The 288,358-nt window shown below is 49.8% G+C and overlaps 1 protein-coding gene across 1 annotated transcript; it reads left to right on the top strand.

The window, feature by feature from the left end:
• Positions 1-100,647: 100,647 nt before the first annotated feature.
• On the top strand, positions 100,648-238,964 carry LOC140411467 (adhesion G-protein coupled receptor F2-like; the record flags this gene model as incomplete). The annotated part of the gene is made up of 11 exons (XM_072500564.1): positions 100,648-100,758; positions 107,635-107,701; positions 113,418-113,564; positions 138,659-138,958; positions 148,682-148,788; positions 151,741-151,799; positions 159,845-159,960; positions 184,690-184,862; positions 200,543-200,710; positions 227,698-229,083; positions 238,911-238,964. Coding segments are annotated over exons 1-11 (2,685 nt in total), but the record flags the coding sequence as incomplete, so codon positions are not given.
• Positions 238,965-288,358: the final 49,394 nt, after the last annotated feature.

The raw sequence follows: 288,358 nt of genomic DNA on the forward strand, positions 1-288,358 counted from the left end.
ACCCCCAACCTCCACCCCAGCACGGACCCCCCCCCAACCTCCACCCCAGCACGGACCCCCCCCCAACCTCCACCCCGGCACGGACCCCCTCCCCAACCCCCAACCTCCACCCCAGCACGGACCCCCCCCAACCTCCACCCCGGCACGGACCCCCTCCCCAACACCCACCCCAGCACGGACCCCCCCCCCAACCTCCACCCCGGCACGGACCCCCTCCCCAACCCCCAACCTCCACCCCAGCACGGACCCCCCCCCCAACCTCCACCCCGGCACGGACCCCCTCCCCAACCTCCACCCCGGCACGGACCCCCTCCCCAACCTCCACCCCGGCACGGACCCCCTCCCCAACCCCCAACCTCCACCCCAGCACGGACCCCCCCCCAACCTCCACCCCGGCACGGACCCCCTCCACAACCCCCAACCTCCACCCCGGCACGGACCCCCTCCCGGCACTCCCCCGGAGCCCAGCCTACTCTAACCACCACCCCCCCCCCCCCCCCCCCCCCCCCCCGCCGCACACACACACAAGCCGAGACACACCTCTCCTCAGGCAATCAGTCTGCGGCCACGCCATTTCCTGCCCAGAGCCAACCCCCCAGGCCGTCACTCACCTCCTCGCTGGTCGGCGTGAGCCTGGAGCACCGGGTCACGCCGATGAAAAGGAGGTTTGATTCACGTCGACGTGAACGGTCATCACGTCGACGGGACTTCGGCCCATCCGGAAGGGAGAATATCGGCAGGCCGAAAATCGGCTGCCTTGCGCAGACCCGTGACATTCTCCGCGGCAGCGGCGCCATTAACGCCCCACCGACTTTTCTCCCTTCGGAGACTTCGGCGGGGGCGGGATTCACGGCGGCCAATGGCCATTCTCCGACCCGGCGGGGGGTCGGAGAATGACGCCCCAGTTCTTTATGGTATCTGACTGTGAGCCATCTAGTGTTGAAATGACTATACTACATTTACATACATTGATCATGTATATTGATATCTAAATGCCACTACAATATCGTCCTGCCTACGAAGAAGTACTCTGGAAAAGATATATGAAGGGCATCAATGGATAGAGACGTGTCAAAGACGGCCAGGCAGTCAGTATATTGGCCAGGCATCAATCGAGATGTTGACAACTATGTGGAAGAATGTGTGGTGTCTGTCAAACAGATCAACCATTCCAGTGTAAAGAATCCTTTGTAGCAAGTGAGATCGTCACAAACCCATGGTCAAAGGTTGAGATGGATCTGTTCTATTTCAGAGGAAATTATTATTTAATAATCATTGATTACTATTCCAATTATCCTGAAGTCAGAACATTGTCAGATTCGACTGCTCACTCAGTAATAAGAGCGACAAAGGATGTGTTTGCTCGGCATGGAATTCCATTAAAAGTCGTGACGGATAATGGACCCTGTTTCAGTAATTGGTAATGGTTGACATTTGCAGAAGGATACAACTTCCAACACGTCACCGCTAGTCCATTATATCCCCAATCCAATGGGAAAGCAGAGAAAGGAGTCAGAATAGTAAAACACTGTTCAAAAATGCATTTGATGAAAAAAAGGATTTTTTTGCTGGCGCTGTTGAGCTACAGTGCTACTCCTTTATCATCAGGATTGTCGCCTGCCCAGATGCTCATGGGAAGGAAGATTCGAACAACATTGCCTGCCATAAAAATTCCAAACATGGATGAGCAGTTAATACATGAAAAAAATAAAGCAACAGCAATGCAAACAAAAAGCATACAAGGCAAGCAAAACAATTACTGCCACTGAAAGAAAGAGATGCCATCAGGATACGAAATCCAAATGGTGATTGGTCAGACATTGCTTAGGGTGTTCAATGAGATTGCACCACGATTGTATGTGGTACAAACTGTGGCTGGACTGATGTTTCATAGAGATCGACGAGCATTATTAAAAGTGAAGAATTCACTGCAGTTTCCAGAGCCAACAATAGCAAACCCAGACACCATGGGCTGGATTCTCCCAAAACGGGGCTCAGTGTTGATGCCGTCGTGAAGATCGTGGATGTTTCACGACGCATCATCGGGCCCACAGGTTGAGCCATTCAGCGGCCCATAAAGGGCTAGCATGGGCAGGTCATGCAACGCGTGACGGATCGGCCACTGATTCGCCGGTTCTGTCACTGGCGCGACGCCGCGGCTCCACTTAAAAATCCACCCCCGCACACACGTCACAGGCAGGTCTGCAGCGCCGCAATTTAGGAACGGGGAGCTAGAGAGCCTCCTGGACGCCATGGAGAAGAGGAGGCTGGTGTTATACCCCCGGACAGGCCGCAGGACAGCAGGCACCATTGTCTGCCGTGCATGGGCGGAGGTGGTCGACGCCATCAGCACCGTTGGAACGGTGGCCCAGAGAGCAGAGCAGTGCTGAAAGAAGCTGCACGACCTCCTCAGGGCAGCCAGGGTGAATAGAACATAAGAACTAGGAGCAGGAGTAGGCCATCTGGCCCCTCGAGCCTGCTCCACCATTCAATGAGATCATGGCTGATCTTTTGTGGACTCAGCTCCACTTTCTGGCCCGAACACCATAACCCTTAATCCCTTTATTTTCAAAAAACTATCTATCTTTCTCTTAAAAACATTTAATGAAGGAGCCTCTACTGCTTCACTGGGCAAGGAATTCCATAGATTCCTTGCCCGGTCTGTCTAGCACTGTGCCCCTGGCACCAACACGCCTAACCCCCACACACATGTGACCCCCCCCACCCCACCCAGGGGAATGGTCCCACCCCCCACCCTGACCCATATGGCTGCAACCACCCATGCCAGCCGCAATGGCCGGATGCCCTGTGCACCAGTGTCATCAGAGACCCAACCCCTGGGCTGCAAGTGTCGGACCGTCTAACAGTGTTGCAGTTCATGTCCCACCCCCCCTCCCCCCCCCTCCCCCCCGCCCCCCCACCTCCACCACCCCCCAAGAGAGCTCTGCTCATAACCGGCGGCAGCGGGAGAAAACCAGAGGGGGACCGGAAGACCAGCATTCCCTCACCATGCCCGAGCAGAGGGCACTCAACATCGTCAGCGGGTCGGAGGAGAGGGTGATCACCGATGCGGAGGTCGGAGGCGTGCCACCAAGTGAGACCCCCTACCTGGTACGACACGTCACGGCACATGTGTACCCACCCCTCACCCCATCACCCCTCATCCCACACACCAACAGCCCTCGCCCCTCCTCCCCTCATCCCACACACCAACAGCCCTCGCCCCTCCTCCCCTCATCCCACACACCAACAGCCCTTGCCCCTCATCCCACACACCAACAGCCCTTGCCCCCTCCACCCCTCACCCCACACACCAACAGCCGTCGCCCCTCCTCCCCTCATCCCACACACCAACAGCCCTTGCCCCTCCTCCCCTCATCCCACACACCAACCGCCCTTGCCCCCTCCACCCCTCACCCCACACACCAACAGCCCTCGCCCCTCCTCCCCTCATCCCACACACCAACAGCCCTTGCCCCTCCTCCCCCACCTCACACACCAACAGCCCTCGCCCCTCCTCCCCTCACCTCACACACCAACAGCCCTTGCCCCTCCTCCCCTCATCCCACACACCAACAGCCCTCGCCCCTCCTCCCCTCATCCCACACACCAACAGCCCTTGCCCCTCCTCCCCTCACCTCACACACCAACAGCCCTCGCCCCTCCTCCCCTCATCCCACACACCAACAGCCCTCGCCCCTCCTCCCCTCACCTCACACACCAACAGCCCTCGCCCCTCCTCCCCTCACCTCACACACCAATAGCCCTCGCCCCTCCTCCCCTCATCCCACACACCAACATCCCTTGCCCCTCCTCCCCTCATCTCACACACCAACAGCCCTCGCCCCTCCTCCCCTCACCTCACACACCAACAGGATGACCCAAGACACCACGATCCAGGAGACAGACACACAGGGGACTGACACACGGGGGACTACGACCCAGGGGACCAGCACACAGGGGGCCGACACATAGGAAACCAACACACGGGGGACAGACACACAGCACACCACGACCCAGGAGACCCCGGACTTCGGGACCGATGAGGACATAGACTTTCCGGCACAGCTATCTCCAGCACCATCCACCATCTCAGAGACTATAACCTCGGTTGGACAACTTAGTGAGGAGGATTCTGGGACACTCAGTAAGCACCACACAGCCATACCGGTACAGCAGATGGAGGTAGGAGTAGCCGAGGGGCCGGATGGCCGGAGGGCAGGCTGGCCCCAGGAACTAGCTGCGCCCAGACAGGTCCTGGGCTCCAGGAACATCCAGTCATGCCCATAGGTGCAGGCAGAGACCCAGGGACTAGAGGAGGAGATGACGGCCGGCTTCCAACACCTGCAGATGCAGGTGGAGGAATCCAACCTCCTGCAGGAGCAGGGAGTGGTTCCGGTCATGCTTGCCACCCTGGCTGAAACTGCATGGGTGGCATCCACGGTGGAGGCAATGGGGGCGACGGTGTCGGACGTGGATCAGGTTTTGCAAGGCCTGGGGCATTCTGTGCAGCTGGGGGCCATGGCTCTGAAAGGGCTGTCCACTCACAGGCAGCCATGTGCCAGAGCCAGTTGTAGATTGCAGTGGCGCTCATCAGTGTGGCCCAATCCCAGAAGGCTATGGCTGAGAGCATCGGTGACATTACCCAGGTGCTGGCCGGTATCGCACAGTCCCAGAGGGAGGTGGCGCAGTCCGAGAGACAGGTGGCGCAGTCCCAGTCAGGGTGGCCCACTCCCTGTGCTCCATGGCCGCAATCATACATACCCTGGGCAATACCAGAGCGAGCATCCAGGACTGGCAGTTTCAGGTGTCGGGGGGGCCTCGGGTTTTGGATCTGCTCACCCCCCCGTCCTATGGAGAAGCCCGGGGGAAATTGGGCACCCCGAGGAAGGAGGAGGTACTGGGGCCCATGCCGATGACTCCTGCAGGGTAGGTCCCAGAAAACCGCAGCATGTCGGACTCCACCCCCTCCACCCCCATCCCTGTTGCAGATGGTGGGCAGCGGGCAGAACAGGGCGGTACCACGCCACCTGGGACGAGGAGCAGCCGGCCCCAGCCAGGCCTGGCTGCCCCAGAAGACGAGCGCTAAAGGGGATCGTAGTCGCAGGGCAGGGGTCACGGTAGTCCACCTCCACTCCTGCTGGACCTTCTGGCGAATCATGTAGGCTCAGTGTTAGGGCCAGTAAGGCCAGAAAACTAGATACCAGCTAAGTTGACATGGGTGCATGGCACAGTTTAGTTATAGGGGCTAGGGCACAGACTGTGTATACCTCTTCACATTAAACACATAGTCTCACCGTTGAACCCATCATCTGTGCTCAGTGTGATGGGTGCTGCAGGTATATTTAATGGAGGGTGTTGTGCATGTGGGTGGTTCGGTGATGTGGGAGGTGAGGGTGGTCGGTGGTGTGGGAGGGGAGGGTGGTCGGTGGTGTGGGAGGTGAGGGTGCCTGGTGGTGATGTGGTGTGGTATTGTCGTGTCTGTGCCCCTGCCGAGCAATACCCCCAGTTTGTGAAACGTGTGTCCACTAATGCGTCCCATGCTCGCTGGCCCTGCCGATGGTGTAGTGTGGCCTCCCGTGCATGGTCGGTCCCCATGTCCTTCCCATTGTCCCCCTCCCCCTTGTGGTATTATAGGTATTACGGTACCTGAGAGGCTGAAGTATCAATGGTAAAACCTATATGCTTGCCATTGGCTAGAGTGTATAATAGCTTCGCTCTGATAGGCGGGGTATAAGAACCCGTTGTGGTGGTATGTATTAGGGGTAGTACGGTACCTGTGATGCCGAGAGGCTATTGGTAGACAGACACTGGGTCCTGATTGGATCTGCCGCCTGCTGGCTCCACCCAGTAAGGCGGAGTATAAGAACCTGGGTACTCCCATCAGCTGCATCCTGTAACTGAGCTGCTGGGGAACAAGTCTTGCTTAATAAAGCCTTCGATTGACTTCATCACTTCTCGACTCGTGAGTAATAGATTGTGCCACACCCGTGCCGCCCCAGCAACCCTCATTCTGTACCTGAGCGGCTGGGGGAAACATCTAGCTTATTAAAGCCTTCTGTTGTACTACAACCTCGTTTTAGTGGTCAATGATCGTGCATCAATTTAATAAGCTAGATTTTAAGAAGAAAGGATGGAGCTTCGAATCAAGCTGGAGTGTCTGCAACTTACGCGGCGAACTCAGCGGCGATCTTTAAGCACTGGCTGGCGTGTTTTAAAGGGTACCACGAGATGGCAGAAAACGCACCCACAGGAGAGCAGAAACTGCACGTCCTGCACTCAAGGGTGAGCCCAGAGATCTACACCCTCATCGAGGAAGCGGAAGATTTATATGCAGCAATCGAGCTGCTAAAAGGACATTATATTCGCCCGGTAAACCAGGTCTATGCCCAGCACCGGCTTGCAACAAGACGGCAAACCCGTGGGGAATCGTTGGAGGAATTCTACCACGCGCTCCTGGTGCTGGGCAGAAACTGCGGCTGGTATGCTTTCATCTCGAACTCTTAGACCGGGACGCTTTCGCGGCAGGTATGCTTTCATCTCAAATCCGTCAGCGGCTGTTAGAGAAAGACACCCTGTATCTTAGGGAGGCATGGGCCCTTGCAGGCACCCTGGACGTGGCCTCCAGGAACGCTCGCGCCTATGTTCCCGACCGCGCGGCAGCCCCCTGGGCAGCGTGGAACCCCGCAGAGGCCGACCCAGAGACTTCCCCCATTCCCCCGCAGGCCTGCCAACCCCGTGGGGCCCCGCTGCTAATTTAGCGGGCAGGCCAAGCACCCCCACCAGTGCTGCCCGGCCCGCGCATTCACCTGCAGGGGATGCGGCAAAAGGGCCATTTTGTGGGGGTATGTCAGGCCCGAGCGGTGGCCTCTGTCTCCAGCGGCGACTCCGGACCACCACCACAAACTTCTCCATGGGCCTGTGTGGCCAGTGGTCGCTGCCACCCCCATATCCCAGGGCCACGTGCGGACCCCGGGCGCCTCCATCTTGTTCCACGGACGCCACGCTTGAGGGATGGGCGCCGCCATTTTGTGCACCCCCGGCCATGTGCGACCCATGGGAGACGCCACCTTGGATGGGCCCCCAGGACCCCAGCTCGGCCGACCACACACTGCCTGAACAGAATTCTCAACTACTGTGATTGGCCTCGGTGACTCTGGATCAATCTCGACCTCGAACACTCTCAACCGCTACGGCGACCGTTTTCATCAACGGGCACGAGACGTCCTGCTTAATTGACTCTGGGAGCACGGAGAGCTTCATACACCCCGACACGGTAAGGCGCTGTTCCCTCCTCATCCACCCTGTTAATCAAAAAATCTCACTGGCCTCCGGTTCCCACTACGTGGAGATAAAGGGGTTTTGTTTAGCAAACCTCACAGTCCAGGGAATGGAGTTCAAAAATTTCCATCTCTACGTCCTTCCCCACCTCTGCGCGGCTACACTCCTGGGTTTAGACTTCCAGTGTAACCTTCAAAGTCTGACCTTCCAATTCGGCGGCCCTATACCCCCCCTTACTGTCTGCAGCCTCGCGAACCTTCAGGTCGACCCGCCTTCCCTGTTTGCAAACCTCACCCCGGATTTCAAACCAGTCGCCACCAGGAGCAGACGCTACAGTGCCCAGGACCGGATCTTTATTAGATTAGAGGTCCAAAGGCTACTGAGGGAAGGGGTCATTGAAGCCAGTAACAGCCCCTGGAGAGCTCAGGTAGTGGTGGTAAAGACCGGGGAGAAGCATAAGATGGTCATCGACTACAGTCAGACCATCAACAGGTTTATGCAGCTGGACGCGTACCCCCTCCCCCGCATATCTGATCTGGTAAACCTGGATCGCACATTATAAGGTCTTCTCCACGGTGGATCTCAAGTCCGCCTACCACCAGCTCCCCATCCGCACTAGTGACTGCAAATACACTGCCTTCGAGGCAGACGGGCGACTCTATCACTTCTTACGGGTTCCCTTTGGTGTCACTAACGGGGTCTCGGTCTCCCAACGCGAGATGGACCGAATGGTTGACCGGTACGGCTTACGGGCAACATTCCCGTATCTCGATAATGTCAACACCTGCGGCCACGACCAGCAGAACCAGGACACCAACCTCAGAAAATTCCTCCAGACCGCAAAGATCCTTAACCTAATGTACAATAAGGATAAATGCATTTGTAGCACCGACCGTCTAGCCATTCTCGGGTACGTAGTGCGAAATGGAGTTATAGGCCCCAACCCTGAACGCATGCGCCCCCTTATGGAGTTCCCCCTCCTTCACTGCTCTAAGGCCCTGAAGCACTGCCGAGGGTTTTTTAGCTACTACGCCCAGTGGGTCCCCAACTACGCAGACCAGGCCCGTCCCCTGATCCAAACCACAGTTTTTCCCCTGTCGATAGAGGCCCGCCAGGCCTTCAGCCGCATCAAAGCAGACATTGCAAAAGCCACGATGCACGCCATCAATGAGTCCCTCCCCTTCCAGGTCGAGAGCGACGCGTCTGACGTAGCTCTGGCGGCAACCCTCAGCTAAGCGGGCAGACCCGTAGCCTTCTTCTCCCATACTGAATCAAATCAGTAAGGCAACTCCTTTTAAATTTCAGGAGTTTAAATTAACTTAAATTAAGCTAGAATTGTGCAATGTAGGTTAACAAGGGCTGCCCCACCCACTTACATAACTGGTTGGCAGTTAAGTGTCAGTCACTTAAATCTACCTTGATCTAAAAGCAGGTGGGGGAGGGGAGTCAATTCAGGACAGTTTAAAAAGAGCAACTTGTAAACTCACTCCCAGTGAGTTCTCCCAGTGAGCCAGAGAAGACACAGTCAGAGTGAGGCACAGCTAAGAGTGAGTTTGGGAATTTGAATCTAGGTGGGAATTCAAAGCTTGGGGAGGGGGGAGGAGGTGCTTTTTATCCCTGGTAAGTGACTGGTAAGTAGTGTTTCTCTTTTTCTGTTTCTTTTCATTGGTATATTTATTTATTTAGTTCTTAGTTGTTTATTTATTTATTTAGTTTTTGGAAATTGTAATTGTTGAAGTTAACCGAAGGTTTAAAGAACTGGCAGGAGATCTCAGACCCGTGTCATGCTCCTCGTGTGCGATGTGGGAGCTCAGGGACACGTCCACTGTCCGTGGCTCCTTCACGTGCAAGAAGTGTGTCCAGTTGCAGCTCCTGTTAGACCGCTTAATGGCTCTGGAGCTGCGGATGGACTCACTTTGGAGCATCCGTGATGCTGAGGACGACGTGGATAGCACGTTTAGCGAGTTGGTCACACCGCAGGTGAAAGGTACTGAGGGAGATAGAAAATGGGTGACCAAAAGACAGAGCAAGAGTAGGAAGGCAGTGCAGGTGTCCTCTGCGGTCATCTCCCTGCAAAACAGATATACCGCTTTGGATACTGTTGAGGGAGATGGCTCACCAGGGGAAGGCAGCAGCAGCCAGGTTCATGGCACCATGGCTGGCTCTGCTGCGCAGCTGGGCAGGAAGAAGAATGGCAGGGCTATAGTGATAGGGGACTCAATTGTAAGGGGAATAGACAGGCGGTTCTGCGGACGCAATCGAGACTCCAGGATGGTATGTTGCCTCCCTGGTGCAAGGGTCAAGGATGTCTCGGAGCGGCTGCAGGACATTCTGGGGGGGGGGGGAGGGGGAGGGTGAACAGCCAGCTGTCGTAGTGCACATAGGCACCAACGATATAGGTAAAAAAACGGGGCGAGGTCCTACAAGCTGAATTTAGGAAGCTAGGAGTTAAACTAAAAAGTAGGACCTCAAAGGTAGTAATCTCAGGATTGCTACCAGTGCCACGAGCTAGTCAGCGTAGGACTGTCAGGATAGATCGGATGAATGCGTGGCTCGAGAGATTGTGCAAGAGGGAGGGATTCATTTCCTGGGACATTGGAACCGGTTCTGGGGGAGGTGGGACCAGTACAAACCGGACGGTCTGCACCTGGGCAGGACTGGAACCGATGTCCTAGGGGGCATGTTTGCTAGAGCTGTTGGGGAGAGTTTAAACTAATGTGGCAGGGGGATGGGAACCGATGCAGGAAGTTGGAAGGTAGTAAAACAGGGACAGAAATAAAAGGCAGTAAGGGGGAAAGTGGAAGGCAGAGAAGCCACAGTCAAAAATCAAAAAGGGCGACAGTACAAGGTACAGTGACAGAGGGGAGCTCAGTGAATAGAACCAGGACTACTAAAAGAAATAAAACGGGAAGTGAAAACATTAATGGTAAGCGACGCGGCAGGTTGTTCCACGAAGATATGGGTTCAACGACAAGGAAAATTAGGAGAAAGGTTAAGAGGAAATATAACTTAGGAGAGGTTACTGATCGAGGTGTTAAGATTCAGAATAGAGGTAAAAAAGCCAACATAAGTGTACTTTACCTGAATGCTCGTAGTATTCGCAATAAGGTAAATGAGTCGATGGCGCAAATCATCGTGAATGACTATGATTTAGTGGCCATTACTGAAACATGGTTCAAGGATGGTCACGACTGGGAGTTAAATATCCGAGGGTATCAAACTTTTCGGAAGGACAGAGTGGATGGTAAGGGAGGTGGTGTAGCTCTGTTATTTAAGGATGACATCCGGGCAACAGTAAGGGATGACATCGGTGCTATGGAGGATAAGGTTGAATCCATTTGGGTGGAAATCAGGAATAGTAAGGCAAAAAAGTCACTGATAGGAGTAATCTATAGGCCACCAACTAGTAACATTATGGTGGGGCAGGCAATAAACAAAGAAATAACTGATGCATGTAGAAATGGTACAGCAGTTATCATGGGGGATTTTAATCTACATGTCGATTGGTTTAACCAGGTCGGTCAAGGCAGCCTTGAGGAGGGGTTTATAGAATGTATCCGCGATAGTTTCCTGGAACAGTATGTAATGGAACCTACGAGGGAACAAGCGGTCCTAGATCTGGTCCTGTGTAATGAGACAGGATTGATTCAGGATCTCATAGTTAGGGATCCTCTCGGAAGGAGCGATCACAATATGGTGGAATTTAAAATACAGATGGAGGGTGAGAAGGTAAAATCAAGCACTACTGTTTGTGCTTAAACAAAGGAGATTACAATGGGATGAGAGAAGAACTAGCTAAGGTAGACTGGGAGCAAAGACTTTATAGTGAAACAGTTGAGGAACAGTGAAGAACCTTCCAAGTGATTTTTCACAGTGCTCAGCAAAGGTTTATACCAACAAAAAGGAAGGACGATAAAAAGAGGGAAAATCGACCGTGGATATCTAAGGAAATAAGGGAGAGTATCAAATTGAAGGAAAAAACATACAAAGTAGCAAAGATCAGTGGGAGACTAGAGGACTGGGAAATCTTTAGGGGGGCAACAGAAAGCTACTAAAAAAGCTATAAAGAAGAGTAAGATAGATTATGAGAGTAAACTTGCTCAGAATATAAAAAAAGATAGTAAAAGTTTCTACAAATACATAAAACAAAAAAGAGTGGCTAAGGTAAATATTGGTCCTTTAGAGGATGAGAAGGGAGATTTAATAATGGGAGATGAGGAAATGGCTGAGGAACTGAACAGGTTTTTTGGGTCGGTCTTCACAGTGGAAGACACAAATAACATGCCAGTGACTGATGGAAATGAGGCTATGACAGGTGAGGACCTTGAGAGGATTGTTATCACCAAGGAGGTAGTGATGGGCAAGCTAATGGGGCTAAAGGTAGACAAGTCTCCTGGACCTGATGGAATGCATCCCAGAGTGCTAAAAGAGATGGCTAAGGAAATTGCAAATGCACTAGTGATAATTTACCAAAATTCACTAAACTCTGGGGTGGTCCCGGTGGATTGGAAATTAGCAAACGTGACACCACTGTTTAAAAAAGGAGGTAGGCAGAAAGCGGGTAATTATAGGCCAGTGAGCTTAACTTCGGTAGTAGGGAAGATGCTGGAATCTATCATCAAGGAAGAAATAGCGAGGCATCTGGATGGAAATTGTCCCATTGGGCAGACGCAGCATGGGTTCATAAAGGGCACGTCGTGCCTAACTAATTTAGTGGAATTTTTTGAGGACTTTAACAGTGCGGTAGATAATGGGGAGCCAATGGATGTGGTATATCTGGATTTCCAGAAAGCCTTTGACAAGGTGCCACACAAAAGGTTGCTGCATAAAATAAAGATGCATGGCATTAAGGGGAAAGTAGTAGCATGGATAGAGGATTGGTTAATTAATAGAAATCAAAGAGTGGGGATTAATGGGTGTTTCTCTGGTTGGCAATCAGTAGCTAGTGGCGTCCCTCAGGGATCAGTGTTGGGCCCACAACTGTTCACAATTTACATAGATGATTTGGAGTTGGGGACCAAGGGCAATGTGTCCAAGTTTGCAGACGACACTAAGATAAGTGGTAAAGCAAAAAGTGCAGAGGATACTGGAAGTCTGCAGAGGGATTTGGATAAGCTAAGTGAATGGGTTAGGGTCTGGCAGATGGAATACAATGTTGACAAATGTGAGGTTATCCATTTTGGTAGGAATAACAGCAAAAGGGATTATTATTTAAATGATAAAATATTAAAACATGCTGCTGTGCAGAGAGACCTGGGTGTGCTAGTGCATGAGTCGCAAAATGTTGGTTTACAGGTGCAACAGGTGATTAAGAAGGCAAATGGAATTTTGTCCTTCATTGCTAGAGGGATGGAGTTTAAGACTAGGGAGGTTCTGCTGCAATTGTATAAGGTGTTAGTGAGGCCACACCTGGAATATTGTGTTCAGTTTTGTCTCCTTACTTGAGAAAGGACGTACTGGCACTGGAGGGTGTGCAGAGGAGATTCACTGGGTTAATCCCAGAGCTGAAGGGGTTGGATTACGAGGAGAGGTTGAGTAGACTGGGGACTGTACTCGTTGGAATTTAGAAGGATGAGGGGGGATCTTATAGAAACATATAAGATTATGAAGGGAATAGATAGGATATATGCGGGCAGGTTGTTTCCTCTGGCGGTGTGAAAGCAGAACTAGGGGGCATAGCCTCAAAATAAGGGGAAGTAGATTTAGGACTGAGTTTAGGAGGAACTTCTTCACCCAAAGGTTGTGAATCTATGGAATTCCTTGCCCAGTGAAGCAGTAGAGGCTCCTTCATTAAATGTTTTTAAGATAAAGATAGATAGTTTTTGAAGAATAAAGGGATTAAGGGTTATGGTGTTCGGGCCGGAAAGTGAAGCTGAGTCCACAAAAGATCAGCCATGATCTCATTGAATGGTGAGCAGGCTCGAGGGGCCAGATGGCCTACTCTGCTCCTAGTTCTTATGTTCTTATGTACCCTCCATGCTTCCGAAATCCGCCACTCCTCAGTCGAAAAGGAGGCCCAGGCCAAAGTAGAAGCTGTGCGACATTGGAGGCATTATCTGGCCGACAGGAGATTTACTCTCCTCACTGACCAACGGTCGGTGGCTTTCATGTCCGATAATGCACAGTGGGGCAAGATAAAAAACGACAAGATCTTGAGGTGGAGGATCGAACTCTCCACCTACAACTATGAGATCTTGTATCGTCCCGGGAAGCTAAATGAGCCTCCTGACGCCCTGTCCCGTGGCACATGTGCCACCGCATGTGGACCGCCTCCGAGCCCTCCACGAGGACCTCTGCCACCCGGGGGTCACTCGCTTTTTCTATTTCGTCAAGACCTGCAACCTGCCCTACTCCATCGAGGGAGGTCAGGCCAGCCACCAGGACTGCCAAATCTGCGCGGAGTGCAAACCGCACTTCTACCGGCCAGAGAGAGCGCACCTGATAAAGGCTTCCCGCCCCTTTGAACGCCATCAGCATGGACTTCAAAGGCCCCCTCCCCTCCTCCGACCGCAACACGTACTTTCTGAACGTGATTGACGAGTACTCCCGGTTCCCATTCGCCATACCCTGCCCCGACATGACCGCCTCCACCGTCACCAAGGCCCTCCATAGCATCTTTGCACCGTTTGGGTTCCCCGCTTACATACACAGCGATAGGGGGCCCTACTTTATGAGCGATGAACTGCGTCAATTCCTGCTCAGCAGGGGCATCGCCTTGAACAGAACGACCAGTTACAACCGCTGGGGTAACGGACAGGTAGAGAGGGAGAACGGGATGGTCTGGAAGACCGTCCTACTGGCCCTACGGTCCAGGAACCTCCCAGTCTCCCGCTGACAAGACGTCGTCCCGGATGCCCTCCACTCCATCCAGTCACTACTTTGTACAACCACCAATCAGACACCTCACGAACGTCTGCTTGTCTTCCTCAGGAAGTCCTCCTCTGGGACCTCGCTCCCGACCTGGCTGGCAGCACCCGGACCCATCCTGCTCCGAAAACACGTGCGGGCGCACAAGTCGGACCCGTTGGTCGAGAGGGTCCATCTGCTCCATGCTAACCCCCAGTATGCCTACGTGGCGTACCCCGACGGCCGACAAGATACGGTCTCCCTACGGGGACCTTGCGCCCGCCGGAACTCCACGTACATTCCAGCCACCAGTCCCACCCTCCCCTCCACCGCAGCACCTTACAGGAGGATCGGTCCTTCCGCCAACCCCGTCTAGGCCTCCCCACCCACCGACGCCCCCCGCAGACGCTCCCTTCCCAGGTCAGCTGTTTTCCCCACCAGCGCCGTCTCGGGGTGAAGAAGCTGCCATGGTGATCGAAGCCACGCTTCCGGAGTCACAGATGCCCGAGCCTCCACCGGAGTCACCACCTGAGGCTCCGACGATCACAGAGGACGACCAGGGCCCCCGATCGACTGCTTGCTTCATTTTAACTGTAATCTGTAAATATAAAACACTGAATGTACATAGCTACCAGACTTGTAAATAGTTACTAAACACTGTACGGGGGTATTACGGTACCTCCATAACTAATTATACCATGTTGCTATGTTTTGTAGTTGCTGGCCACCACCCCAACCGGACTTTTTTTTAACAGGGGTGAATGTGGTATTATAGGTATTACGGTACCTGATAGGCTGAAATACCATTGGTAGAACCTATACGCTTGCCATTGGCTGGAGTGCATAATAGCTCCGCCCTGATAGGCGGGGATAAGAACCCGTGCCGTCCCAGCAGCCCTCATTCAGTACCTGAGCTGCTGGGGGAAACATCTAGCATATTAAAGCCTTCAATTGTACTACAACCTCGTTTTAGTGGTCATTGATCATGCATCACCCCTCAACTCCTCATCTGGAGAGGCCTGCCCTTGTTCCTCATCCTCCTCCAGCATATTGCCCCTCTGCTGGGCTATATTGTGGAGGAGGCAGCAGACCACAACGATGCGGCCAACCCTCCTTGATTCGTACTGGAGAGCCCCCCCAGTGGGGTCCAAGCACGTGAAGCACCTCTCCTCCACACCCCTGGTCGCACAACGGGCATTGTAGGGGTTGTCAGTGTCACTCTGTGGCCTCCATATAGGCATCATCAGCCACGATCACAACGGGTAACCAGCCCCGCAGCCAGGAGGGGTGTCCCTCGTACATGCCGGGGCTCACAGATTGGGCCAACACGAACAAGTCATGCACACTGCCCGGGTACCGGGTGCAGACGTGCAGGACCCTCATCTGGTGGTCACAGATCATCTGAACTTTCATGGAGTGGTACCCCTTCCTGTTCATGAACATCAGCCTGTTATCAGCAGGTGGTCGCAGGGCGACACGAACCCCATCGATTACCCCCTGGACCTGGCGCACCTTGGCGACGGCAGCGAAGCCCGCTGCCCGGGCATCCTGGTGGGCGTGGTCCACAGGGAACTGGATTTAGCAGTCCGCAAGGGCATACGGGGCGTCCGTCATGGCATGGCACCGATGCCTATGAGATGCCGGACAGGTCCCCACTCGCTGACTGGAACGGCCCTGTCGCATAGAAGTTCCTGGCGAACGTCACCTTGACGGCCGCCAGCTGGTGTCCTCCCCCACTCCCACGCGGTGCCAGGTATGTCATCATGTGGCAGATGTGTCCAAACAGTCTCCCGGCTCATCCGCAGTCTCCTGCATGCCCGGTTCAGGATTTCCTCAAAGGACCGACCCGCTTGCTCTCTTCTCCTGCCTTTTCTTGCAGTTTCTGGTTTTCCTAAATTCATCCAAAAGTGCCTATTTTACTGTTTTCTGGAGGAGTGCGACTGGTCAGCACACCCCTGTCACCAGAACTGGACCAGCCAAATGTGAAGATGAGCACCAATGTGCTTCGGGCAGAAGATGTAGAGAAGAACCTTAAGCATCAAACACACAGTCCAAGAATTGTTGTCATACAACCAGCAAAAACCAAGGTTTGAATCTGCAGTTTTCACCTGAAACACTCAGCAGAAAGTTGATACTGGAGCAGGAGAGCAGTGACCACCAATCCGTCAAAGCACACAGCTCGTCAAAACCACAAGAACGTCCTGTGTGCAATCAAAGGCAAACTTTAGTTTAAGCTGATAAATAAGGAAATGTTACTTTATTTTTATTCAACAAATTTTCGACATTTTCACAATACAAAAACAACTCTAAACAAACAACAAAAAAAAACTCCACTCCCCCTTCCTCAACAGTCAATGGTGACCAACTCCCTAAAGTGCATGATGAACAAACCCAAACAATTGTAGAACCCCTCCGTCACCCCCCTCAGATTAAACTTCACCTTTTCCAGGGTCAAAATCTCCAGCAGGTCCCCCGCCACGCCGAGGCACAGGGTGGAGAAGCTGACCTCCACCCCAGCGAAACCCGCCTTTGTACAATCTGCGAGGCAAACGCTAAGACATCTGTCCACACACCTGCTTGCAGTTCGGGCCAGTCCGACACCCCAAATATGGCTTCTCGGTGACCGGGCCCCACATCTACATGTAAGACCCCCCCAAAATTACACTGCACACTGTCCTCCAAAACCTTTCCACATTCTGGCAGGACCAAAACGTATGAACTTGGTTTGCAGAGCCCCTCCCACTTTGTTCACAGACATCATCCACCCCTCGACAGCCGGCTCATTCTTGATTTTGTGAGTGCGCCCTGTACACTACCTTCAGCTGTATCAGCCCACACCTCGCACATGAAGTCAAGGCATTCTCCATCCGCAGCACCTCACACCTCAGTTCCTTTTCCAGCGCCACCCCCAGGTCTTCCTCCCACTTTGCCTTAATCCCCTACATGGACACCCTATCCACCTCCAGGATCGTCCCATGGAATGCCGAGACGACCCCCCCCCTCCGTCCCCACCCCCACCCCAATGTCTCCCCCCACTGACAACACCGCCTTCAACAACGAGGCCAGCGCTATCGGAAAGGTCGGGAAAACCTTCCTCACAAAGTTCTGCACCTGCACATACTTGAACCCTTCCTCCTGCACCAACCCATACTTCTCTCCCAGCTCCTCTAAACTTCCCCCCTCGGAAAAAATCCTTCATTCCCTTAATCCCACTCTTGTCCATACACCGAAACCTCGCATTCAACCTCCCCAGCTGGAATCCGTGATTCCTCCTAATCGCCATCCTCTCTGACCTGGCCCTCAGCTTAAAGTGCTGTCCAAACTGCCCCCAAATCTTCAACGTGGCCACCATCACCCAGGACTCACCGAACACTTTTCAGGGGACATGGAGAGCGGCGCCGTTGCTAGTGCCCACAACCCTGACCCCCTCCACAAGAGCCCACCTCCATCTTTACCCACAGAGCCCCCTCCCCCTCCCTTCTCCAACACCACACCTTCTCTGCGTTTACCGCCCAATAATAATGCAGCAAGTTTGGGAAGCCAAGCAGGTCTCCCTTGCCATCCCCTCTTCAGCACCATCCTCATAATCAGCCCCCCACCCCCACCCCACCCCACCAAACGAATGTGGAAATCAGCCTGCCCACCCACCTGAAAAAATACTGGAAGACATTAGAACAAAAACAGGAATCGTGGCAAAACATTCATTTTAACATCCCACTTTTGACAGAGGGAGTTTGTCCCACCTCAGCAAATCAGCCTTCACCCTTCCCACCAAACTTCTGAGGTCATGCCCAGTCCCAGGACACCTGCTCCGGCAAATACCTTGCACAGGATTTTCCGTTTCTGAGACTAAGTGCTGACGCCAACGCAGAGTTTGTGAACTTTAAAGACAGCAAAACTGGCGTGGCAACTGTACCGATTCCATTGCTGTTATGTGACTACCACCGGCGCCATGTGGAACACAATCGATTCTAATGAGAAATGGTGCCGGACTCACCAGTTTCGCGGTTGACACTCAGGCGGCTGACAAGCTGCAGCCGCATATACACAATCCACTCAGCACACACACCATCCCAGCCCACAAGATGGCAGTAAGGAGAACTTGAGACCCTCTTGGAAGCCGTGGAGGAGAGAAGGATGACCCTGTACCCCAGTCCTGAAAGGAGGCTGCCAGCTGCCGCCGTTCATCGTGTCTGGGCACAGGTGGCAGAGGCGGTCAACGCTGTGAACAACATTGACGGGATTGGCCAGCAGTGCCGTAAAAACTGCACAACCTCCTCAGTGCGGCCAAGGTGAGTAAGTAGCACTGTGCCCCTGGCACAAACCCCCATGCCACATACACCTAACCCGACCCACCCCCCCCCCACCTGGAGGGCAGGCGAACACCCACCCTGCACCACATGACGGTACCCATACCAGCCACCATGGCTGGGTGCCCTGGCCACTGAGGCCACCAGCTAGCCATCCCTGGGCTGCATGCGTCGGACTGTCTAATGCTGTCGTATTCTGTTTGCCCCACCCACCTCCCCCTTCCCCTTCCAGGAAAAGGTTGCACACATCCGCCGGGAGTGGGAGAAGACAGGAGTGTGTCCGCCATGTAATGATACTGATGCACGATCACTGACCACTAAAGCGAGGTTGTAGTACAACTGAAGGCTTTAATAAGCTAGATGTTTCCCCCAGCAGCTCAGGTACAGAATGAAGGCTGCTGGGGCGGCACGGGCTCTTATACCCCGCCTAGCAGGGCGGAGCTACTATACAGCTTGACCAATAGGAAGCATACAATATCTACCAATGGTGTTCCAGCATTACCAGGTACCGTAATACCTCTACACAGACTACCACATTCACCCCCTGTTAAAAAAGAGTCCGGCGGGGGTGGTGGCCTGATACTACAACATGGTAACGTGGTAGAATTATTGTTATGGAGGTACCGTAATACCTCCATACAGCGTTTTGTAACTATTTACAATTCTATTAACTACAATTTATGATTCATAATTAGCTATACAGTTTAAAATGAAGCAATCAGTCGATCGGGTGCCCTGGTCGTCCTCTGTGATCGTCGAAGCTTCGGTGGTGACTCCGGTGGAGGCTCGGACGTCTGTGACTCCGGGAGCGTGGCCTCGATCTCTGTAGCAGCTTTGACACCCCTAGACGGCGCTGGTGGGGAAAACGGTTGACCTGTGAAAGGAGCGCCTGCGGGTTGCGTCGGTGGTGTGGGGGCCTAGACGGGGCCGGCGGGAGGACCGATCCTCCTGTAAGGTGCAATGGTGGAAGGGAGGGTGGGACTGGTGGCTGGGGTGTGCGTGGGGCTCCAGCGGGCGCCAGTTCTCGTAGGGAGACCGTAACTTGTCAGCCGTCGGGGTACGCCCGTAGGCGTACTGAGGGTTAGCGTGGAGAAGATGGACCGTCTCGACCAATGGGTCCGACTTGTGCGCCGCACGTGTTTTCGGAGCAGCATGGGACTGGGAGCTGCCAGCCAGGTCGGGAGCGAGGTCCCAAGGAGGATTCCTGGGAAAGGCAAGGAGACGTTCGTGAGGTGTCTGGTTGATTGTTGAACAAAGCAGTGACCGGATGGAGTGGAGGGCATCTGGGAGGACTTCCTGCCAGTGAGAGACTGGGAGGTTCCTGGACCGTAGGGCCAGTAGGACGGTCTTCCAGACCATTCCTTCTCCTTCTCTATCTGTCCGTTGCCCCGGGGGTTGTAACTGATCGTCCTGCTCGAGGCGATGCCCTTACTGAGCAGGAATTGACGCAGTTCGTCGCTCATAAAGGAGGACCCCCTATCACTATGTATGTAAGCGGGGAACCCGAACAGTGCAAAGGTGCTATGGAGGGCCCTTATGACAGTGGTTGCGGTCATGTCAGGGCAGGGGATGGCGAATGGGAACCGGGAGTACTCGTCAATCACGCTCAGGAGTACGTGTTGCGGTCGGTGGAGGGGAGGGGGCCTTTGAAGTCCATGCTGAGGCGTTCAAAGGGACGGGAAGCCTTTATCAGGTGTGCTTTCTCTGGCCGTAGAAGTGCGGTTTGCACTCCGCGCAGATTTGGCAGCCCTGGTGGCTGTCCTGACATCCTCGATGGAGTAGGGCAGGTTGCGGGTCTTGATGAAGTGGAAAAAGCAGGTGACCCCTGGGTGGCAGAGGTCCTCGTGGAGGGATCGGAGACGGTCCACTTGTGCGGTGGCACATGTGCCGCGGGATAGGGCATCAGGAGGCTTGTTTAGCTTCCCGGGACGATACAAGATCTCGTACTTGTAGGTGGAGAGTTCGATCCTCCACCGCAAGATCTTGTCGTTTTTTATCTTGCCCCGCTGTGCATTATCGAACATGAAAGCAAACCGACCGTTGGTCAGTGAGGAGAGTGAATCTCCTGCCGGCCAGGTAATGCCTCCAATGTCGCACAGCTTCTACTATGGCCTGGGCCTCCTTTTCGACTGAGGAGTGGCGGATTTCGGAAGCATGGAGGGTACGTGAGAAGAAGGCCACGTGTCTGCCCATTGGTTGAGGGTGGCCGCCAGAGCTACGTCAGACGCGTCGCTCTCGACCTGGAAGGGGAGGGTCTCGTCGATGGCGTGCATCGCAAACAGGGAAAGCGGATCGACCTTGACGGTCGCGAGGCCGCAGACAGTGAGGGGGGTATAGGGCCGCCAAATTTGAAAGTTAGACTTTGGAGATTACACTGGAAGTCTAAACCTAGGAGTGTGACCGCGCAGAGGTGGGGAAGGACGTAGAGCCGGTAATTTTTAAACTCCCTTCCCTGGACTGTGAGGTTTGCTACACAAAACCCCTTTATCTCTACTGAGTGGGAACCGGAGGCCAGGGAGATTTTCTGATTAACTGGGTGGACAAGGAGAGAACAGCGCCTTACCGTGTCCGGGTGTATGAAGCTCTCCGTGCTCCCAGAATCGATTAAGGAGGACGTCTCGTGCCCGTTGATTAGTACTGTCATTGTAGCAGTTGAGAGTGTTCGAGGCCGGGACTGATCCAGTGTCACCGAGGCTAATCTCAGCAGTTGAGTGTTCTCTTCGGGTGGTGTGTGGTCAGCCGAGCTGGGGTCCTGGGAGTCCATCCAAGATGGCGGCTCCCATTGGTCGCACATGGCTGGGGGTGCACAATATGGCGGTGCCCATCCATCGAATGTGGCATCCGCGGGACAAGATGGCGGCACCCAGGGGCTGCACGTGGCCCTGGACTAGGAAGATGGCGGCATCTGCTGGCTGCCCGGGGACCGTGGAGAGGTTTGTGGTGGTGGTCCGCATTCGCCGCCGGAGACCACGGCGACCGCACGGGCCTGGCATACCACCACGAAATGGCCCTTTTTACCGCATCCCTTGCAGGTGGATGCGCGGGCCGGGCAGCGCTGGCGGGGGTGCTTGGCCTGCCCGCAAAAGTAGCAGCGGGGCCCCCGGGGGTTGCCAGGCTGCCTTGCAGCACAAGCTTGTGGGGGGATGGGGGATGTCTCTGGGTCGGCTGATGAGGGGGTTCCACGTTGCCCAGGGGGCTGCCGCGCAGTCGGGAACGTAAGCGCGGGCCTTTCTGGAGGCCACGTCCAGGGAGCCAGCAAGTGCCCGTGCCACCTTGAGGCCTAGGGTGTCTTTTTCCAGCAATCACTGGCGGATCTGGGAGGACAGCATACCTGCCACGAAAGCGTCCCGGATCAAGAGTTCTGTGTGGTCGCTCGCCGAAACTTGCGGACAGCTGCAGTTTCTCCCCAACACCAGGTGCGCAGGGTAGAATTCTTCCAGGGATTTGTCACCTCATTGCTGGCAGATGTCGGGCATAGATCTGGTTTACTGGGCGGATATAATGTCCTTTTAGCAGCTCTATTGCCTCATCGAAGTCTTCCGCATCCTCGATGTGGGTGTACATTTCCGGGCTCACCATTGAGTGCAGGACTTGCATTTTCTGTTCTCCTGTGGGTGTGTTTTCGGCCGTTCCGAGATATCTTTTATACCGCGCCAGCCAGTGCTTGAAGATTGCCGCTGAGTTCGCCGCGTGGGGGCTGAGTTGCAGACACTCCGGCTTGATTCGGAGCTCCATCCTTTTAAATCTAGCTTATTAAATTGATGCACGATCAATGACCAATGGGGTGTATGAAGCTCTCCGTCCTCCCAGAGTCAATTAGGCAGGCCGTCTCATGGCCATTGATGAAAACGGTCGTCGTAGCGGTTGAGAGTGTTCGAGGTCGAGATTGATCCAGAGTCACCGAGGCCAATCGCAGTAGTTGAGAATTCTGTCCAGGCAGTGTGTGGAAGGCCGAGCTGGAGTCCTGGGCGCCCATCCAAGATGGCGTCTCCCATGGGTCGCACATGGCCGGGGGTGCACAAAATGGCGGCGCCCATCCCTCAAGCGTGGCGTCTGTGGAACAAGATGGCGGCGCCCGGGGTCCGCACGTGGCCCTGGAATATGGGGGTGGCAACGACCACTGGCCACACGGGCCCATGGAGAAGTTTGTGGTGGTGGTCCGGAGTCACCGCTCGGGCCTGACATACCCCCACAAAATGGCCCTTTTGCCGCATCCCCTGCAGGTGGATGCGCGGGCCGGGCAGCACTGGTGGGGGTGCTTGGCCTGCCCGCTCAATTAGCAGCGGGGCCCCTCGGGGTTGGCAGGCCTGCGGGGGAATGGGAGAAGTCTCTGTGTCGGCCTCTGCGGGGTTCCACGCTGCCCAGGGGGCTGCCGCACGGTCGGGAACGTAGGCGCGAGCGTTCCTGGAGGCCACGTCCAGGGTGCTTGCAAGAGCCCGTGCCTCCCTAAGATACAGGGTGTCTTTCTCTAACAGGCCAGCCAGTGCTTAAAGATCGCCGCTGAGTTCGCCGCGTAAGTTGCAGACACTCCAGCTTGATTCGAAGCTCCATCCTTTCTTCTTAAAATCTAGCTTATTAAATTGATGCACTATCATTGACCACTAAAACGAGGTTGTAGTACAACTGAAGGCTTTAATAAGCTAGATGCTTCCCCCAGCAGCTCAGGTACAGAATGAAGACTGCTGGGGCGGCACGGGCTCTTATACCCCACCTAGCAGGGCGGAGCTACCATCCAGCTTGACCAAGAGGAAGCATACAATATCTACCAATGGTGTTCCAGCATTACCAGGTACCTTAATACCTCTACATAGACTACCACAGATACGTAGACAGACATGGAACTGAAAGGTTAATGACAACACTTAGCTGTAACACTAGCACTAGAGGGCATTACAAGTTCCACTATATAACTGAGCTCCCAAAGGCTCTTGGTCTCTTTCCACGCAGGTGTGGTTAAACAGCAGTGGTGTAGCAGAGTCAGATCACAGCCTAGACACCATGTGTAGTTCAGATACAGTTTGTACAGTTGTTTCTCATTACTTTATTTCTAGAGTTAGTTCAGTAGAGTGTCAAACTCATTAATGAGTTTTATTGTTACTTAATAAATTCATTTAATTTACTTTGAATAGTCATTTGTTCTTCAAGATCATCTGCAAACATAGAACATAGAACATTACAGCGCAGTACAGGCCCTTCGGCCCTCGATGTTGCGCCGACCTGTGAACCCACTCTAAAGCTCATCTACACTATTCCCTTATCATCCATATGTCTATCCAATGACCATTTGAATGCCCTTAGTGTTGGCGAGTCCACTACTGTTGCAGGCAGGGCATTCCACGCCCTTACTACTCTCTGAGAAAAAAACCTACCTCTGACATCTGTCTTATATCTATCTCCCCTCATTTTAAAGCTATGTCCCCTCGTGTTAGACATCACCACCCGAGGAAAAAGGCTCTCACTGTCCACCCTATCCAATCCTCTGATCATCTTGTATGCCTCAATTAAGTCACCTCTTAACCTTCTCTCTAGCGAAAACAGCCTCAAGTCCCTCAGCCTTTCCTCATAAGATCTTCCCTCCATACCAGGCAACATTCTGGTAAATCTCCTCTGCACCCTTTCCAATGCTTCCACATCCTTCCTATAATGCGGCGACCAGAATTGCACGCAATACTCCAAATGCGGCCGCACCGGAGTTTTGTACAGCTGCAACATGACCTCATGGCTCCGAAACTCAATCACTCTACCAATAAAAGCTAACACACCGTACGCCTTCTTAAGAACCCTCTCAACCTGGGTGGCAACTTTCAGGGATCTATGTACATGGACACCGAGATCTCTCTGCTCATCCACACTGCCAAGAATCTTACCATTAGCCCAGTCTTCCTGTTATTCCTTCCAAAATGAATCACCTTACACCTTTCTGCATTAAACTCCATTTGCCACCTCTCAGCCCAGCGCTGCAGCTTATCTATGTCCCTCTGTAACTTGTAACATCTGTCCGCACAGTCCACAACTCCACCGACTTTAGTGTCATCTGCAAATTTACTCATCTTCTACGCCCTCCTCCAGGTCATTTATAAAATATATTTATTAAAGTTTTTTAACACAATTTTTCACCTTTACAAACAATAACCCCCCCCCCCCCATAACAAAATAGCAAGAAATCGCACAAAGCAAGATATATACATGGTAAAACGATATGTTACATAGCTTTGTACACTGGCTCTCTCCCTCAGTGCCAGTTTCCCCAATCCTTCATGTTATCTCTTGCTCATCCACCCTCCCAGGCAAGCCCCCATTGCCCCCCCCCCCACCTCACAGGAGGTCCCCCCCCACCCACCCCCACCCCCGTCCTGCCCCCCCCCCCCTCCCCCCCGCCTAGGTTGCTGCTGCTGCTGACCGACCTTCCTCTAACGCTAAGCGAGATAGTATAGGAACGGTTGCCACCGCCTGTAGAACCCCTGCGCAGACCCTCTCAAGGCAAACTTAATCCTCTCCAGCTTTATGAACCCAGCCATGTTGTTTATCCAGGCCTCCAGGCTGGGGGGATTCGCCTCCTTCCACATTAGCAAGATCCTTCGCCGGGCTACTAGGGACGCAAAGGCCAGAATGCTGGCCTCTTTCGCCTCCTGCACTCCCGGCTCGTCCACTACTCCACATTTTGCTAGCCCCCAGCTTGGCTTGACCCGGACTTTCACCACCTGAGATATTGCTCCCGCAACTCCCCTCCAGAACCCCTCCAGTGCCGGGCATGACCAAAACATATGGACATGGTTCGCCGGGCTCCCTGAGCACCTTCCGCATCTGTCCTCTACCCCAAAGAACCTACTCAACCTCGCCCCCTTCAAGTGCGCTCTGTGAACCACCTTAAATTGTATCATGCTGAACCTGGCACACGAGGAGGAGTTAACCCTACCCAGGGCATCAGCCCACAGACCTTCCTCAATCTCCTCCACCAGCTCCTCCTCCCATTTACTGCTCAGCTCCTTTACCAGCGCTTCCCCCTCTTCTTTCATCTCCTGGTATATTGCCGACACCTTGCCCTCCCCGACCCATACACCCGAGATCACCCTGTCTTGAATTTTTTGTGCCGGGAGCAATGGGAATTCCCTCACCTGTTGCCTCACAAATGCCCTTACCTACATATACCTAAAAGCATTTCCCGGGGGTACCTCAAACTTCTCCTCCAGTGCCCCTAGGCTCGCAAACGTCCCGTCAATGATCAGGTCCCCCATTCTTCTAATCCCCGCCCGATGCCAGCTCTGAAACCCCCCGTAAATCCTCCCCGGGACAAACCGGTGGTTACCCCTGATCGGGGACCACACCGAGGCTCCCACTGCACCCCTGTGCCGTCTCCACTGGCCCCAGATCCTTAGCGTTGCCGCCACCACCGAGCTCATGGTATACTTTGACGGCGAGAGCGGCAGCGGTGCCGTCACCAACGCCCCCAGGCTCGTTCCTTTACAGGACGCCATCTCCACCCTCTTCCATGCCGCCCCCTCTCCTTACATCACCCACTTGCGGATCATCGCCTCATTTGCTGCCCAGTAGTAGCTCCCTAGGTTTGGCAGCGCCAACCCTCCTCGGTCCCTACTGCGTTCCAGAAACCCTCTCCTTACCCTCGGGGTCCTATTCGCCCACACAAACCCCATAATACTCCTACCTACTCCCTTAAAAAAGGCCTTGGTGATCACGATGGGAAGGCACTGAAACACAAAAAGAAAGCTCGGAAGGACCACCATTTTGACCGACTGCACTCTACCCGCTAGCGAGAGCGATAACATGTCCCATCTTTTGAAGTCCTCCTCCATTTGCTCTACCAACCTCGTCAGATTCAGTTTATGTAGGGCCCCCCAACTCCTGGCTATCTGGACCCCCAGGTACCGAAAGCTCCCCTCCGCCCTCCTCAGCGGTAGATCCCCTATCCCTCTTTCTTGGTCCCCTGCCTGTACTACAAAAAGCTCACTCTTCCCTACATTGAGCTTATATCCTGAAAACTCCCCAAACTCCCTTAGAGTCTGCATGACCTCCATTGGATCCGCCACATACAGCATCAGGTCATCCGCATAAAGCGACACCCGATGCTCTTCTCCCCCTCGGACCACCCCCCTCCATTTCCTAGACTCCCTCAATGACATGGCCAAAGGTTCGATCGCCAATGCAAACAACAGGGGGGGACAGGGGGCACCCCTGCCTCGTCCCTCGGTACAGCCGAAAGTACTCCGACCTCCGCCGGTTCGTCACTACACTCGCCACCGGGGCTCTGTAAAGGAGCTTAACCCAATTGATAAACCTACCCCGAACCCAAACCTACGCAGCACCTCCCAGAGGTACTCCCACTCTACTCGGTCAAAGGCCTTCTCCGCGTCCATAGCTGCCACTATCTCCACCTCTCCCTCCTCCGATGGCATCATTATCACGTTTAAGAGCTGCTGCACATTGGTGTTTAATTGCCTGCCCTTTACAAATCCCGTCTGGTCCTCGTGGATCACCCCCGGGACACAGTCCTCGATCCTCGTAGCCAGCACTTTTGCCAGCAACTTGGCATCCACATTGGGGGGCGAGATCAGCCTGTACGATTCACATTGCAGTGGGTCCTTGTCCCGCTTTAGGATCAGATAAATCGTCGCCTCCGACATTGTCGGGGGCAGGGTCCCCTCCTCTCTTGCCTCATTAAAGGTCCTCACTAGTAGCAGGGCCAACAGGTCTACGTACTTCCTGTGGAACTCCACCGGGAACCCGTCCGGTCCCGGGGCCTTCCCTGCCTGCATGCTCCCCAAACCCTTGCTCAGCTCCTCCAACCCTTCCATCCTTGACTCCCCCTATTTCCCTCGCTGCCATCCTCTTACGGAGCTGGTGTGCCAGCATCCGACTAGCCTTTTCCCCATATTCGTAGGTCGCCCCCTGCGCCTTCCTCCACTGTGCCTCTGCCTTCCCTGTGGTCAACAGATCAAACTCCGTCTGGAGACGTTGTCTTTCCCCAAGAAATCTCTCCTCAGGGGCCTCTGCGTATCTCCTGTCCAATCTCAAAATCTCCCCCACTAACCTCTCCCTTTCCATGCCCTCTGTCTTCTCCCTATGAGCCCTGATGGAGATTAGCTCTCCCCTGATCACCGCCTTCAACGCCTCCCATACCACCCCCACCCACACCTCCCCATTGTCGTTGGCCTCCAAGTACGTTTTGATGCACCCCTCACCTTCCCACACACCACCTCATCTGCCAGCAGTCCCACATCCAGCCACCACAGCGGGCGTTGGTCCCTCTCCTCTCCCAGCTCCAGTTCCACCCAGTGCGGTGCGTGATCCGAAACGGCTATGTCCGAAAACTCCGTTCCCTCCACCCTCGGGATGAGTGCCCTGCCCAGAACAAATAAATCTATCCGGGAGTAGGCTTTGTGCACGTGGGAGAAAAAAGAAAATTCCCTGGCCTGCGGCCTAGCAAACCTCCATGGGTCCACTCCCCCCATCTGATCCATAAACCCCCTAAGCACCTTGGCCGCCGCCGGCCTCTTTCCAGTCCTTGATCTGGAGCGGTCCAGTGCTGGGTCCAACACCGTGTTGAAGTCTCCACCCATTATCAGGCCTCCTACCTCCAGGTCCGGAATGCGCCCCAACATGCGCTTCATGAATCCAGCATCGTCCCAGTTCGGGGCGTATACATTTACCAACACCACCCACGTCCCCTGCAACCTACCGCTCACCATCACATATCGCCCTCCGTTATCCACTACGATAGTCTTGGCCTCAAATGACACCCGCTTCCCCACCAATATTGCCACCCCTCTATTCTTCGCGTCCAGCCCCGAATGGAATACCTGTCCTACCCATCCGTTTCTTAACCTGACCTGGTCCGCCACCTTCAGGTGTGTCTCTTGGAGCATGACCACGTCCGCCTTCAGTCCTTTTAAGTGCGCGAACACTCGGGCCCTCTTCACCGGCCCGTTCAGGCCCCTCACGTTCCACATTATCAGCCGGATTGGAGGGGCTACTACCCCCCCCCCCCACCCCCCCGCCAACTAGCCATCTCCTTTTCTAGGCCAGTCACGTGTCCGCGCCACCCTCACCCTCCAGTCCCCCAGCCGGGGGACCCCCGCCCCGACCACCCCTTCTGTGTCCCATTCCCTTTCGGCCAGTGCAGCAGCAACCCTTTTCCCCCCACTTCCCCCCCCCTCCTAGACCCCTGTCTAGCTTTTTTGCTCCCCCCATATCACTCCCGTAAGTCAGCTGACACCTGCTGACCCCGGCTTCCCCCGCCGTCCCATTGACCTCCCCGTGTGGGAGTGTCCCAATCAGTATGCATTCCTCCATTCCCTTTCCCGCCTTTCTTCCCTAGCGCGGGAAAAACCCCACGCTTTCCAAAGCCTACCCCGCCCCCTCTGGCGCAGCTCCTGTCGTGGCCTTGTCTCTCTCCCCCAGCAAATGTAACATTTCCTGCGCGTGATTGACCCCCTATATTCAACAACCATCACACATCAAACATCCCCCCCACCCTCACTAACCCTCAGTTTGAGTCCAACTTTTCGGTTTGTATGATGGTCCACGCCTCTTCAGGCGTTTCAAAATAATAGTGTTGATCCTTGTGTGTGACCCACAGTCGCGCTGGCTGCAGCATTCCAAATCTCACTCCTTTCCGGTGCAACACTGCCTTGGCCCGGTTGAAACCCGCTCTCCTCTTTGCAACCTCCGTGCTCCAGTCCGGGTATATTCGGATCTCTGCAATGTCCCACTTGCTGCTTCGCTCCTTCTTGGCCTATTTCAGGACCCTCTCTCTGTCCGTGAACTGGTGAAATCTCACCACCATCGCCCTTGGCAGCTCATTTGCCTTGGGCCTCCTCGCCAGCACCCGGTGTGCCCCATCCAGCTCCAGTGGCCTCGAAGGGGCCTCCGCGCCCATCATCGCCCCGAGCACCGTGCTCGCATATGCCCCGGCATCGGCCCCCTCCACTCCTTCTGGGAGACCCAGGATCCGCAGGTTCTTTCTCCTCGACCTGTTCTCCAGGTCTTCGAGTCTTCCCGCCCACCTCTTGTGTAGCGCCTCGTGCTCCTCCACTCTCACCGCCAGGCCCAAGATCTCGTCCTCATTCTCACTGACTCTTTTCTGTACCTCCTGGATCTTTACCTCGTGGGCCTTCTGGGTCATCCCTAGTCCTTCAATTGCCGACAACATAGGCGCCAGCATCTCCTTTCACAGCTCCGCGAAGCAGCGCTTGATGAACTCCTGCAGCTCCGGCCCGCACTCCGCTTTGTCCCCGGCTGCCGCCATTTTGCTTTTCTTCCCTCGCTTCTCCCGCTGCTCCAATGCCACTTTTTTGGCCGTTTCACTTCTGGTCCGGTCCATAAAAGTTGAAGGGGGACCTCTCTCTTCCCTTCCCCATGGGTTGTCTTCAAAAAATTTCTATTGGGGCTCCTCTAAAGAGCCCGAAAGATCGTGATAGCAGGAGCTGCCGAATCGTGTGGCTTAGCTCTGCATAGCCGCAACTGGAGTCCAGGTCATTTATAAAAATGACAAACAGCAGTGGACCCAAAACAGATCCTTGTGGTACACCACTAGTAACTGGACTCCAGTCTGAACATTTCCCATCCACCAGCACCCTTTGTCTTCTTCCAGCTAGCCAATTTCTGATCCAAACTGTTAAATCACCCTGAATCCCATGCCTCCATATTTTCTGCAGTAGCCTACTGTGGGGAACCTTATCAAACACTTTACTGAAATCCATATACACCACATCAACTGCTTTACCCTCATCCACCTGTTTGGTCACCTTCTCAAAGAACTCAATAAGTTTTGTGAGGTGTGGTAGTATGTATTGGGGGTCATGTGGGACTGGAAACCCTAATGTCATTGGCTGACAGATCCCGGGTCCTGGTTGGCCGTTGACCTCATACTCCGCCCTGAAGGCGAAGTATAAGAAGCCGGTGCCTTCCCCCGCAGGCCAGTTTACTATCGGGCTGCTGGGGAACAGACACGCTTAATAAAGCCTCATCGACTTCACTCTATTTGTCTCACGGAGTCTTTGTGCGCCACATGAGGCACAACCCACCCTTCACAAAACCGTATTGACTATCTCTAATCAAATTATTCCTTTCCAGATGATTATACATCCTATCTCTTATAAACCTTTCCAAGATTTTGCCCACAACAGAAGTAAGGCTCACTGGTCTATAGTTACCAGGGTTGTCTCTACTCCCCTTCTTGAACAAGGGGACAACATTTGCTATCCTCCAGTCTTCTGGCACTATTCCTGTCGACAAAGATGACTTAAAGATCAAAGTCAAAGGCTCAGCAATCTCCTCCCTAGCTTCCCAGAGAATCCTAGGATAAATCCTATCCAGCCCAGGGGACTTATCTATTTTCATACTTTCCAGAATTGCGAACACCTCTTCCTTATAAACCTCAAGCCCTTCTAGTTTAGCAGCCTAAATCTCAGTAGCGACATATAACGACGGTCCACCCACATCAACGCCACCACCAAGAAAGCACAATAGCGCCTATACTTCCTCAGGAAACTAAGGAAACTTGGCATGTCCACATTAACCCTTACCAACTTTTACAGATGCACCAGAGAAAGCATCTATCAGGCTGCATCACAGCCTGGTATGGCAACTGCTCGGCCCTGGACCACAAGAAACTTCAGAGAGTCGTGAACACCGCCCAGTCCATCACACAAACCTGCCTCCCATCCATTGACTCCATCTGCACCTCCCACTGCCTGGAAAAAGCAGGCAGCATAATCAAAGACCCCTCCCACCCGGCTTACTCACTCTTCCAACTTCTTCCATCGGGCAGGAGATACAGAAGTCTGAGAACTGACTCAAAAACAGCTTCTTCCCCGCTGTTACCAGACTCCTAAATGACCCTCTTATGGACTGACCTCATTAACACTACAGCCCTATATGCTTCATCCAGTGCCAGTGCTTATGTATTTACATTGTATACCTTGCGTTGCCCTATTATGTATTTTCTTTTATTCCCTTTTCTTCCCATGTACTTAATGATCTCTTGAGCTGCTCGCAGAAAAATACATTTCACTGTACCTCGGTACACGTGACAATAAACAAATCCAATCTAATCCAATCCAAGTAATATAACATGCCGGACCTGCTGTTCCTTACTGTGGCTGAGCAGAGGGCCCTGGATGTGACCAGCAGCCAGGAGGAAAGTGAGGCCGCCGAGGTAGAGTTCGGCCGCAGGCAAGAAAGTGAGACCCCGCTTAGTCATGGTTTTCCATGTGTCAAACACCCTCAATCCCCAACCTCATTCCCACACCATCCTCACCCCCACCCTCATCCCCACACCAACGTCACCACCACAGCTCAGACACCAGTCCTCTGCTTGAGACTCTGCTTGAGCTCAAGTATGAGAATGACACAGATTTCCCATCACAGCTATCTCCAACCCCCTCCATGATCCCAGGAATTCTCACCTCGGTTGTGCACTTTAGTGATGAGGCTCCTGGGACACACTCTATTGCTCACCACACAGCTGCTCTGGTGCAATAGATGGAGATAGGAACACCCGAGCGAGTGGATGGCCAGAGGGTGGGCCGACACCAGGAACTAGCTGCTGTTGAGACAGGTCTCGAGCTTCTGGAACAGTCCCATCAATCGTGGAGATGCAGTCACAGAGTCAGGAGCTACACAAGAGGATGTTGTTAAGCATCCAGTGCCTGCAGGTGCAGTTGGAGGAGTCCAATCATGTGCAGAAGCAGGAGGTGGTGCCGACCATGTGTGCCACCCAGGCCAACATCGCAGGGGTTACGTCCGCGGTGGAGGCATCGGGGGCGATGGTTTCGGCTATGGATCAGCATATCCAAGGCCTGGGGCTTTCTGTGCAGGTGGTGGCTGAGGCCAAGGACCGGGTTGCCGCCTAACAGACAGCCATCTTCCAGAGCACCTGGAAATGGCATCAGCGCTCCTGTGCGTGGCCCAGTCACACCAGGTCTTGGCTGGGAACATCAGCAGCATTGTCCAGGCTCTGGCCAGTGCTGCGCAGCCACAGAGGGAGATGGCGCAGTCACCTGCTCATTTGACAAAAACCCAGAAGGTGGTGGCAAAGTCAATGAGTGATGTGGCGCAGTCCCGGGTGGAAGTGGTTCAATCAGCTGCACATTCACGAGTGGTACCCCTTTCAGTTGATGCAGAGCGGCCTGTTATCTGCAACCGCTCGTAAGTGAACATCCATTGGTTAATAATGCCTGGACCCGGGGAATGTCAGCAATGGCGGTGAACCCGACTGGTGGGCTCGGTCCACATTGAAGTTGATGTATTGAGCCACCTGGGTACATAGATCTCCGTGACAGCAAGGATGCACCTGTGCACCGGGGTGTGTGAGATCCTGGACAGGTCCCACTAGGAGCCTCGAAGGACCCCGTCGCGTAAAGGTTCAGGGCAACCATCACCTTGATGCCACCAGTAGCGGGTGTGTCCCCCATACCCCCAGGGTGCCAGGTATGCCACCATCTGGCTGATATAAGAACATAAGAGCTAGGAGCAGGAGTAGGCCATCTGACCCTTCGAGCCTGCTCCGTCATTCAATGAGATCATGGCTGTTCTTTTGTGGACTCAGCTCCACTTTCTCGGCTGAGCTCCATAACCCTTTATCCCTTTATTCTTCAAAAAATTATCTATCTTTATCTTGAACACATTTAATGAAGGAGCCTCAACTGCTTCACTGGACAGGGGATTCCATAGATTCACAACCCTTTGGGTGAAGAAGTTCCCCCTGAGCTCAGTCCTAAATCTACTTCCCCTTATTCGAGGCTATGCCCCCTAGCTCTGCTTTCACCCGCCAGTGGAAACAACCTCCTCGCATCTATCTTATCTATTCCTTCGTAATTTTCTATGTTTCTATGAGATCCCCCCGCATAGGGGCTGTTTAGCACAGGGCTAAATCGCTGGCTTTGAAAGCAGACCAAGGCAGGCCAGCAGCACGGTTCAATTCCTGTAACAGCCTCCCCGAACAGGCGCCGGAATGTGGCGACTAAGGGCTTTTCACAGTAACTTCATTTGAAGCCTACTTGTGACAAGCGATTTCATTTTTCATTTCATTTCATCCTTCTAAATTCCAACGAGTACAGTTCCAGTCTACTCAACCTCTCCTCGCAATCCAACCCCCTCAACTCTGGGATTAACCTAGTAAATCTCCTCTGCACACCCTCCAGCGCCAGTACGTCCTTTCTCAGGTAAACTGAACTCAATTTTGGCAAAGTTGGCGTCATGGTCCTGCTGATCGTGGCCGCAGATGGTGACATTGTCAAGGTATGGGAAAGTGGCCCGCAGCCCGTACCGGTCGACCAATCGGTCCATTTCCCGTTGGAAAACTGAGACCCCGTTGGTGACGCCAAAAGGTACCCTGAGAAAGTGGTAAAGGTGGCCATCTGCCTCGAAGGCAGTGTATGGGCGGTCTGCCTTATGGATAGGGAGCTGATGGTAGGCGGATTTAAGGTCCACAGTTGAGAAGACTCGGTTCTGTGCAATTTGATTGACCATATCAGATATGCATGGGAGGGAGTACGCGTCGAGCTGCGTGTACCTCTTGATAGTCTGACTGTAGTCCATTCTGTGTTTCTCCCCAGTTTTCACCACCACCACTTGGGCTCACCAGGGGCTGTTGCTCGCCTCGATTATGCCTTCCCGAAGCAGTCGCTGGACTTTGGACCTGATGAAGGTCCTGTCCTGGGCACTGTACCATCTGCTCCTGGTGGCGACGGGTTTGCAATCTGGGGTTAAGTTTGCAAATAGGGAAGGTGGGTCGACCTTCAGGGTCGCGAGGCCGTACACAGTAAGGAGTGGTAGGGGCCCGCCGAATTTCAATGATAGGCTCTGGAGGTTGCACTGGAAGTCCAGGCCGAGTAGTAAGGCAGCGCAGAGGTTGGGGAGGACGTAGAGGTGAAAGCTGGTAAACTCCACGCCCTGGACAGTGAGAGTGGCTATACAGTACCCCCGGATCACCACGGAGTGGGACCTGGAGGCCAGGGAGATTCTCTGATTGGCGAGGTGTATCGCGAGGGAGCAGAACCTTACCATATCGGGATGAATGAAGCTGTTCCCGGAGTCCAGCAGGCAGGAGATCTCGTGCCCATCGATTTTCACATTTGTAGAGGCGGTTGCTAGGTTGTGTGGGCGAGACTGGTCAGTCGTGACCGAGGCGAGACGCGGCTGATCGTCAATGGTGGCAGACGATGGGGTGCCCGGGGCATGGGTCCTGGTAAGATGGCGGCGCCCACGGGCTGCACGTGCCGTGGGGGAGACAAGATGGCGGCGCTTGATGTTCCTGGGGAGGACAAGATGGCGGTGTCCACGGGCCGCACGTGGTGGGGGTTGAACAAGATGGCGGCGCCCACGGGCTGCTTGTGGTCCAAGGAGGGGAAGATGGCAGCGCCCACTGGCCGTGCGTGGTCCGAGGAGGGGAAGATGGAGGCGCCCACTGGACGCACGGGGGCGAGGGGGGGGGGGGAGGGAAGGGGGGGGGTTTGGAACAATAACGGTGACTGAATGGGCCTGGCACACCGCCGCAAAGTGCCCCTCCTTGCCGCAGGCCTTGCAAAGGGCGCTCCGGGCCGGGCAGCGTTGTCGGGAGTGTTTTGGCTGCCCACAGAAGTAACATTTAGGGCCCCCGGGGTTGGTTGGCTGCCGCACGGCACAGACGTGGGGTTGGCTGAGTGGGGTCCTCGATGGGGCGGCCGTCTGCGGAGTCCACGATGCGTAAGAGGGGTGGGCCGCGCGGCCGGGTGTGTAGGCCTGGATGTTGCGCGAGGCGACCATCAGCGAGAGCGCAACCTTTTTGGTTGCCGCGAGGTCGAGTGTGGCCCCTTCTAAAAGACGTTGGCGGATGTAATCTGACCCTATTCCCGTAACAAAAGCGTTCCTCATAAGCAAGTTTGAATGTTCCGTGGCCATGACGACCTGACAGTCACAGTCCCTGACTAGGGGAATTAGGGCACACCAGAAGTCTTCTCCTGACTCACCAGGGAGTTGACTGCGCGTGGAGAGGATATGTCTGGCGTAAAGCGTGTTAGTCCACTGAGCGTAATTTTCTTTCAGTCGCGCCATGGCTTCGTCGTAGTTCGGCGCGTCCTGGATAAGCGGAAAGACGTTGAAGCTCAGCCGCGCGTAGAGGATCTGAATCTTCTGAGCTTCCAGAATTGGGTCTGGTGCAGAACTGATGTAAGCTTCGAAACAGGCTAGCCAATGTTCAAAGTCCTTTATGGCATTGCCTGATTACGAATCCAGCTGCAGGCGATCCGGCTTGATGCGGAGGTCCACCTTCTGAAAACTTTAGTGTAATAAATTGATGCACGATCAATTACACAAAGACGAGAGTTGAATGCAACTGAGGCTTTATTACACTAAGATGTGTGGCCTCCTACAGCAGCTGGTGAAATGGCTGCTGTATGGGGAGAACACATATTTATACTCCGCCTACTGGGCGGAGCCAGCAGGCAGGGAACAACCCCCGTACCTGCCGTACAGGGCCTTACCACAAATCACGTAATATATACATCAGTGGTGATTACCACAACGGTGGAAACCGGCGCGACGGCGCTCCAGCGATTCTCCAGTCTCCGGAGAATCGCTGTGATTCGCACGTGCACGGTCTACGGGTAGGGGGCCATTGACAGAGGCCTCCGGCGGTGATCCTCCGAGGCCAACTGGCCAAGTTCCCGACAGCGTGGTTCTAACCACATTTTGCCTACTGCTGACTCAGTCCACAGCCGCCCTGGTGGGATGCGGGGGGACCTTCACCAGGGGGGGTGGGGGCTACTCACAGACGGACAGGCAAGCGATCGGGCAGCACCGCTCCACGGGTGCGCATGATCTCGGGATGTGCCTACATCCCTGGTGACGCTCCGACGGCTGAGTCCGCCATGTCGCACGGGGTGGCCACCACAGGCCGCCGCCATGCACATGCGTGGACTCCTGACCAGAAATACAGGGTCCCGTATCCGCAGCTAGAGCTGCAAGGAGCACTCCGAGGCCCTGCTAGCCCCCTGCAAATTGGAGAAGCACTCAGGACGTTCTTTAGGAAAGTCCAGAGTGAAACACCTGTGTTTTGGCACTGGCGTGGGGACATAGCCCCATTATTGGAGAATCCCACCCCTGGTTATTCTGTCACCAAAGATTTTAACGGAATCAAAACTTTTCACTCTTGCAAACGTGACATACTTAATATGTTCAATTGCAAAAACATGCCAAGGAATAAAACAGAACATTGTCAAGAATTTGGCTTTGCGACTTGATTATAGTCATAGAACATAAAGGTCTAAGGCCGCATCTGGTTATTCAGTGTTTATACTTTTCGGTGCCTTCACACAGGTGGCCACAATCTACACTGTAGTCGTTGATTGTATTAAACATATACCACCCGAGACCCAGATGCAAATGGCTGGATGTTGCACGCCCTCCTCAGACATGTTTCCAGTGGCAGAAGGTGGGGGAGGGGTGGGGGCTGGTGTGAAAGGGTAACATAAAAGAGGACAATTTCAGTTCCAATAGATATGGTGTAAAAGGAAATGATACTGGAGGCCTCAGGGTTTCACCCATGAGTCAGTTAATGTCCTGAGTGGAATTTACACCTTCTCACCAGCCCGAATTAAATTGCCTGGGAAAGGTTACTGGGTGAAGATAAGATATGGTCGATCTACAACCAGTTTTAAACTCCAGTAAATCATTTAAATTAAAAAAGCAAAATAAACCTTTTAATTTTGTATGAGTGAGAACCAATTCTTGTGATTTTGGAACCATAGCCAATATATTCACCTGAGGTTCTCATTAAATCGTGACCAACCATTTGAAGCATTTATCTGTCGTAATATTTAATTGCCACATCTAAATAGGTCCTGGGATATTCTTGTGTGAAAGTTAGAAACCTTACCTCAGTATTACCTGGAACACAATGATGTGTAGTTGAGAAATGAACTGGAGTCAAAAAACAATTTAATTTATTCAGTTTTAGAAGTTTCAGAATATTGAATTGGAATCGAATCTTTTCAGTGACCTGCACACCGGCCAAAAGCTGAAGTCCATGTGAAAAGGTAGGAAAGAATTCCTGTTTCAAAAGAAAACTTAAATATTGCTGAAATATATTTTTAATTTAACAGTGTGATACGTGGACGATTTCCTCTGTGTGTGATGCTTAATGAGATCGTAGCATTGATGTCTATAAATAAGTTTACCACCAGTCTAGCTCAAGCTCCCTCCTTCAAAATATTCAGACTCTTTGTGTCAGGAAATAAAAGAGGATTTTGGAGGAAATATGGACTGGGTTCTCTGATTGCTGACGCTGAAATCACTTTCGGTGATTGGCCGGAGAATCCATTTTTACGCCAAAATCAGGGCGGGGTCGTTTTTAGGATGCTCAGCTCCCTCAAAAATGCCATAATCGCTGATTGCCACACGCAGTTAAGACGACCTCAGGACGTCACCTGAGGTGCTCCCCCAATACTCCACCCCCGTTGGGCTGACTTCCCGACGGCGTGGGGCATGTGTGCTCACAGTTTTCAGGGACCACACGTGATGGCTGCGGATTGTGTCCAGTCGGGGGGGGGGGGGGGGTGGGTGGAGGGAGCCGTTCCGCTGGCTGTGGTGGCTTCGGCTGGGGCTGGGGGGACTGCTGGGGGATGGTCTGGGGGTGGCGAGAGGGGTTACAGGGGGGCACTATCTGGCAGGGCGGATCTGAGCGCGGCCGGCGCCATGTTGTACAGCGCAACCGCTGCAGGTCGCCGCTGTGCGCATGCGCAGCCATGGACCCAGCAATTCTACATCCGTATCTGCGGGGGATTTATGTGGTGCGGCTGCTAGCCCGCCACCGGGCAGAGCATTAATGCAGGGGTGGCGCCGTCTTTTTGGTCGTAAGACTAGACACATGCTCCGGACATAGCCTCAAAATCGGAGAACCCAGCCCCATATCTTCTTTGAAGTTCTTAAACCATTATGATTTCAGTTCTGCTGTGATTTCCCGAATCAAGTAAGTCTTGGTGTGTATGAGTCTTTAAGCAGCAGCTTAACTTTGCACTAGTACTGACGGTGCTGACGCGAATCTTGAATTCTCAAAGACAAGGGGCGTCATTCTCCGACCCCCCGCCGGGTCGGAGAATGGCCGTTGGCCGCCGTGAATCCCGCCCCCGCCGAAGTCTCCGGTACCGGAGATTGGGCGGGGGTGAGAATCGAGCCGCGCCAGTTGGCGGGACCCCCGCTCAATTCTCCGGCCCAAATGGGCCGAAGGCCCGCCCAGAAATTGCCTGTCCCGCCGGCGTAAATCAAAGCTGGTATTTACCGGCGGGACAAGGCGGCGTGGGCGGGCTCCGGGGTCCTGGGGGGGGGGGGCGCGGGCGATCTGACCCCGGGGGGTACCCCCACGGTGGACTGGCCCGCGATCGGGGCCCACCGATCCGCGGGTGGGCCTGTGCCGTGGGGGCACTCTTTTCCTTCCGCCTTCGCCACGGTCTCCACCATGGCGGAGGCGGAAGAGACTCTCCCCAATGCGCATGCGCGGGAAACTGTCGGCGGCCGCTGACGCTCCGGTGCATGAGCCGCATTTCCGTGCCAGCTGGCGGGGCGGAAATCCCTCCGCCGCCGGCCTAGCCCCTCAATGTTGGGGCTCGGCCCCCAAAGATGCGGAGCATTCCGCACCTTTGGGCCGGCGCGATGCCCGTCTGATTGGCGCCGTTTTTGGCGCCAGTCGGCAGACATCGCGCCGTTGGGGGAGAATTTCGCCCAAAGTGTTGGGGTGTAACACTGTTTGGCGTGCAGCCTCAGCCTGATATTAAAACTGCTGTCGTAGTTTGTTAATCTATCGGGTTCTCTTCAAAATCTTATTATCAAGTCTCTTCAAGGCTACAAAGAAGTGGACGTTATCCCTTCCTCTGTGCCAATGTATCACTTTGGGCGAATGGAGTTTTTGCATCTGAAGAAACATAATTATTTGGTGTTCCACTCGAGGTGGCCATTATCGGAGGAATATCCCGAAGAAGCCGCCAGTATAACTCCAGACTTAGTAACTGCACTTTCCATTACACAGAGGAGCCCAGAGAGAGGTAGTTCTGGCCATTCTTGTGAAACACCTGGGGAGGTTTGTATTACATCAAAAGTTTTATATAACAGGGCGTTTTTGGTAGAAATTGTGTTTTAAAGAAAGGTTTACACTTTTAGGTTGAGATGTTGGAGGAAACATCAAAAGGTAGAATTCTTACATCAACCCACTAAATGCTGAACTTCACAGCAGGTCTGTAAGCAGCAAAGGAAGAGAAATAACTGAACGTTTTAGGTACAGGTCATAATCAATGTCATCACAAAGTTTGCTTGTTTAAAACGTTAACTGCCTTCAACTTTATGAATGTGTAGATGCCTGCTACATTTTTCCAACATTCACTTTTTTACTTTTTATTCTGAAAAAAAGGGATTATAAAGAACAAAGAACAATACAGCACATGAACAGGCCCTTCGGCCCTCCAAACCTGTATCGGTCATGATACTAACCTTGGCCAAAACCCTCAGTACTTCATAGTGCTGTATCCCTCTATGCCCATCCTATCTGTCGAGATACCTTTTAAATGCCACTACTGTATCGGCTTCCACAACCTCTCGTGGCACTTCGATCCAGGTACTCGCACACTCTGTGTAAAACACCTGCCTCGCCTACCTCCCCTATGCCCTACGGACCATAAACGTATGTCCCCTAGTGACTGATCCCACCACCCTGGGAAAGAGTGCCTGCCCATCCACTCTATTCATGGGCGTCATTCTCCGACCCCCCGCCGGGTCGGAGAATGGCTGTTGGCCGCCGTGAATCCCGCCTCCGCCCCCACCGAAGTCTCCGGTACCGGAGATTGGGCGGGGGCGGGAATTGGGCCGCGCCGGTTGGCGGGACCCCCCGTTCAATTCTCCGGCCCGGATGGGCCGAAGTCCCGCCCAGAAATTGCCTGTCCCGCCGGCGTAAATCAAAGCTGGTATTTACCGGCGGGACCAGACGGCGTGGGTGGGCTCCGGGGTCCTGGGGGGGGGGGGCGCGGGGCGATCTGACCCCGGGGTGCGCCCCCACGGTGGCCTGGCCCGCGATCGGGGCCCACCGATCCGCGGGCGGGCCTGTGCCGCGGGGGCACTCTTTCCCTTCCACCTCCGCCACGGCCTCCACCATGGCGGAGGCGGAAGAGACTCTCCCCACTGCGCATGCGCGGGAAACTTTCAGCAGCCGCTGACGCTCCCGCGCATGCGCCGGGAAACTGACAGCGGCCGCTGACGCTCCCGTGCATGCGCCGCATTTCCGCGCCATCTGGCGGGGCAACAAACGCCATTTCCGCCAGCTGGCGGGGCGGAAATCCCTCCGGCGTCAGCCTAGCCCCTCAATGTTGGGGCTAGTCCGCCAAAGATGCGGAGCATTCCGCACCTTTGGGCCGGCGCGATGCCCGTCTGATTGGCGCTGTTTCTGGCGCCAGTCGGCGGACATCGCGCCGTTGGGGGAGAATTTCGCCCCATGTCTCTCATAATCTTGTAGACTGCTATCAGGTCGCCCCTCAACCTCCGTTGTTCTATTGAAAACAGTGTGAGTCTATTCAGCCTCTCTGCAGAGCTAACACCCTCCAGACCAGGCAACATCGTGGTAAACCTCCTCTGCACCCTCCCCAAAGCCTCCACATCCTTCTGGTAGTGTGGCAATCAGAATTATGTGCAATATTTCACGTGCGGCCTTGCCAAGGTTCTATACAACTGGGGCATGACTTGCCAGTTTTTATACTCGATGCCCCATCCAGTAAAGTCAAGCATCCCATATGCTTTCTTGACTTCCTTGTCTACATTTTAAAGATCTGTGGACCTGTACATCCAAATCTCTCTGACTTTCTATATTCCTAAGAGTTTTGCCATTTACTGTATATTTCCCCTCTATGTTACACCTACCTAAATGCATTTGTCACACATTTCTCTGGATTAAATTCCATTTGTCATTTCTCTGCCAAAGTCTCCAACCTATCTATATCCTGCTGTATCCTCTGACAATCCTCAACACTGTCTGCCACTCCATCAACCTTGGTGTCGTCCGCGAACTTACTCATCAGACCAGCTACATTTTCCTCCAAATCATTTCTGTATCCTATAAATAACAGAGGCCCAAGCACAGATCCCTGTGGAAGACCATTAGTTACAACCTTCCATTCAGAAAAACATCCTCCACTGCTACCCTTTGTCTTCTGTGACCGAGCCAGTTCTGTATCCATCTTACCACCTCACCTCTGATCACGTGTGACTTCACGTTTTGTACCAGTCTGCCATGAGGCACCTTGTCAAAGGCTTTACTAAAGTCCATGTAAGCAACATCCTTCCCTCATCAATCATCTTTGTCACCTCCTCAAAAAACTCAATCAAATTAGTGAGGCACGACCTCCCCTTCACAAAGCCATGCTGTCTGTCGCTAATGAGTCCATTTGTTTCCAAATTGGTACAAATCCTGTCCCCGAGAATTCTCTGCAATAATTTACCTACTACTGACGTGAGGCTCACTCACCCCTGCTACCTTTCTTAAACAGCGGTACCACATTAGCTATTCTCCAGTCCTCTGAGATCTTACCTGTAGCCAATGAGGGTACAAAGATGTCAGTCAAGGCCCCAGCAATTTCCTCCCTTTCTTCCTTCAATATTCTGTAATAAATCCCATCAGGCCCAGGAGACTTATCTACCTTAATGTTTTTTTAAACACCAATACCTCCTCCTTTCTGACATCACACGACCCAGACTTTCCACACACCCTACCCAAGAATCATCTTCCACAAAGTCCTTTTCTTTGGTGAACACTGATGCAAATTACTCATTTAGTACCTCACCCATTTCCTCTTTCTCATCACATAGATTCCCCCACTGTCAAGCGATCCAATCCTTTCCTTGGCACCCTCTTGCTTTTTACATATGAATAAAAACCTTTGGGATTCATCTTAATCCTACTTGCTAAGGACATTTTATGACCCCTCCTGACCCTCCTAACTTTCCACTTAACTACCTTCCTACTTTCTTTATACTCCTCAAGGATTTTGACTGTCCCCCACACTTCTAGATCGTACAAATGCCTCCTTTTTCTTTTTAACAAGGTTCACAATATCCCTCATTATCCAAGGCTCCCTAAACTTCCCATACTTATCCTTCGTTCTCTCAGGAAAGTGACTTTCCTGAATTCTAATCAACTGTCGCTTGAAAGGCTCCCACATATCGGATGTTGATTTACCCTCCAACAGCCACACCCAATCCAAAGTCTTCAATTCCGGTCTAATTTGCCTTTCCACAGTTTAGCACCTTACCCCGAGGGTTACCCTCATCCCTATCCAAAAGTACACTAAAACTACGAAATTGTGGTCACTACTCCCAAAATGCTCCCCTACTGAAACCTCAACCACCTGTCTAGGCTCATTCCCCAATACCAGGTCCAATGCTGCCCCATCCCTACTTGGACTATCCACATATTGCATCACAAAGCCTTCTTGGTTACACCTTACAAACTCTGCCCCATCCAAGCCCCTAGCACTAAGTGAGTCCCATTCAATATAGGGGAAATTAAAATCCCCTACCACAGCAACTCTGTTACCATAAGACCATAAGACATAGGAGCAGAATTAGACCACTCGCCCCTTTGAGTCTGCTTCGCCATTCAATCATGGCTGATATTTTACTCATCTCCATTCTCCTTCTCCCCACAACCCCTTCTCATTCCTGCTTTTTCCCCACAACCCCTGATTCCCTTATTGATCAAAAACCTATCTATCTCTGTCTTAATGACACTCAGTGAATTGGCCTCCACAGCCTTCTGCGCAGAGTTCCACAGATTCACCACTCTCTGGCTGAAGAAATTCCTCCTCATATCTGTTTCAAAGGATCGTCCCTTTCAGCTGAGATTATGTCCTCTGCTTCTAGTTTTTCCTACAAGTGGAAACGTCTTCCTGATGTCCACTCTATCCAGACCTTGCAGTATCCTGTAAGTTACAATAACATCCCTCCTCATCCTTCTAAACTCCAACGAGTACAGATCCAGAGTTCTCAATTGTTACTCATACGACAAGCTCTTCATTCCAGGGATCATTCTTGTGAAACTTCTCTGGACCCTTTCCAAGGCCAGCACATCCTTCCTTAGATAAGGGGCCTCAAATTGCACACAATACTCCAAATGGGGCCTTATATAGCCTCAGAAGTACATCCCTGGTCTTGTATTCTAGCTCTCTCGACATGAATGCACCTATCCAAAATCTTTCGATCTGCTCTATCTCTCGCTGGGAGTTGGGGGGCCTGTAATAAACCCCCAAAATTGTGATTGCTCCCTTCCTGTTCTCTACCCAGATTGCTTCATTGTATGAGCCCTCTGAAGTGTCCTTCCACATTGCGGCTATAATATTCTCTTTAACCAGTAATGCGACTCCTCCAACCCTTTTACATCCCCCTCTATCTCTCCTGAAGCATCTCTATCCTCCAACTTTCAGCTGTCAATCCTGCCCTTCCTTTAACCATGTTGCTGTGATAGCCACAGCATCATAGTTCCAAGTATTAATCAGTGCTCTAAGTTAATCTGCCTTACCTGCTATACTTCTGGCGTTGAAACATATACACTTCAGACCACTGCGTTTGAGCAGACAGGGTGATGTTGTTGTTCTCTAATTTTTGTTCTCTATTTCCACTTCAGTTATTACACCTTCTAAGCTAATGCTCTGGTTCCCACATCCCTGCCATACGAGTTTAAATCCTTCCGAGTGACTCTAGCAAACCTCCCAGCCAGGATATTGGTGCCCTCCAGTTTAGATGCAACCCGTCCTTCTTTTACAGGTCCCACCTGCCCCCGAAGAGATCCCAATGGCCCAGAAATCTGAAATCCTCCCTCCTACACCACCGGTGTAGCCATGTATTTAGCCGCACTATCCTCCTATTTCTAGCCTCACTGACACATGGCACAGGATGTAATCCTGAGATTATGACCCAGGAGGTCCTGCTTTTTAGCTTACTGCCTAACTCACTGAACTCCTTCTGCAGGGCCTCTTCATTCCTCCTGCCTTTTTAAAAGAAGAACCTTTATATTGGCATTTTCGACATTGTGTACATTGACGTTTGTGTTTATTTATGGTACAGTGTAACGAAAAAAGACTGTGTTACTTTATTTACAGATTGTTGTCGTCTAGTTCGGCTTGACCCTCCCCCCCCCTAGCTCCCCTTTCCCTGACCCCTCCCCATCTCTCCCCGCCCGCCCCCCTTGCTATCCTCCCTGATCGATCGGAGTTGTGCTATTCCTGTTTTATTTTTGCCCTCCCGCCTGTCTCTTCTCCCTTCGTCTGCTTCAGCCGTGTTCTTTTGTGGATGGAGGGGGGGGGTTGCCCCACCACCCTTCCCCCCGTGTTGTTCCTCTTTGTCCGTCTTAGACTCCCTGCCTCCTTCCCCCCTTGCCCTCCCCACCCCCCCCCACCCCCCCCCCCCCCCCCCCCCCCCCCCCCGCCAACCAGAGTTGTGCGTCCCTGCCGTTCCTCCTTGTCTTTTGTTCTTTATCCTCTCTAATCCTTCCAGTTCTCCCTCTATTGGCTGTTGTCGGGCTCAAACAGGTTTTGGAACAGGCCGAAAAATCGCCCCCATGCAGTAAGGAAGCCTTCCTCTCACCCTCGGATGGCGTATTTGATCTTTTCCAGGTGGAGAAATTCCTAAAGGTCAGCGAGCCAGTCTGCAGCTGTGGGTGGTGCTGCTGATCGCCAGCCGAGCAGGATCCTCCAGCGTGCGTCTTGGGAAGCAGCAGCTACGGCTTTGGTCCACTTCCCCATGTGTAGCTCTGGCTGCTCTGATGCCCCGAAGATTGCCACATTTGGGCATGGCTTCACCCTCACCACCACAACCTTGGACATTGCCTCAGAGAAGGCTGTCCAGAACCCAGCAAGTTTGGGACAAGCCCAGAACATGTGGGTGTGATTGGCCGGACCCCTCTGGCACCGTTCACATTTGTTCTCCGCCTCCGGGAAGAACCTGCTCATTCGGGTTCTGGTCAGGTGTGCTCTGTGCACCACTTTGAATAGCTGGGCCTTGCACAAGAGGAGTTGGAGTTGGAGTTGGCCTTGCTCAGTGCTTCGCTCCAGAATCCCGACTCCACTTCTGTCCCCAGTCCGTCCTTCCATTTACATCTGGTCTCGGCCAGTGGTGTTTGGGCTCTGTCCAATAGCTGTTCGTATATTTTCCCACAGAGTCCCTCTTCCTTATTGTCTGCAGTCATCATGTCCTCTAATGGTGTGGTCTCCGGGGCCCAAGGATATCCTACTGTCTCTTTGCGGAGGAAGTATTTTGTTTGTAAGTGTCTCATTTCCTGTCCTGTCGACAATTCCCATTCCTCCGTCAGTTCGTTGAGCGTCACTGGTCTGTGCCCTATGTAGAAGTCCCTAACTGTCAGCGTTCCCCCGTCCTGTCTCCATTTTTTAAAACGTTGCATTTAGCATGGCTGGCTCGAATCTGTGGTTACTGCAGATGGGGGCCATGGGGGACACAGCCCAAAGTGTTGTCTTATTTGGCCCCAAATTTTCAGTGTGGTCGCTAACACTGGGCTCAGTGTGTATTTCGCCGAGGGGGATGGCAGTGCTGCCATGGCCAGGGATCGGAAAGTCGTTCCCTTGCAGGAGGACTCTTCCATCTGTACCCACTCCTAGTTGGGTTCTTGAACGCATCCCTCACTCCTTCCGCTGACCAGTGGTAATATTGGAGGTTTGGCAGTGCCAGGCCTCCTTTAATTTTCTGCCTTTGCAGTGTTGATTTGTGGATTCTTGGATTCTTGCCCCCCCCGCCCCCCAAACAAACACCATAATTAAGCTGTCTAAGTTCTGGAATAAGGCCTTGGGGATGAAGATCGGTGTGGACCTAAGCAGGAAGAGGAACTGCGGCAGGGAGAATGGGAGTGCGTCCCACCTCTGTAGGTCCATTTTGACTTCCTCCATCAGGCTGGTCAGGTTCCACTTGTGGATCTGTGTCCAGTCTCTGGCTATTTGGCTATTTGGATCCCCAGGTATCAGAATCTGTTTTGGGCTATTTTGGATGGGAGTCCCTCCATCTCTGTCCTTCCTCCATTTGGGTTCACTGGGAATGTCTCGCTTACGCCCAGGTTGCTTTTGTAACCTGAGAAGGTGCTGAACTCTCTTAGGATCATTATTACATTCATCAGCCGCTTGATGTTCGCAGTGAGTTGCCTACCCTTGACAAAGCCCTTTTGGTCTTCAGTGACCACCTCTGGTACAGAGTTCTCCAGCCTTTTAGTCAGGACCTTTGCGAGTATTTTTTGCACCCACATTCAGCAGTGAAATGGGTCTGTATGATCCAGATTCCATTGGGTCTTTGTTATTTTTGGGTATCAGTGAGATTGCGGCCTGCCCTAGTGTAGGTGGCAGAGTGCCCCTTGCCAGCGAGTCTGCGAACATGTCTCTTAGATGAGGGCCAGGGTTGGTGCAAATCTTTTATAGAAGTCCGCCGGGAACCCGCTTGGTCCTGATGCCTTCCCCTCCTGCATGGAGCTGATGCTCTCCATGATTCCTCCCAGATCTATTGGTGCTTCCAGCTCCCCCCGTCTGTCCTCCCCCACAACCGGTATTTCCAGTCTGTCGAGGAACTGTTTCATCCCCACAACCCTGTCGGGGGGTTCTGAAGTGTACAGCTCTTGGTAGAAGGTCTCAAATGCTTGATTGACCTCTTTTGGTTCCGCTACCAGTCTGCATCTGTTGGCCCTCACCTGCGCTATTTCCCTCGCGGCTGTCTGCTTTTTCAGCTGATGAGTCAGTAGGCAACCAGCCTGTTCTCCGTTTTCATAAAAGGACCCCGTGTTTGGCAGAGTTAGTACACTTCTTTCCTGGTGGATAGCAGGTTACAGTCCATTTGTAGCTTTTTCCTCTCTGCCAGCAGCTCTACGGTCAGGGCCTTTGAGTACTTTCTGTCTACCTCCAAGATGGAGTCAATCAGCTGTTGTCTTGCCTCCCTCTCTTCCCTATCGCTTTGTGCCTTTAGGCTGTAATTTCCCCTCTGATCACAGCCTTCAGTGCCCCCCGGAATGTGGAAGGTTAGACTTCCCCGTTCCGGTTGTTAGTAGGCGATGTAATCGCCTATGGTCTGCAATGTTTTCTGGCAGAAGGCCTTTTCGATCAGGAGGTCCTTGCCCAGCCTCCATGTGGGGCACTGGGCATGGCCCGTCTCCAACCTTACATCCACCTAGTGCAGAGCTTGGTCGGAGATGACTATCGTAGCGTAGTCCGCTCCTATATTTCCTGGAAGCACCAATTTCCCCACTGCAAAGAAGGCGATACGGGTGTATAGCTTGGTCGGAGATGACTATCGCGGAGTAGTCCGCTCCTATAATTCCTGGAAGCACAAATTTCCCCACTGCAAAGAAGTCGATACGTGTGTATATCTTCCGCATTTGGGAAAAAAACGATAATTCTTTTTCTCCCGGGTGGAGGAACCTCCATAGGTACACCGCTCCCATCTGCTCCATAAATGCTCCCAGTTCCTTAGCCATGTCTGTCTTTTTCCCCGTTCTGGGGCTCAATCGGTCAGTGAGCTACACCCCTAGCCCTTGTCCTGTAGCGTGAATGATACGTCTGTCCCACCCAGCCCTTCCTTACCAGTAGTCTGTCCTTCTCCCTCAGGTGTGTCTCCTGCAGGTAGATTATGTTGGCCTTCAGACTCTATGGGCGGGATTCTCCGACCTCCCGCCAGGTGGGAGAATCGCCGGGGGTCGGCGTGAATCCCGCCCCCGCCGTCCTCCCAATTCTCCCGCCCCCCCAAAAACCGGCCCGGCATGAGTCGCGTCGCCCGCCTCGGAGAATGGCGGGGTCCGGCGCGACTCAATGGGCGCCGGGGCCACACGAATTTTCCGGCCCGTGATGGCCTGCCTGTAGCCGGTCCCGCCGTTCCCTTACCAGCAGGACCTGGTGGCGCGGGCGGGCTCTGGGGTTCCTGGGGGTCGTGGGGGGGATCTGGCCCGGGAGGTGCCCCCACAGTGGCCTGGCCCGCGGTCAGGGCCCACCAATCCATGGACGGGCCTGTGCCGTGGAGGCACTCTATTCCTCCGCATCGGCCTCCAATGTCCTCCGCCATGGCTAATGCGGAGACGAACCCTCCCACGCATGCGCGGGGATGACGCCAACACGCGCTGGCGCCCCCGCACATGCGCCGACTCACGCCGGCCGGGGGAGGGCGTTCGACGCCAGTTGGCCTGGCACCAAGCCCCTATCCCGCCGGCCGGCAGGGCGACAACCACTCCGGGGCAGGCCCTAGCCTCTGAAGGTGCGGAGGATTCCGCACCTTTGGGGCGGCCCGACGCTGGAGTGGTTCACACCACTCCGTCCCGCCGGGACCCCCATCCCTGCCGGGTACGGGAAAATCCTGCCCTATATCTTTTCACTGGACCGTTAAGTCCCCTTACGTTCCAGGTGACTGTCCTGATGGGGGTTTTTTGTCCCCCTGTTCCTGTGGGATCACCCATACTTACCTGTTGGACACGCCCCTGCACTCTTTTGTCCAGGGAGCACCTTCCAAAGTGGCTGCTTGTGGTGCCATCGTAATTCCTCGGCCTGCTCCATGCCTGCTGAGGTCTGTACCTTTCTCACTGCCAAACCTTTCCTATCTTTCTGCCCCTTTTCTGTTCTGTGAGTCCCCCCTGTTCCCCCATCCTCCCCTTCCCCTCCCTGACCCCCCCTCCCTTTCTCCCCCCGCCCCCCATTTAGTCCTGACCACCTCCCCCCCCCCCCCCCCCCCCCTACCCCACCGGTCAGACGCTCCCTCTCCCCTGAGAGGTGGGCTGCTTGTCTTCCTGTGCTATCCCTCCCTGCTAATACAGTGGTTCCCCTCCCTAGGCTGGTCCCGCTCTGTCTCTGTTCTATCTGCCTGTCTCCGTTCCCTTCCTCGGTCCCTCACCTATTTCCCCATCCTCGCTTCCCTCTCTCTGTCTTTCTACTTTAGTCCGAAAACGAGGCAGCACAGTCCAGCGCAAACATGGAGTCCATACAACAGATCTTGGTCCCGTTTCACCCTCTGCTTTCCATCTTTTTCCCCTCTGCCCTCACCGTTGCCGTGTTTGTTCCTTCTCTTGTTCGTTCGCACAAACTCTTCTGCCTCCGCCGGGGTGCCAAAGTAATGTTTTTTCCCATTGTAAGTTGCCCAGATCTGGCCGGGACCAACATGCCGAACCTCATCCCACTCCTGGAGATCGTCGATTTTGCCTTATTAAATGGGACCCTTTTCTTTGCAAGGTCTGCCCCAATATCCTGATGAACCCTTATTCTGTGCCCTTCCCACGAGCACGACTTTGTCTCTTGGGTCCACCTATGGATCTTTTCTCGGTCCTGGTTCTGGTGCAGCTTCACGATGATCGCTCTCGGCTGCTCCCCAATCTTGGGTTTTGGTCGGTGCGACCTGTGTGTCCTGTCAAGTTCTGGGGAATTTGGGAAGCTGTCCCTCCCGACCACGTAGCCCGGCATTTGGGCATTGTAGTCTGTTGGCTCCCTTCCCTCCACCCACTCTGGCAGTCCCACAATACGGACGTTCTGTCGCCTGGACCTGTTGTCCTGGTCCTCTACCTCAGTTAATTTCAAACTTTTTTTGCCAGGAACCCATTTTTATCCACCGGCCAACCTTTGCAACCCACGCCGTCCGACCTTTGCGACCCACGCCAGCCGACCTTTGCGGCCTACGCCAGCTGACCTGCGCGACCCAGCATTTTCTCTTACCTTGTTTGCTGCAGACAAAAATGGAGGAAATGGTTTTGAGTCCCTTTGGCCCTCGTACACACTCCTCCAATGGAGCCTGTTGGATGAAGGTGAAGCCTTCCGGTGTCAGAAAGTATGGCGTCTCTATCTGTCCTAAGTTCTGCATTTTTCCCTGTAAAATTTTATCAAATAAAACCCCCCCGAACTTGTAAAAAAAAAATGAATAGAATAAATGAATAAAATAAAGTGAATAAATAAAATGAATGAACTCCCCCCCTGAACTTGTAAAAAAAAGCTGCGACCGTTTTTAAAAAAAAGCGACCGCACTGCGCATGCGTGCTCGATGATATGGCAAGCATGTGCAATGCGGCCGCATTTTTTTTACATGTTCGCGGCCATTTTGAAGGCCGCTTGCAGCCGCCGTTATTAAAAGCCAGCTGATGCGGCTGTTGCGCGCGGATTTGCGCGATCAGGAGCGCAGCGATGGACTGCTCCGCAACCCCCCCGACACCCGCCACCGACCCACCCGCAGGTCGCGCCCCCGAGTTTGACAATGCCTGCTCTACCTTTCGCCTCAGATTTCCTTAGGCCGCCACCAACCTCTTCACCACAATTTCCAGAGCCACAATCCTATCACTCTGGTCTGTTGCCGCCCTTTCTAGGTCCGGGAGGGTCTTTTCCTGGGCTTCCACCTTCTTTCCCAGACCGTCTATCATGCGCTGGAGAGCGGTCATCTCTTTCACTACCTCCTCCATCACCACCTGGTGTTCAATTTTGATTGCCTCCCTCATGGCAGTCAGTTCCTTTTTTAGGAATGCCTTCCATCCATCCCCCGGTGTGGTGGGGCGGGGAGGGGGGCATCACTGCCTGTACATGTTCCTCTGTTTGGGTCACCGGTCGCACCCCTCTTTTGGTTAGCTAGTGCCTTTGCCTCTCCTCGTGGGTCCACTGGTCCATCTGCTTGTTGCTCCTGCCCCTTTCCACTGCTTCTGCCTTCTCGCCGGCCCTTTGAGCCACTGTTTGCTGGCATCTTCTTTCTGCTTCTTCACTGCGAATGCCCTTTGGGTTTTTAGGAGTTTTGGGTGGCTTTGTGAGCCACGTATCCTGGAAAAATCTCTACTTTGGGTCCGATTGGGAGGAGAGCCACCTGATGTACATCACCGCCACCGGAAGTCTGCTTTTTCTGCCTATGTCGTGAGTACCTATGTGTACTATGACCTCTAGCTGTCACCCTCCCCCTTCAAGATGCCCTGTGTTCGTTCGGAGACATCCTTGACCCTTGCACCAGGGAGGCAATATACCATCCTGGAGTCTCTTTCATGTCCACGTATCAATCATAAAGTTGGTATAATTTATACCAGAAAATTGCTGGGATGGGCAGTTTACAAGGTTAGGCAATGATGTTCCAATAATGAATAAGTGTTGGGACGGTGTCAAGGATTTGATGGCAGGTGCATTGGTTGAAAGGTAAAACCAGTTACCAAGAAAAATCTGTTATTGCAGCACAACCAAGTTTAAATCTATTCTTCCTGTTTTTCATTCTTCCACATTCAATAAAACAGTTTGTGTCAAGAATATCATTCAGATAATAACTTAAGTTCACAAAACACTTTTAAATTATTTTTGATTTAATGTTCCTGGTAGCCATGGTTTTGGATTCCAGATAACATGCCAGGTATGGACTTCATACCTGTTTTCATAAATCCACATTCTGGTAAAAAGGTGATGTGCTACATGATCGTATGGAAAAAATGATAGTCTCACAGTCTCAAGTCCACTGTACACATTTTACAATATTCTTAAAACATGAACAAGCAAACACCAGACCCACACCCTATTATGTTCTTGTACAGAGACAATTACTGGGTCGGCAAATTAAAGAACATCTTGTTATAGACTAGTTAATTTTATTATGGTACAATAAACCATGTGTAGGAAACTAAGGCTATAAAACTGGAACTAATACAAACCTGACCGGCCCCAATGGCTTCTCCTCAAGACCCCCCCCCCTACAGTGTTGCGTGTAACTACTTGCTTGACACCTACTGGTCGAAGGTTCTATATATTTGCACATACACATGTTAATGCATGTCACTACACCCCTTTTCCTTGAGATTTCAAAGAAAACATATGTAGAATACATTATTTCAGTAAATTTTACATATGATATGCATAACAATATATTTTATATCATGTACAGTTATATTGTCCCTTCATAGATCCAACCGTTCCGGTTTCTTTCTGTTCCTCGTTGATCGTCTCAACTTTGGTAAATCTGGTGAATCTGTGTGATAATTCTGAACTTCTGTAGGTACACCTTCTATCATTGTGTTATTGTTCTGAACACCATTCTGTACATTGTCGTTTAACTCGTTCACTGTTTGTGTCAGTTTCAATGAATGTAAACTTTCATATACATCCTCGTCATGCTGTTCAGCAACAGGTTGTTTCACTTTTAGGAGTGCTTGTCTAGTCCGCCTTAAAACTTGCCCTTGCTCAGTTATCACAGTATAGGACCGTGGACCTGTTTTAGGCAATACCTTAGCACGTTTTGACCAGCCACCAGGATCCTCCACTCTCACAATGTCATTTGGTTTCAAAGGTTTCAGACTCCTGGTACACTTGTCATAATATTCCTTTTGTTTCTTCTTCTGAGATTCAATTTGATCTTTTCATTCAGCCTTTGTTTGGTATAGCATGGCAGAGTTGTTCATAGTTTCCGATTCATAAACCGCAACTTAATGGAGATGTTCGATAACTTAGCAGTGCTAAACATGAATCATTTTTACTGACCATAGCCTTCTTCAGTAACTGTTTGACTATCTGCATCCCCTTTTCTGCTTTGTTATTTGATTGTGGGTATAATGGACTTGACATTACATCATATTGCTGTGCAAATTCCTGCCATTCTTTACTGTTAAAGCATGGTCCATTATCACCCATTACTAACTCAGGTATTCCATGTACTGCAAACGTTACTTTGCAGATGAACTAGATAATTGTGTTAGCTCTTGATAATTTGAGTAATAATCTACACTACCAAATATTCTTTACCATCAAGGTAGAATAAGTCTACCCCAACCTTTTTCCAAGGAACTGACACAATTTCACCTATTTTCATCTTTGCTTGTCCATATTGATATTGTTGACAAGTGATGCACTTTCCCACCATGTTCTGTATGACATTGTTTATTCCTGGCCAATATACAGTATCTCGCTCTCTTCACTTGCATTTCTTGATTCCAAGGTGACCCTCACAAATCTTTTGTAGTCACTCCTTGCGCAGAGACTGCAGAAGTATGATTCTCTCTTGCCTCAGTAACAAACCATGTGCTGCACTTAGCTCTGATCCTATGTGATTATAGAACATAGAACATAGAACATTACAGCGCAGTACAGGCCCATCGGCCCTCAATGTTGCACCGACCTGTGAAACAACTCTAAAGCCCATCTACACTATTCCCTTATCGTCCATATATCTATCCAATGACCATTTGAATGCCCTTAGTGTTGGCGAGTCCACTACTGTTGCAGGCAGGGCATTCCATGCCCTTACTACTCTCTGAGTAAAGAACCTACCTCTGACATCTGTCTTATATCTATCTCCCCTCAATTTAAAGCTATGTCCCCTCATGCGAGACATCCATATGATTAAGGGGTTGGATAGGGTGGACAGTGAGAACCTTCTCCCGCGGATGGAAATGGCTGGCACGAGGGGACATAACTTTAAACTGAGGGGTAATAGATATAGGACAGAGGTCAGAGGTAGGTTCTTTACGCAAAGAGTAGTGAGGCCGTGGAATGCCCTACCTGCTACAGTAGTGAACTCGCCAACATTGAGGGCATTTAAAAGTTTATTGGATAAACATATGGATGATAATGGTATAGTGTAGGTTAGATGGCTTTTGTTTCGGTGCAACATTGTGGGCCGAAGGGCCTGTACTGCGCTGTATTGTTCTATGTTCTATGTTCTATGTTCTATCACCATCCGAGGAAAAAGGCTCTCACTGTCCACCCTATCCAATCCTCTGATCATCTTGTACGCCTTAATTAAGTCACCTCTTAACCTTCTTCTCTCTAACAAAAACAGCCTCAAGTCCCTCAGCCTTTCCTCATAAGACCTTCCCTCCATACCAGGCAAAATTCTGGTAAATCTCCTCTGCACCCTTTCCAATGCTTCCACATCCTTCCTATAATGCGGCGACCAGAATTGCACGCAATACTCCAAATGCGGCCGCACCAGAGTTTTGTACAGCTGCAACATGACGTCATGGCTCCGAAACTCAATCCCTCTACCAATAAAAGCTGACACACCGTACGCCTTCTTAACAACCCTCTCAACCTGAGTGGCAACTTTCAGGGATCTATGTACATGGACAACGAGATCTCTCTGCTCATCCATACTGCCAAGAATCTTACCATTAGCCCAGTACTCTGTTTTCCTGTTATTCCTTCCAAAATGAATCACCTCACACTTTTCTGCATTAAACTCCATTTGTCACCTCTCAGCCCAGCGCTGCAGCTTATCTATGTCCCTCTGTAACTTGTAACATGCTTCCGCACTGTCCACAACGCCACCGACTTTAGTGTCATTTGCAAATTTACTCACACATCCTTCTACGCCCTCCTCCAGGTCATTTATAAAAATGACAAACAGCAGCGGCCCCAAAACAGATCCTTGTGGCACACCACTAGTAACTGGACTCCAGTCTGAATACTTCCCATCAACCACCACCCTTTGTCTTCTTCCAGCTAACCAATTTCTGATCCAAACTGCTAAATCTCCCTGAATCCCATGCTTCCGTATTTTCTGCAGTAGCCTACCGTGGGGAACCTTATCAAACGCTTTACTGAAATCCATATATACCACATCAACTGCTTTACCCTCATCCACCTGTTTGGTCACCTTCTCAAAGAACTCAATAAGGTTTGTGAGGCAGGACCTACCGTTCACAAAACCGTGTTGACTATCTCTAATCAAATTATTCCTTTCCAGATGATTATACACCCTATCTCTTATAAACCTTTCCAAGATTTTGCCCACAACAGAAGTAAGGCTCACTGGTCTATAGTTACCGGGGTTGTATCTACTCCCCTTCTTGAACAAGGGGACAACATTTGCTATCCTCCTGTCTTCTGACACAATTCCTGTAGACAAAGATGACTTAAAGATCAAAGCCAAAGGCTCAGCAATCTCCTCCCTAGCTTCCCAGAGAATCCTTGGATAAATCCCATCCGGCCCACGGGACTTATCTATTTTCACACTTTCCAGAATTGTTAACACCTCCTCCTTATGAACCTCAAGCCCTTCTAGTCTAGTAGCCTGAATCTCAGTATTCTCCTCGACAACATTGTCTTTTTCCTGTGTGAATACTGAAGAAAAATATTCATTTAGCACCTCTCCTATCTCCTTGGACTCCAAGCACAACTCCCACTACTGTCCTTGACCGGGAATCGAACCTGGGACCCAGGAACTGTGAAGCAACTGTGCTAACCACTATGCAACATGCTGCCCTCAAATGGAAAAATGAAATGGAATGAAAACAAAAGGGAGTTGAGCTAATCATTTGAAGTTGTTGAATTCGATGTTGAGACCGGAAGGCTGTAGCGTGCCTAACCGGACGATGAGATGCTGTTCCTCCCTATGTGGACTGGAACGGGGACTGCAGAGAGGCTGAGCAAAATGACCACAGCACCGTGGTGCAGGGAGCCGTTCTAGTGGGGAGTGAGAAAAGAAATGTAGTCATAATTGGGGATAGTATACTTAGGGGCATTGAAACTGTTCTCTGTGACCAGGATCGAGAATCCCGAATGTTGTATTGCCTGCCTGGTTCTCGGGTTCGGATATCTCATCTGGGCTGCAGAGGAACTTGGAGTGGAAGGGTGAAGATCCAGTTGTCATGGTCCACATAGGTACCAATGTCATAGGGGAGGCAGTGGCGTAGTGGTATTGTCACTGGACTGGTAAGCCAGAGACCCAGAGTACTGCTCCAAGGTCCCAGGTTCAAATCCTGCCACTGCAGGTGGTAAAATTTCAATTCAATAAAACAAATCTGGAATTTAAACTCTGGTGATGACCATGAAACCATCATTGATTTTATGGGCAGCACGGTTCACATGCTTCACAGCTCCAGGGTCCCAGGTTCAATTCTGGCTTGGATCACTGTCTGTGTGGAGACTGCACATCCTCCCTGTGTGTGCATGGGTTTCCTCCGGGTGCTCCGGTTTCCTCCCACAGCCCAAAGATGTGCAGGTTAGGTGGATTGGCCATGATAAATTGCCCTTAGTGTCCAAAATTGCCCTTAGTGTTGGGTGGGGTTACTGGATTATGGGGATAGGATAGGGTGGAGGTGTTGATCTTGGGTAGGGTGCTCTTTCCAAGAGCCGGTGCAGACTCGATGGGCCGAATGGCCTCCTTCTGCACTGTAAATTCTATGAAAAAAACGGGCAGAGGTTCTGCGAAGGGAATTTGAATAGCTCGAAGCTAAATTTTAAAGCACAACCAAAAAGTTAATAATCTGGGATTGCTACCTGAGCCACGAGCTAATTGGCATAGGGTCAACACGATTAAAGAGGTCAATGTGTGGCTCAAAATGTGGTGGGGGAGAAATGGGTTTGAATTTGTGGGACATTGGCACCAGTACTGGGGAAGAGAGGAACTGTTCCGATGGGACGGTCACAGAGTCATAGAGATTTAGATGTTTACAGCATGGAAACAGGCCCTTTGGCCCAGCTTGTCCATGCCACCCTGTTTCTATCACTAAGCTCTTGCCACTTGCCTGCATTTGGCCCATATCCCTCTCGACCTACCCTGCACTGTAACTGTCTAACTGCTTTTTACAGGACATAATTGAATCTGCCTCTACCACTGCCTCTGGCAGCCTGTTCCAGATGCTCACCACCCTCTATGTGAAGACATTTCCCCTCTGGTCTCTTTTGTATCTCTCCCCTCTCACCTTAAACCTGAGCTCTCTAGTTCTAGACTCCTCAACCTTTGGTAGATGTCGACTATTTATCTTATCTATGCTCCTCATTATTTTATAGACCTCTATTAAATCATCCCTAAGCCTCCTACACTCCAGGGAAAAAAGTCCCAGCCTATCCAGCCTCTCCTTATAACTCAGACCATCAAGTCCTGGTAGCATCTTCATAAATCTCTTCTGCACTCTTTCTAGTTTAACAATATCCTTCCTACAATAGGGTGACCTGAACTGAACACAGTATTCCATATGTGGTCTTACCAATGTCTTGTACAACTTCAACAAGATTTTCATTCAATATTTTGACCAATAAATCCTAGCATGCTGAATGCCTTCTTCACCACCCTGTCCACCTGCGACTCCACCTTCAAGGAGCTACGAACCTGTACTCTCTTTGTTCTGTAACTCTCCCCAACCCCCTACCATTAACTGAGTAGGTCCTGCCCTGATTTGATCTACCAAAATGCATCACCTCACAAATTAAACTCCATCTGCTATTCATCGGCTCATTGGCCCAATTGGTCAAGTCCCTGTTGCAATCTTATATAACCTTCTTCACTATTCACTATGCCACCAATCTTGGTGTCTTCTGCAACATTACTAACCATGCCTCCTACATTCTCATCCAAATCATTTATGTGTATAACAATTAACAGTGGAACCAGCACCGATCCCTGAAGCACACCGCTGGTCACAGGCCTCCAGTTTGAAAAACAACCCTCCACAACCACCCTTTGGCTTCGGTTGCCAAGGCAATTTTGTATCAAATTTGCTACCTCACCCTGGAATCCATGAGATTTAACCTTTTGCAACAACCAACCATGCAGTACCTTGTCAAAGGCCTTGCTAAAGTCCACGCAGACAACATCGACTGCACTGCCCTCATCTACCTTCTTGGTTACCCCTTCAAAAAACTCAATCAAATTGGTGAGACATAACTTTCCCCTTACAAAGCCATGCTGACTTTTCCTAATTAGCCCTTGCCTGTCTAAATGCCTGTAAATCCTGTCCCTCAGAATACCTTCTAACAAGTTACCCACTACAGAAGTAAGGCTCACTGGTCTGTCATTCCCAGACGTATCCCTACAGCCCTACTTCAACAAGGGCACAACATTTGTTAACCTCCAATCTTCAGACACTTCTCCTGTGGCTGTGTATGATTCAAATATCTCAGCTAGTGGGCCGGCAATTTCTTCCCTAGCCTCCCACAACGTCCTGGGATACATTTCATCAGGTCCTGGGGATTTATATATTTTGATGCGCTTTAATACCTCCAGCACCTCCTTCACTGTAACATGTATACTCCTCAAGACATCACTATTTATTTCCCCAATTTCCCTAATATTCGTGCCTTTCTCAGCAGTAAATACAGATGCGAAATATTCATTTGGAACATTTCCCATACATAAGAACATAAGAACTAGGAGCAGGAGTAGGCCATCTGGCCCCTCGAGCCTGCTCCACCATTCAATGAGATCATGGCTGATCTTTTGTGGACTCAGCTCCACTTTCCGGCCCGAACACCATAACCCTTAATCCCTTTATTCTTCAAAAAACTATCTATCTTTATCTTAAAAACATTTAATGAAGGAGCCTCTACTGCTTCACTGGGCAAGGAATTCCATAGATTCACAACCCTTTGGGTGAAGAAGTTCCTCCTAAACTCAGTCCTAAATCTACTTCCCCTTATTTTGAGGCTATGCCCCCTAGTTCTGCTTTCACCCGCCAGAGGAAACAACCTGCCCGCATCTATCCTATCTATTCCCTTCATAATCTTATATGTTTCTATAAGATCCCCCCTCATCCTTCTAAATTCCAACGAGTACAGTCCCAGTCTACTCAACCTCTCTTCGTAATCCAACCCCTTCAGCTCTGGGATTAACCTAGTGAATCTCCTCTGCACACCCTCCAGTGCCAGTACGTCTTTTCTCAAGTAAGGAGACCAAAACTGAACACAATACTCCAGGTGTGGCCTCACTAACACCTTATACAATTGCAGCAGAACCTCCCTAGTCTTAAACTCCATCCCTTTAGCAATGAAGGACTAAATTCCATTTGCCTTCTTAATCACCTGTTGCACCTGAAAACCAACTTTTTGTGACTCATGCACTAGCACACCCAGGTCTCTCTGCACAGCAGCATGTTTTAATATTTTATCATTTAAATAATAATCCCTTTTGCTGTTATTCCTACCAAAATGGATAACCTCACATTTGTCAACATTGTATTCCATCTGCCAGATCCGAGCCCATTCACTTAGCCTATCCAAATCCCTCTGCAGACTTCCAGTATCCTCTGCACTTTTTGCTTTACTACTTATCTTAGTGTCGTCTGCAAACTTGGACACATTGCCCTTGGTCCCCAACTCCAAATCATCTATGTAAATTGTGAACAGTTGTGGGCCCAACACTGATCCCTGAGGGACACCACTAGCTACTGATTGCCAACCAGAGAAACACCCATTAATCCACACTCTTTGCTTTCTATTAATTAACCAATCCTCTATCCATGCTACTACTTCCCCCTTATTGCCATGCATCTTTATCTTATGCAACAACCTTTTGTGTGGCACCTTGTCAAAGGCTTTCTGGAAATCCAGATATACCACATCCATTGGCTCTCCGTTATCTACCGCACTGTTAATGCCCTCAAAAAATTCCACTAAGTCAGTTAGGCACGACCTGCCCTTTATGAACCCATGCTGCGTCTGTCCAATGGGACAATTTCCATCCAGATGCCTTGCTATTTCTTCCTTGATGATAGATTCCAGCATCTTCCCTACTACCGAAGTTAAGCTCACTGGCCTATAATTACCCGCTTTCTGCCTACCTCCTTTTTTAAACAGTGGTGTCACGTTTGCTAATTTCCAATCCGCCGGGACCACCCCAGAGTCTAGGAATTTTGGTAAATTATCACTAGTGCATTTGCAATTTCCTCAGCCATCTCTTTTAGCACTCTGGGATGCATTCCATCAGGTCCAGGAGACTTGTCTACCTTTAGCCCCATTAGCTTGCCCATCACTACCTCCTTGGTGATAACAATCCTCTCAAGGTCCTCACCTGTCATAGCCTCATTTCCATCAGTCACTGGCATGTTATTTGTGTCTTCCACTGTGAAGACCGACCCAAAAAACCTGTTCAGTTCCTCAGCCATTTCCTCATCTCCCATTACTAAATCTCCCTTCTCATCCTCTAAAGGACCAATATTTGCCTTAGCCACTCTTTTTTGTTTTATGTATTCGTAGAAACTTTTACTATCTGTTTTTATATTCTGAGCAAGTTTACTCTCATAATCTATCTTACTCTTCTTTATAGCTTTTTTAGTAGCTTTCTGTTGCCCCCTAAAGATTTCCCAGTCCTCTACTCTCCCACTGATCTTTGCTACTTTGTATTTTTTTTCCTTCAATTTGATACTCTCCCTCATTTCCTTAGATATCCACGGTCGATTTTCCCTCTTTTTACCGCCCTTACTTTTTGTTGGTATAAACCTTTGCTGAGCACTGTGAAAAATCACTTGGCAGGTTCTCCACTGTTCCTCAACTGTTTCACTATAAAGTCTTTGCTCCCAGTCTACCTTAGCTAGTTCTTCTCTCATCCCATTGTAATCTCCTTTGTTTAAGCACAAAACTCTAGTGCTTGATTTTACCTTCTCACCCTCCATCTGTATTTTAAATTCCACCATATTGTGATCGCTCCTTCCGAGAGGATCCCTAACTATGAGATCCTGAATCAATCCTGTCTCATTACACAGGACCAGATCTAGGACCGCTTGTTCCCTCGTAGGTCCCATTACATACTGTTCTAGGAAACTATCGCGGATACATTCTATAAACTCCTCCTCAAGGCTGCCTTGACCGACCTGGTTAAACCAATCAACATGTAGATTAAAATCCCCCATGATAACTGCTGTACCATTTCTACATGCATCAGTTATTTCTTTGTTTATTGCCTGCCCCACCATAATGTTACTATTTGGTGGCCTATAGATTACTCCTATCAGTGACTTTTTCGCCTTACTATTCCTGATTTCCACCCAAATGGATTCAACCTTATGCTCCATAGCACCGATGTGATCCCTTACTGTTGCCCGGATGTCATCCTTAAATATCAGAGCTACACCACCTCCCTTACCATCCACCCTGTCCTTCCGAAAGGTTTGATACCCTCGGATATTTAACTCCCAGTCGTGACCATCCTTTAACCATGTTTCAGTAATGGCCACGAAATCATAGTCATTCACGATGATTTGCGCCATCAACTCATTTACCTTATTGCGAATACTACGAGCATTCAGGTAAAGTACACTTATGTTGGCTTTTTTACCTCTGTTCTGAATCTTAACACCTCGATCAGTAACCTCTCCTAAGTTATATTTCCTCTTAACCTTTCTCCTAATTTTCCTTGTCGTCTAACCCATATGTTCCTGTAACAACCTGCCGCGTCGCTTACCATTAATGGTTTCACTTCCCGTTTTATTTCTTTTAGTATTCCTGGTCCTATTCACTGAGCTCCCCTCAGTCACTGTACCTTGTACTGCCGCCCTTTTTGATTTTTGACTATGGCTTCTCTGCCTTACACTTTCCCCCTTACTGCCTTTTATTTCTGTCCCTGTTTTACTACCTTCCAACTTCCTGCATCGGTTCCCACCCCCCTGCCACATTAGTTTAAACTCTCCCCAACAGCTCTAGGACATCGGTTCCAGTCCTGCTCAGGTGCAGACCGTCCGGTTTGTACTGGTCCCACCTCCCCCAGAACCGGTTCCAATGTCCCAGGAATTTGAATCCCTCCCTCGTGCACCATCTCTCGAGCCACGTATTCATCCTCTGTCCTGACATTCCTACTCTGACTAGCTCGTGGCACTGGTAGCAATCCTGAGATTACTACCTTTGAGGTCCTACTTTTTAGTTTAACTCCTAGCTCCCTAAATTCAGCTTGTAGGACCTCATCCCATTTTTTACCTATTTCGTTGGTGCCTATGTGCACCACGACAGCTAGCTGTTCACCCTCCCCCCCCCCCCCCCAGAATGTCCTGCAGCCGCTCCGAGACATCCTTGACCCTTGCACCAGGGAGGCAACATACCATCCTGGAGTCTCGATTGCGTCCGCAGAACCGCCTGTCTATTTCCCTTACAATTGAGTCCCCTATCACTATAGCCCTGCCATTCTTCTTCCTGCCCAGCTGCGCAGCAGAGCCAGCCACGGTGCCATGAACCTGGCTGCTGCTGCCTTCCCCTGGTGAGCCATCTCCCTCAACAGTATCCAAAGCGGTATATCTGTTTTGCAGGGAGATGACCGCAGAGGACACCTGCACTGCCTTCCTACTCTTGCTCTGTCTTTTGGTCACCCATTTACTATCTCCCTCAGTACCTTTCACCTGCGGTGTGACCAACTCGCTAAACGTGCTATCCACGACGTCCTCAGCATCGCGGACGCTCCAAAGTGAGTCCATCCGCAGCTCCAGAGCCGTCAAGCGGTCTAACAGGAGCTGCAACTGGACACACTTCTTGCACGTGAAGGAGCCAGAGACAGTGGACGTGTCCCTGAGCTCCCACATCGCACACGAGGAGCATGACACGGGCCTGAGATCTCCTGCCATGTCTTAAACCTTCGGTTAACTTCAACAATTTCAATTCCCCCCCCAAATTTAAATAAATAAATAAACAACGAAGAAAAAAATAAATAAATATACCAATGAAAAAAAACAGAAACACTACTTAGAACATAGAACATAGAACAATACAGCGCAGTACAGGCCCTTCGGCCCACGATGTTGCACCGAAACAAAAGCCATCTAACCTACACTATGCCATTATCATCCATATGTTTATCCAATAAACTTTTAAATGCCCTCAATGTTGGCGAGTTCACTACTGTAGCAGGTAGGGCATTCCACGGCCTCACTACTCTTTGCGTAAAGAACCTACCTCTGACCTCTGTCCTATATCTATTACCCCTCAGTTTAAAGTTATGTCCCCTCGTGCCAGCCATATCCATCCGCGGGAGAAGGCTCTCACTGTCCACCCTATCCAACCCCCTGATCATTTTGTATGCCTCTATTAAGTCTCCTCTTAACCTTCTTCTCTCCAACGAAAACAACCTCAAGTCCATCAGCCTTTCCTCATAAGATTTTCCCTCCATACCAGGCAACATCCTGATAAATCTCCTCTGCACCCGCTCCAAAGCCTCCACGTCCTTCCTATAATGCAGTGACCAGAACTGTACGCAATACTCCAAATGCGGCCGTACCAGAGTTCTGTACAGCTGCAACATGACCTCCCGACTCCGGAACTCAATCCCTCTACCAATAAAGGCCAACACTCCATAGGCCTTCTTCACAACCCTATCAACCTGGGTGGCAACTTTCAGGGATCTATGTACATGGACACCTAGATCCCTCTGCTCATCCACACTTTCAAGAACTTTACCATTAGCCAAATATTCCGCATTCCTGTTATTCCTTCCAAAGTGAATCACCTCACACTTCTCTACATTAAACTCCATTTGCCACCCCTCAGCCCAGCTCTGCAGCTTATCTATATCCCTCTGTAACCTGCTACATCCTTCCACACTATCGACAACACCACCGACTTTAGTATCGTCTGCAAATTTACTCACCCACCCTTCTGCGCCTTCCTCTAGGTCATTGATAAAAATGACAAACAGCAACGGCCCCAGAACAGATCCTTGTGGTACTCCACTTGTGACTGTACTCCATTCTGAACATTTCCCATCAACCACCACCCTCTGTCTTCTTTCAGCTAGCCAATTTCTGATCCACATCTCTAAATCACCTTCAATCCCCAGCCTCCGTATTTTTTGCAATAGCCTACCGTGGGGAACCTTATCAAACGCTTTGCTGAAATCCATATACACCACATCAACTGCTCTACCCTCGTCTACCTGTTCAGTCACCTTCTCAAAGAACTCAATAAGGTTTGTGAGGCATGACCTACCCTTCACAAAGCCATGCTGACTATCCCTGATCATATTATTCCTATCTAGATGATTATAAATCTTGTCTCTTATAATCCCCTCCAAGACTTTACCCACTACAGACGTGAGGCTCACCGGTCTATAGTTGCCGGGGTTGTCTCTGCTCCCCTTTTTGAACAAAGGGACCACATTTGCTGTCCTCCAGTCCTCTGGCACTATTCCTGTAGCCAATGATGACATAAAAATCAAAGCCAAAGGTCCAGCAATCTCTTCCCTGGCCTCCCAGAGAATCCTAGGATAAATCCCATCAGGTCCCGGGGACTTATCTATTTTCAGCCTGTCCAGAATTGCCAACACCTCTTCCCTACGTACCTCAATGCCATCTATTCTATTAGCCTGGGGTTCAGCATTCTCCTCCACAACATTATCTTTTTCCTGAGTGAATACTGACGAAAAATATTCATTTAGTATCTTGCCTATCTCTTCAGACTCCACACACAATTTCCCATCCCTGTCCTTGACTGGTCCTACTCTTTCCCTAGTCATTCGCTTATTCCTGACATACCTATAGAAAGCTTTTGGGTTTTCCTTGATCCTTCCTGCCAAATACTTCTCATGTCCCCTCCTTGCTCGTCTTAGCTCTCTCTTTAGATCCTTCCTCGCTACCTTGTAACTATCCATCGCCCCAACCGAAACTTCACACTTCATCTTCACATAGGCCTCCTTCTTCCTCTTAACAAGAGATTCCACTTCCTTGGTAAACCACGGTTCCCTCGCTCGACGCCTTCCTCCCTGTCTGACCGGTACATACTTATCAAGAACACGCAGTAGCTGATCCTTGAACAAGCCCCACTTATCCAGTGTGCCCAACACTTGCAGCCTACTTCTCCACCTTATCCCCCCCAAGTCACGTCTAATGGCATCATAATTGCCCTTCCCCCAGCTATAACTCTTGCCCTGCGGTGTATACTTATCCCTTTCCATCATTAACGTAAACGTCACCGAATTGTGGTCACTGTCCCCAAAGTGCTCTCCTACCTCCAAATCCAACACCTGGCCTGGTTCATTACCCAAAACCAAATCCAACGTGGCCTCGCCTCTTGTTGGCCTGTCAACATATTGTTTCAGGAAACCCTCCTGCACACACTGTACAAAAAACGACCCATCTATTGTACTCAAACTATATCTTTTCCAGTCAATATTTGGAAAGTTAAAGTCTCCCATAATAACTACCCTGTTACTTTCGCTCATATCCAGAATCATCTTCGCCATCCTTTCCTCTACATCCCTAGAACTATTAGGAGGCCTATAAAAAACTCCCAACAGGGTGACCTCTCCTTTCCTGTTTCTAACTTCAGCCCATACTACCTCGGAAGAAGAGTCCCCATCTAGCATCCTCTCCGCCACCGTAATACTGCTCTTGACTAGCAGCGCCACACCTCCCCCTCTTTTGCCTCCTTCTCGGAGCTTACTAAAACACCTAAACCCCGGAACCTGCAACATCCATTCCTGTCCCTGCTCTATCCATGTCTCCGAAATGGCCACAACATCGAAGTCCCAGGTACCAACCCATGCTGCCAGTTCCCCAACCTTGTTTCGTATACTCCTGGCATTGAAGTAGACACACTTCAAACCACCTACCTGAAAACTGGCCCCCTCCTGCGACGTCAAATCTGTGCTCCTGACCTCTATACTCTCATTCTCCCTTACCCTAAAACTACAATCCAGGTTCCCATGCCCCTGCTGCATTAGTTTAAACCCCCCCAAAGAGCACTAACAAATCTCCCCCCCAGGATATTTGTGCCCCTCAGGTTCAGATGTAGACCATCCTGTCTGTAGAGGTCCCACCTTCCCCAGAAAGAGCCCCAGTTATCCAGAAATCTGAAGCCCTCCCGCCTGCACCATCCCTGTAGCCACGTGTTTAAATGTTCTCTCTCCCTATTCCTCATCTCACTATCACGTGGCACGGGCAACAACCCAGAGATAACAACTCTGTTTGTTCTAGTTCTGAGCTTCCATCCTAGCTCCCTGAAAGCCTGCCTGACATCCTTGTCCCCTTTCCTACCTATGTCGTTAGTGCCAATGTGGACCACGACTTGGGGCTGCTCCCCCTCCCCCCTAAGGACCCGGAAAACACGATCCGAGACATCACGTACCCTTGCACCTGGGAGGCAACATACCAAACGTGAGTCTCTCACGCTCCCACAAAATCTCCTATCTGTGCCCCTGACTATAGAGTCCCCAATTACTAATGCTCTGCTCCTCTCCCCCCTTCCCTTCTGTGCAACAGGGACAGACTCCGTGCCAGAGGCCCGTACCCCATGGCTTACCCCTGGTAAGTCCCCCCCCCCCACAAGTATCCAAAGCGGTATACTTGTTTCTCAGGGGAACGACCGCAGGGGATCCCTGCACTGACTGCTTTTTCCCAGTCCCTCTTACAGTTACCCACCTATCTCCAATCTTTGGTGTAACTAATTCCCTGAAGCTGCTATCTATGACCCCTTCTGCCTCCCGAATGATCCGAAGTTCTTCCAACTCCAGCTCCAGTTCCCTAACTCGGTCTTGGAGGAGCTGGAGATGGCAGCACTTCCTGCAGGTAAAATCAGCAGGGACACTAACTGCATCCCTCACCTCAAACATCCTGCAGGAGGAACATTGCACTCCCTTCCCTGCCATTCCTCTTACTTTCTACCAAGATCTGGCTAACAACTAAATTAAATTTTTATAAAAAATAATAATAATATAATAAAATATGGTACTTACCTCAGACCAATGGGTTTTATTATTAGGTTAGAGGAGGAGGGCAGGTGGGAGACACTACACGTGTAGTGTCTCGGGTTTCCTCTCCACCAGAATTTATTGGTGAGGGTCTTCCCAGACGTCCGCGGCTCGACTTCCTGTTCCCGCCTAAAAAACTAATTTAAAAAAAAAAAGAAAAATTCTCAGCTCCTGCTGAAATTGACTAACCAGCCAGCTCCACTCCCGCCGAAATCGACTGGCCAGCCCCTGCAAAGACAAGTGCTTTTAAAGGTTGACTTACCTCCCAGCAGCCACTTCCGCAATGCTCCCGCTGAAACTGACTCACCAGCTGTTCTCACGCCGAAATCGACTGGCCTGCCCCTGCAAAGACAAGTGCTTTTAAAGGTTGACTTACCTCCCAGCAGCCACTTCCGCAATGCTCCCGCTGAAACTGACTCACCAGCTTATTCTCCCGCCGAAATCGACTGGCCTGCCCCTGCAAAGACAAGTGCTTTTAAAGGACAGACTTACCTCCCAGAAACCACTTCCGCAATGCTCCCGCTGAAACTGACTCACCAGATGTTTTCCCGCCGAAATCGACTGGCCTGCCCCTGCAAAGACAAGTGCTTTTCAAGGTTGACTTACCTCCCAGCAGACTTACCTCCCAGCAGCCACTTCCGCAATGCTCCCGCTGAAACTGACTCACCAGCTGTTCTCACGCCGAAATCGACTGGCCTGCCCCTGCAAAGACAAGTGCTTTTAAAGGTTGACTTACCTCCCAGCAGCCACTTCCGCAATGCTCCCGCTGAAACTGACTCACCAGCTGATTCTCCCGCCGAAATCGACTGGCCTGCCCCTGCAAAGACAAGTGCTTTTAAAGGACAGACTTACCTCCCAGCAACCACTTCCGCAATGCTCCCGCTGAAACTGACTCACCAGCTGTTCTCCCGCCGAAATCGACTGGCCTGCCCCTGCAAAGACAAGTGCTTTTAAAGATTGACTTACCTCCCAGCAGCCACTTCCGCAATGCTCCCGCTGAAACTGACTCACCAGCTGTTCTCACGCCGAAATCGACTGGCCTGCCCCTGCAAAGACAAGTGCTTTTAAAGGTTGACTTACTTCCCAGCAGCCACTTCCGCAATGCTCCCGCTGAAACTGACTCACCAGCTGATTCTCCCGCCGAAATCGACTGGCCTGCCCCTGCAAAGACAAGTGCTTTTAAAGGACAGACTTACCTCCCAGCAGCCACCTCCGCAATGCTCCCGCTGAAACTGACTCACCAGCTGTTCTCCCGACGAAATCGACTGGCCAGTCACAAAAAGCACTTCCACCCCACCCTGCTTTGAATTCCCACCTCGATTCAAATTCCCAAACTCACTCTTAGCTCTGTCTCACTCCTGGCTCTGTCTTCTCTCTGGCTCACTGGGAGAACTCCTTCTGGATCCGCACATAGATGACCTTCTTTATCCTTAAGGGGCCCTACCCTCTCCCTAGTTACTCTTTTGCCCTTTATGTATTTGTTAAAGCACTTTGGATTTTCCTTTGCCTTATCTTCCATGTCCTCTTTCTGCCTTCTTAATTTCTCTCTTAACTCTACTCCAAAAATCCCTATACTCTTCAAGGCATCCACTTGATCCTAGATGCCTATGCATGTCATTTGCCTCCTTCTTCCTTTTGACCAAGACCTCAATATCCCGGGTCATCCAGTGTTCCCTACTTCTACCAGCCTTACCTTTCACTCTAAGAGGAATGTGCTCACTCTGAACCCTATTAACACCCTTTTGAAAGACTCCCACTTACCAGCTGTCCCCTTTCCTGTAAACAGACTCCCCCAATCAACTTTTGAAAGTTCCCACTTAATGCCATTGAAATTGGCCTTGCCTCAATTTAGAATTTTAACTTTTGGGCCAGAACTATCATTCTCCATAGCTATCTTAAAACTAATGGAATTATGATTACTGGTCCCAAAGTGATCCCTCACTAACACTTCTGTCACCTGCCCTTTCTTATTCCCCATAAGTAGGGTGCTCTTTCCAAGGGCCGGTGCAGACTCGATGGGCCAAATGACCTCCTTCTGCACTGTAAATTCTATGATTATATAAGTTTTGGCCCCTCTCTAGTTGGGCCATCCACATATTGAATGAGGATGAAGGAGGAGGAAACACGCTAAGAGGAGGGCGTGGCATCCGTGGCTGATGAGGGAAGTCAAGGACGGCATAAAAGAAAAAGAAAAAGCATACATGCTGGTGAGGATTAGTGGGAAGCCAGAGAATTTCGCCCAGGTGCTCCGGTTTCCTCCCTCAGCCCAAAGATGTGCATGTTGGGTGGATTGGCCATGCTGAGTTGCCCTTGGTATCCAAAAAGTTTAGATGGGGTTACTGGGTCACGGGGATAGGGTGGAGATGTGGGCTTCAGTAGGGTGCTCTTTGCAAGGATCGCTGCAAATCCGATGGGCTGAATGGCCTCCTTCTGCACTGTAATTTCTATGATTCTATGAAGAGCTTGTCGTATGAAGAGCGGTTAGGGACTCTGCGTCTGTACTCGTTGGAGTTTAGAAGGATGAGGGGGGACCTCATTGAAATTTGCAGGATACTGAGAGGCCTAGAAAGTGTGGCTATGGAGAGGATGTTTCCAATATAACCCGTGGCCACAGACGCAGACTGAAAGGACGATCCTTTCAAACTGAGATGCGGAGGAATTCCTTCAGTCAGAGGGTGGTGAATCTGTGGGACTCATTGCCACAGAAGCTGTGGAAGCCAAGTCACTGAGTGTCTTTAAGACAGAGATTGATTGTTTCTTGATTAGTAGGGGGATGAGGGGTTATGGGGTGAAAGCAGGAGAATGGGATGAAAAACATATCAGCCATTGAATGGTTGAGCAGACTTGATGGGCCGAGTGGCCTAATTCTGCATTTATAGTATTATGGAAACAAGCTAGGGAGGAAGTCAATGGCTGGTTTAGCTCAGTCAGCTAGACAGCTGATTTATGATGCTGCATAAGGCCAGTAGTGTGGGTTCAATTCCTGTACCAGCTTACCTGCACAGGAATGTTGTGACTAGGGGCTTTTCACAGTAACTTCATACTTGTGACAATAAAAGGTTATTATTATTAAGTCAATAGCCTATTAATCCTTAAGTGAGCAAGCAAAACTGCCTGGGACCGACAGCACAGGGCAAGCACTCCCAGCAATGAAGAGAAGAACTTTGGCGTTTAAAGACAATCATCTCAGGCAGTGAAAAATGGTTAGTTTGTTCTAACTAGCCTGACCTGTACTGTTTTCAACCTCAATCTTAAAGACAGGCTAAGCAGTAACCTAAGTACATATTACGGCTCTAGAAATAATCTTTGCTGATGTGTGTCTGTGTGATTGGGGAGTGGGTGTTTGTTATTTTTGCATTTTGTTTGCTGTGTAAATAAACATTTATCCTTTCTTTAGACTTAAACTTCCCAGCAATCCTGTTTGTGTCTGTTGTTTAACATCACAGCACTCAAAAGGGTGAAGCATTTCTTTAAAAAGACATCATCTTGTGATCAGCCAAGAGGTGGGAAACAGGAAGGGGAGGGAGTTATTCCACTGTTCCTCTCCATTCATGGCACCTGGATAATTTAACTTCTAATCATTTGTTACATTGCAATCAGCGAATTTATCTAAAGTTTCAGCTTTGGATAACTTGCATGCTAAAAATGACATGAATATTATTATTTTTTCATTAATTGATTTTCTCCACAATTTTCTCCCTTACTGTTTTGAAGATACTGATTCATTCAACTAGCCAGGTAACTCCCAGTACTTTGTGAAATACCATTCTTCATATGTGAGTGTTGATAGGGTTGGGCAATGATTACAGGTTCTTGAAAAGTGCACAGCATTATAACCAAACCCAAACCTGTCCTTATCTAATGTGTATGTAAGTGCGCAGTATAACAATTGGAAGTTCAGGGTTATTGCCCCTGTTTTGTCCAGGAATGCCAATGCATTCCAACATATCTAAGTCCGACCAACATGGCTTTTGGGCTGGCATTGTACCCCATTAAATGGCACACGTTCTCACTGAGAACTTAAAGAATATATTCCTATGCATGATTTTTAAAATAATGTTTGTTAATGAGCTTTATAAGTTTAATTAGGCATATATGTGTTTTGGAGATAAAAATGAGGAAACCACAAAGGTTCCAAAATTCATCGGAATATTATTCTGTGTTTATAATTGGTTTGTAATTAGAGGGCAAGACGATTTTCAGGTGCGTATGAAGGGAAGGCGGAAGAGAAAGTGGGATATAACAGAGAAGGAAGGGAAGGTGGAACAGAAGAGAGGGACACGGAAGGTGGGTGGGACGTGCTGGTGGGAGGAGAACAAGTTGGGAGGTGGTAAGAGGAGAGGTAGAGTGGTGGATTGAGAGGACAAAACGACCACATTTCACTCAGCCATGGATCAGGGTGCGCTGGGTAAAAAGCGGGAGAGAGCAAAATCGAGATTCACGCTGGGCATGAATCATTTTGCGATTCACCGGTCCACTCCCAATTAGGAGCTCTGGATCTCGCCCAAAAATGGCAAAAATATCATTAGCCTAATTTGCATTCACTTCAATGCATTAATGAGATTGAAGTTGAATGAAGCAGCCTCCCAGGAACTACCCGACTCCCCAGTGAGGAACTCCTGTTTAAAAATGTGAAGCTGACACAATGGCTGCTGAGGCGAAGTGAGGAGGTGAGCAGCCATTTCCATTTTCCAGCATGCAGCTCAAAGACACTGGAGCTACTGCCCTAGTGCTTGCTGGGCGAGGAACCCCCTCAGGAGGCTTGTGCTCGGTTGGGGGCTGAAACGTTCCAGGTCGGCTATCATCCCAGGCCAGGGGGTAAGGAGATTTGCATCTGTGAGGCCTTCAAGTCATCTTTTTTAAAAATAAATTTAGTATCAAATTCATTTTGTCCAATTAAGGAGCAATTTAGCATGGCCAATCCATCTACCCTGCACATCTATTGGGTTGTGGGGGCGAAACCCAATCAAACACGGGGAGAATGTGCAAACTCCATATGGACAGTGACCCAGAGCTGGGATTGTACCTGGGACCTCGGCGCCGTGAGGCAACTGTGCTAACCACTTGCGCCATCGTGCTGCCCTAAGTCATCTTTAAATATTGTGGAGACCCATAACAGGGGAAACCATAGCTGCAGCCTGTTTGTCCTACTAAACATTTCCAGGACAGAGCGATGCTAAAGTTTCTCTCCTAAAGGTCCATTTCAACCACTTTGACTGTGACCAGCCACTATCTTCACAGCTGAAAGCTATTTCAAATGAGGGATTAGTCTTGTTAGCTTTGAGAGCACTTCACACTCCTCAACTCTCAAGTACCTCCCTGAAGCCACAGAGCTCACTACTGAGGATCTGCTCGTGGCCAAAGGGTAAATTCATGAATGAGCGGAGGGCAGCTGAGCACGGTCTTCCTAATGTTTCTGGCAGATATCTGGGGTCTAGGTGCTCCTGATCTGGCTGGGGGTGAGTGTGCAGAGCAGGGTTTGCTAGGAAAACTAGCTCGCTGGCTGGCACTCTGAGAGAAGGTGGGACAGTCTTGGTAATGGGTGGGGGAAGCTTGGGATATTTGAGGGTCCTGGGTTGGAAGTCTTAATGGATTGTCAGCCTCTCTCCTTCTCCAATCCCTTCCAGAATAAAGTATGTTTGCCGGTGTGGATCCCCCTGAGGCTGCCCTCGCTCTGCTTGTGGCAGCTGGGGTGGGCAGACGCCATAGAAGGTAGCAGCAACAAGGCAGGTTGGAGGCAGCCCCTCATGCGCATACCCTGAAGACCTGGCTGCCCATCAAGCTGAGGAGGGAGCCAGAACCAGACGCCAGTAATGGCCCAAGGTATACAGGCGTCGTTGGTCATTCCATGACCTGACTGACACCATATGCCGCAGAAGAATCCGTTTCAACAGAGAGACTGTGTGACACCTGTGCCACATCCGCGCATACATGGCACCCTGTGAAGGAGGAGGATACCCACTCCTGGTTGCCATGAAGGTCTCCACAGCCCTCAACGTCTATGCAACCGGGTCATTCCGGGGCTCAAGCGGGGACCTGTGCACCATATCCCAATCATCCACAGGTGTATCTGTGAAGTGATGGATTCTCTGCATACCTGGGCATAAGCCTATATCAATGTCGACTTGGACAAGACCCACCAAGATGCCAAGGCTGCAAAATTTGCCGCCATTGCTGGGATGGCCAGATCCCATGGGTGATCGATGGCATGTCACCCTGCAAGCACTGGGGCATCAGGGAGTTCCCTATATTAACAGGAAGGGGTTCCATTCCTTGAATGTGCAGATTGTGTACGACTACCACCTCAGAATCATGCACTGTGTGCCCACTACCCTGGGAGCGGCATGACGCTACATCCTGGGGCACTCAGGGATCCCTGGTGTGTTCAAAGACCACCTCAGGATGATTGGGTGGCTCATGGTAGACAAGAGATTCTACTGAGGACATAGCTGATAACACCTATCTGGGAGGCCTGAGATCAAAGCAGAGACCCGATATAGCAAGACCCAGGTTGCCACCCATGCTATCACTGAGCAGTGTGTCAGGCTGCTAAAAATGTGTTTCCGAGGTCTTGACCATTCTGGTGATGTCCTGCAGTGCACCCCCCAAAAGGATCTCCTGCATTGTTGTGATCTATGGTGCCCTCCCACAATCTGATACAGCAGCGGGCAATGTGTTGGAGGGGGAGAAGGAGGAGGGACATGCAGCTTCATCTGAGGAGGAGGGATAGGTGGATCCAGAAGGGCTGGAAATCGAGCCTGAGGAGGATCAGCGGATGGAGGACAGGCAGCAGCGAGGGTTCAACATGCGTGGAGGACCACGGAGGCTCTCACTGTCCCCAGATTCTCCCAGGGGACTGTGTCCGTCAGCTCAACCCGCACCCCCCTCCCATTTCCTTCACCCCTCAATCTCACGCCCCCTTCACTCCCTCAATCTCCTTCTGCCCCCACCCCAGCCAATTTAGACAATAAGACCATAAGACATAGGAGCAGAATTAGGCCACTTGGCCCATCTGCTCCGTCGTTCAATCATGGCTGATATTTTCTCATCCCCATTCTCCTGCCTTCTCCCCGAACCCCTGGTCCCCTTATTGATCAAGATTTCACTCCCCCTCCCCTCTCATCCCCCCTCCTTAACTTTTCCCCCTCCAACAACCACCCTGATCCCCCTTCAAGATTCTGTGTAACATCACTCTGGGTGATGGGACTGGCATGGCATTGTCAGTGGATCAATACATAAGGCAGGAGAGTGATGATTACTCGCTGTGAGGAAAGGTCCGGTGCTCCTCAGTTTCTGCTAAAGTCTGACTACTGTCATTGTGTTGACACCACGCTCACACCCATCCTCTGCACGGGGTCTGCATCGGAATCCTTTGATCTTGGTCCACTGTGCCCATGGGCCGGGGGTTGGGTGGAGCTGAGGGCAACAAGGGGTGGGGGTGCAGGCAGGCCCGCTGTCAAGGTTAGCACAACAGAGATGTGCTGCCGCTGCCACTTCCTCCCAGGCGGCACTGCTGACCCTGCTGCTGGTCCTCCGACCCTTTCAGGGGAAGAGGGTGCCCTGCCTCTCATCCAGAGCATCTACTACCTATCAGAAGTAGAAAGGGTTGAGAGCTTCAAGTTTTTAGGTGTCCAGATTACCAACAACCTGTCCTTGTCTCCCCCTGCCGACAATATAGTTAAGAAAGTCCACCAACGAATCTACTTTCTCTGAAGACTAAAGAAATTTGGGTGCATCACAGCTTGGTATGGTTCCTCTCTGCCCAAGACCGCAGGAAACTACAAAATGTTGTGAATTCAGCCCAGTCCATTATGCAAACCAGCCTCCCATCCATTGACTCTATCTGTAATTCCCGCTGCCTTGGAAAGGCAATCAGCATAATTAAGGACCCCAGGCACCCTGGACATATTGTCTTCCACCTTCTTCCATCAGGAAAAAGATACAAAAGTTTGAGGTCACATACTAAGCGACTCAGGAACACCTTCTTCCCTGCTGCCATCAGACTTTTGAATGGACCTACATCGTATTAAGTTGATCTTTTCTCTACATCCCAGATATGACTGGAACATTATATACTGTAGTCTCTCCTTCCTTCCCTATGTACGGTATGCGTTGTCTGTATAGCATGCAAGAAACAACACTTTTCACTGTATACTAATACATGTGACAATAATAAATCAAATCAAATCAAAATCCCCAAAGCGAGGAGCAGGTGTGCGCGCTGCCATGCTTGTGTGTTGACTGGGAATGAGTGGTGAGGGAGTGTTTAAAAGCAGCTCCCCCTTGTTAGCTGCGAGCAACTGAGGCATGTGTCAGGCGAATCAGATGGCAAGGGAGCCAGTAATGTCATGAATCCCTTGGGGCTTATTTTGAATGCCATTGAATATGGACCGCGAACTCGCCAACACAGCCGCCGCGAAAACTCTCCGCTAAACACACTCAAAACCAGACTTTAACTTTGACCCGCTGAATCGTGCCCATAATGATTGGTGTAGCAAAAGCAGAGAAATCCCTCGATCAATATTAGTCTTGATGGTGAGTGGGCTTTGCTCAGTAAACACTCCCTTTTCATTCAGGAGAACAAGAAAGAAGTTTGAGTGAAGGAGAGATGTTTAACTCAGTTGTGGTTGTATAATTCATCCACTAGACCTTCAACCACTTGAACTCCATGAGTTGCAGTGGGGCCTAGACCTATCAAAATGTTCCAAAATTTCAAAGATCACTTTTTAATCTCCTGTTAATTAGATCTTCTCTGGTGGAAATAATCCTGGTATCACACGTCTTTCCTCATAACTATTGTTTCACGAGTAAATCCACACTGTCCATTTTCTATAATTTTAATGCACTTTATATTGTGGGTGGCACATAACTTTGCACAGTACTCGAACTGTAACTTAAACATTCATATAGTCCCCTGAATTATGATGGGATGTGTGTCCTGGCCAGTCATATAACTAGGGCTGTAAGGAGGGTTTTAAACTAAATAGCACGGGTGAAAGATAAATTCGGAAGATGTGCTGAATTGAATGGAAAAAACAAAAACTTCGAAACTTGCTTCCCTGGATCATTGAATATATGTAAGACAGAAGTAGATAGGTCCTTGACTATCAAGGGGGCCATAGGTTATCAAGGATAAGTGGAATGTGAAGGTGATGCCACATTCAGTTCAGCCATGATCTTATAGATTGGGAGATCAGGCCTGAGGAGCTGAAGGGCCGAAGTCTGCTATTCGAGTAAAATGAGAGTGACCAAGTGTGGCATCGAGGAGCCGAGCAAAATTGGAGTCAAAGGACATCAGGGAGAAAACTCTCCATTGGCTGGACTCACAGTGGGCACAAAAGAAGATGGTTGTGGTTGTTGGTCCGTCCAGGACATCACTACAAGAGTTCCTCAGGATAGTGTCCTCGGCCAAACAATCTTCAGTTGGGGGGTGACACGGTGGTACCGTGGTTAGCACTGCTGCCTCACAGCACCAGGGACCTCAGGTGACTGCCTGTGAGGAGTTTGCACATTCTTCCTGTGTCTGTACAGGTTTCCTCCAGGCGCTCAGGTTTCCTCCCACAGTCCAAAGATGTGCAGGTTAGGTAGATTTGCTATGCTGAATTTCCCCACAGGTGGGGTAACTAGGATAGAGTGGGGGAGTGGGCTTAGGTAGGGTGCTCTTTCAGAGGGTCGGTGCGGATTCAATGGGCCAAATGGCCTCCTCCTGCACTGTAGGAATTCTAAGATGAAACCTGTCTGCACCTATTTGCTTTTAATTGACAGGTGATAGCCTCAATCAGAGTTGTCCAAACTTGAATAATTATTTCCAAGTGATAAAAATGTGCTGTATGTTTAAATGGGTTTTTATTTTATTCCATGTAGACTATAACATTTCAGAATTTACATCGTTTTACAAAGAACAGTAATGTGAATAGTTTCAGAATTATATTCACTGTTTCCGTCCAGTAATTCGTGGGGTGACAGCTTACCTGTAAAACCGGTTTGTACATGTCAGCTGATGCCCTGATGGTAACTGAACAACTGACAAAAACACATATGATCAAAACCTTTAACTTCTCTCACTGCTAATTGGAGAAGGCAATTTTGCTTTGACTCACTTACCACTAACCAGGAATGTGTACGAGAAAATTGCACTCCCAATCTATTATCTTCTGTCTCTCTTTTTATGAGTGGAAACTGACTGACACAATCCTTCAGCATGTGTCAGGAGTGATGAAGTGAAACAATGTGTTTTTGTAAGTTCTTTTTACAATAGTAACTTCAGTAAGAGGCCTACTGTTTTCCCACAATTGCTAAAAAATGTTTGTTGCAAACTATTTAATTTTGGATCAATTAAATCCCTTTGACCAAAATTTACAATACTACTGTTGTTACATCTCGCCTCTTACACGTTTCCCACACCTTACTTGTAAAATAAACATCTAAAACAATGGTTTTTTGTAGTATTAATCCTTATTGATATTTCTCAAGAGGGAAAGAGAAATGTGGATATTGGTATTTTGAGCTTTGTGAGTTTCTGGTACTGTTAGCTGAGCTGTCCTTAATTAACATTTTATAAATTGAGCATTAGTGTTTGATCATTAATGAGTGACCAATGTCTCGATTGTATTTTTGTGATTCCACAGGGGAGGCACGGTAGCACAGTGGTTAGCATTGCTGCCTCACAACTCCATGGTCCCAGGTTCAATTCCGGCCAAGGGTCACCGTCTGAGTGGAGTTTGCACTTCTCCCCATGTCTGCGTGGGTTTCCTCAGGATGCTTTGGTTTCCTCCCACAGTCCAAAGATGTGCAGACTAGGTGCATTGGCCATGCTAAATTTCCGCTTTGTGGCCAAAAGGTTAGTTTGCGTTACTGGGTTACGGGCATAGGGTGGAGACGTGGGCTTAAGTAGGGTGCTCGTTCCAGGGGCTGGCGCAGACTCAATGGGCTAAATGGCCTCCTACTGCACAGTAAATTCTCTAATTTGGAGAGGTTTGAGTTAATTAAGGATACCCACACTGATTTGTAATAGGCAGATCATACATGCGTAACTAATCAAATTGAGTATTTTGATGCAGTAACAGAGAAGGTTGATAAGAGAATGCGGTGGATCTATGGGGTGAATTTTGCATTATTTTTACAAAATGTCAATTTGGGTGAGAATACTGGTGAGAAGCCCGCCGGCAGCATCGGTAAGCTTTTGCGGGATATTTCTAGGCACTTTGGAAAAAAAAAACTTTGCGCCCAGTTTTCACGCAGCTGACTCCGATTCGCTCGCACTGGCATCAGTTGAGCACTTCAATCAAGGGGGCACGCCCCTTTAAAACGCCATCCCAGCATTTGTTGAAAGTCCACTCAAGAGGTTGGCTGCTAGGAAGGCTGTCCGAGATTTTCGTAAGGAGCACTCACCAGAATGTTGGATGGGGTGGAGGAGAGGTGGGACAACCCTCAAGTGGGCTGAAGACCCTACACAGCAAGGTTACCTACCCTGCACAGGAGGCAGTGGTAGTGCTGGTAAACGCCAGCTCCCTGCACAAGGGGATGGGCATCCACTGCAGGAAGTGGATAAATTACCTCCTCCATGCAGCTAGGGTTTGTCAACACCCATCCAGTCATACACCCTCACACTACTGGGAGCTCACTCACTGCCATCTCATGGGGTTTGACCAATCACCCTCCCACATGCTTCCTCATCTCCCCTGCAGCTCCTCACCTCAACATACCCCAGCTCTCTCTCACCGACCACACATGCCATGCATACTCTGGCAGACGCCCTGTTTACACTCTCCCATCTGATTCCTTGCACGACAAGTTGGCTCACAATAAAATGGAGAGAGCACAGATGGGTAGAGGCATGCCCAAACTGAAAAAGCTCCTGCATTTGAGGAGAGAGCCCTCCAACTCAACTTGAAACTAAAGCATTGTTAAACTAATTAAACCTAATTAATTACTTACTAATTCATAAGTAATAATAATCTTTATTATTGTTACAAGTAGCTTACATTAACATTACAATGAAATTACTGTGAAAATCGACACATTCCGGCGCACATTTGGGTACACTGAGGGAGAATTCAGAATGTCCAATTCACGTAACAGCACGTCTTTCAGGATTTGTGGGAGGAAACCAGAGCACCCGGAGGAAACCCACACAGACACAGGGAGAACATGCAGACTCCCCACAGACAGTGACCCAAGCGGGAATCGAACCCGGGACCCTGGTGCTGTGAAGCAACAGTGCTATCCATTTTGCTACCGTGCCGCCCAGTAGCGAACTAAAGACAAAATCGAATGAATTGATTATTTTAACTTTATTTAGCTTAATCTTTTGTAAAAAGGGAGTGAATAATGGCAGGAGAGCTTGCACCCATGGTATGCTCCTCCTGTGCTATGCGACAGATCATGGAAGCTCCAGTTGTCCCTGGTGGTCACGAGTGCAGGACATTTGTCCAACTGCAGTTACTGACTAAACACATTTCAGAGCCGGAACTGAGGGTGGATTCACTGTGGAGCATCCGCAATGCTGAGCCAGTCATGGTTAGCACATTCAGTGAGTGGTCACACCGCAGGTGAGGATTGAAGAGGTAGAGAGGACATGGGTGACCACCAGGAAGAGTAGAGGTAGGCAGGTAGTGCAGGAGTCCCCTATGGCCTTCCCCTTTCCAACAGATATAACATTTTGGATACTGTTGGGTGGGGAAATGTGTGGCAGCCAACCTAATAGCACCATGGGTGGATCGGCTGCACAAGAGGGGAGGGGGACGAATGGCAGGGCTAAAGTGGTAGGGGATTCAATTGTTAGGGGAACAGATAGGCGCTACTGTGGTCATCAACATGACACTAAGATGGTGTGTTGCCTCCCTGGTGTCAGGGTCCAGGATGTCACTGAACGGTTACAGGGCATCCTGAAGGGGGAGGATGAAAAGGCAGAAGTTGCGTTACATGTTGGTACCAATGACACAGGTAGAAAGAGGGATGCAGTCTTGCATCAGGAATTCAGGGAGCTAGGCTGTAGACTAAAAAGCAGGACCTCTCGGATTGTAATCTCTGGATTATTCCCAGCACCATGCGCTAGTGAGTATCGTGAGTAAAGAGAATAGCGTAGATGAATGTGTGGCTTAAAAGATGGTGCAGGAGGGAGGGTTTAAGATTCTTGGACCACTGGGACTGTTTCCGGGGAGGGTAGGACCTGTTCAAGTGGGACGGTTCGCATCTGAACCAGAACGGGACTAACATCCTTGCTCGTGGGTTTGTTAGTGCTGTTGGTGGCATAGTATTATTGTCGCTGGACTAGTAATCCAGAGACCCAGGATAATGATCGGGGACCCGGGTTCAAATCCAGCAAGGCAGGTGATGGAATTTAAACTCAATAAAATATCTGGAATTAAAAGTCCAATGATGACCATGAAACCATTATCAATTTTGTAAAAACCCATCTGGTTCACTAATGACTTTTAGGGAAGGAAATCTGCCATCCTTACCTGGTCTGTATGTGACTCCAGACCCACAGCAATGGGTTAAACCACTATGGAAACACAAAAAGGAATGAAACTGGATGGACCACCTGGCGTTGAACCAGGCACCAGAAACGACAACAGCAATCCCAGCCCCGTCAACCATGCAAAGTCCTCCTTACTAACATCTGGGGGCTTGTGCCAAAGCTGGGAGAGCTGTCTCACAGGCTAGTCAAGCAACAGCCTGACATAGTCATACTCACAGTCTCATACCCTACAGACAATGTCCCAGACAGCACTATCACCATGCCTGGGTATGTCCTTTCTCACCAGCTGCAGAGACCCAGCAGAGGTGGCTGCACTGTGGTATACAGTCAGAAGGGAGCTGCCCTGGGAGTCCTCAACATCGACTTTGGACCCCATGAAGTCTCATGGCTTCAGGTTAAACATGGGCAAGGAAATCTCCTGCTGATTACAACGTACTGGCCACCATCAGTTGATGAATCGGTACTACTTCATGTTGAACACCAGTTGCAGGACACACTGAGGGTGGTGTAATGAAATGCAGAAGCAATTCTGTATGTTAATATGCTGGACCTCCAACAAACAGGTGGCAGTAGAATTACACCATGTGACACTGCAACCTCGGGGAGCCTGAGTGAGGAGTCGTCGTGGACAGTCGTGTTTAGTATTAGCTCTCGTATTCTAGTTCTTAACAGTTTACAGTTCGTTATTAGTATTGATTTCTACCCATGAGTTTGTCATTTAATACATTTTAACTATCACGAACTAGATGTTCTTTGGTGCACTGACTCAATCATTGCAATGCACAAGAATGTAATAGGTGGCAAGGGCGCAGAATATACTCTGGTGGAGGCTTCAATATCCATCACCAAGAGTTACTCGGTAGTATCACCACAGACTGAGCTGGCTTGGTCCTAAAGGACATAGCTGCTAGACTGGGACAGTAGCAGGTGGTGAGGGAATCAAAAAGAGGGGAAAACATACTTGACCTCATCTTAACTAATTTTTCCCATTGTAAAAAGCAATGGATCCTCTGGACATAGCCCCAAAATTGGAGAATCCAGCCCCTCTACTTTAATACCCAGTATTAGAGGTAAAACAGATGAGTTAAGGGCGAGGGTTGACATTTGGAATTATGAGATAGTAGCCATCACAGAGGCATGGTTGAGGGAGGGGCAGGATTGGCAGCTTAACATCCAGGGATACAGCATCTTCAGGAGGGACAGGGGAGGGGACAAAAGAGGCATTGCAGTATTAGTTAAAGAGTAAATTACTGCAGTAAGGAGAGATGATATCTTGGGGGTGGCGAGAAATGAAGCTTTGTGCGTAGAGTTCAGGAAAAAAAAGAGACAGCCACATTGCTAGGTGTTTATTAAAGATCCCCAGATAGTCAGTGGGAAATTGAGGAGCAAATATGTGCAATTTGCAGCAGTGTGTAAAAATAATAATGGGTAATTATAGTGGGTGATTTCAACTTCCCAACATTAACTGGAACAATCATTGTGTTAAGGGCTTAAATGGAGCAGAGTTCAAAAAATGTTAAGAAGAGAACTTTTTAGCTCAACACATGGAAGGTCCAACCAGGGATGGTGCAGTGCTGGACCTAATTCTGGGGAATTAAACCGGTCAGGTGGTTGATGTGATGGTGGGGGAGCATTTTAGTGATAGCGACCACAACATGGTGCAATTTAAGTTTTTTATAGACAAATTGCTGAAAAAGGTCTTGGATTGGGTGAGAGCAGACTTTAGTAAAATAAGGCAGGATTTGGGCAAAGTAGATTGGAACAAGTTACTGGCGGGGTGATCTCCAAAAGAGCAGTCGTGGGTTTTCAAAGAGGAAATAGGGAGGGTACAAGCCCAACATGTTCCCTCTAAGGGAACAGGAAGGAGTAACAAGTCCAGAGAACCATGGATGACCAGAGATATTCAGGATACAATGAGAAGGAAGACAGAAGCTTTTAATAAGTTCAAGGGGAACAAATCAACAGAGGCATTAGTGGAGTGCAGAAAGTGCAAAATGGAGCTTAAGAAAGAAATTAGAAGAGCAAAGAGGTGATATGAGAAATCTCTAGCTGGTAAAAGTTGGGGAAATCCCTAGATATTCTATAAGTATATCAATGGGAAGAGGATAACTAGGGAAAAAGTAGGGCCCATTAGGGATGTTGTGTTTGGTCCTTTGTACAGGGACCAAGGGGGGAATCTGTGGGTGGAGCCAGAGGACATTGGTAGGGTGTTAAATGAATATTTTACATCTATCTTCACCCAAGAGAATGAAGAGGCAGTTATGGAACTCGAGGAGAGAGACTGTGAGGTTATCGAGCAAGTTGTCATAGGGAGGGACAAGGTATTGTCAAGTGGAGAAATCTCCAGTTCCGGACGGATTGTGTCCCAGGTTGCTGTGGGAGGCGAGATAGGAGATTGCAGGGGCCCTGATTCAAATTTTTTAATTCTTCAGGGCAGCACGGTAGCCTTGTGGATAGCACAATTGCTTCACAGCTCCAGGGTCCCAGGTTCAATTCCGGCTTGGGTCACTGTCTGTGCAGAGTCTGCACATCCTCCCCGTGTGTGCGTGGGTTTCCTCCGGGTGCTCCGGTTTCCTCCCACAGTCCAAAGATGTGCAGGTTAGGTGGATTGGCCATGATAAATTGCCCTTAGTGTCCAAAATTGCCCTTAGTGTTGGGTGGGGTTACTGAGTTATGGGGATAGGGTGGCGGTGTTGACCTTGGGTAGGGTGCTCTTTCCAAGAGCCGGTGCAGACTCGATGGGCCGAATGGCCTCCTTCTGCACTGTAAATTCTATGAAATTCTCTGGCAGCGAGAGAGATGCCAGAGGACTGGAGAACCGCGAATGTGGTCCCACTATTTAAGAAATGCTGTAGGGATAGCCAGGGAACTACAGGCCAGTGAGTCTCACGTCAGTGGTGGGGGAACTGATATAGCAAATTCTGAAGGAGAGAATCTATCTCCACGGAGAGACAAGGTTTGATCAGGAATTGTCAATGTGGCTTTGTCAGAGGGAGGTCATCCTAATAAATTTAATTGAATTTTTTGAGCATGTGACTAAGTGTGCAGATGAGGGTAGTGCAGTTGATATAGTTTACATGGATTTCAGGAAAGCATTTGACAAGGTCCCACATAGGAGACTTATAAATAAGGCAAATGCTCATGGGATACAGGGGAACTTGATCAGGTGGATTCAAAGCTGGCTGAGCTGTAGGAAACAGAGGGTGATGACACTCGGCTGCTTTAGTTGTGCTGTTCTTTGTGTTGCTTAATTCAGGATGGTTGACGTTGTATTCACAAAGACACAAAATAACTTGAACTTAAACAAAGCTATAAATTTATTAACGCTACTAACTTGGATTCGACACGTACTTCTCAATAATACACAGTTGATTGTTAACATATAAGGTACACTCCTCTACAACTAATCTTAATACTAGTATAAACTATGATCTGCTCTAACTCTCCCTAATAATACTTCTGACTGTCTCTAGGTAACTCCTGGATTACGCTCACCCACAAGGCCTTATATACTTGTATCTGTAGCTCCCTCTAGCGGCTACTCTAGACATTTCATTAAGCCTTGCAGTTCTTACAGTTATGATAAAGCCACATTAGTGACTGGAAGCGAGTGTCCAGTGGCGTACCACAGGTATCTGTGCTGGATCCCCTATGATTTGTCATTTATGTAAATGACTTGGATGACTATGTGGAAGGTAGGATCATTTAGTTTGCGAATGACTGAAAGATAGGCAGGGTGGTTAACAGTGAGGCTGAGAGTCTTGGTTACAAGAAGACCTAGACGGGGTGATCAAATGAGCAGAAAAGTGGCAGATGGAATTTAATCCTGAAAAGTGTGAGGTGTTACACTTTGGAAGGAGTAATTTGACAAGATATTCAATGAATGGCATCACACTGGGAAGTCCTGAGGAACAAACCGACCTTGGTGTGTTTGTAAATAGATGTCCGAAGGGCAGGTGAATAGGGTGGTGGAAAAGACGTATGGTACCTTTGTTAATCGAGACACAGATTACAAAAGTAGGAGTTGGATAAAACTTTGGTGAGGCCACAGCTGGAGTACTGTGTGCAGTTCTGGTCGCCACATTATAGTAAGGATGAAATTGCCCTGGAACGGGTGCAGAAGTGCTTCACCAGGATGTTGCCTAGGAAGGAACATTTAAGTTATGAAGAGAGGTTGGATAGACTTGGGTTATTTTCGCTGGAGCAGAGAAGACCGAGAGGTGACCTGATTGAAGTGTACAAGGTCATGAGGGCAGCACGGTAGCACAGTGGTTAGCACAGTTGCTTCACAGCTCCAGGGTCCCAGCTTCAATTCCCAGCTTGGTCACTGTCTGTGTGGAATCTGCACGTTCTCCCCGTGTCTGCGTGGGTTTCCTCCAGGTTCTCTGGTTTCCTCCCACAGTCCAAAGATGTGCAGGTTAGGTGGATTGGCCATGCTAAATTGCCCTTAGTGTCCAAAAAGGTTAGGTTCGGTTACTGGGTTATGGGGATAGGTTGGAAGTGTGCGCTTAAATGGGGTGCTCTTTCCAAGGGCCAGTGCAGACTCGATGAGCCGAATGGCCTCCTTCAGCACTGTAAATTCTATGATTCTATGAGGGACATGGACAGGGTGGATAGCGGGCAGCAGTTCCCCTCAGATGAAGGGTCAGTTACGAGGGGACACAAGTTCAAGTTGAGGGGCGGGAGGTTCCGGGGGGATCCGATGAAAACCTTTTTACCCAGAGTGTGGTGACGGTCTGGAATGCACTGCCTGGGAGGGTGGTAGAGGCGGGTTACTTCACATCCTTTAAAAAGTACCTGGATGATCACTTGGCACATCAGGGACTGGTTTAGCTCAGTGGGCTAAGCAGCTGGCTTGTATTGCAGAACAAGGCCAGAAGTGCGGATTCAATTCCCGTACAGGCCTCCCCGAACAGGCGCCAGAACGTGGCAACTAGGGGCTTTTCACAGTAACTTCATTGAAGTCTACTTGTGACAATAAGCGATTATTATTATTATTGTTATTATTAATCTTCGAGGCTATGGACCAAGTGCTGGCAAATGGGATTAGGATTGGCCGATCAGGTGCCTTTCATGCCGTGGTGCAGACTCGATGGTCCGAAGGGGCTTTTCTGCATTATATTTTTCTGTGATTCTGAGAACTTGCTGGGGAGGAAGAGGATGACTCCTGCACTGAGGACGAGATGGGTGCAAGAGAAAAAAGTGAGGACCCTCAGCACACTCATCCATCTGGCCAGCGTCACATGAGTTTTCTCTCTCCTATCCTTATGCCCCTGTTATGCACTGATGCCATCTACCCTTCCTTGCAGGAAAATCAGTGGTACAGCCCGATCCATCCACAATGTGACTTTGGAGAGCAGTTAGGAAAGCAGATCTGATCAATTCTCGGATGTTGCCATTGGAGAGGTATCACGCGCACCCACCACCAGTGTAGGGACACACAGCTTGGTGGGTATTAATAGTAGACAGGCTTCTGGGTCACTAACTAGTGAGCACCTCACTTCTGATGATCTGTTGCAGAGATCCAGTACTACAGGAGGCCAGGGTTTTGTTAACAGGCCTTCTTGGTATTTCTGGCTCTGCCTTTTCATCTCAAGCAGCTGAGGGATGAATATGTCCAGAGGCACAGCACCTGGTTGGGGCACAGCTGAGCCCTGCAATCCAGCAGATCTCCAACTGTGCAATTCTTGGTACCTTCCCAACTCTACCTGATGTGCATCAGCAGCAGTGTGGTGCTCACCAGATAGTGACCCAGAAGCCTGTCTGTGTGCGCCTCTTCACCAGTCGGTGGAGGGTGCGGGTGAGAGCCGTGATACATTTTCTGTGTCTCTGAACTGATGTGGAGGGTTGGCGCAGGATCCCTGCTGTGGATTAGCCAGGTTCCTCAGGTGATCCTGTAAGGGAAGGGAGAAGATATTAGTACATGCCTGGGTCAAAGGCTTGGGACACGAAGAGCTCACGTGAGTTTGGGCAGCTTTAGCTATCTGGGTTTCCTCCTACTCCATAAGTTCTTTATAGATTTCCAATACCTTCCCCTCCCCCACTCCTGTTCTCGAAACTACCGTGTCCTATATCCCCTGTGACGGTAGAAGCGGAAAGGTCGAAACCTGCTTCGCACAAAATCCCTCACCTGAAGATAACAAAACCCATTCCCTCCCGGAAATTCAAACTCCTCTTCCAGGTCCTCCAAACAGGGAAAGCTCCCATCAATAAACAAATCCCCCAGCCTCTCAATCCCTGCTCTCTGCCATCTCCGAAACCCCCATCCAGCCTTCCCGGCACAAACCGTTGATTCCCACAGATTGGAGCCAACACCGACGCTCCCTCCACTCCCATATGCTTCCGCCACGGCGCCCAAACTCTCAGGGCCGCCATCACCACCAGGCTTGTGGAGTACCGGGCCGGCGAGAACGCAGAGGTGCTGTTACCAATACCCCCAAACTTGTGCCCTTACATGAGGCTGCCTCTACGTGCTCCCACACCGACCCCTCCCCCACTACCCACTTCCTAATCATGGCACCACTTTCCTTACTCGCGGGGTTTTACCCGCCCCCCCCCCCACACAAACCCAGAGATCACCGCATTCACCCGCTTAAAAAAGGCCTTTGGTATAAAAATGGGGAGACACTGGAAAACAAACAAAAATCTCGGGAGAACCGTCAGTTTTACGGTCTGTACCCTCCCCGGCAGTGACAGCGGAGCATATCCCACCTCCGGAAGTCCCCCTTCATTTGCTCAACTAACCGGGCCAAATTTAATTTATGTAGCTGCTCCGATCCCCGTGCCACCTGGAGACCCAAGTAGCGAAAACTCCCTCTCACCACTTTAAACGGCAACTCCCCACCCTCCTCTCCTGTTCCCTCACCTAGATGACAAAATCCTCGCTCTTACCCATGTTCAATATATACCCCAAGAACTGGCCAAATTCACCTAATATCCGCATAATCTTTCCCATCCCCACTAACGGCTCAGAAATATACAGGAGTAGGTTAAGTGCATACAACGAGACCCTGTGTTCCACCACCCCCCTCTCACTGGGCTAGCCCCTTCCAGCCCTTTGATGCTCTCAGCACCATCGGCAATGGCTCTATAGCCAAGGCAAACAGCAGTGGTGAGAGGGGACGTCTCCCGGTGCAGTCTAAAGTTGACCAAACTCAGCAGTTTCATCCGCGCACTCACCACCGGTGCCTGGTACAACAATCGGACCCAGTCAACAAAGCCCTGCCCAAACCCAAACCGTTCCACTCCACCCGGTCGAAGGTCTTCTCCGCGTCCATAGCGACCACTACCTCCGCCTCCCTCCCCTCGGAGGATATCATGATTACATTCAAGAGCCTTCTAACATTGGCTGTTAACTGCCTGCCTTTGACAAACCTCGTCTGGTCTTCCCCTATCACCCCCGGAACACAGACCTCTATTCTCGAGGCCAACATTCAGTAGGGTGATTGGTCTGTATGACCCGCATTGCTCCGTGTCCTTTTCCCGCTTCAAGATCAATGAGATTCAAAGCCTGTGACATTGTCGGGGGAAGAACCCCCCACTCCCTTGCCTCATTAAATGCCCTCACCAGCAGCGGCCCAGCATCCCAGAAAATGTCTTGTAAAATTCCACTGGGTAGCCGTCCGGTCCCGGGGCCTTACCCAACTGCATGGCCTCCAATCCCTCTACTACTTCTACAATTCCGACTGGGGCTCCCAACCCCTCCACTAACTCTTCCTCCACCTTTGGAAACTCCAACCCCTCCAAAAACTGCCTCATCCCCTCCACCCCAGCTGGGGGCTCCGACTCATACAGCCGACGGTAAAACTCCTTGAACACCCTGTTCACCACCGCTGGGTCCAAAAACGTGTTCCCCCTTCTGTCCTTCACTCTTCCTATCTCCCTGGCCGCCTCCCTTTTCCTGACCTGGTGTCAGCATCTACTGGCCTTCTCACCATACTAATATATCACCACACTCTCGCTTTCCTCAACTGCCCCATCGTCTTCCCTGTAGATATCAGACCAAACTCCATCTGCAGCTTCTGCTGCTCCTTCAACAGCCCTGTCTCTGGGGTTTCAGAGTACCTTCTGCCCACCTGGAGTATCTCCCTAACCAACCTATCCATCTCTGCCCGCTCCACCTTCTCCCTATGAGCCCCTATCAAAATCAGCTCCCCCTTAACTACTACCTTCAGCGCCTCCCACACCGTTGCTGCCGGGACCTCCCATGTGTCATTTATCTCCAAATAATTCTGCAGGGCCTCCCTCACCCGCCTGCACATCTCCTCATCCGCTAATAGTCCTAAATACAATCTCCATTGCGGGCGCTGACCCCCCTCCTTGCTCACCCATAAATCTACCCAAAAGGGCCATTTTAACTTTGTTGAAACTCGCTCTTGTTTTGGTCTGTTCCGCACCCAAGTCCTGGTAAATGCGCAGCTCGTTATCTTGCCATTTGCAGCTCCTCCTCTGCCTGGCCTACCTCAAGATCTGTTCCTTGTCCAAAAACCGATGCATTCATACCACCATCGCCCTCGGCGGCTCATTCTTCAGCGGCTTCCTCATAAGCGCTCCGTGCAAGGAGTCTGCCTCCAAGGGCCGAGTAAACGCAACTTCCCCCAGCAGCTTCTCGAACGTACACGCCACATACACCCCTGCGTCCAATCTCTCGCTGCCCTCTGGGAGACCAACGATCTTCAGGTTCTGCCTGCGCGACCTGTTCTCCAGATCCTCCACCTTCTCTTGCAGCCTTTTCAGGTGGTCCTTCATCACGCTGCCATCACGGCTAGCTGGACATCATGCCCAGCAACCACCTTTTCCACCTTCTGGATCGCCTGGTCCTGGGCTTCCAATCTTTGCTCCACCCAGTTAACCCCCATCTTAATCGGGTCCAGGTACTCTTGTCTTTGCTTGGCAAAGCTCTCCAGGAGGAAGTCCACCAGCAGCTGACCACTGGGCCGGCAATCCCAGTCCCTGAGCCTCCGCCATAGTTTTCTGTGCTGCAGACTCCACTCCCGCCTTTGACCAACGATCTCTCCTTTTCAGACCACTTCTGGTCCATGGATCCATACACTGATGGGGAATCCTACTCCTCTACCTCACCAATCTCCTATCTTGCCGATCAACTCCCCCACAAGTCGGGGGAAAAGGTCTCAAAAGTCTACCACGTGCGGGAGCTACCAAATAAGCGACCATTCACTCCATGGCTGCCACCGGATGTCATCTGTGCGGTGTTGGCTTCAATGGCACTTATGGTTGGCAACACCTCCTGCTCCTGCAAGTGGTTCAACTCCTCCAACTGGGCCTGAAGGTACTGGATGCTCGTCGACAATCCCTCATGTAGTCCCTGGATCTGCGACTGCACAATCGATGGGACTGTCCGTTCCAGAAGCCCAAAACCCGTTTGGACGGCAGCTAATTCCTGCGGTCGGCCTGCACTCCGGTTGTCCGCACCATCGGGTGTTTCTACCTCCATCTGCTGTACCGGAGCAGCAGAGGGTGTCCCACTCTTCACTAAAGTGCTCAACCAAGTTGAGTATCTCAGAGATGGTGGAGGGAGTTGGAGACAACTGTGTCATAAAATCTGTATTATCCTCAGACTCGGGCTCCATGACATACTGCGTCTCGGGTAGAGGGCTGCCATCCGAGTTTTTCTTGTCGTCGGTGCTCGCCGCATGGTGGGGCTCCAGCTGTGGCACTGGCTGGGGGCGGGGGACACCAGGTGGACCGCCCCCTCTCCAGCAGGTCCTGCAAAACACAAGACAAGATGCATGATTAGACCGCAGTGGGTGGTGGGGGTGAGGGTAAGGGTGGGGGTGAGGATTGGTGAGGGTGGGGGTGTTATAGGGGTGAGGGTGGGGTGACGGTGTTGTGGGGATGAGGGTGGTGTGGGGGTGGTGTTGGTGGGTTGACACACATGTCATGACAATCGCAACTCAGCGGGGTCTCACTTCCCCGCCTGCAGCCGAACTCCATCCCGGTGTCCTCCCTTTCCTCTGGGCCGCCGACCATGTCCATGGACCTCTGGTCAGCCATGGTGAGGAGTCGCAGGTCCCACTCCAGATTTCTCCCTCTCCCGGTGGTTAAGGATGGCCTTCTCCTGGGCTGGGGTGTGGGGGGGTAGGAATAAACGGAAAAAGACAGTGCAATGCATGCAGCATAGGAGGTGGGTAGCTGATGGCCTCAGTGGCCAGAGCACCTGGCCATAGCGGTCAGAATGAGTACCGGCATGTGGTTCAGAGTGGGGTTCAGCCACCCTCCGGGTTTGGGTGGGGAATGGTCATCTGTGTGTGGGATATGGGTTAGTGCCAGGGGCACAGTGCTGCCTACTCATCCTGGCTGCCCTGAGGAGCTTGTGCACTTTTTCCAGCACTGCTGGCTCGTCCATGATGGTGGTGGCTGGCAGCCTCCTTCCTGGGCCGAGGTACAAGGTCATCCGCCTCATCTCCACCGTGTCCAGCATAAAAGTGCACTATGAGTGTTTTGTCAAAGTGAAGTGAATTGTCAAACCTCTTATTTTCACTGGTTGTACAAATCTGTTTAATGTGCAGAACATTTAGTCAACAATGGCCACAAGGAAGTGCTGTATATCAAGCTGTACATGTGACTTCACATGATGATCTATTTGTTTTTCTGAATAAAAAGAATGGTCAGCATTGTTAGAAACTGCAAAGGGTGGACTGAAAGTCTTAACCAATAGAAACAGCCACCCATGCCTGAAGCTCAATCCGAAGACAAGACGGAAAACCTTTAATCTCTCGTCATTATGTTATTCTTTGGAAAGGCATCTGTAGCCTGTTTCAGGTCTCTTGGATATCCAGCCTGTTTGTTTGTACTTTCTGCCTGCATGGTCACACCCAAATAGATATTTCTTCACAGCTGCTTAGATTTGTGGATCAGGAACTGCCTTATCCTGTATTACCCGCTGAAGTAAAGCTTTGGTGAACTGGATAATAATCTTCAAATAGCTCCCCAGGATTACACAAATGTTACGTTACAGAAGAAGGCCATTCGGCCTCTACAGTTGCTAATAGCTGTCAGACAGTACATTCCCGTGACACCATTTACATCTATTTATTTTAGATCTGGCACCACTGGGACAGCTTTGGGTGTAAATTTGCAATTGCCTTTCACTGTGTTAGTGTTGCCTTTCCATATGTTGGCCCATGAGAATCATTATAACCCACTCATGTCTCATTAGAAATGGTCCAACATGGTTGTTACGGACAGGAGGGAATTAATTTAAACAGCACCCACCAGTCTCTAAACAGAAAGGTGTTTTGATTTGTTTCCTTTTTATAGGCGATGGTACAGAATTTCTGGCAGGAGTAGTATAGATGGGGGTCAGATTTTTCATGTTGGCCAAGCTCCTTGTCTGTGAGGCTGCTACTTAGATGGCAAATAGCAGACTGAGGCTTTGCAGTTCAGCAAAGCAAGATTACTGATTCCACAAGCCAGAGACCCATGTCACATGACTCCCAGATCTCCACACTATCTTTGACAAAGGTTTTGTATGCTTGCCTGGTTTTCCAAGATTGTTAAATGTCTCAACCATTAAGAATTGAAAGGAAGGGATGGCACGGTGGTGCAATGGTTCGTACTGCTGCCTCATGGCACTGAGGACTGAGTCTTCTGTAGAAACATAGAAGGAGGCCACTCAGCCAATCCAGTCAGCACCGGCTCTTGGAAAGAGCACCCTGTGCCGCGACTGTTGCATCCTCGGAGCTCTCCTCCGAGGTGTTCTCCCCAGAGTCAGGGGAGAGGGCCACCAAGGGATTGCCGGCGCCATTGGCTACTGGACTTGTGGGAGTGGTCAGTGGGAGGGATGGGTTAGTCAGTAAGGCACTCACTACTCACGTTTGACAGGTCCTCCGGGTGGATCCCAGTATCTCCTCACCTCTGCGGCATCCGCCAGCCTCCGCGCAGGTGATGGCCCTGTCCTCGGCCACACTAGTCACCTTCAGGGCACGCTCCTCAAAGGAGGATTCTCAAATCCTGCACCCCACCGCCAATCTGGGCCGTCTACCGCCGATTAAGGGAGAGCTTTTCCTGAGGAGGCACAGAGAGGGCATCGTTAGCCACACAACAGTTGTGAGGGAGGGTGTGAAGGGAGAGTTGGGGTGGAGGGAGGGTTGAAGGGTGGGTTGAGGGAGAGCTGGTGGAAGGGTTGAAGGGAGGGTTAGGGGTCGCATGGGGTGATGCTCCCTTGGAGGTTGGGGGAGTGATACTTTGGTGTCGACTCACTCGTGCTGCCCAGAGGAGGTCATTGACTTTCTTCTGACACTGGACGCCTGGTTACATTGTCCGAGCTGGCTGCTGACGCCAGCTCATCCCAGGCAGCACTAGCTGCCTTGTGGCTCACCTTGCAGGACCCTCGAGGGAACAGGACATCCCTCCTTGGCTCCAACGCATTCAGGAGCCTCCCCAGATCAGCATTGACAAATCTTGGAGCCGGTTTCCTGGGCACCATTGTTGCGATCTTGCTGTAGTTGGCTGAGCAAGTGCAATTTAAATGCTGCCCAATGTTGTTAGCGGGCGGCTGGCGAGCGCGGTCCCGGTGAATCAGCTGGCAAGCCGGCATTTGGGGCGAGAAGCCTGTGAGGCCTCATTAAGTGGACCAATTAACGTTTTATAGTATTGCCGGCCTCACTGGGCCTAGCACCGGGAAACTCTCAACAATGCCCACTCGCTAGCGCACTTGGAAATTGTCCTGGAAGATTGTGCCCCATGTCTGCAAGGGTTGCATTGTCCATGAGTGGGGTGTGGGACCCTCAAGGTCACTTAGATAGTGGGGCACCCTTTCAAAATGGCTCCCCCATCTTTGAGGAGCCGGTCTCGTTGCCAGGTTCAGCTCCCCCCTGGCAAAAGAATTTCTGTGCTAGACTGGGGAGAAACTCCACAAGGCCCAAAGAAATGACTGAGTGTGGGTGAGCCCAGGTCTGGATCTCACCCAAAAAGCCGACGGGAAACCCCCTGCCAAACTCACCCAAAGTGACACAGTCAACTTTTGGGTGAATCGCGCCCTTAGAATCTTTTTATGAGGGGGAGTGTTGGATTGGGGGGGGGGGGAGGGGTGGGGGGGGGGGAGGGGTGGGGGGGGCAGGGGAAAGGGTGGGGGTGCAGTGGTGGGGTGGGACTAAACAAGTCAGTTTGACCGGCTCCTCCGAGATTGGGGCGCCATGTTGAAAGAGTGTCCCAATTTCAAAGTGAGGTTGGCGGTCCCTCACAACCCCCCACCCGCACAGACAACATGACCTCCCCGCAGACATGGGCAACAAACCAACCCTCGACTCCCGAGGGGAAACTTCCCCCATCGCTAAAAGTTAGCTGCCGGTGGGAAAAGTGAATCGCAACGACCTGAGAATTCCAGGTTTTGCATGTCATATTGAAACATTGGGGGAATTGCTGTGCATTTTAACATGAAATATAAAGATTTTCAAAGATGGTTTGGCTATCAGATCAATTTAATGTTATTGATATGAGTAAATTTGTGTTTTTAAATACCACTGTGTGTTTATTGCATAGAATGCAACAGTAAAAAGCTGTGCGCTTAAGTGGTTTGGCCATGCTAAATTATCCCTTGGTGTCCAAATGTTTGGTGGAGTGCTCTTTCAGAGGGCCAGTGCCAACCCAATGGGCTGAATGGTTTCCCTCTGCACTGTAGGAATTCTATGATTAGAATATTTTATTCCACTGGCCAGTTCTGAGGATAGGTATCTTTTTAATATTTTGGGGGATGTGAGTGTCATTAGCAAGGCTGGTATATATTGATTATTCTTAGTTGTCCTTGTGTTCTCTTTTCTTCCTCTGCAGTCTGCATAGTGACGATATTCCCACAAACTAGGGAGGAATAAATTTGACTTAGCAGTGATGAAGGAGCAATGTATATTCAAGTGTGATTTGGTGGTGATTGCATTTTGCTGCACCTACTGCCTCTAGTCCTTCTAAGTGGTGATGGTTGCAGGTATGGAAGGCATTGCGAAATAAGACCATAAGATCATAAGGCAGAAGACATCGGAACAGAATTAGGCCATACGGCCCATCGAGTCTGCTCTGCCACTCTTTGGTGAGTTCCTGCAGTTCATCCTGTACACACCGAAGTGAGAATACACTGATGATGGAAGGAGTGAATGATGGGATGCTGATCAAATCACTTACTTTGGCCTGGATGTTGCTGAGCACCTTGAGTGATGTTGCAGCTGCAACAATTTCGGCACATGAAGATTAGTCCTTCATATTGCTGAAACAAAGTAAATTTGTAAAGCCTCAGGCAAGATTCAAATACAAAGACATTTTAATGATTTTAGTACGGCAAAAACTAACTTCCTTTTGTTCTTTGTTGATTTTAAAATATAACCAATATTATCAGCGGTCAGCAAATGTCTGTGCTTCCCTTTAATGTGTAAATATACAGATGGTTTACTTGGGCAGAGACCGCAGTCTTTCAGTTCTTTCACCAGCAACAGGTCTCAACCTATCTATGATACAATAGGTGATTCAGAATACTTAGCTAAGGAAACTTGTCAAAGTCAAATGTTGTTCGGGATTTACCGACCACCCCGCCGTGTGTTCAGTGGCGGAGGTGACCCGCCAGCGGGATCTCCCGGTCCCACCTTTGACAACGGGATTTTTGTTGACTGCATCCCTCGTCACCGGGAAACCCGTGCGCCGTCATCGGACCAAAATATCCCACCGACCGATGCAGTCGGTAAATCCCGCCCGTTATGTTTCTAAATTTAAGAACCAGGGGTGTCATTCTCCGACCCCCCGCCGGGTCGGAGAATGACCGTTGGCCGCCGTGAATCCCGCCCCCACCGAAGTCTCCCGTACCGGAGATTGGGTGGGGGTGGGAATCGGGCCGCGTCGGTTGGCGGGCCCCTCCGCTCAATTCTCCGGCCCGGATGGGCCAAAGTCCCGCCCCGAAATTGCCTGTCCCGCCGGCGTAAATTAAAGTTGGTATTTACCGGCGGGACAAGGCGGCGTGGGCGGGCTCCGGGGTCCTGGGGGGGCGCGGGGCGATCTGACCCCGGGGGGTGCCCCCACGGTGGCCTGGCCCGCGATCGGGGCCCACCAATCCGCGGTCGGGCCTGTGCCGTGGGGGCACTCATTCCCTTCCGCCTCCGCCACGGTCTCCACCATGGCGGAGGTGGAAGTGACTCTCCCCACTGCGCATGCGTGGGAAACTGTCAGCGGCCGCTGACGCTCCCGCGCATGTGCCACCCCGAATGTCATTTCCGCGCCAGCTGGCGGGGCAACAAACGCCATTTCCACCATCTGGCGTGGCGGAAATCCCTCCGCCGTCGGCCTAGCCCCTCAATGTTGGGGCTCGGCCCCCAAAGATGCGGAGCATTCCGCACCTTTTGGGCGGCGCGATGCCCGTCTGATTGGCACCGTTTTGAGCGTTTTGGTGAGGGAGGTCAGAACCAGGAATCATAGTCAAAGCATACTGGGTAAACCATTGAGGACTAAGGTGAGGAGAAAGTTCTTCACCCAGAGAGAGATAATTCATTACTACAGAAAGCAGTTGAGACCGAAACATTGTGGGCTCGAACTATCGGCTGTGTTGCGCCCAAACAGTGGCATGACTGGTAGATGCCAGGAGATTCCCTCTTCTGGGATCCACCCGATTTGCCATGCCTCATAAGATTCAACGTGATCTCATGAAACGTCACGATCTGAATCCCGCCCATTGTGGGCAGGATCTATATCTGGCAAATCTGCTTATTAGAGCGAGACAGTTGATCTCACTCTAATATGCACTCGCCCGATCGGCCGAGCTCTGGGATCTAACCCCTTAGCTTTGGAGACTGCGGGCAAGTGCTGTTCAGTGCTGGTCCCCATCAACAGGTACCAGAGGGACTCCCAGGGGATTGGAGGCCCCCAGCTAGTTTCCCTCTGGGCACCCTGGCACTGCAGGTGCCACCTGGTCACTTTGGCACTGTCAGTCTGGCACCCTGCCAGTGCCACCTGAGTGTCAGCCTGGGATTACCAAGGTGCCAAGGTTGCATTGTCAGCTGGCAAGGACACTGCCAAGGTGGAGGGGGAGGTGGGTTTGGTGAGTTGGGTCTTGGGGGGGGGGGTTCGGTGTCCGGAAAAAATGGCATTATGGCATCCCGATCTCTTCCTGCACTGAGGAGTTCTGGCAAGTGGAGCTCTGCAGTGCAGGAAATGGGATTAAATGCGGAGGCCCCAAATTGTAACAGTGTCCCGCCAAATAGCATGGTGTTTCTCTGCGCTGCGAGCACTGGGAAACACCGGGCTAAACACGCTCGTCATGAGACTTGCAATTTGGCTCTGTACGTTTTCAAGGAGTTATATATAAGTGTTGGGGCTAAAGTGATCAAATGATAAGGGGGGAAAGCGGGAACATGTTACCGAGTTGGATGTTAACCCATGATCATAATGAATGGCGGAACAGGCTAAGGGTCGAATGGCCTCTTCCTGCTCCTATTTTATTTGTTTATATTTGGGTTTGGTTACACATTTGGAAATCATTCAATATTGTCTTGTTCAAATTTCTTTCCTGTTTTCATTTTGAATGGAATTTAATTTATTGATGAGCATTTCAGGGGTGCTGATATTATTAAACTACTTTGTGTTCATACGTAAATTACCCACTGACTGTACTTGTCTTGAAAATAATGCCAGGTTAATTGGAATGATAATAATGTGCATCCTGGAGTGGCACCATGGCACAGTGGTTAGCACTGCTGCCTCACAGCCCTGGGTCGCTGTCCATATGCAGTTTGCACATTCTCTCCGTGTCTGTGAGGGTCTCACCCCCACAATTCGAAGATGCGCAGGATAGGTGGATTGGCCACGCTAAGTTGCCCCTTAATTGGAAAAAAATGAATTATTTCTCTAAATTTATTTGAAAAAGTAATGTTCATCCTCATAACATATAACAATTGACTGATTTAAACTGTCATAATTGGCAGTTCTTTCTTTCATTGTGTCCATCTTAGTCTTTCACGTATCAAAATTTTCAAGCCACCCTTTCAGTGATGACAACTCACATAAGTATACAAATCAACAATTGTGCTATCTGAAATAAAACAGAAAGAGTTGGAAGTACTCACCTGGAGACATTTGTGGAGAGATAATCAGGGAGGTCCATGATCATTCCAAACTGGAACTTACAGATGTAACCATAAGACGCAGGAGCAGAATTAGGCCATTCAGCCCATCGAGTCTGCTCCACCATTCAATCATGGCTGATACGTTTTTCATCCCTGTTCTCCTGCCTTTTTTAGCTCCTGATCCCCTTATTAATCAAGAACCTATTTATCTCTGTCTTAAAGGCACTCAGTGACTTGGCCTCCACAGCCTTCTGCAGCAATGAGTTCCACAGAATCACCATGGCTGAAGAAATTCTTCCTCACCTCTGGATTAAAGGATTGTCCCTTCAGTTTGAGGTTATGACCTCGGGTTATGGTTTTTCCTACTCGTGGAAACATCGTCACAATGACCATTATATCTACCCTCTCAGAATTCTGTAATTTTCAAGAAGGTCCTCCCTAATCCTTCTAAACTCCAACGAGTACAGACCCAGAGTCCACGCCTCATATGACAAGCTCTTCATTCCACGGATCATTCTTGTGAACCTCCTCTGGGCCCTTTCCAAGGCCAGCACATCCTTCCTCAGATGAAGGGCCCAAAACTGCTCACAATACTCTAAAGGTGGTCTGACCAGAGACTTATACAGCCTCAGAAGTACATCCCTGCTCTTATATTGTAGCCCTATCGACATGAATGCTAAAATTGCATCTGCCTTCCTAACTAACCTTAAGATAATCTTAAACCATGATTACTAAGTCCCTTTGTGCTTCTGCTTTCCTAAGCCTTTTCCCATTTAGGAAATAGTCTATGCCTCCATTCTTCCTACCAAAGTGCATAGCCTCACTTTTCCACAATGTATTCCATCTGCCACTTCTTTGCCCACTCTCCTAGCCTATCCAAGTCCTTCTCCAGCACCTCATGCTTCATCAATACTACTTGTCCCTCTGCATATCTTTGTATCATCTGCAAACTTAGCAACAGTGCCTTCAGTTCCTTCCTCCAGATCATTAATGTATACAGTGAAAAGTTGTGGTCCCAGCACCGACCCCTGAGGTACAGCAATAGTCACTGGCTGCCATCCTGAAAAAGACCCCTTTATCCCCACTCTCTGCCTTCTACCAGTTAGCCAATCCTCTATCCATGCCAGGATCTTACCCTTAACACCATGGGCTCCGAACTTATTTAACAGTTATTTAACAGTAATATTTTCGCGAGGGGACTGGTTGGGGGGAGCAATGGAAAGCTGTGGGAGGGGGGATGCAACCTGACCTGCTGAGTGTTGCCAACATTTTCTGTTTTTATTTACTGCAAATTCTGCAGCCTTTCGCTTTTGTAGAAGTATACGGGCGTTGTAGGCAGCTGAGCTAAAGCAACAACATATTTGTGAGCTCTGTTCAGAGTATAGAGACTCACTAGATGGCAGTGTGGTGGCTTATTTCTTTCAAATGAGGCGACACTGGGGCAGTAAAGGATCTGCTCCCAGCATTGAGAAGCATGACAAGGATAAACCACCTTGTGCTGTTAAATTTTTGTTTTTAAAAATGCAGAAGGGGAGAGAAACTGAAAAGTTGGTGAAGGGTGAAATAAGATCATAAACTGAGCAAAGGAGTTGCCGAGCTGGGATAATCTAGGACAATGTTGAAATCTGGAGGGAGGAGAAATATTGGGGACAGAACTGTGAAATTCTTGAGACTGGCCCCATCATATCACTTCAGCATCCCATTGCCCCCATCATGATCACAAGTGAAACTCCTATTAAATGCACTTTCAATGTCGCAGGCGAAAAGTTGTGGTCCCAACACCAACCCCTGAGGCACACCATAGTAACCGGCTACCATCCTGAAGAAGGTCCCTTTATCCCCACTCTCTGCCTTCTATCGACAATGTCCCTCGTATCACAGACCCACTATTGAACAAATAAGATAGATCTCTTGAAAATTAGGGTGGATCTCTGGGCGCTCCCAGAGGATATAAGCTGGAGCTGGAGAATAAAGATGCATCTCCAGAATATTCTGAGGTTGGGAGATAGGACCCCTTCCTGGATGCCTCATCTAGAATGTACACCTGCAGAAGTGCTTCCAACCTCTGCTATGGCGTTGGAATCTAGGGCTGTGGACTTCCTCTATCCTGAACACCAAAGGCAGCTCCAGGCATTGTTCACATGAGTCCTGACATCTGTATGCCACATTGTTCCAAATGTGTTTCACACCGGTGTGTTTTCCCACTGGCATCATGGAGATTTTGGCGCATGACTGGGGTGTGTTGTGGTGATATGCGTACATGCATATCTGTATATAACTCTACAAATTTATAAAGCCATTTATCAATGTATGTAATCACAGGTATGACCTTCTGCCAGTGGTTGGCACCAGACATGTATCCTGTGACTGACGGAACTCGGCAGTTGGTGGGAGTATGGATAGCAGGGCAGTCGCACATAGAGTAGATCCCTAAGAACTTGAGTAACTTTGTTTGTGCATAGATCTGTTAGTTATCTTCCCACATGTTTAACAATAAATCATCATTCTGGTTGAACACATCTATGGTCTGTGTGTTTCTTTATCATTGGGGGAACCACGGAACAAACAGGTGTGGAAGGGATGGATTGCACCTTCATCAGCATCCCATTAATGGGATGTAAATTAGTTTCACACGGGTCTCCAGTGGACTTTTTGGACCGCCATGGCGGGCACCAGCGGAGGATCCGGCAGGAAATTTATGCCAGCGTGAAATCGACTTCCTGGCCTCCTAACATATTCTCCTCCACCATCAAACTTTGTCAGTGGAAGCTTGGGCGAAATCCACCCAGAATTAGTGTTTCAGTTCAATGAATCTTCTTCAGAACCGAATAATCTTTTCTGATGAGAATTCTTCGATCTGAAATGGTAACTCTCTCCACAGAGGCTGTCAGAGTTGCTAAGACTTTCCAACACTGAGTTGCTGAGACTTGATTTTGATTTGATTTGATTTGATTTATTGTCGCATGTACTGAAGTACAATGAAAAGTATTTTTCTACGGCCGAGGAATGTACGTACATAGTAGACACAAGAATAATCAACAGGGAACACTGACAAATGGTACATCGACAAACAGTGATTGGTTATAGTGCGGAACAAGGGGCCAAACAAAGCAAACAAAGCAACTACATGAACAAGAGCAGCAGAGGACATCGTGAATAGTGTTCTTACAGGGAAAAGATCAGTCCAAGGGGGAGTCGTTGAGTTCTGTTTGTATTTCAGGTTTGGTTTACTGCTGTTCTTTAATCACATATTATCTTTATTTTTCCCGTTTTATCAATACTTCTATGAATTTAGACATTTGTCATGATGGCTCGACATAAGATTATATTACACTGCCTGTTGCTGTTGCTGATCTCTCAATGTGCAGAAGTTGAAGTTGGTCGGCCACATACTTCAAATTCTCCTCTTCTGGTGAGTAACTACCTTCTATAAATTATGTGTAATGAAAGTAAAACAACTAAAATTCTAGATTTGCAACGTATTTTCTAACTCAGATCTGACAGGACAAAAACAATCAATAGAAATCATGTTACGTACTTCATAAAGGAAATATACCTTCAGTTATCTGATGATATTTGTCACTTTGCACAGGCAAATCTTAAAGTTAAAGAAGCAGCCATGTCAGTAGAGATTCCTTCATATGTACAATGGAGTGACAGATGTTGTCAATCATATTTCTCTAATCTCTTTATGGGGTTAGGAATCCACAGCCTTTCTGTCTCATTCCTACAGTAACTCCAGCGAGGATCACAATTCAGGTAAGGATCTGATTATAGGTCCTGGCATTACATAAGTGCCTCCTGGATGATCTAGTAATGATAATAATAATCTTTAATTTTACAAGTAGGCTTACATTAACACTGCAATGAAGTTACTGTGAAAAGCCCCGAGTCGCCACCTTCCGGCGCCTGTTCGGTTACACAGAGGGAGAATTCAGAATGTTCAATTCACCTAACAGAATATCTTTGTGGGACTTGTGGGAGGAAACCGGAGCACCTGGAGGAAACCCACGCAGACACAGGGAGAACGTGCAGACTCCACACAGATAGTGACCCAAGCCAGGAATTGAACCTAGGACCCTGGCGCTGTGAAAGAACCAGTGCTAACCACTGTACTACTGTGCTGCCCTCTAGGAGTGTGGCTCCACCTACCCCAATCAAGATTGTAGAGAGAAGGGGTGGGGGGGATGGGTTGTCAGGGCTTGGGGTGGTGACTCCCGAAGGCAGGAGTCCCTGCATGGCAGTTTTTCCCCCTATTTAATTAGAATTACTGTTAATAATAGAAGGTTACTTGTGTTTCAATTTTACAAGCCTGGTGACTGTAGTCAATTTAACTCAACCAAAGCCACGGGTATTAATATAAACTCTAACACCACGTGTGTTGAGACTCCGGGTCAAGTGGGACTGGATTTGACTGAGCACTGGCCTAGAGTGTCATAACAAATGGAATGTATTTTTGTTGGACATTTTGAACTGTTTTTAAAAAAATGTTTCCTATTGTTTATTTACCACCATATATTTTAGTCTACTTACCGAATCAATCTTAACTAACAACTCCTCCCTTAATATTCATTTAATGAACTTTGTTTAAGATTTAAATTCTACTTTGTGTTTGGAATGTAATTTACAAACAACTTGAAATGCAAACATATTATGATCATTATTTATACAGTCGATTTCGGCGTGAGAACAGCTGGTGAGTCAGTTTCAGCGGGAGCATTGCGGAAGTGGCTGCTGGGAGGTAAGTCTGTCCTTTAAAAGCACTTGTCTTTGCAGGGGCAGGCCAGTCGATTTCGGCGTGAGAACAGCTGGTGAGTCAGTTTCAGCGGGAGCATTGCGGAAGTGGTTGCTGGGAGGTAAGTCTGTCCTTTAAAAGCACTTGTCTTTGCAGGGGCAGGCCAGTCGATTTCGGCGGGAGTGGAGCTGGCTGGTTAGTCAATTTCAGCAGGAGCTGAGAATTTTTCTTTTTTTTTAAATTAGTTTTTTAGGCGGGAACAGGAAGTCGACCCGCGGACGTCTGGGAAGACCCTCACCAATAAATTCTGGTGGAGAGGAAACCCGAGACACTACACGTGTAGTGTCTCCCACCCGCCCTCCTCCTCTAACCTAATAATAAAACCCATTGGTCTGAGGTAAGTACCATATTTTATTATATTATTATTATTTTTTATAAAAATTTAATTTAGTTGTTAGCCAGATCTTGGTAGAAAGTTAGAGGAATGGCAGGGAAGGGAGTGCAATGTTCCTCCTGCAGGATGTTTGAGGTGAGGGATGCAGTTAGTGGCCCTGCTGATTTTACCTGCAGGAAGTGCTGCCATCTCCAGCTCCTCCAAGACCGAGTTAGGGAACTGGAGCTGGAGTTGGAAGAACTTCGGATCATTCGGGAGGCAGAAGGGGTCATAGATAGCAGCTTCAGGGAATTAGTTACACCAAAGATTGGAGATAGGTGGGTAACTGTAAGAGGGACTGGGAAAAAGCAGTCAGTGCAGGGATCCCCTGCGGTCGTTCCCCTGAGTAACAAGTATACCGCTTTGGATACTTGTTGGGGGGACGACTTACCAGGGGTAAGCCATGGGGTACGGGCCTCTGGCACGGAGTCTGTCCCTGTTGCTCAGAAGGGAAGGGGGGAGAGGAGCAGAGCATTAGTAATTGGGGACTCTATAGTCAGGGGCACAGATAGGAGATTTTGTGGGAGCGTGAGAGACTCACGTTTGGTATGTTGCCTCCCAGGTGCAAGTGTACGTGATGTCTCGGATCGTGTTTTCCGGGTCCTTAGGGGGGAGGGAGAGCAGCCCCAAGTCGTGGTCCACATTGGCACTAACGACATAGGTAGGGAAGGGGACAAGGATGTCAGGCAGGCTTTCAGGGAGCTAGGATGGAAGCTCAGAACTAGAACAAACAGAGTTGTTATCTCTGGGTTGTTGCCCGTGCCACGTGATAGTGAGATGAGGAATAGGGAGAGAGAGCATTTAAACACGTGGCTACAGGGATGGTGCAGGCGGGAGGGATTCAGATTTCTGGATAACTGGGGCTCTTTCTGGGGAAGGTGGGACCTCTACAGACAGGATGGTCTACATCTGAACCTGAGGGGCACAAATATCCTGGGGGGGGAGATTTGTTAGTGCTCTTTGGGGGGGTTTAAACTAATGCAGCAGGGGCATGGGAACCTGGATTGTAGTTTTAGGGTAAGGGAGAATGAGAGTATAGAGGTCAGGAGCACAGATTTGATGTCGCAGGAGGGGGCCAGTGTTCAGGTAGGTGGTTTGAAGTGTGTCTACTTCAATGCCAGGAGTATACGAAACAAGGTAGGGGAACTGGCAACATGGGTTGGTACCTGGGACTTCGATGTTGTGGCCATTTCGGAGACATGGATAGAGCAGGGACAGGAATGGATGTTGCAGGTTCCGGGGTTTAGGTGTTTTAGTAAGCTCCGAGAAGGAGGCAAAAGAGGGGGAGGTGTGGCGCTGCTAGTCAAGAGCAGTATTACGGTGGCGGAGAGGATGCTAGATGGGGACTCTTCTGAGGTAGTATGGGCTGAAGTTAGAAACAGGAAAGGAGAGATCACCCTGTTGGGAGTTTTTTATAGGTCTCCTCATAGTTCTAGGGATGTAGAGGAAAGGATGACGAAGATGATTCTGGATATGAGCGAAAGTAACAGGGTAGTTATTATGGGAGACTTTAACTTTCCAAATATTGACTGGAAAAGATATAGTTCGAGTACAATAGATGGGTCGTTTTTTGTACAGTGTGTGCAGGAGGGTTTCCTGAAACAATATGTTGACAGGCCAACAAGAGGCGAGGCCACGTTGGATTTGGTTTTGGGTAATGAACCAGGCCAGGTGTTGGATTTGGAGGTAGGAGAGCACTTTGGGGACAGTGACCACAATTCGGTGACATTTACGTTAATAATGGAAAGGGATAAGTATACACCGCAGGGCAAGAGTTATAGCTGGGGGAAGGGCAATTATGATGCCATTAGACGTGACTTGGGGGGGATAAGGTGGAGAAGTAGGCTGCAAGTGTTGGGCACACTGGATAAGTGGGGCTTGTTCAAGGATCAGCTACTGCGTGTTCTTGATAAGTATGTACCGGTCAGACAGGGAGGAAGGCGTCGAGCGAGGGAACCGTGGTTTACCAAGGAAGTGGAATCTCTTGTTAAGAGGAAGAAGGAGGCCTATGTGAAGATGAAGTGTGAAGTTTCGGTTGGGGCGATGGATAGTTACAAGGTAGCGAGGAAGGATCTAAAGAGAGAGCTAAGACGAGCAAGGAGGGGACATGAGAAGTATTTGGCAGGAAGGATCAAGGAAAACCCAAAAGCTTTCTATAGGTATGTCAGGCATAAGCGAATGACTAGGGAAAGAGTAGGACCAGTCAAGGACAGGGATGGGAAATTGTGTGTGGAGTCTGAAGAGATAGGCGAGATACTAAATGAATATTTTTCGTCAGTATTCACTCAGGAAAAAGATAATGTTGTGGAGGAGAATGCTGAGCCCCAGGCTAATAGAGTAGATGGCATTGAGGTACGTAGGGAAGAGGTGTTGGCAATTCTAAACAGGCTGAAAATAGATAAGTCCCCGGGACCTGATGGGATTTATCCTAGGATTCTCTGGGAGGCCAGGGAAGAGATTGCTGGACCTTTGGCTTTGATTTTTATGTCATCATTGGCTACAGGAATAGTGCCAGAGGACTGGAGGACAGCAAATGTGGTCCCTTTGTTCAAAAAGGGGAGCAGAGACAACCCCGGCAACTATAGACCGGTGAGCCTCACGTCTGTAGTGGGTAAAGTCTTGGAGGGGATTATAAGAGACAAGATTTATAATCATCTAGATAGGAATAATATGATCAGGGATAGTCAGCATGGCTTTGTGAAGGGTAGGTCATGCCTCACAAACCTTATTGAGTTCTTTGAGAAGGTGACTGAACAGGTAGACGAGGGTAGAGCAGTTGAAGTGGTGTATATGGATTTCAGCAAAGCGTTTGATAAGGTTCCCCATGGTAGGCTATTGCAAAAAATATGGAGGCTGGGGATTGAGGGTGATTTAGAGATGGGGATCAGAAATTGGCTAGCTGAAAGAAGACAGAGGGTGGTGGTTGATGGGAAATGTTCAGAATGGAGTACAGTTAGAAGTGGAGTACCACAAGGATCTGTTCTGGGGCCGTTGCTGTTTGTCATTTTTATCAATGACCTAGAGGAAGGCGTAGAAGGGTGGGTGAGTAAATTTGCAGACGATACTAAAGTCGGTGGTGTTGTTGATAGTGTGGAAGGATGTAGCAGGTTACAGAGGGATATAGATAAGCTGCAGAGCTGGGCTGAGAGGTGGCAAATGGAGTTTAATGTAGAGAAGTGTGAGGTGATTCACTTTGGAAGGAATAACAGGAATGCGGAATATTTGGCTAATGGTAAAGTTCTTGAAAGTGTGGATGAGCAGAGGGATCTAGGTGTCCATGTACATAGATCCCTGAAAGTTGCCACCCAGGTTGATAGGGTTGTGAAGAAGGCCTATGGAGTGTTGGCCTTTATTGGTAGAGGGATTGAGTTCCGGAGTCGGGAGGTCATGTTGCAGCTGTACAGAACTCTGGTACGGCCGCATTTGGAGTATTGCGTACAGTTCTGGTCACCGCATTATAGGAAGGACGTGGAGGCTTTGGAGCGGGTGCAGAGGAGATTTACCAGGATGTTGCCTGGTATGGAGGGAAAATCGTATGAGGAAAGGCTGATGGACTTGAGGTTGTTTTCGTTGGAGAGAAGAAGGTTAAGAGGAGACTTAATAGAGGCATACAAAATGATCAGGGGGTTGGATAGGGTGGACAGTGAGAGCCTTCTCCCGCGGATGGATATGGCTGGCACGAGGGGACATAACTTTAAACTGAGGGGTAATAGATATAGGACAGAGGTCAGAGGTAGGTTCTTTACGCAAAGAGTAGTGAGGCCGTGGAATGCCCTACCTGCTACAGTAGTGAACTCGCCAACATTGAGGGCATTTAAAAGTTTATTGGATAAACATATGGATGATAATGGCATAGTGTAGGTTAGATGGTTTTTGTTTCGGTGCAACATCGTGGGCCGAAGGGCCTGTACTGCGCTGTATTGTTCTATGTTCTATGTTCTATATTTCCCAAAGGTATCTTTCATGATGACATTACTAATTATACTAATTAACCCATCCTCATTGTACAAAACTGTATGAACAATAGCTTTTTCTCGAATGTTCTTGAAGAAAACTGTCATGAGAACATTCTACAAACTTTCCGACCATCCTTGCCAATTAAATTATCCCAGTCTATATAGACATTACAAATCCCCGCTACTATTACATCGCCTTTGTTGCAATGCATGCCAATTTTGAGGCCCTCACACTCCCATATCTTCCTCAGCAGCACCCAGCTCCCAGTGGATCTGCTGATCAACTAATGCTATGTATTTTCTCTTTCGGCCTCCCAGCTTGGGAATCCACTCACCATCTTCAATTGGATGGTTATTGCGGAGGCAGCCAATTGGCTCCCAGCTTCATGTAAAGTTGAACCTTCTCAATAAGCTTAGATTTGTTCCAGTGCCTGGAATTAGCCTATTTTGTTAGCAATTGACTGGATACAATAAAACAGAGCCACAGGCAGAGTAATTATCTTCAGATAGGTAATTATTGATGCATTCTACTGGTCACATTCTTTGATGAATTTGCAAGCAATCCAGTTTTTTTAATAAGCTTTTTGTGCCCAATTTTCATTAACTTAGATGCATTTCAATCCTTTCAGCCACCAGAAAGGACGTGGCATTATTTTCTAGTGGGTCTGTGAGAAGTAAATTTGGAGGCGGTGTGAAGATATTGTTGCACATCGAGTAACTATTGATACTTTTTAATATATCTTTGCCGATGATATGCTTGATATCACCAGAGTAAAGTTCTGCAAATATCCATTATCTTATCAAATGTTTATCTCAATGCAGATGGATGACATGATATTGGATGTGTAAAGGAAATACTGGAAAATTAGAAAAAGAACTGAGCATCATTGTTTTCACAAGAATGTTTAGCACCAGACAAGTGTAAAAATTGTTATTGCAGTATTTCACAGTGAAGTTAAAAAATATAATTTCTACTCAGTTTTTGATCATAGTTATTATTTATCAGACTAATTTTCTGAAATTGGATGTGTAAGCTAAACTGAGGCAACATTCTAACATAAACATCTTCACTGTTGCTTCCAAAGAATTGGTTAATGTTGTGAATTTGCAATATTTTTTACACTGAACTGCGCAATGTAATAATTTCAATGTATTATCATTTAGGCAGAAGAGACTTGCTTAACAGAAGACAGTAATATTCAAATCCATCTCAACAGACAGAAAAGAAATGGTAAGAGATTAGCACGTTATTATTTTCAGACTTCTGAAATGTTCCTTTAAATGAGGGGACGTTCAGAAATTATTTCCTAACTTAATCTCTACTGCCTAAGATTTGTTTAAAATTGTCAAATTGATTTTTGAAATAATATTATTATTCCAGTTTTATTAGTCGAGAAAATAGCAACAAGTGATTGGGGGTAACTAATTTCAATGCATTAGGAAGGAAACTATAGTCATCATTGTCAACCTTTCATTGAAATCCTTTAAACTCGATCAGTTGTTCACTACCTGTGTTTATTCATAAAGGTCAGGAACTCCACTCTGTCAGATTATCAACCAGGTGTAAATCATGAAAGTCACCTCATAGAGTCTTCCCAGCCCTGTATAAAATAGACCTTTGATTTATAAAATAGCACAGTGATATTTATTCTGAGGAAGTATGGCACCAGTAATAAATCATCTGTTGAACCTTAGACTGCTGCAGATTACTGGACCTTTGTATAAACCCAAGATTTCAGGAAACATGATACATGGAAAAAGAAAGGTCCCATGCTGTAGGAGAACTCTTATTCCCACTATTTTATCAGTTGAAGGAGATCTCACCCTGCCCCTCAACAATTTGAGATGGGGCCAATGATTAGACAAAGTCATAGGTGGAGGTTTTGCTGAACTGCACTGCTAGGAACAGGAGTAAGCCATTCAGCCCTTTGAGCCTGTCCCACCATTCAATGAGATCATGGCTGATCAGTGACCTAACTCCATATACCTGCCATTGGCCCATATCCCTTAGTATTTTTGCTTAACAAAAATCCATCTGTCTCATGTTTAACATTGACAACTGATCTAGCTTCAACTGTTGTTTGTGGGAGAGAGTTCCAAATCTCTACCACCCTTTGAGTGAAGAACGTCTTCCTAACATCTCTTCTGATCGATTTAGCACTAATTTTTAAACAACGCCCCTTAGTTTTAGAATCTCCAACCAGTGGAAATAGTTCATCTTTATCTACCCTGTCTTTCCCTGTTAATATCTTGAATTCTTCGATCAGATCCCACCTAGCCATCTAAATTCTCGCGAAAACATGTCTAATTTGTGTAATCTCATCTCGTAACTCAACCCCTGTAATCCAGGTATCATTTTTGTAAACCTACGTTGCACTCCCTCCAAGGCCAAAATATCTTTCCTAAGGTGTGATGCCCAGAACTGCTCACAGTACTCCAAATGGGGTCGAACCAGGGTTTTGTATAGCTGCAGCATAACCTCGGTGTCTTTATATTCCAATCCTCTTGATATAAAGGCCTTTCTATTAGCCTTTTTGATTATTTTCTGTGGAATTTCAGGTCTAGTGCTATAATTTTCATGTCATTGTACAATTGTTACGCCAGTAACATATTGAGTTCTACAAAGATGAGCATTAACTTTGTGGCTGTCTTTAATTTTGGACACTTCAAGACACAATACTAACATGATGTTGGGCGGGATTTTCCTCACAACCTGCAGAGTGTTTCACGGAAGCAGCCCGCCATTGACCGGCAGCGGGGTCTTCTGGACCACCGTTGTTAACGGGGCCTCTCGTTGAATGCACCCCTCGCTGCCGTGAAACTGGTGACATGGGTGTGCCTTCGGCGGGACTCGAGGATCCCACCAGTATGTGAGGATGGAAAGTTTTGGCCATAATTACTACTCAAGGCAGTATTTACAATGGCACAGGGAGACATCAGCAGCCAAGGCTACAGACGCAAAACTAATTTATCAGTTTATCTATTCATAGAAAAAGAAACGTTGAGTTATACCAAGGATCAGTACTGAGTTCCGAGGGCAGTGAATCGAAAGCTTGAAGAGATTTTTGACTTGTTTGAAATCCCTCAAAAGTTGAGAAGTAACTATAGACTTCTAGTTAACAGAAATTAGTTCAGTAAACTTTCAAACTATCTAGGATTCACTCAGTGAAAGTTCATACCCATTGGCCGAGAGCTGATGGAGAAATGGTAGCACAGTGGTTAGCACTGTTGCTTCACAGCTCCAGCGTCCCAGGTTCGATTCCCGGTTTGGGTCACTGTCTGTGCGGAGTCTGCACATTCTCTCCATGTCTGCGTGGGTTTCCTCTGGGTGCTCCGGTTTCCTCCTACAAGCCCCGAAAAACGTGCTTGTACCCGAACAGGCATAGGAATGTGGCAACTGGGGGATTTTCACAGTAACTTCATTGCAGTGTTAATGTAAGCCTAGTTAGAACATAGAACATTACAGCGCAGTACAGGCCCTTCGGCCCTCGATGTTGCACCGACCTGTAAAACCACTCTAAAGCCCATATACACTATTCCCTTATCGTCCATATGTCTATCCAATGACCATTTGAATGCCCTTAGTGTTGGCGAGTCCACTACTGTTGCAGGCAGTGCATTCCACGCCCTTACTACTCTCTGAGTAAAGAACCTACCTCTGACATCTGTCTTATATCTATCTCCCCTCAATTTAAAGCTATGTCCCCTCGTGCTAGACATCACCATCCGAGGAAAAAGGCTCTCACTGTCCACCCTATCCAATCCTCTGATCATCTTGTATGCCTCAATTAAGTCACCTCTTAACCTTCTTCTCTCTAATGAAAACAGCCTCAAGTCCATCAGCCTTTCCTCATAAGATCTTCCCTCCATACCAGGCAACATTCTGGTAAATCTCCTCTGCACCCTTTCCAATGCTTCCACCTCCTTCCTATAATGGGGCGAAAAATATTCATTTAGCACCTCTCCTATCTCCTCGGACTCCAAGCACAACTTCCCACTACTGTCCTTGACTGGCCCTACTCTTACCCTAGTCATTCTTTTATTCCTGACATATCTATAGAAAACTTTAGAGTTATCCTTGATCCTACCTGCCAAGACATCTCATGTCCCCTCCTGGCTCTTCTTTGCTCTCTCTTTAGGTCCTTCCTAGCTAACTTGTAACTCTTGAGCGCCCTAACTGAAACTTCATGTCTCATCTTTACATAAGCCTCCTTCTTCCTCTTGACAAGTGTGACAATACAGATTATTATTATGATAAATTAAAAGATTTTTGCATATTCTTGCTCTTCGTGGATGTCCTGCATGTTCTACCTGAGCAACAAAGATAATAATAATCACTTATTGTCACAAGTAGGCTTCAATGAAGTTACTGTGAAAAGCCCCTAGTCGCCACATTCCGGCGCCTGTTTGGGGAGGCCAGTATGAGAATTGAACCCGCGCTGCTGGCATTGTTCTACATTGCAAGCCAGCTATTTAGCCCAGTGTGCTAAACCAGCCCCTGGAAGTGGTCAATAATGTTTGCAGATGACATTAAATTATGTGGTGGGGTGATTATAATATGCCTGAGTATGTGTAGAACTGGAGAAAACCACAGCAAGACACAAATTTAAAGATTTGTTGATTGAAGACTCAATTTATGGACTGTCATTTTGAACAGGGAAGTGGATCAGAGTGAAGGTGTGAAGGTCCAGAGGTTCTGGACACCTGTTCTGTGATGACTAAGAATGAAATTGCACTGAGAGTTGCATTCATCGGTTGAAACAAGTGAGACTGCAGTTAATTATATTCTTGAGTTAAAGAAACTCTCTCATCACCTGTGAGTATGTGACAATCATGCAAGCTCAGAAATCACTTTTGTAGGAGGCCTGAAGAGCAATAAATGCAGCCCAATCTTTTGAGTAAAGGCAATAGGTTGACCTGGAAGAAGGTCAATGATGATGAAATGGCCATGGAACTGGTGGAAAATTTGTACAAATTGCTGGCAAGTTGTGCAACTCTGAAGAAAATGACACAGTTCTTGTTTCTATGAGTTGCTCTGAAGTGTTAGCTGGACTTCTCAGTCTCAATATGCAAAAATCTTTTAGGTTCTCCATCCGCTCTTGGCCAATGGGGTGGGAATTTTCACTGAGTGAATCCTAGATGGTTTGAAAGTTTACTGAACTAATTTCTGTTAACTCAGAAGTCTGAAAATGAAAAAATGAAAATTGCTTATTGTCACAAGTAGTCTTCAAATGAAGTTACTGTGAAAAGTCTGTAGGCACGGCTCAAATTTTGAAGGACTTCAAGCAAGTCAAAAATCTCTTCAAGCTTTCGATTCACTGCTATAGTTAAAGTTGACGTAATGATTTCCATGACTGGGAATCTGCCATAACCACCAGTAACAACAAGCAGTGTTCACCAGTAACAGCAGAGTGTACCGTTTACAAGATGCATAGCAGCAACTCACCAACGCTTCTTCAAAAAAACCTTCCAAACCCATCTTGATGGACAAGGGTAGCAGATGCATGGGAACACTACCAAGCCACGTTGACTTGTGCCTTCATTGTCACCGGATCAAAATCCTGGAACTGCCTTCCTGACAACACCACAGGGACTGCAGCAGTTCAAGAAGGAAACACACCAACCCCTTCTCATGAACATTTAGAGAAGGGAAACAAACCACCAACCTCTATGAAAGAAATAAACAAAGATGGGTGCTTCGCTAGAGTGAATTACTCCAGTTGCATCCAAATCCACTCCACGGGGTGGCACAGTGGCACAGTGGTTAGCACTGCTCCCTCACAACAGCAGGGGTCAGGTTCAATTCTGACCTTGGGTGACTGTGTGGAGTTTGCACATTCTCCCCGTGTCTGCATTTCCTTTGGGTGCTGTGTTGCTGTCCCGCAGTCCAAAGATATGCAACTTAGGTGCATTGGCCATGCTAAATTACCCCTTAGTGTCCAAAGGGTTAGGTGGGGTTATGGGGTTAGGGCGGGGAAGAGGGCCTGATTGGGGTGCTCTTTGGGAGGGTCAGTGCAGATGCGATGAGCCAAATGGCCTCCTTCTGCACTGTAGATAGTTTATGATAAAGACAGGTGTAGGTATGTTCACAGAAACCTTGGGTCATTTCCCTATATTTGACTCCCTAACTCTCCTCACATTTCATGAGGTGCATTGGGGCGGATTGAGGTAAAATCTCTCACCTGGTCTTCAATGTGAAACTCAGCAAATTCCTTTTCAAAGTCCATTTGCATCCTGCTGTAGAACTGCCACAGTGCACTTAGAATGTTTACTCCTGAAAGCATTTGAGGAGATTGATGAGGCAGGAACTTCTTTGTCTGTATCAATTGTTATTTATTATGTTATTATTGTGAAGATATTCCATTAATTAACAGGAAATGGAAGTAATATTCGTCAATCTCTCGTTGCCAGTATTTGTTCTGTCCCCTGTTTAACCTAAGCACCAGTTCAGGCTGTTTCCAATTTTCATGGATGTTACTGATTTCATTACCGCTAATGTTTGATTTTTGTTTACAATATATATATTTTTTAATTCATTCATGGGACGTGGGCATTGCAGGCTGTGCCAGCATTTATTGCATCCTTGAGGGGGCATTTACGAGTCACCCACATTGCTGTAGGTCTGGTGTCACATGTAGGCCAGACTGGGTAAGGATGGCAGATTTCCATCCTGAAAGGAAGTAAACCAGAAGGGCTTTTACGACAATCGACAATGGTTTCATGGTCATCATTAGTCTTTTAATTCCAGATATTTTATCAACTGCCATGGTGACATTTGAACCCGGGTCCCCAGATCATTATCCTGGGTCTCTTGATTACTAGTCCAGCGACAACACCACTATGTCACCGCCTCCCCTGTATATTAACCAGGTTGAACTGTTTGTTGTGAAATATCACAGTTAATTTACTTGGCATTGAACTAATTCTTTATTTATTTAATTTTTCAGTCAATCAACTACATGAATATGAGCTGGACATTGCACTAAACCTAACTGACAGTGCACTGAAATTATTTCTGGAACATTTATTCTATCCCATTCAAGTTTATTTTGAAGATGGCATAATTAATATTACAGACATCACCCTTACAACAGGTGAGTGTGGACCGAACATATCAAATACGTATCATTGCAGAGAAAGTACAATTCATACCATCTCAAATCTGGCATGTGACTAACTGTGAGTTGGCAAAAATTAACCAATACCTCTAATGTTGTTCTTTTTCATATGACCATTTGTTCTGAAATGTTGCTCAGAAGCTTATCTTAAGTATGGTTCGTAAATAATTACAGTCGAGAAGGAGGAACTTGGTGAATCCTCAACTGCGGATATCTGCTTTGATTGACTGATATAATAACTCATAAGGGAACTATTGTTAACAAAGGTGAATTTATTTACCGATTTTCAATTACAGGCTTAGCACAGCATCTTACTCCTAGTGCAGACTTCGCTGGGAGGAAAGTCTCACCAGGCCCTGAGTGGGGCCTGCTTTTATCCCATGTCTTAATGAGCCCCCAATGGTTGCACTCCACCCTCTACCTGGGGAGCTTGTATTCTACGAGGTCCCTGGGGAGGTCAATGGTTGTTTCCCTTGGTCCTCATGGGGGTTATAACAAAGTTTGATTAATAAAATCATCATCAAATGTGATGGTATGACTATTGTCATCAAACCTGCTGATAATGGTGGTGCTGTTTCTGTTTGGTGTACCAACCTCTACCTAACAGAGGTTGAAAGCCAACTCATCACTTGCTCCTAACTGTCCCTGAACTATAATCCCAAAGGAAATATCAAACTATTGTTTCCAGGGTTGTCACTGACCTCGTCTCACCTGAAGATCTTCTCTCCATCTATCCAACCTCATTGCGCCCTGATTCCAAACAGCCGACTTCAATAATAATAATAATCTTTATTATTGCCACAAGTAGGCTTACATTAACGCTGCAAGAAGTTACTGTGAAAAGCCCCTAGTCACCACAAACCGGCGCCTGTTCGGGTACACTGAGGGAGAATTCAGTCTGCCCAATTCACCTAATAGCACGTTTTTCGGGACTTGTGGGAGGAAACCAGAGCACCCGGAGGAAACCCACGCAGACACGGGGAGAACAGGCAGACTCTGCACAGACAGTTACACAAGCCGGGAATTGAACCTGGGATCCTGGCGCTGTGAAGCAACAGTGCTAACCACTGTGCTACCGTGCCGCTTCAACCTTGTTCTCAAAATCCATAGCCAGGTCAGTGCTGGTGAACTCATAATTTAGGCATATTTCTGTCCACTGAACTGATTTTGTTCCTATCTCAAATCTACTTTTTCTCCCTCTTCCTACCTATACTCTTTGCCGCAGACGGCTGTGGAGGCCAAATCACTGAGTGCCTTTAAGACAGAGATAGATAGGTTTTTGATCAATAAAGGGAACGCAGGAGAATGGGGATGAGAAAAATATCAGCCATGATTGAATGGCAGAGCGGACTCGATGGGCCGAGAGGCCTAATTCTGCTTCTCTGTCGCATGGTATTAGACCTAAACCTCTTCCAAGCTCGCAATCATTTCAACAAGTTCCATTTTCCAGGTCCTAACCATGAACGTCTATCTCTCTATACATCCATCCCCTACCAAGACAGTTTGAGAGCTCTCCATTTCTACCTTGAATGGAGGCTCATCCAGACCACATCTACTACCATCTTCCTCCACCTGGTTTAACTTGTTCTCACATTGAACAGCTTTTTCTGCTCCACTCACTTCCATGAAATGTTGCTGTTGTCTGTGCCTGCATGGTCCTAGCTATGCCTTTATTAGGATATGTGAACTGCTGCTTGTTACCATCATGCTCACTTCATCACCCTTTTTCCCCATACATTATTGGTTGTAATGCTGCCACTTCCTGCTCTTGCTCTGAACTGAGAAATATCATCAACTTTGCTTCCAATTTCAACCCTTTCTTTGCCTCTGCCCTTCCCTTCTATCATGGATTTCCCCAGTAACAGCAGTAACCAGAGATGGACTTACACTTTTGGGGGCCCCAGGTCATGCCCCACAGGTGACATGGGGCCCACCCTCAATGACGTTGAGCCCTCCCCCCCATAATATTGAACCGCGCCCCCAATGCCATCAAACGCTGTCCAATCAGAGAGAGAAATGAGTGATACCAAAAAAGGCATTAAATGCAATATTCAAAAAGAAGAAAGAAGATGTCAGTTTCTGCCCAACCCTCACTCTCGGCCCTGCCTGGCTGGCCTCTGTCTCTGGTCGAGTTCCCCACTCCTACTGACTGCTGCTGCCTGTCCTGGTGGGGGATGGATGTACAGAGAGACACAATGCTGGTGTTTGCCTGGTCTTATTTGCGCCTCCAGACTGCTCCTTTGCTCACATCTCGCTTGGGTGGCTGAGACATGACCCTCGACAGCCACATATACTCTGGTATTTATGCCTGACTGATGCTAGCTCTCTGGCCTGGTGTCGGCTCTCTCTGTCTCCCTTGCTGCCGGGTCTGGTTGCTGCCCAGCCCGACCCTCTCAATCTCAGCCCTGGTCGAGTCGCCCAGCTCCCACGGGCCGCTGCTCCCCGAGTCCCCTAGACATGATGTGGGCCACTGGCTATCTGGTCTGGTATTGACATTCTCTCTCTCCCTCACCGTCCAGTCCGGTTGCTGCCTATATCTCCCACTCTCAGCCCTGCTGCTTGGCTGACCTCTGGCTCTGTTCAAGTCACCCCAGTCCCACTGGCCACTGCTCCCTGATTCCCCTAGACATGACATGGATGTTTGCCTGGCCTCCCGGCCGCTGCTCTGCTTACTTCACAGATCCCGCTCGAGTGGCCGAGCCTCCACCCTCAAGAATCGATGGCAATGTGTGCTCCTGCCTGACATGCCTATTTGCTGTTTCTGGCTATCTGGATGGGCCTCTGCTCTCTCTCGATTTGACTGTTGGGTCCAGTTGCAGCCCAACCCAGCCCCTTCATTCTGACCTACGTCGTCCCTCCCGACCACTGCTCTGTTCTCCTCTTGGCTCTCGCTCGACTTCGAGCCTTGACCCTTGAGAAGCGTGTGTGCTCCTGACAAGCTGTCTGGCTACTGCTGGCCTGGTGGCCTCTGTTCTTCTTGTTGGTTGGTTGACCACCCAGCACCTCCTCCTCGCCTCGCTGAACACTTTGCAGGCTCACACCCCGATGTTAGGTCAGTGACATCACTCTTGCCTCAGGCCGTCAGCCACACCGAATACCAGAAACCTGGCTGTTACTTTGCACCTTTCCTCAATGAAAGTGAAACTTCACACCAATTCAGGAGATCCATACCTGAACTGCTCTAAAGGGGAGTCCACCAATCAGAGCCCAATGTTGTTCTGTATTGCCTGCTGAAAGGCTCAAGAAATTTGAATGAGCCTGTGAGCAAATTTAGAGATACCAAGGCTCAGGTTGGTCTTTCCAATGTGTTCCCACCATAGCGCTCACCTCTCCGTATGGGCCCCCCATTGGCTGGGGTCCCATGATGTGGCACTGTGTGTTTCATTGAAAGTCAGCTTCTGGCAGTAACACAAACTTAATAAGACATAATTGGATGCAATATTCCCAGCAACAGGTAGAAATCTTCCACGCAACTGCAATAACTAGCCTTCAAAAGACCAGATGAGATGTGTCTCTTCCTGTAACAAGATTAGTAGGCATTAGATAAAATCAGATGTGAATAGAATACGTTCACCAATACTTACAGCTATCCTGACTATACTTGCTCATACATCACTTCCAGTAGCCACTCTATCCCATTCTCCAAGTCTCTCTGCCTCTGTTGCATCTGTTTAGATGACGCAACCTTCCATAATAACACCTCCAATATGCCTTTCTTTTTTTCGCAACTGAGGATTCCACTACATTTTAGTTGATGGGGCCCTCAACTATTGCTTTGCTATTTCACGTACTTTTGCTCTCACATCTTCTCCTCCCTCCCAGAACTGCTTTATGATTCTCACCTTCCACCTCCCCAAACTAATTCTCTACCTTGCTCCCACGCTGACCTTCCTGTCCTTGGCCTGCTGCAATGTTCCAATGAAGCTCAGTGCATCTGCCATCCTTACCTACATGTGACTCCAGCCCCAGAGCAATGTGGTTGATGCTTAAATGCCCTCTCAAGGGCAATTAGGAATGGACAATAAATGCTGTCCACACCCACATTCTTTAAATTAATATAGAAAAAAAAACTTTTGAATGGATACTTTACAGCTTTCTGGGCTCAACGTTGAGCTCAACGATTTTAGATCACAACCATTTGTTTCTCTTATTTCCATTTCATTACCTTCAGACAGCACTTATTCATGATCCTGCCAGTCACAGCTTCTCCAGTCACATTTTGTTTCTTTATTTAACCATTACCACTCCCTTTGTACTTGCACTGTGGAATCCTTCATCCTTTAATCTCTCCTGCTCTCCATCCTATCACAAACTTTTTCCGACCCTTTCGCTCTTACTGAAATTCCGTTACAGGCGAGGGTAAGTGGGCAAAGCACCAGGTGCAGTCAAATTTCTAACTTTTATGAATAAGGGTCTCAGACCTGAAATGTTAACATTGTTTCTCCCTCTCTACGGATGCTGCCACAGCTCCTCAGTATTTCTAGTATGTTTTTATTTGTGATACTATTATAGGGCGGCACGGCGGCACAGTGGTTAGCACTGCTACCTCATGGCGCCAGGGACTCGAGTTTAATTCCGACCTTAGGTAACAGTGTGGAGTTTGTACGTTATCCTGTGTCTGCATGGGTTTCCTCCGGGTTCCCCGGTTTCCTCCCACAGTCCAAAGATTTGCGGATTAGATGGATTGGTCATGCTAAATTGCCTCTTAGTGCACAAAGTTGTGCAGGTTAGGTGTGGTTATGGGGATACAGAAGGAGAGTGAGCCTAGGTGAGGTGTTCTTTCAGAAGGTCTGTGCAGACTTTATAGGCTGAATGGCTTCCTTCTGCACTGTAGGGATTCTGCACTGTTGGACGTTTTGGGGAATATTTTCACCAAATGGTGAAGATCAGCCACCAATGTTGTCACTGTTATTATACAGGAAAAATAGCAGACAAATTTGTGCACAGCAATATCCCACAAACAGGACTGTGGTGAGACCAAATAAGCTGAGATGTTTTCCACCACAGTCCTGACTTGTGACTTTTAGATGATGACTTATTAGATTAGATGAGTTTAGAGGGAACATGAGGAAAAATCTCTTCATCCAGATGGCGGTGGGCATCTGGAATTTATTGCCTAAGTTGGTAGTTGAGGCTGAAATGCTCAACTCATTTAAACGTTATCTGGATCTGGATCCGAAGTGCTGTAACCTGCAAGGCTATGGACCAGGTGCTAGAAAAAGGGTTTAAAATGAGCGGCTAGTTTCTTTCTTCTCTTTTGTGGTCGGCGCAGACACAATGGGCTGAATGGCCTCTTTCTGCACCATAACCTTTCTTTGGTTCTATGATGGGCAGGCTTTGAGGGTCAGGAGGTGAATTACTTTCTATGAAATCCCTAGCCTCTACCCAGCTCTTGTAGCCACAGTTTTTTTATGGTTGGTTCAATTTCTGCTCACTGGTATCCACTGAAATGTTGATGAGGTCTTCAGCAACGATTATGGGCGCGATCTGACACAAATGTTAATAAGTGTGGTACTGAGGGGGAATTGCTGGGTGCTTCCCAATGGCCCACCAGGCAAGACCGCCACCAGTATCTAATGCCTATTATGGTCGGTGATGATGCCCCACGGGCTTCACGTCGGAAATGACTGTCTTGCCAACTGATTCACCTGGACCACGCCCAGCAGCTCCCTGCTAACGAGGGGAAGCAGCACTGAAACCGATCTCGCAGAGCAAATCCCAGACAGCACGTAGCCATGTCACTGAACAGACCAGCTCCTAGGTGTTTGACTGTTGCCTGCTGCCTCCGCGCTGTTGGTGCTTCCAATGTTCAGGCAAAATGCCCAGGCTTCACAGTCTGGTTGGAATGCCAGGCAGTAACAGTCGCCTGCGACTTGGCACGTCTACCCAAGGTATTCACTTGGGAGCTGTGACGTGCTCACATAACTAAAATTGCCAAATCCCTATTAGCCTTTAGCTGTGCGACCAGAGGCCGCCAAGGCCAGTGGGAGTTAAAATCCCTTGCCTGGTGGGCCATCAGGAAGCACCCAGCAATTCCCCCTCAGTCCAACACTTATAAACTTTTGTGTTAGATCGCGCCCATAATCGTTGCTGAAGACCTCATCAACATTTCATCCAGCCCAGTAGTGACCCCCTCCCCCCGCCGATGGTGGCCAACCCCCACCCGCTGACCAGACCCCCCTCCCCCTGGGGGATCCCTACCCATCCTGAGCAGCGGAGCAGTAACTCCGGTGCCCCCTGGGCTGATTGCCCAATTTCGAAGATGGATTCTCACCTCCTCCGATCCCCAGAGCAGAAATAAGAGAGCTGAATGGCACCAGCATGACTGCTCACTGGGGAGCTAGTTAGATCATGGGATGCCATTCGGTAGTAGGTCCTTCCCATTAATGGAATGAAGATTGGGCTTAATTGGTGATTATTAGTTTCTCTCCAAATTGTGGCAGGATCGGGATCTCAGCATCGGGAGCGTGCCTGCTAGATTGGTAACAAATGGAGGTTTACAACAAGCTTGGCCAAACATGAGGCTGTCAAGGTAATCCCTCTGGGGGTGCATAGGGTGATATAATTTGTAAGGTGGGATAATAATAATAATATTTCAATTCATTAAAATATATCAATATGAGGTGGGCAAAATCACGTGTCATCACCAGCGAAGGGCAGGGAAAATTGGGAAAGGCGATCTCTCTGGTGAGAAACACATTTCCTGATTCTTGCAAGATTGTGTGGGATTGTCCGCCCTTGCTGCTGATCCCATGGGGACCAAATACAGGTTCACGGTTCCACCCCACGACAAAATTTTTCCAAGTATGGCATCAAAGCCCTTGCAAAACTGGCGTCAATGCACTTTCAAGGACTGAGTATTGAGCTGGCTTTTATGTGGGGTTCCTCCCACTTAGTTACAGCTCAGCTGAACAAACAGCCTGCAGACACATCAACTCTGGTTAAGACGGCTTTATTTTTCCAAGCTTGATCCACATACGAGGGAGAGTGATTGTATAAATGCCAAAACCACTTTGCTTTACATTGGTGCAGACGCCCCAATTATACAATTTCCCAAAAATTAATAGCCCACCCCAGATGGACTTGATCCAGTCCTTGGAGCTATCAATTTTCGCGTGGAGAAGGTGGACTCTCTCGACCAACGGGTCTGATTTGTGCGCCCGCACATGTTTCCGGAGCAAGATGGGTCCTGGGGCCGCCAGCCAGGTCGGCAGCGACGTTCCGGAGGAGGACTTCCTGGGGAAGACAAGGAGGCGCTCATGAGGCGTTTGGTTAGTGGTGGTACACAGCAGCGACCGGATGGAGTGGAGAGCGTCCGGGAGGACCTCCTGCCACCGGGAAACTGGGAGATCCCTGGACTGGTAGGGCCAGTAGGACGGTCTTCCAGACCGTGCCGTTCTCCCTCTCTACTTGCCCGTTCCCCCGGGGGTTGTAGCTGGTCGTCCTGCTCGAGGCTATGCCCTTGCTGAGCAGGAACTGGCGTAGCTCGTCACTCATGAAGGAGGACCCCTGTCGCTATGGATATACGCGGGGAAACCGAACAGTGTGAATATGGTGCCAAGGGCTTTAATGACTGTGGCCGCTGTCATGTCAGGGCAGGGGATGGCGAAGGGGAAACGGGAGTACTCGTCCACCATGTTCAGGAAGTATGCGTTGCGGTCGGTGGAGGGGAGGGGCCCTTTGAAATCCAAACTGAGGCGTTCAAAGGGGCGGGAAGCCTTGATCAGGTGCGCTCTATCCGGCCTGAAAAAGTGCGGTTCCTGGTGACTGTACGGACCTCCTCCACAGAGTAGGGGAGGTTGCGGGACTTTACGGAATGGTAGAATCGAGTGACCCCCGGGTGGCAGAGGTCCTCGTGGAGGGCTTGGAGGCGGTCTATTTGTGTGTTGGCACATGTGCCGCGGGATAGGGCATCGGACGGCTCGTTCAGCTTTCCGGGACGATACAAGATCTCATAATTGTAGGTGGAGAGTTCGATCCTCCACCTTAAGATCTTGTCATTCTTAATTTTGCCCCGCTGTGCATTATCGAACATAAAGGCTACCGACCGTTGGTCGGTGAGGAGAGTGAATCTCCTGCCGGCCAGGTAATGCCTCCAATGTCGCACAGCTTCCACTATGGCTTGGGCTTCCTTTTCTACTGAGGAGTGGCGGATTTCTGAGGCGTAGAGGGTCCGGGAGAAAAAGGCCACGGGTCTGCCCGCTTAGTTAAGGGTGGCCGCCAGAGCTACATCGGATGCGTCGCTCTCGATCTGAAAGGGGAGGGACTCGTTGATGGCGCGCATCGTGGCCTTTGCGATATCCGCTTTGATGCAGCTGAAGGCTTGGCGAGCCTCTGTCGACAGGGGGAAGGTAGTGGACTGTATTAGCGGGCGGGCCTTGTCTGTGTGCTGGGGGACCCACTGGGCGTAATATGAAAAGAAGCCCAGGCAACGTTTCAGGGCTTTGGAGCAGTGGGGGAGGGGAAATTCCATAAGGGGGTGCATGCGTTCGGGGTCGGGGCCTATTACCCCATTGCGCACTACGTATCCCAGGATGGCCAAACGGTTTGTGCTAAAAACGCATTTTTCCTCGTTATATGTGAGGTTCAGGGCGTTAGCGGTCTGGAGGAACTTTTGGAGGTTGGCGTCGTGGTCCTGCTGATCGTGGCCGCAGGTGGTTACGTTGTCGAGATACGGGAACGTGGCCTGCAACCCGTGCTGGTCAACCATTCGGTCCATCTCCCGTTGGAAGACCGAGACCCCATTCGTGACTCCAAATGAGACCCTTAGGAAGTGGTATAGCCACCCGTCTGCCTCGAAGACGGTGTACTTGCGGTCACCTGGGCGGATGGGGAGCTGGTGGTAGGCGGACTGGAGGTCCACGGTGGAAAAGACCTTATACTGAGCAATACGATTGACCATGTCGGATATGCGGGGGAGAGGGTACGCATCTAGCTGCGTATACCTGTTGATGGTCTGACTATAGTCTACGACCATCCTTTGCTTCTCCCCGGTCTTTACGACTACCACCTGGGCTCTCCAGGGACTATTGCTGGCCTGGATTATGCCTTCCTTCAGCAACCGCTGAACTTCAGACCGAATAAATGTCCGGTCCTGGGCGCTGTACCATCTGCTCCTAGTGGCGACGGGTTTGCAATCCGGGGTGAGGTTTGCAAACAAGGACGGTGGTTCAACCTTGAGAGTTGCGAGGCCGCAGATAGTGAGTGGGGGTATTGGGCCGCCGAATTGGAATGTTAGGCTCTGAAGGTTACATTGGAAGTATAATCCCAGTAATGTGGGCGCGCAGAGTTGGGGTAGGACGTGTCATGATATTCAAACACACACATCATGATAGACAGGCCAACAGACCAATTAGCACACATAACACGACAGCCAATCACAGACAAGGACAGAGACAGTATAAGGCAAGAAACACGACACCTGGTGGTCAGTCCATCGGGAGACCAGGACAAGGGCAGGACCTGATTAACAACACACTCAGAGAGTCACCACGTGCGGAGTATCAAGACATATCTGTAAATAACAAGTTGGAATAAAACAGCGTTGTACCAATTGCAACTGTGTTGGTTCATCTGTACCTCAGAGCACCCAACACCACATGATACCAGTGAGTGGATCGATACCTGCCGGCAAATCTGCCATCCTGAGCCATGGACATCAACAACAAACTGCAGCAGTTGCAAGTCGCTGGGAACCTGGGCGCCAATTGGAAGCTCTTCAAGCAGCGATTTGAACTGTACATGCGAGCCAACGAATAACAGGGTGCCTCGGACGAAACAAAGATTGCCATGCTCCTCACTACCGCAGGTCAGCACGCCATCGATGTATACAGCTCCTTGGTGTTCGCGGAAGGCGAGAACCAATCCAAATATGACACGGTCCTCCTCAAGCTCGACCAGCACTTCAACGTTGAGGTAAATGAAAGCTTTGAGAGGTATATCTTTCAGCAACGCCTGCAAGGTAAGGATGAGCTCTTTCAACCCTTTCTGACGCACCTCCGCATACTCGCACAGTCCTGCGGTTACGGCAACACCTCAGAGTCCATGCTCCGGGACCAGATCGTTTTTGGCGTTGCCTCCAGTGGCCTACGCCAGCAGCTTCTTAAAATTAAAGGCCTGACCTTAGCATCTGCGGTGGAAGCCTGTGTCCTCCGTGAAAATGCGACCAGCCGCTTTGCCCAATTTCAGGCGACCGAATCGGCATGGAGGGGGTCCCTAGCGATCGAATCGGCAAGCCAGGCCGCCCATGAGGCCGAACGCATCCAGGCAATCGAGTTTCTCCCGGCCCGCGGCCCGGACGAGGGCGGCCGTTTCGCGCGCTTTTTGAGGTCTCCCGCGCTTGTGCGCGCCAAAACCAACGGCAACATCGAGGGACGCACTGCGCAGGCACGCCCGACGCAAGACTGAACTGCGCATGCACAGTGGCGTAATGAACGCCGTGACGTCATGACGTGCGGCAACTGTGGAGCTGCACATTTAAAAGGGCAATGTCCTGCAAAAAAACGACAATGCCTACGCTGTGGCAGGATGGGCCACTACGCTGCCTACTGTCGAGCGGTTCAACCGATGGATCCTACACATCTCCGACAACCTCGCAGACACGTGCGGACCGTCCAGCCCACACATCAGGACATCCAACACAACGACACAGATGACCAAGATGCCTTCCGGGTTGCGGTCATTGATGTGAACCGCGTCAACACCATCAATCCGGCCGATGAATGGAGTGCCACCCTGACGGTCAACCGATCACAGATCACTTTCCGCCTGGACACTGGCGCATCCGCCAACCTCATAGCATATTCAGCATTCCATGCCATGAAGGTCAGACCACCTATCCAGCCATCCCGGTGCAAGATGGTCGACTACAACGGGAACGTTATCCCGGCCATGGGATCCTGCCAGCTCCAGGTGACACACAAAACACACACGGCCACACTCTCGTTTGAAATAGTTGGCTCATCGAAGGATTCCTTGCTGGGCGCACAGGCATGTAAGGCTCTCCACCTTGTACAGCGAATTCTGTCTCTCTCTCCAGACGACACATCTGACTTCCCGGATGCTGAGTTCAACGCACATCGTCAATCGCTCCTCGCCCACAACCAGGAGGCATTTGAAGGCATGGGAACACTGCCATACACATACAAAATTCGCCTCAAACCGGACGCCATCCCGGTCGTTCACGCACCTCGCAGGGTTCCTGCGCCACTTAAAGACCGCCTCAAGCTGCAGCTGTAGGATCTCCAGGACCAAGGGGTCCTATCCAGGGTCACGGAGCCCACGCCATGGGTCAGCTCCATGGTGTGTGTCAAGAAGCCCTCTGGCGAGCTCCGCATTTGTATAGACCCTAAAGACCTAAATAATAACATTATGCGGGAACATTATCCCATACCTAAACGGGAGGAAATCACCAGTGAAATGGCCCAAGCCAAGATATTCACCAAACTGGATGCTTCTAAAGGATTTTGGCAGATCCTACTGGACCCGTCCTGCCGAAAGCTATGCACCTTTAACACCCCTTTCGGCAGATTCTGCTACAACCGGATGCCATTTGGCATCATCTCGGCATCCGAGGTCTTCCACAGAATCATGGAGCAGATGATGGAAGGCATCGTAGGGGTGCGCGTATATGTGGACGATGTCATCATCTGGTCCACCACACCGCAGGAGCACATACATCGTCTCCAACGCGTTTTTGCCCGCATACGGGAAAATGGCCTGCGCCTCAACTGAGCCAAGTGTGCCTTTGGCCAGGCCGAATTAAAGTTCCTGGGGGACCACATCTCCCGGTCAGGGGTCCGTCCGGATGCAGACAAGGTGAGCGCCATCACAGCCATGCCGCGGCTGGCCGACAAGAAGGCTGTACTACGATTCCTGGGCATGGTCAACTTCCTCGGGAAATTCATTCCCAACCTTGCCTCCCACACAACGGCTCTGCACCATCTCGTAGAAAAATCTATAGACTTCCAGTGGCAACATACACACCAGCTGGAATGGGAGAAGCTCAAACACAAACTTGCCACGGCACCAGTGTTGGCGTTCTTCGACACGTCTCGTCTCACCAAAATCTCAGCTGATGCCAGCCAATCCGGCATTGGAGCAGTGCTCCTGCAGAGGGATGACACGTCGTCATGGGCCCCGGTTGCCTATGCATCACGGGCTATGACCCCCACAGAGCAGCGCTTCGCGCAAATCGAAAAAGAATGCCTGGGCTTGCTAACTGGTTTGGACAAGTTCCACGATTATGTATATGGTCTTCCACGATTCACGGTCGAAACTGACCACCGCCCCTGGTCAACATCTAAACGAGGACCTGAACGACATGACCCCTCGCCTCCAGCGCATCCCACTTAAACTCAGGAGGTATGACTTCCAACTGGTCTACACTCCAGGGAAGGACCTCATCGTGGCGGATGCCCTATCCCGAGCAGTGAGTACAGCACCAGATGCGGAGGGGTTCGTATGTCATGTCGAGGCACAGGTGGCCTTGACAGCGGCAAATCTGCCGGCTAACGACTCCAGTCTGGCCCGCATACGCAGAGAGACTGCAGCCGACCCCCTTCTGCAGCGAGTGATGCGCCACATGACGGGAGGATGGCTCAAAGGGCAGTGCCCGCAGTTCTATAATGTACGGGACGACCTAGCCACCATTGATGGGATCCTTCTGAAGCTAGACAGGATCGTCATTCTGCACAGTATGCGCCAGCTGGTTCTCAATCAAATACACGAAGGCCACTTGGGGGTCGAGAAGTGCAGACGGAGGGCCCGAGAGGCGGTATACTGGCCGGGCATCAGTGACGATATTGCCAACATGGTGCTCAACTGCACAACCTGCCAAAGGTTTCAGCCGGCGCAACCTCCTGAGACGCTGCTGCCCCATGAGCTGGTGACGTCCCCCTGGGCGAAGGTGGGTGTCGACCTATTTCACACGCTTGGCATGGACTATGTTGTCATAGTTGACTACTTCTCCAATTACCCAGAAGTCGTACGCCTACACGATCTGACGTCGTCTGCTGTCATCAGGGCCTGCAAAGACACCTTTGCTCGCCACGGCATTCCGATGACTGTCATGTCGGACAATGGGCCTTGTTTTGCCAGCCATGAATGGTCGTCCTTTGCCGCCTCATATGGCTTCACACACGTGACGTCCAGCCCTCTGCATCCCCAGTCCAATGGAAAGGCGAAGAAGGGCATTCACATTGCCAAGCGACTCCTCTGCAAGGCTGCTGCTGCCGGATCGGACTTTCACCTCGCCCTGCTGGCCTATCGCTCGGCCCCGCTAGCCACGGGTCTCTCGCCAGCACAGCTGCTGATGGGTCGCACCCTCAGAACAACTGTGCCTTCCATCCTGGCACCAACAACAGACCATGCTCTGGTACTGCATAAGATGCAACTGCAGCGTGATCGCCAGAAGAGTTCGTACGACACAAGGGCAACTGATCTTCCCCCCCTGGCCCCTGGAGACAAAGTCCGCATTCATCTACCAGATGGTGGCTGGTCAGCACCTGCCGAAGTTCTCCGACGCGTGGCTCCCCGCACGTTCCTGGTACGCATGCCGGATGGATCCGTGCGTAGGCGCAATCGGCGAGCCCTTCACCTCCTTCCACGCTCGCAACAGAACCGTACACAGACACCGGGTCCTCCACTGGTTCCTGATAGTGACTTCGTGGAGCTGCCACAGACCATGCCCCTTCTATCGCCACCCGTGGCCAGGCTCGCACCTCAGCCGGTGGTTCTCGACCCACCCTTGAGGCGGCCAACCCGAATTCGTCGCACACCTACTAGACTGGACTTATGAGACTGTTCACATGTCAAAGTTTAGCAAATATTGTATTTTAACATATTACTGTTTTATCATTCCAGATCTCGTTTGACCGGACCACACTTCAAAGTTTTTCTTTTTTTGTTATGGTACAACCTCGTTAGCATGTCACACCCGACATCGCCCCATGTATATAGTTACGCCACATGTACATGCTGTAAATGTCACGCACACACACTTTTAGCTGCACTCAGGACACATTCATATTTATAACCACGTAGGCACATAATCATGTAAAAAAGGGGGATGTCATGATATTCAAACACACACATCATGATAGACAGACCAACAGACCAATTAGCACACATAACACGACAGCCAATAACAGACAAGGACAGAGACAGTATAAGACAAGAAACACGACACCTGGTGGTCAGTCCATCTGGAGACCAGGACAAGGACAGGACCTGATTAACAACACACTCAGAGAGTCACCACGTGTGGAGTATCAAGACATATCTGTAAATAACAAGTTGGAATAAAACAGCGTTGTACCAATTGCAACTGTGTTGGTTCATCTGTACCTCAGAGCACCCAAGACCACAGGACGTAGAGCCTGTAGTTCTTAAACTCCCTCCCTTGCACCGTTAGGTTTGCGATGCAGAACCCTTTAATCTCCACTGAGTGGGATCCTGCAGCTAGGGAAATCTTTTGCGTGCTTGGATGGATGGTCAGAAAACAGCGTCTTACCGTGTCTCGATGAATAAAACTTTCAGTGCTCCCAGAGTCGATCAGGCATGGCGTCTCGTATCCGTTGACCAGCACTGTTGTTGTCGTTGTCTGGAGAGTCCGGGGCCGCGATTGATCCAGTGTCACCAAAGCCAGTCGTGGTAGTAGTGTCGCGGCGTCTTCTTCGGACTCCGTGGAGCCGTCGATGCTGGGGTCCTTTGTTGTCAACCAAGATGGTGGCGTCCATGAATCGCACGCGGCCGGTGGTGGACAAAATGGCCGCCCCCATGGGTCGCACGTGGTTGGAGGTGGACAAAATGGCCACCCCCATGAATCGCACATGGCTGGAGGGTCACAAGATTGCGGCGCCCATCCTCCCCTCGTGGTGCCTGGGACCGAAAATGGCGGCGCCCGCGGGTCGCACATGGGGCGCTGGTGGGGGTTGGGTGGTGTTTGGGATGTGCTGTCCTCATTCTTCTCCTAGGATTGCGGCGACCCCCCGGGACCGGCACACTGCCGCGAAATGGCCCTTTTTGCCACAGCTTTTACAAGTAGCTGCGCGGGCCGGGCAGCGCTGCCAGGGGTGTTTCACTTGTCCGCAAAAATAGCAGTGGGCCCCCCCGGGATGGTCTGGCGCTTTAACCGCGCATGCTTGCGGGGGGGGGTGGGGGGGTGCCGGGGAGTTGGTCGCGACAGGGGTCCACGGAGCCCAAGGGGCTGCCACGCGGTCGGGGCCGTAGGCGCGGGCGTTTTGGGAGGCCACATCAAGGGAGGCTGCAAGGGCCCGTGCTTCTGAGAGTCCTAGCGACTCTCTTTCTAAAAGTCTCTGACAAATTTGGGGAGAGTTCATACCTGCCACGAATGCATCACGAATTAGCAGGTCCGTGTGTTCGATCGCGTTCACTGGCGGGCAGTTGCAGCCTCGTCCCAAAATTAGCAGCGCGCCGTAGAATTCCTCGAGCGATTCTCCGGGAATTTTCCGTCTCGTCGCGAGTTGGTGGCGCGCGTAGACCTGGTTTACGGGCCGAACGTAGATGCCCTTCAGCAATGCGAGCACCCTCAGGAAATCCTCTGCGTCTTCTATTAGTGAGTAAATTTCCGGGCTTACCCTCGAATGCAGGACCTGCATTTTCTGCTCTTCCGTGATCCGGCCGGGGGCCGTTCGGAGGTAGCCTTCAAAGCATGCTTGCCAGTGTTTGAATACGGCCGCCGAGTTCGCTGCGTGGGAGCTAATCCGCAGGCACTCCGGGGCGACCGGAGCTCCATAGTCTTTTAAGCTTGCTTAATAAATTGTAGCGCACAATGACCTATGCGAAACGAGAAGCGATGAAGTCGATCTAGGCTTTATTAAGTGAGACTTGTCCTCAGCAGCTCAGCGACAGAATGAGGCTGCGGGGAGAAGCTCGAGCTCTTATACTCCGCCTTCAGGGCGGAGCCACAAGTCGGCAGATCCAACCAGGACCCGGGACCTGTCAGCCAATAGCCTCTCGGCTTCACAGGTACCACATTACCCCTAATACATACCACCACAGGGCCCGTACCCAATTATTCCCTTCCTGCAAAATAGCTTTGGCTAGGCTGTTTTTTTAAGGTTCAGGTCATCGCTCTACCATTCCCGAGCTCTGAGGATGCTATGGGATGTGGAATCTCTGCTGGATTCCCAAAACTTTACAGGCCTCCTTCATGGCTTTTCCCATAAAATGGGCCCCTTGGTCAGAATCCAGTTGAAGGGGGCAGCGTCCACCTTGGTATTATTTCACTAGCCAATATCAAAGCCACGGTACTGATGGTGGCGTCTTTACACGGGAATGCTTCCATCCACAGGGTGAACTGATCTATAACCACCAAACAGTATTTTTTACCCTGTACCCGAGGCAAAGGCCCAGTAAAATCTAATTGCAAATTATCCCAGGTTCCCTTGGGCTGGGACTGACTTCCAATCTTTATCTTGCAGGGACAGCCTGGTTCCACCAGGGTGCACTGTATGCATTGCTGACAGAATTTGGCCACATCCCTGCCCATTCCTTTCCAACACCAACATTCCTTTAATATTTTGATCATATTGTCTCTCCCTGTGTGCGCGTGTCCATGGTGTATGTCTCGCAGGGATTGCATAGCCTCGAGGGCTATTATCTTTCCCTCTCTTCTCCATATTCCATTATGGCCTATCTGTCCCTCGTTATTTTTCGACCTCTCTTTTTCCTCCGCTAGCGCTTGTTCTTGCATTTGCTTTACATCAATATTGACATTGTTTGTGGCCTCCACGGCTGGTTCCCTGGAGTCTGCACTCCCACCTATTCCTGCTCTAATAGATCTTTCGCTGCCTGATCAGCCCAACAATTACCTCACTGTGTATGATACTCAATTTTCCGATGGGCTTGGACCTTAATCACGGCTGCTTCTAAGGGCTGTCGGGCAGCAAGAATCAAGTCCTTGATTAAATTGTCATGCTGTATGTGTCCTCCACTGGAGGTCACAACCCTCGTCTACTCCAAACTGTCATATAATCATGACCGACACCAAAAGTGTACCTACTGTCAGTGTACACATTGATCTGCTTTCCCTTGCCCCGTTCCAGGGCCTTCATTAAAGTTATTAAATCAGCTATTTGTGCTGAGTGGTTCCCGGGGATCTGTTCTCCTGCAATCAACTCACCTTCACTATCCACTACAGCCCATGCTGTACGGGGCTCTCCTCCTGTATACTTCCTTGCTCCAGCCACAGAAAAGTTGCTCACTCCCTCTCCCATTAGTGGCTCTCCCGCCAAGCCTCCACTAGTGTCCTCCTCTACTTCCACAATGCATTCATGCTCCATTCCTTGTATCGTTAACCCTATCGCTGGATTTTCCCTCATATCTTTACAGATTTCCACATGTCTTTCCCCAGTAAAATATTAGCTTCCCACTTTGAGCATCTACTATCCGAGATGCCATTCAGTCTTCCAACCTCTAAGAGTTGAACAATAATGTGAGGGCAATGGAGGTTTATCTTACCAATCAGTGTGATGGGTTCTGATGCATTTATTGCCCATGAGGCGCATGCTAAGGCCCGCACACATTGGTGCATGACTTTGGCTACTGCATCCATTTGGGTGGATAATATCCTAATGGTCTTAATCTATCCCCATGCCGCTGGGCTACTACAGTGGCTTGCATTCCACTATCCTCTTGGCAGAAGATGTTGAATGGCTTACTGAAGTCTAGCAATTCCAGAGCGGCCGCCTTCACCATTGTTTGCTTTAGATTGGAAAAAGCCTGCATCTCCTCCTCCTTCCACCCTATTTTTGTCTTTGCTAGCCTTTCCCCCCTTTGCTAAATCTTGTAGGGATTTTGCAAGAGCTGCTTACCCTTCCACTAGATTTTAAATCACCCCGACTATTGCTGCACTATTAAAAGTCTACAAATAAGTTCTCAAATTCTCCAAGGTATTGCAAATCAGGGGCGTCATTCTCCGACCCCCCAGCGGGTCGGAGAATGGCCGTTGGCTGCCGTGAATCCCGCCCCCGCCGGTTGCCGAAGTCTCCGGTACCGGAGATTGGGCGGGGGCGGGAATCGGGCCGCGCCGGATGGGCCGAAGTCCCGCCGAGAAATTGCCTGTCCCGCCGGCGTAAATTAAAGTAGGTATTTACCAGCGGGACAAGGCGGCGTGGGCGGGCTCCGGAGTCCTGGGGGGGGGCGCGGGGCGATCTGACCCCGGGGGGTGCCCCCACGGTGGCCTGGCCCGCGATCGGGCCCACCGATCCGCGGGCAGGCCTGTGCCGTGGGGGCACTCTTTCCCTTCCGCCTCCGCAACGGTCTCCACCATGGCGGAGGCGGAAGAGACTCTCCCCACTGCGCATGCGCGGGAAACTGTCAGCGGCCGCTAACGCTCCCGCGCATGCGCCGCCCGGGGATGTCATTTCCGCCCCAGCTGGCGGGGCAACAAAGGCCGTTTCCGCCAGCTGGCGGGGCGGAAATCCCTCCGGTGCCGGTCTAGCCCCTCAATGTCGGGGCTCAGCCCCCAAAGATGCGGAGCATTCCGCACCTTTGGGGCGGCGCGATGCCCGTCTGATTGGCGCCATTTTGGGCGCCAGTCGGCGGACATCGTGCCGTTGGGGGAGAATTTCGCCCATTGTTCCACTTGCAATTACCTAGAAAGTAAAACACAAAAGATCCATTCTGCTTGGGGCAAAATGGGTTAATTAATTTGGACATACCTGACAATTCAAAATTAAAATTCTCAATTCCTGTAAAAAAAAAGCATCTTCAGCTGTTAACAGGCATGGGTTAATTCTCTGCTGTTTGAAAAGAGGCAGGGTAAAAGTTTTCAACTGGACGTCATTGCGTCACCACCCTCCTTCGTTTGACTTAACCAGAAACACGATGAGGGACCCCTTCTCCTTCATTAATATCTACTTTACACACATTTTTCCCCCTCAAACTGAATCACTGCCGAACTGCAAGGGGATATCTGTGCCAGGGTGAAGGTCAGCTGCCTTTCCCTCAAAATCATCAGTGATGTTCCTTCATGACTGCCCTGAAGCAGCAGTCATGGGGTTTAAATCTTGTTGGACTACAGACTCAGAATAATGACACCAGCTTTGTCTGCCTTGTCACTTAGTCTGAGCCACCCTCCATTTCTTATTGCACCTCAGTTTAGAAACTGTTTTCATCATAGCAGCAAATGTGACAGCTGGAATTTCTAGTTTATTTTTTTTTAAACTGTCCTACCCACTAAGCATTCTGCGTCATGTCTTCTCTCAACCACCTTTTTGAACAAATTCTTATGCTCAATAATAATAGTTTATATCATTCTCCCATCGGGTCCCCACTGGGGGTTCCCTGTTTTGGCCTCCATTGAATCGTTGTGGGGCCCTACATTTTCCAGTCTTTTTAACGCACAGGCGGTTTATCCTGCACTGCTAATCGGTGTGGTACAGAAGTCCGTCTTTTCCCACCCAACATTAGCGTTCCCAGTGTTGCGTGTGTCCGCCGCTACCTACTTCACAGCTATTTTCCCTTGTTCGGGTCGCACAACTTATGGATCTGGCTGGCTATTAACATAGACATAGACATACAGTGCAGAAGGAGGCCATTCGACCCATTGAGTCTGCACCGACCCACTTAAGCCCTCACTTCCACCCTAGCCCCATAACCCAATAACCCCTGCTAACCTTTTTGGTCACTAAGGGCAATTTACCATGGCCAATCCACCTCACCTGCACGTCTTTTGACTGTGGGAGGAAACCGGATCACCCGGAGGAAACCCACGCTGACATGGGGAGAACGTGCAGACTCTGCACAGTCAGTGACCCAGCGGGGAATCGAACCTGAGACCCTGGCGCTGTGAAGTCACAGTGCTATCCACTCGTGACATCGTGCCGTCTCTATTACACACCTCCTCTACCTACCGGGTGGTAAATTAACATGTACTCACCCGCACAGGAGAGCATCATTCTGCCGGAATCCTGTGGGCTACCCTGCCACAGCAGCAAAACCTGTAGGAATGTTTTCAAGAACTGAGTATTGAGCTGGCTTTTATATGGGATTCCTCCCATTTAGTCACAGCTCAGCTGAGCACACAGACCTGCAGATACATCAACTCTGGTTAAGTTGGCTTTATTTTTCCAAGCTTGATCCATGTATGAGGGAGAATGATTTGGATAAATGCCAAAACCACTCTACTTTACATTGGTTCAGATACCCCAATTATACAATTATCCAAAGATTAATAGCCCACCCCAGTTGGACTTGATCCAACCCTTGGAGGTGTCAATTTGATAGTGACTAAATGAAGGTTACCTTAAGCAACATGCTGACTGTGATCAATTCATGATTTAATCCAATCCCACCACCTGTTTTACCAGGATACTTTATCCATTATGAAGTTGTTTTTCTGCCATTCCCATGTTACTTATCGCAGCCAGTTCCTGCCCACCTCATTGTTCATCTTGGGGCAGGGTTCTGAAGTTGGTCCTCTTTACACCATGGATTGTCTGAGACAGGATGTTAGGCTATCGATAAGAACTGTTTACTGAGCTGACTGTTATTTCTGTCTAATCGTGTTTGTCTTAAAAACATGGGCAAGTTAGCTAGTTTAAATCCCATTGTTCATTGTGGCCACTTCTTTTAGCAAGAGTTTGAATGCTTGTTCCGACCATGTCCTAAAAATACATGTTTAATGGTTAATAAGTATTACTGGCTATACTTTATGTGATTAGTCTCAATCCTCAATAAACTAACTTATGTAGAACTATCCTAGTGTTATCCTAGCTATCTGTTTTTAAGGGGTCTCACCTCAGGACATCCCTTCAATCCCTCCCCATCACTGGGGCCATACCTGGCACAAAGGAGTGGAGGTCAATCACCTCAGCTCCAGGACATCACTACAGGAATTCCTCCAGGTAGTGTGCTGACTTAACCATATTCAGCTGCTTCATCAATGACCTTCTTTCCATCATAAGGTCAGAAGTCGGGATGTTCAATGATGACTGCTGTAAGGAAGTCACAGGAATCTACTATAATGCTTGTCTGTTTCTGCAAAACCCTTGTCTGTTTCGTGTTTCTCTTTTAATACCTGTTCTGCTGGTGGTTTTATAAAAACAGACTTTTGGTTTTGAACTGAACCCCCACCCCCGCAAGCTGCTATGTGGACTGATCCGACAGATCCCTTGGATTCATTATGCTCTGTAGCATAGCCCGTAATGTCATTTTAATGGACTCGCCTACCAGCCAATCACCTCTTCTGGAATTCCGGACCTTTTCATATTTTCACTGGTGTTTGGTCAAGCACTTCAGAATGTTCTGGAGAACACAGGCAAGCCATTTTATTTTACTTTTACTTTTGGGGTTTAGGCTGGAAAACTGCTCAAAGCATTTCGCTCCCTCAGCTCTCAGCCTGTCGATTTAAACTGGTTCCAGCCAAGGCTGGGGAAGTCCCTCCTGTTTAAAAGCCTGCAGGCAGTTGTCAGGTCTGCAGCAATTATAAATCTCTGTTTGGTAAGGCAGGTGACACCTTTTCTATCATCTGAGGTTTGCAATTAAAGTACCCTCCAGCCAGCCTATAAATGTTCCATGTCTGAGCAAAAGGCTGGGAAACGGAAACTGAAACTAATTTTTCTCAACTGTGGTTAAAGACCTTTCTCTCTGCAGTCAGTTCAACCTGCGGAAGGACCTAGTCCAGGAAGAAGGGATTGTTTAAAAAAAAAGGGATTGTTTGAAATCCTCAGGTGAAGAATTCTAATTTTACCTCAGTGGGTCTGGGGATTAGACTGCCGGAGGTCCTACAATGCAAGTGACTCTCTGGACGGAATTCTACCGCCTCCATGTTCTAAACAAAGACAATAATTAGGAAAGGGAAACCAGCCAGGGAATTCAACCCTTCGCCTGCTTGGACGATTGCGGACCATAAAAACCCCAACTTCAGCAGCGGGGATCCTCAAATCTTTCATATCTCTTAAAATCTGTTATTTTTGAACCTTTCCTACCCATTCACAGTGTGTCTGTCTTGGGTGTGTCTGGATGGAGGGTGGGACGGTGATTTGAGAATTGGTAGACTAGTGACCATTGTACCATTATTTCCATTATATGTTAATTTTTCACTCTTGTTATAAATAAACAGTTTGTTAATGTTTTACTTATATATCTGCCGCTTGTAACTCATTGGAGCAGTCAAGGGTTAAAGATCTCAGGAAAGTGCACAAATTAATTATGGCGGGTGCATGTGACAGCAGTGACAAAAAGTTGGTGTCGTCCTCAGACTGGTGCTCTGGGGTGTTGTGGGTTTGCAACTGGGGTGAGGTACACCTGAGAGTCTGGTCTCTTCTGATAGTGATCCTGCAAGACAAAAGACGAGACACATGATTGGATCTGGCCTCTCCGTTGGCGAACCTCGGGGAAACTCTGTGTGGGGCGATCTTCTTGCCTGGAATGAGAGTGTGTGGGGAGTGGAGTTCTTATGTGCAGCTCCAGCTTGCCAAGCCCTCCAGTGCCAATTGCAGCCCTAGCAAATCTGAGGCCGGCTTCTGATGGATTTGCACTAGTTTCACGAGGGCAGAGTGCTGGCCCTTTAGCATGTCCTGAATGGCTCCAGGACTGGCGCCCCCAATGGGACCGGAGAGCACTCCTGATTCAGTCCCAGCGTCAACACTTAGTCTCTCAAACATATAATCCCACCTGTAATGTTTTGTTGGTAAATGTTTTCCCATTTTCCCAGTACTTTAATGGCTAGATTGAATTTACAAATCTGCGTACTTACTTCAGCAAATGCCATGAGCAAGTTTATTGATCATGAATTTGTTACCTTTGTTAAATAAATATTGGTCCCTTAGAATTGGTAGGGGGACTTCCGGGTGCGGCTATGCAGAGCTAAGTCGCATATTCGGTAGCTCCCGCTTGGAACGGACATTTGGGCTCTTTTACAGGGCCCCCACGGCATTTGTTTGACATTTCCCGGTGTGGCAAGAAGACTGCAACATTCCCCTGACAGTGTCCCCCAGGAACGTTATGTCTTTTGGCTACCAGACCCGGCAGAAACAGTAAAAGATTTGGCTGCAACAGGATAAACAGGGCCTCTTCCAGCATGCAGACGGGGGAAGGGCAAGCTTAAAGCTGCAAACTGACCTGAGGGCCTTTATCAAAAGTGAATTCTAACAGCAGAGGGAACAACTGTGAAAAGATCTCACCAAGGCCACTGAAGAAGCGGGGACGAGGCTTCCGGTGGCGGCCATGGAGGAGTAGGTCACGCATTCGGCAGCTCCCGTCTGGAACGGACTCTTAGACCTTTTTCAGGAGTTTCCACAGACATTTTGGGGCAGATTGGTGAAGCGAACACTGCCAAAAGGATTCCCTCTCAAGACTTTTGGGCTCTTTTCAGGGCCCCCAAGGGCACTTTTTCGACGTTTCCCGGTGTGGGAAGGAGTTAATAATAGCTCCCCGTCAGTATATGGCTTTAACTAGGAGCGGGGTGACAAAAAAGGTGGTGGTGGACCAGAAGAAGGGAGGGAAGAAGGACAAAATGGCGGCGGGCGGAGACCAGGCAGCGGGCGAAGGAGCAACAGGAGGGTATCCAGCGCTGCCTCAGAGAGATTAAAACGGACCTGCTAGAGCCGATGAAGGCTTCTATTGGTAAGCTGCTGGAGACACAGACGGCCCAGGGGGTGGCGATCCGAGAGGCTCAACAAAAGATCTCTGACAATGAGGACGAGATCTTAGTCCTGGCGGTAAAGGTGGAGGCGCACGAGGCGCTCCACAAGAAATGGCAGGAGCGGTTCGAGGAGATGGAGAATCGGTCAAGGCGGAAGAATCTGCGGATTCTGGGCCTCCCGGAGGGGCTGGAGGGGCCGGATGTGGGGGCCTGTGTGGTCACCATGTTAAACTCGCTGATGGGAGCGGGGTCCTTCCAGGGGCCCCTGGAGCTGGAAGGGGCCCATAGAGTGTTGGTGAGGAGGCCCAAGGCTAACGAGCCTCCGCGGGCGGTGCTGGTGCGGTTCCATCGGTTCGTCGATCGGGAGTGTGTGCTCAGGTGGGCCAAGAAGGAGAGGAGCAGCAGGTGGGAGAACGCGGAGGTTCGGATATATCAGGACTGGAGTGCGGAGGTGGCGAAGAGGAGGGCCGGGTACAATCGAGCTAAGGCGGTGCTGCACAGGAAGGGGGTGAAGTTTGGCATGTTGCAGCCGGCGCGACTGTGGGTCACCTACAAGGACTGGCACCATTATTTTGAGTCTCCGGAGGAGGCGTGGGCCTTTGTTCAGGCCGAGAAGCTGGACACAGACTGAGGGTCGGGATGGGCGATTGGGGACTGCGGTGGATATGTTATGCCTATTTTCGGTTCGGGGGGGGGACCTTTGCATTGTTTTGTGTTTCTTTTTCTCTGAGTTTTTCTCTTTCGGGTTGGGGAGGGTGGATGGGGTGGGTTGGGCACTGTTTTGGTTGGTGGTGGGGCCTGGTAGGTGGAGAGCGCGGGATTTTTTCCCGTGCTGAAGACTGGGGGGGGGGGGGCGCGGGACCGGGGCGGGGAAGCTAGTATTGTTTCCCGCGCTTAGAACGGAGGGGGAGAGCCTGTGAATGGGGAGCGGGAGAGGAGGGTGTGCCACACAATGGGAGGAGTCGAAGGGGAGGCGGGAGTGGCCGGGGTCAGCAGGAGTCAGCTGACTTGCGGAAGTGCAATGGGGGGAGTAAACCAGCTAGGATGGGTCCTAGCCGGGGGGGCGGGGGGGGGGGGGGGGGAAATATATGTACATATCAAAAAAAAAGAATTGGTAGGGGAAATAAATCTTCACTATGTGCATGAAAACCATGGGGGAGAAATTATGTTTATGCAGGGCTGCTTCACCGAGGTCAAGCAGCATCATGTGATGCTATCAGCATTGCCATTCGCATCCTTGGAAGATTGCGGACCACAGAAACCCCAACCTCAGCAGCAGGGATCCTCAATCTGTAATCTCTTCATTGAAATCAATGAAGAAACCCATGACAGTTTTGCCCTGCTGTTGAGGAGTTAATGTACACGGTGCAGCACACTTGAAGCAGCACGACAAAAATTAATTTCTCCCCTGAGATTACTGACAATGGTTTAATGACCTTTTAATTTATTCTCCTAGTTTGTCGACATGTGAACAATGAAACTCAGTGCAGGTGTGAAGATGGATTTATTTGGAGTTCAAACTTTTGTGGTAAATACCAGTCTTGCAGTGTGAATATAACAGACGACCGAAGCTGTGACTGTATCAGGAATGAGCCAACAGAAGGGACATACTGTGACCTCCCAACTGTGTCAACAACCCCCACACAGAGTACTGTACCCACAACTACAACACGAAATACAACAATGCCTAGCACGGTGTCAGCAACACCCACAACTATGTCAACAATAACATCATTGACCACGCAAGATAACAGAGGTATATTGAACAATGTTTGGATTGGATTTTGTTTATTGTCATGTGTACCAAGGTACAGTGAAAAGTATTTTTCTGCGAGCAGCTCAACAGATCATTAAGTACATGAAAAGAAAAGAAAAGAAAATACATAATAGGACAACACAAGGTACACAATGGAACTACGTAATACTGGCATCGGGTGAAGCATTAACGGTGTAGTGTTAATCAGGTCAGTCCATAAGACGGGCACTTAGGAGTGTGGTAACAGCGGGGAAGAAGCTGTTTTTGAGTCTGTTCGTGCGTGTTCTCAGACTTTTGTATCTCCTGCCCAATGGAAGAAGTTGGAAGAGTGAGTAAGTCAGGTGGGAGGGGGTCTTTGATTATGCTGCCCGCATTCCCCAGGCAGTGGGAGGTGTAGATGGAGTCAATGGATCACAAGGTTTGTGTGATGGACTGGGCTGAAGTTTGCACTTTGGGCCAGCCAACAACATTTTCACAGAGGCTCAAGTTTTGGGGACAGAGCAAAGCCCGAGATCCAGGAGCACTGAGCAGGGACAGCAAGCTGCTGTCTGTGATTTTTGGCTGAAGTGTGAGTAACCTAGTTCATAAAACATCGGAGCAGAATTAGGCCACTCAGGGAAAAGGGAGTAAGACTCTCTGAAGTCTCTGAAAGGTAAACACGACTCTCTGAAGTTTCTTGCAGTCTTGGGCCGAGCAGCTGCCATACCAGGCTGTGATGCAGCCAGATAAGATGCTTTATTCTTTCTCTACATGCAAGTACACTTGTAGATATGAACTAACTGCTATCTAGATGAGATTATTTTAAAGAAATAACAATAATATTACTGAACTGTGTACCAAATCTATATTTATTTATTTGCAGAAGGAAATGTGGAAAACTAACCTATAGACTTAGATTTTCACAAATACGGAGACTCAACAGTTTATTCAAAATGATGCTGGGAACATGGATCCAGAAGTCCCGTCCCCATCACCTACAGATCCTATTTTCCTTTGTAGGGGAATGGGGGCGGGACATGACTGACAAATGGGGGGAACACAAACTTGTCGGTTGATTTAATTCATTACTTAGTTCAAACCAACCAAATTTTTGTTGGGGCAAGGCCTTAACCCGCAGTGTGAATGTTACAAATGTTTTAGAGTAAATGTAAACATTCGTAAAGGATGACTAAATTCTGAGGAGCTGTCAAACCGTCAAGTTATTTAAATCAATACCCTTTAAATATTGAAAATAGGCATCCTGTGGTTGTGGCTTAAAGCAGGAGGTCCCCAGGCTCTTGGAGTCGCTTTGCGACAAGGTTGGAGCAAGAACTTTATTGATCAAGTTTTATGTGTTATTGAGTTTTGGACCTCACTCTGCCAAGATGAGCTGGTCGTTCCTGACGCGGCTTCTTGAGGAGATAATAATAATAATCATTATTGGTGTCACAATTAGGCTTACATTAAGACTGCAATGAAGTTACTGTGTAAATACCTTGGTTGCCACACTACGGCGCCTATTCGGGAACACTGCATCACTCCACATATGTTTGCAAAATCTGGCTGACTGTTCTCATCATCTTCCACATTGTGCTGACAGCATTGGGTGGCGTTGCCATCTACCATGATGAACAAAGCAAATTTACGTGTAACACACAGCAGCCTGGCGGCAAGAATGTTGGCTACAATTCCTTTGCGCCCTTTTCCCATGTCCAGTTCTGGGTCTTCCAGAACATCATTGTCTCAGTGCCATCCATCATGTGCCTGGGTTATGCTGTGCACCGACTGGAGGGCACCCAGTCCAAGCACAAGAAGTGGATGCACATTGTGCAATGGGGGGCTGCTTGGGTTACGAGGAGACAGAGGGAGACTAGTTGGAGGGTCCCATCTTGGTGCACCAGCACTGCATCAATGTTTTTTTTAAACCGACAGAAAATCTGTAAACAGCACTCCAGCCCTCGCCTTTCACACCCCTCACACAACAAACAAACTCTCTGTGGCCCCCATCCACTCCTTATCATCCTACATACCCCAATCTATGTCCCACCACCCACCTCATGAGCCCTCATATTCTGGATTCCAACTCACACTGCTCTGCTCACATCTTATACCCTCCATTCCATCCCATCATAAGCCATGGCCCATATAGCCGCTATTCCAACTCATGTCAACCCATGTCCCAACTAAGAAACCATTACTCTTATATCTACTATTCCATCTCAGTTTCCACAATAGGTAGACCTCAAGATTCATGCTGAGATTAAAAAGTTCCATGGCCTACTGCAGCCTTAATTTTAACTTTCATTCTGAAATACATTCCTTCAGTGCATTATTCTTTATGTCACCAAACTTTTAATTGACATATTTTTAAAAATTGGAAAATGTCCATAATCACTTGAAACTGTCTATCAAACTCTGAAGTGGCAGCCATGAGACTGTGATTTGGATGTTGTCATGTGACGTAAATGCTGTAATGTTAACCTGAACGTATGTCAAGTGTGAGAGTGAAATAGCAAGTAACCATTTCTCTTTTAACACTCCGACAGTTTCTTAAAGTCCAGGAGTTTTAAATTTCATAATCGCTTGACAGCTCCTTTAGATGGTTCTTCTTGACACTTTTGGTATGCTTTTGAGAGCTCCTCTTGAGAGTTTATTTATGACACTGTTGACAATTGACAATGATCCTCACAGTTCCAATTAGTTTATGCATTTTTTATTTACATTCATGCCTACTTTTTGGAATCCCAAAGGGGACCTGACCTCACTTAACACAGGGCTGGGGAACCTTTATCATATCAAAGGCCACTCTCACTCAGACAAAATCAGTTGTGAGTCACACACACAAAAACTGACTGAATTCATAATTTTTTCAGTGCAAGAATACAGAAACATTCAACTCACTCACCACTTTAATGCAATGGCTGAGATTGATTTTCCTTAATGAGTACCACAGCTTCTGTATCTCAATCATAGTACTCCTGAAATTCACCTCAACATTTTGCTTGCTTTCCTTCCATCTGCTCTTTTACCCGCTCTCCCTTTCTCACTCTGGTTGTCTTTCTCCTTCTCCTTTCCAAAACTTCCCCCACCCCCCAAAAAAAAACAGCTCAGGGCAATGCCTCAACAACTCAAGAGCTGTAGCCAACTCCCAGTCTGAGGCTTCTGGACTTGGAGAATATGCTTTTTCCTCAAAATGCAGGAGTTGAGCCACTGTCCTGGGACACCAATGGAGTTGGGAGGCGGAGGAGGGTAAACTACCAAGGGTCTTGCTCCCTTTTCCCTGAGTGGCCTAATTCTGTTCCAATGTTTTATGAACTGGGTTACTCACACTTCACCAGCCAAAAATCGCAGGCAGCAGCTTGCTGCCCCTGCTTAGTGCTCCTGGATCTCGGGCTTTGCTCTATCCCCAAAGCTTGGGCCTCTGTGAAAATGTTGTTGGCTGGCCCAAAGTGCAGCACACAGAGATCGGGCACAATTTCGAAATCTCCTGAAGGCCTGATTTTAAATGCGCAATGGAGATGGTGGCATCATGATACTATTACCGGACTAGTAGTCCAGAGGCCCAGGCTAATGCTCATGGGTTCAAATCACACCATGAGAGCTGGTGTAATTTAATTTCAATTTTAAAAAGCTAGACTCAGTAATGGTGACCAACCCCATGACAAGTATCATCAATTGTTGAAAAAGCTTATCTCATTCACTAGTTCACTAATGTCCTTTCGGGAAGGAAATCTGTCAACCCTACCTGGTCTGACCTACATGTGAGACAGACCCACAATACTTGTTGACCTTTAACTGCCTTCTGAAATGTTTGAGCAAGCCACTCAGTTCAAGGGCAATACAGGGTAGAACAAAATACTGGGCGCGATTCTCCAAAATGGAGACAAAGTCCCGACGCCAGAGTGAAAACCGGAGTGTTTCACTCCGGCGTCGGAGCCCACTCCCAGCCCCCTATTCTCCCTCCCCCGGGGGGCTAGGAGCGGCGTCGGTATTTTACGCGCACTGGGCCTTGGCGCAGCGTAAAAAGCGGCCGGCGTCGCATAAATGATGCCACCCGCGCATGTGCGGTTGCCATCCTCCCCAAGGCCGCCCCGCAAGAAGATGGCGGATAGATCTTGCGGGATGGCGGAGGAAAGGAGGTCTTCCTTTAGAGAGGCCGGCCCGCCGATCGGTGGGCACCAATTGCGGGCGGGCCTGTGCCGTGGGGGCACTCTTTTCCCTCCGCCTCAGCCATAGCCTTCACAATGGCCGACGTGGAAGAGACCATGGTGGAGACCATGGCGAAGGCGGAAGGAAAAGAGTGCCCCCACGGTACAGGCCCGCCCATGGATCGGTGGGCCCCGATCGCGGGCCAGGCCACCGTAGGGGCACCCCCCGGGGCCAGATCGCCCCGTGCCCCCCCCCAGGACACCGGAGCCCGCCCGCGCCGCCTTGTCCCGCTGGTAAGAGAGGTGGTTTAATCCACGCCGGCGGGACAGGCATTCTAGCAGCGGGACTTCGGCCCATCCAGGCCGGAGAATCGCCTGGGGGGGCCCGCCAACCGGCGTGGCGCGATTCCCGCCCACGCCGAATCTCCGGTGCCGGAGAATTCAGCAACCGGCGGGGGCGGGATTCACACCAGCCCCCGGCGATTCTCCGACCCGGCGGGGGGTCGGAGAATCTCGCCCCATGCCTCTGTAATGGCCACAAATCATACTCATTCGCTATTACTTGTGCCGTCAACTCATTTACCTTGTTTCAAATGCTATGAGCATTCAGCTAAAGTGTCTTTATGCTAATTTTTATATCTTCTTGAATCTTAACACCTCCATTAATAACATGTCCAGAGTTCTTCCCTTTAACTTTTTCAATAATTCTCCCATGTAGATGAACCCACCTCCCCACGTGCTAACCTGTTGCTTTGTTTCCCATTAAACATTGTACTTCCCGTAGTTTTACTCGTCCCCCCCCCCACTTGCTTTTTAAAGTCCTTATGACCACCTATTTATCCTTTCAGCTAGAACACTGGTCCCAGATTGGTTCAGATGAAGACCGTCCCAACAGTACAGATCCCTCCTGTTCCAATACTGATGCCAGTGCCCCATGAAATGGAATCCCTCATTCCCGCACCATTCCTTTAGCCACGTGTTTACTTCCCTAATTTTCTCATCCGTATGCCAATTTGCATGTCGCTCAGGTAGTAATCCAGAGATTATAACCCTTGAGGACCTATTCTTTAATTTAGGATCACAACAACTGGATTCCCCCCCCCCCCCCCCCCCCCCTGCCTCCTCCAAAATCCTTTCAAGCCGGTCAGACATGTCCCTCACCCTGGCACCGGGCAGGCAACATACCATGCGGGACTCTCGATCCTGCTTACAAGGGATGCTATCGATCCCCCTAATTATAGAAACCCCGACAACTACCACTTGTCTTTTTGCTCCCCTTGCTTGAATGGCCTCTTGTACTACGGTGTAGTGGTCGGCCATCAGCCCTTTTCCTCATCTACACAGGGAGCAATTAACGCATACCTGTTGGACAAGGTCAAGATCTGAGGATCCTCTATTCTGGAATTCAGGATCCCTCTGCCTGCCTCACTTGCCGTCACACCTTGCTGGCCTGACCACTGACTGAATTTGAGGTACTTAATCTATAGGATGTGACCTTCTCCTGAAACAAAGCGTCCAGGTGATTTCCCCCCCCGGGCCCGGATGTGCCGCAGTGTCCGAAGTTCAGACTCCAGCTCGTCAACTCTGAACCAAAATTCCTCAAGCAACCAACACTTGCCGCAGATGTGGTCACTGCAGCTCGCAATGGGATCTGCCAGCTCACATATCCTGCAGCTGCAGCACATCGCCTGCCCGGACATCACAACTTAGTTAATTTGTTTAATTAATTAGTTTTTCAGATTCCATATCAACCAATCTGGTCACAGCTTTCCTGTGATATCACTTTTTCAGTTTTTTATTCAGCTTCAGTGGAAAGGTAAGTTACTTTATACTCACCGAGTTCCATACACCACCCTCTGAGCACTGGGCCGTCAATCCCCGAGGTAAGTTACTTTATACTCACTGAGTTTGATGTTCTGCCCTCCGAGACTGCTCCCTGGAGACTAGGCTGCCAATCCCCAAGGTAAATTACTTTATACTCACTGAGTTTGATGCTCTGCCCCCCCGAGAGTGATCCCTGGAGACTAGGCCACCAATCCCCGAAGTAAGTTAATGTTTACTCATTGAATTTGATGCTCCACCCACCTAGACTGCTCCCTTGAGACTAGCCGATCTCCAGCCTGGTGTTCTAGACTCCTCAGTTAGGGACAACAGCTTATTTGTGTCTATCCTATAAAGCTCCTTCAAGATCTCTCTTTTTAATTTTAAAACAAAAATAAATTTAGTGTACCCAATTCATTTTTTTCCAATTAAGGTGCAATATAGTGTGACCATTCCCGCTAGCCTGCACATTTTTGGGTTGTGGGTGCGAACCCCACGCAAACACGGGGAGAATGTGCAAACTCCACATGGACAGTGACCCAGTGCCAGGACCGAACCTGGGACCTCGGCGCCGTGAGGCTGCCGGGCTAACCCACTGCGCCACCGTGCTGCCCATCTCTCTTTTTAATAAGGCCACCCCTCATTCACCTGAACTCCAGGAAATACAGGCCCATTTGACACAGCATCTCATCACAGGAACAGCCTATGTCCCCAGGGACCATTCAAGTTTTACCTCCAGTGCAAGTCAATCTTTTATTAACTATGGAGAACAAAATTGCTACCAGCAGTCCTGGTGTTGTCTCAGAATTGAGAGCCTCTTTATTCCTGTACCCCAACGCCCTTAAATAAAGGCCAACATGCAATTTGTCTCCTAATTGCTTGATGTACCTATATTCTAATTCTGTTCCTTGTATGAGCATACCCAAGTTTCTACAAACATCAATACTTACACACTGGATTCCTTAAAAAAAAAAATATTTTCTATTGTTACGACCAAACTGAATAACCTCACACTTCCCCACATTCTAATCCATCTGTCATCTTGTTGCCCACTCACTTATCCTGTTGATATGTCTTTACAGCCCCTCTGTGTCCTCATCACAGCTTACCTTTCCACCTTTTATTTGTACTGACAGTAAACTTAGATACATTATCCCCTGTCTCTCTATTTACACATATTGGAAATATCTGAGGCCCCAGCACTGATCCTTGCAGCTCTCCACTCGTCACAGGTTGAGAATGCCTCAATAATGCCTTTTTTTTCTTTACTTCCTTTATGTTAACCAATCCTTTATCAATGGTAATATTTTACGCCCAACTCCATGACCCCTTATCTTGTATCTTAATATTTTGCTGGAAACTTATTGAATGGATTTGGGAAAACTCCGTATACTACATCTATTGGTTCCTCTTATCTATGCTACTAATTATATCCTTAAAAAACTGTAATGAATTTGTCAAACATGGTTTCCCTTTCATTAAACTATGTTGAATTTGTCTGTTCATACAAATTTCTAACTGCATTGTTAAGATTTCGCAAAGTGTGATGTTAAACTAACTGGCCTATATAGCCCTGGGGCAGGATTCTTTGACCCCCCGCCGGGTCGGAGAATCGCTGGGGGCTGGCGTGAATCCCGCCCCCGCCGGTTGACGAATTCTCCGGCACCAGATATTCGGCAGGGGCGGGAATCGCGCCGTGCCGGTTGGCGCCCCCCCCCCGGCGATTCTCCAGCCCACGATGGGCCGAAGTCCTGCTTATGAAATGCCTGTCCCGCCGGTGAGAATCAAACCACCTCTCTTCCCGCCGGGAGTAAGCGGCACGGGCGGGCTCCGGGTTCCTGGGGGGGGGGGGGCACGGGGCAATCTGGCACCGGGGGGTGCCCCCACAGAGGCCTGGCCCACGATCGGGGCCCACCGATCCGCGGGTGGGCCTGTGCCGTGGGGGCACTCTTTTTCCTCCACCTCGGCCACAGTCTTCACCATGGCCGACGCGTAAGAGACACCCCCCCCCCCCCCCACCCCTGCGCATGCACGGGGATGACGCCAGCAACCACTGACGCTCCCGCGCATGCGTGGACTTCCGCTGCCCGGCGGAATCCTTTCAGCCCCGGCTGGCGTGGCACCAAAGGCCTTTCCCGACGGTCGGCGGCGCGCCAACCACTCCGGCGCGGGCCTAGCCCCTCAAGGTAAGGGCTTGGCCCCTAAAGGTGCGGAGAAATCCGCACCTTTGGGGCGGCCCGATACCGGAGTGGTTCACGCCACTCCATCCCGCTGGGACCCCCCGCCCTGCCGGGTAGGGGAGAATCCCGGTCCAGGTTTCTCTCTTCCTCCTTTCTTGAGTAGCGGTGTTACATTTACTAACTTCCAATATGTTGGGACTGTTCAAGAATCTGTGAAATTTGGTAATCAGTGCCAGCACGTCCACCATCTCTGCAGCTAAATCTTTTAGGATCCTATTATGTAGGAAAGTCGAATGGGCAAAGTTTCACCCTAATTGGAATGGATATGCACACCAACACTGCCAAACCTGAGGGGCATGAGCGAAGCCAATGGCCCAATTTCAGGCCTAATATTGGAAAAATATTACAGGTGCCCTTTGCATCACAATGTCCTGGGGAGGAGTGGGATGGATGGTGGCCAAATCAACATCTGGGTGCTGTGCTCCCTGGGCACTTTTCATGGCTCTTTAGAGGAATTCCTGGTGTTGGGATGAAATCTGTGTGATGAGCAGACACAGCTTCTTGAAGGAGTATTTGCACATTGTGTGGAGCAGGATATGGATGGATTGGAAAGCAGCTTTGGGCTGACGCAGAGTACAAGTGATCACGATTCCCAGCTTACTGGCATGACTACTCCTTTACCTTTAAAACCTCAGAAGCCTGGTTCATGGACGTGCAGGCAAGACAAAAGTGCCATAATTGTTTGTAGCTAGACTCTTCAGCAGGAGGCCAACATTCACAATTAAAGCTAACCTGCACTATTTAAAGGAGAGGAGTCATGTAGTTGGAGCAGATGAAGTGAATCTAACCTTTGAAACACTGAATAATGGTGTATAATGGGAGAAAGTGGGATTCAAGGTTTTTAAAATAAATTTAGAGTACCCAATTATGTTTTTTCCCAATGAAGGGGCAATTTAGCGTGGCCAATCCACCTAACTACGGCATCTTTGGTTTTTGGGGATGAAACCCACGCAGACATGGGGAGAATGTGCAAACTTCGCACGGACAGTCCCCCAGGGCCGGGATTCGAACCCGGGTCCTCAGCGCCGTAGTCCCAGTGCTAAGGGATTTAAGGTTTTGAGAGTCTTCCCTTGATGGAGGAAGTGGAAATGAGGAAATATATCCTACTTCCTAAGCAGGGCAGGAAGCCATGGAGTCGCACATTCATGATCTGCCTGCTACTTCCAGTGGTCATTTACTGCACACAGCTAATCCCCTCACCAGCATTGCACCCCGCATAACACACCCAAAAAGGGTACATACGTTCTAGAGACACCATTTTGGGAAATCTAAGAGCACTGCGAGCACTCAAAAGCTGGGTGCAAATGATCCCAATGTCAAACCAAACTAGCCAGATTTGTATAATTTCACACCTTGATCATTTTATTTTTGCTAATCTGTGAAAAGATGATTTATTTTCTGAAAATTCCATCCATAAATTTTTATGGAATGTTAGATTAAATGATAACCATAATTCATTCGTAACACAAAGCATGTGGAAGCAAACAATTACGCATTCTCCATATTTGAAATAATAAAACTATATTTTGTTGCAGAAAGACAGAACTATGCAGTTGCCGTTTCAGAACTGTCCTTTACAGATGATCTAAACAATTCGTCCTCAAGCTTGTATAAAAATCTCTCAAAAGAATTTAAGATTCTGGTATGTAATTGAATAACCATCATTGTAACATCAAAGTGGTTTTTTTCTAACTGTCTGCTATGGTTTGTGAATCTTGCCTTTCAGCGGTGTACAACAGAAATCCTGGTCCAAGGACCAGCTCATACATTTATGTAAAACATTAATAGATTCTGTGGCGGGATTCTCCCGAATCGGCACGATGGCGTAAAAAATGGCGGGAACCACTCCGGCTTCGGGCCGACCGGAAATTGCAGAATTCTCTGTACTTCTGGGGGCTAGGCCGACGCCGGAGGGGTTGGCGCCGCACCAGCCGGCGCCGAAGGGACTGCACAAATTAGTGCATGCGCAGACCGCCGGCGTGGTTCAGCGCAGACCGGCCAGTGTATTCTGGCGCATGCGCGGGGGGGGGGTCTTCTCCACACCGGCCATGGCGGAGCGCTGCAGGGGCCAACACAGAAGGAAGAAGTGCCCCATGGCACAGGCCCGCCCGCAGATTGGTGGGCCCCGATCGCAGGCCAGGCCACCATGGGGGCCCCCCCGGGGTCGGATCCCCCAACACACCCCCCCCCCCCCCACTCCGAGGACATCACCAGCCAACGCACCTACCAGGTCCCGCCATGTGGGTCTATGTCCAATCCACGCCGGTGGGACTGGCCAGAAACCGACGGCCGCTCGGCCCATCGGGCCTCGGAGAATTGCCGGGCGGGCCGCTGCCAACAGCCCCCGACCGGCATGGCGTGATCCCCGCCCCCGCCCGAAAACCCGCGCCGGAGAATACGACAGCCGGCGTCGGAGCGGACGGGCGGGATTCACGCCGCCCCCCTGGGGATTCTCCGACCCGGCAGGGGTTCGGAAAATCCCGCCTCTGATAAGTTTCAAATGCAGGTCCATGTGTAGTATGTAATTGTTTTGATTTAGGTAAAAATTAGCTTAGTATCTCACAGTGGTCGCAAATAATAATAATGATAATGATTTTTATTGTCACAAGTAGTCTTACATTAATACAGCAATGAAGTTACTGTGAAAATACCCTAGTCGCCCCATTCCGGCGCCTGTTCGGTACATGGGAGGGAGAATTCAGAATGTCCAAATTACCTAACAGAACGTCTTTCAGGATTTGTGGGAGGAAATCGGAGCACCCGGAGAAAACCCACGCAGACACAGAGAGAACGTGCAAACTCCACACAGACAGTGACCAAAGCCGAAAATGGAACCTGGGACCCTGGAGCTGTGAAGCAACGGTGCTAACCACTGTGCTACCATGCCGCCCGTAAAGAAGCGCCCTGACAGGATCTTGAACCCTGGACCCTCAGATTAAAAAGTTTGATGCTCTACCCACTGAGCTACCACAATTTGAGTTACTGGGTGAAAACAGTTTTGAACAAACCATTTTGTGGGAATTGCATGGTTCATTAGCTTCGCATGCCAGTTTCCTTATGGCTTCCTATTTTAAATGTAACCATGGAACATGTTACAGCAAGTGATGTTTCTAGCACAAAGTATGCAAAATACAGATTTACACAGATTTTTTCATGCTGTATTAATATCATGGGCGAAATTCTCCGGAAACGGCGCGATGTCCGGCGACTGGCACCCAAAACGGCGCCAATCAGACGGGCATCGCGCCGCCCCAAAGGTGCGGAATGCTCCGCAACTTTGGGGGCCGAGCCCCAACATTGAGGGGCTAGGCCGACGCCGGAGGAATTTCCGCTCCGCCAGCTGGCGGAAACGGCCTTTGTTGCCCTGCCAGCTGGCGCGGAAATGACATCTCCGGGTGGCGCATGCGCGGGAGTGTCAGCGGCCGCTGACAGTTTCCCACGCATGCGCAGTGGAGGGAGTCTCTTCCACCTCCGCCATGGTGGAGACCGTGGTGGAGGCGGAAGGGAAAGAGTGCCCCCACGGCACCGGCCCGCCCGCGGATCGGTGGGCCCCGATCGCGGGCCAGGCCACCGTGGGGGCACCCCCCGGGGTCAGATCGCCCCGCGCCCCCCCCAGGACCCCGGAGCCCGCCCACGCCGCCTTGTCCCGCCGGTAAGATAGGTGATTTAATTTACGCCGGCGGGACAGGCAATTTATCGGCGGGACTTCGGCCCATCCAGGCCGGAGAATCGAGCGGGGGGGCCCGCCAACCGGCGCGGCGCGATTCCCTCCCCCCCCCGAATATCCGCTGCCGGAGACTTCGGCAACCGGCGGGGGCGGGATTCACGCCAGCCCCCAGCGATTCTCCAACCCGGCAGGGGGTCAGAGAATGTCGCCCCATATATTGGCCATCAAAGTGAACCTGACTTGATTCTATGGAAACCTCCACCTCCTTCAGGCACCATGCCTGATGAAAATATTAGCAATTATGGACTTCCATTGGATTGTTGCATCATTATTCTTGGCAAAGATTACAGTGGCTTTTTGTTACTTTCTGCAGGAGTACTGACCAGGAAATTCTCCCATGCTTATGGCCTGTCACTAGGCATGTTGGGTTTACAGGGTGAAGTTCAAATTGAGATACAAACAAATCTAAGTTTTGTCCGTTCCAGTCAAACTAGCCTTTTAATAATAATTACTGCGAATATTGATTTCTGCTAATCTACCTCCCAGGCACTGAAAATTAACATCACATTTGGGGAATATTTTACTGCTGGTTTTAATTGTTGGTGAGATTTTTAAAATGTGAAGATTTTATATTCACTCATGTTGCTGATGTTTTCCTCATTGAGCTGTTCGCAAATCACACTATTGGCAACTTATTATGTTGGAAACTGAAGACCTAAATCCGCAAAGTCAAATCTAACTTATTGTAATTGTCATTAGTTGCCCTGTCATAACAAACTTTGTGACAGCCTATTGTAATGATATGAAAGCATTTCATTTTTGTACATATATTCTTGTAAAATTAAAACCGTTTGCCACCCTTTTTGCAGTTTACACATTTATTTTTACAGTGTAATCTTTCTAATCTACTTCTACCTATTTCTCTAGTTGCGAGATGCCTATAAAAAAGTGCAACCTGATGCTGAAGTAACCATTTTAGGATTCACGTAAGTAAGATTTTGTGAGGAGAGATTTTTCACAGTCGCATTTTATTTTTAATGACAAATGTTAAACTTGGGACTCTGATATATAAGTAAAAGCTGGAAAGTGAACATGTGACAGAATAGAAACCTTTATGCATTTTATTTTGAACACAGATTGGTACTTTCTATTGACATTGCCTAGATCCCAAGATCCCAAATATCTGCTCTGCAATTAAAAAACACAATTTTAAGATGGTTCACAATGTAAAGATCAAAAAGGGACACTGTGATGTTACTTCTAGAAGGTGTGGACACCTTCTCCCCCCACCCATAACCTGGGCACTTTTGTCAGTGTTTTTTGATTCCACATTCCACGGCATGTAAATGATAAGAGCTCCCTCATACACAGTGCGGTGGCATACTGGTTAGCACTGCTGCCTCACAGTTCCTGGGAACTGGGTTCAAATCCGGCCTCGGGTGACTGTCTGTGTAGAGATTGCACGTTTTCCCCATGTTTGCGTGGATTTCTTCCAGGTGATCCGGTTTCCTCCCACAATCCAAAGATGTGCAAGTTAGGTGGATTGGCCATGCTAAATTGACATTTAGGTGTCCAAAGATGTGTAGGTTATGTGGGGCTATGGGGATAGGGCGGAGAGTAGCTTTGGTAGGGTGCTCTATTGGAGGGTCAGTGCAGACTCAATGGACTGAATGGCCTCCTTCTGTACTGTAGGGATTCTGACTTCTATGACTAGATGCAAATCTTAAGGGTGAATTGGGAGGGACAGTGACTAAGGTCCAAGAGTGCAGTTTATCACTTATGGTGAAGTGTGTTTCCTTGCAGATTAACATGTCCACATTCTTCATTAGGTTATGAGTTAGCAGTCTTGCATACGGAACTTTCAAAAATTCTTTCATGAGATGTGAGTGTTGCTGGCAAGGCCAGCATTTATTGCCTATCCCTAAATAATAATAATAATAATAAATCATCTTTATAAGTGTCATAAGTAGGCTTAGAGTAACACTGCAATAAAGTTATTGTGCAAGCCCTCTAATCGCCACACTCCGGCGCCTGTTCGGGTACACTGAGGGAGAATTCAGAATGTCCAATTCACCTAACAAACTCGTCTTTTGGGACTCGTGGAAGGAGACCGGAGTGCCCAGAGGAAACCCACGCTGACACAGGGAGAAAGTGCAGACTCTGCACAGATAGTGACCCAAGCCGGGAATCGAAGCCGGGTCCCTGGTGTTGTGAAGCAACAGTGCAAACCACAAATGCCTTTGAGAATATGTTGGCAAGCTTCTTGAACTACTGCAGTCATTTAGTGTAGGTGTACTCACAGTGCTGTTAGAAAGGGAGTTGCAGGATTTTGAGTCTTCTCTAGTCTCTTGGGCAGTCCCTCGACATCAAGGGTGACTTGCCTCTATTCTGGAGAGGTGGGTTCTGTGGTGGCTGAATAGTCCAATCCTGGATCCGCAGACTCTGCCACAGGTTTGGCAGGTGATGTTTGCAAAGGTGGGTTGGGCGCTCTGGATTCTGTGCTCCCTTTCCACTGTTTATGCTTGGCCTCTGCATGCTCCAGTCTATGATGATAAAGGTGATTTGCGCCTTCATGGTTGCGTCTTCTCAATTCTGTGCATTCTAAGGCAAGTGATTCCCATGTGTCGATGGGGATGTTGCATTTCTTTAGGGAGGCTTTCAGGGTCCTTGTAGCATTTCCTCTGCTCTCCTAGTGATCGCTTGCCATTGAGCAGCTCCGAGTATAGCATTTGTTTCAGTAGTCTTGTGTCAGGCATGCGGGCAATGTGGCCGGCACATCGCAACTGGTTGAGCGTAACTAATGACTTGATACTGGGGATATTAGCCTGGGAGAGGACACTCATGTTGCTGTGCCAATCCTGCCAATGGATTTGCAAGATTTTGCAGAGGCAGCGTTGCTGACATCTCTCCCTGGATTTGAGGTGTCTGCTGTACATTATCCATGTTTCTGATGCATACAGGAGGCTGGGTACCACGGCTGCTCTGTTGACCATGATCCTGGTGCTGGATTTGAGATATCGGTCTTCAAACACTCTGGGCTGGATTCTCCGCAGCTCCGCTCCGAAATTGCGTTTGGCGCGGGGACGGAGAATCAATTTTTCCGACGAAATCGGGCCCGGCGCTGGTCCGCCGATTCTCTTGACCCCAAATATCCACGCGTACACAAATTTTTCCGCAAGGCTGGGAGGCCACTACCAGAGGCCCGCCCAGCGATCCTCCGCTCCCGACCGAGTTCCCGACGACGTGGAACTAACATGCTCTGGCCGGTCGGGACTCTCTAGTGGCGGCTGCAGACTCGGTCCGTGGCTCCCTCGGGCGCGTGGCCGATCTGGCGGGGGGGGGGGGGAGGAGGAGTCTACATCTGCCAGATGCCTCCGCGGTCTGAATCTGCCAGGGCCCTTGATGTGGTCGCTGGAGGCCGCTGCAGTGCGCATGTGCGGACTTGGAACTGGAAGTGCGGGGGCTCGTATCCGCAGCCAAAGCTGCGTGAAGCACTCCAGATCCCTGCTCGCACACTGAAGGTAAGTGAATCGGCTTGTATTTTTTTTCTGGAAACTCGGGAGTGCAACGCCTGCATTTTTAGGCTGGCGTGGAGACATAGCCCATTTTGGGAGAATACAGCCCTCTGTTTCTCAGGTCACCAAAGACCGCACTGGCGCTTTGATGTTGGATATCGTTGTCAATGCCTGCTCGTACCGAGAAGTGGATCCCGAGGTACGGGAATATGGAAATATGGAATTGATCCACATTATCCAAGGGCTCGTCGTGGATCTTAGAACATAGAACATACAGTGCAAAAGGAGGCCATTCGGCTCATTGAGTCTGCACCAACCCACTAAAGCACTCACTTCCACCCTATCCCCATAACCCAATAACACCCCCCTCACCTTTTTGGTCACTAAGATAATTTATCATGGCCAATCCACCTAACCTGCATGTCTTTGGGCTGTGGGAGGAAACTGGAGCACCCTGAGGAAACCCACGCATATACTGGGAGAACTTGCAGACTCCGCACAGACAGTGACCCAGCGGGGAATCGAACCTGGGACCCTGGCGCTGTGAAGCCACAGTGCTATGCACCTTTGCTACCATGCTGCCCAAACTATCTTGATGGTTGTGGGGCAGTTTTGTGTGGCAGGAGCAGCGTGGTGGAGAATCTTAGTTTTCTGGATAGTTAGTCTGAGGCCTATTCTCTCCTATGCCTCAGTGAATGCATCAATGATGGTTTGTAGCTCGGTCTCTGAATGTGCGAACACACAGGAGTCACCTGCCTACTGCAGCTTAAGATAAGAGATTGGGGTGGTCTTGGTTTTAAACTGGAGGCATCAGAGGTTGAAAAGTTTCCCACTTGTCTGGTAGGTTATCTCCACTCCAGCGGGGAGCTTCAGGGTGACGGAGTAGAGTGTTGCAAGAAAGATGAAGAAGAGCATTAGTCCGATAACGCAGCCTTATTTGACCCCAGTTTGCACACACGAATTGGGTCTGTGGTGGTTCCGGTTGTGACGGTCTCCGCTGTCATATCATCATGGAGCAGGTGGAGAATGGTGACGAATTTCTGCGGGCAGCCGAATTTGAAGAGGTTGTTCCATGATCCCTCACGGTTGACAGAGTCGAAGGCCTTTGTGAGATTCCTGGTGGCAGCACAGTGGTTTAGTGCGGCACAGTGGTTAGCACTGCTGCCTCACAGAGCCTGGGACCTGGGTTCAATTCCGGCCTTAGGTCCTCCTCATCTGTCCTCCTCGTGCTCCGGTTTCCTCGCACAGTCCAAAGATGCGCAAGTTAGGTGGATTGGTCATGCTAAAATTGCCCAAAGAGTTAGGTGTGGTTGCTGGGTTACAGGGATAGGCCGAGGGATTGGTGCTCTTTCCAAGGGTCAGTCAGACTCGATAGGTCGAATGGCCTCCTTCTCCACTGTAGAGATTCTGTGAAGATCAGATCCATTGAGCCTCTTGATGGGCAGCTGCACTGAGACACTGGGGGGAGGCAATTGAGTAGTATTCACGTGATGACCTTTACCCTGTTGCAGAGTAGGGAAACCCTTCAGTAATTTCTGCTTTCTCCTTTCTTGAAGATGGTCCGGCATACTCTCTTCCTTCCAAACAAGGATGATGAGGTTGTCGATTCTTGTCAAGAGTGCCTCTCTGCCGCATTTTAAGACTTCTGCGGGGATTCCACCTTCGCCAGTTATCTTGTTTGTTTTCAGCTGCCAGGTGGCTTTTTTGACCTCAAGCCGAGCTGCTGTTGCACTGAGATGGTGGAGGGTAGCGTGTTGCAGGATGGTGTCGAGGGCACTTGTGTCAAAGGCTGTGTCTTGGTTGAGGAGGTCCTTGAAGTGCTCTCGCCAGTGGGCGTTGACTGCCTCTCTGTCTTTGAGGAGCATCTCTCCATTTTTGGCTCTCAGTGGGATTGAAAACTGGGTAGTCAGATTGCTGTTAGAAAGTGAATCCAAGGATTTTGATTCAGTTATGGTGAAGGATCAGTGATTATAGTTCCAGGATGGTGTGTGGTTTAGAGGGGAGTTGCCGTTGATCGTGTTTCCATGCATTGACTGCCCTTGTCCTTGGAGATGGTTGAGGTCTTGACTTTGAAAGACGCTGCCAAAGATTGCTTCGCAAGTTGCAAGCAGTGCACCTTCATGTTCTTCACAGTGTTGCCACTGTATCTTGGTGATGAAGAGAGTAAATCTTTAAGGTGGTGATAGGGTGCTGGTCAAGTGGGTTGCTTTGTGCTGAATGATGTTAAGCTTTTAGAGAGTGTTGTTGGACCTGTTCTCAACCAAGCAAATGGAGAGCTATTCCATCACATTCCTGACTGATGGTGAACAGGCTTTGGCGAGTCAGATAGTGAATTACCCAGTGGTTAGCACTGCTGTCACAAGGTGCCGAGGACCTGGGTTCGATACCGGCCCCAGGTCACTGTCAGTAGTGGAGTTTGCACATGTGGAGTTTGCACATTCTCTCCGTGTCTCCATGGGTCTCATCCCACACCTCAAAGATGTGCGCAGGGTAGGTGGATTGGCTACGCTAAATTACCACTTAATTAGAAAAAAAGTGAACTGGGTACTTTAAATTAAAAAAAAAAGTGAATTACTCACTGCAAAATTATTAGCCCCTAACCTGCTCTTGTAACCGCATTTTTATTGACTCATCCAATTACGTTTCCAGTCAGTGATATTCAGGATGTTAATGGTGACGATTCATTAATGGTAATGCCATTGTCAATCGATGGTAGTCAGTTTCTCTCTTGATGGAGATGGACATTGCCAGGCACTTGTGTGGCGCAAAAGTTACTTTATCAGCCCAATCCTGAATGTTATCCAGGTCTTGCTGCATTTGGATACAAATGCCAAGTGAAAGGTAGTGTGCAGCCACCAAATATACACTTGTCAATTGGATGCCACATTAACTTATTCAAACAGGGGCAGCACGGTTGTGCAGTGGTTAGCACTGGGACTGCGGCACTGAGGACCCGAGTTTGAATCCCGGCCCTGGGTCATTGTCCATGTGGATTTTGCACATTCTCCCAGTGTCTGACTGGGTTTCACCCCCATAACCCAAAAGATGTGCAGGTCAGGTGGATTGGCCACGCTAAATTGCCCATTAATTGGGAAAAAAAATAATTGGGTACTCTAAATTTACAAAACAAACTTATTCAAACAGGGATTAACTGTGTTTAGGAAATGTTACCTTCATTGTCTTGGAAAGAAAAGAAATAGATTGCATTTAAATAGCATTTTTCATGATCCCCAGTGCTACTCGGGTCATGAAAGGACACAGTTTATGTTTATTAAAGTTTTCCTTATTAGATTTGCACATTAGTTTTCAAGCCAGCAATCACTGGATACTCTCTGCCTCTTCATGTCGTGTTGTTGCTGATAGAAACACAGAAAGATTTACAGAAAAGAGGTAGGCTATTCAGCTCACATGTCTGTACCAGCCAGAGAAGAACTGTTTAATTACCAACTCTCCAGAAGCTGTTTAGTTTACCGCACCTCAAATGCTTTTCCAAGTGTTTTTTAAATACAATGTGAGCTTTTCAGCAGTGAGCTCCAGATCCCACCATCCTCCGGGGGAAAAGTCAACTTCCTTCTAATTATTTTGCCAATTACTTTAAATCCATGCCCTTTGGTTATTGGTTCCTGTTATTCAGTTTATCTAGGCCCCTCATAATTTATATAACACAGTTAGATCTCCCTTTCGCTTCCTCTGTTCCAAAGAAAACAAATCCCAGCCTATCATTTACAAACTTAAAACCACATTTCTCCATTCCTGACAACATCCTTGAGGCCTTCCAACCTTCACTCATCACTCAACTACTCTGGCCTGTCTTTCTCATTCCTCCAAGTCACACATGACAATCCATTTTTAAAAATTGTGTGGAGTACAATGCATATCCTTATGATGATTGTATTTTCAGTTTGTCAGGACTGCCGTTGATATAAAGTGCTTTTGCGGGCTGAAAGACCGGTCAAAGAATCCTTTTCACTTGATTCCTCTTCAATTAGGTTTACATTTGATCCTCTGGTCAGTCTGTCCAACTGGTTTAAAAAGCTCTCATAAAATGCATGAGAACTTTATTTTAATATCTTAGAATCATAGAATTTACAATGCAGAAGGAGGCCACTTGGCCCATCAAGTCTGCACCGGCTCTTGGAAGAGCACCCTACTTAAGCCCACACCTCCACTCTGTCCCCTTACCCCAGTAACCCCACCTAACCCAAGGACAATTTGGCGTAGACAATTTGGCGTGGCCAATCCACCTAATCTGCACACCTTTGGAGTCTGCACAGTTCCAGACTTGTTTATGTCCTTCATTGCACCTCTGGAATGTAGTTAAAAGGGGGTGTTGGCAGATCAATAATGCAGAAGATTAAGCTAATATTGGAAATAATCAATATTTATGCCTTAGTATGATGGTTTCAAAATTTCAATTCAGGTTTCAACAATCAGAAAAGCTGGATCTAGAAATTGTTCCTTGTTGAGGAAGCCAAGACCCCAAAATGGCGGGATGGATGTTTGCGAATGCTTCTGACCACCTTGTACACCTTGCCATTTTGCATAAGGCCAAACAAGTGGCATCTTTAACTAGGCCAGCAGCAGGCCTATACAAATAGGGCTCGAGTCCAGGTGGTGTTAAGCCTTCAACATTGTTTACTCTGAAGTAGCCAGCATGATTACTGGCTGCATTTGGGGAAACTAGCCCCAGTGATTTGCTTGTAACAAAATGTTGAATAGCTTCCCTGATGTGGAACCAAGAGGAATGGATTCCATTTTTTACTTCCAACCACCATCCCGCCCAATTGTCACCACTCTTAATATTTCCCCTCCTGCCTGGACCTGGCCCCTTTAGTCCCAAGCCAAATCGTCCATCACTAATTTCCCACTTCCATGACTAGAACTTCTGACATGTTCATTTGCGGTTTTATGCTGTCTTCCTACCTCTGTTCCTGACTGACCACTACTCATCCTGAGCCGAGGGCTACTGAGGTCCTCGCAATGCTTCAATTTTATTCTAATTCATGCCAGCTGTATTACAGGGAATGCTGAAACCAACATCAAGGGTGTCCCAGACGTCACCAAAAATGTTTGATTCCATTTTTTTGGCCTGAGATTTTTAAAAAACTCCTGTTGATGACTGAGGTAATGTCCCAGTAGGTATTCAGGCCATTACAGAGCTGTTCCAGCTTCTGCATGGTTAGAAGAATCCAACCTGTACCGTGGAAATTCCATTGCCGATTACATTGTGTCCAGCACTTTCTGTCAGGGAATTCTGGAAGTGGCAAAGTAGCCACTGTTTAAACTGAGGAACCACTGACACTTCAGTGGCAGCTTCAGCCTGGTGAGTCTCCAATTTTATATTTTGAATATTATTGAAGAGAACTCAGCTTTTATTAACTATGCAAAGATATCTAACTACCCAAAGATAGCTAAGATAAAGGCTGAATTTCCCATTCATTAGGTTCTTATTTTGAATTAATTGATTTAAGTAAAATGGCTGCAATAATCCCCTTTTCTTGTCTTTACTGATTTAGCAACGGGAGTGTAATTATACTCCATGAATTAGTCACTCCGGTGCCATTAACTAATGAGGAGATCAACAGTCAAATCCAAAATCTCTCTCCAAAGTACACAACTAAGTTGCTACCTGGTAAGTAATCTTTGGAAAATAAAATAATTTTGCTGGAGAGCATTTGAAGTTATAAATGTGTAGAAATTGAATACTTATCACCTAACTAAATAGGGTATCAATAACAAAAAAACAAAATATGAAGGAAACACTCAGCACGTCTGGCAGTATCTCTATCTCTCTCTATATGTGGAGTCTGCACATTCTCCCCGTGTCTGCGTGGGTTTCCCCTCGGTGCTTCGGTTTCCTCCCACAGTCCAAAGATGTTCAGGTTAGGTGGATTGGACACGCTAAATTGCCCTTAGTGTCCAAAAAGGTTAGATGGGGTTACGGGCGAGGTGTCGGGTGCTCTGAGGTACAGACGAATCAACACTGTTGCGATTGGTACAACGCAGTTTTATTCCATCTAACTATTTATACATCAGACTTGGTACTCAGCACGTTGTGTCTGTGTGAGTGACTTGCTATGAGGTCCTGGCCCTGTGCTGTCTCCAGATGGACTGCCCAGGAAGTGTCGTGTTTCTTGTCTTATACTGTGTCTGCTCTTGTCTGTGATTGGCTGTCGTGTTATGTGTGCTAATTGGTCCGTTGGTCTGTCTATCATTATGTATGTGTTATGATGTATGTTTGAATATCATGACATCTCCCTTTTTTACAAGATTATGTGCCTACGTGGTTATAAATATAAATGTGACCTGAGTGCAGCTAAAGCTGTGTATGTGTGCGTAATGTTTACATCATGTACATGGGGCTTAACTATATACAAGGGGCGATGTCAGGTGTGACATGCTAACGAGGTTGTACCATAACAAAAGAAGAACAACGTGGAAATTTGGAACGATCAAACGAGGCCTGTAACGATAAAACAGTGACATGTTACAAAACAGTGGTTGCAAAAGTTTGACGTGTGAACAGTCTCATATGTCCAGTCCAGTAGGTGGGCGACGAATTTGAGTTGACCGTTAGGGTGGCACTCCATTCATCGCCCGGATTGATGGTGTTGAGCCGGTTTGCATCAATGGCCGCAACCCGGAAGGCGTCTTGGTCATCTGTGTCGTCGGTTTGGATGTCGTGATGTGGAGGCTGAATGGTCCGCACGTTCCTGCGAGGTTGTCGGAGATGAGGAAGATCAACAGGTTGAGCCGCTCGACAGTAGGCAGCGTAGTGGCCCATCTTGCCGCAGCGTAGGCATTGTCGGGTTTTTGCAGGACATTGCCCTTTTAAATGTGCAGCTCCACAGTTGCCGCACGTCATGGCGTTCGTTACGCCACTGCGCATGCGCAGTTCGGTCTTGCGTCGGGCGCGCCTGCGCAGCACGTCCCTCAGTGTTGCCGTAGGTTTTGGTGCGCACAAACGCGGGAGGCCTTAAAAAGCACGCGAAACGGTCGCCCTCGTCCGGGCCGCGGGCCGGGAGAAATCTGATTGCCTGGACGCGTTCGGCCTCGTGGGCGGCCTGGCTTGCCGATTCGATCGCGTGGGACCCCCTCCGTGCCGATTCGGTTGCCTGAAATTGGGCATATCGGCTAGTCGCATTCTCATGCAGGACACAGGCTTCAACTGCAGACGCTAAGGTCAGGCCTTTAATTTTTAGAAGCTGCTGGCGGAGGCCACTGGAGGCAACGCCAAAAACGATCTGGTCCCGGACCATGGACTCTGAGGTGGTGTCGTAACCGCAGGACTGCGCGAGTATGAGGAGGTGCGTCAGGAAGGACTGAAAGAGCTCATCCTTACCTTGCAGGCGCTGCTGAAAGACACACCTCTCAAAGCTTTCGTTGACCTCAACATTGAAGTGCTTGTCGAGCTTGAGGAGGACCGTGTCATAATTAGCTTTGTTCTCGCCTTCCGCGAACACCAAGGAGTTGTATACATCGATGGCGTGCTGACCTGCGTCAGTGAGGAGCATGGCAATCTTTGTTTCATCCGAGGCACCCTGTTTTTCATTGGCTTGCATGCAGAGTTCGAAGTGCTGCTTGAAGAGCTTCCAATTTGTGCCCAGGTTCCCAGCGACTTGCAACGGCTGCTGTTTGTTGCGGGTGTCCATGGCTCAGGATGGCAGAATTGCCGGTAGGTATCGATTCACTCCTGGTATCATGAGGTGTTGGGTGCTCTGAGGTACAGACGAACGAACACGGTTGCGATTGGTACAACGCAGTTTTATTCCATCTAACTATTTATACATCAGACTTGGTACTCAGCATGTTGTGACTGTGTGAGTGTCTTGCTATGAGTTCCTGGCCCTGTGCTGTCTCCAGATGGACTGCCCAGGAAGTATTGTGTTTCTTGTCTTATACTGTGTCTGTTCTTGTCTGTGATTGGATTTCGTGTTAGGTGTGCTAATTGGTCCGTTGGTCTGTCTATCATTATGTATGTGTTATGATGTATGTTTGAATATCATGACAACGGGGATAGGGTGGAGGTGAGGGCTTGGGTAGGGTGCTCTTTTCAAGGGCTGGTGGAGACTCGATGGGCCAAATGGCCTCCTTCTTCACTGTAAATTCTATGACTTCACAGCTAAAGAGGGGTAGAAATATCATGGGTTTTACACTGTTGAAGAGAAGGGTGGAGCAGGTAGAGCAAGATAGAAGGTCAGAAATAGGAAGCAGCTCAGGAGAGATTTGACAAAGCCACAAGACAAGAGTGGTTATGATAGTGTTAAAGACTGAGACAGGTGTTAAATGTGGCATAAAGGTCAGATAGAAAATAAGGGTCTGCACTTCCTGGAAGCAACACAAGTAAATGTGTTACAGACAGGCCTCATTGAGGGGAGGGAGTTGTGAAAAATCTAACAAAATGGAGGACAGAGTTCATGGTCTGAAGTTGCTGAACTCAATGTTAAGTCTAGAAAGCTGTAATGTATTGTAGCAGTGTTATGGGCCAGGGTTTAGAGAACCCCAAAGTGTATCATGCAGTTCACCTGACTTTTCATAGATTGAGGTATGGGGAGCACACTGCCCACTCTACAGGTGTGGTACAGCAGAAATGGAAAAGTATTTTTTAAAGCAAAACAATGTTTATTCTATGAACTCAAGTTAACCTTTTTAAAACATACAGTGAACATCTTAGCAATCATTAATTCAAATGCAACCACCAAAGAGTACAACACTAAGTAATCCTTTAAGCTTTCCTTTTAACATCCATAAGACTTAAAACACCTTTTACCAGAAGCACATCAGGTTAAAGTCACTATCGTTATTGGTTTTAAATCACCAGGATTGATTTACAGTTTTTGATTACAGAGAGAGACTCTAATAATGAAAAATGAAATTAAAATCACTTATTGTCACAAGTAGGCTTCAAATGATGTTACTGTGAAAAGCCCCTAGTCACCACATTCCGGCGCCTGTTCGGGGAGGCTGGTACGAGAATTGAACCTTGCTGCAGGCCTGCCTTGGTCTGCTTTCAAAACCAGCAATTTAGCCCTGTGCTAAACCAGCCCCATACACCTTCTGGCTGTGACTGCAGCTATCCAGCTCTGAAAACGAAGCTAAAACACACCCTGCAGCAAACAGCCTAAAACGAAAGTAAAAAGCTGACAGACAGCCCAGCTCCACCCACTCTGACATCACTGCAGTAATAAACATCCATTTCTTAACGGTACTCCCCCCAAGAAAAAAAAAACCCATCAACTTCAAGATGGTTTCATTTTTCACCTTTTCACTATCCTTTAAGAAATGCACACAGTAAATATACTTTTTGTTTCAAAAAACAAAACGGGTATAATAATATAGTTCATTTTTTTCCCGTTCTTCTTCCAACTGAAATTTTTATCGACGGACAGTCTCTTTGAACAAGAAGGCCTCTGCACGATCCGTCCATTTCTCTACGCCTCGGCATGTCTCTTTAAAGTCAGATACTTTAGTTCAATCTGATCACAGAGTCCCTTATAATTCTCCAACACAGGAGCATTGGTTATCACAGCGTTCAGGCAGTCAAATGCATGTTGAAACTCCGCTGTCCACTGAAATTTGACGTTTCTTCAGCAAGTCCATCAGTGGAGCAATCACACTACAAACATTGTTCACCAATGTTCGATCAAATCCACTCATGCCAAGAAATCGAATTATTTCCCTTCATCTCGAGGGTATTGAAAACTCCTCAATAGCTGTTGGTTTCACATCCAGTGTGACCATTCGACCCTGTCCGATTGTATGGCCAAGGAAAGTGACTTGGGCTTTGCCAAATTCACTTTTGGCTAGGTTTATCACCAAACCCGCCACGTGAAGTCGATCGAATAACTCCATCAGATGTTTCAAATGTTCTGCCTATGTCTGGCTGAAAATTACCAGATCATTGATGTATACCGCACAATTGGGTAATCCTGAAACAACTTTGTTAGTTAACCGTTGAAATGTGGCTGGGACGTTTTTCATGCGAAATGGCATAACTTTGAAACTTTGAATTGATATATACCATCTGGAATCACAAAAGCTGAAATCACCTTCGCCCTTTGGGATAAAGGTACCTGCCAGTAACCTTTAAGTAAATCCAATTTGGAAATAAAAGCTGATTGTCCCACTTTCTCAATGCAATCCTCCAAACGTGGGATAGGATAAGAGTCTGTTCTTGTAACTGCATTAACCTTTCTATAGTCCACACACAACCATTGGGTACCATCTGGTTTAGGCACCATCACTATGGGTGAGCTCTATTGGCTGCAACCCACTTCAATTATGCCATTTTTAAGCATACTCTCAATCTCTTTGTTAACCTGTGCCAATTTTAAAGGTTACATCTGAATGGATGTTGTTTGATTGGAACAGCATTTCCCACATCTACATAATGTATAGCCATTTTAGTACTTCCCAATTTATCTCCACAAACTTGCCCATGTGATATCAATAACTCAGGTCAGTCCGTTTTTCCTCTGGAAGGTAACTCACAATTTATCCCAATTCTTAAGAACATCCTCGTTTTCCAATTTAATTTGAGGTATGTCAAATTCACAGTCATCTGGATTTGGTTTGTCACCGAGTTAGAATCATTAAAACCGCCTCCTTTTTCTCTCCTTCCCTTTCAAAGTACCTTTTAAGCATATTAACATGACACACTTGGTGAGTTTTCCTTCTATCTGGTGTTTTTACCACATAATTCACCTCACTTAATTTCCTTTCAATCTGATAAGGTCCACAAAACCTTGCTTTTAAAGGTTCACCTATCACTGGTAACAACACTAAAACTTTATCTCCACTGGCAAAACTACGAACTTTGGATTTCTTGTCCGCTACCCCTTTCATCACATTTTGTGCAACTTTTAAGTGTTGCCTAGCCAATTAACCTGCTCTATTTAATCGTTTCCTAAAATGTGACACGTAATCCAATAATGTAAGTTCTGATTTCTCACTCACCAATTTTTCCTTAATCAATTTAAGTGGTCTTCTTATCCCATGACCAACAATTAGTTCAAAAGGACTAAATTTGGTTGACTCATTAGGTGCATCCCTAATTGCAAACAGTACGAATGGAATTCCTTTATCCCAATCCTCTGGATAATCGTGACAATAAGCCCTCAACATTGTCTTTAATGTCTGATGCCACTTTTCTAATGCTCCCTGCGATTCTGGATGGTATGCAGTTGATATAAATTGTTTTATTCCTAAGCTATCCATAACTTCTTTCAACAACCTGGAGGTAAAATTTGATCCAAGAAACCACCTGACCCACAACTTTTAATAGATTGTGGTATAGGGAGCACACGGCCCACTCTACAGGTGTGGTACAGCAGAAATGGAAAAGTATTTTTTAAAGCAAAACAATGTTTATTCTATGAACTCAAGTAAATCTTTTAAAAACATACAGTGAACATCTTAGCAACCATTAATTCAAATACAACCCCCAAAGAATACAAACTGAGTAATCCTTTAAGCTTTCCTTTTAACATCCATAAGACTTAAAACACCTTTCACCAGAAGCACATCAGGTTAAAGTCACGACTGTTATTAACTTTAATCACCAGGATTGATTTCCAGTCTTTAGATTACAGAGAGAGACTCTAATACATCTTCTGGCTGTGACTGCCAGTCTGAAAACGAATCTAAAACACACCCTGCGGCAGAAAGCCTAAAACGAAAGTAGAAAGCTGACAGACAGCCCAGCTCCAACCACTCTGTGTCATCACTGCAGTAATAAACACCCATTTCTTAAAGGTACTCTCACTACAGATACTTATATACACACCCACTTATAAACACCCATTTCTTAAAGGTACTCTCACATGACAGCAGGCTGAGGGCAGGAATCAGTGGAGCTCCTGTGTTTGGGTGGGAAGGAGCCATGTAAGGGGATGAGATGTTGGGGGTGATAGAAGGACCAGTATATCAAATAGTGAATGGTCCCTACAGAATGCTGCCAGGAGAGGTGGCAAGAGAAAATGTGTTTGGTGGCATCCTGCTGGAATTGGTGGAGATGGTGGAGAATGACCCTTTGAATACGAAGGGTGGTGAACTGAAAAATTAGGTCATGGGTATGATGATTGGATTGGATTGGATTGGATTTGTTTATTGTCACGTGTACCGAGGTACAGTGAAAAGTATTATTCTGCGAGCAGCTCAACAGATCATTAAGTACACGAGAAGAAAAGGGAATAAAAGAAAGTACATAATAGGGCAACACAACATATACAATGTAACAACAAAAGCACAGGCATTGGATGAAGCATACAGGGTGTAGTGTTAATGAAATCAGTCCATAAGAGGGTCATTTAGGAGTCTGGTGACAGTGGGGAAGAAGCTGTTTTTGAGTCTGATCATGCGTGTTCTCAGACTTCTGTATCTTCTGCCCGATGGAAGAAGTTGGAAGAGTGAGTAAGCCGGGTGGGAGGGATCTTTGATTATACTGCCCGCTTTCCCCAGGCAGCGGGAGGTGTAGATGGAGTCAATGGATGGGAGGCAGGTTCGTGTGATGGACTGGGCGGTGTTCACGACTCTCTGAAGTTTCTTGCGGTCCTGGGCCGAGCAGTTGCCATACCAGACTGTGATGCAGCCTGATAGGATGCTTTCTATCGTGCATCTGTAAAAGTTGGTAAGAGTTACTGTGGACATGCCGAATTTCCTTAGTTTCCTGAGGAAGTATAGGCGCTGTTGTGCTTTCTTGGTGGTAGCGTCGACGTGGGTGGACCAGGGCAGATTTTTGGAGGTGTGCACCCCTAGGAATTTGAAACTGCCAACCATCTCCACCTCGGCCCCGTTGATGCTGACAGGGGTGTGTACAGTACTTTGCTTCCTGAAGTCAATTACCAGCTCTTTAGTTTTGCTGGCATTGAGGGAGAGATTGTTGTTGCTACACCACTCCACTAGTTTCTCTATCTCCCTCCTATATTCGGACTCATCATTATTCGAGATCCGGCCCACTATGGTCGTATCGTCAGCAAACTTGTAGATGGAGTTGGAACCAAGTTTTGCCACGCAGTCGTGTGTGTACAGGGAGTAGAGTAGGGGGCTACGTACGCAGCCTTGCGGGCCCCCGGTGTTGAGGACTATTGTGGAGGAGGCGTTGTTGTTCATTCTTACTGATTGTGGTCTGTTGGTCAGAAAATCGAGAATCCAGTTGCAGAGTGGGGAGCCAAGTCCTAGGTTTTGGAGCTTTGATATGAGCTTGGCTGGGATTATGGTGTTGAAGGCGGAGCTGTAGTCAATAAATAGGAGTCTAATGTAGGAGTCCTTGTTTTCGAGATGCTCTAGGGATGAGTGTAGGGCCAGGGAAATGGTGTCTGATGTGGACCGGTTGCAGCGGTATGCGAATTGCAGTGGATCAAGGCGTTCTGGGAGTATGGAGGTGATGCGCTTCATGATCAACCTCTCAAAGCACTTCATTACGACTGAAGTCAGGGCCACTGGTCGGTAGTCATTGAGGCACGTTGCCTGGTTCTTCTTTGGTACCGGTATGATGGTGGTCTTCTTGAAGCAGGTGGGGACCTCGGAGTGGAGTAGGGACAGGTTAAAGATGTCCGTGAATACCTCTGCCAGCTGGTCCGTGCAGGCTCTGAGTGCACGACCAGGGATCCCATCTGGGCCCGTCGCCTTCCGAGGGTTCACTTTCAGGAAGGCCAATCTGACTTCGGAAGCTGTGATGGTGGGTATGGGTGAATTATGGGCTGCTGGGGCACTCGCCAGCGGATTGTTGGTTACCTGCTCGAACCGAGCATAGAATGCATTGAGTTCATCGGGGAGGGGTGCGCTGCTGCCAGAGATACTGTTCGGCTTCGCTTTGTAGCCCGTTATGTTGTTTAGTCCTTGCCACAACCGCCGAGAGTCTGTCTGTGACTCTAGCTTGGTTTGATATTCTCTCTTGGCATTCCGGATGGCTTTGCGGAGGTCGTACCTGGATTTCTTGTATAGGTCAGGGTCGTCTGCCTTGAACGCCTCAGATCTGTCCTTCAGTAGGGAGTCAATCTTGCGATTGAGCCATGGTTTCCGGTTGGGGAACGCACGTACTGCTTTCTTTGGCACGCAGTCGTCCACACATTTGCTGATGAAGTCTGTGACGGTGGTGGCATACTCATTTAAGTTGGTCGCTGAGTTCTTAAATATGGACCAGTCCACTGTCTCTAAGCAGTCACGTAAGAGCTCTTCTGTCTCCTCGGACCAGCACTGCACAACCTTCTTAGCTGGATTCTCCCGCTTGAGTTTCTGCTTGTATGCCGGGAGAAGGAGCACCGTCTTATGGTCTGATTTCCAAAGTGCGGTCGGGGGATGGAACGGTAGGAGCCCTTGATTTTTGAGTAGCAGTGGTCAAGAGTGTTGTTGTCCCTGGTGGGACAGGAGATGTGCTGGTGGAATTTTGGCAGTAATGGCAGTCTTGAGGTTGGCCTTGTTGAGGTCTCCGGCCACGATGAACAAGGCCTCCGGGTGTTCTGTTTCGTAGTTGTTTATTCCTGTGTATAGTTCGTCCAGCGCCTTCCTCACTACTGCCTGGGGTGGGATGTAGACCGCTGTGATAATGGCTGAAGTGAACTCACGTGGAAGATAATATGGGCGGCACTTCACGGTCACACATGTTCATGGCACACATGTTATGCATGACCTCCGACCACTAGGTGGCATTGTAAACCCATCACATCACCATATAATTTGCGAGTTGAGTTGGTCGTGCTGGGAGATTGACGTATTTGCAGTAGTTCCACAAGAGTTGTTTAGTGTTGGTAGTTTCTGTAGTTCATCATTCACTTCAGCCAGCCTACAGAACATGACAATGGGCTAGGGTCTGGCAGATGGAATTCAATGTTGCCAAGTGTGAGGCTATCCATTTTGGGAGGAATAACAGCAGAATGGATTATTATTTAAACGGTAAGATGTTAAAACATGCTGTTGTGCAGAGGGACCTGGGTGTGTTGGTGCACGAGTCGCAAAAAGTTGGTGTGCAGGTGCAACAGGTGATTAAGAAGGCTAATCGAGTTTTGTCTTTCATTGCTAGAGGGATGGAGTTCAAGACTAGGGAGGTTATGCTGCAATTGTATAAAGTGTTGGTGAGGCCGCATCTGGAGTATTGTGTTCAGTTTTGGTCTCCTTACCTGAGAAAGGACATATTGGCACTGGAGGGAGTGCAGAGGAGATTCACTAGGTTGATCCCAGAGTTGAGGGGATTAGATTATGACGAGAGGTTGAGTAGTCTGGGACTGTACTCATTGGAGTTTAGAAGGATGCGGGGGGATCTTATTGAGACATATAAAATTATGAAGAGAATAGATAGGATAGATGCGGGCAGGTTGTTTCCACTGGTCGGGGAAAGCAGAACTAGGGGGCATAGCCTCAAAATAAGGGGAGGTAGATTTAGGACGGAGTGTAGGAGGAACTTCTTCACCCAAAGGGTTGTGAATCTCTGGAATTCCTTGCCCAGTGAAGCAGGTGAGGCTCCTTCTTTAAACGTTTTTAAGAAAAAGATAGATGCCTTTCTAAAGAATAAAGGGATTCAGGGATATGGTGTACGGGCCTGAGAGTGGAGCTGAGTCCACAAAGATCAGCCATGATCTCATTAAATGGCGGAGCAGGCTTGAGGGGCCAGATGGCCTACTCCTGTTCCTAATTCTTATGTTCTTTGGACTGTTGGAGGAAACCGGAGCACCCAGAGGGAACCCAAGCACACACTGGGAGAACGTGCAGACTCCGCACAGACATTGACCGAAGACGGGAATCGAACCTGGAACCCTGAAGCTGTGAAGCAACTGTGCTATCCACTATACTACTGTGCTGCCCCTTAGATGCTAAAATAGTCCATGCCCAAATGCAGCAAGACCTGGATAATGTTGGGCTGACGATTGACAAGTAACATTGCACTTGGTCCCCAACTCCAAATCGTCTATGTAAATTGTGAACAACTGCGGGCCCAACACTGATCCTTGAGGGACCCCACTAGTTACAGGTTGCCAAACAGAGAAACATCCATTTATCCCCACTCTCTGCTTTCTGTTAGTTAACCAATCCTCTACCCATGCTACCACTTTACCCTCAATGCCATGCATCTTTATTTTATGCACCAACCTTTTGTGTGGCACCTTGTCAAAAGCTTTCTGGAAATCCAGATATACCACATCCATTGGCTCCCCGTTATCTACTGCACTGGTAACGGCCTCAAACAATTCTACCAAATTAGTCAGACACGACCTACCCTTTGTGAACCCATGCTGCGTCTGCCCAATGGGACAATTTCCCTCCAGGTGCCCCGCTATTTCCTCCTTAATGATAGATTCCAGCATTTTCCCTACATCCAGCATTTTCCCTACAACCGAAGTTAAGCTTACCGGCCTATAATTACCCGCTTTCTGCCAACCTCCTTTTTTAAACAGTGGTGTCACGTTTGCTACTTTCCAATCCACTGGGACCACCCCAGAGTCTAGTGAATTTTGATAAATTATCACTAGTGCGTTTACAATTTCCCTAGCCATCTCTTTTAACACTCTGGGATGCATCCCATCAGGGCCAGGAGACTTGTCTACCTTTAGCCCCATTAGCTTGCCCAATACTGCCTCCTTAGTGATTACAATCATCTCAAGGTCCTCACCTATCATATCCTTATTTCCATCAGTCACTGGCATGTTATTTGTGTCCTCCACTGTGAAGACTGACCCAAAAAACCTGTTCAGCTCCTCAGCCATTTCCCCGTCTCCTATTATTAAATCTCCCTTCTCATCTTCCAAAGGACCAATATTTACCTTAGCCACTCTTTTTTGTCTTATATATTTGTAGAAGCTTTTACTATCTGCTTTTATGTTCTGAGCCAGTTTACTTTCATAGTCTACCCTACTCTTCTTTATGGCTTTTTTAGTAGCTTTCTGTTGTCCCCTAAAGACTTCCCAGTCCTCTAGTCTCCCACTAATTTTTGCCACTTTGTATGTTTTTTCCTTCAATTTGATACTCTCCCTCACCTCCTTAGATATCCACGGTCGATTTTTCCCCTTTCTACCGTCTTTCTTTTTTGTCGGTATGAACCTTTTCTGAACACTGTGAAAGATCGCTCGGAAGGTTCTCCACTGTTCCTCAACTGCTTCACCATGAAGTCTTTGCTCCCAGTCTACCTTAGCTAGTTCTTCTATCATCCCATTGTAATCGCCTTTGTTTAAGCACAAAACACTAGTGTTTGATTTTACCTTGTCATTCTCCAACTGTATTTTAAATTCCACCATATTGTGGTCGTTCCTTCCAAGAGGATCCCGAACTATAAGATCATTAATCAATCCTGCCTCATTACACAGGACCAGATCTAGGACCGCTTGTTCCCTTGTAGGTTCCATTACATACTGTTCCAGGAAATTATCCCGGGCACATTTTATAAACTCCTCCTCAAGGCTGCCTTTACCAACCTGGTTAAACCAATCGATATGCAGATTAAAATCTCCCATGATAACCGCTGTACCATTTCTACATGCATCCGTTATTTCTTTGCTTATTGCCTGCCCTAGCATCCTGTTACTATTTGGTGGCCTATAGACTATTCCTATCAGTGACCTTTTCACCTTACTATTCCTGATTTCCACCCAAATTGATTCAACCTTGTCCTCCATATCCTCCATATCAAAGATTTGCAGGTTAGGTGGATTGGCCATGCTAAATTGCCCTTAGTGTCCAAAAATGTTTAGATGGGGTTGCGGGGATAGGGTGGAGGTATGGGCTTAGGCAGGGTGCTCTTTCCAAAGGCAGGTGCAGACTCGGTGGGCCGAATGGCCTCCTTCTGCACTGTAAATTGTATGATTCTATGAATCATGAATGGTGTTGAACATTGTGTGATCTTCAATAAACATCCCAGCTTCTGACCTTCTGATGGAAGCATTAATAAAGTAGCTGAAGACGGTTTGGCCTCGGTCACTACCAGGATGAACTCCTGCAGTGACATCCTGGAGCTGTTGCAACTGACCACAACTATCTTCCTTTGTGCCTCTTATGGCTCCAAGGGAGTTTTCCACTCGATTCCCATTGACTCCAATATTGCTCGGGCTCCTTGATGCCACATTCAGTCAAATGAGGTCTTGATGCCACGGGCAGTCACGCTCACCATTTTAATTCAAGGCATTTGACAAATATACACATAAAATCAGAAAAACATCACATCAACCTAATCACCAACCACAATTCTCCAAACCCCCCTGATATCGACACCATGCCTGCGTCTCCTGATATCGACACCATGCCTGTGTCTCGCCTTCGCCATTTTAATTGCCTAACCCCCAAAAAAAAATTCTCCCTGAAGAAATCAATGAATGTTTTCTACCTCTGGGTGAACCCCTCTATGGACACCTGCAGAGCGAACATGAACTTCTCCAACCTCAGGAACTCTGCCAGGTCACTCACCCACACCCCCCGCATTCAGTGGCTCTGAGTCTCGCCATCCCAACAAAACCCATTTCCAGGCTATCAGGGAGGCAAAGGCTAGCACATCGGACTCTCTCCCCCGAACTCGTCCCCCCCCCCCCCCCCCCCCCCCCCCCCCACCCACCCCGGGACTCCCAACATAGCAAATATTGCCACTTCCGGACTCGGAACCAGCCCCACAAAGAGCACTTTGGGCATTATGTCCAAGAACCCCTGCCAGAACCCCCTCAGTCTTGGGTATCCCCAGAACATGTGGACATGACTCGCTGTCCTACCCCCATCCCGCCATGCACACTCACACCTATCCCTGCAAAGTACATGCTTATCCTCACCACAGTCATGTGGGCCCTATGCACCACTTTAAACTGGAGAGGCTTAACCTCACACACAAGGACGCGTCTACCCTCCGCCCATATCTCAGCCCCACCTCCCCTCCCAATTGTACTTAATATCTCCACCGGAGCACCTTCCATCAGTTCCTTAACAATATCCGACAACTTCCCCTCCTCTATTTAGTCCTTCGTTAACTGCTCGTCTTGCCACACCGGAGGCAGCAGCCCCGGAAAGGACGACACCTCTCTCCTCACAAAATACCAAACCTCCAGGTACCTAAAACCCTTGAGCAACGCATACAATTCCTCCAGCCCTGCACGCCAGCCTTGCACCCGCTATAAACAATTCCTCCAGCCCTGCAAGTTTACCCCCTATAAACAAGTCCCTGAAGTACTCAATCCTCGCCTGCTGCCACCCCCGGAACCTCGCTTCTTGCCCCATCAGCACAAACCTATCGTTGTCGCAGATTGACACCCACAACTACATACCCTCCAACCCAAAGTGCTGCCTACACTGCCCCCAACTCTGACACCATCATTAGGCTCACAGTACTTGCCGGCGAGATTGGCAAAAGCGCCAACAACAGTATGGAGATGTGCATCAATGTAAATTCATGTAGGCTAGCTAGACACTAGAGGGAGCACCAGTGACATTACACACACACACTCAACCAATAGACCAGTTAGATAGGACACGAGAAATAGACATTCACAATGCACACGGAGGTGACACGACCACAGGGGGGAATTACACCAACCCATTTCTAAAGGACACCACACACATGATCTGCCTCTTTCCAGTGGAGACAGTCAGTGAGTACAGACACAGGGTTGATTCAATATTACACCCACCATGTGGATTGCAGCAGCTGGTTAGTCAGTCTGGGTAGCTATAGTAGGATTAGCAGTAGTGTTGAACCTGAGTAATAGAAGTGTAAATAGTTTAATAAACGTGTTGAAGTTATCTCCACGTCTGAACCTTCCTTTGTCAAGTGCACCACAAGGAAGCCGCTTATGTTACACCAACAACATAAATCAAACAGAGCTCTCAATCTCGTTCTCCTACATGACGCTGCCTCCACCCGCTCCCAGACCGAGCACTCCTCCACAGCCCATTTCATCACCATCACAATATTTGCGCCCCAATAATAATAACGCTAGCCATCCCCCTGTCCAGAAAAGTCCACCACATCAGCAGGCCCTTCCCCATCCACTTAAACCCATTGACTTTCTGAAAAATGACTCCGGGACAAAGATAGGGAGGTTCTGAAACATGAGCAGAAACCTAGGCAGCTCCATCATTTTCACTGTCTGCACCACCCAGCCAGCAACAGCGGCAAAACATCCCACCTCTTAAAATCTACCTTCTTCTCCTCCAGCAATTGAGCTAAGTTCAATCTATGCAGCTGGGCCCAGCTCTGTGCCTCTTGAATCCCTAAGTAGCTGAAGCGTGTCTACACAACCATAAACAGCAACTCCGCTAATCTCCTTTCCTGCACGCTGGCATTGATCGGGAATATCGTGGCCCACTTACCTAAACCTCTCTCTAGCTACCTGAAATGGCAGTGCCCCTAAATTGGACTCCCACCCGCCGCATTCACCTGAAACACCTTGCTCATCCAAACTTTCTGCTGAGACTCAGAGAAGGCGCCAAACCTCGGGCAGGTTCATGATCCAACCCATACTCACCAGTGGGTCTGACAAAAATAAACAACAGGTCTGCGTACAATGGCACCCAGTGCTTCCTGCACCCCCCCCCCCCCACACCCCTGACGATCCATTGCCAAGGGTTCAATCGCCAATGCGACGCAAATAACAGTGCAGACAGCGGATACCCCTACCTCATCCCAGGTGAAACCCAAAGCCCGGTGATCTCATCTTGCTAGTCCCCACGCTTGCCACCGGGGATGCATACAAAATATGCACCCATGCCACAAACCTCTGGCCCAAATCCAAACCTTCCCAGAATTTCAAACAACTACCTCCGCTCCACCCAGGTCAAAAGCCTTCTCTGCATCCATAGATACAATAACCTCCAGTGCCTGCCCCCTGACAGAGTCAAAACTACATTTCACAGCCTGCAGATGTTACTGGAGAGCTACCTACCTTTCACAAACCTGCTTGATCCACAGAGATCACCCCTGGCACACACCATTCCATCCTACCTGCAATCACCTTCGCCACAACTTCCATGTCCGTATTCAACAATGAGCTGGGCCTGTATGACCCACACTCCAGCGCATTTTCCCCTTCTTTGGGATCAGTGTAATTGATGCCTAATTTAGCGTCTCTGGCAGCTCTCCCCTCTCCACCACCTCATTAAGCATCCCCAGTTTATACAACTCTGCTGGAAAGCCGTCCAGTCCCAGGGCCATCCCTGACTGCATTCCTCGAAACTGCCTATCACCTCCCTCAGCCCCAGTGGCTCCTTAAATGCCTGCCTCTTTTCCTTCAACTCTGGGAACTCCAACTCATCCAATCATCCCATATCTCCTTCTTCTATGGCCGGCTTGGCCCTATACAACTTCTCGTGAAACCCCCTGAACACCTCATTTATCTTTCCCGGCTCTGACACCACCTCCCCATTCTCCGCCCGTACCCTTAAAATGTCCTTAGACACCGCTTGTGATGCTCGATCAATGACTCCCGAAGCGAGATTGGATGACAATTGAAGGCTTTATTGGACTAGATGTTTCCCCCAGCAGCGCAGGTACAGAATGCAGCAGCTGGGGAGACACTGACTCTTATACTCCCCCTTACTGGGTGGAACCAGCAGGCAGGCTTCATGTCCCAACTATCTTGCTGTCTTAGGTACCTCCCACACCAATGGTCTTACAGCTTCAACCTGGGTACCGTAATACCCCTAATACCGACTAGCACATTCACACCCTGTTTAAAAAAAGAGTCCGGCGGGGGGTGGTGGTCTCGCATTATACAGTGGTAGAGGTTGAGGTTATGGTGCTACCTGTTATACATTAGTACAATGTTTTGCTTTGTTACATGTCCCAACTATTTACAGTATTTATTGACATGTACATATCAAAATGAAGCAATTAGTCGATCTGGCGCCCTGGTCGGCCCCTGTGATCGTCACAGTTTCAGCGGTGATGCAGGCGCCGGCTCGGGCATCCGTGACTCCGGGAGCGTGACTTCGGTAGCTTCATCACCCCAAGATGGGACCAGTGGGGAAACCGATCCACCTGGGAAGGGGGCGGCCATGGGGTGCGCCGGTGGGAGGGAGGGTGGGGTTGGTGGGGGGGGGGGGATCCAGCGGGCGCCAGGTCCCATAGGGAGACCGTATCCTGTCGGCCGTCGGGGTACGCCACGTAGGCGTACTGAGGATTAGCGTGAAGGAGGTGGACCATCTCGACCAATGGGTCCGACTTGTGCGCCCGCACATGTTTGTGGAGCAGAATGGGTCCAGGAGCTGCCAGCCAGGTTGGGAGCGACGTCCCGGAGGAGAACTTCCTAGGGAAGACAAGGAGACGTACATGAGGTGTTTCGTTGGTCGTGGTACACAGCAGTGATCGGATGGAGTGGAGTGCATCGGGGAGGACCTCCTGCCAGCGGGAGACTGGAAGATTCCTGGAACGTAGGGCCAGTACGACAGTCTTCCAGATCATTCCGTTCTCCTTCTCTACCTGTCCGTTTCCCCGGGGGTTATAACTGGTCGTCCTGCTCGAGGCAATGCCCTTGTGGAGCAGGAATTGACGCAGTTCGTCGCTCATGAAGGAGGACCCCCTATCACTGTGTATGTAGGCGGGGAAACCGAACAATGTAAAGATACTGTGGAGGGCTTTTATGACGGTGGCTGCGGTCATGTCGGGACATGGGATGGTGAATGGGAACTGGGAGTACTCGTCAATCACGTTCAGGAAGTACGTGTTGCAGTCGGTGGACGGGAGGGGCCCTTTGAAGTCCATACTGAGGAAAGGAAAAGGAAGCCTTTACCAGGTGCGCTTTCTCTGGCCTGTAGAAGTGCGGCTTGCACTCTGCGCAGATTTGGCAGTTCCTGGTGGCGGTCCTGACCTCCTCGATGGAGTGGGGCAGGTTGCGGGTCTTGATGAAATGGAAGAATCGAGTGACCCCCAGGTGGCAGAGGTCCACATGGAGGGCCCGGAGGTGGCCCACTTGTGCGTTGGCACATGTGCTGCGGGATAGGGCATCAGGAGGCTCGTTTAGCTTCCCGGGATGATACAAGATCTCATAGTTGTAGGTGGAGAGCTCGATCCTCCACCGTAAGAACTTATCGTTCTTTATCTTGCCCCGCTGTGCATTATCGAACATGAAAGCAACCGACCGTTGGTCAGTGAGGAGCATGAATCTCCTGCCGGCCTGGTAATGCCTCCAATCCCACACAGCTTCTACTATGGCTTTTCAACGGAGGAATGACGTATATCTGAAGCATGGAAGGTGTGTGAGAAGAAGGCCATGGGCCTGCCCGCTTGGTTGAGGGTGGACGCCAGAGCTACATTGGACGCGTCGCTCTCGACTTGGAATGGGAGAGATTCATCGATTGCGTGCATCGTGGCCTTTGCGATGTCCGCTTTAATGCGGCTGAAGGCCTGGCGGGCCTCTGCCGACAGGGGAAAAACCGTGGATTGGATTAGTGGGCGGGCCTTGTCCGCATAATTGGGGACCAACTGGGCGTAATATGTCCTTGTTGTAGGTTAGATTAAGGATTTTTGCGGTATGGAGGAATTTCTGGAGGTTGGTGTCGTGGTCCTGCTGGTCGTGGCCGCAGATGGTGACGTTGTCGAGGTACGGAAACGTGGGCCGCAAACCGTACCGGTCAACCATTCGGTCCATCTCCCGTTGGAAGACTGAGAATCCATTTGTGACACCGAAGGGAACCCTTAGGAAGTGGTAGAGCTGCCCATCTGCTTCGAATGCAGTGTATTTGCGGTCGCCGGGGTAGATGGCGAGCTGGTGGTAGGCGGATTTGAGATCCACCGTGGAAAAGACCTTGTATTGTGCAATCTGGTTGACCAAATCAGATATGCGGGGGAGAGGGTACGCGTCGAGCTGCGTATACCTGGTGATGGTCTGACTAGAATTGATGACCATCCTGTGCTTCTCCTCCGTCTTTACAACCACTAATTGAGCTCTCCAGGGGCTGTTGCTAGCCTCAATAATACCTTCTGTCAGCAGCCGCTGGACTTCAGCAGCCGCTGGACTTCCGACCTAATGAAGGTCCGGTCCTGGGCACTGTACTGTCTGCTCCTGGTGGCGACGGGTTTGCAATCCGGAGTGAGGTTCACAAAAAGGGAAGGCGGGTCGACCTTGAGGGTCATGAGGCTGCAGAGAGTGAGGGAGGTATAGGGCCACCGAATTTAAAGGTTAAACACTGGATTGCATTAGAAGTCTAACCCGAGGAGCTTGGCAGCTCAGAGGTGAGGAAGGACGTAGAATGGGAAATTTTAAAATTCCCTTCCCTGGACCATGAGGTTAGCTATGCAGAACCCTTTGATCTCTACAGAGTGAGGCCCAGAGGACAGGGAGATTCTTTGGTTAACTGGGTATATGGGAAGGGAACAGCGCCTTACCGTGTTGGGGTGTATGAAGCTCTGTGCTCCCGGAGTCGATCAGGCAGGATGTTTTGCGCCCATTGATGAGCACGGTCGTTGTCGAAGTCAAGAGTGTTCGGGGCCGAGACTGGTCCAGGGTCATCGAGGCGAGTCGTGGTAAAAGTTGAAGATTTTCCTCGGGCGGTTTGTGGTCATCCGAATCGGGGTCCTGGGACTCCAGCCACGATGGCGGCACCCACGCGTCGCACGTGGTCCCTGGGGAACAAGATGGTGGCGCCCGGGGCCCGCACGTGGTTCATGAAAAAGAAGATTGCTGCGCCCGCTGCCCGCACGTGGTGGCGGTCCCGGTTTGCCCACGGAGACAGCGGCGACTGCCCGGGCCTGGCATACCGTCACGAAATGGCCCTTTTTGCAGCACCCTTTGCAGGTGGAGGAGCGGGCCGGGCAACGCTGCCGTGGGTGCTTGGCCTGCCTGCAAAAATAACAGCGGGGTGCCCCGGAGTTGCCCGGTAGCCGCGCGGCACAAGCTTGTGGGGGGATGGGGATGCATCGGGGTCAGCCGCGGGCGGGTTCCACGCTGCCCAAGGGGCTGTCGCGCGGTCGGGGATGTACGCGGGGGCGTTTTGGGAGGCCACATCCAGGGAGCTAGCAAGGGCCCGTGCCTCCTTGAGGCCTAGTGTCTCTTTCTCTAGCAGCTGCTGACGGATTTGGGAGGACAGCATACCTGCAACGAATGTGTCCCGGATTAAAAGTTCTATGTGGTCGCTGACTGAAACTTGCGGGCAGTCGCAGTTCCTACCTAATACCATGAGCGCACGGTAGAATTCATCCAGCGATTCCCCTGGGACTTGTCGCCTTGTCGCTAGCAGATGTTGGGCGTAGACCTGGTTTACTGGGCAAATGTAGTGTCCTTTCAACATGGTCATCGCGGCCTCGAACTCGTCCGCATCCTCAATGAGGGTGTAGATCTCTGGGCTCATCCTCGAGTGGAGAACTTGCATCTTCTGGGCCTCTGTGGGTACGATCGTGGCCGTCCTGAGGTACCCGTTGAAGCACGCCAGCCAGTGTTTGAAGGTTGCCGCTGAGTTTGCCGTGTGGGGGCTGAGTTTCAGACACACCTGTTTGATTCGGAGCCCCATTCTTTAAAACCTAGTCCAATAAATTGATGCTCGATCAATGACTCCCGAAGCGAGATTGGATGACAATTGAAGGCTTTATTGGACTAGATGTTTCCCCCAGCAGCGCAGGTACAGAATGCAGCAGCTGGAGAGACACTGACTCTTATACTCCGCCTTACTGGGCGGAACCAGCAAGCAGGCTTCACCAATGATCTCGCTGTCTCAGGTACCTCCCACACCAATGGTCTCACAGCTTCAACCTGGGTAACCGTAATACCCCTAATACCGACTACCACAGCTTGTCACTGCAAGTGGTGCACCAACATTTGGCTTGCCTTCTCACCGCACTCCTACTGCACCCCTCTCGCCCACTGCAGCTGCCCCACTGCTGCCCCTGCACCTCGCTGTTCTGACTAAGCTCTAAAATTCCCAATTGCCAGTCTTGCCCTATCTGAATCCAACTTCCACCCCCTGCCCTAACCTACAGCCAATATGGAGCATGGTCCGAAATCTGAATTTCCGCATACTCCGCCCCCCCCACCCCACCCCACCACCCACATTAGCTCCCCACTGCTCACCACCCCCGTCCCACCACCCCTATCAGCAGCGCCCTGCTCACCACAAAGAAAGCGATTCTAGAATACACTTTATACACGTGCAAGAAGGAGGAGGAATACTTTCCTCCCGGTTCCTGGGTCTCCACGGATCCACCATCCTCATACCCTCCCAGCTCGCTCCTTCACCATCTTCGAACTCCCCATTGACTGGGGGCTCGACCAGTCCACCTTCGCTCCGCCCATAATCATCAACTTGGGGATACGACCTGTCTACCTTCGACTCCATTACACAGTTAAAATCTCTGCCCACAATCAGTTGGTGCGTATCCAAGTCCGGGATCGCACCCAGTAGCTCCCCCCCCCAAAATTACCCCCTTCAGCATAACGGCCATAACATTCACTCCATCACAAACCTTCCCTCAGTTCTCCCCCAACTTCTGGTCCTTTATAAAAAGTCGTTCACCTCCTCGGCGTTACAAAGTAATACTCGCTGCCGTTGAATGTTACCCAAATTCTCGCAGGGTACAACGCCCAAAATGAATCTCCCAGCCGTACAACATAGCCTTGGCCTTGTTGAATCCCACATGCCTCTTCATAACATGCCTCCTCACCAGCTCTGCACCAATGTCCTGATATTTCCGGACTCAGATTACCCTTCCAGTCGGAGACTCACTTCGTCCTGGCCCACCTCAGGATCTTCTCCTTGTCCACGAACATGTGCAACCATACTGGGTAGCACGGAAGCACTGCGGTCAGCACTGTTGCTTCACAGCGCCAGGGTCCCAGGTTCACTGTCTGTGCGGAGTCTGTATGTTCTTCCTTGTCTGCGTGGGTTTCTTCCGGGTGCTCTGGTTTCCTCCCACAAGTCCAGAAAAACTTGCTGTTAGGTAATTTGGACAGTCTGAATTCTCCCTCAGTGTACTCAAACAGGCACCGGAGCGTGGTGACTTGGGGCTTTTCACAGAAACTTCATTGCAGTGTTAATGTAAGCCTAATTGTGACAATAATAAAAGATCATCATCATCACCGCCCTCAGCAGGTCCCCTCCTCTCGGCTTCTGCCTCAGGGCCCCGTGGGCCCGCTCCAGCACCTTCGCCTCCACCAATCTGACCAACATCCTTGAAACAAGTGCCACTCGTTCTTTCCACAACTAGACCCACAACCAACAGATTCTCCCGCCTGGACATGTTCTCCTGCTCTTCCACTTTCACCTGCTCCTCCACCTTCACCTGCAACAACTTGCAGGATCTCCACATACGCCTCCAAAGACACAATCCAATCGCTCTGGTCAGCCACTTACCTTCTCCACCTCATGTATCGCCGCCCCTTGCGCCTCAAGGTACTTTTCCACCTGGTCCAATGACCCTCCCAGAGGAGGCATTGCCCCCTCAACCGCCTTTGACCAGTCACTTTCCATTGCTGGTGAAATTCCTCCTTGATGAAGCTCATCAACTGCTCCATCTGGGCTTTCCCACTGACCCTTGCCTCTCCGCCATTCTCGAAATTGGTGCTGCGCCACAGGTTTCTTCCAACGCCTTAGCCAGGTCCTTAACGGTCTTCTGCTGGGTTTGATAGCCAGTAGACATGCCAATCTTGGGAAGAACCTCTTCTTCTACACGTTCCACTCCACTCCACATCTCCCCCCACTTTGGGTGGTGCTGCCGATCGCCAGGCGATTAGAGAGGCAAAGGCTCGGGTGTCAGCCCCCCCTCTCCATGAAGAGTTTTGGCTGCTCGGTGATCCCAAAGACTGCCACTTTTAGGCATGGCTTCACCCTCAACCTTGAACAATTGCTGTCTAGAACCCAACAATTCTGGAGCAGGCCCAGAAATGTGGGGGTGGTTGGCTGGGCCTCCCTGTCACGTCCTCCACCATACTTAACTCTAGAATCTAAAGTGAGGTCGTACAGTCCCACACAAGGGCAGCAGGGTAGCATTGTGGATAGCACAATTGCTTCACAGCTCCAGGGTCCCAGGTTCGATTCCGGCTTGGGTCACTGTCTGTGCGGAGTCTGCACATCCTCTCCGTGTGTGCGTGGGTTTCCTCTGGGTGTTCCGGTTCCCTCCCACAGTCCAAAGATGTGCAGGTTAGGTGGATTGGCCATGATAAATTGCCATTAGTGTCCAAAATTGTCCTTAGTGTTGGGTGGGGTTACTGGGTTATGGGGATAGGGTGGAGGTGTTGACCTTGGGTGGGGTGCTCTTTCCAAGAGCCGGCGCAGACTCTATGGGCTGAATGGCCTCCTTCTGCACTGTAAATTCTATGAATCTATGAATACAAATAGTTTCTCAGTGTCTCAATGCGGAGGGATATCTGCTTCAATGCTGGTTGCGTTGTTGTTTTCCCAGCCCAAGTTTGCGGATGAATTCATCTGCGTCCACCAGTGAAATAATATTCCTGCCCTGGAGTGTCACCCAGAGCTTGGCCGGGTACAGCATTCCAGACCGCACATTTGCAAAGGGCCGCCTTGGCTTTGCCAGGTCTGCCCCAATGTCCTGATGTAACTGGATCGAGAGACCCACGCAATTGCAAGACCTTGTGTGTCTCGACCAATTTGAGATCCTTTCCCGGTCTTGGTACCAGTGCAGCTGCGCAATGATGGCCCGTGGCTGTTCCGCGGCCTTGGGCTTTGGCTGGAGTGACCTGTGGGCTCTGTCTACTTCTAGAGGCTTGGGGAAGCTTTCCCTTCCCATTGGTTTCCCTAGCATCTGGGCCACGTTTTATGTGATTTTCCTGCCCTCAGTTCCCTCTGGTAGGCCCACAAGATGGAGTTTCCTTGTGTCGTCACCGACCTTGCCATTTCCTTCTCTAATGTGGTGATTTGGTTAGTCGTGGCATTCTGCAGCTCCCTGATCGTCACTTCCGGAGTCTCCAGCCGCATTTCTTCCTTTTGCAATGCCGCCTGCAGGGTAACCAGCCCCACTGTCACTTTAACCATTGCAGTCATCTCTATATTGATGGCCTCCTTAAGCTCCTGGAGTTCCTACATTAGGATCTCTCTCCACTCGTTCACTAGGGGGGGGGGGGGGGGGGGGGGGGCGCGGGGGGTGGCAGGGGCAGGGGCAGGGAGTGCTCTGTGTGTTGTCTGTCGGTCCTTCCCATTCAAATGTGGCAGTGGCCTCACCATCCCGCATGTTTGCCATCGCCTCAGTCCTTCTCTTCAGGCTTTTGCTGTCTTTTCCACCCCTGGAGCTTTCTTATCCTGATGGTATTGGAGGAGGGTGAGGGGGTATTAGTGGGCTATTTTGTGTTTAAAGCACCTCAATTCAAGTTTCTAGGAGGAGAGCCACCTCTCGTGCATCTGCTCAGCACAACCCCATCACCGGAAGTCCGCCCAATGTCTTCTTGCATGATTTAATGCGCTGTCAGGTCGGTCATGCACCTGCTCGAACCATGTTAAATTCTGGTCCAAGTTTCTCACCCTCAACTCATTGCGATGTGATCACTCTTCCCGAGAAGATCCTCTATTATGAGATCATTAATTATTATTTTCTCATTATACATTGCTATGTTTTAATTATCCTGTTACTGGTTGGTTCCACAATGTATTGTTCAGAAAAAAAAACATCCTGAATGCACTATGACTTCATTTCCCAGGCAATTTTTGCTTGTTTGATTTGGCCAAATCAGGAGAAAGATTTAAATTATCTTTGCTTGTTGCAGTACCAAGATCATTTCTCACTACTGTACTGAATTCATCCTTTATTTACAGAACTACCCCTCTCTATTTTAAAAATTAATTTATGAGATGTGAGCATCTCTGGCTAGGCCAACATCTATTGTCCATCCCTGGTTGCCCTTGAGAAGGGCAATTATTCTTATCCTTCCAAAATGTCAATTGCCCTTTGGTATTTAGATTCCAGCCTGGGTCACATTGCAAACACATCTCTGTAATGGGTTAAAGATCCTTTTCCTTAAGTTTATATTTGTGTCATCAATTCAACTCTCTTGTTTTGAAATCACTCCTTTATCATTCCTCAATCAGTGCAGCTACTTCAAATGTGCAAGCAACTCACCAATTACATTTAAGTGAGTCGCACACATAAAAATAGTGTGGACCGCTTCAATTAGGTGATTCCAGCTGGGTGAAATTTATCAATTCAAAGTTACTCCTATTGTCTCTCAAACCCCCCTCCCCCCTTCCATTCATTTAATTATTTAGCAAGCCAGTGTATATTCCAGTTCCAAATGAACCAATTGATCTTTGTCTACCGCTCATGGAGAGAAATAATGGGCAGTCAATAATTGTTCTCCATTACACCTCTAAGCATGGTGGCATATATTCACATATCCATAATCAAAAATGCACAGAACAGATGAGTATGGATCAAGTGATAAACTTAAAAGGGAAAAGGAATACTAAGAATAAAAGGATGTACCTTTTGGAAAGCTGAATGAATGTTGCTCTCTTTCAACAGATGATGAAATTCCATGTCAGGATAAAACATACGGCATTAAAAATTACAATAACTTTGCAGAAACCCCATGTCAAAATCAGGCAGGGGTCATGAAGAGAAGATGCGGAAAGAATGGAACGTATGAAGAGGAATTAGATTTCTGTGTATCACAGGAAATCAACAACATTCTTAAGGTATGAATTATAAAAGTAGAAGCCAGTCAGCGCTGTTCCAGTAAAATGTGCTGACAGCAAATTCATCATTGCTTTATTTTAACACAGTTGTTAGTTTAAACACATTTTGCTCAGGATCAGAATTCATACTTTTTTTGTTGGACCTGAAAATACAGAATTACAGAGTTAATTTGGACACTGAAGTTAAAATGCTGAATGCGTACCTCAAAGTGATGCCTTCTCAAGATTTTCCAAATCCTGTGCTGAGAAAGGTACTCCCAAGAGGAGCATCCTCTCCCAGTGAAGCTGCCAACATTGAGGTACCAATCACTCAAAAACAGCTCTACTGGTCAGAAAATGTAATTTGCTTGTCTGGCTCGATTGAGGCAGCAGACTCTCAGGAAACATCTGAGGAATGTGCTCAAAGCATCTCTAATGTTATAATCCAGTTGATGTTATAACTGGACAAGAAGGTCCCAGAACAGAACACTGCCTCAAAAGACCGTAACTGTGATAAAGCCAGGGGAGTCCAACAAGCTTCGTAAAGTCCTTTATTTCAGCAACAGCATCATACATGCACAGGGCCCAGTTACCTTTCACCAGGTCCTCATTCCTTTTTAGCTGGCTCTACAGCTGCCTGCCTTTTATGCTAGTGCTGGGTTAACTCAGTCCAATTGAGCATGGGGAACAATCATCCCCAGCTGGATGAGTCCTGTGCAGGTTGCTATGGGTTATTACAGTAACATTTAGTTTTAAAAATAAGACATGGAGAAAATTGTCACGGGACCACTAATTAGTTTCAAAAACACCAAAAAATATTTATCAAATGTGCAACAATTGGATTATGATACAATTTGCCTTTATTTCCCCTCTTAGATTAACAATTACACACAGGTTTTAGGATTAACACGGATTACAAAGAACATCTTGATCTACAATGGTCTCATTAACACAAAGCCCCTTTTCAGCACACAAAATGACTGTGGGCAAATACACCCTCCACCCTGACCCCCCAGGTGAATATTTGTGAATGTCTCCTCTGATTTCCCCCTAAACGATTGCCACATGAGAGTTTCTAAATTCCACTCCCAAAAAACACACTTTTAACATTTTGTTTCATAATTTTGTTTTCCTGTATTGATTTGGATTCTGAAATTCAGACAAGCTTATCCAAACAACACTTTTGTACAAAGTTTCCACTCCATTTATAACAGTGACTCCAGTCCAGGGTTTTACACCAACCCCTTTAGGATGTCTTTGCCTTGATTGCTGTGCAAACTGTTCACAATTGCTTTAGCTCTTGATGCCCAGACTGTTGTGAAATGGCAGTGGTCCTTTGGTTTACTTTGAAGGATGCTGTCCGATTTAAAATCTGGTTAATGCAATTGTTTCTTTAACTCAGAACACTTTGTTTATTCTTCCTTGAATAATTCTTCCGAACAATACTTGCTGTTTGTGGTTTATATAAATGCTTTGGACCTGAATGTAGGACGGTTGATCATTAAGTTCGCGGATGATGCAAAAAATGTTGGGCGGTAAATAGTGAGGATAGCCTTAGATTACAGGAGGATATAGACGGGCTGGTCAGATGGGCTCATCAATGGCAAATGGAATTCAAGCTGGATAAGTATGAGGTGATGCATTTGGGCAGAACAAGCAAGGCAAGGGAACACATGATGAACACAAGAAGCTGGGAAGCACCAAGGAACAGAGGGACTTCGGTATGCATGTACACTGGTCCCTGCCTTGCAGTGCAGGCAGATAAAGTGGTTAAGAAAACAAATGGTACATACTTGCCTTTATTAGACGCGTTTGAGAGCAGAGAGGTTATGTGGAACTGTATAAAAAGTCTTGTGTGCAATTCTGGATCCACATTACAGGAGGGATGTGATAGCACTGGAAAGAGTGCAGAGGAGATTTACCAGGATGGTGCCTGGGCTGGAGAGTGTTAGTTATGAAGAGAGATTGGATAGACTGAGGTTGTTTTCCTTGGAGCAGAGGAAACTGAGGGGAGACATGATTGAGATGTTTAAAATTATGAGGGGCATTGATAGAGTAGACAGGAAGAAACTTTTCTCCTTAGCGGAGGCAGAGGCAGACTTTCAATGAAGCACACAGCGCTGCAGCACGGGGCTCCAGCCAATGGAGGGGCCCCATACAGACAGTTGACTGTTGTGGTGGGAACACGATGGGAATGACAATCAGAAGCTTGGTTGCTCTAATTTTGCTGACAGGCTCAAGAATGCATTTATCAGCAGGCAATACAGAATAACATCGGTCTCTGATTGGTGGACTCCCCTTAAAGGTGGGAGAACAGTTTGCTAGATGTTGAGAGATAGTTCAGATTTTAAGCAGTTCAGTGAGAAGTTTCTGAACTCCCATTGAATAAAGGTGCAAAGGAGCAACCAGGGGCCAGATTCTCCGTTCCTGAGACTAGGTGTTGATGCCGGGGCAGAATTAGTGGACTTCTATGACAGCAAAACTGGTGGCGCACTTACACCAATTCACCGACCGTTAAGTGGCTAGAACCGGCACCACGTGGAACACGATCGATTCCAATGAGAAACGGTGCCTGATTCTCTGGGTTCAGGATTGACACTCAGGAGGCTGACAAGCTGCAGCTGCATGAACACACTGTCATAATATCCACTCGTATATAATGAGATGCAGACAGGCTGTGATTGACACACAGGATGACCTGTAAGCACACAACACAGTGCAGCCAATCACCAGACAGGACACTACCACTATAAAGCCAGAGGGCACTAGGTTTCCCGCTCTCTCGGGACCAAGCCACTGAGACAGTCAGAGTCCACGAGCTACCAAGTGCAAACACCATGCGGTAACTAGTAAGTCTGGTCAGGCTACTACAAGGTCTCCAGTCAGTTCAGTATAGTGTCGACTCACAGCTGAATATGTATATCAGTTCTATCGTTGAATAAAACAGTGTTGGATCTTCTCCAGTGTTAGACGTCTGTTTCTAGCTTCCCTGCATCGAGCGCAGTCCACATCGAACCTACTTGCCTAACACATCATGGTACCAGAGTGATACTGATCTTGACGCAACTACGTCGAGTGAATCAGCATTGACCAGCAAGCAGCCATCCAGTGAAATGGAAAACATCCAACCTCCTCCGCAGCTCCGCATCTCTGGCAACCTCGGTGCCAATTGAAAAATCTTCAAGCAAAAGTTCCTCTTGTACATCGAGACCTCCGGCCATGAAGCAGCATCGGATGCCAGGAAGATCGCGCTATTTCTCTCCACCGCGGGGGACCACGCCATCCACATCTACAACTCCCTTACGTTCACTGACGGCGAAGGCAGAACAAAATTCAAAACAGTCCTGCTGAAGTTTGACAGCCACTGCGCCATTGAGGTGAATGAGAGCTTTGAACGGTACGTTTTCCAGCAGAGGCTTCAGGGTAAGGATGAAATTTTTCAGTCCTTCATGACCCATCTCCGCATCCTAGCGCAGTCATGTAACTATGACTCGACGGCTGATTCCATGATCCGGGGTCAGATCGTTTTCGGGATCCACTCCGACTCCCTTTGGCAGCAGCTCCTGAAAGTCAAACAGTTGACCCTCTCTGTCGCTATCGAGACGTGCGTTGTCCATGAGCATGCTCAGAATCGTTACTCCCACATCAGGGCGGCAGAAATTGCAAAGCTGGCCTCCCACGAGGTGGAATGGGTGCAGGCCATTGCACAAATGTAGGGCCTGAGCATTGAGGAGAGTGGTCATTTTGCGCGCTTTTCCCGGGTCCCTGCACATGCGCGCCACGACCAAGTGAAGGTCGAGCCCGACAATCCGACTGCGCAGGTGCGTACGTTGACCGACCGCACTGCGCATGTACGATGGCGCACGGAACGCGCTGACGTCGGCGTCCTGACGTTTCCGAATTGTGGCTCCGCCCATTTAAAGCGGCAATGTCCGGCAAAAGGACGACGGTGTCTACAGTGTGGCAAGCTTGGCTACTACGCAGTCCTTTGCAGATCTGCTCCACCGCTCAGCAGCCAGCGATCCCAGCTGCGGCGCAGAAGTGTCCGTTCAATACAACAAGGCATGCCAGATTCCGATCCCAATAGACCCTGATGCTGAGTGCCTCAAGTCCCCATACCAGGTGGCCATCATAACTACACATGCGCTGCCTTCCACCACAACAGCAAAATGTCTCTCGATCCTCAGTGTGATCCCGACAACGAGTGGTGTGCTGTCCTCACAGTTAACAAGGCTCGCTACCGATTTAAACTGGACACCGGCGCATCAGCGAACCTCATCTCAAAATCTGACCTCAACACCATCCGCACCAGACCAAGCATTCTTCCACCGGCCTGCCAGCTCCTTGACTACAATGGTGATGCCATAGCTGCCAGTGGCTCCTGTCAACTAGGGGTATCCAACAAGGCGGTCAAGGCAACACTGCGGTTTGAAATCGTCGGGCCTGACAGAGCGACCCTGCTCAGTGCTCGAGGCTGCAAGCTCCTGAACCTGGTTCAGCGAGTCCACACCATGTCATCATCACCGGCGACGTCCTCGCCTGATGGAAACTTGCAAGCCGACATAGATGACATTATCACACAGTACCACAGCATATTCAACGGAATGGGCACGCTCCCATTCCGATATAAAATCCTGCTCAAGCCGAACGCCACCCCTGTAATTCATGCACCACGCCGGGTGCCGGCACCCCTCAAGGATCGTCTGAAGAAGCAATTACAGGACCTCCAAGACCAGGGCATCATATCGAAGGTCACAGAGCCCACAAACTGGGTCAGCTCCATGTTCTGCGTAAATAAGCCGTCAGGGGAGCTTCGCATTTGCATTGACCCTAAGAATCTAAACCGCAACATCATGCGAGAGCATTACCCGATACCAAAACGTGTAGGGTTGACCAGTGAGATGGCTCATGCCAAATTCTTTACTAAGCTGGACGCCTCCAAGGGTTTTTGGCAAATACAGCTGGACGCGTCCAGTCGCAAGCTGTGCACGTTCAACACCCCGTTCGGTCACGACTGCTACAACCGGATGCCTTTTGGGATCATATCTGCCTCCAAAGTATTTCACCGCATCATGGAGCAGATGATGGAGGGCATGGAGGAGGTGCGAGTATACGTTGACGACGTAATTATCTGGTCCACAACGCCCCAGGAACACATCGCTCGCCTCAAGAAGGTATTCCAGAGAATTCATGAATATGGACTCCAGCTCAACAGGGCCATGTGCTCATTTGGTCAATCGGATATTAAGTTCCTGGGTGACCACATCTCGCAGCAGGGAGTGCGGCCAGATGCCGACAAGGTCTCGGCGATCAACGCCATGAAGACCCCGGAGGACAAGAAGACGGTCCTCTTCTTCCTTGGGATGGTCAACTTCCTAGGGAAATTCATTCCCAATATGGCATCCCACAACATGGCCCTCCGCCATCTTGTCAAAAAGTCGACGGAATTCCAGTGGCTGCCCATGCATGAAAAGGAATGGCGTGAGCTGAAGGCAAAGCTCACCACAGCCCCAGTTCTAGCGTTCTTCGACCCAACCAAGGAAACCAAGATATCAATTGATGCAAGCCAGGACGGCATTGGGGCGGTGCTCCTTCAGCGAGATGACTCCTCGTCCTGGGCTCCAGTGGCGTATGCCTCCAGAGCCATGACGCCCCCTGAGCAACGGTACGCTCAGATTGAGAAGGAGTGTCTGGGCTGCCTGACAGGGATAGTCAAGTTTCACGACTACGTTTACGGCCTGCCAAAATTCACGGTAGAAACGGACCACAGGCCTCTAGACCATATAATCCAGAAGGATTTAAATGACGTGACACCTCGGTTACAGCGAATTATTCTTAAGCTACGCCGCTACGACTTCGAACTTGTCTACACGCCAGGCAAAGAGCTGATCGTTGCAGATGCCCTATCCAGGTCCATTACCACACTGTGTGAACAAAGTGACTTCATCCGCCACATAGAAGCGCAAGTGCAGTTGTGTGCCACCAACCTTCCGGCCTCTGACGAACGGGTGGTCCAATTTTGTGAGGAGACGGCCAAGGATCCTCTGCTGCAGCGTCTGATGCAGCACCTTACCAATGGCTAGCAGAACGGACAATGTCCCCAGTTCTATAACGTAAAAGACTACCTGACGGTGGTGGAGGGAATCCTTCTGAAACTCGACAGGATCGTAATTCCTCAGAGCATGCGGGCTATGGTGCTGGGCCAACTCCATGAGGGTCACCTTGGGGTCGAGAAATGCCGACAGAGAGCTCGGGAGGTGGTCTATTGGCCGGGCATCAGCCAGGACATTGCCGCCACAGTCCTCAACTGTCCTACATGTCTAAAGTTTCAACCAGCTCAACCCAAGGAAACGCTACAACAGCACAAAATCGTGACCTCTCCGTGGTCCAAAGTAGGTGTAGACCTTTTCCACGCCAAGGGGCGTGACTACGTACTCCTGGTCGACTACTTCTCCAGTAACCCAGAAGTGGTGAAACTGTCTGACCTCACGTCGAAGGCGGCAATCAAAGCCTGCAAAGAAACGTTCGCCAGGCATGTGATTCTGCTCATGGTAATGAGCGACAACGGTCCTTGCTTTTACAGATAGGAATGGTCTGATTTTGCACAGTCCTACAACTTCCGTCATGTAACCTCGAGTCCCCACTACCCGCAGTCGAACGGGAAGGCTGAGAAAGGGGTCCATATTGTAAAGCGGTTGCTGTGCAAAGCTGTAGACTCAGGCTCCGACTTCAACCTGGCGATGCTGGCATACAGGACGACCCCACTGTCCACTGGGTTGTCTCCAGCGCAGATGCTCATGAATCGCACTCTGAGGACCACAGTTCCAGCCATCCATGTTCCAGATCTTGAGCACCTCACGGTCCTGCAGAAAATGCAGCAGTCACGGGCCCAACAGAAGGCCACATACGATGCTCATGCCACGGATCACCCGAGCTGGCCCCAACTGATCATGTTCGTGTCCAGTTGCCTGAGGGCGGCTGGTCAGCCACAGCTGTTGTGATCAAACAAGTAGCCCCAAGATCGTTCCTTGTCCGCATGGCTGATGGCTCCCTGCTACGGCGCAACAGACGGGCACTGCGAAGTGTTCCACGCCCGCTACCTGACCGAAGTGCCCCGCCACCTACGATGCTTTTTCCAGAGGTACCCTGCCATGAGGCCACCGATCTAACAGCAATCCTGCCGGCCCATGCGACCACCGCGATGGCAGCAATCCCGCCTACCACAAAGACTAAATCAGTAGACTGAACTTTTCTACATTTTGTGACTTCATCGATTTAACCTCTATAAATATTGTTTTGTTTGCCATGTATTTGCACTATCGACACCTTCCTATGTATATACGTTCATTTAGACACCTTTTGTATATAGTCAGGCATATATATACGCACGCACACCTTAGTATTTATTTATCTAAAAAAAATGAACACACTGTCATAATATCCACTCGTGTATATAATGAGATGCAGACAGGCTGTGATTGACACACAGGATGACCAGTAGGCACACAACACAGTGCAGCCAATCACCAGACAGGACACTACCACTATAAAGCCAGAGGGCACTAGGTTTCCCGCTCTCTCGGGACGCAGCTACTGAGACAGTCAGAGTCCACGAGCTAGCAAGTGCAAAGACCATGCGGTAACTACTAAGTCTGGTCAGGCTACTACAAGGCTTCTAGTCAGTTCAGTATAGTGTCGACCCACAGCTGAATATGTATATCAGTTCTATCGATGAATAAAACAATGTTGGATCTTCTCCAGTGTTAGACGTCTGTTTCTAGCTTCCCTGCATCGAGTGCAGTCCAGATCGAACCTACCTGCCTAACACATCACACACTTCACTCACCCCGCACACTCATCCCAGCAACAAGATGGCAGCAAGGAGAGAGGCACCCCATTTCACGGATGCTGAAATGGACACCTTGCTAGACACTATGGAGGACCCTATACCTCGGGACGGGAAGAAGGCCGTGAGCTGCCGCCATTCGCTGTGCCTGGACACAGATGGCAGAGATCATGAGCGCCATGGGCAACACTGTCAGGACCAGCCAGCAGTGCCGTAAAAAACTGTACGACCTCCTCAAGGTGGCCAGTGTGAGTAGTCATCGCTGTGCCTCTCGCACCAACTCCCGTAACCCCACCCCCCTCCCCCACCCAGAGGGCAGCCAAAACTCTGTCCTGTACCACATGCCGGCACCCATACCGACCGTCCTAGCAGGTTGGCCTGACCACTGAAACCAATTGGCCTGACCACTGAAACCACTATCTATCCACCGCTTGGGCTGCATGCCCCCGGACTGTGTTTTCTATTTCCCGCCCCCCCCCCAAGGAGAAGGCCACTCATAATCGCCATGGGAGGGAGAAGCCAGACCTGTGGCCCCACACCGCTGCACAACAGAGGGCAGTGGACCATGGTCGGGGGGCCTGGAGAGAAGGCGATCGCTGAGGCGGAGGTCGACATTGGGCGAGGAAGTGAGACCCGCTCTGCTGAGGTTCCCAATGGCACGTGTCACCACCTTGCCACCACCACCATATCCCCTCTCCACCACCACCATGACTCCACCCCCCCTCCCTCCCACAAACCCCATCACCCCCTCATTTGCCCTGGCTCACGATGCAGGAAAGGAAGGTCACATCCATAGTGGAGATGCAGTCACAGAATCAGGACCAGCATGAGGGGTTGTTGGCAACCATCTAGTGCCCGCTGGTGCAGTTGGAGAAGTCCCACTGCCTGCAGGAGCAGGAAATGGTGCCGACCATGCGTGCCCCAGACCAACAATGCATGGGTGGAGCCCGCAGTGCAGGCCTTGGGGGCAAAGGTTTTGGCCATGGGTTAAGATGGACAAGGCCTTGGGCAATCTGTGCAGGCAGTGGCCAAGGCCTCGCCCTATTACCAGCAGCCATGTGCCAGAGCCACCTGTATATTGCAGCAGCACTCCAGAGCGTGGCCCAGTCACAGCGGGTCATGACTGAAAGCGTCAGTGGCATTGCCGGGCACTTGCTGACATGGCACAGACACAGAGGGCAGTGGCACAGTCACTGGCTGATGTGGCCCAGACCCAGAAGGTTGTGGCACAGTCCCAGCATGATGTGGCACAGTCCCAGAGGGTGGTGGTCCACTCTCTGTGCTCCATGGCCGCTAGCATGGAGACCTTGATCAAGACGGGAGCTGATCTCCAGTTCTGGCAACCGCAGGTATCGGGGCAGCTTCAGGGGTTAGCTCCGCTCGCACCCCTATCCCATGGAGTAGCCTGTGAGGCTATCAGGCATCCCAAGGGAAGAGGAGATGATAGGGCATCTGCCGATCACTCCCGTCGGGGAGGTGCTGGAGCACTGCAGAGCCTTCAGCTCCCCCCATCCAGACCCTGGTGCATCATATGGGCAGAACAGGGCGGCACCATGTTCCCTGGGACACCCGAGCTGCAGCAGTCCCGGTCGCCCCAGAAGACGGCCGCTGAAGGGGACCCAGGTCACAGGGCAGGAATCACAGCATGTCCCCTCCACTTCTAATGTACTGTCTGGGGGTCCACCTTGACACAGGTTAGGGCCCAGATGACCAGAAAGGTAAACACCAGTTAGGTAGGCATGGGAGCGATCACTGCTTCCATGTCCCACCCCTCATCTCCGCCACACCCGAGGTTCAGTGGGAAGGAATGGCCAGCTCGCATGCAGAGATCACTCGGGTAGATGGTCAGATGTTGGCAAACCGTGCGTAGCGCGAGAACTCATCGCAGAGCGGCTTGTCATCACCCTCCATCACATGGAGTAACCCACTGTTACTACCAACCCAGGGCACACACTCTGCAGTGAGGCAGTTTGGATTCACAGAGGGGGTTGCAAGGGGGGGTGGCACAAGGCGAGTGTTCATGGGTGGAGGTGGTCGGCTGGGGGATTGTGGGGGTGGGATGGGATGTCCCTGATGTAGGCCAAGCCCCCTAGCTGGTGAACCTGGAGGCAATTAGAGCATCTTGTGCGCATCAGCGCAGGCGCACACATTGTGCAGCCTCCCGTGCCTGCCCGGGCCCCATTTCCTGCCCATCCCCACCCTCCCCCGCATTCTCCTCGTCGGAGAGGACTGACGTTCATCCTCCTCTTCCAGCACATCGCTCCTCTGCTGTGCGATATTGTGGAGGACGCAGCAAGCCATCACGATATGGGAGACCCTCTTTACGGGATACTGGAGAGCATCTCCAGAGGGCTCCAGGCGCGTGAACCTCATCTTCAGGATGCCGAAATACACTGCCCGGGTATCTGAGGGAGCCGTGCATGATGTGCATCTCATTGTCACACACCAGCAGCAGGTTTATTGAGTGAAACCCCTTTCAGTTTGTAAAGACTGGCCTGTAATCTGCAGGTGCTCGTAGGGGGACATACATCTTGTCGATCATCGACTGGACCCAGGACATCCCGGAGATGGTGGGCTCGGTCCACATGAAAGCGATGTATTGTGCCAACCGGGCATACTGGGTCTCCGTGACGGTGCAGACACCAGTGCACCGAGCTCTGAGATTCCGGCTTGGTTCTTGGAAGGACCCCGTGGTGTAAAAGCTCAAGGCGACCATCACCTTGAAGGCCACCGGGAGCGGGTGTCTTCCCCCATTTCCACGCAGTGCCAGGTATGTTGCACTGTCTCTCTGCTCAGCCGGAGTCTTCGGCATGCCCGGTCCAGCAGGTCCTCAAATGATAGGCACTTTCGATACACACGAGGCCTCATGCGGTCTCACAAGGTGCCTTCTTCACACCTCCTGTTGGCCGACAGACTCTCCATCCTCACTGGCTGCCTCCTGCTCCTCTGTGGCAGACTCCGCTGTTGCATGGTCCTCCTCCTCCTAGAGCAGCACTAGCTCGTACAGCCTCAGTGCATCCAATGTGTGGGAGTGAGTGTGTGGGAGTGAATGATTGAGAACATGACAGTGAGTTGCTGAGTGACTTTGTAGTAGTGAGAATGAGTGACTGAGTGAGTGTTTGGAGGGGATTACAAGAGACTGATGGTGTGCGTGTGGGGTTGATTGACTAAGTATGTGGGAGTGAGAGATGTGACCGAATGACTAAATGAATGTGTGGAAGGGTTTTCAAGAGACTGCTAAAGTGTGTGGGAGTGAGAGTGAGTAATTGAGTAATTGTGTGTCCCTCCCCAGGGAAGCAGCAGCGGGGCAACGGTCAGTGCTGATCCACACAAACGTGGACCAGGCGGAGTGGTACCTGGGGGGGGGGGGGGGTCTCCTGGGCCATCGGAGACCACAGAGTGGTCAGGGTAACTGCTGGGTGACTCCCTGGCCCTACCCCTGGAATGTGGGCACCTTGGCACTGCCACCCAGTGACTAAGTGTCATTGAAAAGCAGTGGGGAACTCGCCGGTAGAGCTGGCAGGAAACACTCTGAAAAACCCTCCACAACTTAGAAATTTAGGGGGAGAATCGTGCCCTGAGTGTGTAGAATTGAGAGTTAGAGGGCTGGATTGTAACGACCCGCCCACTGCAAGATCACCATGGGCGGGACGGAAAAATGGAAAAGTCTATTGACTTCGGGTGGGATTCTTCTGATGTCTGGCGGACGCGGCTGGAGAATCTCTCCAAGTGGTTAAGTGTGTGGAGAGGTGTGCCAGAGACACCCATAGGCAATGTCACCCCCCCCCCCCCCCCCACACAAACACATGTGCAGTACCCCACATGCCCCCAAGTGAGGGGGTAGATCATGGGTTTCCATCTTGCTAATGAGATGAAGATTGCCCTTAATTGACCTAGATTAGTTTCACGCTGCATCTAGGTGGGATCCGGTCCCCGCCAATGGGAGCGGGCCGGTTAGATCACAAACCGCTTACCGCCTGGCACATTTCCCGATTCGAGCCTCTCCAACAATCTAACTGGCTTGCATGGATCCTCACTGGGCATAACGCGGCCATCAAGCCACGTCCCCGATCTTTCCAGAATTTGGTCATTGCCTCCTTAAGTGCAAAGAATATGCAAATATGGGTCCCGAGCCAAAATATTGGACAAAGCCTGATCTCACACATAAAGAGTTAGCTTGCATACTTGTCACTGACCCCCTCCAGCACTGAGGCACTGTGGCTGCAGTATCTACCATCTACAAGATGCACCACAGCACTTTCTTGCTCCTGAACCTATATCACCAAGGGGAACAAAAACACCATGTTGCAGGCCCCACTTGACTTGGACCAGGATTCCCATCACTCCCCTTTTGGTTGGAGTCTACAGGAACAAGCGATTGGTCTCACAGGTGCCTCTGTTGGCAACTCAGGAGAAATGGTCCTCGTACGTGTGATTCACAGTACTCCAATTTGTTATGTTTTGTAACCAAACCACATTATCTGATCCTAATGGTGAAATGGGTCGGTGTTTGGTAGGTGGCACTGAATATCAATAAATGCAATGTTATGTATGTAGGTGGGCTGTATACCAAATGACCTATGTGTATGAGCACATGTATTGCTACAGGGTTACAAATTATACAGCTAGACTGTAGTAAATGTAAATGGAGTATTAACATGCATTGCTAAAATGATCTATTATAACATTTAAAATCTGTAGATTGTCCTTGGATAAGACATTGGCCAGGCCTTATCTAGAACATTATATCTACATAATATGATGGATGATATGGCATTAGTAGTGTTTCAGGGTAAAGCCATTATATACTTCGTATCATCAGATTTATTACAATCCCTGTCGAGACCGATAACTTTTTAGAAACAAATCCAAATTTCCAGTAGCTGGCTATAAGGATCACATGACAAGGGTTCAAGTTTCAAGACTTTTACTGCTTAAACGAACTAAAAGCAACACGAAGTAAACACACTATTTCAACTGGCAACCTATATTGTAAAACCAATGAAATGTCCCCCATTTAACATTCAAACAAACAGAAAATCTCCCTCCATGGTTATATATCTTCCTTACAAGGACACCTCATTCCAATCAGTCCAAAGTAATCAGTCCAAAGCTATTATCCACTCAAGGTGGCTTGCTTCCTTTTTCCTTATTACAGCCAGATAACCTCTAATCCCAAACTCTCTTTCATGGCGAGGAATGAAAAGGATTCTTCCATATAGCCAAGCAAGGCAAATCTTCCAATCTCATTTAAATCCTCATGAATTTGTTCTCTTCATTATGTGTTTTAGTTGGTGAATGACAGAGCCAGCATTTTCTGTGCTAAAGGACTAGTTGTCTCTATCTTTCTACTCTCTCTCCATCCCTCTCGCTCTCCCGGTAGGAAATAGGTATAGTTATATGTAATTTATATTTGTAATTATCATTGTTGGGCATAACATATAGCTTAAAGACCATAAGACCATAAAGTTGCCTGTACGTCTGTGGCCTTCTTTATATGCTTGAATTAACCCTAAAGCAAACAGGGTGTAATAAACTGTTGCTCAGTAACAGAGAGGCCACAGTGGAACAGAAAGCAGTATGAGGCAGCTGAAAAAAGTAACCTAGAATTAAGGAGCCTTTCACAAAAATTGCTCAAGCAGGGGCATGAAGACAGATTACGGAGAGAAGAACCAAAGTTAAAGGACAGAAAACTCCCAAAAAACAAGAAATGTAACAGAGGAAAGTTCCAGGATGACTGTGAAGTTAAGGAACAAAGAACATAAATCTATTCTTTCAATAAAGGTACTGTTCAGTAAAGTTGAGAGTGAGGAGCAGAGATGCTCCAAGTTAAAGACAGGGCTGAAAGGTGCAGATCTAGAAACATCAGCTTTGAGAAGGCAGAGATCCTGTGAAGCAATGGTATTCTGTTGGCACAGCTGGGCACCTGAAAGATTGTGTAGAAAGGAAGTTTGAATTTTCATGGTGATCCAGTGGAGGAACATCAGAAGCTCAGATTGAAATCCTGGAGCTGGATCTTTGCTGAAGACATTAAGAGAAAACGTTATTTGGGAAAAGAGTCCAAGGCATGTTGTTTGAAAGTGGTGATTGGAAACCATCATGTAGAGGACAGAGTTCCAATGAGACTAGCTGACTCACAGTATAACAAGTGTCTGGGGGGAATGTTTGAGAAATTGCTTTGGATGGCATCTGTCACTTGGTATGGAGTATCAAACCATATTTAGCCTGTTGCTTTACGTGGACTGTGTACTGACCGGGAACACTAGAATATAAGGTAGATTGTGTAACTTGTGTTATCCTTACAAAGTAAAGGTATAGTGGGATATAGAAGTAGTGTAAAATAGTTAATCTTTTGTCTATTACATGTTTTATTTTTTGATAAAGGTTTACCAGCTAGCTCCTGTGACTTTGTTCAGTAGCCGCACTTCACATACCTAAAGGAAAATTAAAAGCTTGGATCTACCGAGCCGGTTCCATCCTGGGATCTGACCTGCCCAGAAGTTACATCAGCTACAATCATTACAGTCCCTCCATCAGATTGTGAAGACAAACATATCTGTGAATTAGATAGATAAGGGAGAAGGGGAAAGACATATAATTTATAAAACTAGAAGTAGCCCAGGTATCAGGGAACCTTTCTTTTCATAGAGGGGTCAGATCTTTGTAGGAAATTGCCCACATGCAGAGTGAGTGCAGATTCATTGCAAGCTAACTCTGCATGTGAGGTAATGAATTTTGGAAGGTCTAATACAGGTGGGAAATATACAGTAAATGGCAGAACCCTTAAGAGTATTGACAAGCAGAGGGATCTGGGTGTGCAGGTCCACAGGTCACTAAAAGTGTCAATGCAGATGGAGAATGTAGTTAAGAAGGCATACGGCATGCCTGCCTTCATTGGCCTGGTTACTGAGTATAAAAATTGGCAAGTCATGCTGCAGCTGTGTAGAACCTTAACTAGGCTATGCTTGGAATATAGTGTTCAATTCTGCTCGCCACACTACCAGAAGGATGTGGAGAGGGCACAGAAGAGATTTACCAGGCTGTTAACTGGTATGGAGGGCATTAGCTATGAGGAGAGGTTGGAAAACTTGGTTTGTTTTCACTGGAATGACGGAGGTTGAGGGGTGATCTGATAGAAGCCTGCAAAATTATGAGGGGCATAGACAGAGTGGAAAGTCAGAAGCTTTTTCCCAGGGCGGAATAGTCAATTACTCAAGGACATAAGGTGTGAGGGGCAAAATTTGGAGCAGATGTGCGAGCAAAGTTTTTTTTTTTTTTTACAGAGGGTAGTGGGTGCCTGGAAGTCACTGCCGGGTGGTGGAAACAGGTACGATAGTGATATTTAAGGGGTACCTTGACAAATACATGAATAAGATGGGAATAGTGGGATACGGACCCGGGAAGTGTAGACGGTTTTAGATTCGACAGGCATCATCGTTGGCGCAGGGTTGGAGGGCTGAAGGGCCTGTTCCTGTGCTGTACTTTTCTTTGTTCTTTGTTTGTATTTGAAAGGGGTAAATTTTTGTCTCTAACTGAAATTGTAACAGACAAAGGAAGGTGGAATATTGGATAATGTGCCTTATACTCACTGCGTTCTCCTGAAACTTATTTTGATCACTTTGTGCATTTGTGAGCCAGAGAGGAATTGGCCAGATTAATCTCCCTGAATTGCCACAGAGTTTTTAGAAAGCTATTTCAATGGGTTATGTGACTGTTTGTGAGAGTGGAGGGTGAACTGAGATTGTGATTTTCAGTTACACCATGAATCAATGGATTGTGCACAATTTACCTGTTTGTCTTTTCCAGTCCATCAGTTTTATATGTTCCTGTAATCAGTTCTAATATCATTTTTCAGGCAGTAAACTCCACCAACTTGGAAAATAATTTTTCGAATCTTCTTCAACAATTATCCAATGCCACAGATGTGGTCAACGTAAACACCCCTGGCAATATTGAAGCTGTGGTAACCATTCTGACACAAATTTCAAAAGTAAATGCCACTGTTAATGAAACAGATATGGAGGTAAGAAACAACATTTGCTGGAAATGGTTCTGAGCCTAACTCTTTCTGCATTTTGTCTCTTCAATGTGAAAGTGAAGTTTAGCAAGGTGAACATTGAGTGTCATAGAGTCATAATTTCACAGCACAAAATGAAGCCATAGAGCCCATTGTGACTGTGCCAGCCATCAAAACACCTATTCGAATCTCATTTTCCAGCATGTGGTCCATAACCTGTATGTTATGATGTTTCAAGTGCTCAATTGAATGCTTCTTAAATGTTGTGAGTATTCTCACCTCCACCACCTGTGTTGTTCTCTGCTTTGCTTTACCTGGATGGCTTGGATGCATAGTGTTGAACAAAGAACAACAAGCTTTGTTAACGAGCAAAACTAATTTATCAATACTACTATTCTCAGATTTGTTTGCATCCCTAAAGTACAAGGTTACTAAATTAAACTATGCTATCTCGAACTATAGAACTCTCAAATACACAACTGATCTCTCATGCCTGAATACCTTCGTCCTCTTCTACCCAGAAGTTACATGATATATATATATGATGTGGAGATGCCGGCGTTGGACTGGGGTGAGCACAGTACGAAGTCTTACAACACCAGGTTAAAGTCCAACAGGTTTGTTTCGATGTCACTAGCTTTCGGAGCGCTGCTCCTTCCTCAGGTGAATGAAGAGGTCTTAGACCTCTTCATTCACCTGAGGAAGGAGCAGCGCTCCGAAAGCTAGTGACATCGATATATATATATGACTGTTCTGTGGTTCCCTCTAGTGGTAAGAACCATTATTATTAACTTGTTAACTCTTTACATCCCAGTCAATACACATATCATGACACCCCCCTTTCTTTGAAGATGTTTGGAAATTCTACAAACATATGTATAGTAAGAACATTGTATGTTCTTTACATGTAATTACTTACTGATATTGTACAATAGTTAACTTTTTGTTAACTTTTTTTATCGTCCACAAATTGAGTCTGTACTCAATCTTCACTGTGGTACATAACCAGCAAGTGATCAGTTCCATCGATCGGGTTGTCGACTGGTTGAACCACCTTTGTCGCCTGATGAGGTCTTTTTTCTATGCTTGTGGTGTTGCTTTTGTGTCTTCTTTGCCCCCAAAAATGGTTTGCTTTCTGTTTTTTTAGCAAGGACCAACTCTATTGGAATGACATTTCTTCCTTCTTCATTTCTTCCTGGCATCAGCATCACCATACCTGAATTTGGTATGGTATATGTGTTATCACGAATGGTAGATGTTTTTCACATATTTCACATACTGTCCTGAAGTCCCTTGTTCAGTTGCCATCTGGATTGCTTTCTATACTGCATGGTTTGTCAAGTGTGAGTGCAAGTCCTAACACATTGTTTCCATTAAATTGCAATGCGTTAGTTAGTTGTCCTTTGGTTTCAAAGGCGTACCTTAGAGTAAATTCTGTTTTTCTGTAGTTACCCTTTGTGTTCTCAAGATCAGTTCCTTTTGGCTTATCTGATTCATTTTCAAACTTTTTACTATCAGTTTCCTTTGGATTCTTTGACGTACCCTTGAGTTCTTTGTGCTTCTCATCTGGAGTCAACGTCTCCAAGATGTCTTCATTTTCTTGTTGGCTGTTAACAATTGATGTGCTCTTAATTGATCTGTTCACTGTTGCACTTTCATTGTCAGCCTCTGTACAGTCCAGCTGAGATCTGTCAGTCTCGCTGTTGTCCTGCACAGCTTGTATGCTACTTGGGATCACTTCATCACTAGTCGCAAAAAACTAGATAGACCTTCATAGTCTCCTTCTTCTGGCTCATCATCTGTTTCTTTACTGACCTCATCGGGTGATTGCAACATCATATCTCGTGGCCAGTTACAATGATCCTCAGTCTTCAAGCTATCTGGAACGTACAGTCGTTTAATCCGGTTCAGGGCTTCACACGCATTCGCTCCCAATATGGACTCTCACTTCGTGTCCATGAAGGTGAATTGCACAATGTGACTTTGATTGTGCACCCATGCTTCTAGGTCACATACCCCCGAGCGTTTCAATCGCATTTCCAGTATAGGCGATCAGCCATTTCTGTCGATCAAAAATTGTGGTTTGAACTCTCAGGCAGTTCAAATCGCAGAGGCTGAGGAAATTGGCACTCGTTCACAAAACGAGCTTGCATTTGATTAATGTGGCATTCAGCATCACTGGAATTGTCCATTGGTATAGATTTGGAACAATTGTGATTGTTTATTTTTTCAGCTTCCGAAATTTCCTTGGACGTTTGTCTATACTTTGAATTATATCCATATATAATATATCCTCCTTTTGTGAGGGCCACGAAGAATCCAGCACGAGTTTGTAAAGTCAAAATAAATAACTTTATTTACAATTACATATATACAGCAGCAGTAGTAGCACTTCCCTACTGCTTCACTTCTTTAGCTAGCACCACACTGGTCAGCTCTATTTATGCAGGTGAAACTGTTAATGATTTCTCCACCCAGCCCCCCCCCCCTCCCCCCAACTACCCCACCACCCTCATTGGGGAAGCTCATACTCGGGATACCCAATTGTCCCCAGCCAAGAGTATTCAGGCAGGTTAGAACACCCCTCCACCCCAAAGTCCGAGGAATCTACCAAAGACCATGGCAAAGGAGGATGTCGGGCTCCTTTTACATTCGGTTGGACATCATTCACATGAGGCGCTGTATCGGGTGCGTGTAATGAGAAGGTGAACTGCGCTTCTGAGATGAACGGCGTAACACGGCCGTGGGATCGAGGACTCCCCCATCGGAGGCGTCCTGTGTGTCCATCTCGGAGTCGGAATCCAAAACCTCCGTCACCTCGCCATCCGTAGCGCCATGGGGTTCTGCAATGACCCGAGCAGGCAGCGAGTGCGGCGCCAGAGGGAGATCCCGAGAATGAACCTACACTGTGTCCGAATTCAGTGGTCGCTGTGGCTGGAGAAGTGATCTCCGGGGGTGGGGAATCTGTGGAAGAAGCGGCCTTCTGGACCGAACGTAATCTAAATGCTTGCATTGAATACCACCCTGGGCTTGTACCTGGCAAGAGATTGGGTCCGTTCGTCAAAAGATAACGCCGGGGACCCACTGGGCACCACCAGCAAAATTCCGAACAAACACCAGGTCACCGGGCGCAAACTGCCGGATCAGCCGATGCCGAGAAGGGCCAAGCCCCTGCCTTTCCTGAGTATGGCATACTTCTGCGCCAATATCTGGGAAAACCATGCTGAGGCGAGTATAAGTCTGTGGCCCATTAGGAGTTCTGCGGGAGCTACTCCAGTCACTACATGTGGAGTGGTCCTATAAGAATACAAAAAAATGAGCCAGTCTAGCACCCAGAAGACTGTTCCTTGACACCCAGTTTGAAGGTCTGTACTGCGTGCTCTGCCAACCCAGAATGGTGCTGATATGGCGTATGCCGCTCATCTTCATGAACCCTGCAAACTCCTCACTTGTGAAAAGACTGCCATTGTCTGTGACAAGCACCTCGGGGAGGCCATGTGTGCTGAAAGACAAATGCATCTTCTCAATCGTTGCATGGGACGTTGTCCCTCCCATCTTATGCACCTCTAGCCATTTCGATTGGGCATCTATTAATAAAAGGAACATGGATTCTTGAAAAGGGCCGGCAAAATCCCAAGCCCAAGGCCGCCCTGGCCATTCCCAATGATGTAGGGACATGACCAGCAGAAGCTTCTGATGCTCTTGGCAAATGGAGCAGTGTTGGGCCACATTCTCAATGTCAGTGTCGAGGCCTGGCCACCAGACATAACTCCAGGACAACATCTGTATTTTGGTCACATCCGGATGACCATTGTGGAGGTCCTGTAGTTTCAGCTCCTGTCCGTTATCTGGACGACTACACGCATCCCCCACAAGAGAATACCATCGTCCATGCTAAATTCTGACAGTTTGGAGGAAAATGCCCACAACTCAACTGGGAGCTGCCTATGCGGCCCACCATACAGGACTATGTGCTTAACCTTTGATAGGACTAGGTCTGGCTGGGTCCACTCACGGTTCGGTGATGCCGTGACAGGCAAGGAGTCCAGAAAATTGAGGGTTTCACCCACCTCACTGGTCCTGGGGGTCAACATGGGGTCGGTCGACAAAGGCAATCGGGTCAGTGCACCGGTATTCGCTATCTGGTCGCTGGTAAAGAATACCTGTAGGCAGCGAGCAGCAAAGCCCAGCGCTGGATGTGTGGAAGCATTGGGTGGAATGGGCTTATCCTCTCTGAAAAGTCCCAGCAGAGGCTTATGATCAGTCTAGATAGTGAAGTGGCGGTCATACACATACCGCAAAGACCACTGCCAGGCCCTCCTTTTCAATCTGTGTGTACTCCTTTTCCGCTGTAGTCAATGTGCTGAAAGTGAAAGCTATTGACTGCTTGGCTCCGTTCTCCATTTTGTGGGACAGGACGGCTCCAATGCCATATAGGGATGCATCACACGTGACGAGCAAAGGATTTGCAGTTTCACAGTGGGTTAGTAACCTGGATGACTACAATTGTTGCTTCACCCGCCGAAAAGCATTTTCTTATGGCTGACCCCAAACCCAGGTGTGATTCTTCTTCAACAGCAGGTGCAATGGGGCCAGCACAGTTGTCAGATTGGGGAGAAACTTCCCGTAATAGAAAATAACGAAGATGCGAAGGGTCTGTCAGGGCGGCGGCCTATTGAATTGCGTGCATTTTCTCCGCGACGGGGTGCAAACCTTTGCGGTCCATCTGATAACTTAGGTAGATCACTTCCTTCACCTGAAAGACACACTTTGCACGATGTAAACGGATGCAGCCTCCAAATTATCCAAATGTTCCTGCTCCGAAACTCCCATAATTAAAACATCGTCTAAGTCAACAGCGACCCGTGGCAAACCTCTCGATGCTCTCCATGACACATTGAAAAATAGAGCAAGCAGAGGACACTCCAAAAGGAAACCGTTTATGCTCATATGTGTATTGATAGTTACATATGGCTGTGAGGCAGGGTCCAACTCCAGCTGCAGGTAGGTGTGACTCGTATCCAATTTCATGAATGAGAGTCCGCCTGCACGCTTCGCGTAGAGATCTTCTATGCGGGGCATTGGATATCGGTCGAGCCGGGAAGCCATATTCACTAAGTTTATAGTCGCCGCACAAGCGAACTGTGGCATCTGGCCTCATTACCGGTACAACTGGCGCTGCCCAGTCGGTGAAACGGATGGGCCTGATAATACCCAGAGACTCCAAATGAGTGAGCTCCGCTTCTACTTTTTAAAGCAAGACGTAAGGCACCTGGAACGTCCAGAAGTAGAGAGGCGTGGCTTCCGGGTCAACCTGAATACAGGCTATGGGCCCCTTTTATCTTCACCAAACCGGGCTGGAATACTTCTGGGTATCACCCTACTACCTCCAGAACACGTTTGAGGAATGTGCTGCCATTGCAGCTGCAAATGGCACAACCATTCCCGACCCAACAGGCTGGGCCCGTGGCCGCGCACCACGATAAGTGGGAAACATCCCTCCTGGCGTCCATTAGCAACAGGGGTCATCGTAGTTCCAGCAATGTCCAATGGTTCCCTTATATAGGTGGCCAACCTGGTCTGTGTATCGGTTAATGTAAGGATCTGTAAACTCTGCTTGATGTGGGCGAATGATTTCTGGAAAATCACTGAGACCGCTGCGCCAGTGTCCAACTCCATCTCAAGCTGGTGACCATTGACCCATACCCTCACCTTAATGGGGGCCACCATTGAGCTGCCACACAATGTAGATGCAGGCAGTCGTCCTCCGTCCCCACATCTTCGATCCTGATGCCACCCCGCCCAAAATACACCAGGGGTGTGAAAGGATGCTTGGAAGGAAGAGGTTGTGCGCCAAGGCATGGACCTCCATTCCCTGTAGCTCCTGCACTCCCCGTTCTGCTCTCTCTCAGGACAATACTATCTGAATGGCTTGTCAATGCCGGCTCAGCTAACAACTTCCTCTAGGTGGCCACGTTGTTGATGCTGCAAACCAAACGATCTCATAACATTTCTGACAAAGTCTCACCATAGTCACAGTACTCCGCAATCCTGTGTAGCCTGGATAGAAACTCAGCAAGAGATTCTCCAGGGGTCCTCTCTGCGTGTTAAACTGGTAACGCTGGATGATCGTGGATGGGGTTGGGTTAAAGTGTCAAGCACGGCAGGGTATGGAAGGCTTATAATCACTCCAAATGTATGCAGGCCACAGGCGATTAGCAAAATGACCACCTGGCATTCATTTTTGATTTTTGCCCGGAAGTAGTAACGCATCCATTGTGCGTACTGGTTCCAACTTTCCAGCGCAGCATCAAAGACATCCAAATGTCCGTCAGGAGGCATGGTGCAACAGAAAAAGAAACTTCCAACCTGTATCCAACAAAAGTCCAAGGAGATAGCTTCAGCAGCGCAGTCAGTTATCCAACTTTTACCCTTGCCGCCAGTTTTGTGAGGACCACGAAGAATCCAGCACGGGTTTCATAGAATTTCCAGTGCAGAAGTAGGCCATTCAGCCCATCGAGTCTATACCGGCCCCTGAAAGAGTACCCTATCTAAGCCAACACCTCCATCCTATCCCCGTAACCCAGCAACCCGACCTAACTTTTGGACACTACGGGGCAATTTAGCATGACTAATCCACCTAATTTGCACATCTTTGGACTGTGGGAGGAAACTGAAGCACCCGCAGACACGGGGAGAACATAAAGACTCCGCGCAGACTCTGCACAGTGACCAAAGCCGGGAATCGAACCCAGGTCCCTGGCGTTGTGAAACAACAGTGCTAACCACTGTGCTATTGTGCTGTCCCCCTCATCGGGGGCATTTATAGAGTCGAAAGAAATAATTTTATTTACAATTACATATATACAGCTGCAGTAGTAGCACTTCCATACTGTTTCACTTCTCAAGCTAGTACCACACTGGTCAGCTCTATTTATGCAGATGAAACTGCTAATAATTTCTCTGCCCTCCCCCCACCCCCACCCCATTGGGGGAGCTCAAACTCGGGATATCCAATTGTCCCCAGCCAATAGTATTCAGGCAATCTAATTCATCTTCTATGATGTTGAGTTTATCTTTATTTTTAGATTTGTGAAAATGTTCATCTTGTTTCATGCTGAAAACTGCTTGTTAGGTGCTGCAAACGCCTTATTCAGCTGTTGGTTGAAATATAATCTCTGCTCTGCATTGCGAGGCAAAATGGTTTAACTTGTCACACTTTAAACACAGAATGCTGGGCACTCTTTCTTTTTAAAAAAAAATATATTTTATTAAAATTTTCAAACACAATTTGTCCCCTTACAAATCAACAAAAATGGTAACATGATAACTGATAGATAACATTGTTGAAATAAAATAGTGAACTAACAAAATAACACGAAATAGTGCTCCCCCCCCCGCCCCTTCACCCCATCTAGAACAAAAACAATTTACCCCCCTCCCCCCCGGGCTGCTGCTGCTGGCTATCTATTTTCCCCTTAACATTCCGCTAGGTAGTCGAGGAACGGTTGCCACCGCCTGGTGAACCCCTGAGCCGATCCTCTCAGCGCAAACTTCATCCGCTCCAGTTTTATGAACCCTGCCATATCGTTTATCCAGCCCACAAACCCTCTGTGGTGTTGGGTGCTCTGGTGCACAGATGAGCCAACACAGTTGTATGTGGTACAACTCTATTTTATTTTAACTCTTATAATACAGTTCGTTCTGGATACTCTGCACGTGCTGTCTCCCTGAGTGTGTTTGGTAACAGATCTGTCCTGGTCCTCCTCTGCAGCTAATACTGACCACCGGGGGTCGTGTCTGTGCTTTTATATCTTTCTGTCATTGGTTGTGGTGTTGTGTGTTCTGATTTGTCTGTTGGTGTGTCTATCATGATGTGTGTGTTTGAATATCATGACATCCCCCCTTTTTACAAAGATATGTGCCTACGTGGTTATAAATACAATTGTGTCGTGAGTGCATCTAAGAGTGTGTGTGTGTGTTGTGTACAGCGTGTGTTTATGACGTAACTATTTACATGGGGCGATGTCGGGTGCGTCACACTAACAAGGTTGTACCATAACAAAACTTGGATGCGAGAGAAAAAAAACTTGAACATTGGTCCGGTCAGACGATATCTGGAACAATAAACAACAACAGGTTATAATACAGAAGTGTTTGACTTTTTGAACGTATGAACAGCGTTATAAGTCCAGTCTAATGGGTGACCGCCTCAAGAATGGGCTGGTCCTCAAGCCGGTTCAGCTGTGGAGCTTTGAGGTCACACTGGTTCACCTTGGACTGTTGGAGGTGATGCTGTTGCCGAAGTCTCTACTTTACCATTTGTTGTACTTCGTGCAGTGCTTGGTTTTTTCATTCGTGCAAATATAACATTCAACATCTTTGTTAGTGGTGCCTTGGCTGTGGTTTGGTTCTGGTGGCGATGGAAGGGGCATGATCCGTGGCATCTCCACGAAGTCATCCTTGGGAACCAGTGGAGGATCCGGCGTGTGCGTACGGTTCGGTTGCGAGCGTGGAAGGTGGCGCAAAGCTCGCTGATTGCGCCTACGCACCAATCCATCCGCCCTGCATGCCAGGAACAAGGTGGAGTCTTTTTTCTTTTTATGCTTGTGGTGGACGGCATCTTGTAGCCGATGGGTCGTTGCCATCGAAGTAGCACCATCACTAATATCATGCAAGGCGATGACTGTGCCAGATGTGGAAGTTGGCCGAGACCGTGCATGCTGGTTCCGGCCACCTGCTGTGCCGGACGGGCGACTCCGCAGAGAAACGTCGAAGCATGTCGCCTTGGAGAGAGAATTGTTGCTCGCATCAACGTCTGGCGATGGCGCGAATTGGTGTGTCCATCTTGGACCACCGGTGCTGGTTGCCACTGCCGACCCAGTGGGACTGCCACGCGATCCATTCCCTGTCGCCGTGGCATCCGCCGTCACCCTGAGCGTGCCATCACCGAGGCCGCGACACCGCCCGTCCGGAGCAAGGTCTGGCGTGCGCAAATCAGAGTCGGCGCTTGGCTGCTCCCCATCTGAAGTCCGGTCTGTCTTCCGTCGATGCCCCCTGTCCGGAGTCCCAACAGGTTCACTGGAGGCAGCCGAGATTCCCTGAAGCTGCACTTCTGGAGTCGGAACATGCAGGAATGCACCAACCAGTGGAGAGGGTCGAGCCATCGAGGGTGGAAGCGGTGCGCCGCCACCGCAGTCGTCAGTGGTCCCACCGTGATCGTCGAGTGCCTCGGTACGCACTAGGCGAGGTCTGTCACCTTGCACCTTTTGCATGGGAAGTGGGATGCTGTCGTCACTCGTCTCACATCCCGTGGATAGATCCTCATTAGCAGCTTGCTGTTCACTAGGGTTGGGTAAATTGTCAGAGTTTTCATCTGGTGGTGCACACCATGTCGGTGGACTGTCATTGTCTTGCCGTTGTCCTTCATTTGGGCTTTTCTTCTTTGGAATTTTAAATCTTCCCCCAGACATTGCAGAACCTTGTTTATTACCCCCAAATTCTCCCATATGTATGGTCTCGAATATAGGATCCAATGTTTCTATCGACATTGTACTATTTTCCAAAGAACATTCCGTTTCACTTTTCTTCTCAGGTACCTCATATGTATCTTTGTCTAATGTACATGCCTTCATGGTCTCTGGGTCTGATTTTGCTGGGACTGGCATGGTCACAGTCTCTCTTTTACTGTTCTCAATTGCCCACATTATACTCCCCATACATAACTGCTTAATCACTGGGGTTAGTGTGGTACAATGGATAATCGGGTCGACCTTATCTGCATCTTCACCATTAGTGGAAAGCACACTTGGTTCACTTGAAACTGCTGTGGGTTTTAAATTCGTTATCTGGCTACTCGATGTCGGTGTCCTCAGGATTCTTGCTCCAATGTTCTGCTCATTTATCAGTGGAGTGTGTATAGGTTCAATGCAATTAATATTCCCCTCAAGGTTTGAAGAGTCATTACTGACTAACTGCTGGTCTCCGAAGTTGGGATTTTGCGGCGTTGTGTTGAAGGGAGACATTTGTCCCTGCTGTAGATATGATTCGGGTTGTGTTATTTCCATTACCTGAGGATCAATGTCTTGTCCATTTTTTCGATCCGTACTAAAACACTGGCAATTCTCAGTCTGCTCCTTGCAAGTTAAACATTCAATAAATTTCGTTAGCAAATCCTCAGCATCCTTCTGTGGCCGTGCAGCATTATTAATCTCTGTTCGGCTATAATGATCCTGAAGGTCAGCGCATAAACCTGTTTTCTTCGGGCTTGGACGAGGCGATTCCTTTGGCTTGTCTTCAGTTGGGCTTGAACAGTCTTCAGCGCTGTGCCCTTCATTGTAGCATGAGAGACCGTCATGGTCATGCTGCTGTGTAGTGGAGCATGGTAGACTTGCATCGTCTGCCGCTGGTTGGTCAGGAGAGGTTGCTAGACCCTCATGGTCTTGTTCCTGCAAGGACTGCACATTGGAGTCTTGCGTTGCTTCTATCGTGGAGTCTGTCCACAAGCTCTCTGTGGAGGCTTGTGACACTGGAGTCACTTCTTGTTCGTGCAAGGACTGCGCTCTGGAGTCTTGCGTTGCTTCTATCGTGGAGGCTGTCCACGAGCTCTCTGTGGAGGCTTGTGACACTGGAGTCACTTCTTGTTCGTGCAAGGACTGCGCTCTGGAGTCTTGCATTGCTTCTATCGTGGAGGCTGTCCACGAGCTCTCTGTGGAGGCTTGTGACACTGGAGTCACTTCTTGTCCGTGCAAGGACTGCGCTCTGGAGTCTTGCATTTCTGCAATTGTGGAGTCTGTCCACGAGCTTGCTGTGGAAGCTTGTGACACTGGAGTCACTTCTGGTTCATGCGAAGACTGCGCTCTGGAGTCTTGCATGTCTTCTTTCATAGAGTCGGGAACGTTGAGCGGGACGTGGACCACGCTCTGTGTGGCAGCAGGGCGCTCTCCGTGTGCTTGCACCGCTCCCTGTCTGTTAATGTCAGGCTGCAGCATCATCTGGTACTGATAAGTTGGAACGTCATATCTGCTGGATTGAAGATCCTCAAATCCGAAAAATGAATCCGCATCTGCGTCGGATTCAATGTGGGAGCCGCCAATGTGCAACACGAAAGGTTCGTCCGAGTCATAGTCGTATAGGACCACGGAGCTATCATTGGGCTCGCGAGGTCCGGAAACACTGTAAAGATCGTCATCGAAGTATTCGAGGTCGGAATCATCGGCTTGTGCATAGGTAACTGCTTGTCGGAGGGTTCTTCGGAGGTCAAATTCATCTCCTGGGTCAATTTGCGGCAATGTGCTGTCATTCCAGGTGAGGGAAGGTTGTTTTACAGCTTTAACAGATTTTTGTTTTTTTGATTTGGGACGTTTCCCTTTTAAATTGGATTTGGGACATTTCCCCTTTAAATTGGTGCAGTCTGGGGCCTCTGACATCCTGACGCTCGGTATGTAGCACGTAGGAAGCGACTGCGCATGCTCAGATCGCTGTTCCTTTACCGATGGCCGTTTTCTTGACTGCGCATGCGCAGCATCGCGCGCATGCGCAAACGAAACTTCCGGTTCTGCGCACTGCTCGCGCAACTGTGCTAGCGTGATACCTTTAGCAAGATGGCTGCCGACCTCGACCCAGCCCTCTCTCAGGCCCGGGATTTCGGCCTCTGGGAATTCGGGCTCCGGGATCCCAGCCACGAGGTGAGTACTGCAGCTTTTCTTACCTTTACTTGCCGATTGGATTGCGTTTTCTTCACAGTACTTGGAGAATTTGTCCAGGACTGCCTGGTAATCGTACCTTTGCTGCCTCCTGAAGAACCTGAACCTTGTGAATATTTCTCTTGCCCTTGCACCCGCGATGGTGAGGAGAAATTCAATTTTTTCGCTATCATCCAGGTCTTGGAGTTCAGCTGCCACCAGGAACAATTCGAACCATTGCCGGAATCGCCGCCAGTTTTCGCGGAGATCACTGGAGCGGCTGCGGAACCGGGAGCTCTATCATTTTGCCTGGGCACTGCTGGTTGTCTGTCTACACGGAGGTATGCCGGCAGGTATCGATCCACTCCTGTACCATGTGGTGTTGGGTGCTCTGGTGCACAGATGAGCCAACACAGTTGTATGTGGTACAACTCTATTTTATTTTAACTCTTATAATACAGTTCGTTCTGGATACTCTGCACGTGCTGTCTCCCTGAGTGTGTTTGGTAACAGATCTGTCCTGGTCCTCCTCTGCAGCTAATACTGACCACCGGGGGTCGTGTCTGTGCTTTTATATCTTTCTGTCATTGGTTGTGGTGTTGTGTGTTCTGATTTGTCTGTTGGTGTGTCTATCATGATGTGTGTGTTTGAATATCATGACACCCTCCTCAATCCCCTCCCCGAGCTCTTCTTCCCATTGTCCTTTCAGCTCTTCTACCAGCTCCTCCCCCTCTTCTCTCATCTCCCGGTATATTTCGGACACTTTGCCCTCCCCGACCCACACCCCCGAAAGCACTCTATCCTGGATCCCCTGTGTCGGGAGCAGCGGAAATTCCCTCGCCTGCTGTCTCGTAAGCGCCCTCACCTGCATATACCTAAAGATGTTCCCCGGAGGCAGCTCGTACTTTTCCTCTAGCGCTCCCAAGCTCGCAAACGTCCCATCTATAAATAAGTCTCCCACTCTCCTAATTCCTGCCCGGTGCCAGCTCTAGAACCCTCCGTCCAACCTCCCTGGGGCAAAGCTATGGTTGTTCCTGATCGGGGACCACACCGAGGCTCCCAACACACCCCTCTGTCGCCTCCATTGCCCCCAGATACTTAGTGTTGCCGCCACCACTGGGTTCATGGTAAACATTTTCGGGGAGAGCGGTAGTGGCACCGTCACCAGCGCTTTTAAGCTTGTTCCTTTACAGGACGCCATCTCCAGCCTTTTCCACGCCACCCCCTCTCCCTCTATCATCCACTTACGGATCATCGCCACATTGGCGGCCCAGTAATAGTCCCCCAAATTTTCTCCCAACACACTCCTCTGTCGCCTCCATTGCCCCCAGATACTCAGTGTTGCCGCCACCATTGGGTTCGTGGTAAACCTTTTCGGGGAGAGCGGTAGTGGCGCCGCCACCAGCGCTTTTAAGCTTGTTCCTTTACAGGACGCCATCTCCAGCCTTTTCCACGCCGCCCCCTCTCCCTCTATCATCCACTTACGGATCATCGCCACATTGGCGGCCCAGTAATAGTCGCCCAAATTCGGCAACGCCAGTCCCCCTCTGTCCCTGCTACGTTGCAGGAACCCCCTCCTTACCCTTGGGGCCTTCCCTGCCCACACGAAGCTCATAATGCTCCTATCTGTTTTCTTGAAAAAGGCCTTAGTGATCAATATAGGGAGACATTGAAACACAAATAAGAACCTCGGGAGGACCATCATCTTAATCGCCTGCACTCTGCCCACCAGTGACAGCGGCTGCATATCCCACCTTTTGAAATCCTCTTCCATTTGCTCCATCAGCCGAGTCAGATTGAGTCTGTGTAGTGTTCCCCAGCTCCTGGCTATCTGAATCCCCAGGTATCGGAAGTTTCTTTCCACTCTCCTTAGCGGTGGGCCATCTATCCCTCTACTCTGGTCCCCAGGGTGTATTACGAAGAGCTCACTCTTTCCCATGTTAAGCCTATATCCCGAGAAATCTCCAAACTCCCTCAATATCTGCATAACCTCTGTCATCCCCCCCACTGGATCCGCCACATACAGCAGTAAGTCATCTGCGTAGAGTGACACTCGGTGTTCCTCTCCCCCTCTAACCACCCCTCTCCATTTCCTGGAGTCTCTCAGCGCTATGGCCAGTGGTCCAATTGCCAGCGCGAACAGTAATGGGGACAGAGGGCACCCCTGTCTTGTTCCCCTATGTAGTCGAAAATACTCCGATCTTTGCCGATTTGTGACTACACTTGCCATTGGGGACCCATAGAGGAGTTTAACCCAGCTGACAAACCCCTCCCCAAACCCAAATCTCCTCAGCACCTCCCATAAATACTCCCACTCTACCCTATCAAATGCCTTCTCTGCATCCATTGTCGCCACTATCTCTGCCTCCCCCTCTGCTGGGGGTATCATTATCACCCCCAATAGCCGTCGTACGTTGACATTCAATTGTCTCCCCTTTACGAACCCTGTCTGATCTTCGTGCACCACCCCCGGGGGCACTCTTTCAAACAGCTACAGATAACTGCTGGAAGAAAAAAGAAAATAATTTTCCACTAATCTCACTACTGGTAACTCATAACTTATACTCAACACACTGCTAGGCTTCGAAGTCCAGGATGGAAGGTCTGAAGGCACCACACCAGCTATGAGTCACTGGTTATGTAGATGAGAATTGGTATGTTTTTAAACAGCAATTCACACTGTTGCATAGCAGTCCTTGGTCTGCAGGATCAGCCTGATGAGAGGTGCATAGCATTGCTGCTCACTGTAGCAGGTTCATAAGCACTAGAAATATTTAATCCATTCATTTTTGATAGCGAGGTGGATAGCAATTGTAAAACAATTCAATTGGCATTGCTCATCGAAAGAAAATGAAACATTTGAGCGCTATATTTTTTGCATGTACGCCCAGAAGGCAGGTGAATAGTTTGATAGTTTTTTTGAACAATTCTGCCGATTGAATGCTCAGTCATGTAATTTTGCTACATTGCAAGCGTTGATGATCCGCGATCGAAGCGTGTTCTGGATTTGCAACGACAAGGTATGGGAGAGGCTGTTAAGGGAGAATGAACTCCAGCTCGATTATGCCATTAAAATTTGTCATGCCAGCGAGCTAGCTGCGCAGCACATTAGCACTCTAAATCTCAAGCATTTTGGTGCGAAGATTGGAGAGGCCGCCAATGCCATTAGTGTGATGCACCCTAATGCTAAACATGGTCCCAGCACCGGTGGCCATTTTAAGTGACCGACCAAAACCTCCATTTCATGCAAACAATTTGGCAATAGACATTTGCAATGGCAATGTCCGGCGTTTGGAAAACTTTGCTCCAAATGCAAAGGCAAAAATCATTTTGCTAAATAATGCTTTTCCAATAAAAAAATAAAATCAATCAACATGGTTGATGAAATAAGCCTCGGAGACACATTCTTCATAGACATAATTTCTAGTGAGGACAAGAATACTCAGGCATGCAAGAAGACAAAGCTTTGATGACGATTTGCAGCAACAGTGAAGGAAATGCAAATACTCCAAAAGGTAACTGGACAGTTCCTTTAATGATTATTGAAACATTATTTAATTTCAAACTCAACACGGGAGCGAGGGCTGAGGTCGTACCAGTTTGTCAGAGTTGAAACAGCTGAGAATTAAACCACAAACGTTAAATAAAGCAGTATTACTGAAAGACTGCAATGGAAATGAAATAACTATTCCAGGAGCATGCAAGCTAGACGTAAACGTAAAGAACAAAGTTCACACAGTGAGATTTTCCATTGCAGAGGCTGAAGGTGAATCTTTACTGGGAGTGGAAGCATGTGAAGCTCTTGAGCTAGTTAAATGAGTTTAAATGACGACTGTGCTGTAACCAGTCAAAATGCATCAGTATATTCTATACTGAAAGAATTTCTTGGAATATTTCAAGGCTTTGGCACTTTACCGTTCAAGTATCGAATCCAGTTAAAAGGGAATGTGCAACCAAGACGTGTACCAGTTCCATTGAAGAAAGACTGAAGATTGAACTAGAAAGAATGATGGCTTTGGGAGTAATCAGACGCATTGAAGAACCACAGATTGGGTGAACTCTATTGTCTGCATTAAGAAAAGAAATAACGACCTAAGAATCTGTATGGACCCCAAAGATCTGAACCTAAACATCAAAAGAGAACATTATCCGATTCTGAAGAGAGGAGAAATCACATGTGAGATGTTAGGAGCAACATGTTTTCACAAATTAGATGCATCACAGGATTTTTGCCAACTCCGGTTGGATTAGGAGAGCACAAAGCTGGACACTTTTAACTCTCCATTCGGGCAATACTGTTTTTTTAAGGATGCCATTTGGTATAATTTTTGCATCAGAAGGTTTTCCATCGGGCAATGGAACACATCGTGGAAGGAATTCCAGGTGTCAGGTTATATGTTGATGATGTAATCATCTGGGGATCAACATGAGAAGAGCACGACAAAAGGCTTCCCCGTGCTGAAGAGCATCAAAAGGAATGGCTTGCAGTTGAATAAAATCAAATGCCAGTTTAATGTCGACAATATCACGTTGTTGGGAGATACATTCTGCAAAAGATATACAACCTGACCAAGAATCTTGAATGTGCCATGTCCTACTGACAAAAAAGGAGTACTCAGGATGTTAGGTTTGATAAATGTTGCTGGAAATTTATTCCTAATCTCGTGGCAAAATCTTCATACCTAAGAGAAACCATCAAGACACCATTTTCCAGTGGTCCAATGGACATGAATAGGAATGGCAAGCATTACAGGAAACATTGACAACAGCACCAGTGCTGACCTCTTTTGACCATACAAAGAAGACAAAATTCTCGACAGATGCGTCGAAAGACGGTTTGGGGGTGATGGTATTGGAACAAGACAATGATGAAAATTGGCTTCCAATTCCCTATGATTCCAGGTCAATGAGACAGAGCAAAGTTATTCTCAAATTGAAAACGAATGCTTAGGCTTAATAAATAGACTAACCAAATTCCATGACTACGTTTATGGCCTACCAACATTCTTAGTGGAAAATGACCACAGACCACTTGTCGCAATAGTTTTTTTTAAAATCTGAATGAGATGTCAACTCGGATACAACGTATGATGATGAACGTACAAAGGTACGATTTTGATCTTACCTACATGCCAGGTAAACATCGCGTAGTAACTGATGCACTATCTCGTGCCACAGGCATGAAAGAGGTACACCAGATGGATGAGGATGTGCAAGTCCACCTGAATCTTGTAATAGAATCCCTTCCAGTATCTGATGACAAATCAAGACGGATAAAGGATGAAACGACCAAAGATATAATCTTACAAAAGGTGATAAAATATCTCCACGAGGGATGGCCTAAAGGATCCTGCTCCAACTATTATAATGTTAGAGCATAATTGAGTGATGCCAATGGTTTTTTGCTTCGACAACAAAGGATTGTAATTCCACAATTGTTAAGGTCAATAATTCTTACAAAGATTCAAGAAGGGCACTTGGGAATAGAAAAGTGGAAGCGAAGAGCCAGGGAAACAGTGTATTGGCCCGGTATCAATCATGATATTCAAGTAATGGTGGAAAGCTATACACAGTGTCGGAAGCTTCTGTACAAATTGCCAAAGGAACCAATTAATCAAAAACTTGAGAGGAAACTTATTTTTCAAAAAAGAGAAGAGGTATTATGACAAATCCACAAGAAGGCTACAACCATTGCAAACAGATGACACAGTCCAGAAGGAAGATCCTGATGGAAACGGTTGGTTGAAGTATGCCAAAGTACTGCAGCAGGCAGGTCCTCATTCATATCTAATCATCACCGTTGACGGAACAGTCCAAAGGCGAAACAGGAGAGCCTTGCTGAAGGTTCAGCAACCTATTGTTATGGAATCACAAGAAGACATGTCAGCAATCCAAGGACAATGGAATAAGAGACACCTCAGCGTATAGAGCCAGAACAAAGTAAAAATGCACAAATTCAAAAAGAACAGCAAGAAACATCTGTAACAGCAAATGGAAACAAAGCACGTTCACAAGTTCAACCAATGCTTAGAAGGTCGACCAAGATGAAGAAAGCCAGACAGATTGAATATAATAGCTTATTGTCACAAGTAGGCTTCAATGAAATTAGTGTGAAAAGAAGCCCCTCATCGCCACATTCCGGCACCTGTTTGGGGAGCCCAGTACGGGAATTGAACCCGCGCTGTTGGTCTTGTTCTGCATTACAAGCCAACTGTTTTAGCCCACTGTGCTAAACCAGCCCCTAAATTTGTGATGGACTGTAACTATTTGAATGATCAAAAGAATAATGCATATCGTGTGTATTGTATTGTAAAACAAAGTCATGTTTGTAAATAGTTTACATTTCCAAAGGGAAGGGAATGTGATGATATACATAAGCAATCATGTAAATAATAATGCAAACGACCTCCAACCAGCAGGTGGCAGTGTAGAACTACCATGTGACTTTATATCTCAAGGAGTCAGGACATAGTCGTGTTAGTGGTGTGCCATTCTTGCAGTAGCTCTAGGAAAATTTATCATAATTAGTAGTTTGTAATATATTTCTCATAGTTATCTGAACCACGCATTTATTTTATAAAAACAGATTTTAACTAGTCAAGAACTAGATATTCTATTGTTCATGATTCCTGCCGGCCAAGTACCAGAATGCATTGGGGAGACTAAAATTAGGGCAATAGATATGAGGGTCGCCAAAACATTTGTTCGGAGGTTCAGGAGGAACTAATTTACACAGAGTGGTTAGAATATGAAATTTGCTATCAGTAATTAACTAATGGCAGCGTTAGATCTTCAGACAAAACCAAGGTGATTGGTTCACCACCACCATTGTAGTCTTTATGTTTGGTTGGAATTGGTGCCTTAGGTTTCAACATCTTTCTATCCTAATGGGCTTGAACCATAATTGATCAACAGAGTTCAGTTGTGAACAATCAAATGAACAAATAGCTCATTAATTTCCAGCTAGAATATAAAAATAATAACTTGGTAAAATTTTGTGAGTGTCATCATGCCCGATAAAATTATAGTCTGGGATCAGTGAAATGACTGGGAAGCATGGTTCAATGGACATGCTTCAGATATACAACTACAACACTTTAATCCCAATTCTCCAACCAGTGTGCCTTTCAAATGAAGATCCCTGAGAAGCTGCAAAGTGATGCATTTACCCATATACACCTGTTTGAAATAATATGGAATTCTGACATTTCCAATTTTCCATCAAACTGTTCCATTAGTCTACAACTTCATGAAAAATGGAAATTTGACATTTGCAAACATAAAATGTGAATTAAATAGGGAGATTGGGTGATACTGCTGTTTTCACAGAATCACACAGTGCAGAAGAGGCCTTCGGCCCATTGAGTCTGCACCGACACATGAAAAACACCTGACCTGCCAATCTAATACCATTTGCCAGCACTTGGCCCATAGCCTTGAATGTTATGAAGTGGCAAGTGCTCATCCAGGTACTTTATAAAGGATGTGAGGCACCCTGCCTCTATCACCCTCCCAGGTAGTGAATTCCAGACCGTCACCTCCCTCTGGGTAAGAAAGTTTTTCCTCAAATCCCCCCCTAAACCTCCTGCCTCTTACCTTGAACTTGTGACCCCCTCGTAACTGTCCCTTCAACGAAGGGGAACTAATGCTCCCTATCCACCCTGTCTATGCCTCTAGTAATCTAGTACACCTTGATCAGGTCGCCCCTTAGTTTTCTCTGTTCCAGTGAAAATAACCCAAGCCTATCAAGCCTCTCTTCATAACTTAAGCGTTTCATCCTAGCAAAATCCTGGTGAATCGCCACTACAAACCGTCCTGTGCAATCACACCCTTCCTATAATGTGGTGACCAGAATTACACAATACTCCTGCTGTGGCCTCACCAAAGTTCCATACAACTCCAACATGATCTCCCTGCTTTTGTAATCTATACCTCGATTGATAAAGGCAAGTGTCCCATGTGCCTTTTTCACCACCCTATTAACCTGCCCTCTGCGTTTGGTGGCCTATGGACAAACACACTAAACTCCCTTTGTTCCTTGGAACTTCCCAGTATCAAACATTCATAGAATACTTCCTTGTCACATTATTATGAAAATGTATCACCTCTCACTTTTAAGGGTTAAATTCCATCTGCCACTTTTCTGCCCATTTGACTATCCCGTCTATATCTTCCTGTAATTCAAGACACTCAACCTCACTGTTAACCACCCTGCCTATCTCTGTGACATCCACAAACTTACTGATCCTACCACCCCCCCCCCCCACACACCAACTTCCCCCGCACACACACACACATGCACATAGTTATCTATGTTGTTTATATAAATTAAAAATAATAAGGGAGCCAGCGGGATGCCACTGGACACTGGTTTCCAGCCATTAAAGCTGCCGTCTGTCATCATACTCTACAGCTAAGTGTGGTAGTCACCACTGTTGTATATAGTACACATATGAGATGTAATACTGTAAGGCTCCTGTACTACAGGTATGGGGGTAGATCCCTGCCGGCTGGCTCCACCCAGTAGGCGGAGTATAAATGTGTGTGCTCACTGAGCTGCAGCCATTTCGGCAGCATCTGTAGGAGGCAACACATCTCTGCGTAATAAAGCCTCGATTACTCTCTACTCTCGTCTCGTCGTAATTGATAGTGCATCAATTTATTAATGCTCAGAGACACAGAAACTACGGATCCTGTACACACAGTTGAGCTCCGATATTTTTCCTGTTATCCGGGACGCATCCAACTACACTGAGGCCATGGCGCTTCTGAAAGAGAACTACACACGGCCGATCAACAAATTCTACGCCAGGCACCTCCTGTCCACACGGCAACAACTCCCCGGTGAGTCATTGGAAGATTTCTGGCGTGCCCTGCACGCTCTGGTGAGGAACTGCGATTGCCAGCAGTTTCGGCCGTTGAACATTCTGAACTCCTAATCAGGGACGTTTCGTTACGGGCATAGGGTTGGCGTACATCCACCAGCGCCTCTTAGAAGGGGGGTATGCTCGACCTCGCAGCGATCTAGAAACTCACAACCTCGCTAATGATAGCCTCCCGTAATGTACAAGCGCACGCCCCCGACTGCACGGCGACCCCATCCTGGACATCGTGGATCCCACCAGCGACCGCCACCAGCCAAACCCAAGCCTGCGCCGCGCAGCAGCCAGCCAGCCCAAGTGCTATTTCTGCGGGCAGGCAAAGCACCCCCGCCAGCGCACTCTGCAAGGCCTGTGGGAAGAAAGGACATTTCGCTGTGGTGTGCCAGGCCCGGTCGATCGCCGCTGTAACCAGCCCCCCATTGTTCCTGCACCCCCCACGTGCGACCCATGGGTGCCGCCATTTTCACCCCCGCAACCCACGTGCAGCCCGTGGGTGCCGCCATCTTCCACCCCATCAGACCTCATGCAGCCCATGGGCGGCGCCATATTTAACGCCGCCCGCCACGTGCCCCCCGTGGGCGCCGCCATCTTCGCCGCCATTTTGGACGGCGCCTCAGGACCCCTGCTCGTCGGGCACCTCATCGGGCCACTCATCACCCGCAACCGCCGCCGACCAGCCCGGGGCCCACCAACACCAGCCACCGCTCGCCTCCATCACGCTCGACTAGTCCCGGCCACGCAACCTCGCAACCGCAACGACGGTGAAAGTCGATGGCCACAAGACACCTTGCCTTATCGACTCCAGGAGCACGGAGAGCTTCATCCACACCGATACGGTGCTGCTCCCTCACAATACACCCCATTACCCAACGAATCTCCCTGGCCTCCGAATCGCACTCCGTAGAGATCCGGGGTACTGCACCGCCACCCTCACCATCCAGGGCACAGAGTTCAGCAACTTCCAGCACTATGTCCTCCCCAACCTCTGCGCTGCCTTGCTACTTGGCCTGGACTTCTAGTGCAACCTCCAAAGTCTAACTCTGAAATTCGGCGGGCCCCTACCACCCCTTACCATATGCGGCCTCAAGACCCTTAAGGTTGACCCACCTTCCCTGTTTGCGAACCTCACCCCGGATTGCAAACCCGTTGCCACCAGGAGCAGACGGTACAGTGCCCAGGACAGGACCTTCATCAGGTCGGAGGTCCAGCGGCTACTGCGGGAAGGCATCATTGAAGCCAGCAACAGCCCCTGGAGAGCCCAAGTGCCAGCTGTACAGACTGGGGAGAAACACAGGATGGTCATTGACTACAGTCAGACCATCAATCGGTACACGCAGCTTGGCGCGTACCCCCTCCCACGCATATCTGATATGGCCAATCAGATTGCACAGTACCGGGTCTTCTCTACAGTGGACCTGAAATCTGCCTACCACCAGCTCCCCATCAGCAAGGCAGACCACCAATACACTGCGTTTGAAGCAGACGGCCGCCTTTACCACTTCCTTAGGGTTCCCTTCGGCGTCACTAATGGGGTCTCGGTCTTCCAACGGGAGATGGACCGAATGGTAGACCGGTACGGATTGCGGGCCACCTTCCTGTACCTGGATAACGACGTCACCATCTGTGGCCACGACCAGCAGGACCCCGACGCTAACCTTTCCAAATTCCTCCACACCGCCAAACTCCTGAACCTAACGTATAACATAGAGAAGTGCGTGTTCAGCACCAACCGCTTAGCCATCCTTGGCTATGTGGTGCAAAATGGAGTTCTAGGGCCCGACCCCGATTGCATGCGTTTCCTCATGGAACTCCCCCACTGCCCCAAGGCCCTCAAACGAGGTCTGGGGTTCTTCTCATACTATGCCCAGTGGGTCCCTAACTATGCGGACAAGGCCCCCCCACTCATTCACTCCACAGTTTTCCCCCTAACGGCCGAGGCTCACCAGGCCTTCAACCGTATCAAGGCCGACATCGCCAAGGCCGCGATGCACGCGGTCGACGAGACCCTCCCCTTTCAAGTCGAGAGCGATGCATCAGACGTCACTCTAGCTGCATCAGACGTCACTCCAGCCGCCACCCGCAACCAGGCAGGCAGACCTGTGGCATTCTTTTCCCGCACACTCCATGCCTCCGAAATGCGGCACTCCTGTGTCGAAAAGGAGGCCCAAGCCACCCTTGAAGCTGTGCAGCATTGGAGGCATTACCTGGCCAGCAGGAGATTCACTCTCCTCACTGACCAAAGGTCGGTTGCCTTCATGTTCAATAACACACAGCGGGGCAAGATCAAAAATGATAAAACATTGAGGTGGAGGATCGAGCTCTCCACCTACAATTACGAGATTTGGTATCGTCCTGGTAAGCTCAACGAGCCCCCTGGTGCCCCATCTCCTGCATCCGAGGTACATGTGCCAGCGCACAAGTGGACCGACTCCGGGCCCTACACGATGGTCTCTGTCACCCAGGGATCACCTGGTTCTTTCACTTCATAAAGGCCCGCAACCTACCCTACTCCATTGCGGAAGTCAGGATGGTCACTCTGCGCGGAGTGCAAACCGCACTTCTACCGGCCAGACCGGGCGCACCTGGTGAAGGCCTCCTGTCCCTTTCAAAACCTCAGCATGGATTTCAAAGAGCCCCTCCCCTCCTCCAACCGAAACACGTACTCCCTTAATGTGGTCGACGAATACTCCAGATTCCCCTTCGCCATTCCATGCCCCGATATGACATCCGCCACAGTCATCAAAGCCCTCAATAGCATCTTCACTCTGTTCGGTTTCCCCGCTTACGTCCACAGCGACCGGGGATCCTCCTTTATGAGTGATGAGCTGCGTCAATTCCTGCTCAGCACATAGCCAAGGATGAGGGCATTGCCTCGAGCAGGATGACCAGCTACAACCCCCGGGGAAATGGGCAGGTGGAGAGGGACAATGGGTCGGTCTGGAAGGCCGTCCTGCTGGCCCTACGATTTAAAAATCTCCCGGTCTCCCGCTGGCAGGAGGACATCCCCGACGCCCTCCACTCCATCCAATTGCTACTGCGACTAATGCAACCCCCCATGAACGTCTCCTTGCCTTCCCTAGGAAGTCCACCTCCAGGGTTTCGCTCCCAACATGGCTGGCAGCTCCAGGACCCGTTCTCCTCCGCAAGCACGTACGGCTCCACGAGGCAGACCTGTTGGTCGAGAGGGTACAGCTCCTCCATGCAAACCCGCAGTACGCCGACGGCCACCAAGACACAGTCTTGCTGGCTCCGCCCAGTAGGCAGAGTATAAATGTGTGTGCTCACCGAGCTGCAGCCATTTTGGCAGCAGCTGTAGGAGGCAACACATCTCTGTTTAATAAAGCCTTGATTACTCTCTACACTCGTCTCGTCGTAATAGTGCATCAATGCTCCACAGTGTTCCTAGCTGCTGATCCACCTCCGAAACCCAGGCTTCCAGGAGCTGCAGCTGGAAACATCTCCTGCATCCATGTTGGCCCCGGATGCTGGAAATGTTTCTGGATTCCCAAATAGAGCAGGCGGAGAAAACCACGCCTATGTTCTCCTGCCATGACTTCCTAGAATTAAAACTTTAAAGGACTCTTAAAATCAGATAAAGGACTCTTAAAATCAGATCATATTAAGTACTTTCGGGCCCTTCTTCCCTTGACCTTATTAATACAGAATATAGCCCTTCCAAACTATAAACCACAAAACGTTCTGAACTATAAGCGATAATAGTAGAATAAATACTTAATGTCTGTACTCACTGAATCAGCAATCTCAACTTGCCCCACATCACTTTCAAATCTTGGTGTCACCTCAGGAGCTCCACCTCTGGACTGAGTGAATGTATGTTGGGTTACTCCTTAAAAAAATTCCCGCTGCTCTGCTCAGTTGTTGCTCACCAGATTCACTCTTTCTCTGTGACTCCTGGTGCTCTGTACTATAAATTGTTACTTAAATTCCCTCTTTCCCCTCATGCTACAAATTCCCTAAGACTTTACTCCTGTTCTTTAAAATAAAAGTAAACACTAAACCTACTCATCAGTCAGAGAAAAGAGGGGAATGATAACCTCCTCCCTGTTTCACCAAACTCCAGCTGCACTTAAGACAGCACTAATTACTTAGGTTGTCTTAATAATCAGACTGTTAATTACTCAGGTTGTCTTAAAGATCAGGGTTTATTTACATCAGAGCTGCATAGACCTGCAGGGAGTTATAAAGGTCATTGTTGAGGCCATTCAAATGAAGTGCATAGACTAGTTCCTGGACGTAGGCATTGTCTTATGAGGCGAGATTGACGCGATAAGGCCTATGTTCCCAGGATTTTGGAAGAATAATAGGTGCTCTAATTGAAACATATGGGGAGGGATTCTCCGCCCCGCCATGCCACACTTCTGCCCCAACCCGCCAGCGGGATTCTCCATTACGCCAGCCGGTCAATGGGGTTTCTCATTGTGAGGCAGCCCCACTCGTTGGGAAACCCCCGGGCGCCGGCAAAATGGAGAATCACACCGGCTGAGAATCCCACCCATGGTATTCCAAGGGTAAATGCTGAGAAAATGTTTCCCCTCATTAGAGAATCTAGAACATGAGGGTGACAGTGTCAAATTAAGGAGTAGCCATTTGGGACTGAGATGAGGAGAAAGTTCTTCTGTCAGAGAATGTGAAATTTGGAATTCTTGAACCCAGGGGAAATGGATCTTTAGTCACGGAGTATAATTAAGACAGAGTTTGTGAGATTGTTGTGTATTAAGGAAGCTAAGGAAAATGAGTATAATGCGAGAATATGGGGTTGAGGCAGAAGATCAACTATGATCATATTGAATGGAGGAGCAGACTCAGAGGACGAATTGGATCTACTCCAACTCATTTCTTATGTAACATTTTATGAAACAATAAAGGAATCATATTGCGTGAGTATTGATAGACTTTTATAGTTTGACAGATTGGGGGAGAACATGGAGACATGCACTTGAATGACACATCGTAGGTATAGTCAAGATATTCATAGAATTTACAGTGCAGAAGGAGGCCATTCGGCCCATCGAGTCTGCACCGGCCCTTGAAAAGAGCACACTACTCAAGCCCACGCCTCCACCGCCGTAACCCAGTAACCTCACTTAACCTTTTTGGACTCTTAGGGCAATTTAGCATGGCCAATTCATCTAACCCGCACATCTTTGGATTGTGGGAGGATACCAGAGCACCCAGAGGAAACCCACGCAGACACGGGGAGAACTGCTAACTGCGCACAATGACCGAAGCTGGGAATTGAACCTGGGATCCTGGAGCTGTGAAGCAACTGTGCTAACCACTGTGGTACCATGCCACCTTATTAGGTGACTCTTTCCACAGAGGGTACTGAGCTTCTGGAATTAATTGCTGTGTTGTGAGGTGGATGCTGATTTTTCTACAAGCCTTCAATAGGGAGCTCCATTGTTTTATGGCAAAGGCAGAAACTACACTGTAAAGAACGTCAATGGATTTACAGTTAACTGAGTCAATGTTACCTGCTGACCTGTTTTTGATTCTCTGAGGGGTTTGAAGAGAAACTTTCCAAATTTGATTTTGCGTTTTTGGGTCTGATTTTCTGTGGCTTTTTGGGAGATGTGTATGGCTATGCAGGGAAGATGGGGCTATGAATGTTTCTTCAAGCTTCATGTTTTGAATCTTGAGGATGGCGAGAAATCGGTGTTCGCCATCCCAAGAGTCCGTGTATAATGCACCGCGGCCAACTCACTAAGTCGCCCTGTGATTTAATGATCAGTTGAGCATTGATTGGGCAGGACATCGACTGCCCTTGGAAGGAGGTTCCACACCTTGTGAGAGCTGACGGCCAATCAGATTGACCAAAAGCTCTTTAACCTGGCCAGGCAAAGCTCCATAGTGGCCAGAAGCGGTACTGCACTACTCTGCCTGGAATAAGTCCCAGGACCTTTAAGAAATGAAAATGAAAGAAATGAAAATCGCTTATTGTCACAAGTAGGCTTCAAATGAAGTTACTGTGAAAAGCCCCTAGTCGCCACATTCCAGCGCCTGTTCGGGGAGGCTGTTACGGGAATCGAACCATGCTGCTGGCCTGCCTCGGTCTGCTTTCAAAGCCAGCGATTTAGCCCTGTGCTAAATAGCTAAATAGCTAAAAGCTATTTAGTCCTGTGTTAAATAGCTAAAAGCCTGTGCTAAAAGCATGTCCCGGGGCCCTGGGGGTGGGAGGGTAGGGAATGTCTTTAGAAGCATTCCCCCCCACCCCCCTACACCTCAGAACGTGCTTTGGGGAGAGAGCAAAGCTCTGTCGTGAGTATGGGACAGGCTCAGTTGACCAACTTCCTCTTTTGCTGCATATCAGTTTTGCATGTTCAACGTTCAAGCCTGTATCTTTGGCAATTTCTTTGAATTTGAAATTGAATATTTGATTAATAAAGCTTTATTTTGTGTTTTACAGAATTTCTTGGAAACTATAAGTGCAGTTATCTCTTTTCTATCTTTCGATACATGGAAAATTCTCACAAACACACAAAATGAAAATGATCCCAATCCTAGTTCTCAATTATTACAGTCAGTGGAAAATTTTAATACTCGCCTCGTTCTGCAGAATGACACTTTAAACATCAAAGAAGAGAATCTTGAGCTCCGAGCTGCTAGAATGTTTCGTAAGAACAATAACTTCTCTATTAATGAAACCTTTGCTAATTTTCCCATCAAGGAATATGCCAATTTAAGTGCGAATATATTAATTTCCTCTGAAGAATTTGAGGATACACCAGATGCCACAGTCATCACAATTGCATATCCAACATGGATTGATATTTTACCCAATAACACAACCTTCGGTGGAAACCTTTTTATTAATGGTCTTGTTGTGACAATAACATTAAATGTTAAGAACCCTGTTAACATCAACTTGACCTTCTCACGAAGAAATCGCACGTTTGATCTGAACACTGCCGTGTGTGCATTTTGGGATTTTAGTGGCAATGGTAAATGGAATGACGCTGGCTGTAAACGTGAAATTAAGGGGGAAAATATCATATGTAACTGTGAGCATTTGACCTCTTTTTCGATGTTAATGTCTCCTGATTCAATAGACGACCCAGCTTTGGGGTATATAACTATAATCGGAGTTGCTGTTTCAATTGGATGCTTATTAATCACGATTACTATAGAGGGCATAGTATGGAAGCATGTGACCAAAAATAAGACCTCTTACATTCGCCATCTTGGAATTCTGAACATTGCGGTAAATCTCCTGGTAGCTGATATATGGTTCGTTGTGGCTTCAGCTGTAGATCCAGGAACAAGGGCTTGCACAGCTGCTACTTTCTTCATTCACTTTTTCTATCTTGCCTTATTTTTTTGGATGTTAACCCTGGGCCTTCTACTTGTGTATCGTTTGCTTTTCCTGTTCCATGACCTCAGTAAGTCAGTTATGATGGGAATATCATTTAGTATTGGTTACCTATGTCCATTAATAATCTCTGTCATCACAATCGGTGTTACCTATCCAAGAAACAGTTACACCAGAGAAGATGCCTGTTGGCTCGGCTGGGAGAAAGAATACCCTTTACTTGCATTTGTTGTACCTGCACTGGTTATAATCGCAATCAACCTCATTGTTCTGATTGTAGTCATATTTAAGCTGTTACGACCAACAATCGGGGACAGATCCAGAAGCAATAATCAGGAGAGAAAAACATTCAAACAAGTTGTGAGAAGCATTGCTGTGCTAACCCCAATCCTCGGCCTCACCTGGGCATTTGGAATACCAACTTTTCAAAAGGATTCTTCTAAGGTTTTCCATTATATCTTCACAATTCTCAATGCTTTTCAGGTATGTTTAACCTATACTTTTAACTTCTAACTGTTTATAGTTAACTCATATTTAATGCAGTCAAGTTCATGTAAAGTAATTATCACCAGAGAGGCATGTTCCATGCATTAAATATGTCATAGATCATTCCTTTTAAAAAAATATTTCTATTCAAGACATTTTCATATATACAGACAGAATATCTACAAGCAATTGAATAAAATAGCAATTCAATAAACAACCTACACCCACTCCCTCCCTCCTGCTCCCCTGACACCAACATCCCGCCTTCCCCATTTTAACCCCCTTGCCCCCCCCACCCTTGCTGCCCCCTCAAACCTACCTGAAGAAATCAATGAATGGCTTCCACCTCGAGGTGAACCCAACTGCCGACCCCATCAAGATGAACGTAACCTTCTCCAGCCTCAGGAATTCGACAGATCACTCACCCACACCCCGCTTATGGCGACTCTAGTCCCATCACCCGAGCAAAATCCGTCTCGGGGCTTTCAGAGAGGAAAACATTGGCGTCTCTCATGACCATGAACCCTTGGGTCTTCCGACACCCCAAATATTACCACCTCTGGTCTCGGGGCCACCTCCACACCCAGTACTTCAGACAGCACTTCCGAGAACCACCTCCATCTTGGACACGCCCTGAACACATGGACATGATTCGAGGGCCCCACCGCACACCGCCCACACCCATCCTCTACCCCCTCAAAGAACTTACTCATTCCCGCCACCGTCATATGAGCCCTATCTACCACCTTGAATTGGATGAGGCTTAACCTCACACATAACAGGGACGTGTTCACCCTCCATAAGGACTCCACCCACGCCTTGGTCTCCACCTCCCCTCCCACCATCTCCTCTTGCTTAATATCCCCTGCTAGGGCTCCCCCCCACTTCATCAACTCTTTATCGTCATTTGATAACTTCCACTCCCATATTTGGTCCTTCGACAGCACCTTGTCCTGCAACCCCAGGAAAGAACGGCACCTCTCTCCTTACAAAGTCCCGAACCTGCAGGTACTTAAAGCTGGAACAAAGGGAGTTCATGTGTACCATAGCATGTTTGTCCATAGATCTCTGAAGCTAAAAGGTTTATAGGGTGGTAAAAAAGGCATATGGGACATTCGTTTTTATCAATACGGGCACAGATTGCAAAATTAGGGCAGTCATGATGGAGCTGTATAAAACTTTGGTGAGACCACAGCTGGAGTAGTGTACGTAATTCTGGCTACCACATTATAGAAAGGATGTAATTGCACTGGAGGGGGTGCAGAGAAGATTCACCAGTATGTTGCCTGAGGGGCATGGACAGGGTGGATAGGAAGCAGCTGTTCCCCTTAGTTGAAGGGTCAGTTAGGAGTGGTCACAAGTTCAAAGTGAGGGTTGGGAGGTTTAGGGGGGATTGGAGGAAAAACGTCTTCACCAGAGAGTGGTGACGGTCTGGAATGCACTGCCTGGGAGGGTGGTAGAGGCGGTCTGCCCCACGTCCTTTATAAAGTACCTGGATGAGTATTTGGCATGCCATAACATTCATGGCTATGGGCTAAGTGCTTGCAAGAGGGATTAGGTGGGCAGGTCAGGCCTTTCATGCATCGGTGCAGACTCCATGGGCCAAAGGGCCTCTTCTGCACTGTTGTATTCTGCGCTTCTGTGAAATCTAGAAACCAGCCCATTGACCTTCCTGCAAAACGACTTGGGGACGAAGATTGGAAGGTTCTGAAATACAAACAGAAATATTGGAAGCACTGCCATTTTTATTGCTTGCACTCGCCCGTCCAGTGACAGTGGCAGCACATTCCACCTCTTAAAGTCCACCTTCACCTGCTCCACTAACTGAGCCATGTTCAGCTTGTGCAACTGCGCCCAGCTCCATGCCATTAAGATACCCAAATATTGAAAATGCGCCCCCACCGCCCTAAATGGCAACTCCCCGAGTCTCCTTTCCTGCTCCCTAATCTCAAGCGGGACCACCTCGCTTTTTCCCCACATTTAATTTGTATCCCAAGAACCGTCCGAACTCCGGCAGGATCTCCATGATGTCTGCGATGCTACCCACCGGGTCCGGAATGTACAGTAGAAGGTCGTCCATATGCAATGAGACCCTTTGCTTGACGCCCCCTTGTTCAATCGCTCTCCAGTCCCTCAATGCCCTGAGCGGCATTTCCAAAGGCTCTATCACAAAGCGAAGAGCAACGGGGAGAGCGGGCACCCAGCCTCGTACCATAATGTAGCCCGAAGTACCCCAAACGCACTATGGTTCATCCCCACACTTGCGTCAGCGCCTTATACAGCAACCAGACCCAATCTACAAACTCCTGCCCGAATCTGAACCGCCCCAGCACCTCCAACAGATTCTCCACATCCATCGCCACCACTACCTCCACCGCCTGCCCCTCCAGAGGCATCATGATTACACTGAGTAGCCTCCTCACATTCACCGACAACTGCCTCCCTATTTGATCTTCGCCTATCACCCCCGGGACACAATTCTCAATTAGCAGTGCTAACACCTTCGCCAACAATTTGGCATCCATGTTCATTTATGATATCGGGCATGTAAGATCGTTTTATCTCTCCTCGGAATAAGGTACTCGGTCCGGTTGAAGAGGTGTCTGACACGCTTTATTTTTCAAGAATTCGCTTAATACATTCGCACAAAACTAAATCAAAACTCAGATCAAAATAATACATAAACCTTTTGGAAAAGTGAAAAGCCTTCTAAGTTTTGAGATAAGGGAGAGTAAAAGAAAAGGCTTCAAAATAAAAGTAGTTTCAACAGATGTTTCAAAATGAAAGTAATTTCCACAGATGCTTCAAGAATCTCGGAACGCTAAAATTCTCCTATTAATCAGTCATACGGATCACATTCTTCAGGAAATTCTTATCTATGGTTTAGCCTCTTATTTACTTTCCTTGATTCTAATTCTCAGCTGAGACCTCCCCCGATTCGTTCAGGGAAGTGTCAATCACTTAACAGGTGATTAGACATTAATCACTTACGCCAAATTAATTATTATCTCCCGGACACAGCATTGTTCCCATGCATTCAATCCCACGGTCAAACTCTTTGCGTCATGTCTAGCCTTAGCTATGCCTATCAATCTAATGTTATTAGATTGTTGCAAAATCTATTGAATGTACCTTCATATCGCTTCTTCAGACATATTTGTACAGGACATCTTTTGAAACATTTGTCAGTATCTATATATAGATAGTCATGGTCAGAGTTCAATAATTCAGTCATTTTTTTTTAGAATTTGATCATGCTTCTACAGATTCAGTCATTTTTCAAGAATCATTTTATTTTCCAGTATAGTTTTAGCTGATTTTCTTAAAGGACCCTCTAAATAATTGTTAATTGCAATAGGATGGTACGACCCTCGCTGTTCCGGATCCTTATCCTTCTTTAAAATCAGGGAGATGAAAGCATGCGACAATGTAGGGGGGATTTCCCCCCTCTCCCTCGCTTCAATGTACGCTCTCACCAGCAGTGGCCCCAGGCCCGCACAAAACCTTTTATAAAACTCTACCGGGAACCCTTCTGGCCCCGGGACCTACCCTGCCTGCACCATGCCAATACGCTCCATCATCTACCTCAGGCCAATTGGAGCTCCCAGTCCCTGAACTAGCCCCTTCTCTACTTGGAGAAACTCTAACCCATCCAGGAACTGTTGCATCCCCTCCTCCCTGGCTGGGGGCTCTGACTTATAGAGCCTTCTATAAAATGCCTCAAACACCCCATTCACCTCCTCAGTGAGGTGGCCATGACTTCTCCCATGTCATTTAGCTCCACATGGCAACCCTCACCCACTCACACACCTCCTCCTTGTGGCCGCTGCAGTCCCATCCCGGGCCACTTGCAAATCCACCTAGTCCGGCACATGGTCGGAAACCACAATCACCGAATACTCCGAGTCAGGCACCACCGCCAGTAACGTCTTGTCCAACACAAAAAATCAATCCAGGAGCACACCCGGTGCACATGGGACCTGTGGAGGTTCAGGAGGCCGAGGGCAAAGGAGTTTTGAAAACCCCATTGCTCTCAGCCTCCCGAACATCCACGGATCCACTCACCCTATGCGCTCCATCAACCCACTCAACCCTTTTGCCACTGTCGTAGACCCTTGACGACTTGGGACTCCACCGATCCAAGCTCGGATCTATGATCATGTTAAAATCTCCTCCCATAATCAACCGTGGAGAGTCCAAGTCTGGAATCTTCCCTAATGCACTACATAAAATACACATCATCCCAATTCAGAGCATTGATGTTTACCAGAACCATCGACATCCCCTCCAACTTTCCACTAACCATCACATATCTCCCCCCCCCCCCCCCCCCCGGATTGTCACAATGCTCCCCAACTCGAATGCAACCTGCTTATTAACGAATACCAGCCCCCTCGTCTTCATATCCAGCATTGAATTGAATGAAATACCTGCCCCACCCATCCCTTTCTCAACCTCGTCTGGTCTCCCAACTTCAAATGCTTCTCCTGAACAAAAGCCACATCTGCCTTGAAATTCCTTAGATGTGTGAACACATGCGACCAATTCAACCCCTCACATTCCACGTGACCACCGTGGTCGGGGGTCTCCCCGCCCCCTTCCCCAACCAATTTGGGCCAGTCTCCTGCCCACGTCATGCGACCCTCTAGGCCCCTCCTCGGATGTTCACATTCATCGATCCCTTCCCAACTGCGCCACACCAACCACACCCATGTCAGCAATCCTTACGCGCCCCTCAAACAATGAAACAAACCCACCCCCCGCCCCACGCCTTCCTCCTGGCAACCACCCACCTCACTCGTGTTAACTAGTCCACCAAGCTAGCATGGTGGCCCCTACCCAAGGCCTCCACGCATCCTTCCTCACTCCAGTTCCCCTCCACTGCCAACCATCCATCCCTAAGAGTATCAGAAGGCACACCCACCATCGTTGCTCCCCCATGAAAACCTGTCCCTGAAAATCCAGTACCGAACACTTTAAGGAGCACACAAAATTCCTCCAAAGTTCAATGGCCTCACACTCATCTCAGTCCATTGTCCCTCAGAAATTCCATCGCCTCCTCTGGCATGTCAAAATAAAGCTTTTGCTTCTGGCAAGTCACCCACAGGCGGGCCAGGTATAATAGCCCAACCCTCATCCCCTTTTTGAAGAGGGCAGCCTTAATCTGGTTAAACCCGACCCTCCTCCGCACCCTGGTACGCCCACAGCTCATTCCCTTCCCAGGTACATTACCTGGTCTGTTTCTCCCATCGAAGGAATTTCTCCTTGTTCAGAAAACAGTGGAATCGCATCACATCACCCTCAGCGGCTCGCCCGCTAGTGGTCTCCTCCTCAGTGTCCTGTGCGCTCAGTTCCCCTCCAGGGTTCGATCAAAGGCCCCCTCCCCTATCGGGTTCTCCAGCATCCTTGCCACATAAACCGTGGGCTCCCCATGTTCCATGCCTTCAGGCATCCAGACAATCCTTAGATTTTGGCATCTCCAAATCCTCCACCTCCTCCCTCAGCATTTTTGTCTCTCCCGCATCACTCCCACCTCAGCCACCTATGAGGCAAATTGCTTCTCGTGCTCACCCACCACCTCCTCCACTTTCTGGATTGCCAGGTCCAGGCACTCCTGTCTCTGCTCCACTCACTCAATCCCAGATCTCAGCGGCTCCACAATCTTGGCCAGAACTTCCAGGTCCTCTTTCCTCTGCTGCAGGAACTTATCATTTAAGAACTACGCCAACTGCTCCTTCGACCACTGGGCCAGCAGCACAGCCCCTCCCTTGTCTGCCGCCAGCTTTACCTGTGGCGCACCATGAAGACTCCTGCTCCAGCAGCACTTTCTTTCTTGCACCACACCTTGGCTGTGGATCCATCCACCAGCAACACCCGAGGAGTAAAAACGTCCCCAGGCACTATTTTCCATCAAATACTTCGCCGTTCGGGTGGGGAAAAGAACGAAAAAGAGGGGGAGCCACCAAATGGGCGACCACCCACTCCATGGCCACCTACTCTTCCTAGATCATTCCTTAACATGTGCATATTTCCAGGCAATTTCCAGCATAAGGTCAACACAGTAGAGGAAGGAGAGCATTAAAGGTAGTTATCTTGGGCGAGATTCTCCGACCCCCCACCGGGTCGGAGAATCGCCGGGGGCTGGCGTGAATCCCGCCCCCGCCGGTTGCCGAATTATCCACCACCGGATATTCGGCGGGGGCGGGAATCGCGCCGTGCCAGTTGGCGGGCCCCCCCCCGCGATTCTCCAGCCCGGATGGGCCGAAGCCCCGCCGCTAAAATGCCTGTCCCGCCGGCGTAAATTAAACCACCTACCTTACCGGCGGGACAAGGCAGCGCGGGCGGGCTCCGGGGTCCTGGGGGGGGGGGGGGGCGCGGGGCGATCTGGCCCCGGGGGGTGCCCCCACGGTGGCCTGGCCCGCGATCGGGGCCCACCGATCCACGGGCGGGCCTGTGCCGTGGGGGCACTCTTTCCCTTCCGCCTTCGCCACGGTCTCCACCATGGCGGAGGCGGAAGAGAATCCCTCCACTGCGCATGCGCAGGAATGCCGTCAGCGGACGCTCCGCGCATGCGCCGCCCGGAGATGTCATTTCCGCGCCAGCTGGCGGGGCACCAAAGGCCTTTCCCGCCAGCTGGCGGGGCGGAAATTCATCCGGCGCCGGCCTAGCCCCTTAAGGTTGGGGCTTGGCCCCCAAGATGTGGAGCATTCCGCACCTTTGGGGCGGCGCGATGCCCGACTGATTTGCGCCATTTTGGGCGCCAGTCGGCGGACATCGCGCCGATACCGGAGAATTTCGCCCCAGGACTGTGAGACAAGTTAGAGTAGCACTGTTTTGTGTGAGATTTGATGATAACCATATTAATCTTTATTAGTGTCACAAGTAGGCTTATATTAATATTACAGTGAAGTTACTGTGAAAATCTCCTCGTCGTCACTCTATGGCACCTGTTCAGGTACACGGAGGGAGAATTTAGAATGTCCAATTCACCTAACAGCATGTCTTTCAGGATTTGTGGGAGGAAACCAGAGCACCCGGAGGAAACCCACGCAGACACGGGGAGAACGTGCAGACTCCGCACAGATAGCCACCCAAGCTGGGAATCAAACCTGGGTCCCTGGTGTTGCAAAGCAACAGTGCTAACCACTGTGCTACCGTGCAACCATTATGTAGCTTCTTTCACATTGTTAGAATGCTTCAAAGACAATTTTGGAAATGTAACCATTACAATGTCGGCAAAAGAAATGATTCTAATCTTAGATGGGTCAGAAGAATTCTTCCATGTGTTTGTGTGACAAAAGTTTGAACTTTTGGGATATATAATTTTGTCCGAATTAGATCACAGAAAGTCATTGCTCTTTGAGTTAAAATTTCCTACTGCATAAAGATTGGGTTGTAGAGGTCAGGCGTGAACTAGCTCTTGAGAGATCGTTCAGTAATTATAATATGATAATGAGGTGGCTATCTCAGATGTTGGTAGTTTTGGGGATTTCTGAGCTCAGGAATCCTGACAGCTAAAGAGAAATAAGAAGGAAGCAGTAGTTGTTTGTTTTTCCAGCATGGCGTGTGGGCAAGGTGAAGCAGGAATTCTTCCTATGAACCCCTCTTGTCCTGTAACTTTCAGAACTCGCTATCTCCAGATCCCATCTCCAGAAGCTCATCTCCCCCTTTCACTGGAGCCCCTCACTGAGAGCTCTTCTTCATGGTGTGAACCTCACTGCCTGTGATTAAAAGACTCCACCATCCCTATGATCTCTGAACCACCTTCTTCCTGTGAACTTCAGTCCCCAATCCATGTGATCTTGCCCTTCATGATCTCTGGAATCCCCTTCACACAATCTCCTACCCACCTGCCCCTCCACCCATATAATCTCTGTAAGTTCCAACTCTTCATGATATCTGTTCCCCCTTCTCAGGAGCTTACCCCTGGCGATCTCTGTATCCTCATCTATGTGATCTCCAAATCTCCTCCCCACAATCTCCAGAAATCCCCCCAACCATAAACGTTCATGATGCCGTCTCCAAAACCTCCCCACCCACTACCCAGGCACTCTCCCTTCAATTTACCCCCTGTGATCTCCAGACATAGGAGCAGAATTAGGCCACTCGTCCCATCGAGGCTGCTCCGCCATTCAATCATGGCTGATATTTTTATCATCCCCCATTCTCCGGTCTTCTCCCCATAATCCCTGATCCCCTTGTCCTCTTCACAGCCTCTTTCCATAATCTCTACATAATCCATCCAGGATCTCTCCCTCCAGTATCTCCAGACCTCGTCCACGATTCCCAACTGCAATATTCCAAAGCAGCTTTCCCCACAGAGCTACCAGCCAACCAGCTATTCAACCTGGTCAGCTTCAGGCAGGAAATCTACCTTCCTCATATTTCGCATTCACTCATTATCTCCTCTGGCCACACACCACATTGTAATGAGGGCCATGGGATACAAAAGCAAGGAAGTTATACAAGGAAATGTTTAGGGAGATAGTTTAAAACTTTAGGGCCAAGGCAACTGAAGAGCCAAAGCTGCCAGTGGAGTTTATAATGGGCCAGGGTTTAGAGAACCCCAAAGTATATCATGGAGTTCACCTGACCTACAACTGTTTATAGATTTTGGTTATAAGGAGCACAAGGGCCCACTTTCCAGGTATTATGCAACAGAGACCTTGGACGGGATTCTTCGACCGTCCCGCCGGGAGAGAGAATCCCCGGGGAGCGGCGCGAATCCGTCCCGCCGCCCCGACGCCAGCTGCTGTGTTCTCTAGCACCATTTTACGGGCGAGGGCGGGATTCACGCCACGTGGTCGGGGGCAGTCGGCAGCAGCCCCCCCGGCGATTCTCCGGGCCACTACGGGGCCTGCGCCTGTCCAGTTTTGGCATGTCCCCAGAGTCTTAGTCCCCATAACGGGAGAATCCCGGCCCTTAAGTATTTTTAAACAAAACAATTATTATTCTATGAATCCAGGGAACATTTTACAAACACACAGTAAACAGTTTATCAAGTACCAACACAAATAATCCCCACAGATACAATACTTTATAGGTAACCCTTAATAACCTTCCTAACAACATCCATAAATCAAATGCCCTTTTTAACAAAGACAGCAGGTTTGAATTCCCTACAGAAAGCAGTTATCACTTTTAAATTATCATGTGATCAGGAGACATTCTTTAGCATGCTGAGAGAGAGATCAAAATACACCTCCTTGTTTGAATGCAGCTCCCAACTGAAAACAAAACCAAAAATTCAGCTACAAAACAACTTCCAGCTCAAAACTAAAGTAAAAGCCAGATACACAGCTCAGCTCCACCCACACAATGACATCACTGCAGCTATTTGATAAACACACTTTTCTTAAAGGGATCCTCACATGACAAGGTTATAATTAACAATAAGAGGACAGAACCAATGGTACACAGATCTCAAAATATTGGTGGGCAGAGAGTGGATGGTGCAAAACTGTGAATAGATCTGTAAACCAGGATAAGAATTTCAACCATCCTGACCATTCTCTGCAATAGAAACTTACAGGTTTGAAAAGGGGACAGGATTTGATTATGATTCTGGAGGGTATGGGCCTAAAACCAGCAGGGAATGTTTTTGTGGGAGAAGAAGGAAAATAGATTTCCAGGCCTGCCAGCAGCCTGCTCTGATAAGATTGGTACTGGATATCACTGGTGAAAAGAAACCTCTGCTGTCAAACCAGATTGATTTATTAACCAATGGTCAATTCAGAATAAGAAATGCAATGTTTTGAAAACAATTGTTTGCAATTTGTGAAAGATCTATTGCTTATCTGCTTAAGAATATCTTCCTTTTTTAGGGACTCTTTATTTTGGTCTTTGGAACATTCATGGATAATAAGGTGAGCTATGACCGCCATTCCCACCATTTTCCAGCATTATTTATTTTCACTTCATCTAATAAAAAAGTTTTTTCTGCTGTTAACTCAGGTACGAGAAGCATTGACAAAGAAATTTTCATTGTCAGGATTTTCTTCTCGAGCGAAGGTAAGGTTTGAACAATAGAATGGGAGATAATTACCATCTGAAAGAGAAAAGATATATAAATGCTTAGATAGACACCCTTCCTCAGAACTGATATAAAATGGAATTGGTCGGCTATTGCGAATGCGAACAAACCACTGGGAATGGGAGGACAATAAGAATGTGCACCATATATTTATGTATTTGACACAATGTCCCAAGCTCCAATTTGGAGAATTAACGAGAGTAATGGGCGGTTTAAGGCAAGGTCTAAAGAACTGGGTTTGATTAGACTTTTGAGGGAATATGGAGAAGTAGAGAGATGGAGGGGACAGAGAATGGAATTCGTGACAATATTGCTCAACCAACAAGAAGCTATTCCACTAATAAAGGGATTGTGATAGACAAAGGGAAACCAGATAGCCGGAGAGTGGAAGAATGTATGCAAGATGGGAAACGTTTCTAGAGTTGAGGAACAGCTGGATCACGGAGGAAGAAAAGCTGGGATGTATAATATTTATCGGGATGTATAATATTTAACCACTCCAAGATGAAGATATTACTGATCAAAGTGTCATCATCCAAAAAGAGTGATGTTTTCCAGATGTATGTTGACAACACTTCGTAAAAAACAACTCTCTTAATCCACCCAATGTCTAAATTGTCAGGCTTCATGTCAGTGATGTGAAATCATTTTCTTAAATTAACTACTGGGAAGATTAAAGCTATTGCTCTGCACTACTAACTCCATTCCCTAGTCACTGACTCCATCCCTCTCTCTGACAGCACCCGAGTCTGAAACAAGCTTTTCACAGCCCTTGAGGTTAGCTTAACAGAGGGACAGAGGAATTAGGAGCAGAAGTAGACAATTCAGCCCTTCGTGCCTGCTCCGCCATTCAGTCAGATCATGGCTGATCTCTTCCTGGTCTCAAATCCACCTCCTGACGTGTTCCCCGTATCCCTTTAACTGTTTCTTTTATCTATCTCCTTCTTGAAACCATTTAATGACTCAGATTCCACCACACTGTGGGGCAGCGAGTTCCACAGATTCACCACCCTCTGCGAGAAGCAGTTATTCCTCATTTCAGTTCTAAATCTACCGCCTCTCAACCTGTATCTATGACCTCTCGTTCTAGAGGTCTAGAGCTTCCACATATTCACTCCATCGCTAAGACAGCCTGTGCCATCTTTTGTCAAAATCCTCATTCATGCGTTTGGTACACCTCGACATGACTATTCCAATCATATCCCTGTTAGGGCTGGAGACAGGCCAGTTCCAAGGTACATAGTTACCGAGGAAACGTAAGACTAATTAAAATTTACTATAACACATAGGTAGCTACCAAACTGGCTCTTCAATCAACCCTCAACTCCCAACTAACCTACTGACACCACTGACTATCTCCCGACCCAACCTGACCCTCCCATGCTATCCTAACTGCGTTCCAGATCCTCCGACCATCCCGCCAACCAGCCAACTAATCCCACCCCCCCCAACCAACTATCTTCTCAACCTGACCCTGATCCAGTTTCACTGCAGCCCTGACTCGCTGCCATGTCCTGACTTCAGGGCAAGGAAATCTCACAGGTATTTAAATTCCCCTTTCTCAAACTCCAGGGTGCTAGACACAACATGACATCAGGAAAGCTGTCTGCTGATGGATCCCATTGGGAGTGGTATATATTTCAAAAAATAATTGCCACAGTCTCATGTTCCCAACAGCAGCAAATTCTGTACAGAGAAAATCTTCTGAATTTCTGGGCTGTGTGCTTTGTGTCCCGATGAGCATTGTTCCTTATCGAATCACTTTGTTCACAGAACAGATAAATGTGGGGAGCTGGAAAAAAAAGTAACAAGTGAATAAACAAGGCTGTTTCCGAATTAACTTGCAAGATTTTTTTATTTTTCAGACTGTCGAGAGCACTTCTACTACAAAGCCATCCTCAAAATTGAATCTTCAGCTTCATTCCGGAAAGCGTAAGTATAAACATGGAGCTGAACAATAAAAGAAGCATTCCCAAGATAAAGTTGAAATGTTCCTCCAAAGAATAATGTTACATGTGTCGCTGTAATTTATTGGCTATTATTAAAGCGAAAGCATTTGTGTTCAACTGAGATGAACTCTGCTCCATGCTGACCTGAGTTATTGAATAAGGGCACATTAGTTTCTTGAGGAAATTTTGAGCAAAATTCTCCATACTTTCAACAGAAGGTCAAACAATATTTCAGCATCCTAACCTAATCTGGCATTGTCGTGAACATTTCAAGCCCACAAATTTGTGAGACTGAGCAGATCCAAAGCATGAATTGGGGGAATACACTTGGGAGTGTGGCTGGGAATTGGGGGAATAGGGAAAGAAAGCTGTACATTTACAGTTCATGAACTACATTTTGTTAATGTTGAATGCTACAATTACAATTTAGAGTGTAAGAAATTATAAATATTTCTATAAAACTCATCTTTCGGAATATTATTAAAGTCTTTGTTACTTGTATATTCTTCTGTCAAATGGAATTTTAAACTTTGGGAAAATAATGGATCTTTGCGAAGTAATTTTGGTTTTAACACTGAGAATATATTACCATGTGCGGAATGTAAGCTTTTGTGTATAATCAGCATTGTAAATGTGCTTTGTTCCTATACATGCCTTAATTTTAACAAAATATAAAATTTTGCTCTGTATAATTTTATAAAATTTGTTTTTGCAAGATACATGTTGTGACCTATGTGAACATAATTTGTTGATTAAAGGAATTACATAAATGAATGAAGAAAAACTGCATTGAGTGCAACAAATAATGACTACTTCATTGTAATGTTCATAGTTTTTTCTGTGTGATTTGTGTTACATGGTTATGGAACATATCAATTTATCCATATTGTTGCACACTTCTTATTTATATAACTATTCTATTCTGGTGGTGATCTTTTAAATGACAAAGTAATAATTTATCCATCATTTAACCCTGAAGTAGGAGGGACTGGCGAGTCTCCAGTCTGTTGCAGTGATTCTGAGGGTAGTTCAGAAAACAGATGAGAGATAATTCAATTGTATTGATTATGTAGAAGAGATGAAGAAATATGCTTGCAAATAAGAGTAAATTATTGACATTGAATTTGGCTTTCTATGAAGTGACAACTGCTGCTTTCTTCACCTCTGTCTGAGGCAGTAGGTGTAAGGGACAGATAAGTGAAAAAGCAGCGATTTTTCACTGGTTCTGCTGGGACAGTTCTTTCGCTTCCAGGCAGGAATGACTGATGGCGGAGTGTCTCTGATACAGGATGGTCTCTGATAGGAGGGGTCGCAATATGGGGGGGTCAACTATATGGGGGTGTCATGTGTAGGGCTGGGAGGGGGGGGGCGGGGGGGTTGGCAGGATTTGCATTGTGGGGGAGCCCTCCCTTAGAATTTGGGGAGAGCTGCGTTACAAACTTACCCCTTGGCCCACCGCAAGGTTCACTGCATCTGGGCCATGCTGGAAGATACTGTCACCAATCCCGGTTCATGTGAATTCCAGCAGAGAGGGCCAGAGCATCATGAGGTTGTGGAGAATTGGGTATCTATCCCATTAATCGGACGTAAATTGGTTCAAATGACCCATTTGCATCCTTCCGCCATTGCACGGCATGTAGCTCACTGTCGTTGCCGGTGGGATGGGATTTGCAGCGGGTGCCGATCATGTTTTTTATCTGACACATGATTCTCTGCCGCGTTAGGAACTCTGCTACCGGCGGAGGACAGCAGAGAATCCTTCCTACATTTCTGAGCATTGGGGTGGGGGGTGGGGGGTGGGTGGGGGGTGGGGTGGGGTGGGGGGGGGTGGGGGGGGGTGGGGGGGGGTGGGGGGGGTGGGGGGGGGTGGGGGGGGTGGGGGGGTGGGTGGGGGGTGGGGGTGGGGGGGGGTGGGGGGGGGTGGGTGGGGGGGGGTGGGGGGGGGTGGGTGGGTGGGGGGTGGGGTGGGGTGGGGGGGGGTGGGGGGGGGGTGGGGGGGGGTGGGGGTGGGGGGGGGTGGGGGGGGGTGGGGGGGGGGGGGTGGGGGGGGTGGGGGGGTGGGTGGGTGGGGGGGGGTGGGGGGGGTGGGGGGGTGGGTGGGTGGGGGGGGGTGGGGGGGGGTGGGGGTGGGTGGGGGGGGGTGGGTGGGGGGTGGGGGGGGTGGGTGGGGGTGGGGGGGTGGGTGGGGGTGGGGGGGGGGGGGGTGGGTGGGGGTGGGGGGGGGGGTGGGGGTGGGGGGGGGGGGTGGGGGTGGGGGGGGGGGGGGGGTGGGGGTGGGGGGGGGGGGGGGTGGGGGTGGGGGGGGGGGGGGTGGGGGTGGGGGGGGGGGGTGGGGGTGGGGGGGTGGGGTGGGGGGGGGGGGGGGGGGGTGGGGGTGGGGGGGTGGGGTGGGGGGGGGGGGGGGGGGTGGGGGTGGGGGGGGGGGTGGGGGTGGGGGGGGGGGGGGGGTGGGGGTGGGGGGGGGTGGGGGGGGGGTGGGTGGGTGGGGGGGGTGGGGGGTGGGTGGGGGGGGTGGGGGGGGGGTGGGTGGGGGGGGTGGGGGGGGGGTGGGTGGGTGGGGGGGTGGGGGGGTGGGGGGGGAGTTGTTCTGCTGACGGGGATGGAAACTGGGCATGGCAACAGTGAGGAGGTCATGGGTGGAGCCAGCCAGGGGGCGGGCCAGAGGAAGCACGACACATGGCTGGGGGGCTGGCCAAGGTAAGGGGATGGCTGATCGGCAAGGGGGGGGGGCGATGTTCCTCCCAACCAGGCTGATCACCTGGAATGTTAGAGGGTTAAACGAGCCAGTGAAGAGGGCGCATGTGTTTGCGCATCTGCGCGTTCTGAAGGCGGACATAGTCTTGTTGCAGGAGACGCACCTGAAAGTGGCAGACCAGGTTAGGAGGTTAAGGAAGGGCTGGGTCAGTCAGGTCTTTCATTTGGGGCTGGATTCTAAGACGAGGGAGGTTGCGATCCTGATTAATAAAAGGGTACAATTTGAAGCGGAGGGCACAGTCGTGGACGGGGGTGGCAGGTTCGTTATGGTGAGGGGTAAGCTCGAAGGGGTGAGAGTAGTCCTGGTCAGTGTGTATGCCCCTAATTGGGACGATGTGGATTTTATTAGGAGGATGCTAGGGAAGATCCCCGACTTGGACTCACGTAGGTTGGTCATGGGCGGGGACTTTAATACAGTCCTGGACCCGAGCCTGGACCGGTCATGCTTGTAGCGCACAAAGACTCCATGAGACGAAAATAGTGAAGTTGATGAGGCTTTATTAAGCGTGTCTGTTCCCCAGCAGCCCGATAGTAAACTGGCATGCGGGGGAAGACACCGGCTTCTTATACTTCGCCTTCAGGGCGGAGCTTGAGGTCAACGGCCAACCAGGACCCGGGATCTGTCAGCCAATGACATTAGGGCTTCCAGTCCCACATGACCCCCAATACATACTACCACATTCACCCCTTGTCAAAAATGAACCCGGCGGGGTGATGCTTCGTATGGTGGTAAGGGTTTACAGGGCTGGTCCTGGGAGGATAGAACAGTTACATGGTAGTACAGTATTGGACAGTTTTGTCCTGTTACAACTATTTACAGAGGGTATAGGAAAAACAAAATGTTCATTGAACAGTCCATCTTTGTTTTACATCGACGCCACGAGTCGGTCGGGTGGTCTGGTCGTCCGTGTCGATCGCCTCGGCCCCGGCGGTGGTGGTGGTGCTTGTACCAGTGTTGTCGCCTCCGGGAGCCGCACGGTTTCAGCTGTCGGTGCAAAGGGGAGGGGGACTGATCCTCCTGGGAAGGGGGCGGTCGCGGGGTGTGGCGGTGGCAGGAAGGGGGGCGGTTGGGTTGATGGTGTCGGGGGGGGTGTGCGTGGTGCCGGCGGGCGCCAGATCCCGCAGGGAGACCGTGTCCTGTCGGCCGTCGGGGTACTCCACGTAGGCGTACTGGGGGTTTGCGTGGAGGAGGTGAACCCTATCGACCAACGGGTCCGCCTTATGTGCCCGCACATGCTTTCGGAGCAGGATGGGTCCTGGGGCCGCCAGCCAGGTCGGCAGCGACGTTCCAGAGGAGGACCTCCTAGGGAAGACAAGGAGACGCTCATGGGGCGTTTGATTAGTGCTTGTACATAATAACGACCGGATGGAATGGAGAGCGTCCGGGAGGACCTCCTGCCACCGTGAAACTGGGAGATCCCTGGACCGTAGGGCCAGTAGGACGGTCTTCCAGACCGTGCCGTTTTCCCTTTCTACCTGCCCGTTCCCCCAGGGGTTGTAGCTGGTCGTCCTGCTTGAGGCTATGCCCTTGCTGAGCAGGAACTGGCGCAGCTCGTCACTCATGAAAGAGGACCCCCTGTCGCTGTGGACGTATGCGGGGTAACCGAACAGTGTGAAGATGCTGTTCAGGGCTTTAATGACTGTGGCCGCGGTCATGTCGGAGCAGGGAATGGCAAAAGGGAAGCGGGAGTATTCGTCCACTACATTAAGAAAATATGCGTTGCAGTTGGTGGAGGGGAGGGGCCCTTTGAAATCGAGACTGAGGCGTTCAAAGGGGCGGGAAGCCTTAATCAGGTGCGCTCCATCTGGCCTGAAAAAATGCGGCTTGCATTCCGCGCAGATGTGGCAGTCCCTAGTGACTGTACGGACCTCTTCTAAAGAGTATGGGAGATTGCGGGACTTGATGAAGTGGTAAAACCGAGTGACCCCCGGGTGGCAGAGGTCCTCGTGGAGGGTTTGGAGGCGGTCAATTTGTGCGTTGGCACATGTGCCGCGGGATAGGGCATCGGACAGCTCGTTCAGCTTTCCGGGCCGGTACAAGATCTCATAGTTGAAGGTGGAGAGCTCGATCCTCCACCTTAAGATCTTGTCATTTTTAATTTTGCCCCGCTGTGCATTATCGAACATGAAAGCTACCGACCGTTGGTCAGTGAGGAAAGTGAATCTCCTGCCGGCCAGGTAATGCCTCCAATGTCACACAGCTTCCACTATGGCTTGGGCTTCCTTTTCCACTGAGGAGTGGCGGATTTCTGAGGCGTGGAGGGTTCGGGAGAAAAAGCCCACGGGTCTGCCTGCTTGGTTAAGGGTGGCCGCTAGAGCTATGTCGGAGGCGTCGCTCTCGACCTGGAAGGGGAGGGACTCGTCGATGGCGCGCATCGTGGCCTTTGCGATGTCCGCTTTGATGCGGCTGAAGGCCCGGCAAGCCTCTGGCGACAGAGGGAAGGTCGTGGTCTGTATTAGGGGGCGGTCCTTGTCTGCGTACTGGGGGACCCACTGGGCGTAGTACGAAAAGAACCCCAGGCAGCGTTTCAGGGCTTTTGGGCAGTGCGGGAGAGGAAATTCCATGAGTGTGCGCATACGTTCGGGGTCGGGGCCTATTATCCCATTGCGCACTATGTAGCCCAGAATGGCTAGCCGATCGGTGCTAAAAACGCACTTGTCCTCGTTGTACGTGAGGTTCAAGGCTTTGGCGGTCTGGAGGAATTTTTGGAGGTTGGCGTCGTGGTCCTGCTGATCGTGGCCGCAGATGGTTACATTGTCGAGGTACGGGAACGTGGCTCGTAACCCATGTTGATCAACCATTCGGTCCATCTCCCGTTGGAAGACCGAGACCCCGTTTGTGACGCCAAAAGGGACCCGTAGGAAATGGTATAATCGCCCGTCTGCCTCGAAGGCTGTGTACTTGCGGTCACTTGGGCGGATGGGGAGCTGATGGTAGGCGGACTTGAGGTCCACGGTGGAGAAGACTTTATACTGGGCAATCCGATTGACCATGTCGGATATGCGGGGGAGAGGGTACGCGTCTAGTTGTGTGTACCTGTTGATGGTCTGGCTATAGTCAATGACCATCCTTTGTTTCTCCCCTGTCTTCACTACTACCACCTGCGCTCTCCAGGGACTATTGCTGGCCTGGATTATGCCCTCCTTTAGTAGCTGCTGGACTTCGGACCGAATGAAGGTCGGGTCCTGGGCGCTGTACCATCTGCTCCTAGTGGCGACGGGTTTGCAATCCGGGGTGAGGTTCGCAAACAAGGACGGGGGTTTGCACCTTGAGGGTGGCGAGGCCGCAGATAGTGAGTGGGGGTATGGGGCCGCCGAATTTAAACGTAAGGCTCTGTAGGTTACTTTGGAAATCTAAGCCCAGCAAGGTGAGGGCACAGATTTGGGGGAAGGACGTTAAGTTTGTAGTTTTTGAATTCCCTCCCCTGTACCGTTAGGGTAACTATGCAGAATCCATGGATCTATACGGAGTGGGATCCTGCAGCTAGGCAAATCTTTTGTGCGCTGGGGTAGGTAGTTAAGGAACAGCGTCTTACCGTGTCGGGATGTATAAAACTTTCCGTGCTCCCGGAGTCGACTAGGCATGGCGTCTCGTGGCCATTAATCAGGACCGTTGTCGTCGTCGTCTGGAGAGTCCGGGGCCGAGCCTGATCGAGCGTAACCGAAGCAAGCCGTGGTTGTGGTAGTGGGGTGGGGTCCGTTGTTGCCTTCCAAGATGGCGTCGGGGATGGACAAAATGGCCGCCCCCATACATCGCACGTGGCTGAGGGGTCACAAGATGGCGTCGGGGGTGGACAAAATGGCCGTCCCCATGCGTCGTACAGGTCGGGGGCGGTCCAATATGGCGGCGCCCCTCCTCCCCTCGTGGTGGTCGGGACCCAAAATGGCGGCGTCTGCGGGTCGCACATGGTGTGCTGGGGGGTCTGGGGAGCGCTAGGACCGCGCGGAGTTCCTTCACTGCGAGCGCCAGGGCCGCGGGCGCTAGGACCGCGCGGAGTTCCTTCACTGCGAGCGCCAGGGCCACGGGCGCTAGGACCGCGCGGAGCTCCCTCGACGGGGACAGCGGTGGTCGGGGCCCAAGTCGGCGGCGGCGGCGGGTCAGGCGTGGGGCCGCGAGCGCAAGGAGCGCGAGGAGCTCCCTCACCGGGGACAGCGGTGGTCGGGGTCCAGGTAGGTGGCGCCGGCGGGTCAGGCGTGGGGCGCGGGACGGGGGTGAGGGTGGCGTTCGGGACGCGTAAGACTCCCTCCTCTCCGTGGAGAGTGTTGGCCGGCACCCAAATTGGGAGCGCCGGCGGCGGGTCATACATGGATTGCGGGGAGGGGGGTTGGGGAGCGTAGGCGGCGTGCAGGGCTCCCAGTTCTCCCGGGGCCGCGGTGGTCGGGACCCAAAATGGCGGCGTCTGCGTGTCGCACATGGCGTGCTGGGGGGGGGTTGGGAGGCATAGACTGCTTGTAGGGCTCCCTGTGGCCCCGGGACGGCGGCGACCTCGCGGGATCGGCACACCACCGCATAATGGCCCTTTTTCCCGCAGCTTTTGCAGATGGCTGCGCGGGCCGGACAGCGTTGTCGGGGGTGCTTCGCCTGGCCGCAGAAATAACAGCGGGCGCCCCTGGTGCGACTCGGCGTTTGGACTGCGCAAGCCTGTGGGGTGTCCGGGGGGGGGGTAGGGGGTTTGCCGCTACGGGTACGTACAGGGCCCAATGGCCTGCCGCGCGGTCGGGGCCATAGGCGCGGGTATTACGCGCGGCGACGTCTAGGGAGGCTGCTAGGGCCCGTGCCTCTGAGAGTCCTAGCGACTCTTTTTCTAGAAGTCTTTGGCGGATTTGGGAGGATTGCATACCTGCCACAAAAGCGTCGCGCATTAACATGTCCGTGTGTTCGTTTGCATTCACCGACGGGCAGCTGCAGGCTCGTCCCAAAATCAGCAGCGCGGCGTAGAACTCGTCCATCGATTCTCCAGGAGATTGCCGTCTCGTCGCGAGCTGGTAGCGAGCGTAGATTTGGTTAACAGGGCGGACATAGAGACTTCTCAGTGCTGCGAACGCCGTCTGGAAATCGTCGGTGTCTTCAATGAGGGTGAAAATCTCCGTGCTCACCCTCGAGTGCAGGACCTGCAGTTTTTGTTCGTCTGAGACCCGGCCGGTGGTCGGTCTGAGGTAGGCCTCGAAGCAAGTCTGCCAGTGTTTGAAGGCTGCTGCCGCATTCACTGCGTGGGGGCTGATCCTCAGGCATTCTGGAATGATCCTGAGCTCCATAGTCCTTTTTAGGCACGCTTAATAAATTGTAGCGCACAAAGACTCCATGAGACGAATATAGTGAAGTCGATGAGGCTTTATTAAGCGTGTCTGTTCCCCAGCAGCCCGATAGTAAACTGGCATGCGGGGGAAGACACCGGCTTCTTATACTTCGCCTTCAGGGCGGAGCTTGAGGTCAACGGCCAACCAGGACCCGGGATCTGTCAGCCAATGACATTAGGGCTTCCAGTCCCACATGACCCCCAATACATACTACCACATTGCTCAAGAACGAGCAGTTGCCAGCGATGGCAAAGGAACTGAGAGGGTTCATGGAGCAAATGGGGGCGATTTAGCCGGCCGACGGCGAGGGAGATCTCGCATTACTCACACATCCACAAGGTTTATTCCCGAATCGGCTACTTTGTTGTGAGTAGGGACCTGCTGGCCGAATGGTGGGGGCAGAATATTCGGCAATTGCCATATCGGACCATGTTCCGCACTGGGTAGACCTGCAGTTTTGTAAGGACAGCTTTCAGCGCCCACCATGGAGGCTGGAAGTCGGACTACTCGCGGACGAGGCGGTGTGAGAGAGGCTGAGGAAGTGCATGCAGAATTACCTGCAGGTGAATGATACTGGAGAAGTCTCGGCAGCAGTGCTCTGGGAGGCACTGAAGGCAGTGGTGAGAGGGGAGCTGATTTTAATCCGGGCGTACAGGGACAGTACAGATAGGGCAGAGAAGGACCGACTGATTAAGGAAATTGAATGGATGGACAGGAGTTACACGGAATCCCCGAGGCCAGAGTTACTCAGGAAACGACAGAGGCTGCAGGCCGAATTTGGGGTGCTGACTACAGGCAAGGCTGTAGAGCAGCTTAAAAAGGTAAAAGGCGCGATTTGTGAGCATGGGGAGAAGGCCAGTAGAATGCTTGCACAGCAACTGAGGAAGAGGGAAACGGCCAGGGAAATAGGGAGGGTAGTGGATGGGGAAGGTAATCTAGTGGGTGATCCAGCAGGGCTGAACAAGGTCTTTAGGGACTTTTATAGGAAGCTGTACACTTCGGAACCACCCGGGGGGATGAGGCGATTCCTGGACGGACTGGCCTTCAAGAGTGGGGAGGGGGTTGGTGGATGGACTAGGGGCCCTGGTCAGGATCGAAGAGTTATTGGGGGGCCTGAAGGTCATGCAGTCGGGTAAAGCCCCGGGGCCGGACAGGTATCCGCTGGAGTTTTACAAAAAATTTGCCGGGATAGTGGGGCCGGTGCTAGTCAGGGTCTCTAACGAGGCAAGAGACAGAGGGAGTTTACCCCGACGATGTCGCAGGCCACCATCTCGCTCATCCTGAAACGGGATAAGGACCCGGAGGCCTGTGGGTCATACAGGCCGATCTCTTTGATCAACGTAGACGCCAAGTTACTGGCCAAGATTTTGGCGACTAGAATTGAGGACTGTGTACCGGACGTAATTGTGGAGGACCAAACCGGGTTTGTAAAGGGGAGGCAACTGGTGGCCAACATAAGAAGGCTACTCAACATGATTATGATGCCCCCAGAGAGTAGGGAGGTGGAGATAGTGGTAGTCATAGATGCTGAAAGGCGTTTGACCGGGTCGAGTGGGATTATCTGTGGGAGGTACTAGGACGGTTCGGGTTTGCGGCGGGGTTCATCGACTGGGTTAGGCTATTGTATCAGGCCCCGGAGGCGAGTGTAAGGACGAACAGGACGACATCGAACTACTTTAGACTGCACAGTGGGACAAGACAGGGCTGCCCTCTCTCCCCACTGCTATTTGCGCTGGCCATAGAGCCGCTGGCAATTGCACTGAGAGCTTCTAGGGGCTGGACTGGGGAGTGGGGGGGGGGGGGGGGGAGCGGAGTGGAACGTAGAGTCTCGTTATACGTGGATGATCTGCTGTGATATGTATTGGACCCAATGGTGGGGATAGACGGTATTAAGGCAACCCTGAGGGAATTTGGCCAGTTCTCCGGATACAAACTGAACATGGCTAAGAGCGAGTTGTTTGTAATTCAGGCAAGGGGGCAGGAGAGTAGGCTGAAGGGGTTGCCGTTCAGGCTGGTGGGGGAGAGTTTCCGATATTTGGGGATTCAGGTGGCACGGGACTGGGGCAGGTTGCATAAGCTCAACCTATCACGACTGGTGGAAAGAGCGAAGGGAGGAGGTCCGGAGGTGGGATGCGCTCCCGCTGTCATTGGCGGGGAGGGTGCAGACTGTTAGGATGACGATTCTCCCGCGGTTCTTGTTTGTTTTTCAGTGTCTCCCCATCTTTATCCCGCGGTCCTTCTTTAAGAGGCTGAATAAAATTATTCTGGGATTTGTATGGGCAGGGAAGTCCCCGCGGGTGAAGAGGGTGATGCTTGAAAGGAACAGAGGAGAAGGGGGGCTGGTGTTGCCTAACTTCAGCAACTAGGCGGCCAACATAGCGATGATAAGGAAATGGATGGTGGGTGCGGGGTCGGTTTGGGAGCAGATGGAGGCTGCTTCACGCAGGGACACTAGCTTAGCAGCCCTGGCCACGGCGCCTCTGCCGCTTTCCCCGGCGCGGTACTCCACCAGCCCGAAGAGTGGTGGCGGCACTTTGGATCTGGGGCCAGTGGAGGAGGCATGTAAGGGAGGTAAGAGCATCGGTGTGGACCCCAATCTGCGGCAACCACCGATTTGCCCCGGGGAACATGGACTGGGGGTATCGACTGTGGAGGAGGGCGAGGATTGTGAGGGTGGGGGATCTGTTCCTGGAAGGGAGCTTTCCGAGCATGAGGGCGCTGGAGGAGAAGTTCGGGCTGGAGGGAGGGAACGACTTTAGATACTTGCAGGTGCGGGATTTTGTACGCAGACTGGTGCCGTCCTTCCCACGTCTCCCGCCGAAGGGGAGGCAGGACAGGGTAGTTTCTAGAGAAGAGGTGGGAGAGGGTAGAGTTTAAAACGTCTACAAGGAACTAATGGGAGCTGAGGATATGCAGACCGAGGACCTGAAGCTTAAGTGGGAGGAGGAGCTTGGGGGGGGGGGGGGGGGGTGAGAGCTGGAGGACGGTATGAGCAGAGTAAACACGACCGCAACATGCGCCAGGCTCAGCCTGATCCAGTTTAGGGTCGTGCACTGGGCCCACATGATGGTGGCCCGGATGAACAGATTCTTCGGGCTGGAGGACAAGTGTGCTAGATGCGCCTGAGGGCCAGCTAACCATGTACACATGTTCTGGTCGTGCCTTAAACTCGGGGGGTACTGGCAGGGATTCGCAGATGTCATGTCCCGGATATTGAAAACTGGGGTGGTAATGAGCCCGGAGGTGGCAATCTTTGGGGTTTCAGAGGACCCGGGAGTCCAGCAAGAGAGAAAGGCTGACATTCTGGCCTTTGATTCCCTGGTAGCCCGGCGACGAATACTGTTAGCATGGAGGGACTCAAAGCACCCGAGGGCTGAGGTACGGCTATCGGACATGGCAAACTTTCTTGGCCTAGAGAAAGTCAGGTTTTCCTTGAGAGGTTCGCTACTAGGGTTCGCCGAGGAGTAAGCGTCAGCAGGGGGTGGGGGGGCAAGTGTAGAGTAGAGTAGAATAGGGGGATATTGAGGCAGCTCCGTGCCTGAACAGAGCCGTGGTTTGCACTATATTTAATTTGTAATTTGTATCTTAACTTCTTTTTTTTTGTACTGTACAATGTCACTGCAACATGCGCCAGGCTCAGCCTGATCCAGTTTAGGGTCGTGCACTGGGCCCACATGATGGTGGCCCGGATGAACAGATTCTTCGGGCTGGAGGACAAGTGTGCTAGATGCGCCTGAGGGCCAGCTAACAAAAGCCCCCCCTTACAGAAAAAAGAAAAAAAGAAAAGCATAGAACACACAGATCAACATTGTACACTTATATCGCAAATTCCCCCAATGTACAAACCCCCCCATGAACCAATAATAAACACATACCCGAACCCCCCCCCGGGTTGCTGCTGCTGCTGACCTCCTCCTAACGCTCCGCTAGAAAGTCTAGGAACGGTTGCCACCGCCTGAAGAACCCTTGCTCAGACCCTCGCAAGGCAAACTTTACCCTCTCCAATTTAATGAACCCTGCCATGTCGCTGATCCAGGCTTCTACGCTTGGGGACTTCGCATCCTTCCACTGTAGCAGAATCCTCCGCCGGGCTACCAGGGAAGCAAAGGCCAGAATAACGGCCTCTTTCGCCTCCTGCACTACCGGCTCGTCCGATACCCCAAATAATGCTAACCCCCAGCTCGGCTTGACCCGGGTATTCACCACCTTAGACACAGTCCGCGCAAAGCCCCTCCAAAACTCATCCAGTGCCGGACAAGCCCAGAACATATGGGCGTGGTTTGCTGGGCTTCCCGAGCACCTCACACACCTGTCTTCTACCCCAAAAAACCTACTCAACCTCGCCCCTGTCATATGCGCTCTGTGAAGAACCTTAAATTGATTCAGGCTAAGCCTGTCGCTAGAGGAAGAAGAATTAACCCTACCCAGGGCATCAGCCCACAGACCCTCATCTATCCCCTCCCCAAGCTCCTCCCCCCATTTACCCTTTAGCGCCTCCGCCGAGGTCTCCTCCTCTTCCTGCATCTCCTGATAGACCGCCGAGACCTTGCCTTCTCCAACCCACACCCCGAGAGCACCCTATCTTGAATCTGACGTGCTGGAAGCAGCGGAAATTAAATCACCTGCCGTCTCATGAACGCCCTCACCTGCATGTAACAGAAGGCGTTTCCGGGGGGCAGCCCAAATTTCTCTTCCAGCGCCCCAAGGCTCGCGAGACGTCCTATCTATAAACAGGTCCCCCATTCTTTTAATTCCTGCCCGATGCCAGCTCCGAAACCCCCCATCCATCCTTCCCGGGACAAACCGATGGTTCTCCCGAATCGGGGACCAAACCGAGGCCTCTACCTCACCCCTCTGGCACCTCCACTGCCCCAAAAGTTTCAGAGTCGCCGCCACCACCGGACTCGTGGTGTACCTTGTCGGCGGGAGCGGCAGCTGTGCCGTCACCAGCGCTCTCAGACTCGTGCCCATACTGGACGCCATCTCCATCCTCTTCCATGCCGCCCCCTCCCCCTCCATTACCCACTTACGGATCATCGCCACATTGGCAGCCCAGTAGTACCCACATAGATTGGGCAACGCTAGCCCTCCTCTGTCCCTGCTACGCTCCAGAAACACGCTTTTTACGCTTGGGGTCTTATTCGCCCACACAAATCCCATGATGCTCCTGCTGACACGTTTAAAAAAGGCCTTAGGGATCAGGATGGGAAGGCACTGGAACACAAAGAGGAACCTCGGAAGGACCGTCATTTTCACCGACTGCACCCTACCCGCCAACGACAGTGGCAGCATATCCCATCTTTTAAACTCCTCCTCCATCTGCGCCACCAGCCGCGTCAAATTGAGCTTGTGTACGGCCCCCCAGCTCCTGGCCACCTGGATCCCCAGGTACCGAAAGCTCCTTTCCGCCCTCTTCAGTGGAAGCTCCTCTATCTCCCTTCCCTGGTCCCCTGGGTGTATCACAAAGAGCTCACTCTCCCCTACGTTAAGCTTATATCTGGAAAAGTCCCCGAACTCCCTGAGGATCCACATAGCCTCTGGCATTCTCTCCACTATGTCCGCCACATACAATAACAGGTCATCGGCATACAGCGACACCCGGTGTTCCTCTCCCCCTCGAACCAGTCCCCTCCAGTTCCTGGACACTCTCAGTGCCAGAGCCAAAGGCTCAATTGCCAATGTGAACGCAAAGGGGGATAGGGGACACCCCTGCCTCGTCCCCCGGTACAGCCAAATGTATTCCGACCTCCACCGGTCGTGGCCACACTCGCCACCAGGGCTTCATAAAGTAACCTAACCCAACTGATGAACCCCTCCCCGAACCCAAACCTCCTCAGCACTTCCCAAAGATACTCCCACTCCACCCTATCGAAGGCCTTCTCCGCGTCCATAACCGCCACTACCTCCGCTTCCCCCTCCATTGCAGGCATCATAATTACGTTGAGGAGCCTCCGCACATTGGTGTTCAACTGCCTACCCTTCACAAATCCCGTCTGGTCCTCGTGAATCACCCCCCGGACACAGTCCTCAATTCTGGAAGCCAGTACCTTCGCCAACAACTTCGCGTCGACGTTGAGGAGCGAGATCGGCCTGTACGACCCACACTGTAATGGGTCCTTGTCCCGCTTCAGGATCAGCGAGATCAGCGCCCTGGACATAGTCGGGGGCAGGGCCCCCCCCCCTCGCCTCATTGAAAGTCCTCACTAGTAGTGGGCCCAACAGGTCCATGTACTTCGGGTAGAATTCCCCCGAGAACCCATCCGGCCCCGGGGCCTTCCCTGCGGGCATGCTCCCCAACCCCTTAACCAGCTCCTCCAGCCCAATCGGTGCCCATAGCCCAACCACCTGCTCCTCCTCCACCCTCGGGTACCTCAGCCGATCCAAAAATCGGCGCATCCCCCCCTCCCCCATCGGGGGCTCAGACCATTACAGCTCCTCGTAAAAGTCCCTGAATGCCCCATTTATTCCCACCGCACTCCGCACCGTGTTCCCCCCTCTATCCCTAACTCCCCCAATCTCCCTCGCTGCCTCCCGCTTCCGAAGCTGATGTGCCAACATCCGGCTCGCCTTCTCCCCATATTCGTACATCGCCCCTTGCCCTTTCCTCCACTGCACCTCTGCCTCCCTGGTAGTCAACAGGTCGAATTCGGCCTGGAGGCTTCGTCGCTCCTTGAGTAATCCCTCCTCGGGGACCTCTGCATACCTCCTATCCACCCTTAATATCTCCACAATCAATCCCTCCCTCTCCCTCCTCTCCTTCCACTCCTTATGGGCCCTAGTGGAGATTAGCTCTCCCCTGACCACCGCATTCAGCGCCTCCCAGACCACCCCCACCTGCACCTCCCCATTGTCGTTGGCCTCTAAATATAATTCAATGCACCCCCGGATCCGCCCACTCACCTCCTCATCCGCCAACAGTCCCACATCAGGCGCCACAGCAGGCGCTGGTCCCACTCCTCCCCCAACTCCAGCTCCACCCAATGCGGGGCAAGATCTGAGATAGCTATGGCCGAATATTCCATGCCCTCCACTCTTGGGATTAGTGCTCTACTCATAATGAAGAAATCTATCCGGGAGTAGGCTTTATGGACGTGGGGAAAAAAAGGAAAATTCCCTGGCCCCCAGCCTGGCAAACCTCCATGGGTCCACTCCCCCCCATCTGGTCCATAAATCCCCTAAGCACCTTGGCCGCCGCCGGCCTCTTACCCGTCCTGGACCTGGAGCGGTCCAATGCTGGGTCCAGCACCGTGTTGAAGTTCCCCCCCCCCCCCCATTATCAAGCTCCCTATCTCCAGGTCCGGAATCCGACCCAACATGCGCCTCATGAATCCGGCATCGTCCCAATTCAGGGCGTATACATTTACTAGTACCACCCGCACCCCCTGCAGCTCACCACTCACCATCACGTACTGACCTCCATTATCTGCCACGATGTTCAGTGCCTCAAGCGACACCCACTTACCCACCAAGATCGCCACCCCTCGATTCTTCGCGTCCAACCCCCCCCCCCCCCCCCCCCCCCCCCCCCCACCGCCGACTAGCCATCTCACTTTCTAGGCCAGCCACATGCCCGCCCCTCCCGCAGCCTCCATTCCCCCAGGCGGCGGACCCCCGCCCCGACTCTCTCTCCGAACTCCAGCCCCCCTTTGGCCAATGCAGCAGCAACCTAGGTCCCCCCCCTTCCCCCCCTCCCCTCCCCCAGCTAGGTCCCCCCCTAGCTGTATTGCTCCCCCCATGGCACTCCCGTAAGTCAGCTGACTCCTGCTGATCCTGGCCTCTTCCGCCACTCCGTCGACCCCCCAGTGTGAGAATCTCTCCTCCCCCTCCTGGCAGTCAGCATGCGCTCCTCTCCAACACCGCCCTTCCCCCTGGCCCCGCCCCCTTCCTTCCCTAGTGCGGGAAAAAGCCCGCGCTTTCCACCAAGTCGGCCCCACCCTCTCTGGCGCAGCTCCCTTTTGCGGCCTTATCTCAGCTCCCCACCTCGGGCCTCCCATTCCCCCTCCCCCCCGGCGGGGCCCCGTCCTTCCAACCACCGATGCCCACACTCTCACACAACCCCCACTTCGAACCATTTACCCAACCCCACCCAGCACCAAAGAAAACAGAACAGATCATCCCAAATCACAATAAACGCAATAACCCCCCCTCGACACCCCCTCCCAACAAACCCTCAGCCCATGTCCAACTTTTCGGCCTGGATAAAGGTCCATGCCTCCTCCGGAGTCTCAAAGTAATGGTGTCGGTCCTTAAACGTGACCCACAATTGCGCCGGCTGCAGAATCCCAAATTTCACCCCCTTCCGATGCAGAACCGCCTTAGCCCGGTTGTACCCGGCCCTCTTCTTGGCCACCTCCGCGCTCCATTCCTGATATATACGGATCTCTGCATTCTCCTACCTGCTGCTCCGTTCCTTTTTAGCCCATCTCAGGCCGCACTCCCTGTCCACCAAGCGGTGGAACCGGACCATTACCGCCCGTGGCAGCTCGTTGGCCTTGGGCCTCCTCGCCAGGACTCGGTGAGCCCCATCCAGCTCCAGGGGCCTCGGGAAAGCTCCCACGACCATCAGCGTGTTCAGCATCGTGACCCCTCCACTCCCTCCGGGAGACCCAGAAACCGAAGGTTCTTCCTCCTCGACCGATTCTCCATGTCTTCAAACTTTTCTTGCCACTTCTTGTGCAGCGCCTCGTGCGCCTCCACCTTCACCGCCAGGCCCAAGATCTCGTCCTCGTTCTCTGAGGCCTTTTGCCGCACCTCCCGGATCGCCGCCCCTTGGGCCTTCTGGGTCTCGACCAGCTTATCGATTGATGCCTTCATCGGCTCCAGCAGCTCTGCTTTCAGGTCCGCAAAACAGTGCTCGAGGAACTCCTGTTGCTCTTGCGACCATTGCGCCCACGCTGCCTGGTCTCCACCCGCCACCATCTTGGTTCTCCTCCCTCGCACTTTTCGCTGCATCAAAATCGTACTGTCGCCTTCCCACATTGGGAACCATCAAACAAATGCCGCTGGGGCCCCTAAAAAGAGCCCAAAAGTCTGTTTCTGACGGGAGCTGCCGAACGTGCGACTTAGCTCAGCATAGCCGCAACCGGAAGTTGTTCTTGAAGACTGTTAACCAGAATTGCTTAATGCCCGCTGGCTGTTCCGTTTCTTTGTCTGATTGGCTGTCGTTTGCCTGGATTTCTTCTGAATCCACATCAGATGTGCACAATCTGATGTCTTGTAGGGATTGTAGCATTCAGCTGGCCAGCCATCTTCTTGGACACATAGTTCAGGGATTCACATGTATCCGCTCCTATGATAGACTCAATGTCCATGCCTACAATATGAAACAGTAACATGTACCTCATGTCATCCACGGAGAGCTCAAGTTCACATGCAATAAAGGTCTCCAGTGTTTTTGTTTCGCAGTACACCGGCAGCCCCGGCCGGTCTGCGACTTTCAGCTGCGCGTACAGCTTGTGCAAGGCAGACTGATTGACGAGGATGGCCCTCATTTTAATGTAAAAGTCGCATCTTACTAATGAGTTGTTCAGGAACACCATCAATTTCCACCTGGTTTTAATGGTTTCCGGAGAGTTATACCAGCTTCGTTCTTTTTTGAGATTGTGTTTTCATCTTTTCTGTTCGAACTCTTCTGGTCCTTGGTTGCAATGAGATTGATGAAAAATTGTTTGTCGGTATTTATCTCATCAACCACATTTACTAATCTTATATCATCCATTGCAGGATGCGCAAAACACTGTTTTTCAAAATGCCCAATACGGCCGCACATGGAACATTCATTTCCAAAGGCCAGACATTGCCTTGTGCCATGTTGAGTGCCACATTTTTGACACAAGATGGTGGCTCCTGTCGGCCACTTAAAATGGCCACCCGCACTGATGGCACCTTTCTTCATGACTTGGGTCACAGCACTAATGATGCTGGCGTCTTCCCCTGAGTTGGCGGCAAAATATTTTGAGCAGAATGTGCTGATTTGCTGTGCAATTTCCTCGCTCGCCTGGCAAATCTTTATTGAATGTTCCTGTGATGAATGGGTAATGTGCCTTTAACACCATGCATGTAATGTCCCTTTAAGACCGGGTTTGGAACCCTGGGGGACTCCGCCTCCTGCTCCACCTCCCAGGGGCCGGATATAAGGTGACGTCCTATGGGCGATAACGCTCGCCTGGAGGTGGCCTACCAGAACCTCGGCACGTATCCCGCGGACCCTGCGAGCCCCTCTCGGCATTCCCCAGACTCGGCCACGTCACGGGCCTGTGCCGCGCAGCGACCCGCCCAGACCGCACCGTGCTTTTTCTGTGGGCAAGGCCAGCATCCACGACAGCGCTGCCCGGCCCGTTCCGCGACTTGCAGCAACTGCGGGAAGAAGGGGCATTTCGCGAGGGTCTGCCTGACCAGGCCCAAGGCACAGAAACAAAAAGCCCAACAGGCCCGAAAATCGAGTTCACAGGTGTAGCGCACAATGACTTACGCGACGCGAGAAGCGATGAAATCTTTCTCGGCTTTATTAAGCGAGACTTGTCCCCAGCAGCTCAGCAACAGAATGAGGCTGCGGGGAGAAGCTCGAGCTCTTATACTCCGCCTTCAGGGCGGAGCCAGAAGTCGGCAGATCCAACCACAACCCGGGACCTGTCAGCCAATAGCCTCACGGTTTCACAGGTACCACATTACCCCTAATACATACCACCACATTCACCCCTTGTTAAAAAGGAACCCGGCGGGGTGGTGGTTCGCATGGTGGTAGGGGTTTACAAGGCTGGCCCTGGAACAAATTTCGGACTGTGTTAATACAGCTTTAGCCCTACACTGGGCTATGTACAAGTTTGTGAGAACTATTTACAATACGAGCAAAAAAAATTTTTTTTTTTACAACATTCTTGCTTTTTCTTGGCGTCACGCGGATTCCACGAGTCGAGCGGGCGGTCTGGTCTTCCTCGTCGATCGCCTCAGCCCCAGTGGTGGTGCAGGTGCTTGCTCGGGCGTTGTCGTCTCCGGGAGCGTTTCGCTGTTTGTTCCTGTTTTACTCCTGGGCGGGCACGGGAGGAGGACCGATCCCCCTGGGAAGGGGGCGGTCGCGGGGTGCGCCGGTGGCAGGGAGGGGGTGATCGGTGTCGGGGGTCTGTGTGTGTTGCCGGCGGGCGCCAGGTCCCGCAGGGAGACCGTGTCCTGTCGGCCGTCGGGGTACGCCACGTAGGCGTACTGCGGGTTCGCATGGAGAAGGTGAACCCTCTCGACCAACGGGTCCGATTTGTGCGCCCGCACATGTTTCCGGAGCAAGATACGTCCTGGGACCGCCAGCCAGGTCGGCAGCGACGTTCCGGAGGAGGACTTCCTGGGGAAGACAAGGAGGCACTCATGAGGCGTTTGGTTAGTGGTGGTACACAGCAGCGACCGGATGGAGTGGAGAGCGTCCGGGAGGACCTCCTGCCACCGTGAAACTGGGAGATCCCTGGACCGTAGGGCCAGTAGGACGGTCTTCCAGACCGTGCCGGTCTCCCTCTCTACTTGCCCGTTCCCCCGGGGGTTGTAGCTGGTCGTCCTGCTCGAGGCTATGCCCTTGCTGAGCAGGAACTGTCGCAGCTCGTCGCTCATGAAGGAGGACCCCTTGTCGCTATGGATGTACGCGGGGAAACCGAACAGTGTGAATATGGTGTCAAGGGCTTTAATGACTGTGGCCGCTGTCATGTCGGGGCAGGAGATGGCGAAGGGGAAACGGGAGTACTCGTCCACCATGTTCAGGAAGTATGCGTTGCGGTCGGTGGAGGGGAGGGGCCCTTTGAAATCCAAACTGAGGCGTTCAAAGGGGCGGGAAGCCTTGATCAGGTGCACTCTATCCGGTCTGAAAAAGTGCGGTTTGCACTCTGCGCAGATGTGGCAGTTCCTGGTGACTGTACGGACCTCCTCCACAGAGTAGGGGAGGTTGCGGGACTTTATAAAATGGTAGAATCGGGTGACCCCCGGTTGGCAGAGGTCTGCGTGGAGGGCTTGGAGGCGGTCTATTTGTGCGTTGGCACATGTGCCGCGGGATAGGGCATCGGACGGCTCGTTCAGCTTTCCGGGACGATACAAGATCTCATAGTTAAAGGTGGAGAGCTCAATCCTCCACCTTAAGATCTTGTCATTCTTAATTTTGCCCCGCTGTGCATTATCGAACATAAAGGCTACCGACCGTTGGTCGGTGAGGAGAGTGAATCTCCTGCCGGCCAGGTAATGCCTCCAATGTCGCACAGCTTCCACTATGGCTTGGGCTTCCTTTTCCACTGAGGAGTGGCGGATTTCTGAGGCGTGGAGGGTCCGGGAGAAAAAGGCCACGGGTCTGCCCGCTTGGTTAAGGGTGGCCGCCAGAGCTACATCGGATGCGTCGCTCTCGACTTGGAAGGGGAGAGACTCGCCGATGGCGCGCATTGTGGCCTTTGCGATATCCGCTTTGATGCGGCTGAAGGCCTGGCGAGCCTCTGTCGACAGGGGGAAGGTAGTGGACTGTATTAGCGGGCGGGCCTTGTCTGCGTACTGGGGGACCCACTGGGCGTAATATGAAAAGAAGCCCAGGCAACATTTCAGGGCTTTGGAGCAGTGGGGGAGGGGAAATCCCATAAGGGGGCGCATGCGTTCGGGGTCGGGGCCTATTACTCCATTGCGCACTACGTATCCCAGGATGGCCAAACGGTTAGTGCTAAAAACGCATTTTTCCTCGTTATATGTGAGGTTCAGGGCGTTAGCGGTCTGAAGGAACTTTTGGAGGATGACGCGTGGTCCTGCTGATCGTGGCCGCAGATGGTTACGTTGTCGAGGTACAGGAACATGGCCTGCAACCCGTGCTCGTCAACCATTCGGTCCATCTCCCGCTGGAAGACCGAGACCCCGTTCGTGACGCCAAATGGGACCCTTAGGAAGTGATATAGCCGCCCGCCTGCCTCGAAGGCGGTGTACTTGCGGTCACCTGGGCAGATGGGGAGCTGGTGGTAGGCGGACTTGAGGTCCACGGTGGAAAAGAACTTATACTGAGCAATCCGATTGACGATGTCGGATATGCGGGGGAGAGGGTACGCATTTAGCTGTGTGTACCTGTTGATGGTCTGACTATAGTCTATGACCATCCTTTGCTTCTCCCCTGTCTTTACTATTACCACCTGGGCTCTCCAGGGACTATTGCTGGCCTGGATTATGCCTTCCTTCAGCAACCGCTGGTCTTCAGACCGGATAAATGTCCGGTCCTGGGCGCTGTACCGTCTGCTCCTAGTGGCGACTGGTTTGCAATCCGGGGTGAGGTTTGCAAACAAGGACGGCGGTTCAACCTTGAGGGTTGCGAGGCCGCAGATAGTGAGTGGGGGTATTGGGCCGCCGAATTGGAATGTTAGGCTCTGAAGGTTACACTGGACGTCTAATCCCAGTAATGTGGGCGCGCAGAGTTGGGGCAGGACGTAGAGCCTGTAGTTCTTGAACTCCCTCCCTTGCACCATTAGTTTTGTGATGCAGAACCCTTTGATCTCCACTGAGTGGGATCCTGCAGCTAGGGAAATCTTTTGCGTGCTTGGATGGATGGTCAGAAAACAGCGTCTTACTGTGTCTGGGTGAATAAAACTTTCGGTGCTCCCGGAGTCGATCAGGCATGGCGTCTTGTATCCGTTGACCAGCACCGTTGTTGTTGTCGTCTGGAGCGTCCGGGGCCGCAATTGATCCAGTGTCCCCGAAGCCAGTCGTGGTAGTAGTGTCGCGGCGTCTTCTTCCGACCCCGTGGAGCCGTCGATGCTGGGGTCCTTTGTTGTCAACCAAGGTGGTGGCGCCCATGAATCCCACGCGGTCGGGGGTGGACAAAATGGCCGCCCCCATGAGTCGCACGTGGCCGGGGGGGTGGACAAAATGGCCACCCCCATGAATTGCACGTGGCTGGGGGGTCACAAGATGGCGGCGCCCATCCTCCCCTCGTGGTGCCTGGGACCCAAAATGGCGGCGCCCGCAGGTCGCACATGGGGCGCTGGGGGGGTTGGGGGTGTTTGGGATGTGCTGTCCTCATTCTTCTCCGGGGATTGCGGCGACCCCCCCGGGACCGGCACACTGCCGCGTAATGGCCCTTTTTGCCGCAGCTTTTACAAGTAGCTGTGCGGGCCGGGCAGCGCTGCCGGGGGTGTTTCGCCTGTCCGCAAAAATAGCAGCGGGCCCCCCCGGGATGGTCTGGCACTTTAACCGCGCAAGCTTGCGTTGGGGGGGGTGCCGGGGAGTTGGTCGCGACGGGGGTCCATGGAGCCCAAGGGGCTGCCGCGCGGTCGGGGCCGTGGACGCGGGCGTTTTGGGGGGCCACATCAAGGGAGGCCGCAAGGGCCCGTACCTCTGAGAGTCCTAGCGACTCTCTTTCTAAAAGTCTCTGACAAATTTGGGGAGAGTTCATACCTGCCACGAATGCGTCACGAATTAGCAGGTCCGTGTGTTCGATCGCGTTCACCGGCGGGCAGTTGCAGCCTCGTCCCAAAATCAGCAGCGCGCCGTAGAATTCCTTGAGCGATTCACCGGGAATTTGCCGTCTCGTCGCGAGTTGGTGGCGCGCGTAGACCTGGTTTACGGGCCGAACGTAGATGCCCTTCAGCAATGCGAGCGCCGTCGGGAAATCCTCTGCATCTTCTATTAGTGAGTAAATTTCCGGGCTTACCCTCGAATGCAGGACCTGCATTTTCTGCTCATCCGTGATCCGGCCGGGAGCCGTTCGGAGGTAACCTTCGAAGCATGCTTGCCAGTGTTTAAATACTGCTGCCGAGTTCGCTGCGTGGGGGCTGATCCGCAGGCCGTCCGGGGCGATGCGGAGCTCCATAGTCTTTTAAGCTCGCTTAATAAATTGTAGCGCACAATGACTTACGCGAGGCGAGAAGCGATGAAGTCTATCTAGGCTTTATGAAGCGAGACTTATCCCCAGCAGCTCAGCAACAGAATGAGGCTGCGGGGAGAAGTTCGAGCTCTTATACTTCGCCTTCAGGGCAGAGCCAGAAGTTGGCAGATCCAACCAGGACCCGGGACCTGTCAGCCAATAGCCTCTCGGCTTCACAGGTACCACATTACCCCTAATACATACCACCACAACAGGCCCGCAGGCCCCACAACGCGGTGGCGGGCCGGCCGGACACGCCCCTTTCTGACGCGTCATCAGCCTCGTGCGAGTCATGGGGGCGGCCATCTTGGCGGCGGCCATCTTCTAAACCCGACACGTTCGACCGACGGGGCAGAAGACTCGGACTACCCACAGCTGGGAGCAATCACCCTCGACCAATCGCGACCAAAGCACCTGCGGAACTCCATGATGCTCGTCCAGTTCAACGGGCGCAACACTCCCTTCCTCTTCAACTCCGGGAGCACGGAGAGTTTTGTGCACCCAGAAACGTTAAGGCACTGCTCAATGCGCAACTATCCCGCATCCCAAACCATCGCCCTCGCCACTGGGTCCCATTCGGTCCAAATCAAGGGGTACTGTATTGCGAATCTCGCGATCCAGGGCACCGAATACGCCCGTTTTAAACTGTACATCCTCCCTCACCTCTGTGCCCCCCTACTGCTTGTCCTAGATTTCCAATGTAGCCACCGAAGCCTGACCCTGAAGTTCGGCAGACCCTTGCCCCCCCCTCACGGTATACAGCCTCGCAGCATTGAAAGTTGCACCCCCCTCACTATTCGCGAACCTCACCCCCGACTGTAAGCCTGTCACCACCAGGAGCCGGCGGTACAGTGCCCAAGATATGACTTTCATCAAGTCAGAGGTCCAGCGTTTACTGAAAGAGGGGGTCATCGAGGCTAGCAACAGCCCCTGGAGGGCACAAATGGTGGTAGTCCGGTCAGGGAAAAGAAACAGATAGCACATAGAACAGTACAGCACAGAACAGGCTCTTCGGCCTTCGATGTTGTGCCGAGCATTGTCCGAAACTAAGATCAAGCTATCCCACTCCCTGTCATTCTGGTGTGCTCCATGTGCCTATCCAATAACCGCTTGAAAGTTCCTAAAGTGTCCGACTCCACTATCACAGCAGGCAGTCCATTCCACACTCTAACCACTCTCTGAGTAAAGAACCTACCTCAAACATCCCCCCTATATCTCCCACCGTGAATCTTATAGATATGCCCCCTTTGTAACAGCTACATCCACCCGAGGAAATAGTCTCTCAACGTCTACTCTATCTATCCCCCTCATTATCTTATAAACCTCTATTAAGTCGCCTCTCATCCTCCTCCGCTACAAAGAGAAAAGCCCTAGCTCCCTCAACCTTTCCTCATAAGACCTATCCTGTAAACTAGGCAGCATCCTGGTAAATCTCCTTTGCAGCCTTTCCAATGCTTCCACATCTTTCCTATAATGAGGTGACCAGAACTGCACACAATACTCCAAATGTGGTCTCACCAGGGTCATGTACAGTTGCAGCATAACCCCACGGCTCTTAAACTCAACTCCCCCTGTTAATAAATGCTAACACACTAAAAGCCTTCTTCACGGCTCTATCCACTTGAGTGGCAACCTTCAGAGATCTGTGGACATGAACCCCAAGATCTCTCTGTTCCTCCACATTCCTCAGAACCCTGCCGTTGACCCTGTAATCCGCATTGAAATTTTTTCTGCCAAAATTAATCACCTCGCACTTATCAGGGTTAAACCCCATCTGCCATTTTTCGGCCCAGCTCTGCATCCTATCAATGTCTCTTTGCAGCATACAACAGCCCTCCACCTCATCCACTACTCCACCAATCTTGGTGTCAGCAGCAAATTTACTGTCCCACCCTTCAGCCCCATTCCTCCAAGTCATTGATAAAAATCACAAATAGCAGAGGACCCAGCATTGATCCCTGTGGTACACCGCTAGTAACTGGTCTCCAGTCTAAAAATTTTCCATCCACCACCACCCTCTGTCTTCTATTGTCAAATCCCAAATTTCTTTACCCGTCAGTCTGGCCTCAATAAAAGTCGAGATGGATTTGCAGGTACAGCATTAGTTATTTTATTTGGCTTGCAAGCTTGATTCATCTCAGAAGCATAAGACACATCCAGTCTCCTACACCCTGGAAAGCGAATGAACAAAGAGACAAAGGGATCTCTGCAAATCATTTCAAATGGTATCAAGTTTCACATACACGATTCCCATAGGTCATCCTATACCCCTCCTGACCTAGTCAGACATTCTGATTGGCTCACTTCCAATCCCTTCCTCTGGCCCCTATTACCCAGCATCCTTTTCTCCTCCTTTGGTGGACACACCGCCTCCTTGCTTTGCCATGCGGTCTGAAATCCTTTGTCTGTGAACTCACCAGAATGAGACTGGCCTATCTCTACATTAAAGTAACTAATATCTCTAAAGTAACTATTTTATATCACATTTGTCACTATGTGATAGCCAGTTACTTATCCAATTGGCCAAATTTCGCTCTATCCCACACCTTACTTTCTTCATGAGCCGACCATGGGGAACCTTATCAAACGCCTTACTAAAATCCATGTATACGACATCAACTGCTCTACCTTCATCTACACACTTAGTTACCTCCTCAAAGAATTCAATCAAATTTGTGAGGCAAGACCTATCCTTCACGAATCCTTGTTGACTATCCCGGATTAGGCTGCATCTTTCCAAATGGTCATAAATCCTATCCTTCAGGACCTTTTCCATTATCTTACCGACCACCAAAGTACGACTAACTGACCTATAATTACCAGGGTCATTCCTATTCCCTTTCCTCTAGCACTAACCCCGTGGACAGCGAGGACCCAAAGATCAAAGCCAAAGGCTCTGCAATCTCATCCCTTGCCATCCAAAGAATCCTTGGATATATCCCATCTGGCCCAGGGGACTTGTCGACCCTCAGGTTTTTCAAATTGAATACATCCTTCCTCAGAATATCTACCTCCTCCAGCCTACCTGCCTGGATCACAAAAACATGGCCCTTCAAAAACATGGCCCCTCGCCTTTGTGAACACTGAAGAAAAGTATTCATTCAACACCTCTCCTATTTCTTCTGATTCCATGCACAAGTTCCCACTACTGTCCTTGACCGGCCCTACCCTAACCCTGGTCATTCTTTTTATTTCTCACATTAGAGTAAAAAGCCTTGAGGTTTTCCTTGAACCGACCCTTTTTTCAGCTCATTCCTTACACCTTGTAACCCTCAAGCTTGTTTTCTCATCCTTACATACTCTTCCTTTTTCCTCTTGACAAGACATTCAACCTCTTTTGTGAACCATGGCTCCCTCACACGGCCATTTCCTCCCTGCCTGACAGGGACATACCTATCAAGGACACGCAGTATTTGTTCCTTGAACAAGCTCCACTTTTCATTTGTGCTTTTCCCTGACAGTTTCTGTTCCCATCTTATGCTCTCTAATTCTTGCCTAATCGCATCATAATTACCCCTCCCCCAATTATAAACCTTGCCCTGCCGTATGGCCTTATCCCTCTCCATTGCAATAGTGAAAGACACCGAATTGTGGCCACTATCTCCAAAGTGCTCTCCCACAAACAAATCTAACACTTGGCCCGGTTCATTACCCAGTACCAAATCCAATGTGGCCCCCCATCTTGTTGGCCTATCCATATATTGTGTCAGTAAACCCTCCTGCACACTCTGTACAAAAACTGCCGCATCCGAACTGTACGACCTGTCAAGGTTCCAATTTGGAAAGTTAAAGTCACCCATGACAACTACCCTGAGACCTCCACATCTATCCATAATCTGTTTTGCAATTTCTTCCTCCACATCTTTATTACTATTTGGGGGCCTATAGAAAACTCCTAACAATGTGACCGCTCCTTTCCTATTTCTAACTTCGGCCCATATTACCTCAGTAGGCAGATCCCCTTCAAACTGCCTTTCTGCTGCCGTTAAACTTTCCTCGATTAACAATGCTACTCCTCCACCTCTTTTACCACCTTCCCTACTCTTACTGAAACATCTATACCCCGGAACTTCCAACAACCATTCCTGTCCCTGTTCTAACCATGTCTCCGTAATGGCCACAACATCGTAGTCCCAAGTACCAATCCATGCTTCAAGTTCACCTATCTTATTCCGGATGCTCCTTGCATTGAAGTAGACACACTTCAACCCACCTTTCTGTCTGCCGGTACACTCCTGCGACCTTGATACCCTCCTCAGTACCTCACTACTCTCAACACTGGCTTCTGGACTACAGCTCGTTTTCCCAGCCCCCTGACAAATTAATTTAAACCCCCCCGAAGAGCCGTAGCAAATTTCCCTCCCAGGATATTGGTGCCCCTCTGGTTCAGGTGCAAACCGTCCTGTCTGTACAGGTCCCACCTTCCCCAGAACGTGCTCCAATTATCCATGTACCTGAAACCCTCCCTCCTACACCATCCCCGCAGCCACGTGTTTATCTGCACTCTCTCCCTGTTCCTCACCTCACTAGCACGTGGCACCGGCAACAAACCAGAGATGACAACATGGTTTGTCCTGGCTCTCAGCTCCCTAAATTCCTGTTTTAAATCCCCTTCCCTTCTCTTACCTATGTCATTGGTACCGATGTGTACCACGACTTGTGACTGCTCCCCCTCCCCTTTAAGTATTCTGAAAACACGGTCCGAGACGTCACGGACCCTGGCACCCGGGAGGCAACATACCATCCGTGGATTACAGCCAGACCATAAACCGTTTCACGCAGCTCGATGCGTACCCCCTTCCCCACATAACAAAGATGGTCAACCGGATCACGCAATACCGGGCATTCTCCACGGTCGACCTCAAAACTGCCTACCACCAGCTCCCTATCCGCCCGAAAGTCCACCTCTATACTGCTTTTGAAGCAGCCGGACGACCTTTCCACTTCTTTAGGGTCCCCTTCGGCGTTACTAATAGGGTCTCCATCTTCCAGAGGACGATGGACCAAATGGTTAACATTTAGACTGTTAGCATATACTCAGTTACTTGGTTACTTGGCTGCGGGCTACTTACCCGTACTTGGACAATGTCACCATCTGCGGCCATGATCAGCAAAACCATGACGCTAACCTTGAAAAGTTTCTCCAGACCGCCCGGGCCCTCAACCTGACCAACAACAAAGGAAAATGCGTTTTCCACACAACCCGACTAACCATCCTCAGCTACGTCATGGAAAACGGGGTCTTAGGGCCCGACCGCATGCACCCCCTCAAGGAACTACGCCTACCCCATAGTCTCAAGGCCCTTAAACGATGCTTGGGGCTTTTCTCCTATTATGCCCAGTGGGTCCCCAAATTCGCGGACAAAGTCCGCCCACTCATAAAGACCATGATTTTTCCCCTCACGGCTGAGGCCTGGTCGGCCTTCAGCCGTATCAAGGCCGACATCACCAAGGCCGCTCTGCACGCGGTGGACGAAACCATCCCTTTTCAGGTCAAGAGCGATGCGTCAGATGTCTCCCTGGCTGCTACCCTCAACCAGGCAGGCAGGCCAGTAGCATTCTTTTCCCGAACCCTCAATGCCTCCGAGATCCGGCATTCTGCAGTCGAGAAGGAGGCACAAGCTATTGTGGAGGCTGTGCGGCACTGGAGGCACTACCTCGCCGGTAGGAGGTTCACCCTCGTCACTGACCAACGGTCAGTCACCTTCATGTTCGATAACGCGCAGCGGGGCAAGATCAAAAATGACAAGATCTTGAGGTGAAGAATCGAGCTCTCCACCTACACGTATGATATTAAGTACCGTCCAGGGGAGCTCAACGAGCCTCCAGATGCCCTGTCCCGCGGCACGTGCGTCAACGCGCAGGAGGGTCACCTGCGGGCTATCCACAATGACCTCTGTCACCCGGGGGTCACCCGGCTCGCCCATTTTCTTAAGTCCCGCAACCTACCATACTCCGCCGAGGAGGTCAGGGCCATGACCAAGGCTTGCCAAATCTGCGCGGAGTGCAAACCGCACTTCTACCGACAAGGCAAGGTTCACCTGGTAAAGGCCTCTGGGCCCTTTGAGCGACTAACCATGGACTTCAAAGGGCCTCTCCCGTCCACCAACCGCAATACCTATTTTTTAACCGTCATCGACGTGTTCCCCCGCTTCCCATTCGCTGTCCTCTCGGCCACCGACATAAAGGCACTGCACAGCATCTTCACCCTGTTTGAATTCCCTGCTTATATCCACAGCGGCCGGGGTACATCGTTCATGAGCGATGAGCTGCGTCAGTACCTGCTCAGCAAGGGCATCGCCTCGAGCAGAACGACCAGCTACAACCCGCGGGGAAACGGGCAGGTGGAGAGGGAGAACGCGACAGTTTGGAGTGCTGTCCTTTTGGCCCTACGGTCGAGAAGTCTCCCAACCACCCACTGGCAGGAGGTCCTACCCGTTGCGCTCCACTCCATCAGGTCACTCCTCTGCACGGCCACGAACGAGACCCCTCACAATCGCTTGTTTGTCTTCCCCAGGAAGTCCACGTCCAGGGTCTCGCTTCCACCTTGGCTGATGACTCCGGGAGCTGTCCTTCTCTGGAGGCATGTGAGGAGCCATAAGGCAGACCCCCTGGTCGAGAGGGTCCAGCTGCTACATGCAAACCCCCAGTACGCCTACGTCGAGCAGTCGGACAGACGGCAAGATACCGTTTCCCTGCGGGATCTGGCACCCGCTGGTTCCCCTACTGATGCTCCCCCCCTCGCCAATGTTCCCCCTTGCACCCCCACACCGCCTGTCGCAACCAACCATGCTACCTCCCTCGCACCTCCTCCTCCTTCCTCTATGCCGGCGATGTCACCGCCACCCCCAGCTGCCCTCCCTACTTCCCAACCCCCTATCCCGCACCGCACGAAAGCTCCGACCACCGTGCTCCCGGATGTACCCTCATCGAAGACGTCCATGCCTGCCGCACCACTGCCTGAGCTGAGAAGGTCGACAAGGACGATCAGGCCTCCAAAGAGAATGGACTTTGGATCCCACTTCAACCCCGACGGACTCTGTGTTTTTCTTAAACAGGGGGTGAATGTGATGAATGGGTAATGTGCCTTTAAGACCGGGTTTGGAACCCTGGGGGACTCCGCCTCTGGCTCCACCTCCCAGGGGCCGGATATAAGGTGACATCCTGTGGGCGGTGCTCAGTGAGCACTCACCTCCTCGGTTGGCAAAGTTATCTGTTTATCAAAGCCTTTGTTTTACAAGTACACTCTCTCATGTCATAATTGAGGGTATATCAATTCCAGTACCAAACCTTCCTTCCACAACAACACCTCCCGGAACTTATCATTAGCTGCACCAAAGACAATTTGGTCGCGGATAAGAGAAGATTTCAGGCTACTGAAGTTTCATGACTGGGCATTCAGCCTCAGGCCAGTGACAAAACTGTTAAATGATTCACCAGGTTTTTGGTACGCATATGGAACATGTATCTCTCAAATGTCTCATTCTTTTTGCGGGAGCAATGTCGATCAAAGTACCTAATGACTTCATCGTACTTCTTGCTAACCTCCTCATTGTCGAATGCAAAGGTATTATACAGTTTAATTACCTGTGGACTTGCCACCATTAGAAGCAACGTTATTACCCTTTCATCAGGCTGTGCCTGCACGCCTAGGGCCAAAACATAGAGCTAGAAGTACTGCTTGATGAGCGGCCAGTTTTCGTCTACATTACCGGATATCTGAAGCTGATGGGAGGTTTTTTGTCCTTCCACCTCGCACTTCAGCATCTTCTAGTGCGTTGAGTTGCCACAGCCTTCAGTTCACCAGATTGGTTTTTCTGTAGAATTTTAACTTTGTCACTGCTGCCATGATCATCAAACCTGGTACCATGTTGTGTTTGGTGTTCGATGTCGAGCAAGGAATCTATCAAATGACTTGTGACTTGTCCAAACCAGGATGTTTATTAAATCACATGTGGTAAGATAATGATCTGTTACAGAGCAAGTTACCATGGAGTTTCTTTGCCCTCCTCTGGAACTACCACTAGGCACGGCTGTTCACTTGTACGTCTTATAACCATCTACCGATCACCGGATGGGATATGTTGCTAACTTTGGCTGTTTCTTAATTTGGCTCTGTTTAATTACGTTTGCTCAAGAGTCGCCAGGTATCTTTCGACACCGCCACAAGGTTCAGAACCGAATACTGATCAATGACTCGATACACCAGTTAGTAAGTTCAAAAGCAATGCTCATTTATTTACACACAGTCAAATCTACTCATGCATAAAATCTACAAACTAAACTACCACTATTACTAAAGTATACTTAGCTTCAGGTGCCCACTCAGTCAGAGGAACAATGGCCGTTGCTCGGTTCTGAGGCTGCTGGGTTGAGCTGTTTACAGGGTAGCGACTAGGAGCGTCTATCTCGTAGCGTGCGTTGACTTGGAATTTACTTGGTCTGATGCAGCTGCTAGGCTGGTCTCTCTCTTCGCTGAGAGCCAAAGCCAAAGAGGAGGATTTTCCCTTGGGGAATACCTTTTATACTAAAAAGGGCTTTGCGTGCTTTTGGGCGGGCCTTGAACTTGGCCTCAATTAATTGGGTCTTTCCCAATCATCCGTATCGATCTTCCTCCAATAGAGGGGTGGTTCCCTGATTACTGGGCGTGTCCTAGTGACCGTTGGTCTGCTTTGTTTTAGTCTCTTCTGGTGCCGGGGTGTCTGCCTTAACATTGTGTATCTAAATGTTTCCCTTTTGTCCCTGGAGATGGCTCATTAGTATGTAGATTGCTTAGCAGTTTCTGTCCTGTCTGAGCGTTTAAGTTCTAATCAAGAGACAGACCTTGCACCTGCTCGTTTTTTTATCATAGATTATCATAGAATTTACAGTGCAGAAGGAGGCCATTCGGCCCATCGGGTCTGCACCGGCTCTTGGAAAGAGCACCCTACCCAAGGTCAACACCTCCACCCAACACTAAGGGCAATTTTGGACATCAAGGGCAATTTATCATGGCCAATCCACCTAACTTACACATCTTTGGACTGTGGGAGGAAACCAGAGCACCCGGAGGAAACCCACGCACACACGTGGAGGATGTGCAGACTCCGCACAGACAGTGACCCAAGCCGGAATCGAACCTGGGACCCTGGAGCTGTGAAGCAATTGTGCTATCCACAATGCTACCGTGCTGCCCTTAGTATTGTCCAATTTTCTCTGCATTCTTTGCAAGTGTCCATTTTGTAATCGGGACGTGGCCATTCCAGATGGCTATACACCCTCCTTGTGATCCTCAACGCGAAGCGTGAAGGATCACACTACTACATTGTCTTCATCCTCTGACCAATCGGGGCACCCACACTTAGGCTCTACACTGTCCTATCCGATGCAACACAATTTTACCTAAACCATTTTAAATACATTCATTTTCATAAAATTCTACGGGGCTCTATGACATTAAATACATGCATTACAGAAAAATAAAAAACTGGAACCTCTAACTATTCTCAAAAAACTATCCTCATTCAAACAATCCAAAAATACAAACAATCCAAAAATAATCTATACATCTTAAACTGTACAAAATAGCAGCACACAAATTTCTCTGGCCTGGCAGTCAGACACAGAGGTTTACATCTCTTCATTCCACAGAATACATAAAGGAAAATGGATGCTCTTTAATCCGTCCCAATGGGTTTGGGGTCTGGTGAAATCCAAAATGGGGGACATAAACCTGTATACCGGGGTGCGAGAGCGATATGCTCACTTTCGCCGTTTCCTAACTCTAAACGTTAGCACGACACTGCAAAGTATCGCCAGCACTAAGAGTGCTTTGACTACATATGAGAGTGAGTACCAGGTGATAAACTTATCACACCAGGTCGGGGTATTGCTAGCTGTTGCTGGGCTAGTTATCTCGGAATTCCATGTATTGTAGGGGTGAGAGTCATTTACGGTTTGTGTGGTGGGGTCAGGGGGGTAGCGTCCGCGCGCAACTGAAGGGATCCCGCTAAGATCCATGTGAACACGAAGGCTGTCTTCATCTTTGTCGGTCTTCTTCTTTGTCTTCCTCTGGGGTTCCTGGGTTTCCGGAGTTCTGTGAGCACAAGTATAATTTCTGTTATTATCTTGCGTAAGATCTCATATGTCTGTCTTCTGTCCTTTATTGCCAATTTCCCTTTATAATTAGACACCATCTGTGACTCCTTCATATTTTTAAAAACCGAATATTTGGACTACACATCTAAGAAAAATACTGCCGTACTGCGAGCCATCTCGCAGCCTGTGTGATTTACCATCCCAGTGTTTTAGGATGTAAATAGCATACGGAAGCAACCTAAGGGGTGCCAAAGCCAAGCAAAAGAATTTCGAACGTAATAGGCCACAATGGGGTGCGTATGGGTGCGGCAGGTAAGAAATGGGTGGAATCCCCGGGTAGGACGGTGATCAATGCCGTATGTGCTCTACCCGAGCATAGCTGACCAGAGGGGGCTCCTCAGGCAGGGCGGGGACCAATGCCGTTTCTCCACTGCCTGAGCAACCGGCAAGAATGGGTAAGAATGTGGTCGTCGTGGGGGCCTCCTCTCGAATCAGGAGAGTAACTATGAGTCGTGTTCTGTCGACAAACTAGTTCCTCTGAACAATTGTCTGGGGACAGACTTGTTCCATTAACTGCCAGAGGGCGTTAAAGGAGTGGTGACGTGGGGCCGTGAAAAACTTTCGAGTTTACGAACAACACTTAACGTTAACACTAACGAACAAACATTCAACAACCATGGTGCAGGTTCCATCAGAAAGGACACCGTATCTCTCCATCGGTTCCTTTTTTCTCCATCATCTGGACACCTCACTGCTCAATAGCAAACAGGGTCACAAAGGGATTTGTTTGGTGGGAGTCAGACTCCAAGTCATCATCTTCTCCCGGCTGCCGAACTCTTGAGTGTAGTAACCGTGCTAAAGCTGCTTGGGGCGAATTGGGATCCATCTCAACATTCAGGATGAGCCTGAATGAATTGTCTCGGTGCCAGAATCGTGTGTCGAGGTTGGAGCTACTATGCTTCAATCCGTAATCGTCGGGGAGTGAGTCTGGGTCAGGGGCTTTGATATAAGTGATCTCAAATGGGTCAGTAGAATCATTCTCAGATTCGCTGGGAGTGGGGCCTGGTGCAGGGGTATAGTTGTAACGTGGTGTGCTGTGGCTATCGTCATCGTGATCGCTATCACTGTCGCTGTCACTGCTGGTTGAAGGAAGGGAGAGGCGGAGTCGTGCCTCTGGGGGCGGAGTTGAAGTTGTGTCAGAGGGCGGGCTGGAGTGATTGGGGGAGGGTAGGAAACCGTCATCTGTGGGCGGGGCGTGATCGTCTGCTGCTGCGAGCAGGATGTGATGTATGTGGTTATTCTGTGAGCCGTAAGCCTTGAGCTGGTTTATATGAAACCACGCAGACTTACCATTGGGATAGGTTATTTTGTATACTGAGGGGCTGACTTTGTCCAAAATGGAGTACGGTCCGGAACATTTTGGGGAAAGGAATGAACTGGTGTTGTAAAGAGAAAGCATAACTTGTTGCCCTACTGTAAACTCAGTGGCATGTACTGTTTTGTCGAAACAAACCTTGCTCTGTTTCTTCCTGGTGCCAAGTCTCACTGCTGCTGCGAGTTGGGCTGCCTTTATGTTCTGTATCAGTTGTTTAACCGCATTTTTATGCGTGAGGGCTGTAACTGCGGGGCTGGCCAAATCCAGTCCTAATAGATACTCAGTGCCTTTCATAGGGCGCCTGGTCATGAGGGTGTGGGGGGTGGTATGCGATGTGGACGTGGATACCATGTTTCTTAAAAACATTAAAGCAAATGGGAGAACTGAATCCCAGGTGCTGTTATTCTGCTGAACCATTTTCCTGAGGGTGGCTTTCAATGTCCTATTCATTTGTTCTACAATACCACTTGACTGGAGGTGGTATGCGATATGGAACTTTTGTCTAATGCCGAAAATCGTGAAACATTTTTCATTACACGTCCGGTGAAATGGGAGCCTTGATCGGACTCTATACTGCGTGGGAGGCCCCATCTTGTAAAGATGTGCTGTGTTAATATTTTAGCCGTTGTCTTGGCCGTATTAATTCATGATGGAAATGCTTACACCCATTTTGTGAAGGTGTCTATGACCACCAACACATACTTGTAACCATTCCTGCACAGGGGTAGGGGTCCTATATAATCTATCTGGAGATTTGTCCAGGGTCCATTAACGGAGCGGGTATAACTAAGTTGCGCCTTTTTCGCATATCTGTCCGGATTGTTCTGGGCATAGATTAAGCAATTCTCAATGTAGTGTGTCACATCGATTTTTAAATCAGGCCACCAACAAAGCGGTCTGAGGTGGGCTAGGGTGGGTTCAATTCCTTGGTGTCCATGATTGTCATGGAACTGACAAATGATCTGGTTCCTGTCCTGGCTGGAACTATATAAATGCCATCCTTTAAAATCACACCATCGTGTGTGGTGATTGCATTTTTAAACTTGTCTTACGGGGCTGGGAAGGTTCCCTTTAAGACTTCCCTGAGTTTCTCGTCCTCTTTCTGTGCCTTCGCTAATTCCAGAATGTTGGTCTGTGAGACCTGAACCTGGGGTGCTCTTGGGAGGGTTCCAAAAATAACCATGCCTGGAGCCTGCCTTCGCTAGGGCGTCTGCTTTAATGTTACTGGGGGGGAAGAACGGTGATGACTGCTGTAGCGCACAAAGACTCACGAGAGACGAATAGAGATGAAGTCGATGAGGCTTTATTAAGCGTGACTTGTTCCCCGCAGTTCAGCAACAGACTGGCCTGCGTGGGAGAACTCCTGGTTCTTATACTCCGCCTTCAGGGCGGAGCTAGGGATCAACAGCCAACCAGGACACGGGATCTGTCAGCCAATGACATCACGGCTTCACAGTCCCACATGACCCCTAATGCATACTGCCACATTCACCCCTTGTTAAAAATGAACCCGGCGGGGTGGTGCTTCGCATGGTGGTAGGGGTTTACAAGGCTGGTCCTGGGAGGAAAAACAACTTTTGCACGTCATCACAGTGCCCTACACTGGGCTATGTACAGGGTTTTTTTTGTTTTGAACTATTTACAGTATTCGTAAGAGGGAAAAAAAGGAAAAAAAATTCTCGTGAAAGTCCACAACATTCTAGTGTTACACCGATGCCACGAGTCGGTCGGGCGGTCTGGTCATCCTTGTCGATCGCCTCAGCCCCGGTGGTGGTGGTGCTTGTTCCAGTGTTGTCGTCTCCGGGAGCTTTACGGTGTCTGCTTCTGCTTCACTCCTGGTCGGACATGGGAGGAGGACCGATCCTCCCGGGAAGGGGGCGGTCGCGGGGTGCGCCGGTGGCAGGGAGGGGGTGATTGGTGTCGGGGGGGTGTGCGTGTTGCCGGCGGGCGCCAGGTCTCGCAGGGAGACCGTGGCCTGTCGGCCGTCGGGGTACGCCACGTCGGCGTACTGCGGGTTCGCGTGGAGGAGGTGAACCCTCTCGACCAACGGGTCCGACTTGTGCGCCCGCACATGTTTCCGGAGCAAGATGGGTCCTGGGGCCGCCAGCCAGGTCGGCAGCGACGTTCCAGAGGAGGACTTCCTGGGGAAGACAAGGAGGCGCTCATGCGGCGTTTGATTAGTGGTAGTACACAACAGCGACCTGATGGAGTGGAGAGCGTCCGGGAGGACCTCCTGCCACCGTGAAATTGGGAGATCCCTGGACCGTAGGGCCAGTAGGACGGTCTTCCAGACCGTGCCGTTCTCCCTCTCTACTTGCCCGTTCCCCCGGGGGTTGTAGCTGGTCGTCCTGCTCGAGGCTATACCCTTGCTGAGCAGGAACTGGCTCAGCTCGTCACTCATGAAGGAGGACCCCCTGTCGCTATGGATATATGCGGGGCAACCGAACAGTGTGAATATGGTGTTAAGGGCTTTAATAACTGTGGCCGCTGTCATGTCGGGGCAGGGGATGGCGAAAGGGAAACGAGAGTACTCGTCCACCACGTTCAGGAAGTATGTGTTGCGGTCGGTGGAGGGGAGGGGCCCTTTGAAATCCAGACTGAGGCGTTCAAAGGGACGGGAAGCCTTGATCAGGTGCGCTCTATCCGGCCTGAAAAAGTGCGGTTTGCACTCTGCGCAGATGTGGCAGTTCCTGGTGACTGTACGGACCTCCTCCACGGAGTAGGGGAGGTTGCGGGACTTTATAAAATGGTAGAACCGAGTGACCCCCGGGTGGCAGAGGTCCTCGTGGAGGGTTTGGAGACGGTTAATTTGTGCGTTGGCACATGTGCCGCGGGATAGGGCATCGGGCGGCTCGTTCAGCCTTCCGGGACGGTACAAGATCTCATAGTTGAAGGTGGAGAGCTCGATCCTCCACCTTAAGATCTTGTCATTTTTAATTTTGCCCCGCTGTGCATTATCGAACATGAAAGCTACTGACCGTTGGTCAGTGAGGAGAGAGAATCTCCTGCCGGCGAGGTAATGCCTCCAATGTCGCACAGCTTCCACTATGGCTTGGGCTTCCTTTTCCACTGAGGAGTGGTGGATTTCTGAGGCGTGGAGGGTTCGGGAGAAAAAGGCCACGGGTCTGCCCGCTTGGTTAAGGGTGGCCGCTAGAGCTACGTCGGAGGCGTCGCTCTCGACCTGGAAGGGGAGGGACTCGTCGATGGCGCGCATCGTGGCCTTTGCGATATCCGCTTTGATGCGGCTGAAGGCCTGGCAAGCCTCTGTCGACAGAGGGAAGGTCGTGGTCTGTATTAGGGGGCGGGCCTTGTCTGCGTACTGGGGGACCCACTGGGCGTAATATGAAAAGAACCCCAGGCAGCGTTTTAGGGCTTTGGAGCAGTGAGGGAGGGGAAATTCCATGAGGGGACGCATACGTTCAGGGTCGGGGCCTATTATCCCATTGCGCACTACATATCCCAAGATGGCTAGCCGGTTTGTGCTAAAAACGCATTTGTCCTCGTTGTATGTGAGGTTCAAGGCTTTAGCGGTCTGGAGGAATTTTTGGAGGATGGCGTCGTGGTCCTGCTGATCGTGGCCGCAGATGGTTACGTTGTCGAGATACGGGAACGTGGCCTGCAACCCGTGTTGATCAACATTTCGGTCCATCTCTCGTTGGAAGACCGAGACCCCGTTTGTGACGCCAAATGGGACCCTTAGGAAGTGGTATAATCGCCCGTCTGCCTCGAAGGCTGTGTACTTGCGGTCACTTGGGCGGATGGGGAGCTGATGGTAGGCGGACTTGAGGTCCACGGTGGAGAAGACCTTATATTGGGCAATCCGATTGACCATGTCGGATATGCGGGGGAGAGGGTACGCATCTAGCTGTGTGTACCTGTTGATGGTCTGGCTATAGTCTATGACCATCCTTTGCTTCTCCCCTGTCTTTACTACTACCACCTGTGCTCTCCAGGGACTATTGCTGGCCTGGATTATGCCTTCCTTCAGTAGCCGCTGGACTTCGGACCGAATGAATGTCCGGTCCTGGACGCTGTACCGTCTGCTCCTAGTGGCGACAGGTTTGCAATCCAGGGTGAGGTTTGCAAACAAGAATGGGGGCTCAACCTTGAGGGTTGTGAGGCCGCAGATAGTGAGTGGGGGTATTGGGCCGCCGAATTGGAAGGTTAGGCTCTGCAGGTTGCACTGGAAGTCTAATCCCAGTAATGTGAGCGCGCAGAGTTGGGGAAGGACGTAGAGCCTGTAGTTTTTAAACTCCCTCCCTTGCACCGTTAGGGTCACTATGCAGAAGCCTTTGATCTGTACGGAGTGGGATCCTGCAGCTAGGGAAATCTTTTGCGCACTGGGACGGATGGTCAAAAAACAGTGTCTTACCGTGTCGGGGTGGATGAAGCTTTCTGTGCTCCCGGAGTCGACCAGGCATGGTGTCTCGTGCCCGTTGATCAGCACCGTTGTTGTCGTCGTCTGGAGCGTCCGGGGCCGTGCTTGGTCCAGCGTCATTGAGGCCAGACGTGGTCGTAGTGCTTCAGCGTCTACCTCGAACCCCATTGAGCCGTCGATGCTGGGGTCCATTGTTGCCGTCCAAGATGGCGGCGGGGGTGAACAAAATGGCCACCCCCATGCATCGCACATGGCTGGGGGGTCACAAGATGGCGACGGGGGTGGACAAAATGGCCACCCCCATGCGTCGCACAGGGCTGGGGGGTCCCAAGATGGCGGCGCCCCTCCTCCACTCGTGGTGGCCGGGACCCAAAATGGCGGCGCCTGCGGGTCGCACATGGAGCGCTGGGGGGGTTGGGGAGCGTTTGAAACGCGCAGGACATCTTGTTCTCCGGGGACAGCAGTGGCCGTGACCCAAAATGGCTGCGCCTGCGGGTCGTACATGGGGTGCTGGGGGGGTTGGGGAGCGTTAGAAACGCGCAGGACTCCTTCTTCTCCGGGGACAGCGGCGACCTCCCGGGACCGGCACACAGCCGCGAAATGGCCCTTTTTCCCGCAGCTCTTGCAAATCGCTGCGCGGGCCGGGCAGCGCTGCCGGGGGTGTTTCGCCTGGCCGCAGAAATAGCAGCGGGCCCCCCCGGGACGACTGGGCGTCTGAACCGTGCAAACCTGTGGGGTGGGGGGAGGGGTTTGCCGCGACGGGGGTCCACGGAGCCCAAGGGGCTGCCGCGCGGCCGGGGCCGTACGCGTGGGCGTTTCGCGCGGCCACATCTAGGGAGGCTGCAAGGGCCCGTGCCTCTGAGAGTCCTAGCGACTCACTTTCGAAAAGTCTTTGGTGGATTTGGGGAGAGTTCATACCTGCCACAAAAGCATCGCGAATTAACATGTCCGTGTGTTCAATCGCGTTTACCGGCGGGCAGCTGCAGGCCCGTCCCAAAATTAGCAGCGCGGCATAGAATTCGTCTAGCGATTCTCCGGGACTTTGCCGCCTCATTGCGAGTTGGTAGCGTGCGTAGATCTGGTTCACTGGGCGAACATAGATGCTCTTTAGTGCTGCGAACGCCGTCTGGAAATCCTCTGCGTCTTCGATGAGAGGGAAAATTTCCAGGCTTCCCCTCGAGTGCAGGACCTGTAGTTTCTGGTCTTCTGTGACCCGGCCGGGGGCCGTTCGGAGGTATGCTTCGAAACAAGTCTGCCAGTGTTTAAAACTTGCTGCTGAGTTCACTGCGTGGGGGCTGATCCTCAGGCATTCCGGGATGATCCTGAGCTCCATAGTCCTTTAAGCACGCTTAATAAATTGTAGCGCGCAAAGACTCACGAGCGACGAATAGAGATGACGTTGATGAGGCTTTATTAAGCGTGACTTGTTCCCCGCAGTTCAGCAACAGACTGGCCTGCGGAGGAGAACTCCTGGTTCTTATACTCCGCCTTCAGGGCGGAGCTAGGGATCAACAGCCAACCAGGACCCGGGATCTGTCAGCCAATGACATCACGGCTTCACAGTCCCACATGACCCCTAATGCATACTACCACAACTGCGAACCTTAATTATTCCGTATTTCCTTTCCTACGCTGCCTCTAAGATATAGCGGAGTAATGGGCTGAGGGTAGGGGTTTACCGTCCGCGGAAACAAATCCTCTTGTTTCGCAGAGTGGTAGGAATTCTGTCAAACTATTACAAACATACAAGCTGTCCGAATAGATGTCTGCTGGGGTCGGGAACGAGTCTGGGTGGTCTACAATATATGCAATCGCTGCCAGCTCTGCCGCCTGCGAGCCTAAGTGTCCTGGCAACTTTCAGGAAATTTCAGGAAACCATCCAGATAAATCTTCAGGGGAGCGCACGTGTCTGTGGGCTGGGGTCTCTGGGGTGTACTTCCTGTTTTCCTGGGGGGTGTCTTGGGAATAAATGGGCCTGTGTTCTGTTTTGTGGTGATGATCTCACATTCATGAGGGGTGCCTGCATACTGCAAGTTATCGGCAAGGAAGTGTGGGTTTTGGTTCTCTTTACCGTGATGTCCCATCCCTGCAAAAGAAGGGTCCAACGGGCTGCACGGATTTGGCTGACTGTGCCATCATTAAGTCGGCCGTCTAACAATAGCTGTGTCGGTGTGTGTTCTGTGAGGATGGTGATCGGGTTGAGTCCTGTAATGTCGGCGAAGTATTGTACTGCCCAAAAAACTGTGAGCAGGTGCCTTTCACAGGCAGAAAATCCTTGCTCTACAGGGTCTAACAAAGTGAGGCGTATGCTACGGGGTGTAACTGGTCATGGCGTTCCTGGAGGAGTACGGCCGAAAGGGTTTGGTCGGTGCTTGCAACTTCGATTGCGTACGGGGAAGTGGATCTGGGACCTGTAGTGCGGGGGCTGTGCGGAGTGCTCTTTTTAAAACGTCCACGGCATCTGTATGCTGTGGAAGCCATTCCCAAGGTGCCTGCTTCTTGAGAAGTTTGGATAGGGGCGCTGCTTTAGTGGCGAAACCGTCAATATGGTTTCGGCAGTAGCCAACCAGTCCTAAAAATGACCGGAGGGCTGAGACATTGTGGGGAAGGGGCAATTTGACGATCGAGTCAATTCTCTTGTGCTCGATCTCGCGTTTACCATGAGTGATCACTGTACCCAAGTAAATCACTATTTCTTTCAAAATCTGGGCCTTCTTGGGGTTGACTTTACAACCAATTTCTTTTAGGAGTGCTGGGAGCTTGGCGAGAAGCGAAATGTGCTCTCCCTTTGTGTCTGTCTGTAGTAACAAGTCGTCTACGTACTGGACCAGACATTCGGGGTGGGAAGATTTTGCTAATCCATTTGCCAGCTGTCGGTGAAAAATGGATGGGGAGTTGTGAAAGGCACGTCCACGTGTATTGTTGCCCTTGGAATGTAAAGGCGAATTTGTACTGGCACGCTTTAGCCAATGGAATGGACCAAAAGCCATTACTAATGTCCAAAACCAAAAAAGATTTTGACTGGAGTCCCTGTTTGAGCATGGTCTCGGGACTTGTGGCTATGGTGGGGGCTGCTGCTGGGGTTAGTTTGTCCAGTTCCCGGTAATCAATGGTCAGTCGCCATGATCCATCGGGTTTTCTGACAGGCATAATTGGTGCATTGTTTGTGGAGGCTACTGATATGAGTAAGCCTTGATCCAACAAACTCTCTATTACTTTGGAGATTTCTCCCTCTGCTTCCTGGGGAAATCCATACTGCTTCTGGGGTCTAGGGTCGGGACCTGTAATGTTCACAAAGCCAGCCAAATTGCCACAGTCGTGCTTGTGCTGTGTAAATGCTGCTTTATGTTCCTGCAGGACTGCCCTAACCTGTTTGTCTGCACCAGTGGTTCGAGGGTCGAACCTGAAGTCTCCTACTGAGCTAATCCTATTTACGTACTCTCCTACTGTGAGCGTGGCGGGGGCTCGTGCTGCCTTTGCCATTTTCCAGACACACTTGTTAACTGGGTCAAAAGAAAGGTTATGGGAGCTGATGAAATCGATCCCAAGGATATGTTCTGCTGTCTGGGGCAGATCAACCAAAACTACGGGTGCTTAGTTGTGATGCTCCTTATCTGTATTGCTACAGGGGCTGTGATGTGTCCCTGTTGTAAATGACCTGTAAAACCGCTGAGTATGATGGTGTCTGTTGTGGGCCACGAGTCTTGCTGGAACATCGTGGAGGAATTGAGTGTGGTGCGGGACCCTCCTGTGTCCTAAAGAAATTCTACGGGACGTCCCCGGACTTTGCCTGCTACTACCGGGTCTACCGGACTTGTCCCAAAGAGTGTCGCAGACCCAAGTTGGGGAGCCTGAACACCGTCAGTCGGTGTCATTCATGTCTGCATTCTCTGAACGGGCGCTAACGCTATGGATCGGCTTTGCACTATTCCTGTTTAGGGTGCCTGTCTGTTGGTTTCTCTGCTGCTTTTGGGGGGCATTGCACTCTCGTGCATATTGTCCTAGCTGTCCACAGTTGTAACATTCCTGAGCTTTGGACTGGGGTTGGCTGTTCCTGCCCTCATTTACCCATGCGGGGTTCTGGTGTGCTTTAACTGGGTCAATCTCTGCCTGCTCTTCATTGGGTGTTATAAATACGGTTTTGCCTGCAATTGATTGCTCCCAAGCGCGGGACAATCTCTTCAAAGCCCATTTTTCATTGTGGGCCTCATCTGAGGGGGTCATAATTTGCACAAGCTTTTCGCCCAGCTTCTGTGGCATGGGAGACTAGAATTCGGGTCCATTAGGCCATATTATCTGGGGACAAATGGGCGCAGGGTTAACTCTCCAAAAACTGCGGTGAAGTGAATCCACAAACGTCCAGCAAACGCTGTGGGGTGCTCTGTCTTCTTTTGCCTACACTTTTTAGGCCTTCTACGGGGTCTCTGTTAAAGCCGATCGCATCGAGGATCGCTGTGTGCATCTCTTGGAGTGTGCCTCCTCCTACATTCTGTGGGTCGGGAAGGGTCGAGGCTCAAAACTGTGAGCTTCACTTGCTCCTTTTCGTCCAGGCCGTACATGATAGCCTGTTGTTTGACTTTCGAGAAAAATTGGTGGGGGTCTGATGTGGGAAGGAATGGTGTAATTTTTCCACACGCATCCCATAATTGGATCACGATTAACGGGGTTGTGCAAAAGAAATCTGCTTCTCCTTCTCCTGCAGCCCTGCGGTGTGTGGTTACAGGGTTCATGGGGGTGTGTTCTGCCTGTTCGGTTGGGGGTTGGGGCGCTTTCCTTTTCTGGGGTTTTTCCTGCGTATATGTCCCATGTACGTATCTATGGGCAGTCTCGTTCAATTCCTGCCAATCGGGGCCGTTTTCTTGATCTAATTGGGGTCCGAATGTACTTTGAAATCCATTTTGAACGGAAAGCAGAGATTGCAATTCTGCAATTTGCTTCCGGCACTTTGCGTGGTCTACGGAGCTCTGCCATGGTTCCATTGTGGAAGTATGGAGTGCTCGTAGGGCTGCTTTTAAATCATTGCATTGTTTCTGCAATTTCTCCACTTGCTGTTCTGTCTCTTGTCTTACCAAGACATGTCCTGGTAGGCCTTATCATACTGCGTCTGAAAACTGTTCAAATGCGCGTGACAAAACTGATGTGCCCTCTTGGCACGATCCACCTCTCTGTCCCTTGTTGCTAACTGCTCTTTCAAAACTCGATTCTCCTTCTCTACCTCACTCACGTCTACCTCACTGGTTCTGTCTCTCTCCTCTATCTCTCTACGGAGCATCCTAACGACCTCCTCTGTGCCTTACAATTGTGCCAAACATGACACGATTGCCATCAGCTTGCGAGCCTTCCCTAAGCTCTTCTTGTGGATCTCTGACAGGTTCTCCCACGAAGTATAGAACCTAGAACATAGAAAAATACAGCACAGAACAGGCCCTTCGGCCCACAATGTTGTGCCGAACCTTTGTCCTAGATTAATCATTGATTATCATTGAATTTACAGTGCAGAAGGAGGCCATTTGGCCCATTGAGTCTGCACTGGCTCTTGGAAAGAGCACCCTATCCAAAGTCAACACCTCCACCCAACACTAAGGGCAATTTTGGACACTAAGGGTAATTTATCATGGCCAATCCGCCTAACCTGCACATCTTTGGACTGTGGGAGGAAACCGGAGCACCCGGAGGAAACCCACGCACACACAGGGAGGATATACAGACTCCGCACAGACAGTGACCCAAGCCGGAATCGAACCTGGGACCCTGGAGCTGTGAAGCAATTGTGCTATCCGCAATGCTACCGTGCTGCCCTTAAGAACAAAATAAATCTACACTATATCATTTTACCGTAATCCATGTACCTATCCAATAGCTGCTTGAAGGTCCCTCATGTTTCCGACTCAACTACTTCCACAGGCAGTGCATTCCATGCCCCCACTACTCTCTGGGTAAAGAACCTACCTCTGACATCCCCCCTATATCTTCCACCCTTAAATTTATGTCCCCTTGTAATGGTTTGTTCCACCCGGGGTAAAAGTCTCTCACTGTCTATTCCCCTGATCATTTTATAAACCTCTATCAAGTCGCCCCTCATCCTTCCCCGTTCTAATGAGAAAAGGCCTAGCACCCTCAACCTTTCCTCGTAAGACCTACTCTCCATTCCAGGCAACATCCTGGTAAATCTCCTTTGCACCTTTTCCAAAGCTTCCACATCCTTCCTAAAATGAGGCGACCAGAACTGTACACAGTACTCCAAATGTGGCCTTACCAAAGTTTTGTACAGCTGCATCATCACCTCACGGCTCTTAAATTCAATCCCTCTGTTAATGAACACGAGCACACCATAGGCCTTCTTCACAGCTCTATCCACTTGAGTGGCAACTTTCAAAGATGTACGAACATAGACCCCAAGATCTCTCTGCTCCTCCACATTGCCAAGAACTCTACCGTTAACCCTGTATTCCGCATTCATATTTGTCCTTCCAAAATGGACATCACACTTTTCAGGGTTAAACTCCATCTGCCACTTCTCAGCCCAGCTCTGCATCCTATCTATGTCACTTTGCAGCCGACAACAGCCCTCCTCACTATCCACAACTCCACCAATCTTCGTATCGTCTGCAAATTTACTGACCCACCCTTCAACTCCCTCATCCAAGTCATTAATGAAAATCACAAACAGCAGAGGACCCAGAACTGATCCCTGTGGTACGCCACTGGTAGCTGGGATCCAGGCTGAATATTTGCCATCCACCACCACTCTCTGACTTCTATCGGTTAGCCAGTTCGTTATCCAACTGGCCAAATTTCCCACTATCCCATGCCTCCTTACATTCTGCAGAAGCCTACCATGGGGAACTTTATCAAATGCCTTACTAAAATTTATGTACACTACATCCACTGCTTTACCTTCATCCACATGCTTGGTCACCTCCTCAAAGAATTCAATAAGACTTGTAAGGCAAGACCTACCCCTCACAAATCCGTGCTGACTATCCCTAATCAAGCAGTGTCTTTCCTGATGCTCAGAAATCCGATGCTTCAGTACCCTTTCCATTACTTTGCCTACCACCGAAGTAAGACTAACTGGCCTGTAATTCCCAGGGTTATCCCTAGTCCCTTTTTTGAACAGGGGCACAACATTCGCCACTCTCCAATCCCCTGGTACCACCCCTGTTGACAGTGAGGACGAAAAGATCATTGCCAACGGCTCTGCAATTTCATCTCTTGCTTCCCATAGAATCCTTGGATATATCCCGTCAGGCCCGGGGGACTTGTCTATCCTCAAGTTTCTCAAAATGCCCAACACATCTTCCTTCCTAACAAGTATTTCCTCGAGCTTACCAATCTGTTTTACACTGTCCTCTCCAACAATATGGCCCCTCTCATTTGTAAATACAGAAGAAAAGTACTCATTCAAGACCTCTCCTATCTCTTCAGACTCAATACACAATCTCCCGCTACTGTCCTTGGTCGGACCTACCCTCGCTCTAGTCATTCTCATATTTCTCACATATGTGTAAAAGGCCTTGGAGTTTTCCTTGATCCTATCCGCCAAAGATTGTTCATGCCCTCTCTTAGCTCTCCTAATCCCTTTCTTCAGTTCCCTCCTGGCTATCTTGTATCCCTCCAATGCCCTGTCTGAACCTTGTTTCCTCAGCCTTACATAAGTCACCTTTTTTCTCTTAACAAGACATTCAACCTCTCTTGTCAACCATGGTTCCCTCACTCGACCATCTCTTCCCTGCCTGACAGGGACATACATATCAAGGACACGTAGTACCTGTTCCTTGAACAAGTTCCACATTTCATTTCCCTGATTGCCTATGTTCCCAACTTATGCACTTCAATTCTTGTCTGACAACATCGTATTTACCCTTCCCCCAATTGTAAACCTTGCCCTGTTGCACGCACCTATCCCTCTCCATTATTAAAGTGAAAGTCACAGAACTGTGGTCACTATCTCCAAAATGCTCCCCCACTAACAAATCTATCACTTGCCCTGGTTCATTACCAAGTACTAAATCCAATATTGCCCCTCCTCTGGTCGGACAATCTACATACTGTGTTAGAAAAGCTTCCTGGACACACTGCACAAACACCACCCCATCCAAACGATTTGATCTAAAGAGTTTCCACTCAATGTTTGGGAAGTTAAAGTCACCCATGACTACTACCCTGTGACTTCTGCACCTTTCCAAAATCTGTTTCCCAATCTGTTCCTCCACATCTCTGCTACTATTGGGGGGCCTATAGAAAACTCCTAACAAGGTGACGGCTCCTATCCTATTTGACTTCAACTCATACTACCGCAGTAGGCTGATACTCCCAGGTCCTGTTTCCTCATTAATGCCGAATTCACTCCAAAGGGGCCAACCTTTCCCTTTGAGATATTTCCTGATCTCATCTTCCCAAACCGGAGACTGTCCTACTCTACTGGTCGCTGCGACCTCAAATTCCTGGGGGTTCATAAGGAGTTCCATTGCCTTCATTGCCATTTTCTCTATCTAGGTTCTCTACTGAATTTGGAACAGGGGATGATAAAGTGGTGATGTAAACATGG

The sequence above is a fragment of the Scyliorhinus torazame genome, chromosome 4 (assembly GCF_047496885.1).
Source record: "Scyliorhinus torazame isolate Kashiwa2021f chromosome 4, sScyTor2.1, whole genome shotgun sequence".
NCBI lineage: Eukaryota > Metazoa > Chordata > Chondrichthyes > Carcharhiniformes > Scyliorhinidae > Scyliorhinus > Scyliorhinus torazame.